At 43.1% G+C, this 288,358-nt stretch overlaps 7 protein-coding genes, 1 long non-coding RNA gene, 1 other non-coding gene and 2 pseudogenes across 35 annotated transcripts; 6 read left to right on the forward strand and 5 right to left on the reverse strand.

Moving 5' to 3' along the window:
• The first annotated feature begins 2,018 nt into the window (after nucleotides 1–2,018).
• Nucleotides 2,019–43,553, forward strand: LOC139415275 (exostosin-like glycosyltransferase 3). Its single transcript, XM_071163270.1, has 6 exons — nucleotides 2,019–2,202; nucleotides 32,112–34,741; nucleotides 35,522–35,649; nucleotides 36,942–37,086; nucleotides 39,122–39,250; nucleotides 39,902–43,553. Exons 2-6 carry the CDS (start codon nucleotides 32,600–32,602, stop codon nucleotides 40,109–40,111), a joined length of 2,754 nt encoding a protein of 917 aa, XP_071019371.1. The 5' UTR covers nucleotides 2,019–2,202; nucleotides 32,112–32,599; the 3' UTR covers nucleotides 40,112–43,553.
• A 3,207-nt stretch (nucleotides 43,554–46,760) lies between these two features.
• LOC139415276 (synaptotagmin-14-like) lies at nucleotides 46,761–60,635 on the reverse strand (annotated as a pseudogene).
• On the reverse strand, nucleotides 59,638–59,822 carry LOC139415706 (U2 spliceosomal RNA). The gene has a single exon (XR_011634982.1). It is a non-coding gene; the product is annotated as a U2 spliceosomal RNA (small nuclear RNA).
• A 15,915-nt stretch (nucleotides 60,636–76,550) lies between the features above and the next one.
• LOC139415435 (cytosolic 5'-nucleotidase 1A-like) lies at nucleotides 76,551–80,315 on the forward strand. The gene is made up of 6 exons (XM_071163529.1): nucleotides 76,551–76,692; nucleotides 77,625–77,629; nucleotides 77,794–77,923; nucleotides 78,204–78,326; nucleotides 78,541–78,728; nucleotides 79,947–80,315. Exons 1-6 carry the CDS (start codon nucleotides 76,551–76,553, stop codon nucleotides 80,313–80,315), a joined length of 957 nt encoding a protein of 318 aa, XP_071019630.1.
• Nucleotides 80,316–101,730: 21,415 nt separating this feature from the next.
• On the forward strand, nucleotides 101,731–142,225 carry LOC139415277 (brain-enriched guanylate kinase-associated protein). Of its 4 annotated transcripts, none has more exons than XM_071163272.1 (7): nucleotides 101,731–101,807; nucleotides 109,308–109,336; nucleotides 121,092–121,253; nucleotides 121,519–121,585; nucleotides 137,105–137,212; nucleotides 137,486–137,566; nucleotides 139,615–142,225. In XM_071163272.1, the coding sequence occupies exons 1-7, from the start codon at nucleotides 101,760–101,762 to the stop codon at nucleotides 141,112–141,114; spliced, it is 1,995 nt and encodes a 664-aa protein (XP_071019373.1). In that variant the 5' UTR covers nucleotides 101,731–101,759; the 3' UTR covers nucleotides 141,115–142,225. The 4 variants fall into 4 exon arrangements, with proteins under 4 accessions (XP_071019373.1, XP_071019374.1, XP_071019372.1 ...); XM_071163271.1 differs by lacking the exons at nucleotides 101,731–101,807; nucleotides 109,308–109,336 and adding exons at nucleotides 110,016–110,103; nucleotides 117,722–117,944; XM_071163273.1 differs by lacking the exons at nucleotides 101,731–101,807; nucleotides 109,308–109,336 and adding an exon at nucleotides 110,000–110,103.
• A 1,030-nt stretch (nucleotides 142,226–143,255) lies between these two features.
• On the reverse strand, nucleotides 143,256–144,494 carry LOC139415436 (retinol dehydrogenase 14-like; annotated as a pseudogene).
• A 1,183-nt stretch (nucleotides 144,495–145,677) lies between these two features.
• Nucleotides 145,678–154,999, reverse strand: LOC139415279 (cysteine-rich protein 2-like). The gene is made up of 8 exons (XM_071163275.1): nucleotides 154,415–154,999; nucleotides 150,098–150,192; nucleotides 149,487–149,544; nucleotides 149,169–149,297; nucleotides 148,942–149,010; nucleotides 148,508–148,602; nucleotides 148,034–148,091; nucleotides 145,678–147,905 (listed from the first exon to the last, which is right to left on the reverse strand). Exons 1-8 carry the CDS (start codon nucleotides 154,455–154,457, stop codon nucleotides 147,823–147,825), a joined length of 630 nt encoding a protein of 209 aa, XP_071019376.1. The 5' UTR covers nucleotides 154,458–154,999; the 3' UTR covers nucleotides 145,678–147,822.
• A 7,285-nt stretch (nucleotides 155,000–162,284) lies between these two features.
• Nucleotides 162,285–222,875, forward strand: LOC139415281 (RAD51 paralog B). Of its 23 annotated transcripts, XM_071163287.1 has the most exons (12): nucleotides 162,691–162,769; nucleotides 164,730–164,819; nucleotides 168,045–168,134; nucleotides 168,317–168,430; nucleotides 168,508–168,612; nucleotides 168,722–168,858; nucleotides 169,031–169,150; nucleotides 169,330–169,513; nucleotides 173,237–173,309; nucleotides 178,774–178,883; nucleotides 188,342–188,420; nucleotides 220,847–222,875. In XM_071163287.1, exons 3-12 carry the CDS (start codon nucleotides 168,051–168,053, stop codon nucleotides 220,978–220,980), a joined length of 1,140 nt encoding a protein of 379 aa, XP_071019388.1. In that variant the 5' UTR covers nucleotides 162,691–162,769; nucleotides 164,730–164,819; nucleotides 168,045–168,050; the 3' UTR covers nucleotides 220,981–222,875. The 23 variants fall into 23 exon arrangements, with proteins under 23 accessions (XP_071019393.1, XP_071019397.1, XP_071019386.1 ...); XM_071163292.1 differs by lacking the exons at nucleotides 164,730–164,819; nucleotides 168,045–168,134 and adding an exon at nucleotides 206,593–206,723 and having other exon boundaries at nucleotides 162,285–163,461; XM_071163285.1 differs by lacking the exon at nucleotides 164,730–164,819 and having other exon boundaries at nucleotides 162,307–163,461.
• Nucleotides 222,876–235,223: 12,348 nt separating this feature from the next.
• On the reverse strand, nucleotides 235,224–240,875 carry LOC139415280 (zinc finger protein 36, C3H type-like 1b). 2 transcript variants are annotated; one of them, XM_071163277.1, is made up of 2 exons: nucleotides 240,691–240,875; nucleotides 235,224–238,246 (listed from the first exon to the last, which is right to left on the reverse strand). In XM_071163277.1, the coding sequence occupies exons 1-2, from the start codon at nucleotides 240,739–240,741 to the stop codon at nucleotides 237,188–237,190; spliced, it is 1,110 nt and encodes a 369-aa protein (XP_071019378.1). In that variant the 5' UTR covers nucleotides 240,742–240,875; the 3' UTR covers nucleotides 235,224–237,187. The 2 variants fall into 2 exon arrangements, with proteins under 2 accessions (XP_071019378.1, XP_071019379.1); XM_071163278.1 differs by having other exon boundaries at nucleotides 235,230–238,568; nucleotides 238,643–240,856.
• Nucleotides 240,876–253,758: 12,883 nt separating this feature from the next.
• Nucleotides 253,759–256,456, forward strand: LOC139415284 (uncharacterized). The gene is made up of 2 exons (XR_011634953.1): nucleotides 253,759–254,005; nucleotides 255,223–256,456. It is a non-coding gene; the product is annotated as an uncharacterized lncRNA (long non-coding RNA).
• Nucleotides 256,457–274,442: 17,986 nt separating this feature from the next.
• LOC139415637 (prostaglandin E2 receptor EP2 subtype-like) lies at nucleotides 274,443–278,902 on the forward strand. Its single transcript, XM_071163751.1, has 2 exons — nucleotides 274,443–275,386; nucleotides 277,474–278,902. The coding sequence occupies exons 1-2, from the start codon at nucleotides 274,592–274,594 to the stop codon at nucleotides 277,765–277,767; spliced, it is 1,089 nt and encodes a 362-aa protein (XP_071019852.1). The 5' UTR covers nucleotides 274,443–274,591; the 3' UTR covers nucleotides 277,768–278,902.
• Nucleotides 278,903–288,358: the final 9,456 nt, after the last annotated feature.

Consider the following 288,358-nt stretch of genomic DNA (forward strand, 5'->3'; position numbering starts at 1 on the left):
CTGTTCCATCGATGTGGATAGGGGGGTGTTCCCTCTGCTGTTTCCTGAAGTCCACAATCATCTCCTTAGTTTTGTTGACGTTGAGTGTGAGGTTGTTTTCCTGACACCACACTCCGAGGGCCCTCACCTCCTCCCTGTAGGCCGTCTCATCGTTGTTGGTAATCAAGCCTACCACTGTTGTGTCGTCCGCAAACTTGATGATTGAGTTGGAGGCGTGCGTGGCCACGCAGTCGTGGGTGAACAGGGAGTACAGGAGAGGGCTCAGAACGCAACCTTGTGGGGCCCCAGTGTTGAGGATCAGCGGGGAGGAGATGTTGTTGCCTACCCTCACCACCTGGGGGCGGCCCGTCAGGAAGTCCAGTACCCAGTTGCACAGGGCGGGGTCGAGACCCAGGGTCTCGAGCTTGATGACGAGCTTGGAGGGTACTATGGTGTTGAATGCCGAGCTGTAGTCGATGAACAGCATTCTCACATAGGTATTCCTCTTGTCCAGATGGGTTAGGGCAGTGTGCAGTGTGGTTGAGATTGCATCGTCTGTGGACCTATTTGGGCGGTAAGCAAATTGGAGTGGGTCTAGGGTGTCAGGTAGGGTGGAGGTGATATGGTCCTTGACTAGTCTCTCAAAGCACTTCATGATGACGGATGTGAGTGCTACGGGGCGGTAGTCATTTAGCTCAGTTACCTTAGCTTTCTTGGGAACAGGAACAATGGTGGCCCTCTTGAAGCATGTGGGAACAGCAGACTGGTATAGGGATTGATTGAATATGTCCGTAAACACACCGGCCAGCTGGTCTGCGCATGCTCTGAGGGCGCGGCTGGGGATGCCATCTGGGCCTGCAGCCTTGCGAGGGTTAACACGTTTAAATGTCTTACTCACCTCGGCTGCAGTGAAGGAGAGACCGCATGTTTTCGTTGCAGGCCGTGTCAGTGGCACTGTATTGTCCTCAAAGCGGGCAAAAAAGTTATTTAGTCTGCCTGGGAGCAAGACATCCTGGTCCGTGACTGGGCTGGGTTTCTTCCTGTAGTCCGTGATTGACTGTAGACCCTGCCACATGCCTCTTGTGTCTGAGCCGTTGAATTGAGATTCTACTTTGTCTCTGTACTGGCGCTTAGCTTGTTTGATAGCCTTGCGGAGGGAATAGCTGCACTGTTTGTATTCGGTCATGTTACCAGACACCTTGCCCTGATTAAAAGCAGTGGTTCGCGCTTTCAGTTTCACACGAATGCTGCCATCAATCCACGGTTTCTGGTTAGGGAATGTTTTAATCGTTGCTATGGGAACGACATCTTCAACGCACGTTCTAATGAACTCGCACACCGAATCAGTGTATTCGTCAATGTTGTTATCTGACGCAATACGAAACATCTCCCAGTCCACGTGATGGAAGTTTGTACCAAAGTTTATGACAACTAACACCCATTAATCTGTGTTTGTACGGTGTAGGCTACTTTTAAAGCCTTTACATAGTGCTTACTTTATTAATGCTGCTCTAGATTTAATTACATATGAAGAAGCATGGAAAATAAGTAAATCAACTTCATGTATGATTTTCCTTTGCTCAAAAGAGGTATGCATGGTCTACAAGCAGAGCAGTTTTAATACCTCTCACTTTGTAACATGATAGATGTGCTTTTATGGGCAGCTGGCTGCCTCCCTCAATACTTGCTAAGCCTAATGCCATTATAGTTTAGGGTTTGGAGAGGGGTTTTAACAGTACCTCCCGCCCTGTGCCATCGGTAAAGACTAGTCAAGACCTTTTGTCAGAGGCTGTCGTGTTTAATATGCCCCTGCTATATACCCCTTAGTTTACATAATGTATCTGTTTAAATGATGAAATCGACTGTTTGTGGATGTATTGTTTTATTTAGCTTGCACAGTACATCTTGTGGGCATACTCCGTATAACAGTACAACCACAACGTTTATGGCCACAAGGTGTAGCACTTCACCGCTACAGTTTGTCCAAGGTTCAGCAACTCCCAGTCCCAGAATGCTTCAGTATGCTTGCCTAGCCTTCTCCAACAATGCAGCTCAATGTAAAATTGATCGTGCACACAGGGGGATCTAGATCTAGCTAGCTACGCGTACATGGTTACATTAAACACCGAGCATGCCATTTTGTTATCACCTTGCATAACGTGACATATATTTTGAAGCCTTTTGAAGGTTTTTATTTGGAGACATTTCGGAGCTTCATACCGGGTGAGTAGCAAGCTAACTACCTTGCTAAACTAACATTCGTCCGCTAGCAAGTACATAAATGCCTGTTGTGGATAGCTGGTTTATTGTTCAGATGAGACATGGTCCCCCTTTTTGCCTTTTCTCCAATCCCCTTATCTTGTTGTGCCGAGACGTCTATTACTCTTAACTATTCAGTGATGAACAGTGATGAACTTAGCCATGTCGTCTCGAGTATTATGCTATTAAAAGCCAGCGTTGTGTTTGTGTGTCGGTCGTTCTTAGTCCCATCGAGAGCGTGTTTGCTTTGATCTCTCCCCCCTGACCGACACGAGACACACATCAACCCAGCAGTAAGTCATTAGCTAGCTAGCGATACTTTTTTACATTTTGTTTTATTTGACTAGGCCAGTCAGTTAAGAACAAATTCGTATGTACAATGACGGCCTACACCGGCCAAACCCGGACGACGCTGGGCCAATTGTGCGCTGCCCTATGGGACTCCCAATCACGGCCGGTTGTGATACAGCCTGGATTCGAACCAGGGTGTCTAGACCTTAGCCTTAGACCGCTGCGCCAAACGGGGTCCCATATAGTGTATAGACATTACATGATTAAGGTGACTAAACAGTACTTGGTGTCAGTGTTACAGGCAAGCAAAATGTTGTTTATTGCAGCTAACTAGTAAGCTCGCTGGTTACCTAGTCAATGTAACTAGCTAGTCTTTTCCCCATTTGATTTGCATGCTGCAATGAAGTTGGCTTGCCACAATACTTAGCCAATTCAGTGCCATTGGCATGGAGTGAATCATGGTATGAAGAAGGGTGACACCACACCAACAACAAGGACTTGGGACAAGGATGTTATTATGTTGTTCTGTTACTATAAGCCTCAGTAGAGGTCCCCAGAAAAGCTACTACTTAGTAATAGTGGTACTAAATAGAGGTAATTACAAACCTCAGTTTTCCTTAACATTATAGTTTATTGGATTTCATATGTTAGCTATATTGATATTTTACATGCATGGGTTACCAAGTAGGGTCATTTTGACCCCAATAAGAAACTATTGGAAAAAGAAACAATCATAGCAAATCATCATTAGACATGTAAATAATGTCCTCTGCAATAAAATAACCAAAACAGACTGTTATTTGAGCAAAATTACACTTAATTTGTATATTCTGTAAAAGGGGTGGTACATAAAATGTATATATACTTACATTTATTGACAGTGTTTCATCCATTGATCCTAGGAGAAAATGATAGAGAATATGGCTTAGTTGCCTTTATTTACTTACCCCACAGCTAGCCTTAGCATCGCCGCTATTGAAACAATGGGAGTGGTAGGGCCTATGACAGGACGCTTCAAAATGCATGCCCAAATCCTGTCACTAAAAACCAAATGTTATGTGGTCCTCTGTTGCTCAGTTTTTAAAGCATTGCGCTAAAAGGATAGTGGGTTGTAGTCCCGGGACCACCCATACTTCAAATGTATGCTCAAATGACTAAGTATCTTTTAGATAAAAGTGTCTGCTAAATGGTGTGTGTGCTCTGTCGCATACTGGGTAAGTACATATTCAATGGTAGGCTGTGGAAATGTGGAAAACGTCAAGGGGGTCTGAATACTTTCCAAAGGCACTGTGTGTGTGTGTAATACACACACACACACACACACACACACACACAGAGCCTTCGGAAAGTATTCAGACCCCTTGACGTTTTCCACATTTCCACTGCCGACCATTGAATATGTACTTACCCAGTATGCGTCAGAGCCAGAGTGTGCAAAGCTGTCATCAAGGCAAGGGTGGCTATTCGAAGAATATCAAATATAAAACATTTTGATTTGTTAAACACTTTTTTTGGTTACTATGATTCCATATGTGTTATTTCATGGTTTTGATGTCTTCACTATTATTCTGTAATGTAGAAAATAGTAAAAATAAAGAAAAACCCTTGAATGAGTAGGTGTTCTAAAACTTATGACCGGTAGAGTATGTATATATACAGTGCCTTGCGAAAGTATTCGGCCCCCTTGAACTTTGCGACCTTTTGCCACATTTCAGGCTTCAAACATAAAGATATAAAACTGTATTTTTTTGTGAAGAATCAACAACAAGTGGGACACAATCATGAAGTGGAATGACATTTATTGGATATTTCAAACTTTTTTAACAAATCAAAAACTGAAAAATTGGGCGTGCAAAATTATTCAGCCCCCTTAAGTTAATACTTTGTAGCGCCACCTTTTGCTGCGATTACAGCTGTAAGTCGCTTGGGGTATGTCTCTATCAGTTTTGCACATCGAGAGACTGAATTTTTTTTCCCATTCCTCCTTGCAAAACAGCTCGAGCTCAGTGAGGTTGGATGGAGAGCATTTGTGAACAGCAGTTTTCAGTTCTTTCCACAGATTCTCGATTGGATTCAGGTCTGGACTTTGACTTGGCCATTCTAACACCTGGATATGTTTATTTTTGAACCATTCCATTGTAGATTTTGCTTTATGTTTTGGATCATTGTCTTGTTGGAAGACAAATCTCCGTCCCAGTCTCAGGTCTTTTGCAGACTCCATCAGGTTTTCTTCCAGAATGGTCCTGTATTTGGCTCCATCCATCTTCCATTCAATTTTAACCATCTTCCCTGTCCCTGCTGAAGAAAAGCAGGCCCAAACCATGATGCTGCCACCACCATGTTTGACAGTGGGGATGGTGTGTTCAGCTGTGTTGCTTTTACGCCAAACATAACGTTTTGCATTGTTGCCAAAAAGTTCAATTTTGGTTTCATCTGACCAGAGCACCTTCTTCCACATGTTTGGTGTGTCTCCCAGGTGGCTTGTGGCAAACTTTAAACAACACTTTTTATGGATATCTTTAAGAAATGGCTTTCTTCTTGCCACTCTTCCATAAAGGCCAGATTTGTGCAATATACTGATTGTTGTCCTATGGACAGAGTCTCCCACCTCAGCTGTAGATCTCTGCAGTTCATCCAGAGTGATCATGGGCCTCTTGGCTGCATCTCTGATCAGTCTTCTCCTTGTATGAGCTGAAAGTTTAGAGGGACGGCCAGGTCTTGGTAGATTTGCAGTGGTCTGATACTTCCATTTCAATATTATCGCTTGCACAGGGCTCCTTGGGATGTTTAAAGCTTGGGAAATATTTTTGTATCCAAATCCGGCTTTAAACTTCTTCACAACAGTATCTCGGACCTGCCTGGTGTGTTCCTTGTTCTTCATGATGCTCTCTGCGCTTTTGACGGACCTATGAGACTATCACAGTGCAGGTGCATTTATACGGAGACTTGATTACACACAGGTGGATTGTATTTATCATCATTAGTCATTTAGGTCAACATTGGATCATTCAGAGATCCTCACTGAACTTCTGGAGAGAGTTTGCTGCACTGAAAGTAAAGGGGCTGAATAATTTTGCACGCCCAATTTTTCAGTTTTTGATTTGTTAAAAAAGTTTGAAATATCCAATAAATGTCGTTCCACTTCATGATTGTGTCCCACTTGTTGTTGATTCTTCACAAAAAAATACAGTTTTATATTTTTATGTTTGAAGCCTGAAATGTGGCAAAAGGTCGCAAAGTTCAAGGGGGCCGAATACTTTCGCAAGGCACTGTATATAGGTTGTGTGTGTGTGTATAGATATATACATACATGCATACAAATGTCCTTGTTTTTGTAAGAAAAGCACATTTATTGTCCATTAAAATAACATCAAATTGATCAGAAATACAGTGTAAACATTGTTAATCTTGTAAATGACTGTTGCAGCTAGAAACTGATTATTTTTTTTATGGAATATCTACATAGGCGTATAGAGTCCCATTATCAGCAACCATCACTCCTGTGTTCCAATGGCACGTTGTGTTAGCTAATCCAAGTTTATCATTTTAGAAGACTAATTGATCAATAGACAATCATTTTGCAATTATGTTAGCACAGCTGAAATCTGTCGTTCTGATAAAGAAGTTAATAAACTGGCCTTGAGTATCTGGAGCATCCTAGTTTGTGGGTTTGATTACAGGCTCAAAATGACCAGAAATAAATAACTTTCTTCAGAAACTCGTCAAAGTATTCTTGTTCTGAGAAATGAAGGCTATTCCATGTGAGAAATTGCCAAGAAACTGAAGATCTCGTACTACGCGGTGTACTACTCCCTTCACAGAACAGCGCAAACTGGCTCTAACCAGAATAGAAAGAGGAGTGGGAGGCACCGGTGCACAACTGAGCAAGAGGACAAGTAGAGTGTCGAGTTTGAGAAACAGACGCCTCACAATTTCTCAACGGTCAGCTTAATAAAATAGTACCCGCATAACACCAGTCTCAATGTCAACAGTGAAGAGGCGACTCAGGGATGCTGGCATCTAGGCAGAGTTCCTCTGCCCATCCTGATCTTTTATTTTTATTGGCCAGTCTGCAATATGGCTTTTTCTTTGCATCTCTGCCTAGAAGGCCAGCATCCCGGAGTCGCCTCTCCACTGTTGACGTTGAGACTGATGTTTTGCGGGTACTATTTAATGAAGCTATTTAATAACCCCAAGAAGTTCTGGAAAACGATTAAAGACCAGGAGAATAAACCCTCCTCACAGCTACCCATGTCCCTTAATGTTGATGTGGTTGTTACTGACGAGCACATGGCTGAGCTCTTTAATCACCACTTCATTAAGTCAGCATTCCTATTTGACTCTGCCATGCCTCCTTGCCCATCTAACATTTCCTCATCTCCCAGTCCTTCTAATGCGTCTATCCCCGATGCTCTTCAGTCTTTCTCCCTGCAGGCGGTCACTGAGTCTGAGGTGCCAAAGGAGCTCCTTACACTTGACCCCAAAAAAGCATCTGGGTCAGATGGTTTAGACCCTTTCTTCTTTAACCTGTTATGGCTGCAATCCCGATACCGGGATCGATATGACAACTACCAGTGAAAACAGAGGGCGCCAAAATTCAAACCACAGAAATCTCATAATTACAATTCCTAAAACATACATGTGTCTTATATCATTTTAAATCTTTTTTCGTTGTTAATCCCACCAAAGTGTCCGATTTTAAATAGGCTTTTCAGCGAAAGCACTACAAACGATTGTTAGGTCTCCACCAAATCACAATAAGCACAGCCATTTTCCAGCAAAATATAGCCTTCACAAAAACCAGAAATAAAGATAATTCAAGGTTAGTGATTAATTTTATCTTCATCAGATGACACTCATAGGACTTCATGTTACACAATACATGCATGTTTTGTTTGATAAAGTTCATATTTATATTTTTTTAAAAATCTGAGTTTACATTGGCGCGTTAGATTCACTAGCTCCAAAAACATCAAGTGATTTTGCATAGCCACATCATCCAACAGAAATACTCATCATACATGTAGATGATAATATAGTTATACACATGGAATTATATATATACCTCTCCTTAATGCAACCGCTGTGTCAGATTTCAAAAAAACTTTACGGAAAAAGAAATGCATGCAATAATCTGAGACGGCGCTCAATTTAAAAACACCACAGCCTCAAAGATGGCGTCAACATGGTGGTATACATATCCAAACGCTAATTCTGGCCAGCGTTATATCGGACAAAAACTTCAAAAGGTGATATTACCAGTCGAAGAAACATTTTAAACTAAGTACAGAATCAATCATTAGGATGTTTTTAACATATCGTTTCAATTAAGTTCCAACTGGAGTACTCCTTTTTGTCTTCGTGAGCAATGGAACGCAAGTGACTACCATGAGGAAAAAGTGGGATCCCAAAATGGCTGCTTGATGGACAGCTGATATATTCTGCTCTCATTCACTCCCACAACAACATAGAAGCCTCATTATAATGTCTATTGATGGTTGACATCTAGTGGAACCCCTAGGCAGTGCAACATCATTCATATCTCAAGGGGATTTCATTGGGGACTCTGGTGAATACATACAAGCTCAGATTTCTGACTTCCTGTTTTGATTTCAACTAAGGATTTTGCCTGCCAATATTAGTTCTGTTATACTCACAGACATCATTCAAACAGTTTTAGAAACTTCAGAGTTTTCTATTCAATATTAATAATAATATGCAAATATTAGCATCTATGACTGAGGAGCAGGCCGTTTGATATGGACACCTTTTCATCCAAGCTACTCAATACTGCCCCTGCAGCCATAAAAAGTTAAGGTTGCTGCCCCTATCATCGCCAACTCTATCTCTGACCTTTTTAACCAGTCTCTCCTCTCTGGGGAAGTTCCCATTGCTTGGAAGGCAGCTGCAGTGCGTCCTTTATTTAAAGGGGGAGATCAAGCTGATCCTAACTGTTATAGGCCAAATTCTACTTTGCCCTGTTTATCAAAAGTGTTGGAAAAACTTGTCAATAATCAACTGACCGGCTTTCTTGAAGTCTATAGTATTCTCTCGGGTACGCAATCTGGTTTCCGCTCAGGTTATGGATAGGACCTTGAAATGCTTCTTACGAAGCCATTCCTTCGTTGCCCGGGCGGTGTGTTTGGGATCATTGTCATGCTGAAAGACCCAGCCACGTTTCATCTTCAATGCCCTTGCTGATGGAAGGAGGTTTTCACTCAAAATCTCACGATACATGGCACCATTCATTCTTTCCTTTACACGGATCAGTTGTCCTGGTCCCTTTGCAGAGAAACAATCCCAAAGCATGATGTTTCCACCCCCATGCTTCACAGTAGGTATGGTGTTCTTTGGATGCAACTCAGCACTTACCAAAAAGTTATATTTTGGTTTCATCTGACCATGTGACATTCTCCCAATCTTCTTCTGGATCATCCAAATGCTCTCTAGCAAACTTCAGACGGGCTTGGACATGTACTGGCTTAACCAGGGGGACACGTCTGGCACTGCAGGATTTGAGTCCCTGGTGGCGTAGTGTGTTACTGATGGTAGGCTTTGTTACTTTGGTCCCAGCTCAGGTCATTCACTAGGTCCCCCCGTGTGGTTCTTGGATTTTTGCTCACCGTTCTTGTGATAATTTTGACCCCACGGGGTGAGCCCCAGATCGAGGGAGATTATCAGTGGTCTTGTATGTCTTCAATTTCCTAATAATTGCTCCCACAGTTGATTTCTTCAAACCAAGCTGCTTACTTATTGCAGATTCAGTCTTCCCAGCCTGGTGCAGGTCTACAATTTTGTTTCTGGTGTCCTTTGACCGCTCTTTGGTCTTGGCCATAGTGGAGTTTGGAGTGTGACTGTTTGAGGTTGTGGACAAGTGTCTTTTATACTGATAACAAGTTCAAACAGGTGCCATTAATACAGGTAACAAGTGGAGGACAGAGGAGCCTCTTAAAGAAGAAGTTACAGGTCTGTGAGAGCCAGAAATCTTGCTTGTTTGTAGGTGACCAAATACTTATTTTCCACAATAATTTGCAAATAAATTCATTAAAAATCCTACAATGTGATTTTCTGGAATTTTTTCCCCTCATTTTGTCTGTCATAGTTGAAGTGTACCTATGATGAAAATTACAGGCCTCATCTTTTTAAGTGGGAGAACTTGCACAATTGGTGTCTGACTAAATACTTTTTTCCCCCATTGTACATCAACAACATAGCTCAAGCAGTAGGAAGCTCTCATCCATTTATATGCAGATGATAGTCTTAATCTCAGCTGGCCCCTCCTCGGATTGTATGTTAAACGCTCTACAACAAAGCTTTCTTTGTGTCCAACTAGCTTTCTCTGCCCTTAACCTTGCTCTGAACACCTCCAAAACAAAGCTCATGTGGTTTGGTAAGAAGAATGCCGCTCACCTCACCAGTATGATTACTACCTATGAGATTTTAGAGCTTGAGGTCGTCACCTCATGCAAGTACTTGTGAGTATGGCTAGATGGTACACTGTCCTTCTCTCAGCACATATCAAAGCTGCAGTCTAAGGATAAATCTAGACTTGTTTTCATCTATCGTAATCGCTCCTCTTTCACCCCAGCTGCCAAACTAACCCTGATTCAGCTGAACAACCTACCCATGCTAGTCTACGGAGACTTAATTTCATAGATCGGCAGATAAGGGTGCTCTTGAGCGGCTAGATGTTCTTTACCATTCGGTTATCAGATTTGCCACCAATGTTCTTTATAGGACTCATCACTGCACTCTATACTCCTCTGTAAACTGGTCCTCCCTGTATACCCGTCGCAAGATTGATGCCTATTTATAAAAACCCTCTTAGGCCTCGCTCCCCCCTATCTGAGATACCTACTGCAGCCCTCACCCTCCACATACAACACCCGTTCTCCCAGTCACATTCTGTTAAAGCCCTCCAAAGCACACACATTCCTGGGTCGCTCCTCTTTTCAGTTCGCTGCAGCTAGTGAACGAGCTGAAAAAACTGGACCGTTTTATCTCCATCTCTTCATTCAAAGACTCAATCATGGACACTCTTACTGACAGTTGTGGCTGCTTCGTGTGATGTATTGTTGTCTCTACCTTCTTTCCCCTTGTGCTGTTGTCTGTGCCCAATAATGTTTGTACCATCATTTGTTCTGCTTCCATGTTGTTTTGCTGCCATGTTGTTTTGCTGCCATGTGGTATTGCTGCCATGTGGTGTTGCTGTCATGCTGTGTTTTCATGTGTTGCTGCCATGCTGTGTTGTCATCTTAGGTCTTTCTTTATGTAGCGTTGTGATGTGTTATATATATATATTTTTTTATCCCAGGCCCAGTCCCTGCAGGAGGGAATAAGAATTTGTTCTTAAATTACTTGCCTAGTTAACTAAAGGTAAAAAAATAAAATAAATTGTAAAACAATTTAAAAGAGAAAATTCTATGTAGCCAAAGATTCTAGGGTCCCCTAGGAAACACTTATTAGCACTTTGGTTCCTGTCACAATAACTCCTCCTGGTATTTTCATTTGTTGTCATGTCAAACAACACTTCAAAGTGCCCACTGATTCCAACAGTTCACCGAAGTGTTGAGCTCTTAATCTTCAAATCGCAATTGCAACATTTGGTTAAAAATGAGGCCCATATCGTGCAAACCTACTTGGCAGTGTGTAAATGAGTGCAGGAAAATGCTGAAAATAATTTTATGTGGAAGTTTAATTGAACAGTAGAAAACAATCAGAATGGAGAAAGACCCATTGAAATCACTGAGAATGTATGTGTTGCCACTCTAGGGTCACGCACTACTCATAAAGCAAATGAAGAATTTTTATTATTCAAAAAGATAAAATACCGCCAAATACCATGTTGTTTTGTTTTTTTTAAATACTGTGATGTGATATTTTGGCCATATCACCCAGCCCTATGTGGCTGCACCTACTTTACTCAGGGCTCTTTGACCAAGGCTGATCAAGAAGTGAATAAACAAACCGAGTTCGGGAAACCCTGAGTTGACGATCTATCATTCAGGCCATGTGCTTCATTCATGATGAGAATATTGTTAGCTAGCTAAATTAGAGCGCATGACTAAAACCAGTGCGGGAAGCGTTTTCCTGCATTGACGTTTTCAGTCACCAGCACATGCCATTTACAGTTGAAATATATAGCCAACACATTTTGAATTCGACAACAGTGTAGTTTACATTGATTTCAGTAAGGAAACATTTTGCGTAATGAACAGCTAGCGTGTGCTAGTACATTATGGGATAACAAGCCAGAGATGGAGAAAATGATTTCTTCACATGACCTTTGACTGTTGTAAAGCGATGTAGTGAATCTACTCAATACAAAGTGGTGACATGATGAACTGCGTGTTACAGGAGTTTGATCTTGTGGAAAGTTTCAGATTGACCTTGAGACATTTTCATTAATTCAGCCGCCTTGTTTATTAGTGTGCTTGTGGTGCTTCAGCCCAAAACACTTCTGCATTCTTATCCACTGCCATCGATCTTTAAGTTGTACTTAAGGTAACTGAACAAGTGTTTCGTATTTACTTGCGTATTTATAGAGGATATAGTTGCTTTTTAGTGGTTATCGTGTAAACCACAAATAACGTGATTAAATAATATACATTTTCATATTAAGGAATCATGATTTAGAGTATCAGTTAGTCCGTCAGAGCACAATTTGTGGGGAAAAAGTATGTTTTTCATTCCACCTCAAAAAAAAAATGCAATACAAAAGTATGTGACAGCTGCTCGTTGAACATCTCATTCCAAAATCATGGGCATTAATATGGAGTTGGTCCCCCACTTTGCTGCAATAACAGCCTCCACTCTTCTGGGAATGCTTTCCACTAGATGTTTGAACATGACTGTGGGGACTTGCTTCCATTCAGCCACAAGCATTAGTGAGGTTGCGCATTTATCTTGGGCGATTTAAGCCTGCCTCGCAATCGGTGTTCCAATTCATCCCAAAGGTGTTGGATGGGGTTGAGGTCAGGGCTCTGTGCAGGCCAGTCAATGTCTTCCACACTGATCTCGACAAACCATTTCTGTATTGACCTCCCTTTGTGCACTGGGGGCATTGTCATACTGAAACAGGAAAGGGTCTTACCCATGTTGGAAGCACAGCATCTTCTAGAATGTAATTGTATGCTGTAGTGTTAAGATTTCCCTTCACTGAAACTAAGGGGCTTAGCCCAAACCATGAAAAACAGCCCCAGACCATTATTCCTCCTCCACCAAACTTTACAGTTGGCACTATACATTGGGGCAGGTAGCGTTTTCCTGGCATCTGCCAAACCCACATTCGTCTGTCAGACAGCCAGATGGTGAAGCGTGATTCATCACTCCAGTGAACGCGTTTCCGCTGCTCCAGAGTCCCATGGTGGCGAGCTTTACACCACTCCAGCCGACACTTGGCATTGCACATGGTGATCTTAGGCTTGTGTACGACTACTTGGCAATGGAAACTCATTTCATGAATCTCTTGTGGGAGAATGGATGCAGCTGCTCCGTTTGATCCATTGCTCAGGCGTCTATGTGCGTGGGCAATTACTTCATGTTTTTTTTATGTGCAAGCTATGTCTACTGGTGCCAGTTTAATGACAATAAATTAGCAAATAAGCTAGAGGTGTTGCCTTTTGCAGTGTCTGCTCGACTTTCTCCCGACAGCGCTGAGAGGGTGCAGACGTTTGGCCGTGTTTGTCGATGAATGTTTGTGTTGCAGGGCGGGCTCTAAAGCCTGACTCATCAACATCTGTTTTATTTTCTCTCTCTCTCTGTCAGAGGGGGAAAGGTATTTATACGGGCCAAGCGCCACTTCTGAAGTTCAGTTCATTGCGTTTCAGAGAATATGCAGAGTAGTCCACTGTGTAGGTAGAGAACATGAAGGGATCAGAGGCAGATTAAATCAGCATGGAGAGTAAAGGAATTACACTGTGATAGAATGTTGGTATGTGAGAGGGAGGGAGGGAGGTGGCAGAATTCATGTGCTCTTGGCAGAGACGGTGGATAGCAGAGGAACACGCATGTTAAATCCTGGCCCCGCTTCACTATCGGGATTACTTAGCTAATCCATCCTCTCCCAAGCTACATTTTTTCCAGAGCCCCGTTTGCCCTCTTTTTTTTTCTCCCCCAGAGGATCCCGATGGCAATCCCACCCCCACACAATGTAAACATATGTGTAGTTAAGATGAAAGCAGTTAAAAAATAAATAGCTAGCCTAGCACGGGCCAAGGGTAAATATTTGAATGGAAGCCCAGTTAGAGTGGTGGCAGAACATAACGTCCTGTGAATAGGCTGTCAATGAACAGGACGTGGTCTATGTGGGTCCTTTTCAGACCAAATTGCTAGTGCCATGGCCCTCTGTTTTCTGGGCTCTTGAAAGCTTTTGGCTAGTTGCTGATGGAATGGTGCTTACTTGTTACTGGAATGGATCAATGGCAGTCTCCAACGCCAGATATTCACTGTTGCTCTTTCATTGACGTCCAAAATGCATACAAGTGACATGTGGGTCTTTGCCTTGTGAATGTTTCCGTTAACTGTTAAGATTTGGGTGACGTCTCCATTGTGGCGGTATACCGAAGTAAATCCCCCATGGAAGGGGCTAATCACCCTGGCTCCTCTCCCACAATCCAAGAGAGTCTGGAGAATGGGGTGGGGGGAGGAAGAGGGGGTGGGCTGGGGCTGGCAGCTGTTGGCAGGGCTTACCTCCATCTGTGATGGGCTAAGCTAGCTGCCTAGGCTGGGATAGGGTGAGAGAGGCTCTCAGGAGGCCCAGGAAACCAGGGCTGCCACCGCTGCTATGGCCAGATTACAAGAGGTAGGATTTATTTATTTAGAATTGGCTTGCTGTGTGCAAGTGTTAGGCTAATTCGTCTGATTTTCTTTACACCGCTGTTTCCATTGGGTTGCTTCTAACCTCTGTTAGTCTTGCTTAAAGGGATATTTGGGATTTTGACAATGAGGGCCTTTATCTCCTTCCATGGACGCACGGATACCATTTTTGTCTCTACATGCAGTTTGAAGGAAGTTGCTAGCTAGTGTAATTGCCAACTAGCGTTACCCATAGACCTCCAGTCGGTGCGCTATCTGCTAGTGGATACCCATAGACTGCCAGTCGGGCTAACGCTAGTTAGCATTGGCTCACGAAACTACCTCGAACTTCCTTCATACTGGACAAGGAGACATAAAAATGGTATCCACAAGTTCATCTGACTCTGTGGAAGTAGAAAAAGGGCATCATTGCCAAAATCTCGAAGTATCCCTTTAATTTGGTCAGCTGCATGATCAACTTTCTGTGTTCATACATAGAAATGGAGAGTTCTGGCACAAACTCCGCCTTCCCAAAAGGAAACTATAGCACTGTACAGTTCTAAGCTTGAGTCATTACACTGACAATGTTTGGAAGGTAGATTTAATATGCTGTGGCCTTAACATTCAGAGCACCTGTTTTTTTTTCTGTGTGGTTGCCTGTTTGTTATTGCGCTGCTTGACAGATCCCGTCTGTGCGTTAAACTGGTTTCCATTCTCTGGCTGGCACAAGGTCCTGCTGACTGACTGCAGTGCTGTCTGTCTGTGTGCCATGGATGGAGCTGATCTGGCCTGTGCTGCTTCCTCTGCTGCTCTCTACTTCAGTTCTCCATTAGCACAGACAGCCAGCGTCTCCTGTTGTGCCCTCTGCCCTGGGGCACTTCACCGCAGCGCCTCGCCTCGGATGGCTGCAACTCGCACCGCTGCGGATGACAGTCCTGACCAAAGAAAGGGAGAGGTGTGCGTGCGTCTGACACTCCAAGAGAAAGCGTCAGCCGCAGGGAATTTGAAATGGAATCAATCACCGAAGCCAGCCGCCTCCACCCTAGAATAAAAAAAGGAACTTGTTTTTTTTCCCCCTCAAATTTTTCTCTCACTTCCCTTGAATGACCTGTTGTAATGCTGTGACGCTAAGCCGTCGAAGTGCTTGTGGGGTGTAATGTCTGGCTTCGCGTTGCTGGAGACGATGCTTGATTACAGCCCGGTTGACTAATTAAGGTTGCCCTGCCCTTCAAATACCAAAGCGAGCTCAGCTCATGATTAAATGGGCGCCAATCCATCCTCATCAAGAACTGCGTCAGAGTCCTATGGCCTGTTTGATCTGCAGCATAAAGTGTAAATATTTTTTTTTTAAAGAGTAGAAATGTACATTTTAGGGGGCATTCAATGACATAAGAAAATTAGCGTTGAGCTTTATAGCCAATACATTTATGCAAAATATTCCCGGTCAGAGAATAAGTAAGTGAGAGAAGGCTGTGATTGGAAAGACCCGGGAAAGAGAAGTAATGCATTTCAATTGGAGCCCTTGGTCATTCTCAGGCCTTGAATCTCCTCCCAGTGGATTTACAGCCGTTATCAGGAGGGGCCCCACTACGCCATCTGGATCAGATGTTTCCCATAATTCAAAATGATTTTAATGTAGCTACCTGCAAGGCTAACTGGGAATAAAGCAAGGAGCTTTAAAATGAGGTGTTTTTCAGTTTGTTCGTGTCATAAGTATTTTAGGGAAATGGGCTTGAAAGGTTCTCTCTGTTTTTCTGGTCAGTGCTTCTGCATTTACGGTTTCACCTCGCTCGCTCTCGCACATGCTTGTAATGTATTGCTGGCAGACCTTTTTGATGCTGTATTTCATTCATAACAATAGATGTTTGCTCTGCTGCTCCATAACTCTGTCCGTGTACAGAACCGGACTTTGACATGTAGGCTAGTCTAGTGGCTACTAACTTAATTGCTCCCCATTCCCTCCTCTATCTAGCCAAATTAGGCTGGCACATAGGATTTAACGAGTACCCCGATGCCTTTGCCTGTAATTTGATTGCGGTAACGAAAGGGTCAAACGGCAATCACTCACAGCCGTTTAGTTTGTAATTCCCCTGTGAAGGTGGATTCTCATCCTGACACTGCGTCACACGGACCATGCATCACCTACTTTTCTAATACCAGGCATATACTGCACGGCTTTCAAAATCCTGACAACGCTGAGCCGCTCACATTAAATGACTGTCTTTTTGTTGTTGTTGTCTTGCCAACGTAGTGGTGCGCAGACTAAACAGTGTGGCACGGACGGACGGACGGACGGACGGGCCGGGGGGGGGGGGGGGGTCACACTCCAGGTTCTTCACTTGGTCGTATGAGGATTCTATCTCGAAAACGAAACCCAACATATTTTTGGGGTTTGTCACGAGACAGACCGTGCCAAACAAAGATGGAGCTTGACAGTGAAATAGCTGGCCACACTTTGTGTGCGCACTGCTTTTCATTGAGAAACCCAGTTGTTGGGGAGACGCGGGCAGCCTGTTCTGCAGAGGGAGTTCAAGGTAAATAAAGCCCAATCTAAATAGGTAGCTAGCCTGCACATTTTCTTTTTGTTAAATAGTTACTTGGCTGGACATAGTCTTTCTCAACATGTTAAATGATGCCTCATGGCTTTTGCTTCTGTTCTTGTCCACATGTCAATAGGACTACACTCAAACAACTGCTCTTTAAAGTCTCTCATATTTGGAGAGCTGGCTTGGAGGCACCCAGGCCCATCTGTCAGTGGAACACGGTATGCACCATTTTTAGAAACATTTTAGTCATTTAGCAGACAATCTTATCCAGAGCGACTTACGTACTTTTTCGTACTGGCCCCCCCCCCCCGTGGGAATTGAACCCACAACCCTGGCGTTGCAAGCACCATGCTCTATCAGCTGAGCCACACAACCTATTCCTGCACACACAGTGGTGGAGAGCATTCCAATTACCAATGTATGCGTACCGCTACAGACACGGTCTGATCACAATCCAGCTCATTGTTAGTTATTGGTGCTGAGTTATCTGTTTTTAATGATGAGTCCTAGAATAAGGTTCTCTGTGTCTCTCTTCCTCTCTGTGGGTCCACTGTAACTCAGCTAGAGACAGGCCCTCAGGGCAGTCAGCTGGCTGCAGATGAGGCATGAGCCATGGCTGAAACAGCTGCTGCTCTCCACTCCCTCCCACAGCCCTGTCACCTTGCTCCAAAGCTGCCTTCCTCATTCTTCTTCTCCTCAGAGAATACTCCCCTTGCCGTGAAGTTAGTGATTTCAGTTGGTAGTTTACTGAAGCACAAAGGGAGGGACCCTATTAGGAAATCAGACATGCGCAGGCACAGTTGGAGCATTTCTCAGATACCGTTCTCACTCCGTACTCGCTTAGTGCTCACACAGTGGCTGCGTCCCAAACGGTACCCTGTTCCCTGTATAGCGCACAACCCGGTCAAAAGTGATACACGATGTAGGTGTAGGGTGCCATTTGGGACGCAAGACAGTGTCATCTGCTGGGATCATCTGTTCAATAGCAGAGCACCTCCAGAGGCCTGTGCCAGTTGCTGCCTCAGCAAGCAGCAAACTCAGACATTCGGTGCAAAAGTCTGTGTATTCTGATTCTGGATCCCTAAGTCCCTCGTGCTGTTCATGACTGGCGGATATATCTGCTCAACAATGATGCCCCCTCGAGTTATACCAAGGCCCCCTGTCCTCAATGGTCAGCAAGCTTTAACCATGTCCTCTAAAGTCTGCTTTGTGTAAATTCAAATAAAAATCCACCCAAAACCACTAATTCCTTTCATTTACAGTGTTAAATAACTCTGAGAAAAATATTTTTTTTGTGAACAAATGTTGTATTTTGGCATAACTCAAACATGACATGAACCAGGGAATTGATAGAACATCACTCAGATGTAGAAAAACAATATAACATTCAAAATGTGTGGACCTTTCCATTTAAGACCTATATAATAAGTTGTTCGTTGCGGAACTATAGGCTACTTTACAACACAGATGCAAGAACTAAAGAATAACAGAAAAATCGAGGCGTCAGAATGAGATCTCTGTACCCATCTGGAGGAGTGCACACACAGTACACTGGGCCCTATTAAAAATACAGGCTGTGTGATCTCTCCCTCTGTCTGCCCCCGGATCTCTCTCTCACTGTCTGTCTGTCTCGCTCTCTGTCAAATTCACATTAAAAATAACTTTGCAGCCAGGCAGGCCTCAGGTCTGTGCAGTTTTTTTTTCTCCCATTGGTGTTGCATAAACTTTTTCATTACTCACACTGACAACCGCAGACGAACTACAAAATCTCTCTTCCTGCCATCCCCAAATCTAGTTGAGACAATGCCCCCGGTCTATTTGAGTCCACTCACTTCTAATCTCTCTCTCTCTCTCGCTCTCTCTTTGGATGTGGCTGACTGACAGTTTTGTCTCTGCCATCCTTCTCTCCTAGGGCTGAATAGTATTACGTATTTTACGATATACCGGTATTGATGCACTGACCAGTTTGGGTTTTTACTTTAACTTCTATAACGGTTTTTAAATGTTTGGTTTGTTAAATGGTATCCGCCGTGTAATGTCCATTTTTATAGTTCGCTTTAGTTATCTTTCTCCGCTCTCTCTCTCTCTCCATGCTGCTTTCCACACAGACCTTGCCCCGCCCCCTGTCACTCAAGTAGCGCGTTTGTCGTTCCTCGACCACAACACTTTCATTCAGTCCCTGCATGGTCAATGTAGCACATGCAACAATGTTGATGACAACAATTGTGTTATAATTACACTTACTTTGCTTCTTACATCTGCAAATAGCAAGTTTGTCATTTCTTAGCAAGTTGGGCCCAAATATTGTTAGTCGCTAATCACTAATACTAATCGCTAGCTAGCTAATACATGTACTGTCAGAGAAAACATAACTAGCAATTAGAGGTCGACCGATTATGATTTTTCAATACCGATACCGATTATTGGAGGACCAAAAAAAGCCGATACCGATTAATCGATTAAGTGAATGAACACTTATTTTAACTTAATATAATACATCAATAAAATCAATTTACCCTCAAATAAATAATGAAACATGTTCAATTTGGTTTAAATAATGCAAAAACAAAGGGTTGGAGGAGAAAGTAAAAGTGCAATATGTGCCATGTAAAAAAGCTAATGTTTAAATTCCTTGCTCAGAAAATGAGAACATATGAAAGCTGGTGGTTTCTTTTAAGAAAAGCATTGATGTTTATGGTTAGGTACATTCTTTCAACGATGTGCTTTTTTTGCAAGTGACACAATTTCCCTAGTTAAAAGATATTAGCAGGCAATATTATACTTGTGTATTGATTTCAAGAAAGATTTTGATGTTTATGGTTAGGTACACATTGGTGCAACGACTGCTTTTGTCACGAATGCGCTTATTAAATAACCGTTTGGCGAAGTAGGCTATGATTCAATGATAAATAAACAGGCACCTCATCGATTATATGCAACGCAGGATAAGCTAGATAAAGTAGAAATATCATCAGCCATGTGTAGTTAACCTCTCTGGGATATTCGGGGCGGTAACGTCCCACCTCAACAACAGCCAGTGAAAGTGCAGGGCGCCAAATTCAAAACAACAGAAATCCCATAATTAAAATTCCTCAAACATACAAGTATTTTACACCATTTTAAAGATAAACTTGTAAATCCAGCCACAGTGTCCGATTTCAAAAAGGCTTTAACGACGAATGCACACCAAACGATTGTTAGGTCAGTACCTAGTCACAGAAAAACACAGCCATTTTTCCAGCCAAAGAGAAGCAGAAAAAGCAGAAATAGAGAGAAAATTAATCACTAACCTTTGATGATCTTCACCAGATTACACTCAGGACTTCATGTTACACAATATATGTATGTTTTGTTCGATAAAGTTCATATTTATATCCAAAAATCTAAGTTTACATTGGTGCGTTATGTTCAGTAGTTTCAAAACATCCGGTGATTTTGCAGAGCCACATCAATTTACAGAAATACTCATAATAAACATTGCTAAAGATACAAGTGTTATGCATGGAATTTTAGATCCACTTCTCCTTAATGCAACCGCTGTGTCAGATTTCAAAAAAGCTTTACCGAAAAAGCACACCATGCAATTATCTGAGTACAGCGCTCAGACAACATAACAAGCCATACAGATATCCGCCATGTTGTGGAGTCAACAAAGTCAGAAATAGCATTATAAATATTCACTTACCTTTGATCTTCATCAGACTGCACTCCCAGGAATCCCAGTTCCACAATAAATGTTTGATTTGTTCGATAAAGTCCATTTATGTCCAAATACCTTGCTTTTGCTTCTCATTCAGCTCCCATTCCCCCCTCCTTCACAGTAGAAGCATCAAACAAGGTTCTAAAGACTGTTAGTGGAAGCCTTAGGAAGTGCAATATGACCCCATAGACACTGTATATTCGATAAAAAAACGACAAACCTCATATTCCCCACTGCCTGGTTGCATTTTTTTCTCAGGTTTTTGCCTGCCATATGAGTTCTGTTATACTCACAGACATCATTCAAACAGTTTTTAGAAACTTCAGTGGTTTCTATCCAAATCTACTAATAATATGCATATATTAGTAACTGGGCCTGAGTAGCAGGCAGTTTACTCTGGGCACCTTATTCATCCAAGCTACTCAATACTGCCCCCCCAGTCCCAAAGAAGTTAACTAGTGATTATGTTAATATTGATTGTTTTTTACAATATACATTTAATGCTAGCTAGAACCTTACCTTGGCTCCTTGCTGCACTCGCATAACAGGTATTCAGTCTGCCACGCAGTCTCCTCGTGGAGTGCAATGTAATTGGCCATGATCGGTGTCCAAAAATGACGATTACTTATTGTTATGAAAACTTGAAATCGGCCCTAATTAATCGGCCATTCCGATTAATCGGTCGACCTCTACTAGCTATACAGCCTGATAATCCCTGTGATTGTTTAGACCTACATTCATGTTTTTTGTGCAACAGTATCTTTTTTAAATCAAAGAGAAATACGCAAAGCAAGAATGTTAGCTACGTGAAGTAGCTAAGAGAGAACATTACATGTAGCCAAAGATTATAGGGCCCCCTAAGAAACACTTGTCAACACTTGGTTCCTACCCATCCCAATAACTCCTCCTTGGCATTTTCATTTGTTGTCGAACACTGTATTCAAAATGCCCGCTATTATATTATAACTATAGAATTAGAATAATCATTATATTTTCATGATTCCAACAGTTCACCCAAGTGTTTTGCTCTAAATCACAAGTCAAATCGCAATTGCAATATTTGGTTAAAAATAAGGCCTAGATTGTTTGCCCATATCGTGCATCCCTAAGCGGCAGTGTGGAAATGATCTCAAATGAGTGCAGGAAATGCAGAAATTGGAAATGCTGAAAATTATTTTTGGTTGAAGTTCAATTGAACAGTATAAAACAATCAGAATGGAGAAAGACGCAATGAAATCACTGAGAATGTATGTGTTGCCACCCTAGGGTCACGCACTACTCATAAAGCAAATTTTGAACATTCATTATTCAAAAACATAAAATACTGTCAATTCTTTTTTTTTTTTTAATACCCTGATATGATATTCTGGCCAGAAGTGTAGGACTCCCTCTCTTTCACTCACCCAGCCAGAGACTGTTCAAACATTTAGAGATGCACTTGTCGCTTGCCTAGCGAAATGATAGTGTGGGAACCGGGAAGTTTGTTCTTCTGACTGTGTGCTTCTAAAACTCTGTCTGGAGGGTTAGCCAGTGATGGCTCAACTCGTCTCAACCTCAGAAACTAGAGCCACTGACGCTTGCCTGACTCACTTTTCTTAGGGCCTTATAAAATCGGTTTTATTTTCTGCTCAATTCCTTCTTTTTTTTTAAATACCTTTTTTTTTAAGCTTTCACTCAATCACACTTTTTTTTATAGAACATCCAATATTAACATTTAATTGAGACTATTTTTGGGGAAAGCCATTCCATCTATTGGAAGACAGTCATTAGTTAGCATCATTGCTAACAGCTACACAAAGTGGTAGACACACACACACACACACACACAGATGGGCATTCCCGCGCCAATGCCTCTTCAGAAAAGATGAATCACTTATGCATCTTGTTCGTGTCTTGTCATAATCTTGGGCAAATACGTGTTCTAGTTCAATACATTTAGTTGACTACCTACTAAAGTTACATCTATTTGGAATATTGTTGAATTCCATTTTAATAACTGGATTGTGTGATTCCGTCCGCATTCACCACGTCATGGGTTTTATAGGGCCCTACGCTCTGACGAGCCCAGTCTAGACCTGTCTGGTCTTACTCTTTACGATAAGGATATAGGCCTAAAGCCTTCCAGCCTAACTAACTAGGCTGACATTTAGCCCTTTTCATGATTCTACGCTCAGTTCCTCCTTTTTACTCCCCTTTCCTCATGCCAACTTCATCATGTTGCCTTGTCACTGTCACCTGACGCACATTCTATAACTTTAAAAAGTTATTAACAGCTCGAGTTCATAGCAGCCTCACTATACGGCCAAAATGAAATTAACTTTGATATCGCAATTAGATTAGACAGTTCTGTTCCCCGGCTCTGAGCACCAACGTGCTGACTAACTCCTGAACTGGCTGCTCCTTTATCTGGGTCATCAGGCTGTGCTTCTGCCTCTACCCCCTCCCGGGAGAACAGCCCGGGCCTCCTGATTTGATCATGTTGCAGAATTCTGAAATGGAGCTGAAATAATTGAGGTGGCCCAAGCCTTACATGTTCCTGTTGATGTAGCCCACTTTAAGGTGAAGACAAAGAAACAGTATCGTAATGCATGCCACTGTAATACAATGCGTTCCGGGCTGCCTTTTACAGCCTCAGTCTGTACCTCCTTGTGGTTGTCTTTCCCCGAAAGTGCAAGTGCAAATGGACCCTGCCGTCGATTAGGAGCTGAACATAAAACTGCCTCGTAACGCCAATGATTAGATTATCATTGATTCTCACATAAGCTGTGTCTGGCATGATCAATACTGTGTGTGTGGATCAGTGTTTCCGCTAAAGTAATTTAGCTGTGGCGCTGTGCCACTGCAAATGAATTGCCACCACGCTCCAAAAAATATGGAAAATTAAGAAAACAATTCTGTCGAGGCGCACTTTAAAGATGCTAGAACAGTCTACACATACCTTTTGTGACATGAAGTGGTTTCTGTGAGAAGTACAGGCAGGGGGCTTGTTACCGGGGATGGACTTCTATTTTACACTACATGACCAAAAGTATGTGGACACCTGCTTGTCAAACATCTCATTCCAGAATCATGGGCATTAATATGGAGTTGGTCCCCCCCCCAACCCCCCCCCCCCCCCCCCCCCTTTGCTGCTATAACGGCCTCCACTCTTCTGGGAAGGCTTTACACTAAATGTTGGAACATTGCTGCGTGGACTTGCTTCCATTAGGCCACAAGAGCATTAGTGAGGTTGTGCTTGTCATTGTGAAAAAGGAAATGGCCTAACCCTAACTGTTGCCATGATGTTGGAAGCACAGAATCATCTAGAATGTCATTGTATGCTGTAGTGTTGAGATTTCCCTTTACTGAAACTAAGGGGCTTAGCCCAAACCATGAAAACAGCCCCAGGCCATTATTCCTCTTCCACCAAACTCTACTCTACAGTTAGCACTATACGTTGGGGCAGGTAGCATTCTCCTGGCAGCTGCCAAACCCAGATTCATCCGTCGGACTGCCAGATGGGGAAGCGTGAATCATCACTCCAGAGAACGCGTTTCCACTGCTCCACCCATTGTGCATGGGGATCTTATAGTTGTGTGCGGCTGCTGATCCATGGAAACCCATTTCATGAAGCTCCCGACGAACAGTTCTTGTGTTGTTACTTCCAGAGATAGTTTGGAACTCGGTAGTGAGTGTTGCAACCAAGGACAGACCGATCCCGTTCTGTGAGCTTGTGTGGCCTACCACTTTGCGGCTGAGCCGTTGTTGCTCCAATACGTTTCCACTTCACAATAACAGCACTTACAGTTGCCCGGGGCAGCTCTAGCAGGGCAGAAATTTGACAAACTGACTTGTTGGAAAGGTGGCATCCTATGACGGTGACACGTTAAAAGTCTCTGAGCTCTTCAGTAAGGTAATTCTACTGCCACTATTTGTCTATGGAGCTTGCATTGCCATGTGCTCAATTGTATACACCTATCAGCAACGGGTGTGGCTGAAATAGCCAAATCCACTAATTTGAAGGGGTGTTTACTTTTTGTATATATACGGTATCTTTCAACCTTTATTTAAGCAGGGAGTTAGCGTTGAGACTAGGGGTGTGAAGGTTTAAACATTAAAACTTTTAAACAAAGTTGAGATCCTTAACGTTAAGAAAAATCCCTAACTGATTTTTTTGTTCATTTTTTTTTCTCTCCACTTTAGTTGAAATCACAATTCAGTTATCACAAAAATATTATTTACCATGTTATAGCCGCTAGGCTTTAAAGGCCTGGGAAGTTGTGTAATTTAAGTAAAACCAGAGAGGAAGAGGCAAACTTTAGGCTACTTGGTGAATATGCAAGACAAGACATTGCGAGATTCACATTACCAAAAATGTATGAGTACCCTTCTGCCTTCTTTTGCAGTCTTCGGTCTGTTGCATGTAGAATATCATGGCAGCGTTTCCCGAACTTGGTCCTCGGGACCCCAAGGGGTGCACCTTTTTAGTTTTTTTGCCCTAACACTGCGCAGCTGATTCAAATTATCAAAGCTTGATGATTAGCATATTTTTTTAATCGGCTGTGTAGTGCTTGGGCAAAAACCAAAACATGCAAACTTGTGGTCCCGAGGACTGAGTTAAGGAAACCCTAGCCTATTCGTGGCACTGATGTCTTAGGGCCAGTCTTGCAGGCACGGGGTAGCCTGCTATTCCTTTTTGCCTCATATGAAATTGCAGAAGGCTTCCTTCCGGTAGCCTGGATCAATTTATGATTTTCAGACAATGGAATGCGGCTATGGAATGTCTGTTAGGGTAGGCTACACTACGTATTTTTTATGCCGACATGAAACCTCCTCTGGTGATATGAACAGACATTTTACTTAACTGTAAAAGAATGCCTCTTCTGAACCGGGACTAAAATCCATCACTAGGCAACCAGAACTGTCAATCAAATAATTGTGCGCTGACGCATGCAGCCTGCTGCCTGCGCGCAGACCACTCTCCTACAAAAGTACTTTAAAGTTAGTTAAATACCGTGACTTACCAAGACATTCAGTATAAATAAACACATCATAAAAAAACAGCATAAAAAACAACACTGCAGCACATCAATCAGCAATGTTTATTGTTGTCAGGGGGAAAAAATAGATAATATTTTATGACAGAGCAGAATTCTACTGTCGGAAAAGATAAAGACCTGATACAGCATTTATTTTATTTTTTAATCGTCTGAAAAGTTATCAATTGTCACGATCAACATGTAGCAGTGTTCTATGTCTGTAAAGGTTTACAGTTGATATAACTTCATTGCCCGGCCTTATTTTCCGAATTGACTGACCTTCATGTCTTAAAGTAATGATGGACTGTCGTTTCCTTTTGCTTATATGAGCTGTTCTTGCCATAATATGGACTTGGTCTTTTACTAAATAAGGCGTCTGTATACAAACCCCACCTTGTCACAACACAACTGATTGACTCAAATACATTAACTTAACTTTTAACAAGGCACACCTGTTAACTGAAATGCATTCCAGGTTTCTAACCCATAAAGCTGGTTGAGAGGATGCCAAGAGTGTGCAAAGCTGTCAAGGCAAAGGGTGGCTACTTTGAATAATCTCAAATATAAAATATATTTTGATTTAACACTTTTTTTGGTTACTACATGATTCCATATGTGTCATTTCATAGTTTTGATGTCTCCACTATTATTCTGCAATGTAGAAAATGGTAACATGAAAAATCCTAGAATGAGTAGGTGTGTCCAAACTTTTCACTGGTATTGTATACACTACCGCTCAATGGTTTGGGGTCACTTAGAAATGTCTTTGTTTTCCATGAAAACAAACATGAAATGAGTTGCAAAATGAATAGGAAATATAGTCAAGATGTTGACAAGGTTATAAATAATGATTTTTATCATTTCATTGAAATACGGAACCGTTCGGTATTTTATCTAACGGGTGGCATCCCTAAGTCTAAATATTCTTGTTACATTGCACAACCTTCAATGTTATGTCATAATTACGTACAATTCTGGCAAATTAGTTCGCAATGAGCCAGGCTGCCCAAACTGTTGCATATACCCTGACTCTGCGTGCAATGAACGTAAGAGATGTGACACAATTTCACCTGGTTAATATTGCCTGCTAACCTGGATTTTTTTTTAGCTAAAATATATACTTATGTGTATTGATTTTAAGAAAGGCATTAGTGTTTATGTTTTAGGTACAGTCGTCCAACGATTGTGCTTTTTTCCCGCAAATGCGCTTTTGTTAAATCATCCCCCAGCGTTGCATCGATTATATGCAACACAGGACACGCTAGATAAACGAGTAATATCATCAACCATGTCTAGTTATAACTAGTGATTATGATTGTTTAATGCTAGCTAGCAACTTACCTTGGCTTCTACTGCATTCACGTAACAGGCAGGCTCCTCGTGGAGTGCAATGTAATCAGGTGGTTAGAGCGTTGGACTAGTTAACTGTATGGCAAGATTGGATCCCCCGAGCTGACAAGGTGAAAGTCTGTCATTCTGCCCCTGAACAAGGCAGTTAACCCACCGTTCCTAGGCCGTCATTGAAAATAAGAATGTGTTCTTAACTGACTTGCCTAGATAAATAAAGGTATAAAAAAAAAATGGCGCCCAAAAATTCTGATAGTTATTCTTCTATTGTATTTTAAATTAATCCACCGTTCTGGACCCCAATACACGTCATACATGCTTTTAAGTTCTCTCAATGGTTAAAAATCCTTCTTTAACTTGTCTCCTCCACTTCATCTACATTGATTTGAAATGGATTTAACAAATGATCCATTATTGATGTCACATCTTTCACCTGGATTCACCTGGTCAGTATGTCATGTATCATGTAAAGAGCAGGTGTTCATAATGTTTTGTACACTGTATTTTGTAGTTGGTTCCAGCAATGAGATGCTTTAAAACTAAAAGTGTATTTACCTAGTTCGGTGGAGACCCGGGGAACCTCGGGTTAAACATCTTTGTGAAAGGGTTTGGTGTCATGTTTATATATTTGAACAGCGAAGTTGGGTAAGTCGGAAGCTTGTGTAGTAGAGCTTTGTAAACAAAAAGGGAATGATTAAGAGACCTACGGTACTTTAATGAAGACCAGCCAACCTTTTGATACAGGATGCAGTGGTGAGTATTAAAACTGTCCCCTGTGATAAAGCGAAGGGTGCTATGGTAGACGGCATCCAAAGGTTTAAGAGTAGTGGCTGCTGCAATCTGGTAAATGCTGTCGCCATAGTCGAGAACTGGCAGGAAAGTTGACTACAATCTGCTTCCTGCTATTTACGGTGAGGCAAGATATATTTAAATCTTCGCCTTTTAACTAGCTCGTCCGTAGTTTAAAAAATAAAATAAACTTTGTCAATCCAAATGCCCAGGTATTTATGGGCGGGAACCCAATCGATGGAGAACCATCCAGTGAATAACTATGGTAACTATGGTAACGATACAAAATAACAGATGAACTGGAATCACATTACCCGAACAGATAGGCCTACATTATATTAACTTGTTTGTACAAGTTTTTTGGGACTTCAATTTAATTAAATGGATGAAAGCTAGTTAAAAGATCACGTTTTGGATCTCGCTAATGATGAGCTCAATTGAGTAAATGCAGATAGGCAACCCCATGTTTGTATTTATTTATTACCACTACACTAAAACATGCTGGGTTGTTTGGTTGACCCAACTGCTGGGTTGTAGGTGTTGGGTTTTCTTTGAAAAGAGCCAGGATGCGTGGTTGATGCGTTACAAAGACATGACCCAGCAGGTCAGAACAGAAGACTGGAGGTGTAGTTTAGTAGGGGCGTGGCTTTCCACCTGTGTAAAATGTATTCCTGTTCTTTTGTATCACATGTTAAGGTTGAACATTTTTACATTTGTGTAGCTTCAATGAGACATACAGACCTATGAGTTCCCTAAAAACATAGGCAAATCTAATTTTTGGGATAAAATCCAGCATGAAAGTAAGAAACTGTTGGTTAAATTAACCCATGTTTGGGTAATCCCAACAACCTAACATGTTGGGTTATTCAGGCAACTCAACTGGCTGGGTCAAAGTAACCCAGTGTGTTTTCAGTCCAATATTTACCCAGTGCTGGGTTACCAAAGTGGGTTGTTTTTAACCAAGCATTTTTTCTTCTTCTCTATGCTGCTTCAGTTGGGCTAAAGGTGATAATGCTAGTGTTTGCCATTAGCACCGGCTGTCGCTAATCAGCCGGTTACATTTTCCACTTCATATTAACCAGGCTACTTTCCATTTTAAAAGTTTCAATTCTCTAGTCCGTCTAGCCCTCTCCAGCTCGAATGAACAATATGCGTCTTCTAGTGATCTATTGATAGGATAGGCACCTGTCAGTCACCAAGCGAACGATGACAGGGAAACGCAGCAGCGACAAAGAGGCGACGCTAGCGGTTTCACTCTCTCGCCAAAACCTGTCAAAAATGAAACTTTCTGATGAGGCAAAGTGAATGCAGTGCGGGCATCTAACGCTTTGTGTAGCCATTAGCGAGGATGCTAATGAAAACACTCTTCTGGTAGATGAAGAGGCTTTCCCAAAGACCGTCTCAATTAAATGTTAACTACAAGTTAACAAGTTATGCTTCCCTGGCAGAATGATATGCTAATTGTTTGAATCAATCCAGTGGGTATTTGTTTTGCAAACTCTACCATCACGTGTGCACTACAAAAACAGCTAGGTGAGCACTTCAAATAAACAGTAACTACACCCAAAATTCCTCCAGATTCTTCCCAGACCTCAAAAGTGGTCTCCTGATGCGGTTTAAGCATTGCTGTGGACTTGTGATTTTTCAGAGTGAGAACGGGGAAACCTGAAAAAAACGAAACCTTAAATTGTTCTGTTTTAATAAAATACATAATTTGAAAAACATACATTGTGGAAGTTCATATAGTTTAAATGTTAACAGGTTTGTTGTCTTAGTAGTTCTCTTAGTCCTGATCATGTACAGTTCATCACTTTCCTTTACTTTTCTCTCATTTTGTTACAGCCTGAATTAAACATATATTAAATTCTTATACCATGTCATTGTTGAATACTCATTTCTGATTATAATGCACAGTATATCAGCACGGTAGAATTCAATGTCTATAGTTCATTTTTTCATGTTCTATGTTTGAGCTGCTTTTCAAAGAAAAAGTCTAATTGAAAACATTGTTGGTATTGTTGAATTTGATTTTCATAAGCAAGCTAGGACCGATGGTTTGGTTAGCTAAACTAGCAAGTCGGTTTGGTTACGAAGGCGCCTACTGTAGCTAGTACAATTGCAAGCTACTTCAGTGGATGTTTAACGCAATTATATTGGCAAATGGACACATTTCTAGAAGCAAATGTGTTAAATTATAGCCATGGTATAAAAGGGATAATCAACTCGGGGTTCTGTGCTTTCTCTGGAAAATAATGCAACTCCCTAGAAGGTCAGTTCCTCTCCGCTAGCGTGTTGTGGAACACACCTTCCACGCCGTTCATTATTTTCCAGAGAAAACACATTTTCGATTTATTTAAGTATTCAACCCCTTTTGTTATGGCAAGCCTAAATAAGTTCAGGTGTAAATATGTGCTTAAAAAGTATTGTATGTTGTATGGGCTCACTGCGTGCAATAATAGTGTTTTAACATAGTACAAGTAATACTGCAAAAAATGTGGCAAAGAAATGCATTTTTTTTTGTCCTGAATACAAAGCGTTACATTTCAGCAGGACAATAAACTAAAACACAAGGCCAAATCTACACTGGAGTTGCTTACCAAGACAACATTGAATGTTTCTGAGTGGCCTAGTTACAGTTTTGACCTAAATCGGCTTGAAAATCTAGGGCAAGACTTGAAAATGGCTGTCTAGTAATGATCAACAATCAACTTGACAGAGCTTTTAGATGGAAAAAAAAAAAAGAATAATGGAGAAATATTGTACCTAGAGGGTTCGAGTGACAACACCCTTTTCTGTCTCCCAGTGGCACCTCAGAGGTGCAAGGGTCAGCAGGCAGAGATGACGTCATGTGACACAGTAGCACTTTGGAGCTGACCTACTGGGCGCTGTGCTGATGACCACTGCTGCCATAATGGCACACACTGTGTTAAGAAGGCTAGCCCCTGATAGCAGCAAGGCTAGCCCCTGATAGCTACAGTACAGTGTGGAAAATGAGAGCAGACCTGTGTGGCCATATTGCAAGATGCTCCATTAGTTGGAGAAAAATGCATATGCTGGATGCTTGAGTCTCCAAATCGTCACAAGGCTTTTAGTAATCTATGTGTTATAATCGAGCAGGCAGGCAAACATGTTATAATTGGACAGCAGTGAAAGTGGCCCTTCTGCAGATTAGGTCTCACTGTAGCCCAATGAATGGTGCAGCCTACTTGTCACGACTGTGAGTTTATGGCTCATCTGCAACTGAACCTTGTCTGTTGCCAAGGTAAACACGTACTTGTTCACACTTTGTATTTTGTGATATTATGTGTCCGTGTGAAATCTCATTCTGAACTCCATTCTGTAATGTTAGTCCTATCGGGGAACATAGTGTTTGTGGTTTAGTGTGCAGGCCTAGTTGATAGGCCTTCAGTCAAACAAGCCGTATCTACCAATATGTAGCAGTGAGGACGCTGTACTCTCTGGCCTTTTAGATAGAACAAAAACAGGACAGAACTAGACTGTCGCCTTGTCCATGACTGGTGTGAACCAGCATTGATTAGTTTGTGTTCCATGCCTTTTTTTTGTCTTTGGTCTGCTGGAGAATAGGCTACTTTCATTCTTCTCTGATGCATTAGGACTCTTGTCTGAGAACAAATGCCTAATATGTCCTTTTTGGTCTCTCCTCCTGTCCCTGGCTGCCCTTACCATTTTAATCAGTATGTCTTTCCTATCAGAGGTTTGGTGGATCTGCTAATGGTCTGCTGATTGCAAAGCCAAAACTTTGTTGTTACTGTTTCCTCCCACACAGCGTATTCTGATTCTGCAGTCTCTCTTTTTAGAAATGAGCTGTTCAACAGGAAGACCTGTCTCCTTTGTGATTTAGCCTGGGGAAGCCAGCAAAGAGGAGAAAACCGTTAGTTCCTAATGAGGATGATGCCTAAAGGGATGAGATGCTGTTACTATGAACCATAACCTTGTGTCAGCGGTTTTGATACAGTATGCACAGTGCTGCTTATCAGATAGGTTACTGATCTCTGTTTTAGGCTTGTGGAGAGACGTGGGGAAAAACTAGACTCCACATCATGATAACACAACCATGTTTAAACCATCAAATAAGCATTATTTGGGGAAATACATTTTCATATTGGCTAGTTTGTATTTACATTCAAATGTATGTTCAAATTATGTATTTTTGTGTTAACTTAAAACATATGTCACGTCACGCACACACTTGAATTGTTAAGAATGTTTATCCTCGTGATATCATCAGAATTCTGGTATGGTTCTTATTTGGATTATGATGTGAAGGCTGGACTTTTCTGGATGTTTCTTTTTAATCTGATATACTAAGAATGCCAACTAAGTGACCTTAAATATTATCATTTTGACATAGTTTCTCTTTATCAGTTTCAGGTCTTGTTATTCAACTTTGGAGGAGAATTTGGAGGCCTTTCATTCTTTGACGGACCTAGAAGAAATGGGCACAACCAGGGCAGTAGCAGCTGACCCATGATGCCACACTGCAGGACTGTGACCAGCTATGCCCTCCTCCCCAACGTTTACCAGAAGGGGCTCCTCTCCACCCTACAGTTTGCTCACATAGGCCAGAAATACAACTACACCATACAAGAGGAACGATGGCAAGGACTTGTTTGAACTATGGCACGCCAGCAAGACAAAGGTGAAGTCCCCCAACATCTGATACCAAAAGGAAAACCACGATCAGGTAGATCCACTCAGATGACATTTTATGAGGACAAAACAAGTCGATTTAACAATTATGATGGTTTAGCGGCTACACTGTTTCACCATGTTGACGAGGTTGCACCATGGCTGCTGATCCCTGTAGACTAGTAGAGACTCCGGCGCTGAGCTAAGCCCAGTGACCCTAACCCATGATGCAGCGTAACGGTGGCGGGGTGGGGCCCGGCGGTCAGCCGTGGCTGCTGCGGCGCGTGCGCCTCACCTGGCTCAGCTTCATGCTCTTCTTCATCCTGGTTTTCTTCCCACTCATCGCCCACTACTACCTCACCACCATCGACGAGGCAGGCGGCCCCGACAAGCGCATCTTCGGCCCGCGGCCTGGCGGCGAACTGTGCGAGACCAAGCACGTGCAAGACCTGTGCCGCATCCGTGAGTCAGTCAGTGAGGAGCTGCTACAGCTGGAGGCAAAGCGACAGGAGCTGAACGGGGAGATCTCCCGGCTCAACCTGCGCATCGAGGCGTGCAAGCGGAGCATCGACAGTGCCAAGCAGGACCTGCTGCAGCTGAAGAATGTCATCAGCCAGACGGAGCACTCGTACAAAGAGCTGATGGCCCAGAACCAGCCCAAGCTCTCTCTGCCCGTGAGGTTATTACCCGACAAGGACGACCCAGGCCTGCCCCCGCCCAAGTCTGCCCGTGCCTGCCGCCTGCGCTCCTGCTTCGACTATGCCCGCTGCCCGTTGACCTCTGGCTTCCCTGTGTACGTCTATGACATGGCCTCCTACCCCTGGGGCGAGTCCCTGGACCCATTGGTCAAGCAGGCCTTCGCCACCTCGGTAAAGAGCAGCATCTATGTGACGAACAACCCCAGCATCGCCTGTCTGTATGTGGTGCTGGTTGGGGAGCTGCAGGAGACTCCCTCCTCCCCCCTCCCGGCTTCCTTGGAGCTGGAGAAGCAGCTGAAGGCTCTACCCTACTGGAGGTCTGATGGACACAACCACCTCCTGGTCCATCTTTCCAGGAAGTCCATGACGCAGAACTTCCTGTACAATGTGAGCACGGGTCGAGCGGCAGTGGCCCAGTCTACCTTCCTGGAGCAGCAGTACCGCGAGGGCTTTGACTTGGTGGTGTCCCCGCTGGTCCACGCCCTCTCTGAGCCCAACTTCCTGGAGGTGCCGCCCCAGGTGCCCGTCAAGAGGAAGTACCTGTTCACCTTCCAGGGCGAAAAGGTGGAGTCTCTGCGAAGTAGCCTGCAGGAGGGACCGCACCAGTCCTTTGAGGAGGAGATGGAGGGAGATGCGCCAGCCGACTACGATGACCGCATCATCGGCACGCTCAAGGCGGTTCAGGACAGCCGCCTGGACCAGGTGCTGGTGGAGTTCACCTGTAAGAGCCCGCGGCCCAGCCTGCCTACCGAGTGGGCTCTGTGTGGCGAGAGGGAGGAGCGGCTCGAGGTCCTCAAGGCCTCCACCTTCGCCCTGGTCATCTCCCCCGGGGACTGTCAGTTGGTGGCCTCTGCAGGCAGTAGCATGAGGCTGTTTGAAGCCCTAGAGGTGGGGGCCATCCCTGTGGTGCTTGGGGACCACGCTAGGCTGCCTTACCATGAGCTGATCCGCTGGAGCGAGGCAGCCATCATGGTGCCTAAGCCCCGCATCACTGAGCTGCATTTCCTGCTGCGCAGCCTATCAGACAACGACCTGCTGGCCATGCGACGACAGGGCCGCTTCCTGTGGGAGACCTACTTCTCCACCTCGGAGAATGTACTGGGCACCATCCTGGCCAGCGTCCGGACCAGCATCCAGGTGCCTGCCGCACCCATCCGCGAGGAGCCCGCCCAGGAGATCCCCCACAAAGCAGGCAAGATGGCCGGCACGGATGCCAACCTGGCCGACAACGGTGACCTGGACCTGGGCCCCGTGGAGACGGAGCCACCCTACGCCTCGCCGCGCTTCCTCCGCAACTTTACCTATACGTCAGCCAATACCTACCAGACCTGGAACCGTGCCCCGGGGCCTTTCCATCTGTTCCCCCACACGCCGCTGGACCCCGTGCTGCCCTCGGAGGCCAAGTTCCTGGGCTCGGGCACGGGCTTCCGCCCCATTGGCGGCGGTGCTGGGGGCTCGGGGAAGGAGTTTCAGGCAGCGCTGGGTGGTAACGTGCCCCGGGAGCAGTTCACGGTGGTCATGCTGACCTACGAGAGGGAGGAGGTGCTAATGAACTCCCTGGAAAGGCTCAACGGGTTGCCTTACCTCAACAAGGTGGTGGTGGTGTGGAACTCCCCCAAGCCTCCTTCAGACGACCTGCTGTGGCCAGACATTGGCCTGCCCATCGTGGTGAGTACTTTCCACCGCCGCCGAATACAAAACATGCCCCCGCTGCTTAGTGCTCACTGCTCAGACTGAACAATATGATTGAATGGGAGAGAGTGATCTGAAAGGCCCTGCTCGTCCTACCCCATTCTGAAATGCAAATAGTGTAACTTGTGTCGTGGCGCAGCAGTCTTGGAAGGCCGTGTGTGTCTGAGAGTGTACTCAAGCACATTGGTCTAGCTGCTGAAACTCATTTCATCTGCTCTCCCTGCTTCGCTTACAACTCTGCAGGGCAGCCGGACAAATTACACCAGCTGATATAAAGTGTGACGTCCACAGAATAGGTCTGTCTTTTAGAATGGAACTTGAACAGAATACTCGAAGTATCCAAATTACACTGTCCTTCGGAAAGAGATTCCCTCTCTGTAGGGAGATATGGGAGGATAGTTTAATGATCTTGAATGACTAGCCTAATTGGTCCACGCATTTGACAAACCGCATAACTATTGAATGCTATTAGATCATGCCATACTTTCATGTTTTTTGTTTGATGGATTAGTCTAATAAAGCTGTTGAGAAAGGGGGGGGCTGAGTGGTTTGGACCATTACCCTGTGCTATACTTTCGTGAAATGCCACATTAAATGGATAGTGATGCAAAACATACTGTTTTTGCTCTGTATTCAAAGTCCTCTATCTTGACAACTTGACTACCGACATGCACACATTCTTGGGATTGTATTAACAGTGAACTAATTAAGAAAATACTCAAATATTTTCTATTTAACACTTCTCCTGTCCTGCAGGTGGTGCGCACGGAGAAGAACAGCCTCAACAACCGCTTCCTGCCCTGGGACGCCGTGGAGACGGAGGCCATCTTGTCCATCGACGACGACGCCCACCTCCGCCATGACGAGATTATGTTTGGGTTCAGGTCAGTTAGAGGGGAGTCTGAGACCAGTCATTGGATACAAAGCTCTTTGGAGAAAGAAAGTGTACTTTGTTTTGTGCCTCATTGATTTTCAAAGAGATGCATTTTTCTTTGGAACGCAGCAGACCGATGATCTGTCTACAGATATCGACAAGCATCGTGTGAATCGACACTTATTCCAAAAGTTTAAAAAATAATATATATATATATATATATATATATAATGAAAAAACGCACGCTGACATTTTAAAAGCATTTTCAGCTCAGTACCAGAGCATAAACCAAAACATGGCACTAATGCAACTGACCCTGACAGATCAACAAGAGAGAAATGGACCATGTTGACTTTCAAACGCCACATGAGCGTACAGTACTAGACTTGCCTTACCTTGAATATCACATCAGGGCTTTGTGCAAAGCTACATTGTGGGATTCAAAACAGAGGAGAGAGAAAAAAGCTGAGCTAGGAAATGTAACACCTCTCAAATCCATAGACGGCGCTCGAGACAGGACATGTTTGTTCATATTTTTAAACCATATCTTGAAGCTATACGTACTTTGTTTCCATTCTTTGTTGTTTGTAAACAATGGAGAAATACAACCTTGGCCTATATTTTTGGGTTATGATAAAGATAGATCATTGCCCCCTAAGCCATTTATTGATAAGTTACATTCTTCAAGAATCAATGGGTAAATATTGATTCTTGACCATTTGAACGGCTTCCCAAAATCCCCGACTTCAGCATTGTCCACAGGTTTTACCACTTTTGCAGCGTGTCCAGGCAGGCACCGTATGAATGGGGTCATTTGTCATGAAGTATCCTGTAATCATTTTTCCCTCACCTAGAACCACGGCTAAATTCCCACTGGGACGTTCTATAGCGTGGGTGTAATGGGAATGTACTAGATCTCAAAGGGAAGGGGTTATACTCTTATACGTGCCAAGCATTTTTCAGAGACTTCCAGAAGTAGGAGCGTGTCGTCTGATAACAGCATGTAGCTGTTGATACTCCCCAATCAGTGAGCACGTCCTTGTAGTCTCGTGTGCGTCTGTGTGCATGTCCGAAAATAATACACAACAGAACACATATCTCTTCTCCTTGTAGATTGCCGTCCTCGCTGACGAGCTGTGGAGACCTTTTTGTCAGCTGTATGATTTTTCTTATAGGCCTACATGTACAATACAATATGAATATATTGTGGTCGCATTTTGATGCAGTTCTCCTCAGCTCATTCTCCCCAGTATATTGCTGCCTTTTTCGTCATGTTTCTCTTGGTCTGGTTGTTTGGATCAGGGTGTGGCGGGAGGCCAGGGACCGCATCGTGGGCTTCCCCGGGAGGTTCCATGCCTGGGACGTCAACCACCAGTCATGGCTCTACAACTCTAACTACTCCTGTGAACTGTCCATGGTGCTGACGGGCGCCGCCTTCTTTCACAAGGTACTCCCCCTCCTCCCTCCCCCGTCGTGACGCCTTTCAACCCCGTGAGCCCTGACCTCTGCTGCACGTAGCTCTGTTCGGTGGTCCTCTGTAGCTCAGGTGGTAGAGCATGGCGCTTGCAACGCCAGGGTAGTGGGTTTGATTCCCGGGACCACCCGTAATGTAAAGTTTATCGGCGACTGCAAGTCACTTTGAATAAAAGCATATGCTAAATGGCATATATTATTATATCATACAGTGTATTCGGAAATACTTTTTTCCACATTTTGTTGTGCGTTACAGCCTTATTCTAAAATTGATTAAATAGTTTTCCCTCATCTACACACAATACCGCATAATGTTGAAGCAAAAACAGGTTTTTAGACATTTCTGCTAATATAAAAAAAACTGAAATATCACATAAGTATTCAGACCCCTTACTCAGTACTTTGTTGAAGCACCTTTGGCAGCGATTACAGTCTCAAGTCTTCTTGGGTATGATGCTAAAAGCTTGGCATCTGTACTTGGAGTTTCTCCCATTCTTCTCTGCAGATCCTCTCAAGCTCTGTCCGGTTGGATTGTGAGCATCGCTGCACAGCTATTTTCAGGTCTCTCCAGAGATATTTGATTGGGTTCAAGTCTGGGCTCTGGCTGGGCCACTCAAGGACACTCGGAGACTTGTCCCGAAGCCACTCCTGCGTTGTCTTGGCTGTGTGCTTAGAATCGTTGTCCTGTTGGAAGGTGAACTTTCGCCCCAGTCTGAGGTCCTGAGTGCTCTGGAGCAGGTTTTCATCAATGATCTCTCTGTACTTTGCTCCGTTCATCTTTCCCTCAATCCTGACTATTTTCCCAGTCCCTGCCTCTGAAAGACATCCACACAGCATTATGCTGCCACCACCATGCTTCACCGTAGGGATGGTGCCAGGTTTCCTCCAGATGTGACGCTTGTCATTCAGAACAGAAAATCTTGTTTCTCATGGTCTGAGTGTCTCTAGGTGCCTTTTGGCAAACTCCAAGCTGGCTGTCATGTGCCTTTTACTGAGGAGTGGCTTCCGAACTGGCAACTCTACCAGAAAGGCCTGATTGGTGGAGTTCTGCAGAGATAGTTGTCCTTCTGGATGGTTCTCCCATCTCCACTGAGGAACTCTGGAGCTCTGTCATTGTGACCATCGGGTTCTTGGTCACCTCCCTGACCAAGGCCCTTCTCCCCCGATTGCTAAATCTGGCTGGGTGGCCAGCTGTAGAAAGAGTCTCGGTGATTCCAAACTTCTTCCATTTAAGAATGATGGAGGCCACTGTGTTCTTGGGGACTTACAATGCTGCAGAAATGTTTTGGTACCCTTCCCCAGATCTGTGCCTCGACACAATCCTGTCTGTGTGCTCTATGGACAATTCCTTTGACCTCATGGCTTGGTTTTTGCTCTGTAATGCACTGTCAACTATGCAACCTTATTTAGACAGGTGTGTGCCTTTCCAAATCATGTCCAATCAATTGAATTTACCACAGGTGGACTCCAATCAAGTTGTAGAAACATCTGAAGGATTATCAATGGAAACAGGATGCAGCGGAGCTCAATTTCGAGTATCATAGGAAACGGTCTGAATAATTATGTAAATAAGGTATTTCTTTTTTAGGTTTATTAAATGTAAAAAAAAATCTTAAACCTGTTTTCACTTTGTCATTATGGGGTATTGCGTGTAAAATAAAGAGTAAAATGTTTTATTTAATCCATTTTAAAATAAGGCTGTAACGTATCAAAAAGGGAAGGGGTCTGAATACTTTCCCGAAACCTGTCTTCTATAAGATACATCACCCTCATCCCTCCTCTCCTTGACTTCCTTGTACTTTCTTTGGTCTGACCTGTCTCACCCTCATTGTACCTGGGCCATATTCATTAGGCACCAAACGGAAGAAAATAACGTAAAAACAGAGGGATGACTTGTCCACTGGACTCGCTCATTTTCTGTTGCACTTTCTTCTTTTTTTTTTACATTGCGTGTTCTAATGAACGGATTGCCGGTTGATTCCCTCATATGTTTTGTCTCTCTGCTGCAGTACTACGCGTACCTGTACTCGTATGTGATGCCTCAGGCCATCCGCGACATGGTGGACGAGTACATCAACTGCGAGGATATCGCCATGAACTTCCTGGTGTCACACATCACCCGAAAGCCCCCTATCAAGGTCAGTGGGACGCACACACAAACGTATACTCCAAAAAGACACACACACCCCCGGTCACTGTTTATTTATATTTCTGCTCACTTAGCCAACCATTACTCAACCTGACATGCTCAATATTCTGTGGCAAATTATAAATCAGAGCACAACAAGATTGGATTGTTTCCCTACGCTTGCGTTTTCCTCGACATCTATTTGCAAGACATTTATACTAGTATATACATATTTATGGCTAGCGGACTAATTATGCCAATCGAGCCAGGGGGAATTTTGGGACCTGGAATCTTGGAATATTCCCAGGTGTTCCATTCAGGAATTAGAACAGGCTTCGATGGCGTGTGTGACTTGACAGCAAGTTGGCCCTGGTAAGAATAAGGCAGGTGAATAATGCATGTGGTGGGAAGTAACCTCCTATAACCAATGAGTGACTTTCCTTTTCCTGGAGAATCAACCCTAAGAGTCAACCTTATTTTATGCACTGTAATATGTGTCGCGGTATTCAATTCTGTGCAAGTATTCTGTCCCAGTATTCATTGGCACACACTGCCATATTTTACGACCACATGTTCATGGTATCGACAAAGCAATCAAAATGGTTGTAGCATTGTGATTAGATACACACAGACACCACCCTTTCCATTTCCTCCCTCTTAGGTGACGTCTCGTTGGACCTTCCGCTGCCCCGGCTGCCCGCAGGCCCTGTCGCACGACGACTCTCACTTCCACGAGCGCCACAAGTGCATCAACTTCTTTGTCAAGGTGTACGGCTACATGCCCTTACTCTACACACAGTTCCGCGTGGACTCTGTGCTCTTCAAGACACGTCTGCCCCACGACAAGACTAAGTGCTTCAAGTTCATCTAGCCCAGGGCTAGGCCCAGCTAAGGAAGTTGGGCAGAACGGAGCAAGAGAATGAGGAACTCGGGTAAAACGGAAGAAAGGCGGAAGAGGGAGAAGAGAGGGCTGGTTCTGAGATGGATGGAAGTTTGGGGGTGAGGGCCTACACCTAAGAATTGGATCTAGGATGTACAATAACAACCCTCTCCAGTTAATTGGCTGAACCCCCTCAGAGCCGCCCCCCCACACCTTTACTGGAACCCCTGATAGGCTGGAAGCAGAGAAGGGCCGCTGCCAATCAAAAAGCCTTTTCATTTGTTTTCTGTCCTCATGTCATCTGTGTGTTTTATCAGCAACCACTACAGATTCAATTTTTTGCGCCACTTTTTATGGGCACGAGGGGTGGTAACACTGCCTACCCAAGGACTTAACTTGACTCTCAGAGCCAAACTCAAACTGACAATGTAAACGACTGGTTTTAAACTGACACAGGGAGAGCGAGACCGAGAGACAGTGGACTGTCACAGTGGGTCCTGAGCTCCTGAATCGCTAGCTAGACATGTAACCTTTTGGGAGAGAAACAAAGGGGCAAAGGCATATACGGTTTGTCATTGCACTCATTTCTTTATTTTATTATTTTTTTTACTCATTTTACATTTATATACTCTACTCTTGTATATGAAACGGCGAGAGAAGCACTGATGGTCGCAGAAGTACTTTTTTTCGGTGATCTTGTTTTTTTGTTTGTTTTTTTACGTGGTGTTTAATTTTGTAAATCTCAATCTCGACGTGGGATTATCAGTCAACAAGACCCTCTTGTCGTTGGCAGACCCATAGAAATAGAATTACTAGAATGGGCAAAGCCCCTCAGACCATGGCATTCTCAGAGTAGATTTTGTTTCTATGGGCAGACCGGAGCTAACTCCAGGCAGAGTCCCGTTTGTCACTCTGCCTCTCAATGACTACAGATGGAGACTAAAGAACAGGATTTTTAGGCCACAAGTTCTATATATTTACCCCCTCCCCTGAAAAAAAATTGCTCAAATATTCATAGGAAAATGGGAAAGCAATTACCTAACACGTTTGTTAATAAGGCTACAGCAGACTACAATGGTTTTACGCTGGACCGAAACACTTACTAGGCCCTGTTGTTTTCAGAATGGTTGTCACCAGCCGTCACTGAGCGTTTACACGGCTTTTTGTGACTTTTTGGATCTTGGTGGTATTAGGCTACCTATCAATGGTCGGCGTTAAATGACGGGGTAGTCGTTCCTATATAGTCCTCTAATGAAGTGTTCAGTAATGGAGGAGGGTGAACTTGCCCCTAGATTCTGATATTGGGTCAGTTTTGCATTTCCCCCACCAATGGTTAAAGGCCCAGTGCAGTCAAAACCGTTGATTTTTGTGTTTTATCATGTATTTCCACACTGTGAGGTTGGAATAATACTGTGAAATTCTGAAAATGGTGACGCCTTTTTTAGTGTAAGAGCTGTTTGAAAAGACAGACAATTCAGCCTGTTTTGGTGGGAGGGCGTTTTGGCCTGGTGACATTACCAGGCAGTAAATAAGACTTTCAGACCTCTCTGCCAATAACAACTCAGACCACTGCTCTTTGCTAAGAAGCTATTTTTGTTTGTTTTCAATTAAAATGGTCAAAAAGAATCACAGTAAGGTACTTAATTGTTACCCAGAAGTGATTTGAAATTGAAATAAAAATGGCTGCATTGGACCTTTAAGGTTAGAATTGGGGGAGGAGAAGCTGATCCCAGATCTGTACCTAGGGGAAGACTTGGCCCCGAAACATTTAATAATTGTTTCAATTGGGCAATTTTAGGAAACACAAGTCTAAAAATATCAGACCTTAGTGCAAGGAACTTAAAAACAAGCTTATTTTGGTGTTTCTATCCCTCATCATCATCACAGTTCCATTCAGTATTAACCTCCAAAATGAGCTGCTTCTCTGTACAGCGTCTCCACGTCCGGTCCCTCAAGTTTCATTTTGTAACGATTGATGCTCAATGAATGTTTTCTTTGCCAAATAGGTACGATTTTAACTGCTGAAAAACAGCACAATGTTTTGCAGAGTGCACAATGTGAACGCTTGTTAATAGGATGCGGTCTGGTACCCCCACTCCCCCCTCTTAAAAAATAAAATAAAGAAAAGAAAGTTGACTCCCCCCTCACCAATTGAAATAACAGTGCCTATACAGCCCTTATAAATTAACGTGCTTTGACCTTTTCTGGCTTCATTCCATTGATTTGACTGTAACACTAGATCCTTTATTTGAGATGATTCAGGAGATGTGACGACACTGTTGATCAGCAATAGGAAACTTATTTGATTCTGGGAAGTTCAAACTATGGAACTCCACATTATCGTCCCCATGATGTCTGTATATTTATTGAATGGAATATATAAAATGGGTATACTAAGGCTTGCTTCTGAAGGGGTTAACTTTGTGAATAGAAATGATGACTGCAATAAAATGAAACGTGACCTTGGTCAACGGAACCTCCTCACCTGACTGACCACGCATCACTGGTCCACTTCAACATCTATTCCACATTGGTTCAAAGTCCTTTCATTGAAATGACGTGGAAACGACTTTGATTCAACCAGTGTGTGTGCCCAGTGGGGGGGCCTCATTAGAACACTAACGAGAACCAGCAGGTGGCATTCACAGCTCGACTTAAAACTCGCCCTAAAACACAGATCTAGGGATCATCTCTAACCTACGCCAATCCTAACCTGGACCTTTTTAAGAGGTGAAAAGCAAAACTGATCTGAGATCAAGTCTTTGAGACCACTACAGTCTGGGTATGTGCTCAAACCTGTTTTTGACTGACTCAGTCAGCCCATTTGCAATAATGTGCACTCACACATACCAGTGGCTTGAGTTTGAGCTCCAGATGCTGTCTGAAAAATTACCTGGCTGACAGACACACTCCTAACATTTCCAGGGGCAGGGAGGGGTCGACTCGGGTGACGTCTCATGCGGTGCTTTGGAAGTCCCACCTCTCCCCTCCCCATTTTCCCCCTCGGCGGACAATGACACAGCTGGTTTTTCTAGTGTCAACAGATGAAGAAAGCGGGCCAGGAAAAAGCCACCAATCATTCCTCTAGCTAGCTGTTTTAAGTGTTCTGAAACTATGCGCTCATGGGACTGTTTCCCCCAACACACCCAGCCCTGGGTCTTGTTCATTAGGCACCAAACAGACTGAAACAGGAAGTCCCTACCTGGAGTTGGTCCAATACATAAAAAATAAAAATCTAAATCTAAAATCAAAAAACACTTTAAAGCTGTTTGCTAGTGTGCCCCAATGAATAGGACCCTGGGCTAGGCTACCTGCCAACTGCAACTACTGCTGCCTGCCCTGTTCTGTACCAGACTGACCACTGATGGCAGGGTAAAACAAACCGTTGAAGGCCAGACATGGAATTAAAATCTCAACGTTAGTTTAAAGCGTGTCTCTGACTCGTGTTGTTCTTTTGTCGTCCAACTCCCTGTCTCCTCCTTTCACCGCAGAAATGAAAAAGTAGGCATGCGTTTCCTGACGCTCTCTATTCTCACACGTTATTAGCCACTATGAGCATGTTCAGCTTCTTCAATGACACTGGAAATTAGACTCTGGGGATTTACTTCAGTCAGCATACTGTGGATATCAGCGCAATATGTCACCCATCTCTCCATGACTCCATGCTGCGAGGTGTGGCTGCACACGGTAGAAACCCTGACCCAATGGGTGTGGGGCGTCGGGCAGCAAGCCTGAACTAAACACTGAGCCACTAACATCACAAGAGGGAGAGATGAGAGACTCCTCCCCTCATCTCCAGCCAGGACAGCGAGGGAGGAGGGGGTTCTTGTAACAGTAAAGCCGGGGTGTGGTGCTAGTACGAGACTCTAGTGTTCACTTCTGCTTCTCGGTGGCAGCCATCAAACATGTTTCACAGTGAAATGTGAAATAGACCCTGTGTTCCAGGCCTGCTTCAGAGTCAGCATGACGCACTCTGTGGAATCCTGCTTGTCATACTGTACACCTTTTGTAGCATAACTTCAGTACCCATAATGCTCTGTTTCACCAGTGATTCTCTACATAGAAATATAACGACTAGATTATATTTCTATGGAAGAGCATACTATAGTGTGGCTGAATTAAATCTATATTTTCTCGCCCACCTACACACAATACCCCCATAATGACAAAGTGAAAACATGTATTTTGACATTTTTGTACATTTATTGAAAATGAAATACAGAAATATCTCATTTACATAAGTATTCACACCCGAGTCAATACTTTGTAGAAGAACCTTTGGCAGCGATTACAGCTGAGTCTTTCTGGGTAAATCTCTTAGGAGCTTTCCACACCAGGATTGTGCAACGTTTACCCATTAGTCTTTTAAAAAGTCTTCAAGCTCTGTCACATTGGTTATTGACCATTTCTAGACAACCAATTTCAGGTCTTGTCATAGATTTTCAAGTAGATTCAAAACTGTAACTTGGCTACTCAGGGACATTCACTGTCTTCTTGGTAAGCAACTCCAGTGTAGATTTGGCTTTGTGTTTTAGGTTATTGTCCTGCTGAATGGTGAAGCAGACTGAACCAGGTTTACCTCTAGGATTTTTGCCTGTGCTTCGTTCCATTCCGTTTAGTTTTTATCCTGGAAACCTCCCCGGTCCTTATTGATTACAAGCGTACCCATAACATGATGCAGCCACCATTGAGCTTGAAAATATGGAGAGTGGTACTCAGTAAAGTGATTTTCCCCAAACCTAACGCTTTGTATTCAGGACAAAAAGTTCATTGCTTTGGATTTTTTTTTGCAGTATTACTTTAGTGCCTTGTTGCAAACCGGATGCATGTTTTTGAATATTTGAAATGTGTACAGGCTTCTTTTCACTCTGTCATTTAAGTTAGTATTGTGGAGTAACTACAATGTTGTTGGTCCATCCTCAGTTTTCTCCTATTACAGCCATTCAACTCTGTAACTGTTTTAAAGTCACCATTGGCCTCATTGTGAAATCCCTGTGCTGTTTCCTTCCTCTCCGGCAACTGAGTTAGGAAGGATGCCTGTATCTTTAGTGACTGGGTGTATTGATACACCATCCAAAGTGTAATTCATAACTTCACCATGATCAGAGTGATATTCAATTATTGTCTACCAAAAGGTGCCCTTCTTTGCAAGGGACCTTACAATTATATGTATGTGTGGGGTACAGAGATGAGGTAGTCATTCAAAAATATGTTACACTATTATTGCACACATGTGACTTGTTAAGCACAAATTTACTCCTGAACATTTTTAGGCTTGCCATAAAGGGATTGAATACTTATTGACTCAAGATATTTCAGTCATTTTTTTTTTTTTTTTTTTAAATTTACAATTTCCACTGACATTATGGGGTATTGTGTGTAGGCCAGTGACAAAAAAATATATTTAATATTCAGGCTGTAAAAACAAAACGTGGAAAAAGGGGTGTGAACTTTCTGAAGGCACTGTAGCTTCCACACGAAAGGTGATGGGTCTTTTATAAGGATGGTGTTGGTTACAGAGTTGTCTGATTCAGTGAGCCACAAAAATTCTCAAATGATGCTAAATGTGATTCTGAAGATGTACTTTGTATTTTGTGTTCTTGAACACATGCAAGATAATACACTCATTACAACGGGAGATGAAACGGCTGTCAAAAGAAACCCCAAAAATAAAAATTACAAATCAGTCAAATGGATGTTGCATAATGTCACGTGAATGTAACAAAGTGTAAAAATAAGCATAGCTTGTTAGCATAGTTGTTACAGCACGTAACAGGCCCAGCTGGCTTTAACAGTCATGGTAACATCATACCTGTTACCAATGGCTGTGAGCGTCTTTTGAGAAATGACTGATGCTGGTGTTATTAGAAGTCAGTACCATTAGAAATATAATTAACATTTCGGCCATATTGAGTGAATCCATGATTGTATCATTTAAATTGCAGTGGTCTGAGGGGCTTTTCCCCTTCTTGTAATTCTATTTCTATGGCCAGTACAACTCCAGAAGAATGTGAGGGGGCTGGCTTGTTTTGGTCGTTGTTCTTCCACACACTCTTTGGTCCTCGGTTCAGGATGAAAATGGTCCATTGTACGAGATATGTATGGTCGTATTTTGATCATCTTCTGTAAACAATTACATGCAAAAAATATTATTATGGACCCGAATATGGGAAATGAATTACACAAAATTGGCATCAATCAGAGACTGGATCAGGACCCGCTGTGTTCATTTCAGTAGCAGTTTCGTCCATTTCAGGACCAGTTCATAACTGAGGTTTATCAGCTGTTGTATTAAAAGATCAGTCTGATAGGAGCAGGAAGTCATTGCATAGAACCAGTCAGTCTTTCTCAGGTCAAGTGGCTCTTTTACATATTAAAGGGTATTTAAAGCAGCACTTAATGAACAGCGACTCCATGTGGAATCCACATGCCTCATAGCGCTGCACCCTCACACACATCCCATTCCAGGTTCATATGCATAGCATTGGTAGATGGTTCCTCGTCTGCATCTCTGACGGAAGGTCAAGGAACCAATCCCCTTTCAACACCGAGATCAAGATACCCTATAATCTTCCTCTGGCTCTGTATTTCTCCTCCTGTGTCATTGAGATGAAATCTTGTGATTCTCATAAAGACCTGTTCAAGATTCCAAGAGCGCGTGCCAGTTGCACACCTGCTGTCCCCCGGCCTCCTTCATCTGGCTCCAGTGGGCCTGCTGTTCCTCTCCGGTGCTGTTGAGCCCCAGGGACACCCAGCCCACCCTCTCCCTGGCCTTCATGCTGCTCCTCCGGCTGTACACGGACACCACCAGGGAGACCTCGGACAGCTGGAAGAGGGCCACCTGGAAGACGAGAGATGGGGTGGGTTGTAACAGGGTCCATGTATGCAAAATGTATTATTTTATCTCTTCCCTCCCTCACCTGGAAGACAAAGGTCTCCTTGTAAGTGGGGTTGGGCTGGCCGCGGCAAACTGACGTCTTGCACTTGGACATCTCCTTGCCCTTGGAGTCGAGCATGGTCAGCTTCACATAGGTGTCTGGGGAAGGGAGGGAGAAAAAGGAGGGAGGAGGACGATGGTGAGAGGCTGCCATCTAGTGGAGAATAATACAAAATGGCGTATTGCAGAAGAAGATCTTCAAGTCATGTATAGTCTATTGTAATTCCATTGTTTCGTGCCTGTAAGTGATTCTGGTGATATCTTGTATATGTATGCCCCTGTTGCATCAGTACATATGCTGGACTGTGTACCATGGGGCGTTGAAGTTTGTTACTAACTCCAAAGCCCTCACTCATCACTACGTTCTGCGAGAGTGGGCTGGAACTCCTTAGCTCTTCTGAGATTGAATCATTGGTAGGTTTATATATATATATATAGATAGCCAGCTACCATTTTACTTGTGCTACGTAACTACATTGTCCGACAGACAAACTATTGCTTGCGCTCACCGGACTGTGTTTTGTTGATTGTGCCTCAGGCCGTACAGAGCTATGGTAAAAAGCTTTCCAGTTCTCTGCCTCTTTGACCTGGAACGAGCTTCAAAGGGTTGTGAAATAACAGGAGCCCGTCCCTTTAAATGGGTTTAAAGCTAGGTTAAACACTACGATGGAAAATAAAGTGTGTGGGGGGGGGGGGTTGTTTTGACCCCTAGTCGCACCACGCTTTCCAAATACATCTTGCTGTTCAATGTGTAAATTCATGTTTTTAAACTGTATTGCGTTGTTTTATGTTGAAAATGCATCCAACTTTGTGTGCTGCTATTTTGGCCAGGTCTCTTGTAAAAGTGATTGTTAATCTCAACGAGACTAACCTAGTAAAATAAAAAATAAAAACAATTGTGTTGACCCACAATAGAATACGAATTGCTTTTTGATACCAGCCATTTTTTGGGGTTATTTTTCACGATACAATATGTAGAGGGATTGGGTTAAATGCGGAAGACACATTTCAGTTGTACAACTGACAACTAGGTATCCCCCTTTCCCAACATTATCAGTAGACCCAGAGAGGAACAGACAGTGACTCTGGTATAGATAGAGGTACATGGATTGATAGCAGTGGGCTCACCTCTCATGATGTAAAGTTGTCCCCCGATGAACTGTTTCATACAACAGAACAGACCACCTGGGGGACACCACACAGAGGGAGGAAAGAAGAGAGAAGACCGTATGACGACTGAAGTAAATAGCTGGTAGACACAAAAATAGGAATAAGAACAGGTATTCAGTTCTATGGATTTGAATGCTAAGCTACCCAACTACTCCAAAACATTATCACAGACACAACAGGAAAATAGACACGTTTTATTTGTCCACTCACTGGGAGGTTTGTCTGAGGCTGTGTTTTTGAAGTGGCTACCCTGGATGACCTCTGCAGAGAGCCTACCAGTGGTGGCGTTGTAGATGAGGCCCAGTAGAATTTCTGGTGAGGAGTCCCCGGCAGAACGGTAGGATAGAGCCCCTGCACTACGGGACACACTCACCAACGACCCACAGCCCTGTAGGGAGAAAGGAGAGGATGGACAACACCACATGCAGAGTTAGAGGCAGGTAGGAATTAGTACAATGCAACTGAATGGCTTGGATTGGGTGAGACTATGCTTTGTCTAAAGCAGCCGGCTCTCTCGTCTGGTTTTCAAGCGCCACAGGAGAGCACAAAACAACCACTGGTTTTAATTGGCTGATCTCTCAGTCCATCACCTTTGAGTGTAGATGGGCAACTTTGATGGGTGGGAGCAAACAAACAATCGAAACTCATGAGAAGCCGCAGTGGCTCGCCGGTCAGTGTACCCACATCCATACCCACACATGCAGTCAGAGCTGGCCTTAGCCTTGCGAGCAAAACATTTTAGCAGCCTCTCTCTTCACAGAGGAGAGAGAAGTTTTAGAGATAATTTACTGCAATTCTACACATTTTGCCATGGGGTGTAGAGAAAATGTTGCAGTTTTAAAGAACGTTTGCTGCAATTGTACACATTTTGCTATGGAGCGAAGAGAAGATTTAGTCATTTTATTACTAATTTCATGCAATTCTACTTGCCATGGGGCAAGAATGTGCAGTTTTACAGCTAATTTCATGCAATTCTACACATTTTACCATAGGGTGGAGAGAAATGTTTGCAGACATGTATTAATATGATATCTGAGTGAGCGTAACTAACAAAATCAATGGGGGCCCCGGTCAGTAATCCGACCATAATTACTAAAAGTTTAGATAGATGGTAGGTTCGTATAGCCAGCTAAAAGATGTAGAAATTTCAGTCTCTCGATGTGCAAAACTGATAGACATACCCCAAGCGACTTACAGCTGTAATCACAGCAAAAGGTGGCGCTACAAAGTATTAACTTAAGGGGGCTGAATAATTTTGCACGCCCAATTTTTCAGTTTTTGATTTGTTAAAAAAGTTTGAAATATCCAATAAATGTCGTTCCACTTCATGATTGTTTCCCACTTGTTGTTGATTCTTCACACAAAAAAGACAGTTTTATATCTTTGTTTGAAGCCTGAAATGTGGCAAAAGGTCGCAAAGTTCAAGGGGGCCGAATACTTCCGCAAGGCACTGTGTGTGTGTGTATATATATATATACACACACACACACACACACCCACACCTGTTCTGAAATGCCTCAGAGTCTGCAACACCACTAAGCAGGGGGCACCACCAAGCAAGCGAAACCATGAAGACCAAGGAGCATTCCAAACAGGTCAGGGACAAAGTTGTGGAGAAGTACAGATCAGGGTTGGGTTATAAAAAAATATCAGAAACTTTGAACATCCCACGGAGCACCATTAAATCCATTATTAAAAAAATGGAAACAATATGGCACCACAACAAACCTGCCAAGAGAGGGCCGCCCACCAAAACTTACAGACCAGGCAAGGAGGGCATTAATCAGAGAGAAAACAAAGAGACCAAAGATAACCCTGAAGGAGCTGCAAAGCTCCACAACGGAGATTGGAGTATCTGTCCATAGGACCACGTTAAACTGTACACTCCACAGAGCTGGGCTTTACAGAAGAGTGGCCAGAAAAAAAGCCATTGCTTAAAGAAAAAAATAAGGAAATATGTTTGGTGTTCGCCAAATGGCATGTGGGAGACTCCCCAAACATATGGAAGGTACTCTGGTCAGATGAGACTAAAATTGAGTTTATTGGCCATCAAGGAAAATGCTATGTCTGGTGCAAACCCAACACCTCTCATCATTCCCACAGTGAAGCATGGTAGTGGCAGCATCATGCTGTGGGGATGTTTTTCATCAGCAGGGTAAACTGGTCAGAATTGAAGGAATGATGGATGGTGCTAAATACAGGGAAATTCTTGAGGGAAACCTGTTTCAGTCTTCCAGAGATTTGAGACTGGGACGGAGGTTCACCTTCCAGCAGGACAATGACCCTATGAATACTGCTAAAGCAACACTCGGGTGGTTTAAGGTTGAAACATTTAAATGTCTTGGAATGGCCAAGTCAAAGCCCAGACCTACATCCAATTGATAACCCATCCAACTTGAAGGAGCTGGAGCAGTTTTGCCTTGAAGAATGGGCAAAAATGTCAGTGGCTAGATGTGCCAATCTTATAGAGACATACCCCAAGAGACTTGCAGCTGTAATTGCTGCAAAAGGTGGCTCTACAAAGTATTGACTTTGGGGGGGTGAATAGTTATGCACACTCAAGGTTTCTGTTTTCTGTTTCATTCCTTGTTTGTTTCACAATAAAAATTATTTGCATCCTCTAAGTGGTAGGCATGTTGTGTAAATCAAATGATACAAACCCCCCAAAAAATCTATTTTAATTCCAGGTTGTAAGGCAACAAAATAGGAAAAATGGCAAGATTATTTATCTAAGTGGACATCATACAAATCAGGTTATATCTTATTGGCAAGAAATTGCACAAACAGACCCCTACCACATACACAGACACACAGTTGTGTATTACTACACTAAATTGGGGACCAACAATTGATGCCCATTCAAAATCCTATTTTCCCTAAACCTAACCTAACCCTAACTCCTAAACCTAATCCTTTTCCTTTTTTAGGACCGGACAAATGTCCTCACTTGTCCGAATTCTCTTTTCTGGTCCTCACAAGTATAGTAAAACAAACATACACACACCCCTTTTTACCCCTATCTTCGCAGTCACTCACCATTAGTGCAGTGCCAGGCTCCAGTGTAACGGGCAGCGCCATCTTGCCCTGCAGGTTGAGTTTAGTCAAATAGAAAACCTTCTCGCCCAACACCTAACATAAATAATAATATAATAAGATATGCCATTTAGCAGATGCTTTTATCCAAAGTGACTTACAAGAATTATTGCATACATGCTTGTTTTTTCCCCCAAACCTTCTCCTTCTTCATCCTCCTGACGCTGTAGAGGCGGAACCGGACGGCGTGGTCCGCCAGTGCCTCCTGCTCCACCCGGGAGAAGCGGAAGGTCTCTGTGAACACTGGGCACGGCCCCCTCTGCACCCCCGTCTTGGCCCGCTGCTTCTTAGTGGGCAGTAATACCAGGTGTACCTACATACAGTGCATTCGGAAAGTATTCAGACCCCTTGACTTTTTACACATTGTTACGTTATTGCCGTATTCTAAAATAGATTCAATTGTTATTTCCCCCTCATCAATCTACACACAATACCTCATAATGACAAAGCAAAAACAGGTTTTTAGAAATGTTTGCAAATGTATAAAAAGAAAAATAACTTAAATATCACATTTACATAAGTATTTAGACCCTTTCCTCAGTACTTTGTTGAAGCAACTTTGGCAGCAATTACAGTCTTGAGTATGACGCTACAAGCTTGGCAGACCTGTATTTGGGGAGTTTCTCCCATTCTTTACTGCAGATCCTCTCAAGCTCTGTCAGGTTTGATGGGGAGTGTTGCTGCACAGCTATTTTCAGGTTACTCCAGAGATGTTCGATCGGGTTCAAGTCCGGGCTCTGGCCGGGCCACTCAAGGACATTCAGAGACTTGTACCCGAAGCCACTCCTGCGTTGTCTTGGCTGTGTGCTTAGGGTCGTTGTCCTGTTGGAAGGTGAACCTTCAGCCCAGTCTGAGGTCCTGAGTGCTGTCACGATGTGGTCTTTTGGGTGTATATTGTGGCCCCCCGTCAGGTTTACTTCTGAATGTTGTATAAGATGGATGAATAAGTAAAAGAATACTTTTGGAAAGATAATGTGATATAGTCTTCTAAATGAGAATTGGTTGTTTTATGGTAACTTATGCACAGTCAGTAGCCATGCCCAAGTGGGCACAAACATGATGAGACGGCCCTTTTCTACTCAAGAATAAAAGCCCCTGTGGCACAATTCACAGTAGACCACGTAGACCACGCAAACCACGGTGTAAGCTAAGGTTGCAAACGGTTGAATTCCTAAGACCAAAACATGCCTGGTGACGCTAGTGTGTGAAGTGGTTCAAACTACAACTCTACCAGAGGACAAGACCAGAGAACGTGGAGATCATTCCCACGTTGAAATGGCAAAGAAATCTACAAACAAAAGAATAATTATTCAGAATGCAGCTGTTTAAATACTTTAGTTTGGTAAAACGAATCTGATAAAAAAACGATTTCCGAATGGGACTCTGAAGTATCCATTATAACAACTACGACAGAACGAGTTCTGGGGAACACAACCAGAGACTTTTCTGTCAACTCTCTCCAGCAGATGGACCGGCGACCCCAGAGAGAGACAAGACATACGCTCGTAAATATGTAAATTGCTTCCAAATTTTTCCAATGAGTGGTCGTTCATGTAAAGTATTAGCAATTTCTATGAGTGTAGTTATCAGCAATGAGTTTCATGCTCTTGAGTGGTCCACACCCCCTTTCCAAGCCGTCATATCGGTTTTGTCCGCTAGGGACTTTTTCTTTGTATCATGCAGTACCCCACGTATTAACTAATTGCGTGTGTTTTCATGTTTTTCTGTGATTTGATTAGTTAGTTAGTAAATAAATAATAAAGCCAATTTGTATATCGCTGATTCATAATTTATGCTAGGGTTCGTGCAGATATCCAAGGGATTGCTACGTTCAGTAATGAGAACTGATGAGGTACAATTCATTAATAAGCGACTGTTTTGTTATGAAAATATCTAAGAGTCGATTCGGGAAATAGAGACACTATAAACATTTTTCCATGGTGCCCCGACTTCTTAGTTAATTAAAGTATACATGAGTACTTTAAATCACATAATAATAATAATTACACAGAGAATTGATTTGATAAAATACCAGTCTTCACATTAATGATAGTCACAGACACAACAGTTTTCATCAAGGATCTCTCTGTACTTTGCTCCGTTCATCTTTCCCTGACTAGTCTCCCAGTCCCTGCCACTGAAAAACATCCCCACAGCATGATGCTGCCACCCCCATGCTTCACCGTAGGGATGGTGCCAGGTTTCCTCCAGACATGACACTTGGCATTCAGGCCAAAGAGTTCAATCTTGGTTTCATCAGACCAGAGAATCTTGTTTCTCATAGTCTGAGAGTCTTAAAGGCCTGATTGGTGGAGTTCTGCAGAGATAGTTGTTCTTCTGGAAGGTTCTCCCATCTCCACAGAGAAACTCTGGAGCTCTATCAGAGTGACCATCGGGTTCTTGGTCACCTAGTTGACAAAGGCCCTTCTCCCCTGATTGCTCAGTTTGGCCAGGTAGCCAGCTCTAGGAAGAGTCTTAGTGGTTCCAAACTTCTTGCATTTAAGAATGTTGAATTCCACTATGTTCTTGGGGACCTTCAATGCTGCAGAAATCTTTTGGCACCTTCCCCAGATCTGTGCCTCGACACAATCCTGTCTCGGAGCTCTACGGACAATTCCTTTGACCTAATGGCTTTGTTTTTGCTCTGACATGCACTGTGAACTGCGGGACCTTTATATAGACAGGTGTGTGCCTTTCCAAATAATTTCCAATCAATTGAATGTACCTCAGGTGGACTCCAGTCAAGTTGTAGAAACATCAAGGATGATCAATGGAAACAGGATGCAGCTTTGCTTAATTTTGAGTCGCATAGCAAAAGTTCTGAATACTTATGTAAATAAGGTATTTCTGTTTGTTTTTTAATATAAATTCACAACATTTAAAAAAAACGGTTTTTGCTTTGTCATTATGGGGCATTGCGTGTAGATTGATGAGGAAATGTTTATATTGAATCAATTCTAGAATAAGGCTGAAACGTCACAAAATGTGGAAAAAATCCAGGGGTCTGAATACTTTCCGAATGCACTGTAGGTAGCACTTTACTTAAAGCAGAGCTGCCCAAACCTCTTCCTGGAGAACTATCGTTCTGTAGGTTTCCAGTCCAAACCTCACCTAATATACCTGATTCAGCTAGTTAGGTCTTGGTGAACGGCTAACAAGTAGAATAAGGTGTTCTAAATTAAGGTTGGAGTAAAAACCTACAGGTGGTAGATCTCCAGGAGGATAGTTTGGTAGAATGCTTTATAGCTTGCTGTAGGCATGCATGAGCCTTCATAATGTCTTCTAATGTATTATCTCTCTTTTTGTATAATTCACCGCAACTTAAGCTGAAGCAGATGCTCTCATCCAGGGTGACTTGCAGTCAGTGCTGGCAACTAAGGTAGTAGGTACAATCACATATCACAATCATTGCAAGTAAAACTTTCTTGGAAAATAAACACTAGTAGCAAAATCAGTGCTAGTGAGAAAATATGTTTACGTGTGAGAGCAAGTAAGACAAGTACAACAGTAAAGTGTTTTCACCTGCCACGCGATGTTGCCTGTCTGTTTGAGCACGGGGATGTCGGTTGCCGCAGTGACAGTGACGGCGAGATGTTGCTTGCCCGAGTCATACTCGAAGGCCACGTCCAGCGTGCCGTACTTAGCCAGTGGCTCGGGCTCATAGCCACCGGGGAGCTGGGAGGGTGAACCATCCTGTGAGTGAGGGGAAAGGGGTGAGAGGGAGAGAGATAATGAAAATATGCATTTTAATGCATGATTCTGTTAGTCAGTCCTCATCTATGACATCACAGAGTGAGGGTAGATATGGTCCCTTAGAGCACTGGGTGAAGGGCAGATGGGATGGTGAACCATCTTGTGAGAGAGAGAGGTAGGGGGAAAGGGGGGGGGAGAGGGGGGGAGAGGAGAGAGGGGGGAGAGGGGGAGAGAGAGAGAGAGGGGGAGAGAGAGAGAGAGAGGGGGGGAAGAGAGAGAGAGAGAGAGAGAGAGAGGGGGAGAGAGAGAGAGGGAGGGAGAGAGAGAGAGAATGATAAGATTAATTTTAATGCATAAAACCACAAGGTACAAGCAAGCTAAGCGATTCTGGAAAGACAGGATAATCTTCCACACATATTTGTCTTAATATTAACAAAATGTGAAATACATATTTTGATAGATCAAAGCATTAGCTTTCACACCATGTTATTTCTCATAAAATGCAACTATATGGATTTCTGTCAACTCCGTCAGACACTATAAAAGGCATTTCACCAGCAAGTGTTTACAGGCCTTGATCAAATATGTCATACAAATCTCCAAACTCATTTTTGTTTTATAGCACTATTAAATGCACCAGGGCAAATTTCTTAAGCATTTTGGCATCTTTTTCTAGATTTAAAACATTTAAAAAACATTTATTAAGCAAACAGGTCTAGCACAGCAAATGCTTCCATTGTTTGAGCATATACTGAAGAACAGTGATAGAAATATTTTTTCATGATATTGAGGGGATTGCCATCAGTGACGTAGTTGACAAGCCACTTACGGAGTTGACAACAGATTCTCAAAACAGATTTTTGCCTCTACAAATAAAAGTTCAATACAAACACTTGTAAAATATGGAATACCAATAAAACCTTTACTTTACAGACCATGAGTGGTCATGTTGCACTGCATGTAATGAGGACATGAATAAGGGGTCCTTATGATAACTGATCCTGCTCTTTCCGGATGTTTTACAAATCTGACCAAATCTCCACACATCTTTTATGAATCATAGTTTTGAGAAAATTATTTTTTAATGTCACAGAGGGCGTTTGAAAGAAACTACATTATATAATTTTTCAGTAAATGTTAATTATTGCCATTTTTATATACTGTATATATATATGAGTATATATATACAGTTGAAGTCGGAAGTTTACATACACTTAGGTTGGAGTCATTAAAACTCGTTTTTTCAACCACTCCACAAATTTCTTGTTAACAAACTATAGTTTTGGCAAGTCGGTTAGGACATCTACTTTGTGCAAGACACAAGTCATTTTTCAACAATTGTTCACAGACAGATTATTTCACTTATAATTCACTGTATCACAATTCCAGTGGGTCAGAAGTATACATACACTAAGTTGACTGTGCCTTTAAACAGCTTGGAAAATTCCAGAAAATTATGTCATGGCTTTAGAAGCTTCTGATAGACTAATTGACATCATTTGGGTAAATCGGAGGTATACCTGTGGATGTATTTCAAGGCCTACCTTCAAACTCAGTGCCTCTTTTCTTGACATCATGGGAAAATCAAAAGAAATCAGCCAAGACCTCAGAAAAAAAACTGAAGACCTCCAGAAGTCTGGTTCATCCTTGGGAGCAATTTCCAAATGCCTGAAGGTACCACGTTCATCTGTACAAACAATAGTACGCAAGTATAAACACCATGGGACCACGCAGCCGTCATATCGCTCAGGAAGGAGACGCGATCTGTCCCATAGAGATGAACGTACTTTTGTGTGAAAAGTGTAAATTAATCCCAGAATAACAGCAAAGGACCTTGTGAAGTATCTATATCCACAGTAAAACGAGTCCTATATCGACATAACCTGAAAGGCCGCTCAGCAAGGAAGAAGCCTCTGCTCCAAAACCGCCATAAAATAGCCAGACTAAGGTTTGCAACTGCACATGGGGACAAAGATAGCACTTTCTGGAGAAATGTCCTCTGGTCTGATGAAAAAAAATAGAACTGTTCAGCCATAATGACCATCGTTATGTTTTGAGGAAAAAGTGGGAGGCTTGCAAGTCGAAGAACACCATTCCAACTGTGAAGCACGGGGGTGTCAGCATCATGTTGTGGGGATGCTTTGCTGCAGGAGGGACTGGTGCACTTTACAAAATAGATGGCATCGTGAGGAGGTACAATTATGTGGATATATTGAAGCAACATCTCAAGACATAAGTCAGGAAGTTAAAGCTTGGTCACAAATGGGTCTTCCAAATGGACAATAACCCCAAGCATACTTCCAAAGTTGTGGAAAAATGGCTTAAGGACAACAAAGTCAAGGTATTGGAGTGGTGATCACAAAGCCCTGACCTCAATCCCATAGAACATTTGTGGGCAGAACTGAAAAAGCGTGTGTGAGCAAGGAGGCCTACAAACCTGACTTAGTTACACCAGCTCTGTCAGGAGGAATGGGCCAAAATGCACCCAACTTATTGTGAGAAGCTTGTAGAAATGAGTGTATGTAAACTTCTGACCCACTTGGAATGTGATGAAAGAAATATAAGATTAAATAAATAATTCTCTCTACTATTATTCAGACATTTCACATTCTTAAAATAAAGTAGTGATCCTAACTGACCTAAGACAGGCAATTTTTACTAGGATTAAATGTCAGGAATTGTTAAAAACTGAGTTTAAATGTATTTGGCTAAGGTTTATGTAAACTTCCGACATCAACTTTATGTATATGTGTGTGTGTATATATACACATACATACACACACACTACCATTCAAATGTTTGGGCTCACTTAGAAATGTTCTTGTTTTTGAAAGAAAAGTACATGTTTTGTCCATTAAAATAATGACTATTGTAACTGGAAACGGCAGATTTTGTATGGAATATCTACATAGGCGTACAGAGGCCCACTATCAGCAACCATCACTCCTGTGTTCCAATGGCACATTGTGTTAGCTAATCCAAGTTTATAATTTTAAAAGGCTAATTGATCTTTGGAAAACCCTTTTGCAAATATGCTAGCACAGCTGAAAACTGTGGTTCTGATTAAAGAAGCAATCAAACTTGCCTTCTTTAGACTAGTTGAGTATCTGGAGCATCAGCATTTGTGGGTTCGATTACAGGCTCAAAATGGCCAGAAACAAAGCGCTTTCTTCTGAAACTCGTCAGTCTATTCTTGTTCTGAGAAATTAAGGCTATTCCATGCAAGAAACTGCCAATAAACTGAAGATCTCATACAACGCTCCCTTCACAGAACAGCGCAAACTGGCTCTAACCAGAATAGAAAGAGGAGTGGGAGGCCCCGGTGCACAACTGAGCAAGAGGACAAAGTACATTAGAGTGTCTAGTTTGAGAAACAGAAGTCCTCAACTGGCAGCTTCATTAAATAGTACCCGCAAAACACCAGTCTCAACGTCAACAGTGAAGAGGCGACTCCGGGATGCTGGCCTTTAAGGTAGAGTTCCTCTGTCCAGTGTCTGTGTTCTTTTGCCCATCTTAATCTTTTATTTTTATTTGAAGTCAGGCTGAGATATGGCTTTTTCTTTGCAACTCTGCCTAGAAAGCCAATAGTCATTAACAACATTAACAATGTCTACACTGTATTTCTGATAAATTTGAGGTTATTTTAATGGGCATTTTTTTTTGCTTTTCTTTCAAAAACAAGGACATTTCAAAGTGACCCCAAACTTTTGAACGGTAGTATATACTGTATATATCGAAAGTATTTAGAAAATTCTTTCAACAATATTTTCCTTATAACATTCCCCTAAATGTACATTTTAAGCTCAAATAATGCAACATAATAAAATATAGTTTCCCTGCCAGACAAGGATTGTCCCGACTTTCAAGAATCCCTGAGCTAATTTCCAGCTATTCTATACTTTTTGAGAGACATGTGTATTCCCCCCCCTGCCCCGCCTTGTGGAGTTTGTGCTACGCCAGTGAGCATGCTCAGGTAGTGTCGGCATGCCCGGCTAGCGTGACACAGTGTCCTATGGGAAATGCTAACAGTCTGGTGCATGAGTGTCTTTGTCCTAGCTCACCTCTTGTCCCAGGACAGCAGTGCTGTCACTAGGTACATCCTCATCATAGCCCTTGTTGAGGTAACTCGCAGTGTCCTGGTCAACGCTGGCCTTGCTTGAGCGCCGTGTACCATTGCCGTCAGGGTTCGACTCCCCCAGAACCCCTACCTCCGACCGCGAGAGAGACACCCGGACCGGTCTATCCTCGTCCTGATACGGGGGAGGCTGGTTCTCGTTGAGGGGGGAGCCCCGTCTCATCCGCTGGATATTGTTGGCTGTGGAACAGAGTGATGGATACGATTCATCTGTGACTTAGTAAACATCTCGGATGTGTGTGTATGTGTGCATGCATGTATGTTGTCACATCAATGAGTTTCTCACTTTGTCCAATGGAGGCTTCACTGCTGTGGTCGCTGTTGTGTTTCTGTCTGTTATCCCAGACTGAGGCTCTGTGCTGGGCTGAGGATTCAGAGTGTCTCCCTGGTCTGTCCTCCTCACTATCGTCCTCAGAGCCACGTTCTGGGCAGCTCTGGTCTGGACAAACAGATACACACACAAGATCATAGTACATCATCACAATCAGTCAACATAAGACACATCTCCACTCACAGACCACAGAGGATGTGTCCTCGCAAAAAAAGGATGGATTTTTTTTTTTTACCCTGTTCCACAAATGTATTTCATGTTCTCCAGTTAGGGGATGTATTAGATAGCAGAATGATAAGAATGGATACTACACTTGATCTTAGCCGAACGACAGAGAAGAGAAGTATCATTTTTCTAACTGGTAAGCTATTCCTTTGTGTCCACGATATCACATCTACAACACTCATTTGAGAGAAATAGGTAAATCTGTGAGGAGAAAGAAGTGAAAGTGTAAACATGACAGCTACAGACAGATGTATTTGGATCCATCCATGACTGTTAAAATAGGATTTGTTTTCAGTTTTAGAACCCATGACTTCAGTTAATTAACGTCACAGACAGACATGAAGAGTAGAAGAGAAGAAGAGATCCAGAGATATTTGGAGGGAAGCAGCACACCCTCTCACCTTTATCCCCTCTCTTCTTCTTCTTCTTGTTCTCTTTCTTCCCTTTCCCCTTCTTATTCTTCGCGTCACGCTCTTTCTTCTTTCCCTCAGAAGCGGGAGATACAGCGGCTTCAGTCTCATTCTGCTCTCTGTCTCCCTCAGGGCTCACCTCGTTCTCCTCTTCTTCGGCTTCCCCCTTCTTTTTCGTTTTGGATGCTCTCGACTCTTCCTCAGGGCAAGGAGACTGTGGTGGATCGCTATGGTCGTCACTCTGGTGGACCCCATTGGATTTGTCCTCTTTCTGGCCCTCGTAGTCCTGACAAGCAGTGTGGTTCTCTTTAGGGGACAAGCTGGTTTCTATATCTTCAGGCTCTTCCTTGATGGTCTCCCCATGGCTATTTTCCTTTTCCTCCACCTGTTTCAGCCTCTCCTCCTCCTTCTTCTCCGCCTTCCTCTTCTCCTTCTTTTTCCTTTTGTCTTCTGGTTCCTTGTCCCCCGCAGAACTCTCCCCTGGTTTTACAGCTCGCCAGCCTCCGTCTTTCCACACCCATTCCAAGTGGGCTGGAAGATAGTCCTCTGCGGTCACTTCACTCGATTGGTTGTTCTTCAAACCATAGTCACTGGATTGGTTAAGCTTGGAGCTGTAGTCTGTTAGGCTTGAGCAGGCCTCTGAAGCCTGCCTCTTGATTTTGCTCCTCACTGACTCGGCCACCCCTTCCTGGGCCTTCCCTTCCTTGCTGTCCTGGCCCCCCTCTGCCGTATCAGCAGCCTCCTCCTCCTCTGTCTGCACCTTCTTGATGACCTGGTCGCTGAGCTCGGTCAGCTGGTCGTGTAGGTGTAGGTGGCATCAGTGACAGCGCTGGCTAGGTCGTCCACTCTGCTGCTGACTGAATCCAAGATGGAGGAGATGCTGACCGATGGTAGGTTCTGACCGAAGCTCTTGAAGAACGCCATGTTGGTTGGATTCGCTGATGGCTGGGGCTGCTGTCCTTCTCCACACTGTCTGGTGTGTTCTAGATTATATCATAATGACAGCTCTGGCAGGGACATTTGGTTCATGAGAGTGTGTGGGGAAAGGTATTACTATCTTAAATGACTTACACTTTATACATGTATGAGGAGGACAATTTGTGGTTGGGAATAGGGATCATGTATATTCACAACATTCTCACCCACAAGCATGCATCTCAACAGTGATTATGAGAGTTTTAAATTGCTAGTCAGATTATATACAGTGCATTCGTAAAGTATTCAGACCTCTTGACTTTTTCCACATTTTGATGCATTACAGCCGTATTCCAAAATTGATTAAACACAATTTTTTCCTCATCAATCTTCACACAATACCCCAAAATTATAAAGCAAAAACAGGTTTTGCAAATGTGTATTTAAAAAAACTGATATTACATTTTGTCACGCCCTGACCCTAGAGAGACGTTTTATTTCTCTGTTTGGTTAGGTCAGGGTGTGATTTGGGGTGGGCATTCTATGTTGTCTATTTCTTTGTTTTGGCCGAGTATGGTTCCCAATCAGAGGCAGCTATCTTTCGTTGTCTCTGATTGGGGATCATACTTAGGCAGCCCTTTTTCCTACTTTCTGTTGTGGGATCTTGTTTTTGTTAGTTGCTGGTTTAGCGCTACATTACTTTACGTGTCGTTTATCTTTCTTGTTTTTTTTGGGTTGTACCATTTAAATAAATTCAAAATGTACACCTACCATGCTGCACCTTGGTCTCATTCCGACGACAGCCGTAACAGAAGATCCCACCACAGAAGGACCAAGCAGCGTGGTCAGGAGGAATGGACCTAGGAGGAGATCTTAGACGGGAAAGGACCCTGGGCGCAGGCTTGAGAGTATTGCCGTCCGAAGGAAGAGATGGAGGCAGCTAAAGCGGAGCGGCGACGTTACGAGGAGTTGGCTCAACGAAGCAAGCACGAGAGGCAGCCCCAAACATTTTTTGGGGGGGGCCACACGGGGAGATTGGCGGAGTCAGGGTTCAGACCTGAGCCAACTTCCCGTATTTACCATGGGGAGCGAGTGACTGGTCAAGCACCGTGTTATCCAGTTCTGCTCACCATGCCTTCGGTGCGCAGCCCCAGCCCGGTGCGCTCTCTGCAAGCTCCCCACAGTTGCCGTGCTAGAGTGGGCATTCAGCCAGGAGAGATTGTGCCGGCTCAGCGTTCCTGGCCTCCGGTGCGTCTCTTCGGCCCAGGTTGTCCTGCACCAGCTCTACGCACGGTATCCCCAATTCGCCAGCACAACCCAGTGCGGCCTGTTCCAGCTCCCTGCACATGCCGGGCTACGTATCCAGCCAGGACGAGTTGTTTCAGCTCTGCGCTCCAGACCTCCGGTGCGCCTCCACGGTCCAGTGTGTCCTGCGCTGGCTCTACGCACTATGCCTCCAGTGCGCTGTCATAGCCCAGTGCGTCCGGTACCAGCTCTCCACACTCACCAAGCTAGAGTGGGTATCCAGCCAGGATGTGTTGTGGGAGCTCCACTCACTAGGCTGCCAGTACGTCTCCTCAGTCCGGTGAGACCTGTTCCGGCTCCACGTATGAAGCCTCCAGGGATGATCCAAGGCCCGAAGCCTCCAGTGATGATCCATGGCCCGGAGCCTCTAGTGATAATCCATGGTACGAAGCCTCCAGTGATGATCCATGGCCCGGAGCCTCCAGTGATGATCCATGGCCCGGAGCCTGTAGCGACGGTCCCCGGTCCGGAGCCTCCAGCGATGGTCCCCGGTCCGAAGCCTCCAGCGACTGTCCCCGGTCCGAAGCCTCCAGCGACGGTCCCCAGTCCGAAGCCTCCAGCGACGGTCCCCAGTCCGAAGCCTCCAGCGACGGTCCCCAGTCCGAAGCCTCCAGCGACGGTCCCCAGTCCGAAGCCTCCAGCGACAGTCCCCAGTCCGGAGCCTCCAGCGACGGTCCGCAGTCCAGAGTCTTCAGCGACGAGCTGCAGTCCAGATTGTCTCCGGCGACAATCCACGGTCCGGTTCCACAGAAGCCGAGGGATCAGCGTGGGGGGGGGGAAGGGGTACTGTCACGGCCTGACCTTAGAGAGACATTTTATTTCTCTGTTTGGTTAGGTCAGGGTGTGATTTGGGGTGGGCATTCTATGTTGTCTATTTCTTTGTTTTTGGCCGAGTATGGTTCCCAATCAGAGGCAGCTATCTTTCGTTGTCTCCTTTTTCCCACTTTCTGTTGTGGGATCTTGGTTTTTTTAGTTGCTGGTTTAGTGCTACATTCATTTACGTGTAGTTTATCTTTCTTGTTTTTTTGGGTTGTTCATTTAAATAAATTCAAAATGTACGCCTCCACGCTGCACCTTGGTCTCAATTCGACGACAGCCGTAACACATTTACATAAGTATTCAGACCCTTTACTCAATACTTTGTTGAAGCACCTTTGGCAGTGACTATAGGTCCTGAGCGCTCTGGAGCAGGTTTTCATCAAGGATCTCTCTGTACTTTTCTCCGTTTATCTTTGCGTTGATCCTGACTAGTCTCCCTGACCCTGCCACTGAAAAACATCCCCACAGCATGATGCTGCCACCCCCATGCTTCACCGTAGGGATGGTGCCAGGTTTCCTCCAGACATGACACTTGGCATTCAGGCCAAAGAGTTCAATCTTGGTTTCATCAGACCAGAGAATATTGTTTCTCATCATCTGAGAGTCTTTAGGTGCCTTTTGGCAAACTCCAAGCGGGCTGTCATGTGCCTTTTACTGAGGAGTGGCTTTCGTCTGGCCACTCTACCATAAAGGACTGATGGGTGGAGTTCTTCAGAGATGGTTGTCCTTCTGGAAGGTTCTCCCATCTCCACAGAGGAACTCTAGAGCTCTGTCAGAGTGACCATTGGGTTCTTGGTTACCTCCTTGACCAAGGCTCTTCTCCCCCAATGGCTCAGTTCTAGGAAGAGTCTTGGTGGTTCCAAACTTCTTTCATATAAGAATGATGGAGGCCACTGTGTTGTTGGGGATCTTCAATGCTGAAGATATTTTTTGGTACCATTCCCCAGATCTGTGCCTCGACACAATCCTGTCTCGGAGCTCTACAGACAATTCATTTTTGCTCTGACATGCACTGTCAATTGTGGGACCTTATATAGACAGGTGTGTGCCATTCCAAATCATGTCCAATCAATTGAATTGACCACTGGTGAACTCCAATCAAGTTGTAGAAACCTGTCAAGGATGATCAATGTAAACAGAATGCACCTGAGCTCCATTTTGAGTCTCATAGCAAAGGGTCTTAATACTTAGGTAAATAAGATATTTCTGTTTTTTCTTTTTAATAAATTTGCTAAAATGTCTGTAGAAAAATATTCTTTTCAGTCCAGAACTAGGCTTAATCTTGGTCCGAGAAACGATCTCAGGCCTATTGAACAATAAACAAACTGTTTACAGACTTTGCATGTTAAACACCTTGACGTGTTTACCTTGCTGGTCTGGCCTATAGTCGTCCAGACATGACAGGTCGCTTGTGCTCTCCACAGACAGCTTGTTGCTGAGGTAAAGAAAAAAGAGAGCCATCAGGCCCATGAAGGCTGCAATGGAGGACAGGACCCCTAGCAGCTCAGGAGACACTGAGTAGAGAGAGAGAGAGAGAGAGAGAGAGAGAGAGGGGAGACAAACATACATAGACATAAAGGAAGAGGGGGAGAAGACAAACAGAGACAAATGAAGGAGACAGTGTGAGAATGCGCCCTAGTGAATGAGTGGAGAAACCCGATAGCTTGATAGCTTCCCCATTACGGTACAGTTTAGTTTGTGAATGAGTTGAGAAACCTGATTGCTTCCCCATTATGGTACAGTTAAGTTTGTGAATGAGTTGAGAAACCCGATAGCTTCCCCATTATGGTACAGTTCAGTTTGTGAATGAGTAGAGAAACCCGATAGCTTCCCCATTATGGTACAGTTCAGTTTGTGAATGAGTTGAGAAACCCGATAGCTTCCCCATTATGGTACAGTTCAGTTTGTGAATGAGCTGAGAAACCCGATAGCTTCCCCATTATGGTACAGTTCAGTTTGTGAATGAGTTGAGAATCCCGATAGCTTCCCCATTATGGTACAGTTCAGTTTGTGAATGAGTTGAGAAACCCGATAGCTTCCCCATTATGGTACAGTTCAGTTTGTGAATGAGTTGAGAAACCCGATAGCTTCCCCATTACAATACAGTTCAGTTCGTGAATGAGTTGAGAAACCCGATAGCGTCCCCATTACGGTACAGTTCAGTTTGTGAATGATTTGAGAAACCCAATAGCGTCCCCATTACGGTACAGTTCACTTCGTGAACGAGTTGAGAAACCCAATAGCTTCCCCATTACGGTACAGTTCAGTTCGTGATTCATTTTTCACTTCAAAGGCTCAGCAGACACTTATTCAGGCCAACAATACCTCATGTTACTAAGCAGCATCCCACTGTTCTTCCCGATGTGTTATTTTTAACAGAGACCTCTGAGGCATTGAGTTTCACTGATTAAGCAGATACCGGGACAAACAGAGCACAAATAGCTTTCAAGGGATATTACAGTCAAAAATGTACGTTTGCCAGACGTCAAGACGAATCCACGTCTCACGCCATCAATTGTGTCGATCCATCTAAACGCTTCAACCCCAAATGAATGGAAAGAGTATAGCACTAAATAAGATCTGAAAATGATATGGTGCTTATCTTTCCCATTACTTTGGGGTTGTCGTTAGAATCGTCGTTATGGAAACAGGGTAGTTAATGGATAATATACAGGCCATGGAATAGCCACAGGTGCATGAGTGGGCGTTCAATTACAAAAATAACACAGAGCTGCCAGAAAAGCTCGGAAAACACACCAAGAGTCCACAAGAGCCTCCATTTCGATCTGATATGCACATTCACTGCCACAGAACAATTCAGAAACACTGAGAATAATTCAGCAACGTTGAAGGGTCATTGGCAGAGTATCGTGGGCGGAAATTCATCAATATGAAAACGTCTATTGCCTGAGGAGTGAAGGCCTTACAGCTCTCGCTCACACTACATCTCCACAGGAAAAGGTCCACCATTCATCCAACCCTGGCTGAGTTTAGAAGGAACTACTTCTCGTGGACTATCTCTTCTTCTCACCATGGCAACAGGCAGAGACCACTGAAGCCTGAGAACAGACAAGAAGTAGTGGCTTCTCCTGTCTCCTCCTCCTCCCAAAACGGATAGACTGATAGTCAAAGCTCAGCAGAAAGAGTGAAAGAGAGGGAGAGATAAGAGAACAATAACCCACATGCATAGCTCACCTTCTCCATTCTAGCAGCTTTCGATTGTGTATGTGTCTCAATTGCTTCACGCCTAGGCTATGGTGAATTATTCCATTCTGTCAAAACACCAGTGTTTTGTGCTGTTCCCCTTAGTGGTAATCCAATACAATTATTGAGTCTAACACAAAGAAAAAAAGAAAAAAAAATTGGTTATGATCCTAACATTGAGTCCAACGTAACCAAAAGCTGTAACAACGCTTCGAGACCATGAGGTGATCTTTCGTGTTTGGTCAAAAAATTTCTTGATTTTTCTCAACACCCAACACAGTTACACTACCTATCCTCTCTCACTGAAGACAATTCTGGTAATTGAGTCAAATTAGGTCCTGAAGTGACCCTGAAGTCCAAATGCCAGGCTTAACTGTCCTGTGCTGTATGTCCCTGTCCCTGACCTGAGTGCGGTGGTGACACTTCATAAGCTACTGCTGTTTGCATGTCAACTGCTCCTAAATAATTCAAACACCTACAGTAACCGGAAGCCTCGCTCATTGACAGATGCTGGTGGAGTGTTAGCCATTAGCTAGCCCCATGCTAACCTGACCCGAGCCCGTGTTCACAAAGTCTCAGAGTGCTGATAGAGGATCAGTTATGCCTTTTAGAGATGAATGAATATGATTATATGGACAGGGAGAGCTGATCCTAGATCAGCACTCGTAGTGAGATGCTGTTGTCCCGCTCTGCACTCACTAAGGATTACTGTTATAAGGCAATAGAGGCTGATGGTGAGTGAAGTCATGGACACTGGACTTATTCATCTCATACTGACAGATGGGATGAGCTCGTATGATGAGTTTCCAAAGCAGCTGAGTGTGTGTGTGTGTGTGTGTGTGTGTGTGTGTGTGTGTGTGTGTGTGTGTGTGTGTGTGTGTGTGTATGAGAGCATGGGTGGATGTGAATGGGTAGGGGTGTGTGTGTGTGCGTGCATGCATGTGTTTGTGTGTGCGTATGTACAGTACGTGCATGTGTTTGTGTATGTGTGTGTGTGTTGTGTTTTCCCAAGGGCAATCTTTGAACCGAGCATCAGAGAAAGAAAACAACAAGCGCGTTCTGCTGTGCAGTATGTGAACTTGAACTCCCAAGCCTCAGGGCTACATCTGTTTTCCAGATAACTGACACAATATTCTGTTCACACACAAAAAATAAAAACACTAATTAAAAGTAAAAGACCATGAACATTTGACATTCCACTAATGGAATATATGTCAACAGCCGAGTTACTCTGACAAATGTGTACCGTGTTTGTCCACAAAATTCAAATGAAAAAAAGAGAGTCTACGATATGACATTGAAATACTGATGAGAAGAAAAGAAAACTGCCACATTTATTCTAGTATTTCCTCTTTGCATAATTCGCTGTTTATATTCAGATAAAACAAAAACGTTTCATTGTCACATACACCAGGTAAGTGCAGCGAAATGTGTTGTTTTACAGGGTCAGTCATAGCAGTCCAGCACTCCTGGAGCAAATGAAGGTTAAGTGCTTTGCTCAAGGGCACATGGACTGGCCTACCACTCTAACCGCTAGACCACCTGCCACCCGACTAGCTGAGCATGGTAGCAATGGCAATATCCTTTTTCAGGACCCAGTATCAGAGTGCCATTGTATGCGTGTTTGAGGTTACTAAGGAAATGTAGGGCACGCATATTTAAACGCAATTGGTTAATCTGAAAACGTTGCCCCCCATATATGAAACAAAACCTCTGTGGTAAATAAATAATGACTACTATTGCCTTCTCTGGAGAAGAGGTCTAAAACTTGATTCACACACCAGTGGAGGCTGGTGGGAGGAGCTATAGGAGGACAGGCTCATTGTAATGGCTGGAATGGAATCAATGGAATGGTACCAAACATATGGAAACCACGTTTGACTCCGTTCCATTTCAGCCATTACAATGAGCCCGTCCTCCTATAGCTCCTCCCACCAGCCTCCACTGTCACACACAAATATCGAATCTTCTAGAAGTGTGTAACAATAGAGTAGCCCTCTATACTCAAAAGTTACAAACAAGCAAAACAGATAGCCAAGTGCTTTGATGGAGCCATCCCTCTGCTTTTAGGGGGATACAAGTACAGTCAAGCAGACAGTCAAGGAAGCATAGAGTACAGTAAGAGTACAGACAGACAAACAGAGCAACCCCCCTGATCTTACCTCGTCTGGCACAGATGAGCTCATGCACCCCACAGCTCCTCCCACCACCACCTAAGGGGTAAGTAAAGGGATACGAGCGTCAGGGGTCAGGGGTTAAGAAATTGCTCTGGCTCCTATGTCGACTCTTCCTCAGGCTACTGAGGCAGATGTCACACTAATTAACTCGAGCCAACTAATCTCATGGGGTGATCCAGTGTTTAAGTACGTTCAATTAGATTTATCAATGCACTGTCCCATTACATAATGAGAAGTTTTTTCACTAAAGGGTCCAATTCCTTATCTGTGAGAAATCACACATGAATAAGGGTTTAAAATCGAACAAAACGTGTCTGTCCATTAAACCGTTGAATTTAAACGTTGAGTAGTATAATAGAATAGAGAACACAGAGTATACTTACATACAGCGCATTCAGAAATATTCAGACCCCTTGACTTTTTCCACATTTTGCTACATTATATAAAGTATATACTTATGTAAATAAGGTATTTTTAATTTTTATTTTGAATATATTTGCAAAAAAAATTGAACAACTTGTTTTTGCTTTTTCATTATGGGGTATTGTGTGTAGATTGATGAGGAAAATGTTTTATTTAATCAATTTTAGAATAAGGCTGTAATGTAACAAAATGTGTAAAAAGTCCAGGGGTGTGAATACTTTCTGAATGCACTGTAAATAGATCAATGTTCTTAACCCTGTATCCCAACCTTCACAAACTCATAGGACAATAAAGACAAACACACACACGAATACACAAACACGCACACAGGCACATGCAAAGTACACACACGTAGGCACATGCACTCATGCAACACACACATACTTGGCACTATGTTGTGTAGGACTTACTTTTCTGAGTGGCTACAGAGAGAGTGTACAATAGTTCTTAGTCGCATAGTAGCTCAGGCTCTTGACCCTCAAACGAACCTCTCACTACTGAATGTGTACTATACTCCCTATGAGTTTACAGAGACAGAGCACACACGGGAAGTCCACATTGAAGAAGGAAATCGAGGACAAAAACAAGAGGTTGCTCAAAGAGTGCAAAACAGGCTACTGCTTAGAAATGAATTATGTTTTTACTTTGGCAGTAGCCCTATATGACCAGTAGTGACTACTTTTTCTATCGCTCTCCGTTTCCATATTTGCCGTCAGCCGTCGAGCAAAAAAAGTCAGGTAAAAACCAAAAGCACTTGAAAATAGGCAAAGCTTTTCTATCTTCTGGCAATATCTGTAGCTTGCAGAAAATGCTTCCTATTTGCTCTCAACGCAATTTTCTGTTGAGCCGAAGCCTGCCTCAAAAAAATGGATATAGGTTACAAAAAAAGCAATAGCCCAAGTAATTTAGAAACATTTTGTGTATTTACACCAATAACCAGTAAAGTATAGACGAGCATTGACTAAGGACCAGCACATTCACCAACTGACAGCTGACAATCTCTCCTCCCTCTTCCATCTCACAGCACCACATTTGCCAGGTGTGACTGCCGCACTTCCAATGCTGAGATGGGATCGCAACCAACCAACCTGCTAGTGAGTACACGTGACCAAGTAGCCCATAAATGTGTATGACATGCAGTATTGCCCAGAAGCAGGCATGCAGTTTTCAATCTGGACATTTTCAGAGTTTTAAAAAGACAAACTGACAGGTAGGCTACCATTGACAGCATTGATCTGACTGCACCACTCATAAAGTTCTGATCCCATTATCCTATAATACACTTGAACACTTACTCCTGTTTCTAAAGAAGCATTTGTGTAGCCTATCAAGATTTCGATACACTCACGCATACGACTAAGCAAAGACAATGTCATGTCCAAGTCACGTGTATGTTATTGGTCGCTGTCCACTTCAACACCACTTCGCGCGCATCCGGTGAAGGTACTGCAACATCCCTATTGCCTCTTGCGTCTAATTTTCAGCATCCCGTCTCGCTATGTAGGCTGCCTACAGCCCAAGCTGACGGGACAACGCAATGTGCATCTATATCATTATTAGACATCTATCTTGCTGAATTAATGGTACTGTCACTAAGCATTCTAACTATGTCCCATGCAAGTTAACGGTGTACTTACCATCAATCGCCATGATGTTCTGTTTCGGACTGGTCCAAGACGAGGGGGTGAAAACTCGGGAGAAGTTATTATTGTGTTTGAGGGAGGGGGGCATTGTTTGACGATGTTCATCAGCACCGTACATTGAGTGTAGCCTACCTGTAGGTGCAATAAGAACTAGTAGGTTATTTGCAATACATCGTTTAATAATTGGTCATTTGCATGATGGATTATGTATTTTTTTTAAAGTGTATAGGTCAACATGAATTCATTATGTGTGTATCAAATAGGCTATTTTATGTAATGCATACTGTCGTAAAGTAAAAATGTTTGTAATATTTATACACTGAACAAAAAAATAAACGCAAAATGTAGTGTTGGTCTCGTGTTTCATGACCTGAAATAAAGATGCCAGAAATGTTCCATACACACAAAATGTTCATTCTCTCAAATGTTGGACACAAATTTGTTTACATCCCTGTTAATGAGCATTTCTCCTTTGCCAAGATAATTCATCCACCTGACAGGTGTGGCATATCAAATAGCTGATTAAACAGCATGATCATTACAGAGCTGCACCTTGTGCTGGAGACAATAAAAGGACACTCTAAAATGTGCAGTTTTGTCACACAACATAATGCCACAGATGTCTCAAGTTTTGAGGGAGTGTGAAATTGGCATGCTGACTTGTAGGATTATCCACCAGAGCTACTGCCAGATAATTTAATGTTAATTTCTCTACCATAAACTGCCTCCAACATTGTTTTAGAGAATTTGGCAATACGTCCTACCGGCCTCACAAATGCAGACCACGTGTAACCAAGCCAGTCCAGAACCTCCATATCTGGCTTCTTCACCTGTGGGATCATCTTGTGTAGTTTTCAATATTAATCAGTTTTCCCATTATTGCATGTTCTGTGTTTTTGTGCTGGTATCAATTTTATTTCAATGAATTAGTAATAACGCCCAGATAAACAGTAACTATATAGCGGGCGTTTGGCTTTATGCAAAAAGTAGCCAGATAATGTGCTTAAAATGTGTAGCCTGGGAACATTAGTATTTTTTTTCTCTTCAGAATGACAGAGCGAGCATCCACAGCAGCCTGTAACTAAAACTAGCCTGTCACTAAAAATAGCCTGTTACTGAAACTAATACTATAGCCATCTAATGGCTGCCATTAATCCCTTCCACATACAGTGCCTTGCGAAAGTATTCGGCCCCCTTGAACTTTGCGACCTTTTGCCACATTTCAGGCTTCAAACATAAAGATATAAAACTGTATTTTTTTGTGAAGAAACAACAACATGTGGGACACAATCATGAAGTGGAACAACATTTATTGGATATTTCAACCTTTTTTAACAAATCAAAAACTGAAAAATTGGGCGTGCAAAATTATTCAGCCCCTTTACTTTCAGTGCAGCAAACTCTCTCCGGAAGTTCAGTGAGGATCTCTGAATGATCCAATGTTGACCTAAATGACTAATGATGATAAATACAATCCACCTGTGTGTAATCAAGTCTCCGTATAAATGCACCTGCACTATGATAGTCTCAGAGGTCCGTTAAAAGCGCAGAGAGCATCATGAAGAACAAGGAACACACCAGGCAGGTCCGAGATACTGTTGTGAAGAAGTTTAAAGCCGGATTTGGATACAAAAAGATTTCCCAAGCTTTAAACATCCCAAGGAGCACTGTGCAAGCGATAATATTGAAATGGAAGGAGTATCAGACCACTGCAAATCTACCAAGACCTGGCCGTCCCTCTAAACTTTCAGCTCATACAAGGAGAAGACTGATCAGAGATGCAGCCAAGAGGCCCATGATCACTCTGGATGAACTGCAGAGATCTACAGCTGAGGTGGGAGACTCTGTCCATAGGACAACAATCAGTCGTATATTGCACAAATCTGGCCTTTATGGAAGAGTGGCAAGAAGAAAGCCATTTCTTAAAGATATCCATAAAAAGTGTCGTTTAAAGTTTGCCACAAGCCACCTGGGAGACACACCAAACATGTGGAAGAAGGTGCTCTGGTCAGATGAAACCAAAATTGAACTTTTTGGCAACAATGCAAAACGTTATGTTTGGCGTAAAAGCAACACAGCTGAACACACCATCCCCACTGTCAAACATGGTGGTGGCAGCATCATGGTTTGGGCCTGCTTTTCTTCAGCAGGGACAGGGAAGATGGTTAAAATTGATGGGAAGATGGATGGAGCCAAATACAGGACCATTCTGGAAGAAAACCCAATGGAGTCTGCAAAAGACCTGAGACTGGGACGGAGATTTGTCTTCCAACAAGACAATGATCCAAAACATAAAGCAAAATCTACAATGGAATGGTTCAAAAATAAACATATCCAGGTGTTAGAATGGCCAAGTCAAAGTCCAGACCTGAATCCAATCGAGAATCTGTGGAAAGAACTGAAAACTGCTGTTCACAAATGCTCTCCATCCAACCTCACTGAGCTCGAGCTGTTTTGCAAGGAGGAATGGGAAAAAATGTCAGTCTCTCGATGTGCAAAACTGATAGAGACATACCCCAAGCGACTTACAGCTGTAATCGCAGCAAAAGGTGGCGCTACAAAGTATTAACTTAAGGGGGCTGAATAATTTTGCACGCCCAATTTTTCAGTTTTTGATTTGTTAAAAAAGTTTGAAATATCCAATAAATGTCATTCCACTTCATGATTGTGTCCCACTTGTTGTTGATTCTTCACCCAAAAAATACAGTTTTATATCTTTATGTTTGAAGCCTGAAATGTGGCAAAAGGTCGCAAAGTTCAAGGGGGCCGAATACTTTCGCAAGGCACTGTATATGTGAACTCCTTTTCTTTACTAGGTTCCTTTCCTTTCCTAGCTTCCTTTGCTCCTTTATTAACTTATTTTCCTTTCCTACATCATCCCTTTCCTCTCCTCCTTCCCCATCTCCATTTTCTTGTCTCCTTTCCTTTCCTAGTGCCTTTCTTCCATTCCTAGCTCCCTTTTCTGGCTTACTTTTCCTCTACTCCTTTTCTTTCCTAGATTAATTTTCTTCCTTCCTCTGTCATTTTCCTTTTCTAACTCCATTTATTTTTCTACTTTCCTAGATGTATTTCCTTTCCTCCTTTCCTAGCTTCCTTCCCTACCTCTCTTTCCTCTCCCCCTTCTCTATATCCCTTTCCTTATCTAATTTCCTTTCCTAGCTTATCTAACTGCCTCCTTTAATAGCTCCCTTTCCTAGATTCCTGCCTTTCCTTCTTCCTTTCAAAAAAGTATTTAGTCAGCCACCAATTGTGCAAGTTCTCCCACTTAAAAAGATGAAAGAGGCTTGTAATTTTCATCATAGGTACACTTCAACTATGACAGACAAAATGAGAAAAAAAATCCAGAAAATCACATTGTAGGATTTTTAATGAATTTATTTGCAAATTATGGTGGAAAATAAGTATTTGGTCACCTACAAACAAGCAAGATTTCTGGCTCTCACAGACCTGTAACTTCTTCTTTAAGAGGCATTCCTTTACAGACAAGTAAAATGGCGTAGCAATTCGGCATTTTAAAAACGGTGTACCTTACAGACAGACAAACATGTCATAGCTGAGGTGCTTTCACCTGACTGCGGTAGATTTACAATTCATTCGGAAAGAATTCAGACCTTCACTTTTTCCACATTTTTGTTACATTTCAGCCTTTTTCTAAAATAGTTGATTTTTGTTCCTCAATTTACACAGAATAGCCCATAATGACAAAGCAAAAACAGGTTTTTAGAAATGGTTCTATTTTAAGCAACCATCACATTTACATAAGTATTCAGACCCTTTACTCAGTACTTTGTTGAGGCACCTTTGGCAGCGATTACATCATTAAGTCTTCTTGGGTATGACGCTACAAGCTTGGCACACCTGTATTTGGGGAGTTTCTCCCATTCTTCTCTGCAGATCCTCTTAACTTCTGTCAGGTTGGATGGGGAGAGTTGCTGCACAGCAATTTTCAGGTCTCTCCAGAGATGTTCGATCTGGTTTGGGCTCTGGCTGGGCCACTCTAGGACACTTGGAGACTTGTCCCATAGCCACTCCTGCATTGTCTTGGCTGTGTGCTTAGGGTCATTTTCCTGTTGGAAGGTGAACCTTTTCATTAAGTATCTGTCTGTACTTCTGTTCATTTTCCCCCCTCGATCCTGACTAGTCTCCCACTCCCTGCCGCTGAAAAAAATCCCCACAGCATAATGCTGCCACCACCATGCTTCACGGTAGGGATGGTGCCAGGTTTCTTCCAGACGTGAAGCTTGGCATTCAGACCAATGAGTTCATGGTCTGCAAATCTTTAGGTACCTTTTTGCAAACACCAAGCAGGCTGTCATGTGACTTTTACTGAGGAGTGGCTTCCGTCTGGCCACTACCATAAAGGCCTGATTGGTGGAGTGCTACAGAGATGGTTGTCCTTCTGGAAGGTTCTCCCATCTCCACAGAGGAGCTCTGTCTGAGTGACCATCGACTTCTTGGTCACATCCCTAACCAAGGCCTTTCTTCCCCGATTTCTCAGTTTGGCCAGGCAGCCAGCTCTAGGAAGAGTTTTTGTGGTTCCAAACTTCATCCATTTACGAATGATGGAGACCACTGTGTTCTTGGGGACCTTCAATGCCGCAGAAAGGTTTTGGTATCCTTCCCTAGATCTGTGCATTGACACAATCCTGCCTGAGCTCTACGGACAATTCCTCCGACCTCATGGCTTGGTTTTTGCTCTGACATGCACTGTCAACTGTGGAACCTTATTTAGAGAAGTGTGTCCTTTTCCAAATCATGTCCAATCAATTGAATTTACCACAGATTTACCACAGGTGGACTCCAATGTTAACACATTTGCAGCCAACAGTGTTTTTCAGTGACATGTTTGTGGCGTCTGTCCTCCGTTTACACACAGGTGTTCGAAGACTCATTTAGCTAATTAGCACATGTTGGACTGTTGTCCAACCTGCCCCTAGACATCTGGCAATTCTGGGAAATGCCAGATGGGCTGGACCAGTTAATTTGTTGGTTTTATTTGATTTTATTTGTGCGATTTCTGTTATACTAATCTGCCAAGATGGGCCGGCCTGATTTTCTGGTAGGCTGAGGTCATGCAAACTCATATTCAAAGTGAAACGCGGCATAGCTAAAGATACTTGTTCCGACACTGTCATCAGTTAGACAGACATCATGGATCATAAACTGTAAGGATGGGTGTCACTGCCTATAAACTTAGGAAGAGCACATTTTACATTTCTTCTCACTCCAAATGTCATTTTTTTTGCAGCTAAAACCATGATTTGGGCAAACGGTAAAGTGCATTAGCCTCATGATTCCTGTAATGAAAGTGTGTGCCCTGTGCCTGTTTTCATTGGGGCCTGCTTCTGTAATGAGCAAGCCACTCTCCCCCCCCCCCCCCCCCCCCCACCCTAATGCACTTGAGAGAAAAATATGTTCTAATCGTATGACATTTCAAAATGTAATTGGGGGGGAAAACACAGCTTTGGAAGCTTTGTCCCCCTTTTCCTGGTTGACGATTGGAGGGCCTCCGCTTTCTGCAGGTATCACTTTTATTTCTCAACGCTCAATAGCAATTATTTTACCACCTAGATATTTGATATGGCTTTGAGATATGGAGCGGTACACGTGCGAAATGCGCAAAGGACACATGGGTAGTAGCCTACAAATGCAAAGTGCTTTAGGACATAAAATGTTCTGTTGGTTGAATACATGGCTACTGGCAGTGGGTGTTACAGTTATCGATCTAGTTCATTTTGATCTAGTTCATTGAGTTTCCACTTCCTCAGGTTTTGAACATTACAATGTATCATCTCTATTGAAAAAAAATAATAAAATCTGGAGTCCTTTTTTGACAGAAATATAGCAGCTATAGTCTAATTGTCAACCCATAATTCATGACAATTACTGGGTTAGGTTGCACAAAATGTATTGAGTCATGCATTGCTGCTTGTACATGTTAGATGAAACAATGTTACACTTCTTCGGAGGGGGGCCTCTGTCCAAGGCAATTGATCCCATCACCCAGAAGATATGTGAGATGATTCCCCAGCAGTTTGCCCCTCTCCATAACCCCTATGATGACGACACACAACTCGACCCAGCAATATTTAGTAAGCATAAATAACTGGTAAATATCAATACCTATAATGCACGTTAAAACTAACGTTAATGCAACTTCACTACAATGTTACCGTTAATCAGGCCCGTTCAGATTGTTGCATAACATCATCATTCGTACCAAGGTTGAGCATGTCATAAGCCCATAATTCAATTGTTGTACAAAATGGGCACGTAAATAGCCTACTAATCATTTGTTAATTATCATAACACGCAACAGGATTCACCCTGTCTCTAATTAATCTCTGAGGAACTCTTGTCATTTTGGTTTCTCCACAGTAGATGTGCAGCCATTTTATCAGTTAAACCACCTCAAGTGGCAGTTTAGAATTAATCTCCAATCTAAGTTAATATTTTTTTTTATTCGTTGAGCAACAGGTTTGAAGTGAAAACTAAACTTAGATTAGAGGAAAGATTTAATTTAAATGTCAAAATTTGTTGCACCAAGATTATTAGAACTCTTAAACTGGGTTAAATCAAGGTTTAATCTATGTTGGTGTGAACCACCAACATGGGCCGTGCTGATTCAGGAGAACATGTACGACGGGCACGAGTTTGCAATATAGCCTAAGTCGTTAATAGACAGCACAACAGGGAGGCAAACCAAAATGGTTAGAGAAGAGGCCCAGTTATAGTGGTGAGTTGTATTTCCAGTGGTGTTTTTACATCTTTTTTTTAAACATGAGCTGGATTAAAAAAAGAGGACCATGTGTTGCCAGTCACTGGAACAGAAAATGGTTGAGAAACGCTGAATTGTACTACCAATGTTATGTCAGCACTATTGCCTGTCAGGGTATAGTGGGTGTGTGGTTGGTGGCCTACCGGGGGTGGTAGCATGATGGTGGTTTATACAGCGACGTGGGCTGGTGTGGATAAAATGCCAGGGCCGAATTCTTGTCCCCTTCCCCCCCTGTGCATTTATCAGTACATGTGAGTGTGCCTGCGTGCATATGTATATGTTGCAACTTGGGACTAAATAGTCTGAAGCAACCACCTGTAAGTAGTTGCTCTAGTACCCACCAGTCAGGTTTTGACTTTACCCCTTGTGTCAATTCTGTCCTAAAAACACACACACACACACACACACACTGCAGGCTCTGATGAATGTGAACGCACGGCTGAGGCGGCTCTACCCCGACAGCGACGAGTTGTTTGACATCGTCCTGATGACGAATAACCATGCCCAGGTCGGCGTGCGCCTCATCAACAGCATCAACCACTACAGTTCGTGGTCGACACGCTCAGCCATACTACCGTGCTATAAGCAGAGAAATACAATGCCCAGTAATTCTAGTAATTATATTTCTTTGGTTATAAGACTCACTACTTCTGTGCTGCATTTCACTGAATAACTGGTATTTTTTGACCAAATGTTTTTTTATTAATAGTTAAATGCCTGTTTTGTGTGGATGTTAGTGGCCATCTTTGGCTACCAGCCTGATGATGATACTATCAGATTTCTATTGGGTTCTGATATGTTTTTGTTTTCCACTCTCCCTGACAGATTTAACCATTGAAAGATTCTGTATGACGGGAGGGGAAAGCCCTATTGGCTACCTGAAGGCCTACATGACCAACCTGTACCTCTCAAAGGATGGAGAGCAAGTCATCGAGGCCATTGAGGAGGGTAATTGATAATGCTACTTTCCTTTATTGTCCTATAGGGATTAAACTGTTTTAGTTTAGCTTGGATACTGCGTTTGTAACAGAGTAAAAAAAAAAAAAATGTAGACATACATTGTGGGAACGCTTTATAGGTATAATATAGCCTACAGATGTAATACATTATGATACCATTGTTATGAGCATGTATAAGCCCCTTATAATGTCTTTATAAATAGGCATTGCAGCAGCGACCACGTTTGCGTCCGGAGATGTGGAGAACCAGCTATCCGACACACAGCTGAAAGTTGCCTTTGACGGGGACGCCGTCCTCTTCTCTGATGAGTCGGAGATCATCGTGAAACAACACGGCCTGGACACGTTCTTTGAGCACGAGAAGGAGTTTGAGAACAAACCTCTTGCACAGGTGTTCGAGAGTACATGCCTCTTTTCTTTTAGCTTTTTGTTTCTGATTCACTTTTTTTTTTTTCGATGGGTAACACTTTATTTGGAGTCTCCCTATAGAGGGTTATAGATTAGAGGTCGACCGATTATGATTTTTCAACGCCGATACCGATTATTGGAGGACCAAAAAAAGCCGATACTGATTAATCGGCCAATTTTTTTATTTATGTATTTGTAATAATGACAATTACAACAATACTGAATGAACACTTATTTTAACTGAATATAATACACAATAAAATCAATTTAGCCTCAAATAAATAATGAAACATGTTCAATTTGGTTTAAATAATGCAAAAACTAAGTGTTGGAGAAGAAAGTAAAAGTGCAATATGTGCCATGTAAGAAAGCTAACGTTTAAGTTCCTTGCTCAGAACATGAGAACATATGAAAGCTGGTGATTCCTTTTAACATGAGTCTTCAATATTCCCAGGTAAGAAGTTTTAGGTTGTAGTTATAGGACTATTTCTCTCTCTACCATTTGTATTTCATTAACCTTTGACTATTGGATGTTCTTATAGGCACTTTAGTATTGCCAGTGTAACATTGTTTTTTATAAGAAGTTTATTGCTAGCTAGCAACTTACCTTGGCTTACTGCATTCGCATAACAGGCAGGCTCCTCGTGGAGCGCAATGTAATCAGGTGGTTAGATCGTTGGACTAGTTAACTGCAAGGTTGCAAGATTGAATCCCCCGAGCTGACAAGGTAAAAATCTGTCGTTCAGCCCCTGAACGAGGCAGTTAACCCACCGTTCCTAGGCCGTCATTGAAAATAAGAATGTGTTCTTAACTGACTTGTCTAGTTAAATAATGGTGTACATTTTTTTTTTTTTTATCTGCCAAAAATACAGATTTCCGATTGTTATGACAACTTGAAATCGGCCCTAATTAATCGCCCATTCCGTTTAATCGGTCAACCTCTATTATAGATGTTCAACAAACGTTTTAACAAACACACCCACTTACTCTAATCCTAGACCTAACCTTAACCCTTGTAAGTTGTTGCGTATCATCTGTGGTAGTTGATTGATTGGTGATAGTTTGAGCGTCTAAAGACCATCTATAATAGGAGAATGTCCAAATAAAGTTGAACCCATTTATGTTTTATTTGCTTAGATTTTAAAAAAAATATATATATAAATTATGCAATGCCAACCCTATGTCTCGTTCATTCACTCAGGGTCCCTTAAAGTGTTTCCTGGAGGCGCTGGGGATGCTCCAGAGGAAGTTCTACGCCAAGAACGAGCGTATGACCTGCCCCATTCGTACCTACCTAGTAACATCCCGCAGTGCAGCCAGCTCAGGGGTCCGCGTCCTCAAGACACTCAGGAGCTGGGGCCTGGAGATAGATGAGGCCCTGTTCCTAGCCGGGGCCCCTAAAGGGCCTCTCCTGCAGAAGATCCAGCCTCACATCTTCTTTGATGACCAGATGTTCCACATTGAAGGTGCCAAGGAGCTGGGGACTATCGCTGCACACGTGCCTTATGGGATTGGACAGAAGTACCACAAGGGGATATTTATTGAGCAGCCTGCCAAAGACACAACGTAGTGAGCCTCCTAGGGGTGGGAAGGTAGAATACATTATGCAAATAGTTAGTTGCGCACAACCCTGTCATCAGCAGTAGTTTTTGTTTTGTTCTGGATTTTGTATTTTTAAAAATAAAGCCTCTGCTACTAAAATATTTTTATCAGAATATACTGTAGTAAAAATGTACTCACCTCAGGGATTTTTGCTAAAATAAAACAAGGTTACAATGTCACCTAATGTTTCATAAGAAAAGGGAGAATACTTTTCTGCAATATTCATCATATTCCAGTTGTTAATTACAGAATGTACTATCTAGTTTTTGTGTGAAAATGTATTTCATGAAGTGTGTTCACATTTCACACAGGGAAGTGTTTTATATCTTTAGAGAAGGACATTTGCTGCAGAGACAAACATGTATTTTACAGTTAAATGTCAAAATAATGGAAACAGTTGCGTACATGAGGGATACAAAGTATATTGAAATGAGTTGCTTCCACACAGGTGTGGTTCCTGAGTTAATTAATCAATTAGCATCCCATCCTGTATAAAACAAATGCTGGGCATGCCATTATTTTGTCTACCATCGCTATGCCCCCATGGGATGACAATGCCCCCATCCACAGGGCACAAGTAGGCACTGAATGATTTGACGAGCATGACAACTATGTAAACCCTATGCCATGGCCGTCTCAGTCACCAGATTTCAACCCAATTGGACAACTATGGGAAATTCTGGAGTGGCACTTGAGACAGCGTTTTCCATCAACAAAACTTCTCATGGAACAACGGTGTCTCGTCCCTCCAAAAGAGTTCCAGACACTTGGTGGATTGAAGCTGTTCTGACTTGTGGTGGCCCGACGGCCTATTAAGACATTGTATTTGACTGTTTCCTTTATTTTGACCTGTATATTCTCGACACTCCTGCATCTAGACCTCTGCCCATGCATGTCACGGTTTTGTGTACTGCGGTTTATCATAGCTTTGAAATTCTTTGCGTAGAGGAACGTTAAGGATATGTGCATAGTGAAGGTATGAAAGGGAGCATTTACAAGGTACATGTCGGACGTTTACATACACCTTAGCCAAATACATTTCAACTCCGTTTTTCACAATTCCTGACATTTAATCCTAGTAAAAATTGCCTGTTTTTAGGTCAGTTAGGACCACCACTTTATTTTAAGAATGTGAAATGTCAGAATAATAGAGAGAGTGATTAATTTCAGCTCTTTTTTTTCTTTCACCACAATGACCAGTGGGTCAGAAGTTTACATACACTCCATTAGTATTTGGTAGCATTGCCTTTAAATTGTTTAACTTGGTTCAAATGTTTCAGGTAGCCTTCCACAAGCTTCCCACAAGAAGTTGGGTGAATTTTGGCCCATTCCTCCTGACAGAGCTGGTGTAACTGAGTCAGGTTTGTAGGCCTTGCTCGCACACGTTTTTTCAGTTCTGCCCACAATTTTCTATGGGATTGAGGTCAGGGCTTTGTGATGGCCACTCCAATATCTTGACTTTGTTGTCCTTAAGCCATTTTGCAACAACTTTGGAAGTATGCTTGGGGTGATTGTTAATTTGGAAGACCCATTTGTGACCAAGCTTTAACTTCCTGACTGATGTCTTGATGTTGCTTCAATATAGCCACACAATTTTCAATCCTCATGATGCTATATATTTTGTGAAGTGCACCAGTCCCTCCTGCAGCAAAGCACCCCCACAACATGATGCTGCACCCCTGTGCTTCACGGTTGGGATGGTGTTCTTCGGCTTGCAAGCCTCCCCCTCTTTCCTCCAAACGTAACGATAGCAATTATGGCCAAACAGCTCTATTTTTCTTTCGTCAGACCAGAGGACATTTCTCCAGAAAGTACGATATTTGTCCCAATGTGCAGTTGCAAACCGTAGTCTGGCTTTTTTTTTATGGTGGTTTTGGAGCAGTGGCTTATTCCTTGCTGAGCGGCCTTTCAGGTTATGTCGATATAGGACTCGTTTTACTGTGGATTTAGATAATTTTGTACCTGTTTCCTCCAGCATCTTCACAAAGTCCTTTGCTGCTGTTCTGGAATTGATTTGCACTTTTCGCACCAAAGTACGTTCATCTCTAGGAGACAGAACGCGTCTCCTTCCTGAGCGGTATGACGTCTGCGTGGTCCCATGGTGTTTATACTTGCATGCTATTGTTTGTACAGATGAACGTGGTACCAGGCGTTTGGATGAACCAGACTTGTGGAGGTCTACAATTTTTTGGGATGATTTCTTTTGATTTTCCCATGATGTCAAGCAAGGAGGCACTGAGTTTGAAGGTAGACCTTGAAAAACATCCACAGATACACCTCCAATTTACTAAAATGATGTAAATTAGCCTATCAGAAGCTTCTAAATCCATTACATAATTTTCTGGAATTTTCCAAGCTGTTTAAAGGCACAGTCAACTAAATGTATGTAAACGTCTAACCCACTGGAATTGTGATACAGTGAAATAATCTGTCTGTAAACAATTGTTGGAAAAATGACCCGTGTCATGCACAAAGTAGATGTCCTAACCGACTTGCCAAAACTATAGTTTGTTAACAAGAAATTTGTGGAGTGGTTGAAAAACGAGTTTTAATGACTTCAACCTAAGTGTATGTAAACTTCCGACTTCAACTGTAGAATACTTATTGATATGAAAGTGAAGCATTTTGGTTTTCATGCATAGGCTATCATATAGAACAGGCTTTATTACACTTATTTACACTTAATATATATTCCACTTTTTTTTACTATCCATTCATTTATCTAATATTTTCGTTTTTCCTATTCCATAAAAAGACATGACTTTGTAAACGCAATTAACCTCAACTTGCAGGTGAAGCAGTATCAGGCTCTATCAAAATGTCAACAAAGCTAGTTGACCATATCTACTGTTCCACTTGTAAAATGTTACATGTCAGGCGTTATGCTTACAGTTTCAAATTGAAATAAACATTATGCAAAAGGAAGTCTATTTCATGTTGCACATGTATTTTTTAAAAATAATGTACATAACACATTTTTGAGGAATTATTCACATTCTTTTAACTCTAATTTCTATACTTAAGAATATCAAGATTGTATTTTTTGTTGTTGTTGCTTTTAACTGAGAAAAACTCTTTAATCGTGTGCGTATAGCAGTACGGTGTTGCAGCGAGGTTGAATATAGGTTAGAAATAGATTAGAACGGTCAATTTGTTTTTTTAATCTATTATCAAATATCACCAATAGATGGTGCTGATGGCTACAAAATAGCTGAATTGTTTTGTTCACTGGTTTATGATGTTTACATTGGCCTTTGCTTTAGCATTTTTTGCTCTCACGTGAACTATAGCAATCAAATGTCGAAAACCCATTCAGATCCTGGAGTCAAATCTTGCATCAATCAGCCTCCCCCTGCTGGAACCAGAGTTGATCAAAACCCTCTTCCATGCACTTGGAGGAACGCCCCATAGGAGAGCACTGTCATTCACACTATTTAGTGTACGCGAGGTATCTTTTCTGCCTGTTGGGCAACAGACTGCATCTCCATGAGCTGGGCCCAGCCTGCAGTTGCCATGGATACTCTGGGTGCTGACACTAGGAGGACTGAGTAGACACTGCTTGTTTAAGACACAAATCATAACAAAGGATTAGAGGCACAAAGTAACCCTGCGGGGTTCTATGAGATACACCTCGTCCTCATCACACAGGCACTATAATTAGCTGTGTGGGTGTATGCTTGTGTGAAGGTGGAGATCATGGTGTTTATTCAAAGCATTTTACTTTGTAAAATAGGTAATTCACCACATCCACTACCAATATGCACCTACCTATGCAACAGATGGTTGATTGTGGTTGTTGCTCTGCTGCCATAGATGTCTGGGATTGACCTGTATGTGTTTGTGCTTCCCAGAATGAGTTCAAGCCCAAGAACATCAAGAAGAAGAAGAAGAAGGTGAGTATTATCATGTCTGTGGACGAAAACAGAAGGTAAGGGGGGCGGGGGTCTCAACGATAGGAGATGGATTGGGGCGTGTGGCTATGTGGGGTTTATTTCAGATAATCTTTAAAGAGGGTTTGTATGAACGCTGTCTGTTGGGGATAAGTGTGTGTCGGGATGGGATGGGGATGTTTTGGTGTCTACAGGGATGTCAACAACAGCAACAGCACTTGACTGTGTCGTGCTGCCAGGGAGCTAGCATGTTGCACTTCTTTAGGCTGTGTTACGTAGGACTGACACACACACAGTGATACGGCTGCTTCTTGCCAACAGGAAACTGTGATATGATAATGACATGTATTGAGGTCAGCTGGCCCCGTTCCTTACAAGAAGGAGCAGGATGATTCCCACAGCAGCAACATTATCCAGGTCACCAACCAAAATCTGGGAGGGGCCTAAAATACTGTAAATCAACCAAATGACTTTCAACTCACTGTAACTTATTGTAGGTCTATTTATAGAGGAACTTATTCAGTTGTTTAGTGTTAACATTTTTTTATAAGACATTGGCCTATAACACAGAGTTGGAAGCAGACGTTCAGCAATGACTCTACTATAGACTTCTAGTGTAACAAAGATGGTTCTGTGCATATTTAAAAACCTAGATGTATTGAGTTTCAGTGGGTTTTTAGAATGGCTTTACTTTTCCGCAGTGCAAATGTCAGTGTTCCATTAGGCCTTGTGGTTTCCTGTGTCCTGATTCTGGCATTGGACAGAATAATCCTCATAGTATCCTCATCCTCATATTCAATCCCAATTCCACATGATATGGAATTAAATGCAACTGTGGATTGATTATGTCACAATCAATAGAAGAGTCTTTGGTTACTACGGCGTTGTTAACCTAGATGAACTTGTTAGTCATGAGGTGGTGATTATGACTCAATATGTCAGAACACTGAGAAACACCACTGCTGTTCTGTCCATAGAAATAGAATCATGTTCTAGTTCTCTGGTTCCGTCATTCAGCCACAAGACAGAAAGTTGCCTGAAGGCTGTGGATCATTGTATTGTTGACCCAGACGGAGTGTACTTCACAAGGATTGTCTTTTTCTGAGAAAGCTAACCATGGATAACTCTCCTGAAGGTAAGCACTGACTGGACTGATGTAAAGGTTGAAAAATGCTGGTAACTTTCCCAAAACTGCCAATGGAGCAAGATTTGACTTCATTTGTACAGTCCAATAGTTATGGTGTGCTGAATGTGCCATTGCTGAACCAAGGCGTTGTCCTCTAATCTTCCTCACGTTCTTTGTTTTAGTGAACCAGGAGCAGGGAGACATACCAATGATCCCATTGGTCCATGAGCCCATGTCAGGGTAAGGGTTTTCTACATAACACAATGGAACATCTGCACATAGGTGCAATCCTAATGAAATGAGAATTGGGTGAGAAAGAATCCTAAAGATGGTCCAATGGACATGGTGAGGTCTCTTTAGCTCAAAGTCATGTTTAACTTCTTGATGACCGCTAGGGATGAGATGCAGAGAGCCCAGAATCAGGTGAACAACTTGCAGCAGTCAATGAACCACATGCATGAGCAGCTGAATTCCATGCGGAGGCAGTTTACTGAGTTGCAGAGTGCCCTCTCTCAGGTAGTAGATTAGTCTCCGCAAGAGTAGAACGAGTCATGTGTAGTCATGATGTTATGAAGATTGATGATGATGGCTGGGATTGTGATGATGTTGATGATGATGACTGGAATGGTAATGGTAATGATGTCTTTGTAACTCCCATACTCCACCTGTACTGGATAGCTCCTTGATGACAACATGCCTATGGCACCTGAAGCGGAGGGGATCCAACTGAAGAACGTCACCCCTGCACAGTGGGACAGAATCCTCCCGATAGGAATCATCCAGAGGGAGGATCCCAACAAGAACCAATCATTCCAACAAGGCGTCATCCCAATCAAAAACAATGGCATGGAACAGATGGAATATCATGGACCGCCTCCACTTCCCATCATCCCCATGGTGGGATCCTGGGACGCTGGAGTGAATGCTCCACGTTGTGGAGATTTCTATGCCAGGAGAAAAGGTCATAAGAAAAGCCTTATCTTATGAGTGTGTTGTCTAAGTGTCTACGTTAAACAGATTTAACTCAATTCATCCATTTGCTTGTAGTCTTGTTTGTGTTTGGGGTTGTGAACAACGTATCACTGCAGGTTACACCGTCAGCTAGTGATTGTTCTGTACGGTGACAAGCAGAGTGGCTTGATTTCTCCCACTTGTCATAGATATCCGGAGTAGATATGTGGCGGATCCTGCTTTAATGACCATCACCAAGCCAGAACACTTCGAGGCCAACCCTCAGAGCCAGGCTGGCAGTTGGCCGGTGGCTAAACCTCAGCGCCCAGCACCCCCAGTACAGAAAACACGAAACAGTGGAGGCTGGCTCAGGTGGTTCTTCGGTGAAAAGGAAGAAGTTCCTCAGATGACAAGGATACCAGATGACAAGCCTAATTCTGTAAGGAACCTGTTATGTATATTGTGTATAGAGACACTCTAGTGGATTAATCTATTTCTCAGTGTCCTGATTCACATTGTCTTTATTATCTTCTTCCTTAGATGGTCTGGGATCAAAACCTGCACAGATGGGTTGACGCAAGTCCCATGTCCAAGACTGAGGTTTTCACTTTAATTCACGTAATTAAAGCAGTGGATGACCATTGTATTTCAACTGTAAGAACATTACTAATACATTTGCAAATTTGTTGATATGTTTTCCAGAACAAGCCTGTTCCACCTCCTCCCCCGATGGGGATGTATCTGGGGAACTCTAGTCTCCCCAAAGGAGTGAATCCTTACTCCATGAAAGCAGGTGAATGGTGCTTTAGACTACACAAGGTTTAACTCCAAGACTGTGCCAGCCATTGATAGCCCTCTCCGATGATCTCCTGCTAACACCTTTCCTTCTAACAGCAGATCAAGGAAGCCTAGGGGACAGGTATCCCAAGCTATTGTACCATGGTGGGATCACCACAACGCCTCCATACCAGGGTCCTGGATCGCTCCCTGCCCAGCATGCAACACTCATGGCACCGATGACTGTGCCATTCGATGTTGACAGGCAGAAACTTGGCCCAGGCACTCTACCCTTTTGAGAATCGACACTGAACAGTCCTTCTGCAACGATTCATTTAATTAGCTTTAATATACAGCAACGCTTGGCTGAAGTTGCAGTGATGTTTAAGCTATTTATTTTTGTCTCACAGGTCGTTTTCCAGGAGGGATCATTTGATATTTCAGCATTTTAAAAGACAAAATAAAATAAGATTTCGGGCATTGAAAAGTTATTAAAAGTCTGTATGTTCACGTAGCTTTGATATGTTTTCTGGCATCCTTTACAAGCCCATCGCTTGTGCATTTCTCTATGTTACATACTTTACAGATGGGTATATTATTTATACATATGTTTTTCAAAATATATTAAAAAAATAATTAATCTATTTCATAAACATAATATCAAATGTAAATAAAGTGCATTTTAAATGTTACACCATATATTTCAATATATTACTTTCCTGCAGGCCTAGCGTTGTGGGTGGGCCTTAGGGAGCCATGCTCGCCCTACCGCACCTCCTAGCCCGTCCAAATAAAATACATGGTTGAATGAAACTTTGCAAGACTTATATTTTTTGTTGTTGTTGCTATAACACTAATGTATGATAATTTGTCCATTTAAAGTTTTAAATACTGCAAAACATTTTTTCTTGTTAAAATAAATATGTCTCAAGAAATTATGACTGACAGGGATTTAGACCTATCATAAATGCATCATGAAGCTCATTTCTCTTTTTGATGAGTCAAATTAATAGTGGGCGGAGTGTTATGTAAACAGCCTTGTGATTGTTCGGAATGTCATGTTCAAGAGTAGGCTACCTTATCTTGTTTTCTTCATCGTGGTCAAAATGAATATTAGAAATTGGTTTGCTAAAAAGAATGCCTCATCTGCTGCAACAAGTAGTCTTAAAACATCTGGCCACAACACAGCAAAGATATGAAATAATTTACTCTTTATTAATATGACATGGACAATCTCAACGGATTCCTTCGTATAGAGTGCATTTGGAAAGTATTCAGACTTTTTCCACATTTTTTTTTAACGTTACAGCCTTATTCTAAAATGGATTACAATGTTTTTTCCCCTCCTCAATCTACACACAATACCCCGTAATGACAAAGCAAAAACAGGTTTTTTGAAATGTTTGAAAATGTATTTAAAAAAAAAAAAACGATTGCATTTGCATAAGTATTCAGACCCTTTGTACTTTGTTGAAGCAACTTTGTCAGAAAGTCCGGTCTCTGGCCACTGTTCTTGGGGACCTTCAATGCGCCAGAAATGTTTTGGTACCCTCCCCCAGATCTGTGCCTCGACATAATCCTAGCTCTGAGCTCTACGGACAATTCCTTTGACCTCATTTGTTCTGACAAACTGTCAACTGTGGGACCTTATATCGACCGGTGTGTGCCTTTCCAAATCATGTCCAATCAATTTAATTTACTGCAGGTGGACTCCAATCAAGTTGTAGAAACATCTAAAGGTCGAATAAGATATTTCAGTTTTTATTTTTAATAAATTTGCAATAAATTCAAAAAACCTGTTTTCGCTTTGTCATTATGGGGTATTGTGTATAGATTGATGGGGGAAACAAATGTATTTAATACATTTTAGAATAAGACTGTGACATAACAAAATGTGCAAGGGTCTGAATACTTCCGGATGCTCTGTATGTTGAAATAAGATGATCTTTGTATTTAAAGCAGTTGTTTTTTGTGTTATTGTTATTGTAGTTTGGAAGCAATGCATTTGATCGTACAGGCTTATTTGATAAGAATTTGTTTAACTATCATTTTACCCAAGCGGTGGTGATCTGTTCAAAATTAACCATAATGTGACTATTTCACGAATGGTCTTGAGCGCACAAGTTGGTTCAAAAATTGTACAGAAAAATGTGTTATAGCCTATAATTTAACAGAGTGATTATTGTCATTGTATTGTTATAATGAGGCAATTCCATTTTGGATGCTTCTCAATCTACTTAATTACTGTCACCAATTCATCTTTCCTTGCTCTGCAAATGCGATCAAAGGTTTGCATTAGCCTATTATAAAGGTGATTTAAGCAGCTGCGATAAGTGTTAGTAAAAGCATTTGAATTTAATTTAAATGTCAGTGTTTCCTATGTCATGTAGGTACCAGGCCATGCATGATACAAATATATGGGATTGTCCATTGTGCTGAAGTTAGAGATCAATGTACCGGTAATGCCGAAGCTGATCGCCAGCAAGCCACGTCAACACGTGGAACGTGGACATGGGTAGGCTTATGCATGTTGTGCCATGGAATACAAATGCCAGTCCAAATGATTCATTATGGGTCCGGGCCTGTTTTACTGTATGGGTGTGATGAGTAAACTGAGACCTGAAGACTTGCGTTAACTCCCTGAGTTATTGCCCAGGCTTTAGCTCAGTGGGATAACAGCCTTGAATTGTGCAAATCCGGTTCAAATCCTGCTGCTTCACACTGCTCCTCTAAGCAATAGATGTTTGTTTTCTAAGTTCAACGTTTTGTAGGACTGTAATTGGTCAGTAACTGATGTTATTGCAGACCTAACGGCGTTGTTCCACTGAGATCCCAGGAAACCAATCTTACTTTCTCCAGAATGGGTCTTACCTTATTCAGTTTATCTGTGTGTTTCATTCGATTGCACTGTGAGCTTTTACGGAAAGGCCCCCCCCCCCTATAGCCGTTTGCTGGCATCGACAGCATGAGATGGATTATTGATGTCATATTGACTGCCAGGTCTATACCATCATGGCTTTCACAAAATCACCTGTTATTGACACCCACAGCAAAGTGAAGAAACACACATTCGTGAGATCCAATTCAAATTTGATGCCCAAAGAAAAGAAACAGGTGAACGAGTCTCTGAAAGACTGCCGCAAACAAGCTCAAATCAATGGTTGCTTTGCCAGTGTTTTTTCAAAGAATGGAGAAAGCAGGATTTTTGTTGATAAGACACTTAGCCCTAGAGATGAGAGGGAAAGTGCCCTAGTAGTGTTCACTGACAAAATATGATCTATCTCGGGAGGAATAGCATTAACTGCTCTTGAGTGTGAGAATACAGTGGTGAGGATGATTGCTTTTGTTTCTCAGGGTTGGAGATTTATCTTATCTATCACACAATGTTGCTCGAAATCATAACTTAAACTCCGAGATGTTTGGCTCCCAAATAACACCAGCCTGTGGTAGAGTGGTCGTTAGGACAGAGAGACAGAGAGAGAGAGACCTTAGACCTTATCGTCTGAGGACCAACTAGGGTCACCCAGCCACATAATAATACACACAGGCACAAACGACCTGAGAGCACAGCAGGAAAGGGTGGGCACAGCTGGAAAGGGAGTGATTGACCGCAGGGCTCTCCAGAGGATGGTGTGGTCTGCCCAACGCATCACCTGGGGCAAACTACCTGCCGTCCAGGACACCTACAGCGCCCGATGTCACAGGAAGGCCAAAAAGAACATCAAGGACATTAACCACCCGAGCCACGGCCTATTCACCCCGCTATCATCCAGAAGGCAAGGTCAGTACAGGTGGATCAAAGCTGGTACCGAGAGACTGAAAAACAGCTTCTATCTCAAGGTCATCAGACTTGGTCTAAAAACCTGTTTTTGCTCTGTCATTATGGGGTATTGTGTGTGTATTGATTAGGGGAAAAACTATTTAATCAATTTTAGAATAAGGCTGTAACGTAACAAAATGTGAAAAAAAGACAAACCATCTGAATACTTTCCGAAGGCACTGTATATTCCCATACTTTAATGAAGACAGCTCTCCATCCTAGAGGGGGAGATCCATTATTTCCAGCTCCATGGACATGTACTAGTCTGTGGTGACCTAAATGCTAGAACTGGACAAGAACCTGACACCCTCAGCACACAGGAGGTCAAACAGCTACCGGGAGGTGACAGCATTCCCTCCCCCATATGCCCCCATAGACACAACTACGACAACATAACCAACAACAACAGGTCACAACTCTTGCAGCTCTGTCGCAGTACATAGTCAATGGTAGGCTTTGAGGGGACTCCTACGGTAAGTATACTGTACATATAGCTCATCTCTTGGCAGTAGTACTGTAGACTACTTTATCACCGACCTCAACCCAGAGTCTCTCGGAGCATTCACAGTCAGCCCACTGACACCCTTATCAGATCACAGCAAAATCATAATCTACTTGAACGGAGCAATAATCAACCATGAGACATCGAAGCTGAACAAACTGCATATGATTAAGAAATACTATAGATGGAAGGAGGGTAGTGTAGAAACCTACCAAAAAACTATTGGCCAACAACAAATCCAATCCCTCCTAGACAAGATGTTTTCCTGCAATAGTGAAGGTATAAACTTAGGAACAGGAGGAAGCCTGAACAATATATTTGATCTATCAACTAACATTTCTTACTAAAATACTGATCAACAGACCACGTATATACCCTGCACACCATCCTTGGCAAACTAACAAAACAAAATATAAGCAAAGTCTTCTCATGCTTTGTTGATTTCAAAAAAGCTTTTTGACTCAATTTGGCATGAGGGTCTACTATACAAATTGATGGAAAGCAGTGTAGGGGGAAAACATATGACATTATAATGTCAATGTACACAAACAACAAGTGTGCAGTTAAACTTGGCAATGAACACACACATTTCTTTCCTCAGGGCCCTGGGGTGAGACAGGGATGCAGCTTGAGCCCCACCCTTGGTGAGGGCACTAGAACAGTCTGCAGCACCCGGTCTCACCCTACTGGACTCAGAAATCAAATGTCTACTGTTTGCAGATGATCTGCTGCTTCTGTCCCCAACCAAGGAGGGCCCAAAGCAGCACCTAGATCTTCTGCGCAGATTTTGTCAGACTTGGGGCCTGACACTGAATCTCAGTAAAACAAAAGTAATGGTGTTCCAAAAAAGGTCCAGACAACAAATGCAAATTCTATCTAGACACTGTTGCCCTTGAGAACACAAAGAATTACACCTACCTGATCCTAAACATCAACACAACAGGTCACTTCCACAAGGCTGTGAATGACCTTAGAGACTAGGCAAGAAGGGCCTTCTATGCCATTAAAAGGAATATAAAACTCAACATCTAATTAGGATCTGGCTAAAAATAGTTAAATCAGTTATCGGACCCATTGCCCTATATGGTTATGAGGTCTGGGGTCCGCTCACCAACCAAAGATTCGTAAAATGGGACTAACACCCAATTGAGACTGCATGCAGAATTCTGCAGTAATATGCTCTGTGCACAAGTAAAACACAAAATAATGCATGCAGAGCAGAATTAGGCAGAGCAGAATTAGGCCGATACCCACTAATGATCAAAATCCAGAAAAGAGACGTTCAATTCTATCAATTCTACAACCACTTAAAAGGAAGCAATGCCCATGCCTTCCACCACAAAGCCCTCGCCTAGAGAGTTACATAGAGAAGAGTATTCTCAGCCAGCTGGTTCTGGGGCTTTGTTCACAAACACAAACTGACCCCACAGAGCCCCAGGACAGAAATCCATTTAGACCCAACCAAATGATGAGAAATCAAAAACAGAACTATTTGGAATGCTATCTGGACCTAAACAGAGAGTACACCGTGGCAGAATACCTGACCACTGTGACTGATCTCAAATTAAGAATGAATAGACTCTGAAGACCTGCAACATTTACCTAGAACTAAAGCTGCAGATAGCAATACTGGGTGATTTGAAAAGTCATAGTCAATTGATCAATAATATAATCATTATTTTAGCAAAAATGTTCATCTTTAATTTACAATCTGTAGAAACTATGAGAATAAAAATGTTCAGTACTTTTGTGAAGCATCACAGCACAGTTGAAAAACATGGCAAATAGAAATCCATTATGGATGGTGTTCAGAGATAGACGGGAGGGGTTGAATGGAGCTGAAGGGTGGGACTAATAACAACAAGATATCAAATGTAAAACATACGGGGTCTGTAAAATGTATATAGGTTCAGAACATTTGTGAAATAGCACAGTTACAAATATATGGTAAATACAGTGCCTTGCGAAAGTATTCAGCCCCCTTGAACTTTGCGACCTTTCGCCACATTTCAGGCTTCAAACATAAAGATATAAAACTGTATTTTTTTGTGAAGAATCAACAACAAGTGGGACACAATCATGAAGTGGAACAACATTTATTGGATATTTCAAACTTTTTTAACAAATCAAAAACTGAAAAATTGGGCGTGCAAAATTATTCAGCCCCCTTAAGTTAATACTTTGTAGCGCCACATTTTTCTGCGATTACAGCTGTAAGTCGCTTGGGGTATGTCTCTATCAGTTTTGCACATCGAGAGACTGACATTTTTTCCCATTCCTCCTTGCAAAACAGCTCGAGCTCAGTGAGGTTGGATGGAGAGCATTTGTGAACAGCAGTTTTCAGTTCTTTCCACAGATTCTCGATTGGATTCAGGTCTGGACTTTGACTTGGCCATTCTAACACCTGGATATGTTTATTTTTGAACCATTCCATTGTAGATTTTGCTTTATGTTTTGGATCATTGTCTTGTTGGAAGACAAATCTCCGTCCCAGTCTCAGGTCTTTTGCAGACTCCATCAGGTTTTCTTCCAGAATGGTCCTGTATTTGGCTCCATCCATCTTCCCATCAATTTTAACCATCTTCCCTGTCCCTGATGAAGAAAAGCAGGCCCAAACCATGATGCTGCCACCACCATGTTTGACAGTGGGGATGGTGTGTTCAGCTGTGTTGCTTTTACGCCAAACATAACGTTTTGCATTGTTGCCAAAAAGTTCAATTTTGGTTTCATCTGACCAGAGCACCTTCTTCCACATGTTTGGTGTGTATCCCAGGTGGCTTGTGGCAAACTTTAAACAACACTTTTTATGGATATCTTTAAGAAATGGCTTTCTTCTTGCCACTCTTTCATAAAGGCCAGATTTGTGCAATATACGACCACCTCAGCTGTAGATCTTTGCAGTTCATCCAGAGTGATCATGGGCCTCTTGGCTGCATCTCTGATCAGTCTTCTCCTTGTATGAGCTGAAAGTTTAGAGGGACGGCCAGGTCTTGGTAGATTTGCAGTGGTCTGATACTCCTTCCATTTCAATAGTATCGCTTGCACAGTGCTCCTTGGGATGTTTAAAGCTTGGGAAATCTTTTTGTATCCAAATCCGGCTTTAAACTTCTTCACAACAGTATCTCGGACCTGCCTGGTGTGTTCCTTGTTCTTCATGATGCTCTCTGCGCTTTTGACGGACCTCTGAGACTATCACAGTGCAGGTGCATTTATACGGAGACTTGATTACACACAGGTGGATTGTATTTATCATCATTAGTCATTTAGGTCAACATTGGATCATTCAGAGATCCTCACTGAACTTTTGGAGAGAGTTTGCTGCACTGAAAGTAAAGGGGCTGAATAATTTTGCACGCCCAATTTTTCAGTTTTTGATTTGTTAAAAAAGTTTGAAATATCCAATTAATATCGTTCCGCTTCATGATTGTGTCCCACTTGTTGTTGATTCTTCACAAAAAAATACAGTTTTATATCTTTATGTTTGAAGCCTGAAATGTGGCAAAAGGTCGCAAAGTTCAAGGGGGCCGAATACTTTCGCAAGGCACTGTATAAATCAAACTGGATGGACATCAGAAATAGAGGAAGGCCAGTATGTGTAAGCTAGAAGTAGATGCCTAAGTGTTATTGTTTAATAGTGTACTCCAATTGGGGAAGGGTTTGCGGGGAATAATAAAGGAAGGTATACAAAAAAAAGTGTATGTATATGTATGTACATGTGTATGTGTTTGTAGGTGTATATATATGTGTATATGTATGAATGTTATATGTATATATACATATATATATATATATATATGTATATATATATATATATATATATATATATGTGAGTATGTATATATATATATATATATATATATATATATATATATATATATATATATATAGATATATACACTACCTTCCAAAGTTTGAGGTCTAGAACAGCACAAACTGGCTCTAACCAGAATAGAAAGAGGAGTGGGAGGCCCCGGTACACAACTGAGTACATTAGAGTGTCATGTTTGAGAAACAGATGCCCCACAAGTCCTCAACTGGCAGCTTCATTAAATAGTCCCCAGAAAACACCAGTCTCAACATCAACAGTGAAGAGGCGATTATGGGATGCTGGCCTTCTTGGCAGAGTTCCCCTGTCCAGTGTTCTTTTGCCAATCTTAAACTTTTCTTTTTATTGGCCAGTCTGAGATATGTATTTTTCTTCGGAACTCTGTCTCGAAGGCCAGCATCCCAGAGTGCCTCTTCACTGTTGACGTTGAGACTGGTGTTTTGCAGATACTGTTTAATGAAGCTGCCAGTTGAGGACTTGTGAGGCATCTGTTTCTCAAACTAGAAACACTCTCAAACACTCTAATGTACTTGTCCTCTTGCTCAGTTGTGAACCGGGGCCTCCCATTCCTCTTTCTATTCTGGTTAGAGCCAGTTTGCGCTGTTCTGTGAAGGGAGTAGTACACAGCGTTGTACAAGATCTTCAGTTTCTTGGTAATTTCTTGCATGGAATAGCCTTAATTTCTTAGAACAAGAATAGACTGACGAGTTTCAGAAGAAAGGGCTTTGTTTCTGGCCATTTTGAGCCTGTAATTGAACCCACAAATGCTGATTCTCCAGATACTCAACTAGTCTCAAGAAGGCCAGTTTTACTGCTTCTTTAATCAGAACAACAGTTTTCAGCTGTGCTAAAATAGTTGCAAAAGGCTTTTCTAATGATCAATTAGCCTTTTAAAATGATAAACTTGGATTAGCTAACACAATGTGCCATTGGAACATAGGAGTTGCTAATATTGGGCCTCTGTACGCATATGTAGATATTCAAAAAAAATCAGCTACAATAGTCATTTACAACATTAACAATGTCTACACTGTATATCTGATCAATTTGATGTTATTTTAATGGACAAAAATGTGCTTTTCTTTCATAAACAAGGACATTTCTAAGTGACGCCAAACTTTTGAACGGTAGTGAATATTTACAAAATAAATATATGGGGCATTGGAAATGATGCAGACAATTACATTAATGGAAACAGCAATATATCTGCAATATTAAAGCTGATCCACCCTTAAAAAAATACCAAATTAAATTAAATCAATGAAAATAATGGACAGACTCCGTGAGCATAGCCTTGCTATTGAGAGAGGCCGCCAAAGGCAGACCTGGCAGAAGATAGGCTTTGTGCCCTCTGCCCACAAAATGAGGTGGAAACTGAGCTACACTTCCTAACCTCCTGACAAATGTATGACCACATTAGAGACATATATTTCCCACAGATCACACAGACCCACAAAGAATTTGAAAACAATTCAAACATTGATAAACTCCCATACCTGTTAGGTGAAATAACGCAGTGTGGAATCACATCAGCAAGATTTGTGGCCCGTTGCCATAAGAAAGGGGAAACCAGTGGAGCACAAACGACATTGTAAATACAACCTATATTTATCTATTTATTTAATTACCCTTTAATTCTTCAATTACTTGCACATTGTTACAACACTGTACATAGCCAGTCACATAACCAGCATGCAGAGAGATAGACAGATCAATGACTGACAGACTGACAGAATGGGAGAAGGACCTAATAGGTCTCCTGACATATCTCCCAGACACAAGACAATACCATAGTAACTGATTGGAGACATACTGTACAGCCACACACAGCCTTTTCCCTGCAATAAACAAGAGCTTAGTCTTGACCGGCTGTTGCCGACTCCTCCCTCCAGAGACCCCCTGACCAGCCAGGCAGGTCCATGTAGGCCCGGAGCCCCAGAACCAGTCGACAATGGGGAGCAAAATACAGTGCAACCAATGAACAAGCATCCCCCAATTATCTCCACATCTACTGCCTGTATAGCAGGAATTCATTTTAAGAACATTACCAAGCAGCAGCCACGGGCTGACAGTCTCTCTCTGTCAGGGCGATACTTCTAAATTGGCTACCTCCCATCTCCTCCTGAGATTGAAAAGAGATTATTAAAAACATTTATCATAAGAGAGACTGAGACTGTCGAGAAATATCTGGGGATAGGTAGGGGGGGGGGGGGGGAGAGAGAGAGAGAGAGAGAGAGAGAGAGAGAGAGAGAGAGAGAGAGACAGAGCCCCGTGTACTGTAGGCCAGGCTTGACTGTCCTCCCCAGCAGCAGACAGGCTGGTGGCCCCTCGGGGCCCGTTGGACCGGCTGGGCTGAAGCAGCAGGCAGGGTGTGGGGGCCCAACACCAGGGGGCACGCATGCGCAGGGCCCCCCCCCCAGCACAGCCATCGCTCAAGCCCTACATAACGGATGGACCACTAATGACCACCCTGGAGACTGGGAGAGTCTGGGTTTTACCCATCAAGAGACTTACAATACAGACATACTAGCTAAACCACAATATACTGTATCCACAGAATGAACTTGAACACTATTATACTGTATCTCTATGGCTGTATCTAAGTTGACTTCATAGGGATACACTGTGGGGCTAGGCTAGGCTGTCGTGCTGATCTCAGATCTCGGCTCTTTGATCCTCTGTGATTATGCTGACTGTAGCAGGCATCATTATACGAGCTCCGAGCGAGCATTTTGGGTGGGGAATGTTATTAAATGGCTCCCTAGTTAGGGTGCATGCAAATTGGAGAGCTTGGTACAGGGATGAGTATATAGTGACTCAATTGGCCTGCTGCTCCATTGCAATAAGTAGAGTTCATTGCTGTCTGACTATCTGCCACTCGATAGCCAATCATAATCTTTCACACACACCCCTCTGCTCTCGCACACACAGAGGAACAGAGGCGTTATCAACTAAGTTATGTAACATGCTGAATATTGATGAAAATCACAGCTATGGCTCTCTCATTTGAATAGAGTATGCACAGTATATTCAGTATTCCCCTTACACTCACTCATGTCTGTTAATGTAGATTTCGCTTATCCCTCCAAGTTTAAGGATTTTTAAGGAGTCAGTGTTGGGGTCAATTCCAGACAATTCAAGAAGTACACAAAAATTCCAATTCCTATTCTCTTCCATGCTTTTCAATGAGGAACATGTGGAATTGGAATTCACCCCAACCCTGATAAGGGTAGGAACTACAAAGATAGGGATTGACAAGTAGAAAAATAGGATGACATTTGTTTGTGGTGCAAAAGAAGTGCATATCTGGGCAAAAAGTACCATAAACCTCATAATAATCTGGCAGTGTGATTTAAGGCCACCACACCCTAAAAGTAGTTTTTTTCTTAATCATATCACAATAAACTTTTACCAGTTGAACGTGGACAATATATACTTTTATATATAATACTTTTTTGTATTAAACATTTTTGGGAAATATTGTAATAAATATGAAAATGAGGTTATATAAGTATGCACATATTTGCATATCACACAAATACACATTTTGGGACACTGGATGATGTCAGCCTAAATATTTTGATTTCATCTTGTTAAGAGACTCGCAAACCGAACTTACACATAGCCGATCATCTTTCTATCTTTAAAATATTAAAGAAAGGTATGAAAAATGCATTAAAAAAAGTATAAATAAAATTTAATTGAGAATTTTTTTGACAGCACGTCAACAATTCCCTATGTATACTGAACAAAAATATAAACGCGTAAAGAGTAAAGTGTTGGTCCCATGTTTCATGAGCTGAAATAAAATATCCCAGAAATGTTCCATACGCACAAAAGCTTATTTCTCAAAAATGTTATGCACAAATTTGTTTACATTCCTGTTAGTGAGCATTTCTCCTTTGGCAAGATAATCCGCTCACTTGACAGGTGTGGCATATAAAGAAGCTGAATAAACAGCATGATCACTACACAGGTGCACCTTGTGCTGTAGCATGTGGACATACATTTCATGTTTATTTCTCTACCATTGGCCTTCTCCAATGTCATTTTAGAGAATTTGGCAGTACGTCCAACCGGCCTCACAACCGCAGAACATATGTAACCACGTCAAGCTTCTTCAGTCTGAGACCAGCCACCCGGACAGCTGATGAAACTGTGGATTTGCACAACTGAAGAATTTCTGCACAAACTGTCAGAAACTGTCTCAGGGAAGCCCATCTGCACGCTCGTCGTCCTAACCAGGGTCTTGACCTGACTGCAGTTCGGCGTAGTAACCGACTTCAGTGGGCAAATGCTCAATGGCCACTGGCACCCTGGAGAAGTGTGCTCTTCACGGATGAATCCTGGTTTCAACTGTAACGGGCAGATGGCAGATGTGTGGATGAGCGGTTTGCTGACGTCAACTTTGTGAACAGAGTGCCTATGGTGGCGGAGGAGTTATGGTATGGGCAGGCGTAAGCTATGGACAATGGAAACAATTGCGTTTTATCGATGGCAATTTGAATGCACTGTTACCGCTACGTGATTTTGAGGCCCGTTGTCGTGCCATTCATCCGCCGCCATCACACCATGCTTCAGTATTATAAGGCTGAAAATGTCCTAGTTCTTCCATTGCCTACCTATTCAACCAAACATGTCACCCATTGAGTTTGGGATGCTCTGGATCGATATGTACGACAGCGTCAGCGCCTCCTCATAAAGCCCTCATAATGCCCCTTGTAGAAGAAAGTTTAAAATGAAATCAAGCTGCCAGATTATAATAAGGTTTACAGTATTGTTTGCACAGATCTGTGCTTTTTGTACTGCGAAAATATAGGCCACGGTAGCCTGTAGCTTGTATGCCATACAAGTGACTGTTTACTTGATTATTATCCATTAGTGTCTCCCTCTCTCACATTGCGTCCCATTATTCTCTCTCTCCCCATCAATTGCCATGTGTTTCTATCTGTGACCAATGCTCTGCTGGAGCCACTGACCTTGAAAAGGCATAAAAAGTCTCATTGGCTGCTCCAATGCTATCTATAGATGGTCTAATTAAGGACTTTGGCTGTGCTCTCAGAGCAGGGCCTGTTGAACTGCTTGATACTTCCTATGAACATATTAAACTTACATATTCCAAGGTTGCTTGGCTTTCTGCTTTTGTGGGATATAATTAGAGGAAACTGTATTTTTGCAGTTTTCTTGTTATGCTAGTTTCAGCCTTTTTATAGGGTGGATTTCGGGGTAGTAACTAACACAGCTCTCAGTTTAGCCTGGCTGTTACAGGGGGGGGGGGGGGGGGGGTTATAGTATGTGGACCACACATTTAGGCTACAGTGATCATTTTGTAAGATTGGCATGAACGGGCAATGTGGCACCTAGTTTAATATCTTAGTTATGGTGGTCCTGGAACGGATTGGCATGGTAGGGGGCCACTCGTTTGTCCTGGGGTGTTAACGAACCAGACTGGTCCTAGGTCAACCTGACTGGCAGGGATAGCCTCACCAGCGTCCCTGTTCTCTCAGGGGGCTGGGCAAGCTATCCCCAGGCTCCACCACCTCTGGCTCCTGCCCTGGATTCATGCATTTTTGGTTGGAGGAATCTGATGTTTCAGCCCCCACTTCCAGCAGGTCTTTACAATGCAGCCTGACATCCAGCCCCAGCCCTAGCAGAATCATCAGCAGCAGTGAGGCCTACGCCAGCCTAGACAACTGGAGCTCCGGGGAGGTCAGCCTGCTCCGCAGCTCCATCAGGAAGCACAGCCAGGAGGCCTTCCAGGCCAGACTCAACAGCTCCAGCTTAGCCAGAGGGCCTCACAGCAGAGCTCGTCCCCATGGAGTCCAGGGAGGGCCATGAAGCCTCGTGGAGATGCATGAGAGGGCAGAACAGGCAGCATGGGGAGGGGGAGCCTGGTGGGGGAAAGGGAGAGGGAGGGGGAGGAGGGCTGGGTCCGTGCAGAGCCTGACCTCCAGTAGCCAGGACACCACAACAGCCACCAGCAGCAGCAGCAACAGCGGCAAAACGATCAACACGTTATTGTTGGCTGGAGAAAAAGATTGAAGCCAAACTCAAGTTCTCAAACTTCCTGGACGACGTCGGTGGCAGAGTGCTCGTCCCAGGCAGCCTGGAGGCCTTCCAGAAACTACAGCCTCCCCCTCCTCCCCAGAGATCCAGCTCCCTCAGCCCCAGAACCTGCCCCAGCACCCCCACAGGGTCGGAAGACGACGTGATCCAAGTGGAGTACCGGTGGAGGAGCAGTCTGCCCTGCTCAGTGGCACTGCAGCGGGGCAGGATGCAGGAGGAGCAGGGTCCCATAGAAATGCCTGTGGGGAAAGCTTACCTTGAGACAGACATTGACAGTGTCCGGAGGGAGGATGAGCTGAAGGACATTAAGATCAAGAAGGAGAACACATTGTCAACTCTGGAGAGGGAGAGGAAAATGGGTATGGTAGGAAAAGCGGCTCCTCCAGAATTGCGGCAGAAAACTTTGGGAAGAATAAGGAGTCCAAGTCCAGTTTTGTGGGATGAGGGACTAGTGATGAGATACCCCTACCGATCCTTCTCTCTACCCAGAGGGATCAGCATGGTGAGTGACAAATCGTTATGTTTCTCAATCTTACACTGGTGTGGTGTGACTTTTTTTATATACCCATCATGTTTTTCTTCTGAGCATGGTCAATACATTACTGTGATTGCGCAATAGTGCGTAGAATCATTTGCGCCATTACCAAAAGCCAATACACACATTTTCAAAAAGACTGATGCACAATCATTTCAGATTATCTTCAACTAAATAATGACTAAAACAGATAAAGTCTAGTATTTCAAATTACATGCACCTGCAAACTTATGTGTATACTGACAAAAGTTAACAAAATGGCAACTTATTTTACAGTTTACTTGGGTCGGGAAAAATGACAAAATGTGTATATCTCACGTGATTCATCTGCTGTATTTAATGAATGGACTGTGCATGCTTGTATATGACTGATTAACTGCAATGTGAAATGAGAAGTAATTCATGAACTCAAATTCTATTCATCGCTACAAACCATAGTAGATAATGGACCATGACTGTTTGTGTCTTATCCTAGACCTAGAAGCTTTTGCCATGTTAACTATAGACGGCTAAGAACCAATCACATTACACTGTATGTGTTTGTGCCTTTCATTATAGATAGCACAAACCAGATTCCTCGCACAAACTAGTCAACCGTATTACAATCTTGTCAATCACACATTTTCCAGCATCCCTATGTATGGCATCTATCATTAGTGATTCAGTTGGTAGAGCATAGTGCTTGCGAGGTCCAGGATTTACATGATCATTTTAGAAATTTTGCAGACGCTCCTGTCTTAGTCAGTGCATACATTTTCATACTCGCCCCCGTGGTCTACCAACTGAGCCATACGGGACAAAGGATTGTGGGTAAGATTCCTGCTGGGACCATACATATGGAAATGTATGCACCCATATGACTGTTTAGATAAAAGCTTCAGATAAATGGCTATTATTATTACTTATCTCAGCATGTAGCCAAGTCTAGGAAGGAATGGGTTTGCAAATACTCACAAGTTCAAAATCACGTTTGTTTATTCGTCACATACACATGATGTACTGTACATGGTGTACAAAGTGCAATGAAATGCGTACGTGCAGGTATAACTCATTTAAACATAGAACTAACGTAAACAGGCAGATATATACTCCAACAACAACAAATAGTGGCCTCCTCAAAGCTACTTTGACCCTAAACCGAGGCATAGCTATTATCATAAAAATAGACCTAGAACACTAGAATTTATGCACATCTCTCTATAGCCATTATACCAAGTCAACCAAAAAAAGCTTGCCAATCACTAAATCAATATGGAATGTCATGCATTTGCAGCTTCCGCTCATGCTTTCCCTGTCCAGAGACTATTCAATATCAGCAAGTTGACAATAATGGATTTTCTCTGTACTGTTTGTTACTCTGTAGGGCAGGGGTAGGCGACTAGCAGCAGGCCGATTTTTGTCGGTGCGAATGGTGCGAATGGTCGTCAGAAACTCAAAAAGAGATTATACTGGAAAATCACAAACATTTCATACCTTGATTACAATGAGACAAGATCCACATGTCGCTTAATTTGTGGGAATACTTAGGAAGAGATTTCCTAAATTAAACATATCTTTCTTGACCAAAAACGACAATCCCCCCCCCCACACACACACTTGTGAGCCGGTTTTGGCCTATTGCCGACCCCTGCTGTAGGGTGTATGAGCGATGAGTTGTGTAGCCAAACAGAGTTCTCCACCATTCTGTCCGTCTGATTTCTGACATCTATGCAACTCCCACGTTTTATATTGTATAATAAAACATCAGTATGACATTATTTGTGAATAAAGAATATGACATCAAAATATTAATATATGTTATCCAACAGTTATCGAGTTGGACACCAGAACGAAAATCTTGCGTAATTGCGCCAGATACTTGATTAGGTTCCGGGGAGAGACGGGTTAAAGATCATACTAAAGAGACCAGCGAAGTCTCCACCCATTTTTAAACTGCAAGTCTCTGCACCCATTTTTAAACTGCAAGTCTCTGCCAGATTCGGGAGAATCTCAACTGCATACTCCTCATGTCCTCTCTCCTTGCCTCCTTCTTAAACCCCTTTGGAGCAGAAGTTCAGAGAGGCGGGACCTCTGCCTTTCTCATCCAATGTGCTTTGAGAAAGAGGAGAGCAGTGTGTGATTAAGATTCTCTCTGTGAGCCAAATGTCCCCTCCCCTTCCAAAATGTGAAAGTTGCATGCACCTGAGAAATTGTGATTTGTCCTAATAATCAGTGAAGAAAAATCACCATAATGGAACAAAGTTCTTTGTTAGTTGTTGCATCCCACAGTCTTTTGACAGATGCTGCTACTTTTTTTTTATGTTACTTGCATCTGTCCACGAGAGATTACAACAAATATTGCTGCTGTTGCTAGGTGCATTGTAAATCAGAATTGTTTAAGTTTTAATATGGGTTTCATTGGCAACAAGGGAAATATTCAATGTCTCATTCTGCCTTTATGCAGTAAAGATCATATGACATTTACTTTCAAGGTTTTCAAAAGCCTAAATATGTCTGACACATCATCTCACCATAGGTATCACAGACAGTCAATAATGAAAGAGAAAATAACATTGCTCAATTTACTGTCTGATTAAATTTCAGTCTTGGCCCGTCACCTTAGCAACTGCTTGAAAAAAGGTGGGCGGTGAGGGGGCTGAGAGACAAGTGTGTATGTGAGCTTGTTTGTGTGTGTGTGTGTGTGCTTAGCTGTGAAGTTTATTTCTCTCTCAGTAGTATTTCACAGGAGCCCTTGTACAATACACGGTGCTGGTTGAGATCAGTGCTGTCACATCCATCACAGTTCCATCCTGACATGCACATGGCCTTCTGCTCTCATCACACTTCCTGTGAAATAACCACTGAATTCCTTAACTATGTGTTTTTTTTACATTATCACTACTTTTTATGACTGCGCAACGCAAAAAATGTGTTTTTCATTTTATTACAGTAATTAAACAGATATAGTACACACAGTACCAGACAAAAGTTTGGACACACCTACTCATTCAATGGTTTTTCTTTATTTTTACTATTTTCAACATTGTAGAATAATAGCTGTCGTGTCTGTGACGATTCTGGAGAGTTATGGCATAGTGAAGTCATCAAAACTATGAAATAACACATATGGAATCATGAAGTAACCAAACAATTGTTAAACAAATCAAATATATATGTTATATTTGATTTGTCACCCTTTGCCTTGATGACAGCTTTGCATGCTCTTGGCATTCTCTCAACCAGCTTCATCTGAAATTATTTTGCAACTGTCTTAATTAATGGAGTTCCCACATATGCTGAGCACTTGTTGGCTGTTTTCCCTCACTCTGTGGTTCAACTCATTGAAGGCTAGGTCATCTGATGCAGCACTCCATCACTCTTCTTCTTGGTCAAATAGCCCTTACACAGCCTGGAGGTGTGTTGGGTCATTGTCCTGTTGAAAAACAAATAATAGTCGTACTAAGAGCAAACCAGATGGGTTGGTGTATCGCTGCAGAATGCTATGCTACAATGCCTTGCAAAAATATTCATCCCCCTTGACGTTTTTCCTATTTTGTTGCATTACAACCTGTAATTTAAATTATTTTTATTTGGATTTCATGTAATGGACATACACAAAATAGTCCAAATTGAGGAAGTAAAATGAAAAACATTACTTGCTTCAAAGAATTCTAAAAAATAAAAAAGAGAAAAGTGGTACGTGCATATGTATTCACCCCCTTTGCTATGAAGTCCCTAAATAAGATCTGGTGCAACCAATTACCTTCAGAAGTCACATAATTAGTTAAATGAAGTCCACCCGTGTGCAATATAAGTGTCACATGATCTGTCACATGATCTCAGTATATATACACCTGTTCTGAAAGGCCCCAGAGTCTGCAACACCACCAAGCAAGCGGCACCATGAAAACCAAGGAGCTCTCCAAACAGATCAGGGACAAAGTTGTGGAGAAGTACAGATCAGGGTTGGGTTATAAAAAAATATCAGAAACGTTGAACATCCCACGGAGCACCATTAAATCCTTTATTAAAAAATGCACCACAACAAACCTGCCAAGAGACGGCCGCCCACCAAAACAAAGAGACCAAAGATAACCCTGAATGAGCTGCAAAGCTCCACAGTGGAAATAGGAGTCTCTGTCATTAGGACCACTTTAAGCCGTACACTCCACAGAGCTGGGCTTTACGGAAGAGTGTCCAGAAAAAAGCCATTGCTTAAACAAAACAATAAACAAACATGTTTAGTGTCCGCTCACCTTCCAGCAGGACAATGAGCCTAAGCAATATGCTAAAGCAACACTCGGGTGGTTTAAGGGGAAACATTTAAATGTCTTGGAATGGCCTTGTTAAAGCCCAGACCTCAATTCAATTGAGAATCTGTGGTATGACTTAAAGATAACTGTACACCAGCGGAACCCATCCAGCTTGAAGGAGCTGGAGCAGTTTTGACTTGAGGAATAGGCAAAATCCCAGTGGCTAGATGTGCCAAGCTTATAGAGACATACCCCAAGAGACTTGCAGCTGTAATTGCTGCAAAAGGTAGCTCTAAAAAATGTTTACTTTGGGGGAGGAGGGGGGGTGAATAGTTATGCATGCTCTAGTTTTCTGTTTTTTTGTCTTGTTTCTTGTTTGTTTCACCCCAAAAAATATTTTGCATCTTCAAAGTGGTGGGCATGTTGTGTAAATCAAATGATACAAACCCCCCAAAAATCTATTTTAATTTCAGGTTGTAAGGCAACAAAATAGGAAAAATGCCAAGGGGGGTGAATATTTTCACAAGCCACTGTAGCCATGCTGGTTAAGTGTGCCTTGAATTCAAAATAAATCACAGACAATGTCACCTGCAAAGCACCCCCACACCATCACAACTCCTCCTTCATGCTTCACGGTGGGAACCACAAATGCGAAGATCATTTGTTCACTTTCTCTGCGTCTCACCAAGACACGTCAATTGGAACCAAAAATTTCAAATTTAGACTCATCAGACGAAAGGATAGATTTCCACTGGTCTTATGTCCATTGCTTGTGTTTCTTGGCAGAAGAAGGGATCTTCTTCTGTAGTCCTTTGGTAATGGGTTCTTTGTAGCAATTCGGCCACGAAAGCCTGATTCCCATCAGTCTCCTCTGAACAGTTGATGTTGAGATGTGTTTGTTCATTGAACTCTGTGAAGCAATTATTTGGGCTGCAATTTCTGAGGCTGGTAACGGAAATTAACTTATCCTCTGCAGCAGAGGTAACTCTGGGTCTTCCTTTCCTGTGGTAGTCCTCATGAGAGCTAGTTTCATCATAGCGCTTGATGGTTTTTGCAACTGCACTTGAAGAAACTTTCAAAGTTCTTGAAATTTTTTCAGATTGACTGACCTTCATGTCTTAAAGTAATGATGGACTGTCATTTCTCTTTGCTGATTTGAGCTGTTCTTGCCATAATATGGACTTGGTCTTTTACCAAATAGGGCTATATTCTGTATACCACCCCTGTCACAACACAACTGATTGGCTCAAATGCATTAAGAAAGAAAGAAATTCCACAAATGAACTTTTAACAAGGCACACCTGTTAATTGAATTGCATTCCAGGTGACTACCTCATGAAGCTGGTTGTAAGAATGCAAAGCTGTCATCAAGGCAAAGGGTGGCTACTTTGAAGAATCTCAAATATAAAATATATTTTCATTTGTTTACCACCTCTTTGGTTACTACATGATTCCATATGTGTTGTTTCATAGTTTTGATGTCTTTGCTATTATTCTACAACGTAGAAAATAGTAAAAATAAAGAAAAACCTTTGAATTAGTAGGTGTGTCCAAACTTTTGACTGGTACTGTGTCTATAAATACACTACCGTTCAAAAGTTTGGCGTCACTTAGAAATGTCCTTGTTTTTGAAAGAAAAGCAATTTTTTTGTCCATTAAAATCACATCAAATTGATCAGAAATACAGTGTAGACATTGTTAATGTTGTAAATGACTACTGTAGTTGGAAACAACAGATTTATCATGGAATATCTACATAAGTGAATGGATGCCATCACTCCTGTGTTCCAATGGCAAGTTGTGTTAATCCAAGTTTATCAATTTAAAAGGCTAACTGATCATTAGAAAACCCTTTTGCAATTATGTTAGCACAGCTTAAAACTGTTGTTCTGATTAAAGAAGCAATAAAACTGTCTTTAGACTAGTTAAGTATCTGGAGAATCAACATTTTTTGGGTTCAATTACAGGCTCAAAATGGCCAGAAACAAATATATATATATTTTTTCGTCAGTCTATTCTTGTTCTGAGCAAGAGGACAAGTACACAGTCTAATGTACTTGTCCTCTTGCTCAGTTGTGCACTGGGGCCTCCCACTCTTTCTATTCGGATTAGATACATATATAACTACATTATAAATGTTATTGTGTGAACTGTCTAGTTCAGTATATTTCAATGAATAGTTTTTATTACGTGGTATATTAAAATATATTTTTTCCTCATTGAAAACAATAGACAATGAAGTTCTACTATTATTCATGAGATAGCTCAGTAAAATATTGCTGAATGTCCCTGCCACTTGGTTAGCACTGAACTCTAAATCTGAATGGATATGAAAATTCCTTGTATAGCATGATCTCACCTGATACATAATGTACAAGGGGTGAGAGAGAGAGAGAGAAAGAGAGAGAGATTGAGAGAGGGAGAGAGAGAGAGAGACAGGGGGAGAGGGAAAGAGGAGAGATATATATGGAAAGAGAGAGGGGGAGGGAGAGAAAGAGGGAAAGAGGGAAAGAGGGGGGATAGAGAGAGAGGGGCAGATGGAGATGGGATAGAGAGAAAGAAAAAGAGAAAGAGAGAGTGGGGGGGGGGGGGGAGAGAATCCAACCTAGAGAATCCAACCAATTTGCAGTGGAGATGAGAGTTTCATTCCTCTCCACCGCCTGGTGACATAACATGTGAAATTCAACAGATGGGGCCACCTGTTTCCCTCTACCTCTCTCTCCCTCTTTCCTCTCTCTCTCTCCCCTCTCTTTCTTTATATCTTTGTTTGCTCTCTTTCTTTTCCCTTCAGCTCATTATAGATATTGAGTCACTGCCAGCATCTATTGGGGGGGGGATGCTATGTATCTGCAGTCTCTCTCGTCTCTCTCTCTCTCTCTCTCTCTCTCTCTCTCTCTCTCTCTCTCTCTCTCTCTCCCCCTCTTAATATGACAGGATTGTTCTCTTCACACCTTTGCTAAATGCAGATATAGCCTGACGTGCTCTCTGCATGAGCGATAGCGAGAAGTAGAGAGAGAGAGGAAAGGAGAGAGAGAATTTAGAAAACAAAGAGAGAGAGCGGGAGTGAGTGAGGGCGAGAGAGCAGAGATGGAAACGGAGAGTGCGAGTGTGAAATGAAATGTGTGTGTGTGATTGAGTGTGTTGCTACTCAACTGCGACTAGCAATGCTTTTGGCAGTAGTCTACGGGGCCAATGGACTCGTCCGTTCATCTAATCTCCTGTGATTTCCTTGTAGGTTCCTGATGAGCAGATGAACACTGTAAGGTAAAATGACGCTATCTTTCTCTGTTCTTCCCTGCCTACCTCTATCCCTGCCTGCCTGCGAAGCACGAAGCAGCCCCCTCAGATCCATCTCTCTCTCTCCCTCTCTCTCTCTCTCCCTCTTGCTCTTTCTTTCTAGCTTTGACTCTTTTTCTCTCATCTCTCTCATTTTGTCTCTATCACTTTATATTCCCTCCCTCGCTCTCTCTCTCCTTTCTCTATCCCCCCCCCCCTCTCTCTCTCTCTCTCTCTCTCTCTCTCTCTCTCTCTCTCTCTCTCTCTCTCTCTCTCTCTCTCTCTCTCTCTATCCCTCTATTTTCCTTCTCTTTCTCCTCCCTCTCTCCACCCTCTCTCCACTTCTCCTCTCCTCCGCAACTGGGGGTTTCTCCACGCTTATCGGAGTTGAGTAAACCAGCTCTGGATCACACAGCAGGGCTTTCACCAGAAGCCCTAGCATACACACACACACACATATACACACACACACACAAATATACACACACACACACACAAATATACACACCCACACACACTCACACACACACACACACACACACACACACACACACACACACACACACACACACACACACACACACACACACACACACACACACACACACACACACACACACACACACCCTCCGCACTGCTCCCCTCACACATACAGCGAGGAGCGGAGGCAGAAGGCAGCAGGCAGCCAGGTTTCTGTGTCATCATCACCAGCACCAGCGATTCACAATGAGGCTCTGTGTGAGCACCAGCGGAAGGTACTGCTTCTTCAACGGAGGGAACGTCTTTGATTTGGGACCTGGGGTTGGCATGGTGTTGCGTGTCTGTCTGTGTGTGATGTATTGGTACTGTACGTTTGCGCAGTTTCAGTTTGCTTCACATCGGTGTGGCTTAGAGCTTGTGTAGCATTTGCAATGATAATACAGTAATGATTTGCTAAGGATACTCTTAGAATGCCTCATTAGAGCATGTGGCTTCACTTATATGCATTTACACTGGTACAGTTATACCACCGATTGTTTTTCTGGCTTATTGTTCAATACAGTGAACCTGTCAAATAAGAAGTGGCGTATATTGTGTTTAAACAATGCACAACAGACACATCCTACTGTCCTCTGAAAGCGAGAGAAAAGGCTTGGCTAAAAGGCTTGCTAATAAGGTGCTTAAAGGTTTGTTGCGTGAACTAGGATGTGTCTGTGGTGTTTTAGCACTCCGATATTCTAATATTGTTCTGGGAAGTCTCTTGTGGTTTCAGCGAAGCCACAAATCATGTTTTTTTCAGTGCACTGTCATTCAGAGGGAGAACAAGAGCTATATAGCCTGGTTCCTCTCTAGGTTTCTTCCTAGGTTCCTTTTTCCCAACCACTGCTTGCTCTTTGGGGTTCTGGCTCTGTATCTGTAAAGCACTTTTGTGAAAAATACATTTAATGAATTGATTAAATAGTGATACCTAGCTAAAAGTATTCTTGCCCTACGAACAGTCCTTATAAACCTCTCATACCCCTCTCATGTTATTAAATTAGTCCTGGTAAATTTGATTACCTCCGTAAAATGTTATTGTTCCTGCCTCAATTATATCGTTTTTAATGCAACATCATTACATTTCCATCAGATCAGCTAGAGTCTTCTCTTGTGTTTTGGTTGACTGGCTGCAACACGTAGTTCTACATACCTAGGCTATAATACACTGTGTAAAGTTTTTAAAGGTTTACGAGGTTAAATTGCTTTTCAAAACACCAGGGAGGGTAAATTCATTTGATGGACTGTTTCACCAACAGCCCAACTGTATTGATTATCGTCACCTCTGTGACCGGTGTTAGCCGCTAACTGTTTGGTCATTTTAATTATACAGTACAACATCACAAGTGCCAAATCTACATTACATTGGACGATAAAGTTATTCTCTATTCTCGTCTTTGGCTTCACAACACACGATTGACATAAAGAGACATTTCACAATCAGGAGCAGAGATTGTGGCCTTATCCCCTCTTCTTTCTCCCCTATCTTTACATGTTCATGTAGACCTATAGGGAAGATAGACCATGTGGAGATGTTCATATTGAATCATATCTTATTTTATTCACTTCCTAACTTGTTTGATAAGAATAGTACAGATTTTCTCAGGGTACCGGTTGTCACTAGTTACCACAGCCACAAAGTCACATTGGCTGTATTATCGAAAAAATTCATGAAAACAAAAATGTGCTTTTTTGGTCTTCAATTAAGGTTAGGGTTAGGAAAAAGGCTTACAGCGTGGTTAAGGTTAGGTTTAAAATACGATATCAAAAAGAGGAATTGTAAAAAAAAATAGGTGGGGTTTAGCCATAACTAGGACTTTGTGGTTGTGGTAACTGTTAGTGACCATCTCGAAAAATATTTGTCACACACACATGGTTAGCAGATGTTAATGAGAGTGTAGCGAAATGCTTGTGCTTCTAGTTCCGACAATGCAGTAATAACCAACAAGTAATCTAACCTAACAATTCCACAACAACTACCTTATACACACAAGTGTAAAGGGATAAAGAATATGTACCTAAAGATATATGAATGAGTGATGGTACAGAATGGCATAGGCAAGATGCAGTAGATGGTATAGAGTACAATATATACATATGAGATGAGCAATGTAGGGCATGTAAACATTATATTAAGTGGCATTGTTTAAAGTAGCTAGTGATACATGTATTACATAAAGATGGCAAGATGCAGTAGATGGTATAGAGTACAGTATATACATTTGAGATGAGTAATGTAGGGTATGTAAACATTATATTAAGTGGCATTGTTTAAAGTGGCTAGTGATACATTTTTTTTGTGACATCGTGTGGTGTAGGTGTCCTGGAGGGCAGGTAGTTTGCCCCCGGTGATGCGTTGTGCAGACCTCACTACCCTCTGGAGACCCTTACGGTTGTGGGCGGAGCAGTTGCCATACCAGGCGGTGATACAGCCCGACAGGATGCTCTCGATTGTGCATCTGTAAAAGTTTGTGAGTGCTTTTGGTGACAAGCCGAATTTTGCTTTCTTGCTCTCTCTTGCTCTCTTTCTGGCTGTCTCTCTCTCTCTCTCTTTCCTATCTCTTTGTCTCCTCTGCTTCCTCCTGCATGCATTGCACCCTGCCTCAGCCTCACCACTGTCTCACCAGTGGCCTACTCTCTGGAATTCAAAATGTATTATGAGAATTTAGTAGCTTATTTTTTTCCCTCCTGCTGAGGTAGGCTCTGTTTAACGCAATGACTGCATATAGTTTAACATTAGCTTCTTACTTCAATGTTATATTGATTGATTGATTGAATTGATTAAACAGTTGTAAAATACACCTCCACATACAAGTAGCTGGCTAAGTAATACTAGCCAGAGTCCTTCAACGTTACTGCAATAGAAGTCTCTGCCAGTAGCTAGTCACCTGACTGACTGTATCTATAAACGACGATTTCCCACTTGTGCGCCCATTCTTAGACAGTTGTGTTTCCGTTTGTTTGGGGATGTCTGTACACATGGCAGGAGTCTCAGGACGGTTTCAAAATGGCCTTTTGTCCATCATCTTAAAATGGCCTTTTGTCCAGCATCTCACACAGACACTGTCAGCAGCATCTCTAGTTACCTACTTGAGCCTACTCCGAGCTGGGGTAGTTCAGTTCATGTCTCAGGCCCTCAGCCTGAGCCACGAGAGGGCGGAGTTAGCCGTTTGAGAGAGGGGTGGATGTGCTGCTAAAACAACCTGCACACTGGGGTAGACGTAACATAGTCAAAGTAAATCCGGAACACTCCAATTAGTACGGTATGTCACGTTTGGTCTGATATGTATTAAGTAGTGGAAGTCTATCATCCATTTTGTATGATATGTTACGAATTACAATTCGTACAATATGTTACGGATTTGCAAAAACATATGATATGTTACGAATTGCTAGACATTTGGGTTATATGCCCACCCTTCCAACCTGACTAACCAGGTAGCCTAGTGGTTAGTATTGGGCCAGTAACCGAAAGGTTGCTGGATCGAATCCCCGAGCTGACAAGGTAAAAATATGGTGTTCTGACCCCGAGCAAGGCAGTTAACCCACTGTTCCCCGGGTGCTGAAGATGTGAATGTTGATTATGGCAGCCTGCACCTCTCTGATTCATAGGGGTTGGGTTAAATGTGCAAGATGCAATTCAGTTGAATGCATTCTGTTGTACAACTGACTAGGCATTCCCATTTACTTAAAATAAATATAATTCTTAAGTAAATAGTTGATTTCCTTTAGTGTGTAGAAAATATATACATTTCTACAATCTCCTTGTAGTTACGGCCCTGTGTTTGAGGTTTTTAAGTGATTGGAATTTTAAAATATTGTCCCATGTACATTGTGCAATTTACTGATTGTCCCTAACTACCCCCATAGAGATATCGAATGTCAAACCAAATTGAGCATTGGCATTACGATCAGGTCTCGTGCAGCTGCGCTCCGAATTGATGATTACTTGGGTGCTGCCAGGTGTGGGCATGTGGGCAGGATTAAAATAAACCTACAGAAATCACAGTTTAGTATTTTTCATCCTTAATGTTGTTCTGGAGGCAGCTCTACAGACTGGTCACTCGCTGGCACAGCCACAAAGTTCTAAAATCTGATTTTGAACCTATCCCTAACCTTAATAACACTGCTAACCCTAATACCTAGCCCTAACCTTACATTAAGACCATACATGGCAAATGTTTTCTTTACAGCTGGCCTATCTAATGGGAAATCAATCAGTTATGCCTCCAAGACAAGACTCATAACAATTAACATCAACCTGAACAGAACTGTTACGGTAACCTTCATTCCATAACATACCGTTTTTTCCTATCATCTCACAAATCTCTGTTTGAGAGACAGAGTAGCAGGGCAAAGGGTAAAAAAAAGTAGATTTACAGACAGATTTGACTCCAACCCCCAGAGTGCCGCACTCAGTGCTACCGTGCCAATGACCCCAGTCTCCCAGCCCAAAAAATGATGAAATGTGTTGAAATCTCTCCACTGTGTGTCCTCATTCTGTCTCTAATTTCCTGTATGTATTTTGGCCTCTGCCGGACGTAGTAGATGTACATTTTATCGAGAGATGGACCTATGGCCCTGTCATGGTTTGTAGGAGTGAGGAGCTATGCAGTGTTGAATGCAGAACTGGTGAGTTGGGTAGAGTCTGTCTCACGGACTGGACTGGGCTAGATGGCTATTCGCTAATGAGCTTCTCAAACATGCCTCAGTGCGTTAGAAGACAGACCTGTCACCGGTTGGTCCTCTCTCTCTCTCTCTCTCTCTCTCTTTCTCTCTCTCTCTCAATCTTCTCGTTATCTCGTTCTCTCTCACTCATAATATGTGAGATATTGACGGATCCTCTGCTGGGCATTACTGTGTCTCAATACCATCATTACTCTTCCCCGCTCCCTCTCTCTTTCTCTCTCTCGCGCCGTCTCTCTTTCTCTGTCTCCCCTCCACCCTAAACGGGTGGTCAACATGGGTGAAAACTGTGGGGTGCTGGTGTACCTGAGGAAAGGGTAGACTCACTAATAATGTAAGCCTACACGTAGGTTGCGGAGGAGATGTTGATCCTCTCGTTTTTGTTTTCTTTGCATTGTTATTCAAACAACGGCCTGGTTTCCCAAACTCAGATTAAGCCTAGTCTTGGATTAGAAATCATGCTCCATGGAGAATTTCCATTGAAATAGCTGTTTTGTGCTGGACTAGGTTAAATGAAACTAACATCCTTTGTTCCTGAGTTAGGATGATGACTTGTTATGGGGGCTTCCTCTTTTTCCTAAGCTGTCTTTTCTTTTGGGGCCTACAGTATCCTGTGTATGGACACGTGAACAGACAGTACACACACGCGCAAGCGCACGCACACACGCACGCACGCACGCACACACACATAAACACACAGGCCTCCGAGCAATGTGCCTAATCACTCCCTGTCCGTTTCAGCCACAGTCACAAAGAATGTGTTGTGCAGGTCTCTCTGTGTGAGTATGTTGTATTTTGCACGACTTTAACCAGTTCTATAAACTCAATCTGTCCACGTATTGAATATTTTCCACGATATGTTGCCTCTTAAATTAATTATATAATTTTGGGCTTTCATAATGTGTGATAAAGTCAACCAGAACACGTCCTCCTTTTGAAAGAATGACCTGTTTTTACAATCTGTGACTCAGTGTTACTCTGCCAGAAAAGTTCCACATCTCCGTTTAAGTGTAACTTTGGGAAAACAAATCAAATTCCAGGAGAATGGAGAATTCCCTGTAGGGTTGCTTGGCACCATAACATGTTTTATATGCCTGAGGGCAGAGGCTGTTTTGATTTCGGAACAGCATGTGTTTGTGCGTTGTTTTCCGTCCGTTGTGTGTGTGTGTGGTTTTCTCTGTGTGTGTGTGCGTGTGTTGTTTTCCATTTTGGGTGTGTAAGCACACTTGCTCGTGTCGTTTTTTTGCTTGTGTCGTTTTTACAACATTGGTTCCATCAGGTTTTTGACATTCCGCTGATCTCAAATTCCTCCCAGGATCTGTGGCTTGATTATAGCCCCTTCTCCTAGCTAATTGTCAGCAACAGTGGATGAAATCCCTTCTCCCAGTAATTAGCCCAATGCTGTTGGTAAGGAAATAGTAGGATGTGGTGGCTTGGAAATGGAAACTACAGCCAGATTTTTACCTGGTTCTTAAATGCGTCCTTTGTCCTGATCTTGTCTACATTCTGATTGTGCCCACATTTTTGGATATGTGGGCAGTAAAGAGTCTTGGCCCTTGGTTATAGGTCCTGGAGCCCTGCTTTAACTGGTCAAGTCATGTGTTAAGGAAACCCCTCATGGCAGATCCTGCAGATTGTCTACCTCCTGCGAGACCGGATAGAGCTTTGGCTCCATGGTGGTCTGGCTGTGACATAGAGTAGAGCCGTGGCTGTGTGGTTAGGGCAGATATTCTGGCTGTCTAAAGGCAAGCCACATGAGTCAGCCAGGCAGCCACTCAGGGCTTCCGCTTTAATGCTGAGTCTGGGCCTGCGATCAGGGCTTTCCTGCCAGCTAATCGGTCTACCGGGGTAGACGAGTGCAGGGAGAGACGGAGTGATGGGAGCCATGCTTGGTTCTCTTTTCATCGCTCCCTTTCGTTCTTTCTCTCTTTTTCTCTGTCTTTCTCATTTATTCGCTCTCTCATCACCTCTCTCTCTTTCTCTCTCTCTCTCTCTCTCCCCTCCGTCTCACTCTTTCTTTCTCTCTCCCTCTTCCTCTTTACTGCAGAATGGCAGATCTGAAAAGCAGGCCCTCTCCTCCCCTGCAGCCCCTGCTCTCTCTCTTCCCTCCCACCTCATCCCCTCATCACCCCTCCTCCTCTCGCTCGTCTCAATACCTTCATTTTCAGCCCTTCTCTGAAATGTCAGCATGGCACATGAGTGGGAGGCAGCTGCAGCTCCATCTGAATCGAGAACAGTGTATGTTTTCTCTGATATGAGAGGATTGGGTCAGAAAGGGCATTCAGAGGAGACTTAGTGAGGGAGTTTGACACCAAGAGAAATGTGTGCGTGTGTCAGTGAAAGTTGTGCGTTACCTCCCAGCTAGAAAACAATGTTAATTTCTCTCCCAGGGAGGCTTAGATTTAGTGGGAGTCTTGGTGTGATACACACACTAGGAAACACACACACACACGTTAAGAAATGCACACACACAAAGACACATGCAGACAAATGTATGTACACACGCAAACACACACAGAGACACGCGCGCGCGTACACCCACACACCCACACACACACATTGTGTGTGATGACTCAGAGGGGAGCAGCTGGAGTTGAGACCCCAGTCGTGAGGGTGAGTTGTCACCATCTGGAGGAATACAAGTCTCCCTGACTCACCTCAACTCAAGGGGCATAACAAATGATCTCTCAATGACAGTATCTGTGTGTGTTCGTGCATCTGTGTGTATGTTTGTATGTACACACGTGCGTGTATGTGTATGCATCTATCTGCCAGCCTTAGTGTCCTCCATCACGTTGGCTGTGTTTGAGCTTCGCTGTGTTCATGGCTTGAGAGTCCATCTTATTCTAAACCCGGAGGTGCTTTGATCAAGCCGAAGTCTGTCTCCTCTCATCACTCGCACAATTTGTCTGCCTGATGACAGCTGCACCTGTGCTGTGGACCCATTCGAGACGGGAGCAGAAATATTTACAGAAGTGGGCCCTGCCGGAGCAAGTCCATTACCCCTGTCATAGTGGCTTTAACACTAGAGAGTGAAGAAGTGAAGATGTGTCCGTTTCTCCCAGTATGCACTGCACGTACACTTGAGGAATGAATTTGTTTGGATGATTTGGTCTAATCACTGTTGTGGTTTTTAATGGCTGCTGAACTGTCTCTTTGCTCTGTTGACAGGAACAACAGAGGTAGAAAACTCACTCAGACAACTCACTCAACAGGGCAAACTTAACTGACCCCCCTCCGGCGAGAAAAATAGGCCCCACTCCCTCCGACGATTCGAAAAAACAAAAAAGCACATGAGAGGGAGCGAACACAGCAGACAAACCATGAAAAAGATATATGTCGGAAAAACGGCCCTAAAAGTTTCCCGAAATGGCAGTAAACATCAGAAAAAGAGGTAAGAGAGAATGCTGCATAACATCCCTCCCTCCATCCCTCCATCCGCCCACCGGGGTCCTTCCACCCCCCCCCATCTTTGTGAAGTGGTGTTGAACAACTCAAGTGTTCTTCCTCAAAAACAGAGTCATTATCCCGCCTCATCGTTCTCTCATCGCCAACTGCCATTGAAATGACAGCACTCATTACCGTGTGACTCAGTAGCGGCCATTTCCAGAGGTCACTAATGTGTGATTGGCGTTATAAGTTCATGCTCTTGTCACGTAACAAAAACCTGTGTTGTGCCATGTATCGTTTTGCAAGGGGGCGGGGTTGTCATGGCATGAAAAGCATTCAAACACTGCAAAAACACATTGGAGTAACCATTGACTTGAGAATGGGATGCTATTCAAATATTAGGGTATTGTTATTCCATTTAGTCAGAAACCATTAGGTGTGAGACTTGGAGCAAGTGCAATGGTGTCCGGAGCATTGTCTGGAAATGATTAACATTCAACACTTTAGGCAATTAGGAGTGAATAATGGTATTATCAGTCCAGTGACTTTTGTTTTCATTTCCGAACCAATAGCTTAGTTTTCTCTCATGTGTTAAGTGCACGCTCTGCTTGCCTTAATGGGAATTTGAAGCTACAGAGCTATTTTTGCATGTGTATCGTCTGGCTTTGGTGGTTGCGTTTTGTGTGTGTGTGCTGTAGTAGTGTGTGTGTCTGTGTGTTTGGAATGTAGATTGGAGCTTTTTTTTTTGTATATGTGTTTGCATTGGTCATGTGAATTTATGTCATTTACACAGTCACTTTATTCATTTTAATTCAAGATACTGACGTCTCCACGATTTAAAAAAAAACAACATTTAAATGAAAATTGTATCACCCTTTAATTTATGGACTTCACTGTTGAAAGGAAACATCTTAATTTTCATCCTCTTACATTATCTTGGTCTGAACCCGCAACCTCTCCCTCCTTCTATGATCTTGTTAAGTAGAGAGAGGGATGAGAGCGGGGTGACCACATCTCTCACCGCTTGCTCTCTCTCTCTTTCTCTCTCTCTCTCTCTCACTCTCGCTTTCTCTCTCACTCTCCGTTATCTGTGATCTCCCGACAGATAGTCATTACCATCCTTCCTCCATCTGTCCATCAATACAGACCCATTAGCCTGCCATGGACACTCAGATCCATCAAAAGGGGGAGGGATACGTTTCCTTTTACCTCTCACACTTACCCTTTATAACATTGAATCCCAGGTAGTGCCGAGGCTCTATAAATAGTCCACAGGGTGCTGTCAGTGAATTACAGATTGGAGATCACTAGTCCATGAATCTGAGCCGTCAACATATATTCCTGGGATAGATTACAGTTCATAGAACCATATTGGAAAGCTGAATTCCAAAAACGCTATATATTCATTGTCAGAAATGTTGGTAATTTAGCTTTTATTGTATAAAGAACTTATGAAAGAGATTGGTGTGATTTTTCACTATCTAATCATGGCATGGGATTGTTCAATAACAAACATGCACAGTGGGGTCTGAAATTATTGACACCTTTGATAAATAATGACTGTATAAAATAAATAATTAAAATGATGAGCCATATTGTATGCTCCAAAAAATTGGGAAATTCTAATATTTTATACTACTACAATTGCTCAGAGAAAGAGATTGACATCCGTAGAGATTTTTAGAAATAAAGTAGTCAAAAGTGTAGGATTTGGTCCCATATTCCTAGCACGCAATCACTAGATCAAGCTTGTGACTCCTCAAACTTGTTGGATGCATTTGCAGTTCGTTTTGGTTGTGTTTCAAATTATTTTATGCCCAATAAGAAATGAAAGGTCAATTCTGTATTGTGTCATTTTGGAGTCACTTTTATTATGAATAAGAATATAATATGTTTCTAAACACTTCTACATTAATGTGGATGCTACCATGATTACTGATAACCCTGAATGAACTATGAATAATGATGAGCTAGAAAGTTACAGAGGGTCAAAGATCATACCCCCCCGACATGCTAACCTCTCACCATTACCAATAACATGGGAGGTTAGTGTGTCTTGGGGGTATGATCATTGACCCTCTGTAACTTTCTCACTCATCATTATTAATGATTCACAATACATGATTTACCATTCATGTATCTTTCTCTGAGCAATTGTATTAGTATAAAATAATACATTTCCCCCAATTTTTTGAGCATACAATATTGTTCAATATTTGAATGATTTATTTTATACAGTCATTATTGCTCATCTTTATTAAGGGTGTCAAAAATGTCGGACTTCACTGTATTTGTTTGAAATCTATCACTGGTTTCATTTCAGAGACACAAATAGTCATGTTTTTTGCAAAATGCTATATATGGTAAATAACTACAACTTCAATTTTAAAAAACAGTGCAAACATTTGTGACATCAATATATATTGTTTTTTTTTACAAAAAAAATGAATCAACACAGTAATATGAGATATGAATGTAAAAAATTGACCTAGGACATTTTCGTCATTTAGCAGATGCTATTATCCAGACAAGAGTTATACAGTTAGTGCATTCATCTTAAGATAGCTAGGTGAGACAACCACATATCACAGTCAAATATACAGAACACCAACATTCCATTCCAGAGAATGAACTACTTTGATCAGAGCCCTCTGGCCAGAAGTAGTGCACTACATAGGGAATAGGGTCCCAATTGGGACGAAACCTTAGTTGAACGTGATCCTGGAAGCCACTGTAACCACTCTGGCTGATGACGGTGGTGTTCTGTGCTTTGCAGCAAGGTTGTAGATTATTAGGTATTAGAGCTGAATGCTATTGGGAAGCCAAAGACATCCAAACCTTCATGTACTGTACCTTAGCTGCATATAGAATCATAACGTGGAGTCTCATATGTATTATTCATATGTCTCCTTTACACAAAATACTGTATATATTTTTTCTGATTTTAATGGGCTTACTCCTCATTTATACATCACCACTGTATGATACATGTTGTTCATGAATCATCACACACGACTCCCATTATATCTTATTTATACTCCATGTATCATAAAATATACAGTATATGCATATAATATAACATGAAGTATACCCTTGTAATATGCTACTTCAATTATGTCTGATGCCTGGTGTGTGTTTGTGTCCCTCACAGCTCTTTGCAGGAGCAGAAGGAGGACCTGCGGAAGCGTCTGTCCTACACCACCCACAAGCTGGAGCTGCTAGAGAGCGAGTTTGACTCCACCCGACAGTACCTGGAGACAGAGCTACGCCGCGCCCAGGAGGAACTCGACAAGTTCACAGACAAACTACGCAGGTGTGCCAAGTTGCAAAACCACACCCTCATGGATCTCATTGCATTGATTTGTGCGTTCATCTCTCGGGAAATATGTCCCATATTATAGTCACATTCACAATAAGTCTTTGAATACCTCTTAAGGGTAAAGCCTTAAAACTAACACTGTGGTACATTATCATGACGGATACATAGCAGAGACATCATTAACCCAATGGGTGCAGAAAGTGTTCAATTATTAATAGTGTGAGTTGGTAAGCCGGTGTCATTGTGTGTCTCCTGGTAGAATACAAAGCAGCTACTCAGCACTGCAGAGGATCAACCAGGATCTGGAGGATAAGATCCATAGAAATGTAAGTGAAGTGTGTGTGCATGCGTGCTTGCATGAGTGTGCGTGTGTGTGTATGTGTGTGCATCTGCGCATGCATGTTTGTGTATACCTGTAGGTGTGTGTCTGCATGCTTACGTGTGTGAGTGTGTGTGAGAGAGCACGCATGTGCAAAAGTGCATGCATATTTGTGTACACGTGTGTGTGTACATGCACACGTGTCTAAGCAAGCAGTGGCCTTTACTCTTCAGAAAAGGTAGTGAAAAGCACTGAGCAGTGGATTTGAATATGAATACACTAGCTGTTGGTACCACTGACGTTAATTACAGCCTTTTACAATAGCTTGTCCTCCTTCCTATGGCAGGATGATAGTGAGCCTATTGTTCTGGGCTAGCCCTGCGACTCACATCTTTTGTCAGATGCAGCTTTTCTAAAGGAAGCGTACAATTAACCAGCCTGCCATCCCAGCATTGTATGATCATCAAGTGTCTTCTTCCTCACTACGAATAGACAGCTGAATATGTCCCCTCTCTGAACTTGTTAAGAGTTTGTAACTTTAAGATGTTGCAGGCTGATAGCACAACCAGCTCTCACTGTCTCGTGTCAGAATTCGATTTTGAAGTTGTTTCAAAAAATGTTGAGGTATTTAAGGTTAGGTTTTGGCATTAACTCCAAATTGTTAAGGTAAGGGCTACGTTTTGGGATAGGCTTTAAACAAAATTATCAGAAAAAAACTTTATATCGCTGGATTCAAACTTGCAACCTTCGGAATCAGAGGCAGATGCTTACGCCTATCCAACATCGCTGTCCACAACAACCTAGCAAAACCAAAACCTATTTGAAGGTAACGGCGCTCACTGTTTCCCTTAGTGGCCGGTTTCCACGTTATCTCCCGACGTCCTCATACATGGATGGACATTGAATACTGACTTGTATTACGACCTGGCTGGATAGCAAGGAGGAGTGGAGAGGGTCTTTGTTTCATGGAAAGTAAAGGGACAGGATCATTTATCAAAGGGTTTCATTTTATATCAAACTGGGAATTCTTATCAGTTGGACATTTATTCAGCTCAAACGCTCCCGCTTTAGCGGTTATCAAGTCGATGATGCAATTATCCTGTGCTCAGTAGATAATCAACTATTTTTTATACTTTACAAACCCCCAATCTGAAGTTATTGCAGTTCAATTGTTTTAAATAATTTGCCGTTCCTTTACTGTCATAAAAATCTATAGAAACAAAACATAAACATAGTCAAAATGTATGACTTACAGTGCCTTTGGGAAGTAGTCAGACCCTTTTTCCACATTTTGTTACATTGCAGCATTATTCTAAAATAGATTAAAATATATATATAAATCCTCAGTAATCTACACACAACACCCCATAATGAGCAAGCGAAAACAGTGTTTATTTTTTATTTTAGCAAATGTATTAAAAATAAATAAATGAATCCTCCCGAGTGGTGCAGTGGTCTAAGGCACTGTGCCACTAGCTGTGCCACTAGAGTTCCTGGTTCGAGTCCAGGCTCTGTCGCAGCCGGCCGCGACCGGGAGACCTATGGGGCGGCGCACAATTGGCCCAGCATCGTCCGGGTTAGGGGAGAGTTTGGCCGGTTGTAAAGATGGGGAGAGGTCTGTCCGTAATAAAGAGATGCTCTGCTTTTTTGACACCTCATTCCAAAAAGCAAGTCCTGCAGGCTCTAGTTTTGTCTTATCTTGATTATTGTCCAGTCGTGTAGTTGAGTGCCGCAAGGAAATACAAAGTTAAGCTGCAACTGGCCCAGCATGTCTTGCTCTTCATTGCAATCGGAGGGCTGATATAAATACTATGCATGATAGTCTCTCTTGGCTAGAGTTGAGGAGAGACTGACTGCATCACTTCTTCTTTTTATAAGAAATTGTTTGCATAGTCAACGTACACACAGCTCTGACACACACACTTAACCGGCCAGACATTTGTCACAGTCTCCAAATCCAAATTCAAGAAAGTGCACAGTGTTATATAGCACCATTATTGCATGGAACTCCGTTCCATCTCATATTGCTCAAATGAACAGCAAACCTGGTTTCAAAAAAACAGATAAAGCAACATCTCAATGCACAATGCCTCTCCCCTATTTGAACTAGATATATATGTGTGTATGTATCGATAAGTAGGCTTCGTGTCCTTTTTAAAATTGATGTAGTTCTGTCCTTAAGCTGTTGTTGTCTATTCATGTTCTGTATTATGTCATGTTTCATGTTTTGTGTGGACTCCAGGAAGCGTAGCTGCAGCTTTCACAACAGCTAATGGGGATCCTAATAAAATACCCCAAAAAATACCAAATCATGACAGATCTACAATACAATTTATGTTTATGTAGTCTTCCCACAAGAGATTATTTGTTATATAAGATTCAACCGGAATGTCCCACGTGAAACCTCCATGCTCATGATCTACAGTTTGGTTGATCTTGAACTGTTACTATCATCTACTTTCAGATTCAGATTGCTGGCATTCTTCATGATCGTCACAATCACTTCCCTTCTGCTTCATCTGTGGAGTCAGGTAGTTCTGTTCTCCTGGTAACAGGAAGCAGGAAAACCAGAGCCCCACCAACCAATGAAATATATATAATATATAGGTATTGGTTGAAGCTCAGTATTAAATCTTCCTACCACAACACCCAAACTGTTTTTTTTAAACATTTTGCACTGATTCAGAGTGACCATCGAGTTCTTGGTCACCTCCCTGACCAAAGCCCTTCTCCCCCAATTGCTCAGGTTGGCTGGTCGGCCAGCTCTAGGAAGAGTCTTGGTGGTTCCAAACTTCTTCCATTTAAGAATGATGCCTGCCACTGTGTTCTTGCGGACCTTCAATGCTGCAGAAATATTTTGGCACCTTCCCCAGATATGTGCCTCGACACCCTCCTGTCTCTGAGCTTTACGTACAATTCTTTCGACCTCATGGCTTGGTTTTTGCTCTGACATGCACTGTCAAATGTGGAACCTTCTAGACAGGTGTGTGCCTTTTCCAAATCATGTCCAATCAATTGAATTCACCACAGGTGGACTCCAATCAAGTTGTAGAAAGATTATCATTGGAAACAGGATGCACCTGAGCTCAAACTCGAGTCTCATAGCAAAGGGTCTGAATACTTGTGTAAATAAGTTATTTTAGTTTATTATGGGGTATTGTGTGTAGATTGATGAGGGAACAAAATATTTCATCCAGTGTAGAATAATTATTTTTAGGGGATAGATCAGCTTTAATTTTGCAGAAAGATTGTAGCTTTCATCACTGTAATTGTCTGCATCACTTCCAATCCCCCATATATTGTTTTGCATATACACACACACACATATATACATACCTATATACACATACATACATAAACATATAAATACATACATACAGTGCCTTGCAAAAGTATTCGGCCCCCTTGAACTTTGCGACCTTTTGCCACATTTCAGGCTTCAAACATAAAGATATAAAACTGTATTTTTTTGTGAAGAATCAACAACAAGTGGGACACAATCATGAAGTGGAACGACATTTATTGGATATTTCAAACTTTTTTTACAAATCAAAAACTGAAAAATTGGGCGTGCAAAATTATTCAGCCCCCTTAAGTTAATACTTTGTAGTGCCACCTTTTGCTGCGATTACAGCTGTAAGTCGCTTGGGGTATGTCTCTATCAGTTTTGCACATCGAGAGACTGAAATGTTTTCCCATTCCTCCTTGCAAAACAGCTCGAGCTCAGTGAGGTTGGATGGAGAGCATTTGTGAACAGCAGTTTTCAGTTCTTTCCACAGATTCTCGATTGGATTCAGGTCTGGACTTTGACTTGACCATTCTAACACCTGGATATGTTTATTTTTGAACCATTCCATTGTAGATTTTGCTTTATGTTTTGGATCATTGTCTTGTTGGAAGACAAATCTCCGTCCCAGTCTCAGGTCTTTTGCAGACTCCATCAGGTTTTCTTCCAGAATGGTCCTGTATTTGGCTCCATCCATCTTCCCATCAATTTTAACCATCTTCCCTGTCCCTGATGAAGAAAAGCAGGCCCAAACCATGATGCTGCCACCACCATGTTTGACAGTGGGGATGGTGTGTTCAGCTGTGTTGCTTTTACGCCAAACATAACGTTTTGCATTGTTGCCAAAAAGTTCAATTTTGGTTTCATCTGACCAGAGCACCTTCTTCCACATGTTTGGTGTGTCTCCCAGGTGGCTTGTGGCAAACTTTAAACGACACTTTTTATGGACATCTTTAAGAAATGGCTTTCTTCTTGCCACTCTTCCATAAAGGCCAGATTTGTGCAATATACGACTGATTGTTGTCCTATGGACAGAGTCTCCCACCTCAGCTGTAGATCTCTGCAGTTCATCCAGAGTGATCATGGGCCTCTTGGCTGCATCTCTGATCAGTCTTCTCCTTGTATGAGCTGAAAGTTTAGAGGGACGGCCAGGTCTTGGTAGATTTGCAGTGGTCTGATACTCCTTCCATTTCAATATTATCGCTTGCACAGTGCTCCTTGGGATGTTTAAAGCTTGGGAAATCTTTTTGTATCCAAATCCGGCTTTAAACTTCTTCACAACAGTATCTCAGACCTGCCTGGTGTGTTCCTTGTTCTTCATGATGCTCTCTGCGCTTTTAACGGACCTCTGAGACTATCACAGTGCAGGTGCATTTATACGGAGACTTGATTACACACAGGTGGATTGTATTTATCATCATTAGTCATTTAGGTCAACATTGGATCATTCAGAGATCCTCACTGAACTTCTGGAGAGAGTTTGCTGCACTGAAAGTAAAGGGGCTGAATAATTTTGCACGCCCAATTTTTCAGTTTTTGATTTGTTAAAAAAGTTTGAAATATCCAATAAATATCGTTCCACTTCATGATTTTGTCCCACTTGTTGTTGATTCTTCACAAAAAAATACAGTTTTATATCTTTATGTTTGAAGCCTGAAATGTGGCAAAAGGTCGAAAAGTTCAAGGGGGCCGAATACTTTCGCAAGGCACTGTATACACATACACATACACATACATACATACATATAAATACATATATATACACACACATCTTTTTTTAAATATATATTTCCTTTATTGCCCTCCTACCACCCCTACCCCAATTGGAGCAAACGAGTGAACAACAACGCTTAGGCCTGTATTTCCAGCTTATACATACTATATACATTTTTTATTTTTTTTAAATATATATATATATATTATGAACACAACAAATACAAAAACAGAAATATACAAACAAGAGTACATAAACCTCACAGACAAGGATATTACATATCGAATACATTTTCAATTTGTCAAAAAGTTGTTTGGTGAGTATTCCTTTTTGGTTTTTACATTTACTGATCATTTTTAAAAAATATTTAAATTCTATCTTAAATAATGTGAAGTGGGGTTTGTTCTCTGCCCACTTCTTTTTATGGATAAAGAATCTTCCATGAAAGATAAACAAATTAACAATGAAAGTTAAATCAGGGTCCATAACATTTGGATCAAAATAAAACATAATATCAGTGTCTTTCAAATTAACATTAATAGTCGTTTCTTTTTAAATAAAATCTTCTAACTCACTCCAAAATCTTCTGACATAAGAACAGTCCCAAAATAAATGGTCAAGAGTCTCTGGGTCACAACCACCTAACCTAGTCGAATATTATTATATATATATGTCTGCCCTTCATAAAACCGGTCTGGGTATCGTCATCAATGATTTGGTCAAGACTTTTTTAAAGTCTTTCTGCAAAGATGGATGTACATTTTCTAACATCATAGGATCTTTGTTTGGTTTGGGAATTACAAAAATGAGGCCTTGTGTCACAGAAACAGGCAGGACCCCTAAGTCAACAGCCTCCTTAAAAATATTAAATATAAATACAACAATATCCTCCTGAAAATATTTATATAATTCACAAATAAGGCCATCATTCCCTGGAGAGTTGCTCAATTTTAACTTGCTGATCCATTTTTTTAAAAATTTCATTCATATAAATTCATCACGAGACTTTTGGAAGTATTCATCTATGAATTTTGCATAGTCTTTGACAGAGTCTAGAAAGGCAGATATGCCATTAGTAGGACAGGCATTACTGGTATAAAGGTTACCATAGAATTACGAAACATATTTTGAAATATCTTTGGGGTTTTCATTTTTGTTGCCATCTATATTAAGCTTATGAATACAGTGTCTTGCAAAAGTATTCATCCCCTTGGCGTTTTTCCTATTTTGATGCATTACAACCTGTAATTTAAATTTATTTTTATTTGGATTTCATGTAATGGACATACACAAAATAGTCCAAATTGGTGAGGTGAAAAAAATGACTTGTTTAATAAAAAAGAGAAAAGTGGTGCGTGTATATGTATTCACCCCCTTTGCTATGACGCTCCTAAATAAGATCTGGTGCAACCAATTACCTTCAGAAGTCACATAATTAGTTAAATAAAGTCCACCTATGTGCAATCTAAGTGTCACATGATCTCAGTATATATACACCTGTTCTGAAAGGCCCCAGAGTCTGCAACACCATTAAGCAAAGGGCAGCACCAAGCAAGTGGCACCATGAAGACCAAGGAGCTCTCCAAACAGGTCAGGGACAAAGTTGTGGAGAAGTACAGATCAGGGTTGGGTTATAAAAAAATATCTGAAACTTTGAACATCCACGGAGCACCATTAAATCCATTATTAAAAAATGAAAAGAATATGGCACCACAACAAACCTGTCAAGAGAGGTTTGTTAAGGGCATTAATCAGAGAGGGAACAAAGAGACCAAAGATAGCCCTGAAGGAGCTGCAAAGTTCCACAGAAGAGATTGGAGTATCTGTCCATGGGACCACTTTAAGCCGTACAATCCTCAGAGCTGGGCTTTACGGAAGAGTGGCCAGAAAAGCCATTGCTTAAAGAAAAAAATAAGCAAACACGTTTGGTGTTTGCCAAAAGGCATGTGGGAGACTCCCCAAACATATGGAAGAAGGTACTCTGGTCAGATGAGACTAAAATTAGCTTTTTGGCCATCAAGGAAAATGCTATGTCTGGCACAAACCCAACACCTCTCATCACCCTGAGAACACAATCCTCACATTTAAGCATGGTGCTGGCAGCATCATGCTGTGGGGATGTTTTTCATTGGCAGGGACTGGGAAACTGGTCAGAATTGAAGGAATGATGGATGGCGCTAAATACAGGGACATTCTTGAGGGAAACCTGTTTCAGTCTTCCAGAGATTTGAGACTGGGACGGAGGTTCACCTTCTAGCAGGACAATGACCCTAAGTATACTGATAAACACACGAGTGGTTCAAGGGGAAACATTTAAATGTCTTATAATGGCCTAGTCAAAGCCCAGACCTCAATCAATTGAGAATCTGTGGTATGACTTAAAGGTTGATGTACACCAGCGGAACCCATCCAACTTGAAGGTGCTGGAGCAGTTTGACTTGAAGAATGGGAAGAAATCCCAGTGGCTAGATGTGCCAAGCTTATAGAGACATACCCCAAGAGACTGGCAGCTGTAATTGCTGCAAACGGTGGCTCTACAAAGTATTGACTTTGTAGGGGTAAATAGTTATGTATGCTCAAGTTTTCTATTTTTTTTGTCTTATTTCTAGTTTGTTTCACAATAAAAATTATTTTGCATCTTCAAAGTGGTAGGCATGTTGTGTAAATCAAATGATACAACCCCCCCCCCCCCCCTAAAATCTATTTTAATTGCAGGTTGTAAGGCAACAAAATAGAAAAATGCCAAGGGGGGTGAATATTTTCGCAAGGCACTGTAGATGTAAGTTCAGAATCTTTTCTTTCATACTTCAATAATTCCCAATATTTTCCATAAGACTTAAATAGTTGGGCTTTCCTCCAATTTTCTTGTATAATATCTTTGGCATCCATCTTGAAATGATCATCTTCCAACAGTCTACTATTGAGTTTCCAATAACTCCATTTCGGTTTATTAACTTCAGATCCATTCATATTTAAAGATAAGAATATAACTTTATGATCAGTAAGAATTGATGGTTCAATGCACCTTGACTATAGTATTATCTAATGAATTAGAAATCAACCTGAAGTCAATTCTTGACTGTCTGGACATGTCCTTGTTACTCCAAGTGAATTCCTTTTTATCAGGATATTTACATCTCCAAATATCGACTAATCCAAGACCAAGACATAGATTATTAAACTCAGGATTAACTATGCTGGATCTGTTAGGAGGGGGATATCTGTCAATCATCACATTAGATACAGAATTAAAGTCTCCACCTAAAATAAATTTGATATCCTGAAATACACTCTGTACTCTATACATAACTCTACTTATCTCTTCTTCAAATTCTTGAAATGATATCCTGTTGTTTTGTTTGTTGTTGGACGCATAAATATTCCCTAGAAACATCTCACTGTTGAAATTCACTATTAAAATGAACCAACGTCCAGAGTGGTGAGTCTTACTACTGATGACCTTCCCTTTAAATTCACCTCTTAACACTGTTACACCTGCAGAGTGGTTGTTGCCATATGATAACCAGATATTGTTACCCCACTGATTTTTCCAAAAAGCTAAATCGGAAGAATAAGCATGTGTCTCTTGTAGAAAGTAAAAGTCTTTGGTAAAAGTTACTTTGGTAAACAAACTAAACCATAATCATACAAAGTTTTATGACCTTAGAAATGACCAAATGGTCATAAATCCAATCATTCCTTCAGCTACCAAAAAATGTATCTGCACTGACCGCCATCTTGCGCGCACCCCTTATACATACCATATTAACGTTAACGTTAGCTAGCGACGTAACGTTATCTAATGTGTTTGGCCAGTTCATGCACCACAGTTCATCATGCTTTCTCTACTTAGCATTTTAGCTAATCCTTCCTCTACCCAAATTATTTAACACAACTCCTAACCCCTAGCTTAGCTAACATTAACATTAGCGTTAGCCACCTAGCTAACGTTAGCCACAACAAATTTTAATTCGTAGCATATCATACTTATTGGAAATTCGTAACATATTGTATGAATTAAAGTTCGTAACATATCATACAAATTGCAATTTGCAACATACTCTACAAATTGCAATTCGTAACATATCATACGAAATTAATGATGGACATCCACAAATTAATACATACCATACAAAACATAACATATACTAAATGGAGTGTCTCAGATTTAGGTACACAATAATACGAAATGCTATGAGATCAGGTTGCAGCAGCGTGCCGTCAAAAGAAAACTTAATGTTTGCTAATTTGGTTAGCTGTGTGATTAAATGAATCTGTTTTCAACAAATCAACTGTTTTAGACGGTTTATTTTTAATCAAGCAAGATACATAAACGCGCAATCACTACTGAGTGAATTAAAACGTATTTAGGACTCGGGGGCAGTATTGAGTAGCTTGGATAAAAAGGTGCCCAGAGTAAACTGCCTGCTGCTCAGCCATAAAAGCTAGAATATGCATATAATTAGTGATTTGGATAGAAAACACTCTGAAGTTTCTAAAACTGTTTGAATGATGTCTGTGAGTATAACAGAACTCATTTGGCAGGCAAAAACCTGAGAAAAAATACAACCAGGAAATGGGAAATCTGAGGTTTGTAGTTTTTCAAGTCATTGCCTATCAAATATACAGTGTCTATCGGGTCATATTGCACTTCCTAAGGCTTCCACTAGATGTCAACACTCAGATTATTGCATGGTGTGCTTTTTCAGTAAAGCTTTTTTGAAATCTGACACAGCGGTTGCATTAAGGAGAAGTTTATCTAAAGTTCCATGCATAACACTTGCATTTTCATCAACATTTGTGATGAGTATTTCTGTAAATTTATGTGGCTCTGCAAAATCACCGGATGTTTTGGAACTACTGAACATAACACGCCAATGTAAACTCAGATTTTTGGATATAAATATGAACTTTATTGAACAAAACAAAAATGTATTGTGTAGCATGAAGGTTAAAGGTTAGTGATTCATTTTATCTGTATTTCTGCTTTTTGTGACTCCTCTCTTTGGCTGGAAAATGGCTGTTTTTCTGTGACTAGGTGCTTACCTCACATAATCGTTTGTTGTGCTTTCGCCGTAAAGCCTTTTTGAAATCAGACACTGTGGCTGGATTAAAGAGAAGTTTATCTTTAAAATGGTGTAAAATACTTGTATGCTTGAGGAATTTTAATTATGAGATTTCTGTTGTTTTGAATTTGGCGCCCTGCACTTTCACTGGCTGTTGGCGACGTGGGACGCTACCGTCCCACATATCCCAGAGAGGTTATTAACTAAATAAAAACTTCCTGTCATCACCAGACTGTCCATTTTAGAGTGTCAAGTTGCCTTTGGAACTGAAGGTCCTGGGTTTGCATCTTGGAGGATACATTTGTACCATTCTCTTTAGTGTATAGTTGTGACACACAGCGCTTTTTTGCATTTATTAGGTGGCTCTTAAAAGCGCCTTTTGGTTTGTGAAGTGGCAGTGAGTGTGGTGGTGTGTACTACTGCATGCGTCTTTCTAGAACTGAGGAGAGACCATCTCTCAGACTCTCAAGGAAGAAAGAGGTCGTTGCCCTCATCAGTGAGATGCACGCCATCCCTACAGTACTGCCCGGGGACACAGTGCTTTATGGCAGAGTGGTGGATTGTGGGCATGTTCCTGTCACAGAGAAAAGCAAGCTGGCCCATGTGGAACTGACAAATGACTTATACCAATTTAAATGCACACAGGACACATGGTACTTTGCCACTGTCAATACTTAAGATGTGTGTTCTGTTCCAAATCTGTGAGTACTCCCACTCCCACATGTTTTTATTTTTATACTGCCATTTATAAATGAGGACATTGTGCTCTTTTACTGGAGTTGGACAGCTGTGTACAGCATTACTTAGGACATTTGTAGCTGAAGTTTTGTTTTCAAGGATTTAGAACACTTATCCAAGTTCAGATTTGTTAAAACTGTATGTCAATCATTTCTCTTCAGAGTTTTGTACTTGTCTAATGACTGTTTTACAGGTGTTTCTCAGCAATTTGTCATTTGTTGCAGTGTTTGTAAAAGGAGTTATCAAAATTCCTCGACGATCCACACCGTTATGCAGGCTTCTCTGTTTAAGCCCAGTGCTACCACACCTGATTCTACCACTCAGCTGTTCATCGAGACCATGACTTGTAGGATCAGGTGTGGTAGAACTGGGCTTGAACAAAAAAGCCTGCATAAACCTATAGCTTCTCAAGAGCAATTGTGGCCATCCGTGAATTGTATTTACAAAGTTGACTATATCAGATGAATGTGCATTTGGTTGTAAATGTTATATTTAGTGATAACTCACTTTTGTTTACAGGTAAGTAAACTTGTACATAGTTCATGGGTACATGTTGATTATTTGTGTATTGTCCAGGTGCTTGCTCAATTGTCTAAAGAGAGATCAGGGAAAATGTTTCCAGTTTACTCCATATTGGCTTAAAAGGGTTTCTAGTTTTTCGCTTCCCTCTGGAAAATCAGCTGTTAATATTAGATGAATACTAACAATTACATTATTTCTGTTGCCATTTTTATTTGTTGTTTGCTCTTACTTAATTAACCTTTATTGCTGTGTTATGCTGTATTATTATAATGTTGTATAATGATGTTATATAATCACTTTCCGGTGTAAAAATGGAAATTAAAAACAAAATACAATGTTTTAAGTGAGAATAGGCATTGGTCTGAAGCTGAAAAATAAAGGAAATTCACATGAGCACCACAATGCCTATTCCACCCATGCTCTACCAAGATTTTCCAGCACACAGCTTTGACCTACGATAGTAGCTACTGTATGTGGGTATTGTACTTCAAACGTTCTCAAACAGCCTAATTCATACTCTGTCCAGTGTCTGTGTGAAGCTGCCAGTTGAAGACTTGTGAGACGTCTGTTTCTAAAACTAGACACTCTAATGTACTTGTCCTCTTGCTCAGTTGTGCAACGGGGCCTCTCACTCCTCTTTTGATTCTGGTTAGAGCCCGTTTGCACTGTTCTGTGAAGGGAGTTGTACAAGGCCGTTGTACAAGATCTTCCGTTTCTTGGCAATTTCTCGCATGGAATAGCCTTCATTGTCACACCCTGACCTTAGAGAGCTTTTATGTCTCTATTTTGGTTTGGTCAGGGTGTGATTTGGGTGTGCATTCTATGTTCCTTTTTCTATGTTTTGTATTTCTTTGTTTTGGCCTGGTATGGTTCTCAATCAGGGACAGCTGACTATCGTTGTCTCTGATTGGGAACCATACTTAAGTAGCTTTTTCCCACCTATGTTTTGTGGGTAGTTGTTTTCTGTTTAGTACCTGACAGGACTGTTTCAGTTTTGTTTATTCACTTTGTCATTTTTGTTTCAGTGTTCTGTTTAATAAAAGTCACAAACACTTACCACGCTGCGCTTTGGTCCGATTCCTCCTCATCCGACGACGACACCCGTTACTGAACTACCCACCACCAAAGGACCAAGCAGCGTGGTATGGAGGAGCAGAGGGTTCAGGACTCCTGGACATGGGTGGAGATATTGGATGGAAAGGGACCCTGGAGAACTGGAGGCAGCTAAAGCTGAGAGGTCGGCGATATGAGGCAAGTCAGCGCAGCAGGCACGAGAGGCAGCCCCAAAATGTTTTACCCTGGGCCGTCTCTGCACACTGTGTCTCCGGTGCGCTGGGGCTGTTCATTTCGACCTGTGCCTGCACTCTGGAGGGGCCGGGCTAAAGTGGGCATTCAGCTTGGAGGAGTGGTGCCAAGGCTGCGCACCAGAGCTCCAGTGCTCCCCCACAGCCCGGTTCATCCTGTGCCTCCTCTACGCACCAGGCCTCCTGTAGGTCTCCCCAGCCTGGTGGGCCTTGTGGCAGCCCCATGCACCAGGCTGTCTGTACGTCTCCTCCATCCAGAGTCGCCCTCCAGTCCGGCGCCTTCCGAGTCGCCCTCCAGTCCGGAGCCTCCCGAGTCACCCTCCAGTCCGGAGCCTCCAGCAACACCCTCCAGTCCGGACCCTCCAGCGACGCCCTCCAGTCCGGAGGCCTCCGAGTCTCCCTTCAGTCCGGAGCCTTCCGAGTCGCCCTTCAGTCCGGGGCCCGCTACGAGGGTCCCCAGTCTGGGGCCCGCTACGAGTGTCCCCAGTCCGGGGTCGGCGGCGAGGGTCCCCGCTCTAGAGGCGCCACCTAAGTGGGCCAAGCCAGAAGTGGAGCGGGGTCTACGTCCCGCACCAGAGCCGCCACCGCGGAGAAATGCCCACCCAGACCCTCCCCTATAGGTTCAGGTTTTGCGGCCAAAGTCCGCACCTCTGACCTTAGAGAGCTTTTTATGTCTCTATTTTGGTTTGGTCAGGGTGTGATGTGGGTGGGCATTCTATGTTCCTTTTTCTATGTTTTGTATTTCTTTGTTTTGGCCAGGTATGGTTCTCAATCAGGGACAGCTGCCTATCGTTGTCTCTGATTGTTCTGTTTAATAAAAGTCATGAACACTTAACACGCTGCGCTTTGGTCCAATTCCTCCTCATCCGACGACGACACCCGTTACATTAATTTCTCAGAGCAAGAATAGACTGATGACTTTCAGAAGAAAGGTCTTTGCTCATTGTTACTATCGTTACTCATTGTGTATTTTTATATTTCTATTTTTTTATCTCTGCATTGTTGGGAAGGGCCCTGTAAGTAAGCATTTCACTGTTAATCTACACCTGTTGTTTACGAAGCATGTGACAAATAACATTTTATTTGTTTTTTTTTGGACAAAAATAAAACTAGCGAATAGGACTGGGAGGATGAGCTTTGGCAGGCATAGTCGAAACAGTATAAGCTTCTGGAACAATTCAAAATCTCCAGTGGTAACCAGGATTTTGCTATATTCTGCCATCTTTATTCAAGGGAGTGCCAGAGCGTCTTGGCAAGTGGCAAGGACATTCGGCTTCAGTCAGAAGCCCCAGTCAGTTCAGTGGTACAGTGTAGAAGCACCTAGAAGATGCAACTCAATTTACAACTGATGTGTGGATAATTCATTCTGGGGGGACCAGCTGCACACAATGCCAAGTTTAGGCAAGGGCCATCTTGGTGGACTTTCACCTAATTTACTCACCTAGAGTTATAAATCTTCATGGTGAAACCGGCAGACCTGTAATTTCTGATAAGTTGACTTGACTGGAGAGAGAGAGAAAAATTGAGGCCACAGAGCTTTGGGGTACAGGTAGTCGTGAAAATGCAAAGTCTAATAGCACCAGATGCTAATAGCACCAACAGGGTGGTATAAATCCTCTTAAATCTAACTAAACATAATCGAAAATGTAATCGGTGTCATCTCCAAAAGTAATTATTTATCATGAGAGGGCCATAAAAATGAACTAATAATTACTACCTACTCAAAGAAAGATTCAAATCTCATATGATGTATTTCCTATTCAACAAAACTAGATGAATAAGGCTTGAAACGATTTTATATATTTTTTCTAAATATTGTATAATCAATTTATAAAATAACTAACTACAAGATTTCACCTTCCTTACAAGTGTAAAATACATATTTGTATATTTAGTGCTAGAAATGTGCATATTTTCTGAAGGTCTCTCTTGTTCAAAATGTCTGCCCCAATTGCTGTGAACGTCTCACAGAGTTCTAGCTTGGCTTCCTGAACTCGTTAGGAACTCGCCTTTCATCTCATATTAATCATAAAGTGTTTTTGTTTCAAATCTATGAATTATTTTAGATTACTTGCTATAAATCGATCTCTGAAACCACTCTCTCCTGTTGCGTTAAGATGTAAGGATTCCAGGCATATGCGCGGTTAGTGTCTGTGACGTAGGGTTCAGCCAGGAGTTGATGGACAGTTGGAAGAGCGAATTAAATGGTAGGAGGGACATCCCAGTTTCGAGTGGTTTTAGATTTCACATCCTGCTTCACACAGGCAGAAGAGACATACTCCAGTGTCCATGAGAATCATGGCTACCACTCAAGCAAGCCATTTCCATCTATGGTGTTCACATATCGACTTATAAGCAAAAAATGTTGAACCGGTCGAACCGGTACCAGACCCACGCTGGTCCCCAAAACAGGGGAATTTACATCTAATAGCAAAAAAGGCAAATTATTATTTTTAAGTTTAAGATTATAAAGTAATGCTGAATTACATACATGCATCATTACAGATTTACAGATGGTTGATATGAAACTGATAAAAAGTTCAGTTGAACAATGAGAATAGTTAGACTTCTGCTACTTTGTCATGTTGTCTGGAACAGAGAGTGAAATTAAGCCGTTTCAGCTAGTTCAAGGTAAGATAGTTACGAGTTGAGGCCTCTGAGAATTCTGTGTCCTGTGTGATCTGAGGCACAGAGAACGATGGAACACTCTTGTATACTTTTAGACCATTTGAAGTGATGTGCGTTTAATTAAGCATGATTACACATGATATGATTATAAGCAAATATATGTAGGGTATGGCATCTGGCTGGGTTCTCCTGCACTGCCACTGAAATCAAAGAAAAAACAACAATGTATGTGCAATGTGAGTCTGACATGAGCCTTTGCTCTCCTCAGTCTCAGCACCATGACGACGAGAAGAGAGCCCTGAGCAGAGAGATCATCGTGCTCAACAACCACCTGATGGAGGCCAAGCTGACCATTGAGAAACTGAGGGAGGACAATGTAAGGGCACTCTATGAGGTCAGATCTATAGGTCATCAAAAGTACAGTCACAACCCTCAAAGTGTATTGTAACAACCTTAGTATACAACACCTAGCATCTTCGCCGAGAGGTTTGGAGCTCGTTATATAAGGTGTTGGACCGAACAACACCTGAGTTCAAGTCCCGGTTCTGGCTCATCCTTGAATTCAATGCAGTGTGTTTCTTTAGAATGGATGATTTCTTAAGAGCACGTTTTCTTCTAACACATTTCAACACTGTGTCTGTCCTGTTAGGATCTGTACAGGAAGGACTGTAACCTGGCTGCCCAGCTGCTCCAGTGCAACAAGTCCCACTACAGGACCCAGCTTTCTGAGGTGAGTCCTCCCCCAACCACAGACATATAATTACATGAACAGCCACATTGAATGTACCCAAGAGTCCAGGGAAATTGCAGTGGTTTAGTTATTCTTCTTTGCCTATCAGACCTGGGCTCAAATAGTACTTTGTTTTCTTTCAAACTTTAAGCACTTGGTTGAGCTTGGTCAGAGTGGCAATTTTTCTACGAGATCCATTGCACCTGGCAAGGGCAATTTAGCACAGCTAAAGTATTTGAAAGAAAATGTATACTATTTGACCCCAAGTCTGCTGCTGGCTATTATCAGCATACTACATTGGCTAAGTTAAAGCTAATGCTAAGCTGAAGCTACGGTCTTATGACTTCCTCAACCCCAGCCATTGGATGGTGTTAGTGAAGCTACACAGGGAGGGAAATTGGATAAAAATCCGCAGGAGATAAAACAACCTTCATCCTTTATCTAAGCAGCTGAATCCACCTGACTTGAGGTATGGGCACGATGTGCAGTGCTGCAAATATTAGCACAAGTCTTGATCCATTCACATCGATCAATGCATGAGCCAGGATTACGGGTTAAAACCTGGGCCCTCGACCTGAGCTGAAATAGTTCCAAACTTCCAATACATCAACAGTTTGAATCATAAGGTGATTACTCCACTGATGGATTGGTTGGGAGGTAAATGTTTGACAGTGATTAACAATGGAACACTACAGCTACATTATGTGACAGGTAAGTGAGTAATTGATGGAAGGTTGCAGAGCGCTAAGACACTATATGCATAAGGAGATGGAGATTTGAGTATGCCCAACAGTGCCCATGCTGCTTTTGTTTTCCAGCGGGAGAGGAACGAGCGAGTATTGATGAGTGCGTTAGTGCCAGGGCAGACTGGCAAGGCTTTCAGCTGTATCAGCTCTGGGCCCCCTGCCCGGCCCGCGTGGCAAGAGCAGATTTTAAAGCTGGCACGTTGCCAATACCGTTAAAAAATGCCTCAGCACATTTGGCACCATGCGCCTGAATGGAAATATCAATGCAAACACGATTCATCAGTTACGTAATGGTCATAAACTAATGCTGTGTGTGTGTGTGTGTGTGTGTGTGTGTGTGTGTGTGTGTGTGTGTGTGTGTGTGTGTGTGTGTGTGTGTGTGTTTTACTATATGGAGTGAAAGAAACAGATAAACTGATGACACCTTGGGCATATACTGTCCACTGCTGCAATGGGGTCAAAGGTTATAGTTCTACTTATGTCCTGCAGTCTGTTTGTTTGTGGACTAGAGAGTAATCAAAAGGTTATTGATGGAATGTGGTACAACACAGAGAAATGATGCATCAGTTTCCAGCCATGATTGAAGTGCGTTAGTCACTTGCTCCACTGCATAACAAGCATGGCTCCCGAGTGGCACAGAGACACTGCAACTCAGTGCTTGAGGCGTCACTACAGACACCCTGGTTCAAATCCAGTCTGTACCACAACCGGCTGTGATTGGGAGTCCCATAGGGCGGCGCACAATTAGCCCTGCATCGTCCAGGTTAGGCTGTTGTAGGCTGTTGAAAATGATTATGTTCTTTGAAAAATTAGTCCTGGAAATATGTGCAAACAATATCTAAATATCTCATGGTAATTGGGTATTTACATTGGTTAAAGTGAATGTGTGATACAACTGCTATGAAAGGATGTTTGTACAAATGTTCAGTTTTGTCTTGGCTCCTATTAGCAATGAAGCTATAATTAGCTAGCTTCTCATTGCCAATTAACGATAATTGACTAGATTCCTTTTGATAACATTCTGCAAAAGCTTAATTCTTGTTGCTATGGAGAGGCAGAGGCAACAGCCACATATCAAACTAATGATCTCATGATGTACCTATGTTTACCATCCATGAAATTCTATGAAGTTTCATGCCTGATCTCCATATGGTGCCATTATCAGTATGTTGTTGCTAATGTTTGAAAACAATGTTTTTATCTTCCATGAACTTCCATGCACTAATCTCACGGTCTGTCTCTGTATCACCATTATCTATACCTCTCTATACCTCTCTCTCTCTCTCTCTCTCTATTTCTCAGTTGCCGGCTGAATTCCAGGAACGCGTGACCATGCACATGGAGGGCACACCTCTTTGCCACACTGCCTATGCCGATTCCGTCCCTGCCTCCGTCATCGCCAAGGTGCTGGAGAAGCCCGACGAGGCCTGCAGCGGCAGCCAAGCCTCTAGCTCGCCTAGCCCCCAGCCCCAGGACCAAGGCTTTCTCCTGGACACCCTGGACAGAGGTGAGCGCCTGGGCCTCCGGGCAGCATACAAGTCAGACCTGTACAGCAGCGACACAGCTCTGTACTGCCCAGTTGATCAGAACCGTGAGCGCAGGCCAAGCATGGACCTCCATGGCCAGAGAAAGCTGCTCTACGGGCCCCAGAACTCCACAGATAGTAACCCAGAGGAGGGTCCCTTGTTGGGGCTGAGGTCTGGCTTCTCGCAGGAGTGCTTTGCCAAGTTCCCCACCTCTCTGGGCCCCACCTCGGGCAGCTCCTACTCCAGCTTCAGCGGAGGGGGCTCGGACGACAACAAGGGCAACGGCCCACCAAGCAGCACAGCCTCCTCTCCCCACCACCACTCCCTCTACATGGACTGGAGGAATGGGGGAGACTATGAGAGGAAAAGTGACTCCTCCTGGGAGAGGGACAGTCCCAGCGGGGGCGGCTTCGCCAAGGTCCACGCTGTCTTCCAGCAGGCTGGCGGAGCACACCACCAGAACGGCAGCTCGCCTGTCTACAGCCGCACCATGTCCTCGTGCTTCAGCGAGCCCTACGAACCCCTCCCTCCTTCCTCCTCGCCAAGCGTCGTCTATGGAGACAGCCGCCGGGGCAGCACACTGGCGCCCGAGGAGGAGGAGCTGATTGGTCGCTGGAGGCAGCTGAGTGTGGAGGACCTAAGCGCCCACTCGTACCACTCGCCCGGCCGGGCCTCGCCCTACAGCTTCTCCGAGCAGCACTTCTCCGTTCGGCCCGCCAAGATCCGCCTGGGACCCCTCTACAGCAGCTTCCAGGAAGGGGCAGACTTCTACCACCAGGCAGGGGTAGGACCCATCATGGAAACCCCAGTGTGCTTCTCCACGCCCAGCCCCCAGTGTAGCCCTGTGGGGGGACTCCGTCAGTCCCATCCGTCCCACAGCCAGCAGGCCCACCAGACCCATCTCTACCGGGGAAAGGAGGACAGCCAGGAGTCAGAGCACAGCCTCTACCACTCAGCAAGCTCCAATGACAGGGAGGGCAGTGTCGGTGTAGCAGGGGCCGGGGGAGGAGGTGGAGGGCAGAACAAGGAGTATGAGGACGTCAGCCCAAACAGCTCCACTGAGTCCCTAAACCAGAGGTCCCTGGAGATGGCTGCCGAGCTGCAGCAGCACTACCAGACCGAGATGCAGCATCCCTCGCCCCCCCAGGGCAGTCCACCACCGCCCCCGCTACCACCTTGTCCCCCTCCCCCGCAATACCAAACATTTGGCACGTTAGGACTCTCCAGAAAGGACAGTCTCACCAAAGCCCAGCTGTATGGAACCCTTCTGAACTGAGAGAAGAAGGGATTTTCATCCTCTGACTTACTGTTCTTTCTCTTTCTTCATCTCTTTCCCTGGTGGGATGTGAGGTGAGAGGTCTTGGTAAATCCAGCAAAACACATTGATTAGTGTGAGTCTAGCCGTTCAGTTGAAGGACATTCATTTTGATAGGACATTTGGACGATACAGTAGGTTAAGCATGAATTCATCAGATTGTTGCCACAGCTGTGAAAAACTGACAAAGGTGTGGTTCGCATCACTACAATGAACGTGTAAGATTGTCTGGGTCAGGTGAATTGACAATTCATTACTGTGCCAAATGAGTGAGGAATATAGGAAAAGACTCTGCTACCTTTGGTACATTTGGTACATAAAATAGCATTTGGAGGTACCAGAGACCACAGTTGCTCCATGTGGACAAAGGAAGTATTTAAAGTAACTGTTGAAATATATGAATATATTTAATTACAACTACAACAATTGAGTGTTCAAAGACATATTTTGTTTGTAGTTGCATTCAAAAGAAAATATAAAACTGATGATTGTAAAGAAATGACTACAATTCAATCAGATGTGGACACCAACACATTGTAAATATGTCTGGTGAAGAGCATCTGCAAATCGAAAAGAGATAGTTGGAATGTTAAAGAAGACTGTCAAAATTGCACATTAAGATTTCTTTGTCAATCACAGGCTGAATACTGAATACTGTGCTGCATTTCTGCAGAGTAAAACATGTATGACAATGGGGCATGGGTTAAAGTTGCAGCACTAAGAGATGTTTTTACTCAAAAATGCCCCTAGCCTAAACCCGTTTGAGTGCAGCTCCATTGATTCATTCAGTTTTTGCTTTGACACCATTTTGAAATATCCAGAGAGCTTAAAGAGACCGGTCGAAGTATGTATCATTTTGCTACTGATGGACTTCTTTTGAGATGTAAACATTAGTCTTACCCGTTGATGTTATTTTTGCTCTATAACCCTTGGAGACATTTTCCTGTCCCACTCTACCTCAGATGCCCACACCCCAATCAAGCAACCACAAATCTGTTTCTATCACACAATGACGCATGTTTCTATATTTCTGTTGTGTTTCATTTAACCTAATAAAGCACAAACTACACAAGTCGATGCTCCAAGGTTTGCTAAAGTGTTTTAGTGTTGGTGTATGTGTGTTGGTGTGTGTGCGTGCGGGCGTCCGTGCGCGTGTGTGGACGATAATAATTATGCCATTTGCTAAAAAGATTGCAGAAACAATGTTGTTTCAAAAGCATTCAAATCAAGCTGTGTGCGCACACATGTAGAGAAACTATCTTTGGATTGCCGACTATTTTGTTAACGTATAGCATAAGCCATACCTCCGCGTTGACATTCAAAACACACTCCCCCTCTCACTCACTCGCTCTGAAGCGAAAAGGGAATTACATCTATCCAGAGGAGGGAGTCACCACAGCATCAACATCGCAACATCATCCAACTGAATCTGAATCTCGTTGTAAACTTAATTGTTCCTGTGCATCCAGTCACAGCAGAAGGCAACGCATTTCCAATTCAAACACAACACAACCAGTCCTCTATTCCTTTTTCCCACCGCCAAATGCACAATGCAGTATACATGAGCTTAGCTGCCTTGGCATTTATATACAGCTGGTGAACTAGATATCAATTTGCTTGCTTTTCAAACCACCCCGGGGATATTTCGATAGCACTATAACCAAACATGTAAGCACACATTAAAAGCAAATACGACAGTCCACCTTCCCTTTGCTAATCACTACAGGGAATTAGCTCCCCTCCACTTTGATTGTGTGATTTTGTGATTCAGTAAACACTGGTGAAAAAAAAGTACAGTACATATAATCTAGTAGGTTCCTATTGGGAACTGGTATACTTAGTTACACATTCATGGAACACTGCATGTAGAAATTCTCAATGGATCTTCTCTGTTTCACAGGCACATTGCTCACATTATTAGCACTCTCGGCATGCACACCTCCAATCCCACTCACACTCCATCCACACAATATTTGCACATCTCTCACAGATGCACACACCCACACCAAGGTTAATTAAAAACATCGGTAACTTTGCCCACTGATCCCAGTTCCAATGAAATCCCAAACAGTCTCAATCAATCATCCCCCAATTCACTTGATTCACAGGGAAAAGTATCTCGGATCGTCTCTAGAAGACTGTCTGGATCCCAGGTCTCTTACTGAGACTTGATACCCCAACATGCTTTCACTCAGGTTCCACAGCCTCTTGACCGAGTGATCATCCATTACCTTGGGCATCAGCTCCTCGCAATTAGCAAAGCACTTCCCAACCACTCCCTCCATGTTGGGCGAACACGCCAGGTAGAGCGGCGTCCAAGCGCCCTCCAGTGGGCTCTTGAAGAAGGCCAGCGAGGCCAGGTAGAGGAGAGGTTTTGCCAGGAAGGGGGATGTAGATGTGCCTCCCCAGCCTGGTCCTCACCATGCCTGGGGAGAGTGTGTTGACCGTGACGCCCTCGTCTTCCAGCGTCGGGTCAGCTCACGGGAAGATTAGCCAGCTTGCTCTGGCTGTAACAGAACACTTTGTTGCAGCTGCTCTCACTGGAGTGGTAGTAGAAGTAGAACATGTTATTATCCCTCGAGGGGGAAATCATCCATAGAAACACAACAGACATTACACAAGGGTTGTATTCATGAGGCACCAAATTGAAGAAAACTGTCTGAAACAGGAAATGACTAACCTGAACCCTTGTCTCATAAGAAACTTTTGTTTTTTTCATTTTCCGTTGCAAACTGGTTTGTGCTAAGGAATACAACATACACAAAACAAGTTCAACAGGAAGTCCGGGACGAGGTGGGTGAGGAGGAAGTGATCCAGGTGGTTGAACCCCAGCTGCATCTCGAAACCCTCCTGTCTTGGTGTAGGGACACTGGTAGATGCCTGCGTTGTAGATGAGCACATCAACTTTTTGTTCTTCCTAATGTGGGGAGACAGAAGGAAAACAGGCATGTAAGAGGCACACACAGTGAATGATTAGCATAGGTTTTTTTTAATGATGGCTGGATGACTGTGTCGTGTTGGTCTCTATATATATCTCTCAATCTATATAATTTGTAATAAACTACAATAATTGCAAGTGATTTCCAGTGAAGGAATTGTAATTAGGATAACTAAACCCTGTACTGAATTTATTTCAAACTTAATTGACGTTGTTAGCTTTTGTAAACAAATACCAAGTGACTGTGTACACACGTGACTGTTTCAGCACTTTGGACAGCACACCATTGCGCACTTTGAAAGGTTACCTTCATTACTAAACACTGGAGTTTGTGCAGCTTCCCGGCATAGGCTTTCACTATGCCACTGTTCGTTCCGGTCAAAATTACCGTCTTTCCCCCCATCATATCTGCCGGGTACTGGAGCAACTGTACCAATTTCTTCCAGGAGAAAACATTCGGAAACAATGAGCAATATTTCACCACCGACAACAGCTGCCACAAGAATCGCAACTGACATTACAGCGAGGACTTTAGGTTTCACTTACAAAATATATATGCGTGAGCTAGAGAAGAACTACAACACCCACAAGCCTTTGCGGTGTTTTCGCATGGCCATATTCTCGTGACACCTTGCTAAATAAGAAATAGTCGCACCCTGCTGGTAGACAATGGTCTGTATTTGTATTTATTATGGATCCCCATGGCAGCAGCTACTCTTCCTGGGGTCCAGCAAAATGAAAGCAGTTATACAATTTAAAAAACATTACAGTACATTTCACAACAGATTTCACAACACATTAAGTGTGTGCCCTCAAGCCACTAGTGTACTACCACATATCTACAACACAAAATCCACGTGTACATGTCTGTATAGTACATGTTATCATGTGTGTATGCATGTGTCTATGCCTGTGTGTGTCTCTTCACAGTCCCCACTGTTTCATATTTTTAAATCTAATTTTACTGCTTGCATGAGTTACTTGATGTGGAATAGAGTTCCATGTAGTCAGGGCTCTATGTTGTTCTGTGTGCCTCCCATAGTCTGTTCTGGACTTGGGGACTGTGAAGAAACTTTTTGTGGCATGTCTTGTAGGTAATTCATGGGTGTCTCAGTGCATTCAACATGTCAATACTTCTCACAAATACAAGTAGTGATGAAGTCAATCTCTCCTCTACTTTGAGCCACTACTCCCTTCATAGAACTGTGCAATCGGACTCTAACCAGAATAGAAAGAGGAGTGGTAGGCCCCGGTGCCAACTGAGCAAGAGGACAAGTACATTAGAGAGTCACTGTTGACATTGAGACTGGTGTTTTGTGGGTACTATTTAATGATGCTGCCAGTTGAGGATTTGTGAGGCATCTGTTTCTCTATCTAGACACGCTAATGTACTTGTCCTCTTGCTCAGTTGTGCACCGGGGCCTCCCACTCCTCTTTCTATTCTGGTTAGAGCCAGTTTGCACTGTTCTGTGAAGGGAGTAGTACACAGTGTTGTACGAGATCTTACATTTCTTATCAATTTCTCGCATGGAATAACCTTCATTTCTCAAAACAAGAAGAGACTGGCGAGTTACAGAAGAATGTTCTTTGTTTCTGGCCATTTCGAGCCTTTAATCAAACCCACAAATGCTGATGCTCCAGATACTCAACTAGTATAAAGAAGGCAAGTTTTACTGCTTCTTTAATCAGAACAAGATGTGCTAACATAATTGCAAAAGGGTTTTCTAATGATCAATTATCCTTTTAAAATGATAAACTTGGATTAGCTAACCCAACGTGCCATTGGAACACAGGAGTGATGGTTGCTGATAATGGGCCTCTGTACGCACATGTAAATATTCCATGAAAAATCTGCCGTTTCCAACTACAATAGTCATTTACAACATTAACAATGTCTACACTGTATTTCTGATCAATTTGATGTTATTTTAATGGACAAAAAATTAGCTTTTCTTTCAAAAAACAAGGACATTTCTAAGTGACCTCAAACTTTTGAATGGTAGTGTACATTAGCCCAACCATCCCAAGGGGGACCCACCATTCATGTAGAGGCTGTGTTCTGTTAGACAGGTGACTCTCAATCCACAGTATAGCAGGAGATGTAAAGCCATAACACATATGTTTTTCCAGCAGCAGATTATGATCGATAATGTCAAAAGCTGCACGGAATTCTTACAAAACAGCTCCCACAATCATTTTATTATCAATTTCTCTCAGCCAATCATCAGTAATTTGTGTAAGTGCTATACATGTTGAATGCCCTTCCCTATAAGTCTACTGAAAATCTGTTGTTAATTTGTTTACTGTGAAATAGCGTTGTCATTTTTTCCCAAAGTTTACTAAGGGTTGGTAACAGGCTGATTGGTCGGTTGTTTGAGCCAGTAAAGAGTGCTTTGTTATTCTTCGGTAGCGGAATGACTTTTGCTTCCCTCCAGGCCTGAGGGCACAAACTTTCCTGGAGGCTTAGATTGAACAGATGGCAACTAGTAAAGGCAATATCGTCCGCTATCATCCTCAGTGAATGTCTACCCACGTTATCAGACCCAAGTGGCTTGTCATTGTTGATAGACAACAATCTTTGCTTCTCCTCTTCCACACTCACTTTATGGAATTCGACATTTCAATGCTTGTCATGCCTAAGTTTGCTAACCTTGCCAATGAAAAAAACATTAAAGTAGTTGGCAATATCAGTGGGTTTGGTGATGAGTGAGCCATCTGATTCAATGAATGATGGGGCTGAGTTTGCCTTTTTGCCCTACATTTAATTTAAGGTGCTCCAAAGCTTTTTACTATAATTCTTTATATCAGATATCTTTGCTAATCTGTATATAATTTATCTTTGTCTGAGTTGTAGCCTACACTGTAATAACTACCAATATGTAACAGGTTCCTGTAAATAACCCTTTACACTTTTGCCCAAATAAGACACAAAACAACCTTTCATGTTCTTACAACTTTATTGTAGAAAATATCTGATGACCCACTTTCTTAAGTAACACACCTTTGATGCACAACCAACAGCAATAGGCTAACAATAATGCACATTCCTAGGATGCTCTATCTATTCTGTTTCTACACTATCACCCCGTTCTCCTAGACGCAGGGTGAACTTGGCAAGAACATACTGAATAGGCCTATAGCAGAAAGCTTGGAAATCATCATGCCAGTTGTGTATGCCATGTATTTGTAGGTGCACAGATAAATGACATTATTTTCAGGGAATTAATAAAAGCAGGCCTACCACCCCCTCATATTTCCCTCACTAGGTCTGTGCTGTACTGTGTAGAGTCAAACCATAGGGTGGCTTTCATTTAATACACATTGTACTGTACAGCTTACACACACTTCTGCTGATTTGGCATCTTGGAGAGACATGAACAACGAGGAAGGGGACATCGATGAACCTACTGTACATTTCACAGGGGAGATGTTCGCCAAAAAAGATTCATTGCAATACAAAAAGTAGAGGTATAAATCATCTAGAAACACAACTGAACATTCTAAATATCCATTCTTGTGAGTTAAGCCTACAACATGTACTATTTGACACTTGCTTTCTGTACATGCTGAATAACCTAATGGAGAAGCAGAGTCGAAAGTGTAGGGACAGGTTGGAAATACAGATATACTCAGCCTATCTAAGAATGGGGATAGTAACAAGGCATGAGGTGAGAGAGCCAATGCTGAAGAGGTCTGGCTGGAGGAGGAGGTGGTGGGGGATATGGGTAGACTCAAGGCTGGGCCTCAGTCTCTGCCTCTGCCTCAGTGCTGGGTTCATCGTAGATGTAGCTCCCAACACCTCCAGTGTTCACACCTGGAATGGAACAATGGACATCTGACTATGGTGATATCTATGAAATATCATAATACATGTAAAGCATAGCAATAGGGTGGTTGGTCTTTCAATTGGTTAAGAGGAAGAAAGTCTTGAGTATAGCATACCTTTGGGCCCAAACAGGGTGGCATAACACGGTTTGTGGCAGTAGGGCTGCCCATCATGCTGAAACAGAATGGAATTAATATAATTTACTGTACCCAGACAGTTCCTGCCACATGCAATATAATTATATAATTACTAGAACTGCACTACGTTACACTCCCACTGTAAATTGTACATTTTATAAGTATATTCTTAGTATATTCTCTGTACATTTTCAACTGTAAATTTGCATACTCTCTTATCATGTGTAACTGTTCTTTGTTTATTGTATTTATATTGTATGTACTGCATGTAGATTATGTGTTGTCTGTCTATCACTAGCAGCACCTTCTCACTAAGTCAAATTCCGAGTACGTGGAAAATGTCATTCAGATTCAGAGAGCACAGACAGGGCATCTCCTTAAATCTTTCTATTTTCTCTCCTTTCTCCACATCTCCCTCTTCCCTACCCCTTCTCCCTGTTTTCTGTCTCTCACCTCTGCATGGCTTCCAGGGGCCAGGGTCTTGCAGCATCTCTCACAGCGCAGACAGGGTCGATGCCAGTCCTTCCCCAGGGACGTTACCTTCTCAGCTGCACACACAAGCACACACGGAAGCGCACGCACACACAATATCAGGCATATCACCATGGAAACAACATTCCTCTAGTACTTACAGTTGCCAGTCACCATGTGCATTGTAGACACACACTCACATACACATATACATACACAGATATATGATACATACAGATACACAAATTCTTCAAAGTAGCCACCCTTTGCCTTGATGACAGCGTTGCTCACTCTTGGCCTTCTCTCAACCAGCTTCATGAGGAATGGTTTTCCAACAGTCTTGAAGGAGTTCCCACATATGCTGATCACTTGTTGGCTTCTTTTCATAACAGGCTTACTTAACATAACAGGCTTACCAAAATACACTGTCTTGCTGCATCTTGGACATTTACTGGGCTCTCCAGAAAAAGTGGAGAAGCTTGCGGCTGTGTCAGAAAGAGATGGAGGAGAAAAGGACTGTTACACAACCAGTGGTCAAAATACACTGAATACCCTCTCCATATGGGATAACGCATGACAGTAGCTCTATCCTTCTTTTTTGAGTTTGTCCTCTTTTTAATTTTTTTTCTGTCATGTTCCTTACCCTTCACTGGGCCTCTGGCGTGAGCTTTCTTCTCCTCGAGTTTGGCCCCTGTTTCCGTGGAAACGCTGGCAGGGGTATCGTTAACGGGAGCCTCATAGACATAAGAGCCAGCACCTCCTATGTTCACACCTACAGCGAGAGAGAGAGAGAGGCTTTATTACATACTGTGCGAGCACATTACCCAAAGCAGTTTCCTTTTATGAGACTCTGGAGAAGTATAAATTAGGCCTATCTTAAGGGCTCACTGTAATTAAACATTTTATTAGCACATAAGCACAAAACAAAATAATGGCTGACGATAAAGTTGATGTATTTCACCTTTTGGTCCAAAGAGGGCAGCATAGCATGGCTTGTGGCAGTAGGGTGTTCCATCATGCTGTGAACAGAAGGAAAGACAACAGCAAAAGTATCTGGGAACAAACACATTGGACTGTGTTGGGCTTCATTTTGGTATTAAACTCAAGTCAAAAAATACCCCTATAACATATTGATGTCCATTCCAGCATTGAGGGCTGCATGACTGACTTGAGTTTAAAAAAGCTGACGTAGCTTTGGAGGGATCTTTGGATCTTTTAAACAAACATGCCACAAATAAGAGAGGAACCCAATGGATTTCAGATTGCACTGTACACTACACGTAAAACCATATCCTTTAGTAGCCTGTATGAACCTCAATAGAGGCCAATCCCATCTGTTCGTAACTGGCCTAGCCTCCTGTACAGTACTGTACAGTGCCCATATTGATGAATAGGCTCTGTCAGAATGCTGATACTCGCCCCATGAGGCCCTAACCCTCTCTAACTCTCCCAGGGATCTATGGTAACAGAGCCAAAAATGTCTGCACAGTTACTCCTCTCTATTGTACACAAAGCCCCCTGTGGTTGTCCCCTGACTGTCTCTGTGTGGGGTAAGCTACCGACTCCTCTTACTTCAGCATGGCCCCCTGGGTTCAGGGTCTTGTTGCAGCGCTCACATTTCAGACAGAACTTGTGCCAGTCTTTCCCCAGGGATGTCACCTTCTCCGCTGGGGGGAGGAGAGACAGAGAGAGGGGGGGTGCTACATTACTGTAGAGGAAAGGGACATGTTGTGGTTGCATTCACATATGTAGATGTCAACTGAGTATGAGATGCTACAGAATGAGCTAGTTCGGTAGGGAAGGACATTTCTCTGGCGGTTGGATTGGATTGGTTAGTCATTCATTTCTTTATCAACCTAAACCCCACCCTGTCCATTGCCTTCTGAACGGAAGTCTGGTTATCTCTGTTGTACAGAGGAGTAGATTCTCTTTCATGTTGATGATCATGTTATATTGATTCCACCATTTTCTCCACATCTCCATTGTGCCTCCATTTCCCCCCCCCCCCTCTCTCAGACTTTCCCATAGCATGAGTCACCACTGTAATTCAAAAGCCTGTTTCATATCTCAAATCCCAGAGCCTCTGCCCCACTTCTGTCCGTTCCGCCTGGCCATCATTCTGCCAGATTCACAAGCCCACACGCACACATTGGCACGCATGCACAGTCACAATCTGCCTGCAAATTAGACTACAGTAAGAGAGGAGACAATATGTTGCAAATGCTTCCTGTCCCATGTCTAATTCCTGTCCCTGGCTGCTGTGGGATTGCAAGGAGAGAGAGAGAGGACATAGAACAAGCTACTCAATGAGGCTTTTATCTCTAACCTCTGTTAGATATAGCCCAGAATACCGAGGCAGGCCACATGCCTCTGGCACACCCAGATATCCCATGCTTTTTAGACTGGCGACCTGGCGACTAATGCAAGATACAGTTAAGTGGGAGGCAGTGACCACATAGTCACCTCGGCAGACAGACAATAGCCACTTTTCTTTGAGAGTCATGAGAGTCTGTCCCTGCAGGGTGTTCTCTCCCTCCCTCTCTCTCTGTCGGTCTCTCTCTTTCTCTCTTGTTCTCCCTCTCTACATTTGCATGCATGGATGGCATACAAGCATGCACACAAACACACACACACACACACACACACACACACACACACACACAAAGACAGAGACAGAGACAGAGAGAGTAAATGAGAAAGAGATAAAGACAGTGAGAAAGTGAGAAAGAAAGAGGGAAGGCTGTGGGGGTTGTTCAGTCTAAATAATTAAGGTTGATTAAGGCTATTATGTTTCCCCTTGTGTACAATATGTGACTATGTCTCATCCTGTACTTGTTGATGAGATCAATCCAGTGGCAGTGTGGGAGCAGGACTCTATGGCAGGATCCCGAATGACATCCTACACAAAAGGGTTCCTTGGATGTCCCCATAGGAGAACCCTTTTTGGTTCCAGGTAGAACCCTTTTCGGTTCCAGGTAGAGCCCTTCTGGGTTCTGCAAAAAAACTCTGTGAAAAGGGTTCTACCTGAAACCCAAAAGGGTTCTACCTGGAACGAAAAAGGGTTCTCCAAAGGGTTATTCTATGGGGACAGCCGAATAACCCTTTTAGGTTCTAGATAGCACCTTTTTTTCAAGGAGTGTCTTCCTTATTTAGTGCACCACATAGGCAACAGGGTACCATTGGAGGCACAGCCTATGACTCTGACAGTCAGGGAGGATGGAGGATTGTTATCAGCTTTCATGGACAGGAACAGCAAGTAAATGCCACATGAAGTCAGTACAGTTTCAGAGATGTGGCTGATGACGATTATGCAATGGCCCAGATTAGAGTGTTGAAATGAGAGAGGAGATCTTGCGGGGGCCAAATCAAAGACTCGGAGTTACGCAACGTACATCAAACATCATCTAAACTCCTGAGGCAAAAGGACTCAGAGAGAATATGCAGTATTTCGTAATGAGAGTGGGAGTAGAGAAGTAAACACTGCAGATTTAGCAGCACTCAATGGTAGCATCAAAGCAGACACTGACTTAAGAGATGAGGAGCCTAAGGGGGCAGCGTGTGATTATGTGAATAAACACAGAGAGTGGCATTGCCCTCTTTATTGGTGACACGCTACCAACGAACGGGTCAGAGGGACATTCCATAAGGGAAAGGATTAAGATAATGGACAGTAAGCAGATTTCAAGTACTATCTGGTATTCAGTCATTCATTTATTACCAGATAGAAAGCCCAAGACATGGCCCATTCTGAGCTAATTAGGTAAGAAGAAATAGATGCTTCAAGATGAAGGAAAAGTGTTGCGAGGAGGTTTCCAGAGGTTTTATTCTGATGCACTGCCGATGACTATCATAGACCCACACTTACTGTTTTAACTCGTGAAAAATATATATTTTTTTACTATGGTGTATAGGGGCCTAATTTTTACAGGGGAGTGGGAAATAAACAACAGAGACTAGATTGAGAATCATGTATGTTTCAACATATAGTAGGCCAGGTCTGGTAGGCCATATGAGAGAACATGTTGAATCGGCTTGTCGTTTACAGTGTCTCGGGACTCACACGCACACTCTGCCATTGGTTTGGTTGGGCGGCTGGCTAGCGCGAGGCTCCACTCCATTTCCTTCTTTGGAAGCTGTCCATGCCAGTTAGTTCTGAAATCGGAATGCTTACTGTTCTCCAGAGCTACACTATATATATACACAAAAGTATGTGGGCACCCCTTCAAATTAGTGGGTTCGGTTATTTCAGTGGAAGCTGTGGAAACGGAGCAGTGGAAGCAGTGGAAACGGAGCAGTGGAAGCAGTGGAAACAGAGCAGTGGAAGCAGTGGAAACGGAGCAGTGGAAGCAGTGGAAACGGGTTCTCTGGAGTGATGAATCACGCTTCACCATCTGGCAGTCTGAAGGATGAATCTGGGTTTGGCGGATGCCAGGAGAACACTACCTGCCCCAATGCGTAGTGTCAACTGTAAAGCTTGGTGGAGGAGGAATAATGGTTCGGGGGCTGTTTTTCATGGTTCGGGCCCCTTAGTTCCAGTGTACGGAAATCTTAATCCTACAGCATACAATGATATTCTAAACAATTCTGTGCTTCCAACTTTGTGTCGACAGTTTGGAAGGCCCTTTCCTGTTTTAGCATGACAATGCCACCGCGCACAAAGCGAGATCCATACAGAAATTTTTTTTCGAGATCAGTGTGGAAGAACTTGACTGGCCTGCACAGAGCCCTGACCTCAACCCCATCGATCACCTTTGGGATGAATTGGAACACCGACGGCGAGCTATGCCTAATCGCCAAACATCAGTGCCCGACCTCACAAATGCTCTAGTGGCTGAATTTAAGCAAGTCCCCGCAGCAATGTTCCAACATCTAGTGGAAAGCCTTCCCAGAATGGAGGCTGTTATAGCAGCAAAGGGGGAACCAACTCCATATTAATGCCCATGATTTTGGAATGAGATTTTCGACAAGCAGGCATCCACATACTTAATCATGTAGTGTAGGCCAGAGCAAAGTCAATGCAACACATTAATTATTTATATGGAAGGTAGGGCCTATCTTTCAAAGCAGCAACATGCCTAATTAATTGGTTTAGCTCAATCTGATTATTGTGCCAAGCAGCTAGGCTGGCTATCTCAATTATTTTTAAACCATGAACACATTCCCTGAATAGGCCTACTGTAAATAGGCTATCGGTTAAGGAGAAATGTATTACTTTTAAATCCATCTAATAGCCATCAATGGGAAAGGCTATTTATGTCATTAATCTGGGGACAGATGTTTTCACTTTAGGCTATATCCCTCCAAAACCCAACTGATCAATTGCAGGTTAGCGGTGTGCGCTGAAAGTAGACTTGGCCCTCACCCGTCTGCAGCGCGTTGTATTGGACTGATATTACGAATATTTTCACTGTTCTGATCGATGTATAGACTAGCCAATACTCGTTGGACGTAGGTTTCCCATATGTCCTGATGAAGGAAGAAATGATCCCACCTCCTTGCATGGCTTAAGCAGATGTAGGCTATACCACACATCACTTCCGAAGTCATGTACAGTCAGGGACCCGGGCCTAATTGGTTGAGCCTATATAGGCACGCTAGGCTGACGCCGCTGACCCATCCCTAAAGTAAATAACCTACTGGTTCATTCTAATAAAATAGATCAAAGGCAGTACAATTTCCAATTAGGTCTTCCCCAATCTGTAGGGTGATATTGTCTAGGTTTACTGTATAATTATAATGTGACAGTGGGCTTATATTTTAGTAAACAATAGCTGTAACGGTGTCTACAATAGCCTAAGTAATTAGGCCTACATAGCTCACCCGGGGGGGCTTTCACACACTACAGACATGGGACGATAGGCTATATGATCATATGAAAAATGCACTTACCAAAATAAACCGTCTTGTCGCATTTAGGACATTTCGATGCCATGTTCCATATATTCTGGACTAATGCCTGGAGACGAGAGAATTTGATATCCTTTTTCTTTTTTAAATTAGCAATTTGAATCGACGATTTCCCCCCTAGATTGTATTGATGGGCAAGTGGAAATAGCAGGCTGCATCCCCATACATTATTCTGCTAAATTTACATAGCCCCTCCTCTATGATGACGTATGAGCTGCTGATTCTGGCCTCCTCCCAATACTGTTAAAATGGCTCCTTTGGCTACTGCACAGCAGACTAGAACCTAATCCATGAGGACAGAGATTTAACATAAACGTTATACATATTTAAACCAAAATATACCCAATAGCAGCAGTATAACTGTGGTTGTTTCTTATTTGGGAGCCAACTTGAATTGTGGCATCACAGCAGGCTATTGTGAAGCATTTTCATGAGTCGATGTCATCACTTCTATATCAGGTGTCCCTGTATGTCAACTCGATTAATCGCATTGCAACCTAACAGGGACAGTTCCTCTACTCTCACACTTCATCTTTTCAACACTGGACGTCTCTGTTTGTTTCAGCTTCATGTGGTTGTTAGGATACTCTCTTATAGGCCTACCCCTGTCCTACTTAGACAGAATGTTAAGTGACGCTCTACAAGTCACAAGGATACTGTAGGTTACTGTAGATACTGTAGGCTACTGTGGATTCTTGGCATTCATATAATGTACATTAGGTATTTGCTACAAATAATCTTGAATCCCAAAAGAGGCTAAACGGTCTAGTCCTTTTGTGGTCTCATTAAAAGTTCAGACTGACTCTATGACAGGATTTGTACCTGTCCTTACAGTCATGACAGTTGTTACAGTTGTTACCAGGGTGGACTGGGACTGAAAAAAATCTGCCCTGGCATTTCAGCCACACCAGCCCACATCACTTCACGCACCGTGCGCACCCCAGCTACTTACACACACAGTCGGTAATGCTACTGACACATAACAGAGGCATTTATAGTACAGCATTACTCAACTTTTACTGTACCATCGACCGGTGAAAAAGCATAGTCCTTTGCTTTTTTAATCAGCTCTTTTTAACCAGCTCGTGGTGATATACCTCACTGCTATACAGTAACTTGCGAAAGTATTCGGCCCCCTTGAACTTTGCGACCTTTTGCCACATTTCAGGCTTCAAACATAAAGATATAAAACTGTATTTTTTTGTGAAGAATCAACAACAAGTGGGACACAATCATGAAGTGGAACGACATTTATTGGATATTTCAAACTTTTTTAACAAATCAAAAGCTGAAAAATTGGGCGTGCAAAATTATTCAGCCCCCTTAAGTTAATACTTTGTAGCGCCACCTTTTGCTGCGATTACAGCTGTAAGTCGCTTGGGGTATGTCTCTATCAGTTTTGCACATTGAGAGACAGCTCAGTGAGGTTGGATGGAGAGCATTTGTGAACAGCAGTTTTCAGTTCTTTCCACAGATTCGATTGGATTCAGGTCTGGACTTTGACTTGGCCATTCTAACACCTGGATATGTTTATTTTTGAACCATTCCATTGTAGATTTTGCTTTATGTTTTGGATCATTGTCTTGTTGGAAGACAAATCTCCGTCCCAGTCTCAGGTCTTTTGCAGACTACATCAGGTTTTCTTCCAGAATGGTCCTGTATTTGGCTCCATCCATCTTCCCATCAATTTTAACCATCTTCCCTGTCCCTGCTGAAGAAAAGCAGGCCCAAACCATGATGCTGCCACCACCATGTTTGACAGTGGGGATGGTGTGTTCAAGGTGATGAGCTGTGTTGCTTTTACGCCAAACATAACGTTTTGCATTGTTGCCAAAAAGTTCAATTTTGGTTTCATCTGACCAGAGGACCTTCTTCCACATGTTTGGTGTGTCTCCCAGGTGGCTTGTGGCAAACTTTAAACTACACTTTTTATGGATATCTTTAAGAAATGGCTTTCTTCTTGCCACTCTTCCATAAAGGCCAGATTTGTGCAATATACGACTGATTGTTGTCCTATGGACAGAGTCTCCCACCTCAGCTGTAGATCTCTGCAGTTCATCCAGAGTGATCATGGGCCTCTTGGCTACATCTCTGATCAGTCTTCTCCTTGTATGAGCTGAAAGTTTAGAGGAACGTCCAGGTCTTGGTAGATTTGCAGTGGTCTGATACTCCTTCCATTTCAATATTATCACTTGCACAGTGCTCCTTGGGGTGTTTAAAGCTTGTGAAATATTTTTGTATCCAAATCCGGTTTTAAACTTCTTCACAACAGTATCTCGGACCTGCCTGGTGTGTTCCTTGTTCTTCATGATGCTCTCTGCACTTTTAACGGACCTCTGAGACTATCACAGTGCAGGTGCATTTATACGGAGACTTGATTACACACAGGTGGATTGTATTTATCATCATTAGTCATTTAGGTCAACATTGGATCATTCAGAGATCCTCACTGAACTTCTGGAGAGAGTTTGCTGCACTGAAAGTAAAGGGGCTGAATCATTTTGCATGCCTAATTTTTCAGTTTTTGATTTGTTAAAAAAGTTTGAAATATCCAATAAATGTCGTTCCACTTCATGATTGTGTCCCACTTGTTGTTGATTCTTCACAAACAAATACAGTTTTATATCTTTATATTTGAAGCCTGAAATGTGGCAAAAGGTCGCAAAGTTCAAGGGGGCCGAATACTTTCGCAAGGCACTGTAGATGTGCCTCTGTTGCCTCCCTTCTTCTCTGCAGACAATCTGTCTCTGTCTGACATGCAAAATACCTGCTGTTAACTTTTAAATGATTGGAATTAATTATCCAAAGAGAGTATAAAGATTTTATGTTAATTGTTATTACATATAGTGCCAACATATTAAGGAACTGGCAATATATCTGTCTCTCTCTGTTTTCTTCCGACCTCCACTGCACTCACCTCTGAGCTGTCTATTCATGGATGCTAATGGATGTCAGGCTCCCCCCCCCAAAAGTGACCAATTCGTTTTTTTTTATTATTATTCAATCATTCCTCTTTCGTCTTTCTGTGTTTCATAATTTTCCTTCAATTCACAAGAGGCTGAATGTATCTCACATGAGAAAGCATCCGAGCGAGCGAAACAGCACCCCTCTCTCTACGTGTAGGCCATCAATCTGATGCTGTCTGGTCATAAAGAGTATGACATTGTTGCCGCCTGTAGCATTGAAGGCAAGGGAAGTCAGCTAGCATCTGGCCTCCCTTGACAAAAAAGTATATGTTTTTTTGCCTATCAGCGTTGAGCTAAACTGAGCGAGCTCAACTGTGAATGGTCCTAGTGAACCAAAAAAAGTGTCAAGGGAAGCCAGCTTGGATGTGGCATCACTCCTATCAAATCCCATTGAGATTTATTTACGTCATTAACAGAGGGGGGGGGGGGGGGGGGGGAGAACATAATTCCAAATCATTTGTAGACTGCAAATTCACCGCAAGAAGCCCAAACATGTAATATTTTACTAAACATAATCATTTCAAACCTGGCTTATATTTGTACATGATCCATGAAAATACATTTTAGTCATTCAGCAGACGCTCTTATCCAGAGCGACTTACAGGAGCAATTAGGGTTAAGTACCTTTCTCAAGGGCACAGACAGATTTTTCACCTCGTCGGCTTGGGGATTGGAACCAGTTACTGACCCAGTGGTTTCCCAAATGTCAATCTATTGGAGCTGATTTCCTGGTGTTTTTACAGTATATTATGTCCAATGAAGCAATGAAAATTCTACAGAAAACTTGGGAGGCCAAATAAAACTGGGCGCCAGGTGGGGGAACCCTGGTGTCCTGTATGACACTGGCTTCCCCAGGGATTTTACCCACGCACTGCTACTGCTCCTATTAGTAAAAAACAAGAAGAATGGACTCCAGTGGACACGCGATCACCAACACTGGACAATTGAGGAATGGAAAAACATCCCCTGGTCCGACGAGTCCCGGTTCCTGTTGCGTCATGCTGATGGCAGAGTCAGGATTTGGCGTAAGCAAATGAGTCCATGGACCCATCCTGCCTGGTGTCAACGGTACAGGCTGGTGCGGCGGTGTACCATCATCCAGTCTACAGCAACTATGTGGTACCATCGCGCCAGCATGAACCAACAATCCTGTCGAACGTTTCCGACTTATAGAATCCATGCCACAGAGAATTCAGGCTGTTCCGGAGGCAAAGGGGGGTCCGACCCGATGCTAGATGGGTGTACCTAAAAAACTGTCCAGTGAGTGTATGTGGTCTGTATGTTCCTAGCCTGTGCTAGGCCCAGCAGCATCCTAAATGTGAAGGAATAAACACATTTATTAGATAAAGACAAATATTCCTAATGCTGAAAATATAAGTGCCTGGCTGTCATAAATGTCCCCCCACATCCTAAGGGTTCATTACTATTACATATATAAAATATAGCCAACGTATAAATAAACCGGCAGGTTAACACTATTTGAAGGGTCCAGGGAAAACTATTTATAAGGCATTTACAAACCGTTTGTTCAACATTTCTTACTCGTTACTCTCACATTTGAAAATGTTAGTAAGCAAGTTATTCACACATGTACATATATTTCCTTTTGTTATGTGCTTGTTCTTTTACCAGGTACAGCAGGATTGTCTACCAATGGCATGCCAATTTTGTGAGAAATTACACGGGTCTATCAAAACTTTTATAAAGTATTTATAAGGTAAAATAGCACTCACTTTAGATTAGGGACTGCTAAAAAACTTTACTAATGATTAGTAAATGGTTTATGAATGTGGGCGTGATGATTAATAAATGGTGAACACACACTTTATAAATGACTTATTATGGACTCTTAAAATAAAGTGCTACCCATCCTAGTCGTGAATGAATAAACACATAAATTAGACAAAGAAGAAAATCACTGAATAAATGCCTTATAGAGGGCCAATTGCTTATAACAGCCTAACTACATATTTAAAATTAGCACATTTCAAGTGTTCCCCCTGCCCACTTTAGATAAGTGTTTAAGTATTAGGCTGCATATAATTCGATAGAAGAAAACAGAGAGAGACAGAGGGGAGAGACAATCTAAGGTGCTGCCAGTTTCTCTCTGTCCCTCTCTCTTCTTCTATTGAATTCAATATAAAACATTCTGCTTGTCGAATAACGATGCTGGACGAGTTCATATGGATGCAAATGGATGTCCAGCGTTGTGCTTTGTTTGACTGTGCTGCACACATATACATATTGTTCCACCCAAAAGTGACAGGCCGTTCATCGAATGAAGTAAGCGGGAGATAGGCAGGACTTTCCAGCCCTCACTGCAGTGGCCATGTAATGTAATCTGACACCAGAGTCACTTGTTTCTATAGCTCATTAGACTAACTCACTGGGCTGAAGAGACTGAAATTCTTAAGCGAATATGCATTGATAAAACAATTCAAATACACAGACACTCCCTGATTGGACCTTTACTGAATACATGATGACTAGCAAAAAGCACTGTATAAATAAATGTCTAGCAGATGGCTATTGCCTTACCAAAGTGTTATAACAGCCAACTTTGACTTGTTAGGCTATATTGCAAGTAGTCTAGAGTCAAAATGTTCCCCAAATACCCATTGCCTAATTAGTCTACCAGGCCTATAGTAGGTATGAAACATATTGCATACAATATACAGTCAAAATATTAGGTTCTATATCAGTGTTGTGAGTGTGTCTTTCTCTGTTTTCTTCCTATCTCGACTGCACCATGGCAGTTGATCTATAATTTCTCACAAACTCAGCACTCGGACAAGCAGAACCAGAACCTTTAGCAAATAATCGGGTTAATTTCACACATTTAGCAGCATCAGCCACTTTGGTTCTATGTTTTTCGAGACCACCGTTCCGTTTTTCTGTTTTGACTGAGTGACTGACAGAGTCAGAATGGGTCTCACTCTCTTTGATGATGCTCGTTTGACTTTGGATGTGAATCTGCATCACCTCAGCCAATCAGAAAAATTTTCCATTTTGGCAGCCGGCCATTGCCCACTGTTCAGACAAATGCTTAATGTAGAAGATTATGACAACAGAGAAATAGCACAAAATTCATAAAAAAAAACAGGCTCATGGGCCTGTCAATTTCGACCAGCCCACCTTAATAATAAAAGATGGTCTGGCCAGGCTGTCATTTGCCAGAATTGCCAGATGGCCAATCCGCCCATCGTTGTTACAGTCATGCTTTAGAATTTGTTCAGAAGAGAAGGGATTTAAACGGATTGTTTTCTAAATGATGCCCTATTAATATAATAATCGATATTTGTTCAAAAGAGTTGAGAGAAAGATTTACATTTTTTTTAGATCAGAAGTTAAGCTAAGGCTATGAGGCGTGACCAACTTTCGCCGAAGTCGGTCCCTCTCCTTGTTCGGGCGGTGTTCAGCGGTCGACGTCACCAACCTTCTAGCCATCGCTGATCCATTTTTCATTTTCCATTGGTTTTGTCTTGTCTTCCTTCACACCTGGTTCCAATCCCATCAATTACATGTTGTGTATTTAACCCTCTGTTTCCCCTCATGTCCTTGTCGGTGATTGTTTGATTGTATGTTATGTGCAAGTTATGTTCTGGTGTGCGACGGGTTTTCTACCCACTTTTATTATTTTGTATATTTTGGTTGTCAGCGTTTTGTGAGCACTTATTAAACATCTCCGTTTATACCAAGTTGGTTCTCCTGCGCCTGTCTTCCCTTCCACCAGCACGCACCCATTACACAACAAGCCTTATAGAAGACTCTGACAGACAGCCCACCTCATTTTTCACAATTATTTACATGTTGAATCTTGATCTGATTCCAAGAGAAATACCATTCTGTTAAAATCCAACTAATGCATATTGTATTTTTATAATAAGATAAACACACATGAAGAGAATCAATGTAGATGGAAACAGCTTTGTTGCTTTCCCTCTGGAGCCTGGGAATGCACTAATCATAAAATAAACACCTTCAGAATGGTCTGTCCAGGACCTTTTGGCTCAGTGACCAAGAATGGATGGAACTGGTGTTAGGGACATTTTTGTCTCGATAGCAGACGATCAGACCTCACCCAAGCTCTGTTCCCCAGTCTCCGGACTGATCTCTCCCATGGTCCTCCATCTGTCTCTACCTATCCTCTGCCATGCACTCTATATTGAACCCTACCTAAGTCCCAGTGTCCTTATGATGTTTTACACGTGTTACAAAAACTGTCACAATAGTCTGTTGTGTTGCCCCTTTCCCATTAGGGATAACTTGGCAGAGCAAACTACCGGTATTCTTATCAGTACTCTTTAGTCATCCTCTATTTTAACTGGCCACTTCAGCGACAGGGACACGGCTCCCAATCTCCGGGTGCAGAAGCGGTTCTTATCTCTCTGGTGATAAGGGAGAACCCTGCCATTATGGCCTTACATGGGCCTCCATCCTGCACTAGCCACACTCCAAACAATAGACAAACTGATACAGACACAGGCTGGGGGAGATGGAGTGATGGGGTCTAGACAGAGGGAAAAAGGGAGAGTGAGAAAGAGAGCCGATAAGCAAGGTGTCATTTATTTGAGATTGGAATTTCATCACACAGCCCTGTGAGACTGCTTCAAGTCGTGAAGTTTGCTGCTGCTGTCTATTTTACAGTCTCACCACATCACAATAGTACAAAATGTTCAATATATTTTATTTGAAAGAATGTGTTTTGTTTTCTATTGATTCTTCATGAGAAATGCATCAAGCTGACCCAGGCCTAAAAAAAGACTGCATCGGGACCCGGTGCAGTGGTTTTGACAGTCCCATATGACTACATTTACCAAAATCCAAAGCGAAGTGGCGGTATATGTCAGACGAGTTTGAAGTGGACGGAGTACAGGGCTTAACATGTCTCTCGAGGAGGCTAAAAAGAGATGAAGGCTTGGAAAAGTTTAATATTTTCAGAAGGAGTTGGGTAATTGGTTAAGGGAGGAGGATTGGAGGGAAAGAGAGCGGAGGTTGAAAAGACTGAGGGAGGCAGAGGATGGGTGTGAATCTGTTGAAGCCAGTAATAACAACGGGGAAGATTGGTGTCAAGTTCAAACAGAGTGAGCTGGATGACAGTTTAAGTTCTGGAGGTGAAATGGAAAGGGTAGGTGTTGTGAGGAGCTTGGCGCCCGAGCCTTGCATTGATGGACATGGTTATGATAAAGATAAGTTAGGTCCAGTGCAAGAGATATTTGGTGGGTGGTTTCAGGTTGGGTGGAATAGATGGTGGGTGCTGTTGAGTCGGTGAAGGTAACCCAAATTGGACTTGTGATGTTTGTGATCAGAGGGAGCAGGTGCTCCGTGCAACGCAACTCGGGGAAAGATCTGTATCTTGCTTTGTGTTTAGGTACAAGGCACCATTGACTGGAGGGATTTCTGGGGTAGCGTTAAGTGTGGAGGTTAAGCAATTTAAGAGGAAGATTCGTGGTGTTTGTGACGCCCGCCATCTAGTGCGACGCAGATCCGGTGGGGAGCGTGAAACAGTCTGTTCTTTTGAGCTTTGATTCAGTCTTTACCTGACAAAGTAATGTCACGATATATGAGTTATTCTGTTAGAGCTTTTGTGCCGAATATACTGCGGTGTTATATGTGCTACGTTTACGGGTGTGTCGCAGCAGTGTGTAGGAGGGAGATTCCAAGATGTAGAAAGTGTGCAGGAGGACATGGGACAGAGGAATGTGTAGTTTTGGTGGGAAAAGTTGTGTGTGTCAACTGTAGGGGTACCCATGTTGCTGGGGATCGGAGGTGTCCGGTGCGAGAAAGGCAGGTTAAGGTGGCCAGGGTCAGAGTAGTGAAGAAGAAGTCGTATGTTGAGGCAGTGAAGAAAGTACAGGGTGGATTAAGGGTGAGGGATTCTGAGAGGATCCCTGTCAATAGTAGATCTGTGCCAGAACAGAGGGATAGGCCAATGAGTTACATATGTTTCAGTAAGGTGGGTTTCTTAGTGTTCATAGCAATGGTTATCAACTGTACTGCAGAGATGGAACATAAGTCACAGAAAATAGATGTTTTGGTCAGTGTTGCCAACTCATTTTCATGGTAAGTTGCTAGAGGCAGGTTGATTTGTTGCAAAAAATATGACTTGACATTTGTTCAGGTACAGACAGACTCCCACTCTTTTCTGTACTTATGGCTGTACAATTTTGATTGAGACATGTTGATTGATGTTGTAAGTTCTGTTCAAGATCAAACATTCGTGACCAACTATATTAATTGGGTTTGGCTCGTCGAACCCGAAGTACTGCTGCTGCAGTCAGCCAACAATGATTTGCAATTTGCTGAAATTTCTGCTGGCCTTCTGCTGCCTGTGCACGAGCTGAGCGCATACTGCTGACGTCGCTCACAATGCACCTTTGCAGCCAGACACGTGTGTTGTGTCTCTTGTCGTGCCTTCTGTATAAGCGGCCACAGCTTCTCTCTGGTAGCTTGATCCTGCGGTATCAGAGCTTCTTTGATGCGGAGCTTCTTCTCGTCCAGAAACTTGTTCCCCTTGGCCATGTTCTATATGATGTCCCTGTAATGGCGTATAGTTAAGAGCAAGATGATATTGCGAGGGGGTCCATCAGATCTTCGTTTCCCAAGCCGATGTACCACATCAATCACGTCTCTTAGCCTGTGTTTGATGCACGGAGCCACTTTTCCCAGGATATTAATGACTACTTCTCTAATTCCCTCTACCTCTTTTACACCTTGGATTTTCAGATTCCACCTGCGAGAGTACCTTTGAAGTTCAGCTACATTCTCACACAGCTCATTATTTTTGGATTGCATTTTCTTCACCTCATTCTCTAGGAACGTTATATTTTCCTTGTTCTCGCTCACAATTTTGTGGAGTTGATTTGACAGTTTCTGACAAATTATCGATCTTTGATGTTTCTTCGGTAGCCCACTCTATGATGGACACTTTGGAGAGCGTGGCGTCTTGTTTTGAAGACAGGGACCGGATTGCAGAGAAAAGTTCCGACATGGAAATGTCTTCTTTTACTTTTTTCACCGGGGGATTTTAACTTGGGGTCTGAGGTAAAGAGGTTGCAAGGATTTCATCCTGGTCAGTTGTGTTCTTTCTCTTGCTTGAGTTTGCGGTTTCTTGTGTATCCATGCTGCTCTGGTTCTCGTGGCTAGCTAGCATGTCTGCCGTCTTCGGATATTTCGTCTACTCTTGTCTTTCTGTCGTGTTCTTCCCATTCAACTTGACAACAACTAAATCTAAACTTATCCCATGTCCATGAAACAAGTTAGAGTTAGTTTTTAATATTAAGAGCCAATATTTAACTGTTAACCACCTAACCCTCAATGTTGCTTTGAAGAGCGACGCCACCTTGGGTTCAAGGGCCCACACGCGTTTATCGAAGGAAGAATGATTACTGGGTACTGTTGACATTAACCAAATTGGAACTGTGAGTACTACCATCAGTACAGTTAATGTACTGCCACAAATAAATGTACTGTTCGAACTACAACTGATGAACACTTGCCAAAGAAAAGTAAATAGATGTTATTCTGTTAACCACCGCTACCTCAACTGAGCGTAGTTTTCCGTCGGAGTAATCCTCAGGGTTCACTGTTTTATTGTTCACATTAATACTTGTGTTATCTGTGTTATTTTTTAATGCAGGAGTTCCTTTTCAATTCACTCAATATCGTTAGTCTGAATGCTAGGGGTTTGAAGAATCCTACAAAAAGTAAAGTTTTATTTTTATACTGTAAACGCAGATTTTGTCCTTCAGGAAACTCATTCGGGTGAAAGTGATTTTACATTTTGGAAAGCACAATGGGGATATGGCCTATTTCAGTCATGGATCAAATCATTCTTCTGGTGTTTTGACACTTATTCACAAGTTTAAATGTGACATTCTAGAATCTACATCTTCACAAGACGGCAGATGGGTCATAGTAACTGTTAAACTTGACAATGCCATTTTCATAATCTAATGTATACGGACATAACTCACCTGCTCCTAATAAGACCATTTTTACCCAATTCACCAGGAAAGTGCAGGATGTAAGCAAATACTGAAGAGGCTTTTTGAATTATTTCAGGGGATTTTAATGAAACACCTGATGCATCTGCTGATCGTTTTCCTCCTAGAACGAGTCAAAACCCTCATAACATTATGCAAGGATCTCTGTGTTGAGGATGCCTGGCATTATTTCAGGCAAACCTGGACCAACAAAACTGTCACGCAAATCTAGAATAGATTTATTCCTAATTTCCCCTTTTTTGTTATAGATCTAGATCAGTTGGCTCCCTTTTCTGATCAAATTGATTTCCCTGAATTTACAAGCTACTAAAAAAAAAAAAATTCAAAAAGGTACACTCGAGGATATTGGAAATTAAACACACTTCTTAAAGATGCTACTCTCATTGAAAACATCAAATCATTAGCTAAAGATATTTTTGCAAGGAAAGATTTGGGTCATGGAAGTAGATGGGAATTTTTCAAATATAAAGTCAGTGGTAGCCATTAAATGCACCAAAGAGCTGATGCAATTAAAGAACCTTAGAGAAAAGGAGATGAGCAAGCTTGACAGATTTCCAAAATACGAGGGGGTGGTCCGCCCAGGTCTTACCTAGTGTGCCTAGACAGTGAATATACTACGGGTATATGTATGCCCACGGGCCTCTTGCCTAAGCACTCCCTAGGTGCCTTCCCCCCTGGGAACAAATGAAACAGGATAACAAACAATTTCAATAATCAAAACAGTGCATCCTATTGACACATACCAGACATAACCAATCAACTCCCTCAGCAACAACTAACATAGTATATACCAAATCACTTTCTGAGACACAACCAACACAGCTCTCAGCAATTTAATTCTCTATATCACAATCGATCTTTCTGCAATGATCTCTCTTCTGAACAGAACACTGGCTTTTATATAGCTTCAGAAGGAATGGGTAATTGGAGACAGCTGCGTCTTGACGAGGGGGCGGGGTCAGCTCTCCAATTAGCCATGGAGTCGACCAATCAGCTGCTTGAGGGATTTCCGGAAGCGATTTCCTGAAATACACACATGCAAATACACAAACTACAACACAGAAACTGGAGAACGTAACATTGCCAAATACACAAACAAAAATTCTATACCAAAATTACAAGTTTTTTTGATTGAATTTAACAATTTTATTAAAACATTAACCCTAGTAAACAATAACAAGAATGACATTTTCCTAAATCATTACAATTGCATTAGAATTGTTTTTTATTTTATTAATCTTTTTGTTAGTTTTTTCCCCAGTATTTTTTCATTAATACCTGCGTTCTGTTTTGTATGATAAGAATGTAAATTGTTGATCTGTATTTGAATATAAACGTCTTCTTTTTTAAGGCACGTGTGTTGTGACTGAGTGTGCGACAGAGAAAATTGTTTGTGTGTCATTTAGAGGGAAAATAAGTGTATTTTTGTGTTTGAGTCACTTTTCAAAAGTTGCTAAAAGTTCAAAATAAATTTTGAAAAGTAGCTACATTTGTTGCTAGGTACTGTTTGAAAAGAAAAGTTGCTAAATCTAGCAACAAAATTGCTAAATTGGCATCACTAGTTGTGGTGGCAGCTGCAGCGACATCAGAAGTTTTCACAGGGTGTGTTGAGTGGTAGTGTCCCGTCCTCTAAGGTCGTTGCCCTAGGGTAGGATCAGATAGGGTCAAAGTAGTGGAATAATATGGTGGGTTTTAAAGAGTGTAGGGTAGTTGGTAGGGTAATAAAATAAATATATATTTTTTTCCTACTTCCCCTTTCCCATTTTGTATCACAAACAGTGGTGTAAAGTACTTTAAAGTACAACTTAAGTTGTTTTTTTCGGGTATCAGTACTACTATTTATATTTTTGACAACTTTTACATTTACTTCACTACATTCCTAAAGAAAGTTATGTCCTTTTTACTCCATATATTTTCCCTGACACCCAAAAGTACTCGTTACATTTTGAACGCTTAGCAGGACAGGAAAATTGTCTATCTGTAAATAAATAAAAAACTAGAAAATGTGGCCGTTTGCTTTGCCTAATATAAGGAATTTGAAATGATTTATAATTGTTATTTTACTTTGACACCTTAAGAATATTTTAGCAATTACATTTACTTTTGATACCTAAGTATATTAAAAACCAAATACTTTTAGACTTTTACTCAAGCTTTCACTTGAGTCATTTTCTATAAAAGGTATTTTTCCTTTATTCAAGTATGACAGTTGGGTACTGTTTCCACCAGTGATCACCAAGTGTAATGGATTTATACAATAGTTCAGTTAGGGGGCGGTAATGCAACATATTGGACGCTAACCCTCTTTAAACTCCACTGAAGAAGCAGAAGCAGAAGTGGGGGTATTTTATATGCCACACTGCTGTCAAGGCAACAGAACTCACGTAGCTAGCTAGCGGGGCCGTGAAATAAATTAAATCATGTTGCAAAACGTGGAATTTCTTATATTTGAGCCATAATTTGCTTGCTAGAGCAATTAGATTCTAGCGTTTGCCACTTGCGGAGCGAACTTTAGCCACTCGTTGTTGCTGAAGTTAGCTAGCTAGCTAACATAACAAGTTTGTCACAGACAAAAGGGGAAACCAGTGTCTTTGAGTTTGTCATTTTGTAAAAATAATATATGTTCTACGTATTAACTAGTTAACTATGGCAAGTAAAAAGCTCAGAAGAACGGGTGTGTCACTCGAAGTATGCGAACGACTCAAGCGCCACCAAATTGAAAGTTGCCAGGTAAGAGGTCGAGTCTCATTTCTCGAGGTGGTTATTACATTCGGTGTTGCTGTTAGCGTGGTGGATTACAAGTTTACATCATGTGAAATGTTACCATTATCTAATATTCTCACATCAAAGAATAGATGGAGTAGAAACGAGATGCCTTTCGCAACGGTGACTACTATGCTCCTTGTCACCAGGACCTGCTGTCCCTCACACCTCTAGAGGTGATGCGCCTCGCGGGGCAGAGTTACCAACAGGTGTTGATGCTACTTCAGTCAGTCAGCAAGGCCTGTGCCCCCTCAATGACCACGGTAAGTCAACAACAACATCACCAGTGTCACTGTCATACTTCACTGTTCTGTCTTATGAAATTGTTATTGTTCTTCAGGCATTGGAGGTGTGGAAGCAGAGGGCTGACCTGTGTTTCTCCACATCCCTACCTGCCTTGGACAGACTGCTTCAGGGAGGGCTACCACGGGGGACACTCACAGAGGTTGTACACCTTCCTTACTGAGTATAGAGATGGTGATGAGGTTTATAATGGTGAAGGAGATGGAGGGAGAGAGAAAAAATGTATCACAAACTTCCTTTCCCACTTTCAGGTGACTGGCCCCTCAGGTTGTGGGAAGAGCCAGGTGTGTATGATGCTCAGTGTGCTGGCCACTCTGCCAAAGTACATGGGTGGCCTTGACAGCGGAGTTATCTACATAGATACAGAGGCGGCTTTTTCAGCGGAGAGGTGATTGGGACTTACTTTCATCACCCTCCTTTTCTCTTCTCCCCTCCTGCATATCCATTATCTTGTCATATCTTTTATAATCTTCTATTATGTAATGTCTTCTATAATCTTATCTTCCGTGTTTTATAAATGCATTGTGTGGCCTAAAATGTTTTGTTCTTGCCACTTCCAGGTTAGTGGAGATTGCTCAGAGCAGGTTTCCAGACTACTTCTGTGAGAAGGAGCGTGTGTTGGAGATGGCTGGACGTGTCCACCTTTTTCAGGAGCTCACGTGTCAGGATGTCCTGGACAGGTACAGGCCGCCATGTTGCTTTCAGTCTCTCTGAAATATGTCATTCAATCGTCTCCTCTCACTTACCTCAAGCATGTTTTGGACTCATGAAGCATTTTGGGTGATGGCGAACTGTGTGAAAGGGACTATTTCTAATACTGATATTGGTATTGATAAAGTTTTGTTTTGGTTCCTTCCAGACTGGAGAGGCTGGAGGAGGACATCATCTCCTCCAAGGCTGGGTTGGTGATTCTTGACTCGGTGGCCTCAGTGGTGAGGAAGGAGTATGACACAACACTTCCTGGGAACCTCAGTCACCGCAGCAACCTGCTGGGCCAGGAGGCTGCCACCCTCAAATACCTGGCTCAGGCCTTTCACATCCCTGTGAGTGTGTGTGCAGGGGTTAAATTGGGCCGGATCTGAGACAAGGCACCTATGATCCAAATGAGAGCCAGGTGGAGCTGAGACCTGGTACCTGCTTTGGTTATTGTAATTACTCTCCACATTTCATTTTCCACAGCCAAAAACACGAGCAAGCAATGGCAAAATTAGACAACCCCATAGTAGAATAGTTTACTTATTCAATTGTTCAGCCTGTCGCATTCTATGCGAGAAAGTCATATTAATCTCGAGGTACATTCAAATTGCCGCACAGGGGAAGAGATACGCATGTCCAGTCGTTGTACAACATTCTCAATGCAGTCGCGGTAAAAAACAACAACTTTGAAAGCAGTTTTGATGGCCACTATTAAAAGAGGAGAATCACCGATTTTCTGAAGTGTTACGAAGCTACACTTCTCAAATCCAAGAAATGAGAAGGCTAAAATGCACCATTTTAGAACCATAGCTTTTTAGCAGCGGCATGGTTTAACCCGCATTAGCATTGGCCATTGGGTTGAGTGCATAGGGAAGACCAGTGCTAAATGTAACAGGTAGGCCAAATTTATATTCACAGTACATGATCCTTGGCTGAGTGCCAGTGGAATGGTTTTTTTGTTGGGGGGGGGGGGGCATTCAAGTCATCAATATGTTGCTAACTAGCAACAAGAGAGACTAATGTTAAGATTTTGTGATCTAGCTAATTAGACTGATGGGGTAAATTCAGATTGGAAACCCTCAGCCTATTTATTCATTTATAGACACTATGCTGCATCAAATGATAATGATTATTGCTAAGTAACACACCTGACCGATAATATGGGCCAATATGTTATTGGGCTCATTTCTGGAGGGGGTTGTTATATTTTAGATATCAGCGTCATTTTATTTTCCTTCATTTTGCATTATAATTACCCTTCTAAAAAGTAATCCCCCCCCAATCACATCATTAGTCCCTTAATACCACTTCTGACTGCCTAATATATTGCAGAACTGCCATTCAGCCACTAGATGTCAGCGTTATCACAAAGTAATCCAAGACAAAAAAGAACCTGCCCTCTGTGGGATTTGGAAGGAAAGGGTGAAAGGCAATAGTGCATTGCACTCTGTAGGAAATGTTTTCCTGAAATCTAAAATGGAATAAAATATCTAATCCATACCATATCTCACAAGGAATAATAAATGTGCCCTATTTGACCCCAGTGCATCCTCATTTGTGTCAGTAACACAGTTCAACACTAGAGGGCAGGAAAGCACTGAAGATGTATCACCTCGCCTACTAGGTACCTACTACAACTGCTGGCCTAGCCAGGCTATTAGCACTGGGGATTCAAATCAGTTTCTAGTCTACCAACCCAACTTTCCCCTGAACCTTCCACTAGATACAAATCTTAAGTCACCACCTCAGTCCCTGGCCGGTGTTACTCAAGCTTTCCTCCTCAGTCCCCTGGTAGTGTGTCCTGAGTTCTTACATCCATCTCCCCGCTAATAACACAGGACTCTGGACTCTGCCAGAGGTGAACAGGTGGCGTTTCTTACAGCTGTTGCCCAGGGGCTCTAAGAGTCTGGCGCTTGTCCGTGTATAGTAGTGATGGACAGCTTATTTACTGGTAGCTATTTTTATATGTCTGCAAAGGATGCAGTGGCCACGTCAGAATGTAATGACTGTATGTACATGTTAACATACCTTGACGTTACATAGCAACAAGATCATCCTGACAGTTACTGAACACTGTAAGTGTCTGCTTAATACTATATTATTATACTTTAGCAATAAGGCATGAGGGGCGTGTTGTATATGGCCAGTATACCACAGCTAAGGGCTGTTCTTGGGCACAATGCAATGCGGAGTGCCAGGATATAGCCCTTAACCCTGGTATATTGGCCATATACCACAAACCCCTGAGGTGCTTTATTGCTATTATAAACTGGTTACCAACGTAATTAGAACAGTAAAAATGAATGTTTTCTCATACCCGTGGCTATCAGGCAATACCACAGCTTTCAGCCAATCAGCATTCAGGGCTCGACCCACCCAGTTTATAATAGACTATGCTATACTCTACGCCAGGGGTATCCAAATCTTACCCCATGGGCGAGGTCTGGAGTTGGACAACTGGTAGTTTTCTGTTCTACCTGATAATAAATTGCACCCACCTGGTGTCATAGGTCTAAATCTGCTCGATTTAGAGACGAATAATGAACAAAATAAATAGTAATAAACACAGCGGAACTGGCTTTGAGGTCTGTGTGTCTAATTTGAGGGCTCTAAGCCTATCCTATGCTATACTAAACATCTAAGCTCATTCATGACCTATTTGCCAGCTAACTTGTCTTTCTTTATTTTGTATGTGTGCCTTTGTGTGATCATTAGGCTTCGGTGTAAGTCATATGCTATTTTCCACACCCGTGTTTTGGCGTACAAGCATTTTGTGGTTCATGTGAGGTCTGTCTGGACTTGACAGAGCGTTTTGCCTTCACCTCCTCCATATTATTAACTGAAATGTGCCCTGACAAGAAACCACAGTGAGGATAGCCTACCTTGCTCGTGGCCCACTGAGTATTTTATAAGGGCTATCGTGATTAAACAAGTAAAGACTTTTGTTATTAGCACCCAGGGCAAAACCAACCAGGTTGTTAAATGTACTAGTTCTTGTTTTGATGTAAGACACCGTGCCAAATTTTGCGAGACTGGATGACTGTGGTAGATTGGAGCCCTTTGCTTCCATTCCGCTCCTAGGTTGTGTGGAATTGTTGATTTGGTGTGAGTTTACTGGATGTACAGGTGTAAGATCTTGATTTGATCACCCTGTTGCAGGATAACTTTTGTGAAATTCAGGACATGTAATACTTGTAGTGTATTTGCGGTTTAAAATGTATTTGAAATGTCAGACATATTTTCCGTTATGAAAAATGTATCGTCCCCCTACACAATTGTTCATTAATTATAATTCACAGTTCCTGGTGCTTCAGGTTATTTTCCTGTTGTACCAAACTGGATCAAATTAAGATCCTACATCTGTTGCCTAGCCAAGGTTTCATAGTTTAACTGTGTTGTTTCTCTGGATTTCTCCTAGTTAGAACAACACATGGGGAGCTCATTGCCTGCCCAAACATGAGTTTATTATTGTAGCCTTATTGTTGACATATGGACTTTGACTCATGTCAGCCACAGTTGGCTCACATGCACAGTGTAGCTCTGTCAAGCTGGAGGCTTAAAGGACAATTATAGCTCATGTGACGGTAGGCGCCTACCTTTTTTTTGAGTCTGTTGTATTGGCAACAGTTTTATCATGTTGGTATTTTATCAAGGCCAATTTGATTCACCAAGTGCTACTTTGAGCCACCACCACTGATTATTCGAGGGAATTTACTCAAAATTCTGCTGTGTCAGACTTGGACCGGATGATATTCAGAATTACTTTTGTCTCCCGCTTGGTTGGGTTTGGATACATATTGACCATCCATATCGTTTAATGTTGATGACCTCCAACCTACTATTGACCATCAGTCATCTGAGGACAAGTAAAACACATTTTAAGAAATAACTTACCAGAACTCCCCCAAAAAATAATTTTGGTATATTTTGTGTTCATAGTCTAAGGTATAATGCTTTGAGATATTGCCTAAAAACCTTGAAATGAACATTTAGCATGGCAAACCAGCACTCTGTGGAAGGTATTAACGTCATGATATTCTCTTCATGCTTCTCTATTTTCTCCCTCCTAGGTGGTCTTGACCAACCAGATCACGACGCATGTGGGCAATCGAGGAGAGAGAGGCGCTGCGTCATTCAGGGGAGGTAAACAAACACAAACGAAATAGCCTCCATGTTAACTGATCACATCTGCATGTAACTGCAATACTAACCATCCAATTAAACATTGGATTCAACACATACTAATGTAGTTATGCACCGAGGATGTTTGTAGCCGGTCGCCTTGCGTGTGACTCTTTGAAACACATGGAGCGTCTCTGATGGGTCACAGAGATTTGTTTGATCTCACTGTTTACCATCACATTGGTAACAGAGCTATTCTATGACCTGTATCCTGTATTGTTATAATGTCCCCCTCTTCGTCACTCCCTTAGTATAGCCTGTGTGTGGATATGTATCTGTGTCTCGGCGGTGTAGTCGGACCAGTGAATGTTGGGGCAACATTATGCTGAAGCTAGCCTTTGAGTAAAGGGATACGGGTTCTTTCTCTTACGTTATCTAATAGATACATGGCATTGACCTGTAACTGTACTCTCTCTTTCACCAACTACACTCTCTCATTAAATACTGTGATTCCCCCTCGAGGAAGGACTGCCTCTTTCAAATTTCGCTCTCTCTCTTTCAATTTTTGCTCTCATCTCTCTCTCTCTCTCTCTCCATATGTCCTTGGATGGAGGGGTGAGGCGGGGAGAGTTCGACAGTAGGGTGTATCTGATTCACCCCTCTGCTAATGTAATCAGATTCACATCTCCTTTCCCTGGGTCTGACTCTTCTCTAGCCCTGCCATCCCTCCCTTTCTATCTCCCGCACCTTTTTTCTCTCCCTTTTGTCTCGTGCAAGCAGGTTTTTACCTATGCTGTTTTCAAGCAGAGATCCCTGCGTCTCGGGTTTCCAGTCAAATGTCAGCCTCCGTCGCCTTTGGGATTCTCCCATCGATGGTCTCCTGGGATTTGGCTGGGGTGGCGAGCGTGATGGAAGGTCTGAAAAGGCCCTTTGTCTATTCTGAGGAGAGGTATAAAGGGGGAGTCTGGTTTCTACCTGGTCTAGGATCAGTACTGTGACTCAGGTGGGCCTGAAGTGGGCTTTAGGTAGCTTCTGGTACTGCGGAGGCCTGATGAGTGTGTAGAGAAACTACTAGGTAGAGATGGGTTGGTTGCTGGACTGACCTATACACATGCTCTAGCCCAGCTATCAGTACAGAGAGAATGTATTATTGAATTCGTATGTCTGATTATTGCTATCATCCTTTGCTTGTCTTCAGTGTTATGTGCCAGAAGCTGAATGGGTAGCATTTCATTATTGGAACCCCCCCTACACACTTTTTTTTTTCATGTCGGAAAGATTTATTTCTGTAGATATTTGTAATATTAGAGATGAAAAGAGTTCAGTCTCTAAGGGACATTGGATGCCTATGAGGTCTGTCCTAGCTCTCTGTGTTTAATCTAGTGAAACTGCAGTTGTCCAACTGAAGCTCTTTCTGACCTCATTTTGATGAAAACTCAACTCAATAGCCAGCCCAGTGCCAACAGTAGTTTGGTGCCAGCATTTGAAACAGGCGATGCCCAAGGCAAGGCATAGAAAATCCCCCAAACTCTTAGCTGGCTGAGCTAGCTGTTCACAATAGCAAGTGTAAAGCTTAAAGTTATGGATGAGGGTTGGTGTTCCTAGTGGAATGGGGGAGAGAGGTCATCGTGACAAGCGTTTATTTTGCCATAACATAAACTTCATGATGAAAAGTAAATGTAGTGTTGGAGCTAATCTCTTGTGGAAGTGACAACTTTCACGTGAATTTTACTTCTGGGTAACCAAGATTATACTGAAGCATATGAATCATCTAAATATGGGTAGGGACTAAAGAGGAATCAACCACCTAAGGGAATCTTTGTGTGAGAAGTGAGCTCATTACTTAACACAGCTAAGTAATGATACGGTCACTCCTTGCATGGAGGGACTAGTTGCTGTGTGAATGCTCCTGTGAAGTGTTCCGTGTGTGTATGAGTGTGCACACCTGCCTCTGTGCGGGATTGTTTGTGAGTAAATAAAAATAGCCTTTAATAGAGGCTAAACTGGGCCATCTGGTGTGGTTTAACCCCGTGCTCCCTCTAGGGTTAGATGGGAGTGAGGGGGCCACAGGCCAGTCACTGTGGGAGAGCAGGGACCAGCGGACAGACAGTTGGCCTCTGTTTGCCAGGCTCAGCAGACTGACTGACAGACAGCAGGGCCCAGAGGACAGCAGACCTGGGTTCAAAATACTATTTGAAATCATTTCAAATACTTGAGCTGTGTTTGACTGAGCTTGTCTGGTGCAATGTAACTAATAGAATATTCCCAAAAGTGCAAAACCAACCCAGTTGGCACTCCAGGCAGGCTAAATCAGACATAGTATTTGAACCCAGGTCAGCAATGAACAGACAGACAGCTTCTTTGTCAAGCGCAGGGCCCAACAGACAGACAGACACTCTTAATCAACAGCAGGGCTCAGCGGAGAGACATACAGACAGCCTCTCTTTGTCAACAGCAGGGCTCCTTCATTGACTGTGTGTGACTGAGGCTGCAATGATCCAAGCCCCTCAGCTCCTCCACTGCCTCTGATAGGAGAGCCACTGTGTGCAGCCAGCCAGCAACACACTGAGACACTTTTCCATGCCCTCACTTTATCTACATGATTGGGTTTTCCTCCCCCCCAACCAGTCGCCCTAATCGACCGCCCGTCTTACACTCGAGGCTTGGTCACACACAGCCACACTGCACAGAGCTCTCCAGCCACTAGACCAATAGGGTTTACTAAGGGACAGAGGGTAAAGGAAAACAGAAGGCAGAGGGGGAGAGAGGGTGGTAGACCTGGGTTCAAATACTATGTCTGCTTTAGCCTGCCTGGAGTGCCAACTGGGTTGGGTTTGTTGTAGAACGAGAGAGATAAACAGCTTGTGAGAAACAACTAGAGAAAAGTTGAATGGGATGCTGAACGAGAGAGTTGTTGAGAGGGGGAAAAGGGGGAGGTTGAAATCTGTACTGGACATGTTTATTTGAGCCACTTCCTCCTCTGCACAGCGGAGCAGCCTTTCCAGAGAGCTCTCGCTCGATCAGAGATGGCTATCCATCCATATGATATCCATTCTCTCTATTAGCATAGAGAGGCAAACACTGTGTGGTTTTCTGTCATACACAAGCTGGACAAGGCCTTTTAGCTATATATTAGTAATACATGTCCTTGAATGTTGTTTTAAAACACTTTTATTGCGCTAGGACTTATTGTGGCACTCGAGGAGCCATCCAGCGAGCACAAGTCGTGACATAGACAGTGTGTTGAAACACTGGACAGGATTTTGGACTCTACACTATCTGCTCTCTGTTCCTGGCCAGTTGTGGGAAAATGTGTGGGCTGCTGGCTTTGTAGGATCAGGGGAGGTTTAGGATGGGGGTTAGGGGTATAGAATGAAGGAGTGTGTGTGTGTTATGGTTTGGGTGTTTGTGTTAGAGGTCTGTCTAACAGGCAGAGGGGGAGCTAAGCAGGGGAAAGAGGCTGATAGCGTGCCCCCCCAATATCCTTCTCCAGGGAGCTGTGCAGCAGATGTCTGCAGCGCTCATGGAGTTTGTTTAGTCTGCCTCTCAGTCCCTCCGGCCTTCTCTTTCCTTCTCTTTTCGTCTCTTTTGACTCAGCTCCCTAACTCGTGAGCCAGTTGTACACTGATTATGTTAGTGAAAGAGCCCTAATGGTTAGCTAGATGCACTAAGGCCCAATGCTTTCAGTTATATTCCACTTTGGTTTGACTCTGAAACCGCTGGTCTTCTAGTACTGTGTGTCTTTTGTTTTTGTTCCGTAGTTTATTCAGTCCTATCTCAACTGAATTGCCTTTAACCAGTGTTCCCTGTTTGTAGTACTACTCTAGTCTACTGTATGTCTCCTACCTAGTATATTGTGATATTAAAATGAATAGTTTCTCTCTACTGCTGCTGCTGCTCTTCCCGGCTGGGGGAACTTCCGTCACATGGTCGTGCAGCTATTTTATTTTCTCTGCCTTGCACACGTTTCCACAGGAAATGTTTTGAGGAAGTGAGAGTTGCTGATAGGACACTTGTGCAAGCAGAATCCCTGCTTACTCCATGGAAAAAAACATCAAGGAAGAGGATGAAAAGGACACAGCAACATACACACACACACACACACACACACACACACACGGGTACGCACACACGCTTGCGGACATACACACACACACATGCACACTCGCGAACTCATACACACACTCAGACACACACACTGCCACCCGCCAGGGCTCATCCTTCAGCAGACAGAATTAGCATCCCAGGCCCAGCCAAGGTTTATTGGTGTCATGGGAGCAGAGGGAACCATGGTCACACAAAAGCAAGCGATAATAACAGTGTGTCAGGCGGCTGGAGCTGTCTTCTGGTTAATGGTCATTACATAGCCTGCAGGGTCAAACACACACACACACACACACACACACACACACACACAGTGGAAATTGGGAATAATGATGAATCATGGGGATGAATCAATGACGATACTTACATTACCTACTGTATAGTGATATGTTTTTCAGGCTTCAAGGCAGTTTGTTTTGAATTTGCAGTTTCTAAATTGATTGCAATTTGCCAAGTTTCTGTACAGTCAGTGAGTCGTTCCAACTCAAAAAGTACAAGAAAGAGGATTTCAACACCCAACATCTCAAATTGTAATGAAATCGTTTCTGTTGTTTAGAAACAAATAAGATAAGCACTCCTGAAACATTATTTTGTTGAAATGAAGGTCATTGATTTCATCAAAATTGGCATTTTTTTAAATTTTTAGTAGCTTGCATTCTTTACCACAATTTATTTTCATCATGAGCAAAGGCTATTGGTTTTCTACCCAAAGTTGCAAAGAAAATGTTGTAATCCATTTAATAAACTCAAGAGACCAGCAAAATTGATAGTTGTTGCAGTAGCAGGTACAGCGGCATCTAGTGAGCAAAACGTGGTACTTTCACACTATTTTATTGTATAGAATGCAAGCTTCAATGGCTGATTTCTCTGAACAGGGGGAAAAAAACATCACCAGATTCACAGGGAGTACATAACAAAAGTTGAAGAAGCAATACTCCAAGCAGCAGCTTGTCAGAGATAGAGCACTGATACTGTAAACTGGTTGTTGGGGTGGGGGGCCCGTGAGTGGCTTTTGATCATTGTATTGGATTCATCATGTCTTACTAATTGTTAGGAAGAATTATGGTCCAAATTGGATGTTAGGTATTATAGTTGAATATTATATGAATCCTATAAATTATAATGGCCAATTTTGGGTGCAATGAATTAGCTTAATTTCTCAGAGAGCAAATTCATTTCAACAAATTGTTTCAGGAATACTAATTTTATTTGTTTCTAACTACAGAAACTATTTCAGAACAATCTGATGGTGGGTGTCATGGCTTGCTGAAATTACATGGTATGACCCCTGTATTAAATAAATAAAGATAACACATCACACAAGTGTAAGTGCAGTTCAAAGTTGAACTCAACCCCTGTAATGTTTGTTTGTGTGTTGCAGCATCCGATGAGAGGGATTCTGGGTATGTGACGGCGGCGCTGGGGAACACATGGAGTCATAGCGTCAACACCCGCCTCATTGTCCAGTATGTAGATGCACACCAAAGACAGGTGATATACGATATGTCACGGAGGATACCATTTTAGTCTTACTAACTATGGGAAAGGAACTGTCTTCCTATGTCTTCTTTGGGCTTTATCCAGAACTGTTATTAACCAACTTTCACAGAACACACGACTGAACTAAAACGACTGAACTATGGCTATGCTTAGATTCTCTATTGGGGAAATAGTGTGGTCGGTCAGACACACACACACACACACACACACACACACACACACACACACACTACTCTCCCTTTAGTCTCATCCTGCACGACTCAGAGCTGCGGGCGCATTCCAGAGTCAACTCCCAAAAAGCCTCGGAGGCCCAAACGAAAGGCTCTGTGTTTTTCTTTTTACGATCCAAATCCCCTAAAGAAAACCAGCATGAAAGGAAAAGCAGCGGTCGTCAACTGCTGGTCCATTAAGGCTTCAGTCTGGTGCCTGGGTCCATTGGGTCCTCGGGCTGGTTCATTGACGCTGTGTGTGTGCCTCTGCCTGTCTGTCTTTCTGCCTACATGCTCCGTCTGCTCTGTCGGTTTGCCCATGCTCAAATGAACACAGGACAGTCATCTATCTAGCCTCCAAAACGTTCATCTCCACCACGATTTCCTTGTAGATTTAAGGGCTCTCTTGTAAAAGAGTTATCTCAATGTGACTCCCTGTTTAAATAAAGGTTAATAAAATAAAATAACTGATTTGCGAAAACATGAGATGGCTTTATGCAGGGAGACTTGTCTCTGTCAGAGTTAATGACATGTTATTGTGGGCGCGGCGGTTTTGAAAACAGGGAGCTGACTGGTCGCTGCGGTCCGCAGAGCCGTGCATGCCTGTGAAAATCACTGAGACGGCATTTATTCACACTGGTCCTAATTCAAGTGGGTTTAGCGAAAATGACTGATTACCGACCACAGGTAATCTAATCCCCCTCGGTGAAATAGCACTCACGTTTATTTTTAACTGAAATAAAGCAACAGCAGTTAAAGCAGACATCTGTAGCTGGTTAGGCCCTAAGTAGAGATATATGCTCAAATGTTGAAACTGCACCTCAGGAAATAAAACGTTTAACATTCTTAGATGCCATTGGGATTGTTTCTTTCCACTAGTGCAAATCTGAGGTCCCCCTCCCCCCCACGCCTCTCATAGTAAATGTTTAACTGACTGGATGCACAGTGAGTGCGCTCACTGAAGGTAAAGAACGATCAGTAGGCCTATGGCTAAAGCTTGTAGAATGAGTATGTAGACACATAGCGCTTCACAGCTAATGCTGTCCCAAAGAAAACTGTAAGGTGATTTGTATCTTTATTCAGTGTCTGCACTTTTGCCTCAGTCTCTCTACTTTTCTATGTCTAAAGCTCATACAGAGGTTCACCATGGCTAGAATGACCTCTCGTTCAACCCACCAAGAGTCTGCCAAGCCTGATGAAACAAGAATACTGAGAAAATGTCACTTCCTTGTTTTGACTGGTGATTTCACAATAACATTTATCACAGCCGTGATTCAATGCGCTTCCAAAAACATTGACGCTGCACTCGTTATTTCTGCACTGTTTACAGCTATTTATGCTGCAGCAACCTCAATCGTCTTGTTTTCTCTTAGTTCTTCCTTTGGGTTTAGATGGTGGTAGCTGAAAGGCCCAGGCTGGTTTGAACTGAGCCAGGCCATGCGACACTAGTCTGGCCCCAAATGTGTTTGTACTGAATGACTTAGAATTGGCAAGATGGCACAAAGAGATCTGGGACCAGGCTTAAGTAGTATCGGAAATCCCAGAGCTTGGAGCAACCGCACAAAGTCTGGGGAGGATGTTTCATTCTCTTGGACATTTTGTAAGTGGAGAAATTTTTTTCCAGTGTGGGTCCTCTTCAGACAGACAACTCTCCAAACAAATCAATAGGTTGGTTAGGCGGAGCTGAAAATGTGGGATGGAATTGTGCTCATGTTTAGCTGAATCAAATCAAATCAAATTTTATTTGTCACATACGCATGGTTAGCAGATGTTAATGCGAGTGTAGCGAAATGCTTGTGCTTCTAGTTCCGACAATGCAGTAATAACCAACGAGTAATCTAGCTAACAATTCCAAAACTACTACCTTATACACACAAGTGTAAAGGGATAAAGAATATGTACATAAAGATATATATGAATGAGTGATGGTACAGAGCGGCATAGGCAAGATGCAGTAGATGGTATCGAGTACAGTATATACATATGAAATGAGTATGTAAACAAAGTGGCATAGTTTAAAGTGGCTAGTGATACATGTATTACATAAAGATGCAGTAGATGATATAGAGTACAGTATATACGTATACATATGAGATAAATAATGTAGAGTATGTAAACATTATATTAAGTAGCATTGTTTAAAGTGGCTAGTGATATATTTACATAATTTCCCATCAATTCCCATTATTAAAGTGGCTGGATTTGAGTCAGTGTGTTGGCAGCAGCCACTCAATGTTAGTGGTGGCTGTTTAACAGTCTGATGGCCTTGAGATAGAATCTGTTTTTCAGTCTCTCGGTCCCAGCTTTGATGCACCTGTACTGACCTCGCCTTCTGGATGATAGCGGGGGGAACAGGCAGTGGCTCAGGTTGTTGTTGTCCTTGATGATCTTTATGGCCTTCCTGTGACATCGGGTGGTGTAGGTGTCCTGGAGAGCCTTACGGTTGTGGGCGGAGCAGTTGCCGTACCAGGCGGTGATACAGGCCGACAGGATGCTCTCGATTGTGCATCTGTAGAAGTTTGTGTGCTTTTGGTGACAAGCCGAATTTCTTCAGCCTCCTGAGTTGAAGAGGCGCTGCTGCGCCTTCTTCACGATGCTGTCTGTGTGGGTGGACCAATTCAGTTTGTCTGTGATGTGTACGCCGAGGAACTTAAAACTCTCCACCCTCTCCACTACTGTCCCGTCAATGTAGATAGGGGGGTGTTCCCTCTGCTGTTTCCTGAAGTCCACAATCATCTCCTTAGTTTTGTTGAGTGTGAGGTTATTTTCCTGACACCACACTCCGAGGGCCCTCACCTCCTCCCTGTAGGCCGTCTCGTTGTTGTTGGTAATCAAGCCTACCACTGTTGTGTCGTCCGCAAACTTGATGATTGAGTTGGAGGCGTGCGTGGCCACGCAGTCGTGGGTGAACAGGGAGTACAGGGCTCAGAACGCACCCTTGTGGGGCCCCAGTGTTGAGGATCAGTGGGGTGGAGATGTTGTTACCTACCCTCACCACCTGGGGGCGGCCCGTCAGGAAGTCCAGTACCCAGTTGCACAGGGCGGGGTCGAGACCCAGGGTCTCGAGCTTGATGACGAGTTTGGAGGGTACTATGGTGTTAAATGCTGAGCTGTAGTCGATGAACAGCATTCTCACATAGGTATTCCTCTTGTCCAGATGGGTTAGAGCAGTGTGCAGTGTGGTTGAGATTGCATCGTCTGTGGACCTATTTGGGCGGTAAGCAAATTGGAGTGGGTCTAGGGTGTCAGGTAGGGTGGAGGTGATATGGTCCTTTATGATGACGGAAGTGAGTGCTACGGGGCGGTAGTCGTTTAGCTCAGTTACCTTAGCTTTCTTGGGAACAGGAACAATGGTGGCCCTCTTGAAGCATGTGGGAACAGCAGACTGGGATAGGGATTGATTGAATATGTCCGTAAACACACCAGCCAGCTGGTCTGCGCATGCTCTGAGGGTGCGGCTGGGGATGCCGTCTGGGCCTGCAGCCCTGCGAGGGTTAACACGTTTAAATGTTTTACTCACCTCGGCTGCAGTGAAGGAGAGTCCGCATGTTTTGGTTGCGGGCTGTGTCAGTGGCACTGTATTGTCCTCAAAGCAGGCAAAAAAAGTTATTTAGTCTGCCTGGGAGCAAGACATCCTGGTCCGTGACTGGGCTGGTTTTCTTTTTGTAATCCGTGATTGACTGTAGACCCTGCCACATACCTCTTGTGTCTGAGCCGTTGAATTGCGATTCTACTTTGTCTCTATACTGACGCTTAGCTTGTTTGATTGCCTTGCGGAGGGAATAGCTACACTGTTTGTATTCGGTCATGTTTCCGGTCACCTTGCCCTGATTAAAAGCAGTGGTTCGCGCTTTCAGTTTCACGTGAATGCGGTTCCACGGTTTCTGGTTTGGGAATGTTTTAATCGTTGCTATGGGAACGACATATTCAACGCACGTTCTAATGAACTCGCTCACTGAATCAGCGTATTCGTCAATGTTGTTGTTTGACGCGATACGAAACATATCCCAGTCCACGTGATGGAAGCAGTCTTGGAGCGTGGAATCAGATTGGTCGGACCAGTGTTGAACAGACCTCAGCGTGGGAGCTTCTTGTTTTAGCTTCTGTCTGTAGGCAGGGAGCAACAAAATGGAGTCGTGGTCAGCTTTTCCGAAAGGAGGGCGGGGGAGGGCCTTATATGCGTCGCGGAAGTTAGAATAGCAATGATCCAAGGTTTTACCAGCCCTGGTTGCGCAATCGATATGCTGATACAATTTAAGGAGTCTTGTTTTCAGATTAGCTTTGTTAAAATCCCCAGCTACAATGAATGTAGCCTCAGGATTTGTGGATTCCAGTTTGCAAAGAGTCAAGTAAAGTTCGTTCAGAGCCATCGATGTGTCTGCTTGGGGGGGAATATATACGGCTGTGTTTATAATCGAAGAGAATTCCCTTGGTAGATAATGCGGTCGACATTTGATTGTGAGGAATTCTAAATCAGGTGAACAGAAGGACTTGAGTTCCTGTATGTTGTTGTGACCACACCACGTCTCGTTAACCATAAAGCATACGCCCCCGCCCCTCTTCTTACCAGAAAGATGTTTGTTTCTGTCGGCGCGATGCGTGGAGAAACCAGCTGGCTGCACCGACTCCGATAGCGTCTCTCGAGTGAGCCATGTTTCCGTCAAGCAAAGAACGTTAGTCTCTGATGTCCCTCTGGAATGCTACCCTTGCTCTTATTTCATCAACCTTGTTGTCAAGAGACTGGACGTTGGCGAGAAGTATGCTAGGGAGTGGTGCGCAATGTGCCCGTCTCCGGAGTCTGACCAGAAGACCGCTTCGTTTCTTTTACGAAGTAATTTTTTGGGGTCGCCGGCTGGGATCCATTCCGTTGTCCTGGGTGAAAGGCAGAACACAGGATCCGCTTCGCAAAAGTCATATTCTTGGTCGTACTGATGGTGAGTTGACGCTGCTCTTATATTCAGTAGTTCTTCTCGACCGTATGTAATAAAACCTAAGATGACCTGGGTTACCAATGTAAGAAATAACACGTAAAAAAACAAAAAACTGCATAGTTTCCTAGGAACGCGAAGCGAGAAGGCCATCTCTGTCGGCGCCGGAAGTAACAAGCGGATACGGCAGTGACATAACTGGTGACGCGTGTCCCATTTCTGACTCGTCCTCTCTATCCCAACTGTCTGACTTCTACAGACGTGTAAGCTGGAGCATTGGTACATTGTGGGAGGCAACCCAACTGTCTAGAGAGACTAACGCTAAAGCAACACCACGCCAACCATGCCACATGGTGCTGACGGAGGGCGCTTTGACTCGAGCTCCAATAAAACATTGCAAGTTTAGATTTTTCAGTTTGTTTCGTGCATTACTTCATACACCTGGGTAGAACTATTGGGTACTCAACATCTACCCAACCTCCCAGAATTCCCTGAGATGGCGGAACAATGGACTAGCTTCTTCGGCGAGGCGCCTAGCTGCTTGGGAGTCCTACCGGAGAGTAGGAAGCGAAGATGCTGACGGAGTGGGGGAGTCTTAGTGAGATTAAGATGCTGGGCAACCCGTCCTCCATTTCCGAGCATACTACTCACCAATGTTCAATCATTAATGAACAAACTTGACAAACTCAGAGCTAGGATCTCCTTCCAGAGGGACTCTGCAACATATTCAGTTGATCTGAGACTTGGTTCTCCTCCTCTGACATACCACCAGCTGGTTTTACAGTTTTTTGAACCGGGCTCTCTCTTGTAAGAGTAAAGGTGGTGGGCTCTGCTTTATGACCAACATATGATGCGATAGGGGGAATGTACAGGAACCTGCAAGCTTCTGCTCCCCCGACTTGAAATACTCTGACATCAAATGTTGCCCTTTTTACCTTCCAAGAGTTCTCCGGGATTATCGTCATGGCTGGTGTACATCCCGCCCCAAGCCGACACTAGCAATGCTCTCAAAGTTCTTCATTGGACCCTGAACAAACGTGTTGCGACTTTAACAAAAGTAATTTGAGTTATTACCAACATGCATCTAACTCTTGGAAATTTTACTCATGACCACTGCTACACGCCTTTTCAACACCGGTATAAGGCCCTCTCCCATCCTCCTATAGGCAAATCTGACTATGACTCCATCCTGCTTCTCCCCACCTACAAACATAGACTCGAGGGAAGTTCCGGTGGTCGGCCCAACGCTGTACAGACATGACCAATCAGAAGTCTCGCTCCAAGATTGTTTTGATCATGTGGACTGGAATATGTTCCAGATCGCTTCTGGAGATGACATCAATGAATACGCTGACTCATACACCGGATTCATCAGAAAATGCATAGATGATTTGATACCGATAGTGTCTTTAAAAACACATAGCCATATTAAAAACCGTGGATTGATAGCAGCCTTGGAGGGAAACTGAAAGAGAGAGATGCTGCATGTAAATGGGGCTAGGTGACCGGGGGAAATAGTTTGGTACTAATACGACCTACGCAGATCGATCACGATTGCGAAACACAAGTATAGGGACAAAGTGGAGGAGCAATTCAGCAGGTTGGACACAAGGCGTATGTGGCAGGGGCTCCTGACTATCATGGATTACAAGAAGAAAGCCAGCCACATTGTGGTCACCAATGCTACCCTATCGGATGAGCTAAACACATTTTTCTCACGATTTGAGCACAATGACCCTGAGCTGCCAAGGAAAGCCCCTGATGACAACGTGGGCTACATACTCTCACTGTCCCCACTGAGGACGTATGGAAGTCATTCAAACGTGTTAACCTTCGCTAGGCTGCCGGCCCAGATGGCATCCCTAGTCGTTCCCTCAGAGCATGTGCAGACCAGCTGGCCGTTTTCTCTGACATTTTTAATCTCTCTCTAGCTCAGGTGACTATACCCTTCTGCTTCATGTCCACTATTATCCCCGTGCCCAAGAAAGGGAAAGTAACTGAACTGAATGACTATCAACCAGAAGCATTCAATTCAGTCATCGAGAGGCTAGTCAAAGACAATATTCTCTCTAAGCTGCACACGTTTGTATATTACCAACTTTCAATGCAACATACCGAAACAAATCAAACTATGCAAGGCAGAACGCATCAGAGTAGGATTCTATTGCATTGGCAGGCACATACTCTACACAGACCGGTGCGCCATAACCAATCAGAGGTGCAGTTGGCCTATATGCAAATAGACCATTGCCATATATGGATCAGTGCCATTCACTTTGAACTGTACTGTGTTTACAGCATCAATGGTCGTGTGTAGATGTGATTGTTTTGAAATCAAAATAAGAGCTACATGTAGCGACGTGCACATGTGTTCATATCCTTTGCTATTTAGTGAGTTATTAGACCAGTTATAGATCAATTGCAGTCAGCAATGAGGGAGTGATTGCTTCCTACAAGAGCACAAAATGTGAAAACCGTGTGCATTTTCAGTCACCTCCTTGTCTGAAGGACAAGTGTATAAACAAGTTAATGTCAAGCCTTGCATGTTTTTTCAAATGTGTCATTGAATGTAGGCCTACATTGAACACCACACATTGGCTGCTACTGTACGCTGAATGATAGAACAGCTATTTCCATGTTAAAATGTTATGGGATGCATTTCCTCCACTCTGGTAGGCTACATTATGATCAAATAGCCACAGTAGCCTACTTGACCACTGTTAAAATTAACTTAAAGTGAGTACAGCCTCACTGTTCACAGTAAACATGCGCCGGAAGTTGCACAGAATTTTCACAACATTACCTCCTCGACACTGATTCTCAACACTGTGGCCCCATAAGGGTGCGTCCTCAGTCACCTCCTGTATTCCCTGTATACGCATGACTGCGTGGCCTCACACAATTCCAACTCTCATCATCAAGTTCGCTGACAACATAACAGTAATAGGCCTGATTACCAACAACAACGAGACGTCCTACAGCAGTGTTCCCCAACTGGTGCCGCTGGTTTTATTTGTCTCCCAAGTTTTCTGATTTTTATAATTTATACATTTCGTTTTTGGAGAAAAGACTGTAAAACACCAGGAAATCAGCTCCAATTGATTTTAATTTTGGAAATCTGTTCCCAGGTATTCTCACGCAGGTCATTTGCAGTCTACAAATGACTGGTAATTATGTTCAAGAAAAAATCAGTCCGAGGCTGAATCTAGTTGTTGGTCCCTGGCCTAGAGGGAGGAGGTAGGCACTCAGGTGTCGCAGGAAGGCCAAGAAGATCATCAGGGACTCCAGCCACGGCGTGGTTACACGTGGTCTATGGTTGTGAAGCCAGTTGGACATAATGCCAAATTCTCTAAAATGACGTTGGAGGTGGCTTATGGTAGAGAAATGAACATTACATTTTTTGGCAACAGCTCTGATGGACATTCCTGCAGTCAGCATGTCAATTGCACACTCCCTCAACTTGAGACATCTGTGGTACTGTGTTCTGAGAAAACTGCACATTTTAGAGTGGTCTTTTATTATCCAATGATCCTGCTGTTTAATCAGCTTCTTGATATGCCACACCTGTCAGGTGGATGGATTATTTTGTCAAAGGAGAAATGCTCACAAAAAGGATGTAAACGAATATGTGCACACCATTTGAGGGAAATAAACTTTTTGTGCATTTGGACAATTTCTGGGATCTCAAACATGGGACCAACACTTTACATGTTGCGTTTTATTTTTGTTTAGTATATATTTTTTTACTTCACTTGGTCCTGCATGTTGGAGCGCGGAGCCTATAAGATTTTCACTGTACCCTGCAATCATACCTGCAACCCTGTACATGTAACTAACACTGAATCTGAACAATATCAGCGTTGTGGCTAGGGGACAAATGGGACAGATCTGGGCACGTTGGCATCTTCAAGTGGCTTAAACGCAAATTATTGGCAGCATCGGAGCAACCCAAGTAACCTTTCACTCCCCCTCTCCTCTTATCCCATTGTGCCCAATCAAAAACACCCTACCCATTGGCGACGTGCCCCGTTGTCCTCGTGTTGTCATGTTTTACTCGACGACGCCTGACTTTCAAACTGCCTGCATGACAATAGGTTGTGACGCTCTGTCTGAATGCTAGTGGGTAGTGTCCTCTCAGAGTGATCTCCAACACGACACTTGAACCTATCTCTTCATGATGCGTAACATCTCTCATTTATGTGTTTTACGCTCTGTCAAAGAATGTGACTGTCTGACAACCCAGTGAACCCACCTTCGTATCTCTATCTTCCTCTCTTCTCTCACTTAATCTCTCTCTCTCTCCCTTTCACAGATTGTGATAGCGAAGTCACCTGTGGCCCCATTTGCTGTTCTAAACTACACAGTCCAGAAGGAGGGTATCCGTCTAGAGGGTGAGTCGACAGTCAGTCAGCTGGCCATACAGATGGACTCCCTGTAATGAAGCTGACTTCTCAGCCAATGTATTTTATACAACAGTGCTTTTTCTGGATGACTTCATCTTCTTCACCCAATGTACAAAACCCATGACCCTGTCTCGCGTTTGGGTTAAAAGGGGCAAATAGCCCACCTCTGAGGGCTTTATAGTCATATGACTATGATTTTAGGAAACTGAGAGCAGGTTTTCTCCATATGGAAATATTACCTTAGAGCAGCTCTCTGTTCTCTCTTGATGTTGCATATTCCAGTAGTACATTCAGTGAACTGGAGAACAGGAAGAGGGGAGTGAAAGAGGAGCTCTCCTTCACTCCCACCTGCCCCCCCCCCTTCTTAATTTCCCCTTCTGTAGTATCTGACCACTGAATAAACCATAGATTCCCCCTCAGGACAGATGTGCCCTTCAAGCTGCTCGCCATAACTCACTGGGCTGTTTTCACTCCGAATCTGAAACCTGAAATCTTATTGGAACACGGTAACATAAATCAAAGCCTAAAAGAGCGTGTGGTGAGGGGTATTTTGGTGTTTGTGTATGTGGGGTTTCAGAGTCGTAACCTGTTTAACCTGCACACCCCCACTGCGCCTCTGTCAGAGTTCATTAGTTGGAACCGTTTGATTTACCCACAAGCCCTCAGGCTCCTGTTGATCTATGTTGGTGCCAGACACCGCTAAAGTTTTATAGGAAATGTAATATCACAAAATAACATTCTGTTAAGGGGGGGGTACACTATACTGTTTTTTCCACACTTTAGTAGATTGAGCATTGCATTTGAAAAAAATAGGCCTAGTTGTACTTATTTTTCACAAGGAGATGTAGAATGTCTACAAAGTACTCCCCGTGACTTGTTGCCACCTATCTTCATCCATGTGTGAATGTACAAAAATGACAGATGAGCAAAAATGACAGTAAAAAATAACTAATTTAAATACTGAGCTATATTGTATGATCAAACAATTGGGCATTGTATATTATTTTATAATACAATTGCTCAGATAAAGATGTTTTGTGGAACAAGTCATCTTTTTTTCTCAAAGGGAGTGGTCAAAAATATTCACACCCCTTATTTTATTTCAATACATCACCTTGCGTGGGTAACGGCACTGAGCCTTTTTCTAAAATGTTTTGGGCGGGATCTTAAAACATTCTGCCATACAGAATCCTTCCAGATCCTTGATATCCTTCGTCTGCGCTTATGGACTGCCCTATTCAGTTCAAACCACAGGTTTACAAGGGGTTTGAAGTCCGGAGACCAAGATGGCCATTGCAAAATGTAGATTTCTGTGGCCAATTAACCATTTCTTTGTGGATTTCGATGTGTGCTTGGGGTTATTGTCTTTTTATTATCCAGGAATGGATCTCCCAGCAAGACAATTCTCCCTTATCGAGTGTTGTTGCACGATAATTCCCGGGTTCTCAGGCATTATTGCTTGTTTTTTTATGCAGTCATTTTTGCTCATCTTTATCAAGGGTGTCAATATGAAAATAGAGCTCACAACTGTGTGGCCACACACGACTCCAACTCCATCATCAAGTTTGTTGACGACATGATTGTGGTCGGCCTGATCACCAACGGCGATGAAACAGCCTACAGAGAAGAGGCCAGCGACCTGGCAGTGTCGTGCCAGGACAACAACCCCTCCCTCAATGTCAGCAAGACCAAGGAGCTGATCGTGGACTTCAGGAAACAGGCATATGCACACTTCAATCCAGATCGACGGGGCTGTTGTGGAGAGGGTCAATATCTTCAAGTTCCTTACTGTCCACATCACTGAGGACGTAACATGGCCCATCAGATCCTTAGGAACCTTTACAGCTGCTCCATTGAGCGGTGATACTGGTTGTATCACCGTTGTATCACCGCGATACTGGTTGTATCACCGCGATACTGGTTGTATCACCGCCTGGAATGTCGGAAGGCCCTACTGTAGGTGTTGCAGACAGCCCAGTGCATCACTTGGGGTGAGCTCCCAGCCATCCAGGACATACATGCCAGGTGTCTGAGAAAGGCACAAAAAATTGCCAAAGACTCCAGCCACCTGAGACATGGACTGCTCTCAATGCTCCCGTCCAGCAGGCAGTACTTGTGTATCCTACCCTGCTGCTAAAATTATTATTGATTATCTATTTATCCTGCTACTCGTCACTATTACTCCTATTTACACTTGAAGTCGGAAGTTTACATGCACCTTAGCCAAATATATTTAAACTCGGTTTTTCACAATTCCTGACATTTAATCCAAGTACAAATTCCCTGTCTTAGGTCAGTTAGGATCACCACTTTATTTTAAGAATGTGATATTTCAGAATAATAGTAGAGAATGATTTATTTCAGCTTTTATTTCTTTCATCACATCCCCGTGGGTCAGAAGTGTACATACACTCAATTAGTATTTGGTAGCATTGCCTTTAAATTGTTTAACTTGGGTCAAACGTATCGGGTAGCCTTCCACAAGCTTCCCACAATAAGTTGAGTGAATTTTGGCCTATTCCTCCTGACAGAGCTGGTGTAACTGAGTCAGGGTTGTAAAGGCCTCCTTGCTCGCATGTGTTTTTTCAGTTCTGCCAACAAATGTTCTATGGGATTCAGGTCAGGGCTTTGTAATGGCCACTCCAATACATTGACTTTGTTGTCCTTAAGCCATTTTGTCACAACTTTGGAAGTATGCTTGGGGTCATTGTCCATTTGGAAGACCCATTTGCGACCAAGCTTTAACTTCCTGACTGATGTCTTGAGATGTTGCTTCAATATATCCATATAATTTTCATCCCTCATGATGCCATTTATTTTGTGAAGTGCACCAGTCCCTCCTGCAGCAAAGCACCCCCACAACATGATGCTGCCACCCCTGTGCTTCACGGTTGGGATGGTGAAGCAAGGATGGTGCAAGCCTCCCCCTTTTTCCTCCAAACATAACGATGGTCATTATGACCAAACAGTTCTATTTTTGTTTCATCAGACCAGAGGACCTTTCTCCAAAAAGGAAGATCTTTCTCCCCATGTGCAGTTGCAAACCGTAGTCTGGCTATTTTATGGCGGTTTTGGAGCAGTGGCTTCTTCCTTGATGAGCGGCCTTTCAGGTTATGTCGATGTAGGACTTGTTTTACTGTGGATATAGATCATTTTGTACTTGTTTCCTCCATTATCTTCACAAGGTAATTTTCTGTTCTGATATTGATTTGCACTTTTCACATCAAAGTACTTCCTGAGCGGTATGACGGCTGCGTGGTCCCATGGTGTTTATACTTGCATACTATTGTTTGTACAGATGAACGTGGTACCTTCAGGCATTTGGAAATTGATCGCAAGGATGAACCAGACTTGTGGAGGTCTACAATTTTTTTCCTGAGGTCTTGGCTGATTTATTTAGATTTTCCCATGATGTCAAGCAAAGTGGTACACCTCCAATTGACTCAAATGATGTCAATTAGCGTATCAGAAGCTTCTAAAGCCATGACATTATTTTCTGGAATTTTCCAAACTGTTTAAAGGCACAGTCAACTTAGTGTATTTAAACTTCTGACCCACTGGAATTGTGATACGTGGTAAGTGAAATAATCCTTCTGTAAACAGTTTTTGAAAAAAATACTTGTGTCATGTACAAAGTAGATGTCCTAACCAACTTGCCAAAACCATAGTCAAATTTGTGGAGTGGTTGAAAAACAAGTTTTCATGACTCCAACCTAAGTGTATGTAAACTTCCGACTTCAACTGTACATGTACAGTGTGTTCGGAAAGTTTTCAGACCCCTTTTCCACATTTTGTTACATTAAAGCCTTATTCTAAAATGGATAAAATAATTTTCTCCCTTCATCAATCTAAACACAATACCCCATAATGACAAAGCGAAAACAGGTTTTTAGAAATCTTTGCAAATGTGTATAAAAAAACGAAATACCTTATTTAAATAAGTATTCAGACCTTTTGCTATGAGACACGGAATTAAGCTCTGCTGCATTCTATTTCCATTGCTCATCCTTAGGATGTTTCTACAACTTGACTGGAGTCTTCCTGAGGTAAATTCAGTTGATTTAAACATGATTTGGAAAGGCACACACCTGTCTATACAAGGTCCCACAGTTCACAGTGCATGTCAGAGCAAAAACCAAGCCATAAGGAATTGTATGTTGAGCTCTGATACAGGATTGTGTCAAGGCACAGATCTGGGGAAGGGTGCCAAAAGATTTCTGCAGCATTGAAGGTCCCCAAGAACACAGTGGCCTTCAACATTCTTAAATGGAAGAATTATCCTGTTACCAGTCACTTTCTCCCAATCCCCGCTTACATGTACATTTCTACCTCAAACTACTCCAGAAAATGTGGTATTGGCACTGTTGTCACGCCCTGACCATAGAGAGCCCTTGGTTCTCTATGGTGTAGTAGGTCAGGGTGTGACCTAGCTCAATATTTCTATGTTGGTGTTTTGTATGGTTCCCAATTAGAGGCAGCTGGTATGGTTGCCTCTAATTGGGGATCATATTTAGGTAGCCATTTTTCCCACCTGTGTTTGTGGGTTTATTGGTTTATTGTTTTTAGTTTAAAGTTTCACCGTAATAAAGATGTGGAACGTCAATCACGCTATGCCTTGGTCCGCTCATTACGATGATCGTGACAAAATATCCCACCAAGCAAGGACCAAGCAGCGTGTAACGGAGGTTAAGGAGTTTTGGACCTGGGAATAGATATTAGGGCTGTCAAGCTATTCAAATAATGAATCGTGTTAAATTCTGTTAATCACACATTTTCTATTTGTTTAAATTTGATGCTAAATGAAAACATTCTCTTTTTTTTAAGCAGGCATTTATTGACTCAAACACAAAACTATTTTGTATCAAAGTTTTTATTGGCATATTCACCATAAGTAAAGCAATACAAAAGTCCTGTAACTTAATAATGCTCCCAGTAGGCCTACTAACGTTCCCTCATAAATTCTAACACACACAGTTGAAGTTTCAGCCATTCCAAATGATTGTCCTCCCAATTACTGAACTGGATCTATGGGAACAAAGAGCATAAACCTGTCCAACAATGTCATGAATTCCACAGAACATAAACCTGTGACCATACACTTCAGTCGTCCTCCTATTTCTTTTCACTGAGCCAGTTTCATAGACAAAACAAGCATGTTGACATTTTCAGATGATAAAGCTGCTCTCTTCTTTTGTACGATATGCCCAGAGTGAAAACAACCTCTCACAAGGTACTGATGTGGCAGGCGTTGCCAGGTACCTTTGCAGGCCAGCCTAGTGTGTGCCCTTGCATGCTGTGACCACCACTGTAGTGGACAGTCCTTAAACCTTGGGTTGAGTGCTGTGGCTATCTTCAGCCATGTGAATGTCAGCTTGAATCTTACCATGTAGGCAGGGTCATCATCAGAGCAGTCCATCACCCGAAGGAGATGACACAAAGCAGGCGACACCACTGAGCAGGAAATGCACTTCTCTCCTCCCAGAAGTTCAGTCAAGTACCCGCAGTGAAAGATATTTCAAAATCACTTCAGTCAATTGTGAGAGACTTGTTATACACAGACTCTCTCTCACACACACTTTACACACTCACTCTTACACTTAAACAAATCTTATAACACTAATAGTAAGATAAAGATTACCTGCGGGGCTCTAGTAGTGCCTCCAGCTTCTGCAGTTTCTCCAGTTCAGCTGTGGTTGGCATGGTGATGTTTGTTTTCTGTTGGGCCAGAGCATCTCTGTGTTTGTTGGTTTCTGTGGAACATGCTTTACCATTTCCAGAGTAGAATTTCATCTCGTTGTGACATCTTGTGCGTGTGATTCCTTCTTTAGCCCATTTGCAACTTGATGTTGTCCTAGCTCTGCAGCGTTTGGTGGGCTGAAATGCCCAACCATTTTACGGGCGTTTGGCTAGGGCATTGTCGAACCCGCTGTACTAGGGACACTGATGGAGTGCATGTGTTCAAAAGGCAGATGTCTCGCAGCTGTAATCAAGTTCCATGTGCTGTCTGTGCAAATTGAGCTAACTTTGTTATCAATGTTCTACTGCTTTGCTAGATCCATGAAATGCTCTGGCACATTTCAGCAGTGCCTCTTTTCTGTCTTCCTTATGGCCAGAGCGTGTGAATGCAGTTTCCAACCGTTGCATGCTTCAACTCCTCTGCTTTCGTAGCCCTCTCGCTTTCATACAGCTTGTGTATTCTTGTAACGACGGTGGCTCTCAGGTATCTCGTATGTTGAGTTGTTTGATGCGATCCAAATGATATCCCTCAAACCTTCGTCCTCCACAATGTGGACTGGCCTGTAAGCTGTAGCTAGCCTCTTGGCTATTGCTTGTGTAAGCTTGCTGCTCGACGACATAGGCCTCTCGCGCGCGCACACACTTCTAGCTTAGCCTAACGAAGATGTCCTCCATTGCTACTAGTAACGTTACTTGTATTGCCGGCATCAACGGTATGTTTCGCTTGTAAATCAAATTTTATTTGTCACATCCCCCGAATACAGCAGGTGTAGACCTTACAGTGAAATTCTTACTTGCAAGCCCTTAACCAACAATGCAGTTTTGAGAAAAATGTGTTTTAAGTAAGAAAATAATAAATAAAAGTAACGAATAATGATAAGGAAGGGGGGAAATTATACCGAAGACTCAATGTACTTCGGTAATAAAAAAAAATCAGTCTTGCAGTGGATGCAAATTAAACCAGAGAGCCATCTGGGAGGGATTTTAAATGTAATTAGCCATTTAAAAGCCCCTCACTAGCATTCTCCATCATTCAGTCCATACAAGTAGCTAGCTAGTAAAGGTGTTGTCATACTAGCGCATCGGCTGCCGGGGTTTTAAGTTGGAACAATGCATGGTTCAGGGGGTCAAACTAAGAAAATGCTTTAATTGCTTCCCAAAAATGTAAGCATTAACACGTTAATAACGGATTAACTTTGACAGCCCTTATACACGCACGCGTGCGCTATGGGTCAAAAGTTTTAGAACACCTACTCATTCAAGGTTTTTCTTTATTTTAACAATTTTCTACATTGTAGAATAATAGTGAAGACATCAAAACTATGAAATAACGCATATGGAATCATTTAGTAACCAAAAAAGTGTTAAACAACCCTTTGCCTTGATGACAGCTTTGCACACTCTTGGCATTCTCTCAACCAGCTTCATGAGATAGTCACCTGGAATGCATTTCAATCAACAGGTGTGCCTTCTTAAATATGTATTTATGGAATGTCTTTCCTTCATGCTTTTTGAGCCAATCAGTTGTGTTGTGACAAGGTAGGGGGTATACAGAAGATGGGCCTATTTGGTACGAGACCAAGTCTATATTATAGCCAGAACAGCTCAAATAAGCAAAGAGAAACGACATTCCATCATCACTTTAAGACATGAAGGTCAGTCAGTACGAAACATTTCAAGAACTTAGTTTCTTCAAGTGCAGTCGAAAAAAACATCAAGCGCTATGATGAAACTGGCTCTCATGAGGACTGCCACAGGAATGGAAGACCCAGCGTTACCTCTGCTGCAGAGGATAAGTTCATTAGAGTTATTAGCCTCAGAAATTGCAGCCCAAATTGAATACTTCAGAGTTCAAGTAACAGACACATCTCAACATCAACTGTTCAGAGGAGACTGTGAATTAGGCCTTTGTGGTCAAATTTCTGCAAAGAAACCACTCTACTAAAGGACACCAATAATAAGAAGAGACTTGCTTGGGCCAAGAAACACAGGCAATCGACATTAGACCAGTGGAAATCTGTCCTTTTGGTCTGATGAGTCCAAATTGGAGATTTTTGGTTCTAACAGACGTGTCTTTGTGAGACGCAGAGTAGGTGAACAGATTATCTCTGCATGTGGTTCCCAGCATGGAGGAGGTGTTGTGGGGGTGCTTTGCTGGTGACACTGTCGGTGATGTATTTAGAATTCAAGGCACACTTAACCAGCATGGCTACCACAGCATTCTGCAGCGATACGCCATCCCATCTGATTTGCACTTAGTCCCACTATCATTTGTTTTTCAACAGGACAATGTCCCAACAGACCTCGGTTGTGTAAGGGCTATTTGACAAAGAAGGAGGGTGATGGGGTGTTGCATTAGATGACCTGGCCTCCACAATCACCCGACCTCAACCCAATTGAGATGGTTTGGGATAAGTTGGACCGCAGAGTGAAGGAAAAGCAGGCAACAAGTGCTCAGGATATGTGGAAACTCCTTCAAGACTGTTGGAAAAGCATTCCTCATGAAGCTGGTTGAGAGAATGCCAAGAGTGTGCAAAGCTGTCATCAAGGCAACGGGTGGCTACTTTGAAGAATCGAAAATTGAAAATATATTTTGATTTGTTTAACACTTTTTTTGGTTACTACATGTTTCCATATGTATTATTTCCTTAGTTTTGATGTCTTCACTATTATTCTACATTGTAGAAAATAGTAAAAATAAAGAAAAATCCTTGAATGAGTAGGTGTGTCAACTTTTGACTGGTTCTATATGTATATAGTTATACTATTTTGACATTGATTATTGCACAGTTGGGTAGAGCTTGCAAGTTAAGAATGTCACTGTACTTGTGCATGTGACAACTTTAATAATTCCGGACCCCATTGTAAGTGAGCATTGTTTTGTCTCGAACCAGGTTTCCATTCAATCTTATTATGCGAGTAAATTATGTGTAAAAGCTAAGATGTTTTCAGCACTTTTATTTCCATCACTGATCAAAGCTCGTTTTATGGCTCTCTCTTATCCCTCCGCAGTAGACATGGTGAGCAATATGTTTGGAACGTCGAAACGCAATCAAATTGCAGTATCGAATCGCAATAAATGTCGTATCGGCACCGAAGTATCGTGATAGCGTTATATTGTGAAGTCTCTTGCAATTCCCAGCCTTAGCGTTAGTATCCTCTTGTCGTATTCCAGTATGGCTTTCTTTGAAAAGCTCTTCTCTCTCTCTCTCCTCTCCCGCTCCTCCAGTGAATGGGTCGTGTTAATCTGGCCTTCTCCTCACAAGTGTGTCTTTGATGTGATGTGAGCACTGCTTCCTGCCAGCTTCCAAATAGAGCTCTCCTACCAGAATGTGGTTTCTTCTTTTTCCCACTGAATACACCAGGGCTTTGATTTGGCTTTATGATGCAGTGGGTACAAACTCGCCCTCAGTGTTCACTGCTCACTCACTCTCACCCTGCCATCGCATCGTCATGCCAACAACCGGTCCCCTTGATGCACGCACTAAGTAGCTGACACACACAACTGACCCTGTCGGGTTTAGCTGTTCACGTGTTCATCACCATTTGTGAAAGCTGCTTTGAGCTAGGACATGGCTTGAGATGCTAGATCTCTGTAATTTTAGGTTGTTTGCAGTTCTCAATGGCAGCATGTTGTAGATTGTTGGCGTTACCGATGATAATGGTGCACGATTACACAATTATGTCATGAATAATACCTGGTTTAACCCCAACCTCTACGACCCGACTGGTTTGGAAACCTGCATTACATTTCCAGCAGATTTTAATAACATTTTAGCTAGGCCTACTCAAAAAGCTGGCAAATGGTTATTTAAAAACACTTTTTTTTTTTTTTAAAGTACAACATGGTTACGCAAGGAGGGGAAAGTGTGCTTTACTGGAAAAAAGAACATCTGCCCGTCCAATCCAATTGGACAACTGGTGTATGGAAGTTAAATGTGACACTCCGCACCCCTAGCCAGGCAGTGGACGGTTGGCTCCCTTTCTCCTCTCCTTGCGTCTCATTAAATGATCTCATTACCATTCCATCCATCCATCGCACATTGGTTTCATTAGGAGCAGCAGCAGCTAGCTATCCTATCCCTGGGCATTACGTAACTTCCCTTCCCCTCAGCTTTTGTCAGGAGACGGTTTCGTGACCGGGGTTTGGGACTAGCCTTGCCAGAAAGTCAACCCCCTCATTCTTCGGGCCTGTCAGATGGGTTCTCTGTTTCTGTTTCACGCAGAGAGAGAGACAGAAGAGACCATGCACAGACACTAGTACACCTGAGTACAAATACTATTTGAAATCATTCAAATACTTTGAGCGTTTTCTCTAGCCTGCCTGGAGAGCCATAGGGGTGGGATTTACATTTTTGCAACTATTTTATTATTCGCATGGCAAACTCAATCAAACGCGGCTAAAGTCGGTGAAATTATTTGAAATAGTGTTTGAGCCCAGGTCTGAATTCTGATAGATACACAAGGCAACATCTGGGAAACTAATGTGGAAGAATACAGCACATCAGGAGCTTTGGAAGCCACAAAAGACACAAAAAAAGACCATTCCCAGCATAGCTCAAAGATAGTGGGAACAGACACAAGTGTAGTCTACCTGTGTGGAAGGCTATATTTCAGGCACCGTTTCTGTTGGGCTAGCTGCTAGCTTTATCTGTGTACCGTGCGTTTTCAAGTCGTTGGAAAAGAGTTGAGGTGGGTAATTGTGAGGGAACTGCAAATCCCCTGACGGGTCTGATGATGATGATGATTTGAAAAGCAAAGGGCTTCTCTCTAGAGAAAGAGAGGAACCAAACCCGAGCCAGGTGCTTGAGAGGAGAGTGGGTTAGAGAATAGAAAAAGAGAGGAGGATAGGGGGATTGGAGAGAGAGAAGAGCATCAGAGAAAAAGCACCTTCCTCTCCACAAGATCCCGCATGCCTGGGAATTCACTTATTGTTTTCAGGATTACTTTTGGGCCAACCTGGCAGCTCACTATGGGTGAAAAAGTGCTGTCACTGCACAACCCTGAGTAACTGTGTAACTCTATAAGGCTACGGACCCTATCTCAGCTAGCTCGCTGTGCTATGTCTGTGCCATTCCATTTGGTCACCTACGGTCCTATGCAGTTACTGCCACTTTACAGCTTAAGCAGCCAGTCTCTGCAGGAAAGAGACTCAGACTCACAAACCAGATGACAATGGAATATGGGCTAGTAAGAGTCTCCAGATTTTTCTGTGTTGGTTCCATTAGAAGGACAACTTTTATATTGTGTTTACTTATACACTTAGAGCAGGGGTTCTTGAACTTTTTCTGCCTGGGACTCAAATGAGAAAGTCTGTTTTCCTGGGACCCAAGCTTAGGAAAATATGCAACTATACATAAATATCGGTACATTTCATTGCCCTTATGCCTTAAACAAATGCAATATAGACAAAAACAAGTAACAATTAAATATCCATATAAATATCTATTCATGATTATTTTCCCCCGTTTTAAAAACACTCTTACACATCTGTCTAGGTTGGAACTGTTGCTGTTAAAATACAATAAATCATTTTCATTCTGAACTGGAATAAACTGATTGGTCACATCACACAGATGAATAACAGAACACACACACAGGCTTTTTCATAGTGCAACCCTAAGTAACAGTACAGATGAAAAATGATCAGGCCTACTGTACATCTTACTGTATAAAGTATTGTTGAAAGAAAGTCTAGGTTGGAACTGTTGCTGTTGAATTACAATATATATTTTTTTTATTTTGAACTGGAATAAACTGATTTATCACATTTGTAGACCAGAAAACACACACACAGTCCTTATGAGAGTTGTGTGGCATGTTGAAGTTTTCATCAAGCATGTCTATTCTGGGCTCAAGTGTGTTTGCCTCAAAAAGCGTCTTGCTTCAATTATTTTATTCCAGTTCAGAATAAAAATGATTACAGTTCCAACCTAGACTAGTTTTCAACAGTCATTTCTACAGTTAAATGTACAGTAGGCCTGAATTTTTCATCATCTGTACTGTTATTTAGGGTTGCAGCTAGCTTGCTGTGACGAATGTTAGCTATTAGCTGTGTACAAGGCCAGGGGATTGTTTGAAAGAGAAACTCACATCTACTACAATGAGAGTTAGTACGCCCTTATTTCTGCTCATCATCACCCGTTATAAAATGACAACAATGCCCTGCTAGCTGACTTACTTTTCCACTGTCGAAGCACTGTTTCCTGGAGCATTCTGCCCAGTTCTGAAAGAACTCCCTGGGTTTACCAACATGCTGTGGATGTTTGGCCAGGATGTGTCTTTTTATTCAATTGTTCATTATGCGAGTCTCATTACTAAGCACTTCCCCGCACAAAACACATTGTGGTCGCTCCTCGTTATACGTTTGTATGAAAGAGAAGAGAAACTCATCGCTGTATTTGCGTTTCATGACAATTGAGCTCAGTCAGAACTTGTGGCTAGCATGAATCCATTTGATGAGTGAGTGGGAATGACAAGTCAGTGGCTGACAGCACATCATCTGCTGCCTGAACGACAGCGCTGCGTCGTGTGTGTCGCGGAGTGATCTTCAAGAAAACTGCAGAAAAAAGATCCGGTAAACAGCAAAGCACATGGGCATCTCCCTCTCATATTCGCGCAGCTGCCAAACTGAGCAGAGACCGCTGCTTTAAGCAGAAAGCGCACTGAACAGAGAGCGCAGATGCAAAGTGCCAAATCAATTCCAGTAATTAATTAAACAATTCTAAATGTACACTGACACGTCGCGACCCACCATTAACAGGTCCTCGACCCTTTAAGAAAGGCGGATTTAGATAATCTTAAGTAGGACTGGATATATGATGACAAGTTATTGTGTAACTCATCAGACAGCGCGCTCTGCCAATCCGGTCCCAGCGGTGTGACATCCACATGTTCAGACTTGTGTAAGCGTCAAAGACACAGGTCGTCGGGTGCGTGTGTGACAAAGGAGACTTATTCAGGTTCATCTTCCAGCCCTGAGGTGAGGATTAAACCTAAGACGCAGACCCCCTATCCTCCCCCGTCCCTTTCAGGCAACCAAGACCCAACCATGCTTCTCTGATTCCTCACTGTTGTCCTGTAATCTTAGTAAACCCAACACTATGTCAACCTATTGTCTGGGCCTCGTTTTACATCATTGTGACAGTGAGAAGTTTTACTTGAATATCGTCTGTTGTTTAATGTGCATGTTATCTGTAGCTGGGGATCGGGTGGAACATGTGAGGCCATGTAACCAGAGTGATCCCAGTGGGTATATAGGGTACAGTGTATTGTACCCAGGCGTCATACTGCCTGATCAGGGCCCCTACTGATAGATGAGATCAGGTTCTTTCCTGGAAGATGTTTTCGAAATGGAGTGAAACCGGGAGCTAGTTTCTGAGCTTGTTTTCCGTTGCAAAACCTTTTGAAACTGTGTGCCATACTGAACATGACCCAGGCCGCTACTGATAGATGTACTCTCTCTCTCTTAATCTCCACCCACCTACAGTACACTGTGAACTCCGCTATCATAACACCTTCAGATGAGGTAGCCTTCAGATGAGGTAGAGACGTGTCGGTACCCGGTACTTTTATCATTATATTGCCCTTCACCGACCTGGTTTACTGTGAACGCCTACCTAGGAGGATGGAGGAGGTGGCTAAAGTTGGAGTGTTGACACGCCGGGTTGCAACATTATAGGCTTCGCAAGTCTGCGTGGCTGGTTTTGTTGGGCAATATTATAATTGCCCAACAAGTTTTCAGAAATACTGTTTGATCAGATTAGCAGTGCAAATATGCCTGGGTCCTTGTCTTGTATGGTCTGGTCCCAGTCCTGTCATTCTGTTACAAAGTTATGACCAAAGGGTTTGTTTGTAATGTCTGAGTTTCATCCGTACTCTCTATTGATCCCTCCTCCACCCCTCCTCCTCTGCAATTCTCCCTCTTTCATTTCTTGCGGTTCAGTTCATTGAGTTCCTCTGCTTTTCAGAGCAACTCAATGCAACTGCCGAACACATGTAAAAACCCCTGGAATGTCAGATGGATGACATCCAAGATATTTTAATCTCCAAGTTTGAAATCCGATTCTGGGTTTTGGTTCGGCTCTTCCTCTGTTTAGAATGGAGGCATCCATGGTTTGATGACAGTCTTGACTGCTGTTTGTCTATGGGAAGCCATTTCGCGCTCTCTCTCTTTTTGTGTGTGTGTGTCTGTTTGTGTGTGTGTGTCTTTGTTTGTCAGCGGCAAGCCCGTCCTGACCAGTTTACATAGAAATGCACTGTTTACATATTTCTCCTCGTCTGAGGAGTGAAACGTGATTACCGTTGGCAACCACTCTGTAATTTATCCAACATCTCTCTTATCAGTAGTTGTGTTTTCAGTGGTTTATATCAGGTAGACCATGGTGAACCCACTGCTCGATCAGGTATGTCAGGTTGTCTGCATTGTTTAGTCAGTGTGGGACGATAATGGCCTGGTCCCAGATCTGTTTGTGGGACAATAGAGGCTTGAGGTCACACTGTGTCAACGTCTAAGGCTGCTCCCAGATTTGGTCACTGAGAACTTTTACATGCACAATAATAATTAGATATTCAAGTGATTATGGCAGTAGACAGATTTGGCATTATTCATATAAACACCGTACTCTGTTTTATCTTAATCTGCGTCAGGTCAAAATCGAAGTAAGCATACGCCAATTAAAACACCTGATTTTTCTGATCCGTCTTTCGAATGATGAGGACATTATTCGGCGTTCCAGCGGTGTATTTCATTTACGTGTGACTGGGAATACAAATATGCCTCTGTTGGTCACAGATATGGTATAGGTGTGGATCAGAACCAGTCAGTATCTGATGTGAACACCATTTGACTCATGCAGCGAGACACATCTCTTTCACATAGAGTTGATCAGGCTGTTGATTGTGGCCTGTGGAATGTTGTCCAACTCCTCTTCAATGGCTGTCCTAAGTTGCTGGATATTGGCGGGAACTGGAACATGCTGTTGTAAACTGGATCGATGTGTATCTTTAACATGCTCAATGGGTGACATGTCTGGTGGGTATGCAGGCCATGGAAGAACTGGGACATTTTCAGCTTCCAGGAATTGTTTACTGATCCTTGCGACACGGGGCTGTGCATTATCATGATGGCGGCGGGTGAATGGCACGACAATTGGCCTCAGGATCTCTGTCACATTATCTCTGTGCATTCAAATTGTAATTTGATGAAATGCAATTGTGTTCGTTGTAGCTTATGCTTGCCCATACCGTAACCCCACCGCCACCATGGGGCACTCTGTTCACAACATTGACATCAGCAAACCACTCGCCCACACAATGCCATAGACATGGTCTGCGGTTGTGAGCCTGGTTGAACGTAAATTCTCTAAAATGACGTTGGTAGAGAAATTGACATTAAATTCTCTGGCGACAGCTCCGGTGGACATTCCTGCAGTCGGCATGCCAACTGCATGCTCCCTCAAAACTTGAGACATCTGTGGCACTGTCATGTGTGATAAAACTGCACATTTTAGAGTGGCCCTTTATTGTCCCCAGCACAAGGTGCACCTGTGTAATGATCATGCTGTTTAATCAGCTTTTTGATATGCTACACCTGTCAGGTGGATGGATTATCTTGGCAAAGGAGAAATGCTCACTAACAGGGATGTAAAGAAAATTGAGAGAAATAAGCTTTTCGTATGGAACATTTATGGCAACAATTTACATGTTGCGTTTTATATTTTTGTTCAGTGTATTTTACCATGTCAGTATAAAAACTCAGCAAAAAAAGAAACATCCCTTTTTCAGGACCCTGTCTTTCAAAGACAATTCGTAAAAATCCAAATAACTTCACAGATCTTCATTGTAAAGGGTTTAAACACGGTTTCCCATGCTTGTTCAATGAATCATAAACAATTAATGAACATGCACCTGTGGAACGGTCGTTAAGACACTAACAGCTTACAGACGGTAGGCAATTAAGGTCACAGTTATGAAAACTTAGGACACTAAGGAGGCCTTTCTTCTGACTCTGAAAAACACACAAAAAAAAGATGCCCAGGGTCCTTCCTCATCTGCATGAACGTGCTTTAGGCATGCTGCAAGGAGGCATGAGGACTGCAGAGGTGGCCAGGGCAATAAATGGCAATGTCCGTACTGTGAGATGCCTAACATGGAACCCAAACCGGCTGCGCGCATGCGCCATCGTACGCTATTGTGAATAAATGCATTTTGTCCCCCTACACCAAACGCAATCATGACACGCAGGTTAAAATATCAAAACAAACTCTGAACCAATAACATTAATTTGGGGACAGGTCGCAAAAGCATTAAACATGTATGGCAATTTAGCTAATTAGCTTGCACTTGCTAGCTAATTTGTCCGATTTAGCTAGCTTGCTGTTGCTAGCTAATTTGTCCTGGGATATAAACATTGAGTTGTTATTTTACCTGAAATGCATAAGGTCCTCTACTCTGACAATTAATCCACACACAAAATGGCAAACTGAAACGTTTCTAGTCATCTCTCCTCCTTCCAGGCTTTTTCATCTTTGAACTTATATGGTGATTGGCATCTACACTTTCATAGTATTACCATGACAACAGGCAAAACATTTCATCTTTCAATCACCCACGTGGGTATAATCAATGAGGAGATGGCACGTGGGTACCTGCTTCTATAAACCAATGAGGAGATGGGAGAGGCAGGACTTGCAGCGCGATCTGCGTCAGAAATAGAAAGGAGTTCTACAGGTACAGGATAGTAATAACAACTGCCTGAGTTACACAAGGAATGCACAATCCCTCCATCAGTGCTCAGACTGTCCGCAATAGGCTGAGAGAGGCTGGACTGAGGGCTTGTAGGCCTGTTGTAAGACAGGTCCTCACCAGACATCACTGGCAACAACGTCGCCTATGGGCACAAACCTACCGTTGCTGGACCAGACAGGACTGGCGGCAAGTGCCCTTCACAGCGAGTCGCGGTTTTATCTCACCATGGGTGAATGTCGGGTTTGTGTATATTGTCGAAGGAATGAGCATTGTACTCTGGAGCGGGATCGATTTGGAGGTGGAGGGTCTGTCATGGTCTGGGGCGGTGTGTCACAGCATCATCGGACTGAGCTTGTTGTCATTGCAGGCAATCTCAACGCTGTACATTACAGGGAAGACGTCCTCCTCCTTCATGTGGTACCCTTCCTGCAGGCTCACCCTGACATGACCCTCCAGCATGACAATGCCACCAGCCATACTGCTCGTTCTGTGCGTGATTTCCTACAAGAAAGGAATGTCAGTGTTCTGCCATGGCCAGCGAAGAACCCGGATCTCAGTACTATTGAGCACGCCTGGGACCTGTTGGATCAGAGGGTGAGGGCTAGGTCCATTCCCCCCCAGAAATGTCAGGGAACTTGCAGGTGCCTTGTTGGAAGAGTGGGGTAACATCTCACAGCAAGAACTGGCAAATCTGGTGCAGTCCATGAGGAGGAGAAGCACTGCAGTACTTAATGGCCACACCAGATACTGACTATTACTTTTGACCCCTCCTTTGTTCAGGGACACATTATTCCATTTCTGTTAGTCACATGTCTGTGGAACTTGTTCAGTTTATGTCTCAGTTGTTGAATCTTATGTTCATACAAATATTTACACATGTTAAGTTTGCTGAAAATAAATGCAGTTGACAGTGAGAGGATGTTTTTCTTTTTTTGCTGAGTTTATTTGTTTGATGTTTTGGAGTCAAACTGGTGGCATTTGTGAAAAAAGTCAATAGTTGGAAAAGTTGCAGATAATGCCATTGTTGATTAGATGCTTTCTTCATTAATTAGACTATTTTCTCTTGATCCATATGCTTTTTCTGCTAGAAACTCATGGATAATATGGACACATATATATACAAAATTAATTCTAAATATGAATACATTATATATGCACTAGTTATTCAAGTATAAATTACCAAAGTTACCATGGATTGCAATAGTTTTTATGTTAATTACCAAAATTACAGAAGATTCCGGTAACTTTGGTAAATTACTGGTAGCTTTGCAACCCTAGTCTTGCCTCCCACTGTGGAGACCAGAACACAGTGTGTTGTTTGTGGTTGATGTTTTATGTCAGTCACACACTGTACCTATGGAGGGTGTTGGGTTGGTTAATTATGGCCCTATTCATTCGTATTCATTAACCTTTAGTAGTGGTGTCTGTCTGTCAGAGGGCTGGAATGGTGCTCTTGTTCCTGATGTGTCTGAGCAGCTGTTCACTGGGATTAGCTCTCTCTCTCTCTCTGGTTCTCTCCTTTACAAACATGTATGAACACACAGTCACATACACACATGTACACACACTCACTCACACTCTGTCTAGCTGACTCTTCTCCCACTCTATCCTCTCTGTCTCTCTCTCTCTCTGTGTGTCTGTTTTTCTCCCTCCCTCCCTCGGCCCTGCCACACAGACAGTGCTGCCCTGTGTTGCTCCTGCGGCCTGACCTTTCCAGCCCTGACAGCTGACACGCAGCCCCGTTCCCACACCACACGCCTGCCCTGGCCACATCCTCTGAAGGACCCCCAGCCAACACACACACATGCAAGTACAAGCGCACACACACACACACACACACAGGGACACATGCACACCGACGAGACACACACTCACATACTGTACACAGGTCGGCCAGCAGCTACTTCCTAATTCCACCGTCAACCACACAGAGAGAAAACTAGCCTATAGCTATTAAACGCCAGGGCAGGAAAGATGCAGCCACACAATAGCACCAGCGGCCCCTTTTGAACTCTCAGTATTTCCTCAGTTCAACGTTCAATGGGCATTATGTAATGTATTTACTTGAGAGGGCCGTAGTGATGAAACGGCTATAGGGCTCTGCTGGGAGCCAATGGAAACATGTCCTCTTTGTTTCTCACTACTGCATTTCATTGTAAGAGACATTGATTACAGTTTGTTTCTGAGGGCAACCTGAGTTGCTTTGTGTTCCTGTGACCTATGAACTTTGACCTATAAGCATCAGCAGCCTAGTTCCCAAAGTAGAGGTCTTGTGCTGTGAATCTCATTCCATGTACAGTACCAGTCAAAAGTTTGGACACACCCACTCATTCAATTAATTGTCTTTATTTTTACTATTTTCTACATTGTAGAATAATAGTGAAGAGATCAAAACTATGAAATAACACATGGAATCATGTAGTAACCAAAAAAGTGTTCAACAAATCAAAATATATTTGAGATTCTTCAAAGTAGCCACCCTTTGCCTTGATGACAGCTTTGCACAGTCTTGGCATTCTCTCAACCAGCTTCATGAGGAATGCTTTTCCAACAGTCTTGAAGGAGTTCCCACATATGCTGAACACTTGTTGGCTGCTTTTCCCTCACTGCGGTCCAACTGATCCCAAACCATCTCATTTGTGTTGAAGTCGGGTGATTGCGGAGGCCAGGTCATTTGATGTATCACCATCACTCTCCTTCTTGGTCAAATAGCCCTTACACAGCCTGGAGGTGTGATAGTCCCACTAAGCGCAAACCAGATGGGATGGCGTATCGCTGCAGAATGCTGTGGTAGCCATGCTGGTTAAGTGTGCTTTGAATTTTAAATAAATCACAGACAGTGTCACCAGCAAAGCACCATCACACCTCCTCCTCCATGCTTCACGGTGGGAATCACATGCGGAGATCATCCGTTCACCTACTCTGCGTCTCACAAAGACACGGCGGTTGGAACCAAAAATCTCAAATTTGGACTCATCAGACCAAAGGACCGATTTCCACTGGTCTAATGTCCATTGCTCTTGTTTCTTGGCCCAAGCAAGTCTCTTCTTCATATTGGTGTCCTTTAGTTATGGCTTATTTGCAGCAATTCGACCATGAGGCCTGATTCACACAGTCTCCTCTGAACAGTTGATGTTGAGATGTGGCTGTTACTTAAGTTTTCCGTATTGACTGACCTTCATGTCTTAAAGTATTGCTAGACTGTTGTTTCTCTTTGCTTATTTGAGCTGTTCTTGCTATAATATGGACTTGGTATTTTACCAAATAGGGCCATCTTCTGTATACCACCCCTACCTGGTCACAACACAGCTGATTGGCTCAAACGCATTAAGAAGGAAAGAAATTCTACAAATTATCTTTTAACAAGCCACACCTGTTAATTGAAATGCATTCCAGGTGACTACCTCATGAAGCTGGTTGAGAGAATGCCAAGAGTGTGCACAGCTGTCATCAAGGCGGCTACTTTGAAGAATTTGTTTAACACTTTTTTTCCCCATTTACTTTATGATTCCATATGTTATTTCATAGTTTTGATGCCTTCACTATTATTCAACAATGTAGAAAATAGTCAAAATAAAGAAAAACCCTTGAATGAGTAGGTGTGTCCAATCTTTTGACTGGTACTGTATGTCAGAGACTCTTGAGTTAACAGTGGAGTAGGTGCAAGAGCGGAGCGAAGCAGGCCAGAGGGTGGGGAATAATGGTCCCCCTGTTTGGTCTGTGGCTGTGCGACTTAAGACTCAGCGCGGGGGCAGCGAGGGTAGGGGTAGGGGGGGCAGGAAGCAGGGGAAGCCTACGGGAACACCAATATCCTCTCTGAATTAAATTGCCATGCACCCGCTTTGATCCCTTTGAGAAGGGTTTTTTATTTGGGCCAACTTTCACTTGCCCTCTCCCTCGCCCACCACCCCCTCCTCCTCCTCCTCCCCTTTCACTCCGTTCCACCGACCAACCGCTCTCTCTCTTCATGCTTAACAGCTGGCTGGTGACAGCGCAGTTGTCCAGAGAAGGGTACTGGATGGAAAGGAAGGCACCAGCCAGAGAGTACCTGGGTAGTTGTGGTAGGAGGTGGCGGTTGGGCCGGTTTAATTCACCCCTGCTCTCTCTTTCTCTACCCCTTCTTTTCCCACCCTCTTTTTCTGTCTCCCTGTGTGGTGAGACTTGCAAGCGCAGGGCTTGTAGGGATGTGGGTTACTCTGCTATGGCTGTTTCTGCCTCTCTGTCTGTGTGTGGTCCACCATCACATCTGAAACTGTGACGGGGTCATAGAGGCGGGAGGGGCAGCCATTACACCTAATCTCTGTCACATTCTACACTTCACACTCATTCTGCCGACTCACTGTGGAACTCCGCAATAAGTGGTTTTTCGTAGCATTAGCATTAAAAGGGTAATCTGGTCCCATATCTGTTTATGCAGTATAGCCAACTCCGAAATTGTCATGGTCAGGCTGAAAAAGTAACCTGGTCCGACATCTGTTTGTGCAGTATAAGCAACTTCCTTGGTCGTATTAGCACTAAAAGAGTAGCCTGTTCCCGGACTTGTTTGTGCAGTATAGCCAACTCCTACATGGTCTTTGTTAATGCCAAACCCATAGGGATTGGTTACGCAGCACAAATAGATGTGTCACCAGGCTACTAAATGAGAACACTGAGTGTAGTGGTATTAACACGACACATTTAGAAACAATAAAAATGATATTAAACCAGTATATTAACATGAATCGTTCTCTGAAATGAAAACACTTTCACTTCCTCCTACAGATATGCTTCCCTTGAGGTACTCATGTTGTAATCCCCTCTTTTTGTTTCTCTATTTTTGACTCTAGACTGACTGAGTGCCCTAGATCAGGTGTTTTCAATCCTCTCCTCTGGGACCCTCAGACGTTCCATGTATTTGAACTACTTCAGAGCTAGCACACCTGATTCAACTTGTCAACTAATCATCAAGCCCAGGCGAGTTAGCTCAGGGCTACAACAAAATTGTAAAAAGTCTGGGGGTCTCCGAGGAGAGGTTTGAAAACCACTGCCCTAGATCTCCAGGTCTCTAGTTAGTCTTGACTGTAATTTACAGTCCATAGAGAGCCTATCTGAATTTTCCATGATTCTCTTAGCCTGGTCCCGAATCTGTTTGTGCTGTTTTTCCAACACCTATGTGGTCAATGTCACATAAAACAGCTCAAACCAATCTGGGACAAGGCTATGATTATTTTTTTTATTTTTTTTTGTTTGCTAAAGTGGTTAATATGAAATAGTTGAATGAGTTTCAGCCTGCCTGGCTCATAAAACACATCCCAGTCAAACCCTCCTGTGTACTGAGCGGAGACCAGAGTCAACAGTCAGGAGGCACAGAGATCAATGACCAGACTTTTAATTACGCACGTTGTTTTATCTGGGAGAGTGTGTTGAAGTTTTAATTAGGCCTAGTAGCGCCTCTTCACGCATTCATACTGTATATGCACGCACACACACACAAGGGGCCAGACGAGCACCTGTGTTCCCCCTGTCCCATAAGCAGTGTGTTTGTTTTGATGAATGGCCCTCGCCTGCCTGCTTCCAGTTCTGCAGTACATATCTGTCAGGAAGTCTGTTGCCAGTGTGTCCTCTCCATGGGATTATGAGTAATAAGAAGGGATTTGTATACATGCCTTTTAAATCCTATATCCGGACTGTGTGTGTGTGTGCGCTAGAAATATATAGAGTGGGATGTATAGAGCAGGGTTCCCCAACTGGCGCTCCTCCAAACCCCAAGAGCTCCAAAACATGTATTTATTAATTGTTGGACATAAAAACACCAGGAAATCAGCTTCAAGTGATCTTAATTTGGGAAATCTGTTCCCAAGTATTTCCACGCATAGTAGAGAGACGCATGATCATATACAAATGTATTCAAGGTTTGAAATGATTAAGTTTTAGTCAAATATATCTGTTTGGGGTCAATTTGCAGTCTACAAATGATTTGTAATTATATTCCGGCCCCCGACAATCCGCTCAAGAAAATATCGGCCCATGTCTAAATCTAGTTGATGATTCCTGGTATAGAGAGACTTGGTCTGTAAGATAAGATTACTTTATTGGCCAATGGCAACTTGTCTTCTGCTTTATTCCAATCACATAGTAGTCCTTCTCACTGTGCTCCATTCCACTCGAACGTCAATACTATAAAACTGCACATGACATTGCTATTAGCAATTGAGCCCTCATGAATTCTAATGCAACGCGTTAGTGCTGTGGAGTTAGATACACGGTGTAGTATTTGTCCGACAAAATGTCATCTTGAGCATATTAGCAGAACTGACAAATTTTGGAGAGGAAGGGGAAAAAGTTATGGAGAAAGTAGAGTGAAACAGAAAAGAGAAACAGAAAATGTAATAAGACTAGAAGTCTAGGGAAGGGCAGGGAAGAGTTAAGTCTGTTTCCTGGAGGAGAATAAATTAAAAGTGGCTCGTAATCACATTGCTGGAATGCAGTCAGTGTACACTGTTAAACACTCCCTAAGCCCTGGCTCCACTTCACTCTCTCAGCACTCCACACAAAGACCTCTTTGTTCTCCTCTCCCTCGTCTTATAAAGAAATGCCCCCCTCCCCTCCTTCTCTCTCTCCCCTTTTTTATTTATTTCCTTCTCTCAATCTCTGTTCTGCTCTCTCTCGGTCTCAGCTCTCGTCTCGTTCGTTCTGTTACACTTCTATACTCATTTTATTGGGCGCTCCCCCATGTCTTCTCTACCTAAGCCCTCTGTAGCTGTTTCCCCTCTCCTTCTTACACTTCAAAAGATCATATTTCTTCCCACATTTCTAGAGGGTTTGAATAGTCCCAAGGTTGCTGCTGCTGCTGCATATCAAGAAAGACTATCTTGGGAGAGAAAATAAGGTGAGGGAGGGGAAATTAAAAAGAGAATATTTTCGGACCCCCTAGCAGCGCAAGGAATCTGGTGGACTTTAATCTCCTGTGCCAGAGAGAGAAAGCGAGAGACGGAGAAAGAGAGGGCCAGGGTAGTTAAGACTCCACTGACATGAATAGAGGGGTCATAAAAATGAGCACTGAGGAGGAACGGGGTCAAAACCTGGAGAGAGAAAGGGGATATTGAAGACTGCAGTTGGAGTACGGGGAGGGATAGTTATAACTATAGCCTGGGGTTGAGAGGGAAACAAAGATTGTAGTGGGAATACTGTTTCACGTACTGACTCCCACACAATACGGTGTTGTAGGCTGCTTTTGTCCGTACGTCCAGTGTGTTGATGACCACTTCTGTTTACAGTACGAGTGTTTTTATAGCCTGGGTGTGTGACCTCTCACATGCTGTTCATTTAGTGTTACTCTGATGTGTGAATGGGTGGTTTTCATCACTACACATCAGTAGCTAGCTTGCTCTCCAGTTTAGACTCAGAAGCTTCTCCAGCTGCTGCTCAGTATTCCCTCCACATAGTCATGGGGACATAAGTGTGTGTGGTAGAGGGAGAGACGTGTGTGTAACATTTTATTATAAACACAGAAAGCAGCATTTAAACACATTGGGCTCTATGGCTTCGGTTCACTTCTCAGTCATTCCTGGAGCAGTGGTTTATGCCATACGCAGGTGTTCAGACATTTTGTCAATATGTGCCCAGACAAACACCTCAGATACGAATGTACTTGTGTGTGTTTATATATATATATGTGTGTGTGTGTGTTGGAAGTTGGAACCCCACTCCCCAAAATGAGTCACCCTCTATCACAGCTGCAACCCTCCCAGGACTGCGTGTTCCCCTGGCAGCCAAGTGCATCACATGTACTAACACACTAATAACCACAGCCGTAAAAGACAAATAAATGTACCACCTACTCCGTTAAATATGACTCAGAACCTGGACATAACATCGTGGTGCTTTCACAAGAGAGGTTATGTGGGGAAATGAGCATGGGGTAGTGTTCATTACCTCACACCCTAGTAAAAAATTTAAAACAAAAATGAGCATTTCTTATTAGAAAAATCCAGGTTGTCCCACCATGTTTCAGTACTTTTTTTATCTGTTTGGTGCCTAATGAACATGACAATGGTGTAAGTATCTAGTCATCTGTCATCCTTGGGCAAAACAGAATGAGATGTCATTGAGTACAAGCATGTGTGAGTTCTGAAGTGGGCGTCTTTTGCGCAAACTCACTCAGTCAACTGTTAAACAAAAACCATATTGGTGATGGTTTCAATGCTTTGGTTATACACTAAGTATACAAAACATTAAGAACACCTGTTCTTTCCATGGCATAGACTGACCTGGTGAATCGAGGTGAAAGCAATGAGGTGTAATTGATGTCACTTGTTAAATCCACTTCATTCACTGTAGATGAAGGGGAGGAGACCGGTTAAAGAAGGATTTTTAAGCATTGAGACAATTGAGACATGGATTGCGTATGTGTGCCATTCAGAGGGTTAATGGGCAATTAAAAAGATTTAACCGCCTTTGAATGGGGTATGTTAGTAAGTGCCAGGCGCAGCGGTTTGTTTTCAAGAACTGCAACGCTGCTGGGTTTTTTGCACTCAACAGTTTCCCGTGTGTATCATGAATGGTCCATCACCCAAAGGACATCCAGCCAACTTGACACAACTGTGGGTTGCATTGGAGTCAACATAGGCCAGCATCCCTGTGGAACGCTTTTGACACCTTGTACAGTCCATGCCCTGATGAATTGAGGCTGTTCTGAGGGGGTGCAACTCAATATTAGGAAGGTGTTCCTAATGAATGGTATACTCAGTGTATATGGGATCCCAAGTGGCGCAGAGGTCTAAGGCACTGCATGTCAGTGCAAGAGGCGTCACTACAATCCCTGGTTCGAATCCAGGCTGTATCACATCCGGCTGTAATTGGGAGTACAATATGGCGGCGCACAATTGGCCCAGCATCGACCGGGTTTGGCCGGGCTAGGCCGTCATGGTAAATAAGAATTTGTTCTTAACTGACTTGCACATAAATTGAATGAAATTACACAACCACTTTTTTTCTCTCCATATTTAGGCACAGTGTTTGGTGGTTAGCAAACACACACACACACTTTCTCACACACTTATTTTATTGTCCTTGTGGGGACCAAACAATTGATTCCATTTCGAAATCTTATTTTCCTTAACCTAACCTTAACCCTAAGGCTAAAATAGCCGTTTTCCTTATGGGGGGCTGGTGAAATGTCCCTACTTTTCCTTGTTTTACTATCCTTGTGAGGACTTCTGGTCCCCACAAGGATAGTAAAACCAAAAACACATACACTCACACACAACCAAACTCACAGGGGAAATGGAGTGTTTATGAATCATCCTAGTTTCATTTTGGCTCCCATTCGATGAGCTCTAAATTGAATCAGACGAGCCAGCCCTGTTCAGTTTCACAGTGACTAATGACTATACCCTAAGCGTTATGTTGGCCTGGCACACAGAGAGAGCATCAGCTCAGCCCTCGTACACTAAAGCCAGGCCACGTTATGTTATGGGCCCTTTTGTTCTTCTCCCTGCTGCTCCATGAGCCACAACACAACAACCGATTCAACATGACATCGGAAGGGAGAGATGTTTTCTAAAGATGGCCTATTTAATTCGGGCTGAGGAGGAGCGAGGAGTTTATTAGCAGCAGACCTGGGTTCAAATACTATTTGAAATCCTTTTAAATTCTTTATCTGCGCTTGATTGAACTTGCCTGTCTCATTGGAAGCAATAGAAAAGTAGTTAAAGTACAAACCTCACCCACCTGGCACTCTGGCAGGCTAGTGCAAACAATCAACATGTTTAAAAGATTTCTGAATAGTACTTGAACCCAGGTGTTCTTATTAGTAGCCCAGACAGACGGCAGCAGCATAGCGGAGCTGCAATGTTCTTCTGTAACCCAGCGTGGTCCAACGCCTCCCATTAGAGGCACATAGATAAACATGAAACAAAAGGGGCCTTGGCTTGGCTGACTCAATGTTTCCAGCGGGCCTAAGGGGTAGAGGGTGGGAGGAGTGGGGTAGGGGAGTACCGGGGAGGGGGGAAAAACACAACCGCACGGCCCAGAAGAGTCTCTAGCTGCCTGGGATACAAGCTCCAAGCACACTGACTCATTATTAGCAATCAGAGGCTGTGGATCTGGAACCCTTTATCTGCTCTCTTGCTGCAGTTCTGGAGCTCCGCAAGGGTCAAGCTCCCATGACTGGCTGAATCTCTGCGCTGAGAAGTTGAACTGCGTGCCGAGTGGTAATAGCCCCTCTGTAATTTAGCAGTTTGATTTGATTATTGGTGAGGTTTGTCTTGGGCCCGGGCCTGTGAAACTGAGAGAGAGAGAAGGGGCTATTTACTATTATGTAAGACTTCAAACAGGCGGAGTGCTCAGTACAGCAGAGAACCAGAGAGGCTTGGAGGATGGTGGTGGGAGTGTTGTTAGTCCCCCTCTGTGTGTGTGTGTGTGTGTGCCTAGGGCTAACACCCTGCTACAGTATAGCCCTAGGCTCCTATAGGCCCCATGTTGTTACCAGAGACTGGCCAGCAGAGAGCTTGGCGGAGGCTGCTGGGGCGGAGATGGACTTGGCTCAGCTCCAGCAGGAGGGCCCCCCCGCCCTGCGTTACTTTATACAGCGGCAAGTTTTACCAAGGTGTTCATTTCAAGACTCCCCTTTATCTCCTTCCCTGATCCCGACTGTCTCCGTCTGAGGGGCCATAAATGAAAGGTGGAGGGGTGGATACAGGAGCCCCCTCTGACAGACAGATGCAGAGCTCCTGTTCTGTTCCCCATCCCCTATCGCTGATATGGACTCCTGCCTGCAGAGCGCTTTCTATCGCTCATCTCCCTATGACACACACACGCGCACACACACCATCTCATTTTTCTTGAATTCCACTTTCCTCCTAATATGTCATCTCTGCTTCCCACAATGCCCTGTAGAGGAGAAGAGAGGATCTGTCCTCCTCCATCCGAGTTGTTATTCTCTCTAGTGCCTCACTACTACTGACCCATTTTGTCTTGTTTTGCTTCTTTTTGAAAGGGGGAAAAAGTCCGTCATAAGCAAATCCTCCATAACTATCTTGACTCATCTCTGGGCCTGTTTATGAGTGTGGTCGTGTTGAAAGAACTATCCAGTGTTTCCAGATTTCTATGAAATATGATCTATAATTCATTATAATATGAGGGCAATAGTTTTCTTTAAAAAAATGATTAATTACGTATGTTAAAAAGCTGCTTTTCTGTGTTGGAAGGGTGTGGGCGTATACCGGTCATTACAAATATTCTTGTGAATAGACTGCTGATTGGCCAGCTCATCCTTCTCAGGAGGATGACATCATCCTTGATGAGTAAATAACAATAAAAACATTTTTAGATACAAGTTTGAAGTGGGGTTTTTGAAGTGCTTTGGCCACAAATAGGATGAGTCAATAATATTATTTGGGGATGAATTAACAGAATGTGAACTTTTAAAAGTGAGATTTTCATTGTACAGTTACTTTAAAACGCCGTAAAAATGAATTTGAGCTGCCTCAGTTATGACTCGGACTGTGATTGTAATAACAGGCCGAGCAGCACAGAGAGAGAGGCAGTGAAACGGAACATTAAATGCACATGAAGTTTATCTCACTGCTGGAGTGAACCATTTCCTCCTCGTCACCCCCCAGCAGTCACTTTTGCTTTGGTACAACCCAACCATTGTTTGAAAGTCTCTAGATAGAAAAATTGAGGCCTGAAACACAGAGGGCTGTTTAGAGAAGAACATTTACCAGGCATGTGGGGACCGCCAGACTAGTTTTGTCTGTATTTATTGTTTGCTTATCTTTCGGCTACGTGTGTATTTGTCTCAGGGAGGGCATAGCAGCGTGCGTGCTGTATGATAGTCTTGGAAGGTCAAGAGGTCAGATTCTGGGGACTGAAATAAGGGGGCGTGTGACAATGATGTCATGGAAACTCATTGAGGTGAGTGTTCATGATTTTGATTTTTTTGTTTATTTGCTCTTCTAACAGTGTTATCAGAAAACTTTGCTATCATGTTAGCTAGCTATGTAGCCTACGCTAGCCTAGTATAGCAGGTTGATTATTTAGCTTTTCACTCGCGTAAGCCTATAGGGGCTACATCCTAACTGAAAGCCCTTGACTTGTCTGATAATCAATGTGGTTTTGTTTCACTGAATCTCTGTTTGTATATTTGGTTATTTGATCTGTCTGGGCAAATAATTGGAGGTGGCAGCTGATCAGACAGATTTAGCATGCTATGTAGCATAAATCAAGTGTATTATTGGCTCGTGCATAGGCAACTCGAAAAGCCCCCGGAGGTTTTGAAATCTGAACACGAGACTCACATTGATTTGAAATGTATAGATCACTATTATTTTCAGTGCATATCTTAAAAGAAGATGGTCCCAATTGAACACCCTAAGCTACACCCAGGCAGTGGTGGAAAAAGTATCCAACTGTCATACTTGGGTACAGAGTACAGATAACAAGTAAGAGTCACTCAGTAAAGTTCTACTTGAGTAAAAGTATTTGGTTTAAAATATGCTCAAGTATCAAAAGTAAAAGTACAAATCATTTCAAATTCCTTATATTAAGCAAACCAGATGGTACCATTTTCTTGTTTTTTAAATTTACAGAAAGCCACGGGCACACATAATTTACAGACGAAGCATGTGAGTGTTTATTGAGTCCGGTTGATAAGTGCGTGAATTGGACTGTTTTCCTGTCCTGCTAAGCATTCAAAATGTAACGAATACTTTTGGGTGTCAAGGAAAATGTATGGAGTAAAAAGTACAATATTTTCTTAAGGAATGTAGTGAAGTAAAAGTAGTCGAAAATATAAAAAGTAAGGACAGATAACCCCAAAAGTAGTACTTTAAAGTATTTTTACTTAAGTACTTTACACCACTGTGCCCAGGTGTAGCTCATAGAAGGGCTTATGCCAAGGTGGTGCAACAGGTCAAATTTTTTGGTCCGACATAGAGCTCATTTTACGTCAGACCTAGAGTTTCGACCAACTGGTGCAACCGGCCTCTGTGGTGAACAAAGTCAATAAATCTCCTCTGGAAACTAGAATGACACTCATGTGTTCCCCTCTATCTTCTTCTTATCAAGTGCCCCTCCTCCTAGACTTTTCATTCCATCCTCATAGACCAGTCTACTCCACTTCCCCCACATCTCAACGGTTTCCACTCAGTGTGGCTGTGAGAGGGAGTTGTTTAATGTTCTGTATGTTTCTTGCATCATCAAATTGTATTTGTCACATGCGCCGAATACAACAGGTGTAGTAGACCTTACCGTGAAGTGCTTACTTACAAGCCCTTAACCAACAATGCAGTTCAAGTAATAGTGTTAAGTATAAAATATTTACTAAATAAACTATAGTAAAAAGTAACACGGTACCGATTCAATCTGCAGGGGTACAGGTTAGTCGGGGTAATTTGTACATGTAGGTAGGAGTAAAGTGACTATGCATAGATAATAAACAGTGAGTAGTAGCAACAAGAGGGGGTCAATGTAAATTGTCCGGGTGGCAATTTGATTAATTGTTCAGCAGTCTTATGGCTTGGGGGTAGAAGCTGTTAAGGAGCATTTTGGACCTAAACTTTGAGCTCCGGTACCATTTGCCGTGCGGCAGTAGAGAGAATAGTCTATGACTTGTGTGACTGGAGTTTTTGACAATTTTTTGGGCCTTCCCCTGACACTGCTTAGTATATAGGATCTGGATGGCAGGTAGCTTGGCCCCAATGATGTACTGGGCCGTACGCACTACTCTCTGTAGCGCCTTAGTCGGATGCCAAGCAGTTGCCATACCAGGCAGTGATGCAATCCGTCAGGATGCTCTCGATGGTGCAGCTGTAGAATCTTTTGAGGATCTGGGGAACCATGCCAAGTCTTTTCAGTCTCCTTAGGGGGAAAAGGTGTTGTTGTGCCCTCTTCATGATTGTCGTGGTGTGTTTGGACCATGATAGTTTGTTGGTGCTGTGGACACCAAGGAACTTGAAACTCTCGATCCACTCCAATACAGCCCTGTCAATGTGAACGGGGGCGTGTTTGGCCCTCCTTTTCCTGTAGTCCAGGATCAGCTCCTTTGTCTTACTCACGTTGAGGGAGAGGTTGTTGTCCTGGCACCACACTGCCAGGTCTCTGACCTCCTCACTATAGGCTGTCTCATTGTTGTCGGTGATCATGTTACTTTCTAAATGTAATCAACATCCGAATCGGGGCGGATCCTGGGGGCATTCTCCAGGGGCCTTGTACGACCCATACTGTAAGTGGACCATCTCACAGTTATAGCAATGGATGTAGCTATACAAGACAAATATTAGACAAAGCGATCAGCAGACATGCAGTAGAGCGATCATTTATAAACCAGGATTTCCCATGGATACAGTTGTGATTCAGTGCTCCTTACTTCCTGGTGTCTAGGGACGTCTGTGATAGAAACAGAAACAGGTGGGGAACGGCTGGGTTTGGTCCAGGCAGGGTTCAGAATAATCTCCTGGGCTCCTCATTGTCCTCAGTCCTGCTGCTTCCCTTTAGGACTGACTTCTCCCAAAAGGCCTTTTGTTCTCAGGACAATCGCCCGTGATTATGATTTCTGCCCTTTTCTGGAGCAAGATCATCTTTTGAGATTAAAGACAGTTTTTATCGTTATCAAAAGCTAAATGTGGGCCGGGTGAATCGGGGCGGCATTGTGGTGGCAGTACACTGGTTGGGTAAGGTGTTGTCATCTGAAGACATGGCGTCTTCGTTAGTAGGTTAGATACAGTAGATTTGAGAAAAATTTGAGGTGAGTTGCAACAAAATAATCGCTCTCCTTCATCATTGTAACCATGCCTAGTCTAAACATTCAGGTGTTTATCACCTTTTGAACCTCCTCCTAGCTCCTCAGAAGTAGCAGGGTTAGGGAGAAACTGATTAAATGTAATCTGAATAAACAATTTTTAAAAGAACGAATCACCTATGTTAGCAGATTTTGTGTGTGTTTGTAATCAGATACTTTTGAAACTAGATTACTTCTTGGATTACTTTTAAAATCAGAAAGGATAGTAATAAATTGACATCTTTCTGTTTTCTCAATTCCATTCAATATTGAAAAAAGGCTCAAGTTTAAGTTTGTTCCATTGGAGCGAGTCTGACCAGTCAGAGACCAACCACTGATGACATTCCAAATGCATTTGATGGGTCCTTTTTTGTCTTCTTCTTATGCATTTTAAGGGAAAAGTAATCAGATTATGTTACTGAGTTTGGGTAATCTCAAAATTATGTTACTGATTACAATTTGACAGGTAACTAGTAACTAACAGATTACATTTAGAAAGTAACCTACCCAACCCTGACTACCAGAAACACACCTAACAGAAACACCATGGATAAGTAATGAAAAGGAAAGTTAGCCTAGCTCCACGATTACTCCTCACCTGTCTAAACTGCATACAGTACACTTTGACAAGTTAAATATGCATTTGGTCAGTTGGGCCCATTTCACTTCACGCAGTCAAACAGACGTACAGCTGTTTGTCATGGTCTGTAGCCGCACTGTGCTTTCTGAACCCAGCTCCTCTCCCCTTGAGGAATGGATAAGGATTATGGCAAAACAAAGAGATTTGATAAAAATACGCTCGACGACGTCCATAGGTATCTCAGTAATCCATCCCCTATTTTTCTTTGGGCCAGGTTTTGTTTTTACATAGTCTGTTTTGTATCAACGTTTTCTGTAAATGTTTACCTCACACGAGCCCACATCGGTCCCTGACTCCCTACCAATATGGTAACCTATTGAAACAAACAAATGACCAGCAATTTCCTCAAGCCCCAGGCTGTCGCCGAGAGAACTCGTGATGAGGGGGTATTTGTCATTCAAAAATAAAACTCAGATGGACGAGTAAATAAGAAAATCCATATACACTGGTAATGTAATACCTCGCTTCTGTTGTTTCAGTGTGACCCAGATCTATTACATGCTAAGGGCCCTGTATTGTGTTTTCTAGGAAATGATGATAACCAGGAAGTGTTGCATCAAGGCACAGACCCGGGCCTCCAGCCGATCAGAGTGAGGACAGGATTCAACTACAACCTGACACAAGCCAATCCTGCTGCCGTTGGCCACCTGAAGCGTCTTTGACTCTGGGAACTGTGTGTGTGTGTCAGGGCTCTACAGTGCTACCATTTTGGGGGCATATGCTCCTAAATATTTTGCTTTGCTACCAGGAATTTTAATTTGGGAATTCCAGTGCCCATAGAAAACAAATCACCCAAGTAATAATTGTTGTAATGATTTCTCCGCAGCCTCAGTAGTATGCAAACATGGTGGCACAGAAAGAAAGGAAAATAGCTTTTTTTAGGAGATGAGGATTCATCTCTAGGTGGTGTCATCTAAAATACTCCTAATTTATAAGACAGTTCTTATTTGATTCATGGTGGTTGGACCCACCTATGTGAAGCTAGCCACAATAAGGTTTAGCCGCAATAGTGGAATTGGCAGTTCGCCTTCAAAAATGAAATCTTATTTGTCACATGCGCCAAATACAACACCATACAGTGAAATGCTTACTTACAAGCCCTTAACCAACAATGCTTTAAGAAGTTAAGAAAAACGTGTTAAATAGAAAAAAGAAGCATTTTTTTTTGTCCATTTAAAATAACATCAAATTGATCAGAAATACAAAGTATACATTGTAAATGACTATTGTAGCTGGAAACGGATGATTTCTAATGAAATATCTACATAGGCGTACAGAGGCCTATTATCAGCTACCATCACTCCTGTGTTCCAATGGCACGTTGTGTTAGCTAATCCAAGTTTATCATTTTTAAAGGCAAATTGATCATTAGAAAACCCTTTTGCAATTATGTTAGCACATCTGAAAACTTGTTCTGATTAAAGAAGCAATAAATCTGGCCTTCTTTAGACAAGTTGAGTATCTGGAGCATCAGCATTTGTGGGTTCGATTACAGGCTCAAAATGGCCAGAAACAAAGAAACTTGTTAGTCTATTCTTGTTCTGAGAAATGAAGGCTATTCCATGCGAGAAATTGCCAAGAAACTGAAGACCTTGTACACCGCTAAAACTAGCTAGTTACCCCAGAAGTTGCTGATAACATCTGTATCAGAGATATTTGCAAACATTTTTGATCCTGATCTAATTTCAAATGCTCACACAGACGTTTTCCCATTCGGTCGAACAAATAATTCCTTATTACCAACGCAGTATTGTACCACTTGACTGTGATCGTAATGGTGGCTCTTGGCTTGCACGTGCAAATTCAGCACCCACAGCATTCTACAATAGAATTGTATTATTTGACATGTCATATTAAAAGCTTATTTGACCAGTCAAATAGTGTTATTTGATGTGTTTCTTTACATGCAAATAAAGAAACGCCATTCCATAAATGTAGGCTATATCTCAATCTTAAAAATCTATTTTACTGGTGATAAACCCTGTATTTTGTAATTGCTGGCAATTCTTCTCATTAAAAGGGGCAATCTGCAGTTACTACATCCATTTTTTTTTTACTTATAAATGAATAATGTAAACCCATTGATTCTTGAGGAGTATAATTTATAAATGCCCCATGAGCTTAGGAGACAAAATATAAGCTTGTTTTTCCCAAAGTAAATGTAAACAAAGACTGCCTCAAAACAAAAAATGAACGTTTTGATATCATGGATTGTTAGTCCTTGCATCCATAGCTCTTATCGTTTGAGTTTCTCCAGCCCCATCCCGTAACCTTTTACAGAAACAAGCCTTTTGTTATCATTTCAACTGCGGATTGCCTCTTTAATATTTGTCATTGTGCTCCTACATTTTTCAGCTTAGGACCACATGTGCTCCTTGGAAGAACTGTAGAGCCATGTGTGTGTGTGTGTGTGTGTGTGTGTGTTTTAATTTGTGTGTGCATGTCTGCTTGTCTGTGTGTTTGACTTAGTGTCTAACATTCCCCTTGTTGTTCTCAAAATGTTCTCAAAATACCATGTACAATACTGTATATTCAAATAAAACACTTCACCAACCTACCAGACTGAAGTCAGTGTTGTATTAACCCCTTATCAGTTCCTGTGTGTATGAAAGAAGGATTGGTCATAGATCTATTGCAATGCCACTGTCTTACTAGCTGGCTTCTCTGAGGTGAAGGTAAAGGGAAGCTAGCTCAGAGTTTGCTCAAGGGGAGACTGATGGGAGTACCAGCCAGCCAGGCAGGTCTGTCAATGTTTTATAGAAGTGGTACTCGGTGTCAGGAACATAGGCGAAAGCCAGACACAGAACCTCTCATATACACAACTGGGCGGATTTCCTCCTGGACACTGCTCAAAGACTAGCCTACACTGAGTGTACAAAACAGAAACACATGCTCTTTCCATGACTTTGACTGACCAAGTGAAAGCGATGATCCCTTATTGATGTCACAGGAGACTGAAAAGATTTGGCATGGGTCCTCAGATCCTCAAAAAGTTTTACAGCTGCAACATCGAGAATCCTGATGGGTTGCATCACTGCCTGGTATGGCAACTAATCGGCCTCCGACTGCAACCTAATACAGAGGTTAGTGCGTATGGCCCAGTACTTCACCGGGGCCAAGCTTCCTGCCATCCAGGACCTCTATACCAGGCAGTGTCAAAGGAAGGCCCAACAAATTGTCAAAGACTCCAGCCACCCCTGTCATAGACTGTTCTCTCTGCTACTGCACGGCAAGCAGTACTGGAGCGCCAAGTCTACATCCAAGAGGCTTCTAAACAACTTCTACCCCCAAGCCATAAGACTTCTGAACATCTAATAAAATGGCTAAGCAGACTGCATTGCCCCCCTCCCCGTTACGCTGCTGCTACTTTGCATATGTGTGCCATTCAGAGGTTGAATGGGCAAGACCAAATATTTAAGTGCCTTTGAACAGGGTATGGTAGTAGGTGCCAGGCGCACCGGTTTGAGTGTGTCAAGAACTGCAACGCTGCTGGGTTTTTCATGTTCAACAGTTTCCTGTGTGTATCAAGAATGGTCTACCACCCAAAGGACATCCAGCCAACATGGGACAGCATCCCTGTGGAACGCTTTCGACATCTTGTAGAGTCAATGCCCCGACAAATTGAGGCTGCTCTTAGGGCAAAAGGGAGTGCAACTCAACATTAGGACGTCTTTCTAATGTTTTGTACATTCAGTATATACAGTTGAAGTCGGAAGTTTACATACACTAAGGTTGGAGTCATTAAAACTCGTTTTTCAACCACTTCACAAATTTCTTGTTAACGAACTATGGTTTTGGCAAGTCGGCATGACACAAGACATTTTTACAACAATTGTTTACAGTCGTATTATTTCACTTATAATTCACTGTATCACAATTCCAGTGGATCAGAAGTTCACATACATTAAATTGACTGCCTTTAAACAGCTTGGAAAATTCCAGAAAAGTATGTCATGGCTTTAGAAGTTTCTGATAGGCTAATTGACATCATTTGAGTCAATTAGAGGTGTACCTGTGGATGGATTGCAAGGCTTACCTTCAAACTCAGTGCCTCTTTGTTTGACATCATGGGAAAATCAAAAGAAATCAGCCAAAAATTGTACACCTCCACAAGTCTGGTTCATCCTTGGGAGCAATTTCCAAACGCCTGAAGGTACCACGTTCATCTGTACAAACAATAGTACGCAAGTATAAACACCATGGGACCACGTAGCCGTCATACCGCTCAAGAAAGAGACGTGTTCTGTCTCCTAGTGATAAACGTGCTTTGGTGCGAAAAATGCAAATCAATCCCAGAACAACAGCAAAGGACCTTGTGACGATGCTGGAGGAAACCGGAACAAAAGTCCACAGTAAAACGAGTCCTATATCGACATAACCTGAAAGGCCGCTCAGCAAGGAAGAAGCCACTGCTCCAAAACCTGCCATAAAAAGCCAGACTACGGTTTGCAACTGCACATGGGGACAAAGATCGTACTTTTTGGAGAAATGTCCTCTGGTCTGATGAAACAAAAATGGAACTGTTTGGCCATAATGACCATCATTGTGTTTGGAGGGAAAAGGTGAAGGCTTGCTAGCCGAAGAACACCATCCCAACTGTGAAGCACGCAGGTGGCAGCATCATGTTGTGGGGGTGCTTTGCTGCGGGAGGGACTGGTGCACTTCGCAAAATAGATGGCATCATGAGGAGGATAAAATTATGTGCATATATTCAAGCAACATCTCAAGACATCAGTCAGGAAGTTAAAGCTTGGTCGCAAATGGGTCTTCCAAATGGACAATGACCCCAAGCATACTTCCAAAGTTGTGGCAAAATGGCTTAAGGACAACAAAGTCAAGGTTTTGGGGAGGCCATCACAAAGCCCTGACCTCAATCCTATAGAAAATTTGTGGACAGAACTGAAAAGCGTGTGCGAGCAAGGCCAACAAACCTGATTCAGATACACCAGCTCTGTCAGAGGGAATGGGCCAAAATTCACCCAACTTATTGTGGGAAGCTTGTGGAAGGCTACCTGAAACGTTTGACCCAAGTTAAACAATTTAAAGGCAATGCTACCTAATACTAATTGAGTGTATGTAAACTTCTGACCCACTGGGAATGTGATGAAAGAAATAAAAGCAGAAATAAATCATTCTCTACTATTATTCTGACATTTCACATTCTTAAAATAAGGTGGTGATCCTAACTGACCTAAGACAGGGAATTTTTGCTAGGATTAAATGTCAGGAATTGTGAAAAACTGAGTTTAAATGTATTTTGCTAAAGTGTATGTAAACTTCCGACTTCAACTGTACCATCATCATCCCACAGTACAGAACATATTGCACTAACTCATCTGGGACTCTGGACCTTTCAGTGTTCACCGCCAGGCCTGAATGTATATACGGATGTTTCTCCCTGCCCTGCAGAGTGGTGGTATGTAAGTTCTGACGCTCTGTGTGCTGTGGCTGCTGTGTAATGGCTCATTGTGAATAGCTGTGGCCGTCTGTGGTTAAACAGTGCTCTGCTGTGTGGCTCAGCAGGTTACAAGCCCCTGGGGCACTAGGCGAGAGGAGAGAGCAGGCTGGACAGGTTTCGCACATGCACACACAGCCACTGCTGTTAGAGTTTACCGGGAGACTGAAAAGTGCCTCTCAGTCGGCTACTAATTGACACCCTTTAAGTGGCTTTTAGCTTGAGGAAAACCCATCAATCTTCTGCTGACTCGAATGGGACTTGATAGGCCGTTACCATGCCTCCCGTTCCCATGACTTCTGTTCCCATGGCTCCTCCAGTGCTTTAAAGGGAAGTTTGGCTGATTAGCTGAACAATGGTGTTATTTTGGATAGTTCCTCCTTTTTCTGTTGTTTTTCCCTCTGTGTGTGTGTGTGTTCTTTTACATACATCATACAGTAGTCGCATGCTTTTTCTTGTGTGTGTGTGTGTTATAGCTCACTGCCAAAGAGAGGAGGAACCGTAATAAAGTATTCGTATGAGCATCAAAAGGCAGTATGTTTGTCTTTTTAGTCATATGCGGTTGGTTCGAGCCATTCTTTTCACGCCAATCAAAGAGCAATGGGAGTTTCCCTTAGTTTTCCCCTTAGTAGTCCTCATGCTGTTTTATGTTCTGTGTTTGGTCAAGTTCGTTATGTCAAGTTCAAACACACCACTATTTCACTTCTAATGGAAAAGACAAGAACAGCAGTGAGGTATCGCACGCACATACACACAGCTAGTCTTTATGATGAGTGCTGACAGGTATGCCAGTCTGTAGCTGTTTGTTGGAGAAAGTAGTGCTGTTCAGTCTTGGCTAAGAGTGTTCAGTCACAGGGCCCCAGCACAGCCTCAGGGACAGACAGCACTCCTTCACCGGGGGTGTCAGGCTTTGTTTTTTCCTTCACACACCCTGATCATGGTTAGAAAGACCCCGCAGCAGTATCTCACACTACCCTGCCTTCGTCTGTAACGAGAAACGACCCTAGTCGGTGCCAAAACCGCACTTCTCAAATCATAGTTCCTCCTGGCAACTGCCCCCCCCCCCCCCAACGCTGTCGCCGTAGGCTTGACTCACAGCCAGTCAGGAGCGAGGAGTTACTTATGACACGGCCTGTGGGAGGTGGAGAACCACGTGACTGGACTCGGGCTCCGCTCTTGCAGGTCGACTTAGCCAGCACAGCACTGGAGTCTTGGAAAAAAGTCATATAATGGCTGAGGAATTGTAGCAGGGTCACGGGGCTGGGAGCGAAGTACGCAAAACACCTTCCGTCTGTCCCTATCAGCTCATCCCTGTCGCTACAGCCGTCTCCTAACCAATGAGAAAGGTAATGACAATGGAACATTTCATTTTTTAAATTGAACCTTTATTTAACTAGGCAAGTCAGTTAAGAATAAATTCTTATTCACAATGATGGCCAAACCCGGACAATCGTGCGCTGCCCTATGGGATACCCAATCACGGCAGGATGTGATACAGCCTGGACGGGAGATAGAGATTGCATGGCCCCACTGCTCTAATATTCACTGTGCTTTTGTTTAAGTTTTCTAGTTTGTTATTATCTCTGCTTGTGTAATAAACCTTTACTGAAGGTTTATATCTGAGTCAGGCTCCCCCTTTTAGTACTGGTGCTATAATCAGGATCTTTAGGGCTGCTGTCAAGTAAAACGACTCCCTGCAATTAAAAAAACATTTCCCTCACTTTTGTCAATGATCAACTCCATCCATGCCTTTACTTTGGCAAACTCAACTTACTCAAATACTGTTGTCAGTCATTCAAATAGGCCTGTTGGTGAATCGGTCAGTCAAATAGGCCTACTCATGTGTTACTTTAAGTTGATGTTCCCAAGTCCCCTTCACTCCCCGCGAATAGAGCTCAACTTCTCACACCCCTTCCCCCTAATTTACCCCATGTGTGCGCTCATCTCATCTTTTTAAATCTGGGCCTTTCTCAGTGCTATTAATGTATGCAGAGCCAAATGCTTCAGTCTGATAGGGAGAACCCATTAGGTATGGAGCACTCTGTCTCATAGGGAGAACCCATTAGGTATGGAGCTCTCTGTCTCATAGGGAGAACCCATTAGGTATGGAGCACTCTGTCTCATAGGGAAAACCCAGTAGGTATGGAGCTCTCTGTCTCATAGGGAGAACCCATTAGGTATGGAGCTCTCTGTCTCATAGGGAGAACCCATTAGGTATGGAGCACTCTGTCTCATAGGGAAAACCCAGTAGGTATGGAGCACTCTGTCTCATAGGGAAAACCCAGTAGGTATGGAGCACTGTCTCATAGGGAAAACCCAGTAGGTATGGAGCTCTCTGTCTCATAGGGAGAACCCATTAGGTATGGAGCACTCTGTCTCATAGGGAGAACCCAGTAGGTATGGAGCTCTCTGTCTCATAGGGAAAACCCAGTAGGTATGGAGCTCTCTGTCTCATAGGGAGAACCCATTAGGTATGGAGCTCTCTGTCTCATAGGGAGAACCCATTAGGTATGGAGCACTCTGTCTCATAGGGAGAACTCATTAGGTATGGAGCTCTCTGTCTCATAGGGAAAACCCAGTAGGTATGGAGCTCTCTGTCTCATAGGGAGAACCCATTAGGTATGGAGCTCTCTGTCTCATAGGGAGAACCCATTAGGTATGGAGCACTCTGTCTCATAGGGAGAACTCATTAGGTATGGAGCTCTCTGTCTCTCGCTCCGTTTGTTCTCTGTTTCAAAAACATGGGAAAATACAGTTGCTAGAAGCATTACGAAGTCTATAGCATCAACTACAGTACTGATCTGGTCTCCTCTTTATCCCCCCAGCTGCACTTCTTAAAGGCCCAATGCAGCCAGTATCAAAACATTTCTGGGTAACAATTAAGTAGCTTACTGTGATTGTTTTCAATTAAAATTGTCAAAAGTTAAACAAATAGCTTCTTAGCAAAGAGCTATTTCTCATGGAAGAATTTTGCTAGGACTGTCTGGCAGTGGTCTGAGTGGGGAGGGGAAAACTGAAAACAAGCTGTTATTGGCATAGTAACCTAGCGTAGCAGGCGTTGAAAGACACCTTAACGAGGTTCTCACTTCCGTTTTTCAAGGGAAATGGAAGTTAGGTTGAAAATACTGTATCCCTCAAAACTGTATATTAGTGTTTTCTGACTACTCCGTATAGGCTACTGGCATAGAGGTTTGGAACTATTCCTTATTGGTCTATGAACTAATTAACTGCCAGGCAGGCCAAAACTCCATCCCACCAAAATAGGCTGAAATGTCAGGTGACCTACACTAAAAGGGCATTATCATAATTTTCATAATTTCACAGTATTATTCAAACCACATAGTGTGGAAATACACAAAATGAAAAGTATGTGGACACCTGCTCGTCAAACATCTCATTCCAAAATCATGAGCATTAATATGGAGTTGGTCCAGCAGCAAAGGGGGGCTTTGCTGCTATGACAGCCTCCACTGGGAATGCTTTCCACTAGATGTTGGAACATTGCCGCAGGGACTTGCTTCCATACAGCCACGAGCATTAGTGAGGTCGGGCACTGATATTGGGCGATGAGGTCAGGGCTCTGTGCAGGCCAGTCAAGTTCTTCCACACCGATCCGACAATCCATTTCTGAAAGAACCTTGCTTTGTGCACGGGGGCATTGCAATGCTGAAACAGGAAAGAATGTCATTGTATGCTGTAACGTTGCGATTTCCCGTTACTGGAACTAATGTGCCTAGCTCAAACCATGGAAAACAGTCCCTGACCATTATTCCTCCTCCACCATTGAGACTGGTAGCATTCTCCTGGCCTCTGCCAAACCTAGATTCGTCCGTCAGACTGCCAGATGGTGAAGATGGTGATGGTCATCACTCCAGAGAACGCGTTTCCACTGCTCCGGGGTCCAATGGCAGTGAGCTTCACCACTCCAGCTGACGCATGGCATTGTGCATGCTGATCTTAGGCTTGTGTGCGGCTACTCGTCCATGGAAACCCATTTCATGAAGCTCCCGACAAACAGTTATTGTGCTGACATTTCTTCCAGAGGCAGTTTGGAATGCGATAGTGAGTGACAGAAGATTTTTACACGCTATGTGCTTCAGCACTCGGCGGTCCCGTTCCGTGAGGTTGTGTGGCCTCCCACTTCACGGCTGAGCCATTGTTGCCCCTAGACGTTTCCACTTAACAATAACAGCACTTACAGTTGACCGGAGCAGCTCCAGCGTGGCAGACATTTTAACTGACTTTGTTGGAAAGGTGGCATCCGGTGCCACGTTGAAAGTCATTGAGCTCTTCAGTAAGGCCATTCTACTGCTAATGTTTGTATATGGAGATTGCATGGCTCTGTGCTTGATTTTATACATCTGCCAGCAACGGGTGTGGTTGAAATAGCAAAATCTGCGAATTATAAGAGGTGTCCACATACTCTTGTATATATAGTGTATATGCTGAACAAAACATGCAAGATTTTCAAAAATGTTAGTCAGTTCATAAGGAAATCTGTAAATTTATATAAATAAATTAGGTCCTCGTCTATGGATTTCCCATCACTGGGCAGTGGGGCAGCCATGGAGGGGCCTGGGAGGACATAGGCCCACCCAATTAGGAGCCAGGCCCAGCTAATCAGAATCAGTTTTCCCCCCACAAAAGGGCTTTGGTACAGACAGAAATACTCCTCAATTTCATCAGCTGTCTGGGTGGCTGGTCTCAGACGACCCGCAGGTGAAAAAGCCAGATGTGGAGATCCTGAGCTTGTGGTTACACGCAGTCTGTGGCTGTGATGTCAGTTGGACTTATTGCCAAAATCTCTAAAATGGCTTATAGTAGAGGAATTAACATTCAATTCTGTCAACAGCTCTGGTTGACATTTCTGCAGTCAGCATGCCTATTGCACACTCCCTCAAAATTTGTGAAAAATGGCGCCGGAGGAGATGGCCGCCGTTTTACGGTCTCCTAACCAATTGTGCTATTATGTGTTGTTTTTTTTTTGCGATATTTGTAAATTATTTTGTACATAATGTTTCTGCAACCATATTTTACGGAAGAAAATAGCTTCTGGATATCAGGACAGCGATCACTCACCTCGGATTAGACAAAGATTTTTTCAACAACAACAACAAGCAGGACTCACACGATAATCTCCAAACACCCCACAGGGCAGACCTCCCAATTATTTACATAAGGAAGCGATGCAGAGGAAGTAGAGCCGGATGCCTCGTCCGGACCCGCAGAAGGCGAGTAGGAAAGCTGCCGTTACCGTCAATAATCCTCGCCAACATGCAATCATTGGACAATAAACTAGACGAGGTACGATCACGAATATCCTACCAACGGGACATCAAAAACTGTAATATTAATATCCTATGTTTCAAGGAGTTGTGGCTGAATGACGAACTTAAATCAGTTCTACCAAATCTCTATCAACATGTTAAATGTGCAACCAGAGGGATAAAAATTCTAGATCACCTGTACTCCACGCACAGAGACGCGTACAAAGCTCTCCCTCGCCCTCCATTTGGTAAATCCGACCACAACTCACAACTCTTAAAGCAGGAAGCACCAGTGACTCAGTCTATAAAGAAATGGTCAGATGAAGCAGATGCTAAACTACAGGACCGTTTTGCTATCACAGACTGGAACATGTTCCGGGATTCTTCTGATGACATTGAGGAATACACCACATCAGTCACTGGCTTAATCAATAAGTGCATTGAGGACGTCGTCCCCACAGTGACTGTACGTACATACCCCAACCAGAAGCCATGGATTACAGGCAACATTCATACTGAGCTAAAGGGTAGAGCTGCCGCTTTCAAGGTGCGGGACTCTAACCCGGAAGCTTACAAGAAGTCCCGCTATGCCCTGCGACAAACCATCAAACAGGCAAAGTGTCAATACAGGGCTAAGACACTCGTCGGATGTGGCAGGGCTTGCAAACTATTACAGACTACAAAAGGAAGCACAGCCGCGAGCTGCCCAGTGACACGAGCCTACCAGATAAGCTAAATCACTTCTATGCTCGCTTCGAGGCAAGCAACACTGAGGCATGCATGAGAGCATCAGATGTTCCGGACGACTGTGTGATCATGCTCTCCGTAGCCGACGTGAATAAGACCTTTAAACAGGTCAACATACACAAGGCTGCGGGGCCAGACGGATTACCAGGACGTGTGCTCCGGGCATGTGCTAACCAACTGGCAGGTGTCTTCACTGACATTTTCAACATGTCACTGATTGAGTCTGTAATACCAACATGCTTCAAGCAGTCCACCATAGTCCCTGTGCCCAAGAACACAAAGGCAATCTGCCTAAATGACTACAGACCCGTAGCACTCAGGTCTGTAGCCATGAAGTGCTTCGAAAGGCTAGTAATGGCTCACATCAACACCATTATCCCAGAAACCCTAGACCCACTCCAATTTGCATACCGCCCAAACAGATCCACAGATGATGCAATCTCTATTGCACTCCACACTGCCCTTTCCCACCTGGACAAAAGGAACACCTGTGTGAGAATGCTATTCATTGACTACAGCTCAGCGTTTAACACCATAGTACCCTCAAAGCTCATCACTAAGCTAAGGAACCTGGGACTAAACACCTCCCTCTGCAACTGGATCCTGGACTTCCTGACGGGTCACAGGTGGTGAGGGTTGGTAGCAATACATCTGCCACACTAAACCTCAACACTGGAGCTCCCCAGGGGTGCATGCTCAGTCCCCTCCTGTACTCCCTGTTCACCCATGACTGCATGGCCAGGCACGAGTCCAACACCATCATTAAGTTTGCAGACGACACAACAGTGGTAGGCCTGATCAATGACGAGACAGCCTATAGGGAGGTAGTCAGAGACCTGACCGGGTGGTGCCAGAATAACAACCTATCCCTCAACGTAACCAAGACTAAGGAGATGATTGTGGACTACAGGAAAAGGAGCCATGAGCACGTCCCCAATCTCATAGACGGGGCTGTAGTGGAGCAGGTTGAGAGCTTCAAATTCCTTGGTGTGCATATCACCAACAAACTAGAATGGTCCAAAATCAAATCAAATTTATTTATATAGCACTTCGTACATCAGCTGATATCTCAGTGCTGTACAGAAACCCAGCCTAAAACCCCAAACAGCAAGCAATGCAGGTGTAGAGGGCACACCAAGCCTATTCCCCCTCAGGAAACTAAAAAGATTTGACATGGGTCCTGAGATCCTCAAAAGGTTCTACAGCTGCCTGGTACGGCAATTGCTCGGCCTCTGACGGCAAGGCAGTTCAGAGGGTAGTGCGTACAGCCCAATACATCACTGGGCCAAAGCTGCCTGCCATCCAGGACCTCTACACCAGGCGGTGTCAGAGGAAGGCCCTAAAAATTGTCAAAGACCCCAGCCACCCCAGTCATAGACTGTTCTCTCTACTACCGCATGGCAAGCGGGACCGGAGTGCCAAGGCTAGGACAAAAAGGCTTCAACAGTTTTTACCCCCAAGCCATAAGACTTCTGAACAGGTAACCAATGGTTACCCAGACTATTTACATTGTGTGCCCCCCCCAACCCCTCTTTTAAGCTGCTGCTACTCTGTTTATCTTATATGCATAGTCACTTTAACCATACATTTATGTACATACTACCTCAATTGGCCCGACCAACCAGTGCTCCCGCACATTGGCTAACTGGGCTATCTGCATTGTGTCCCACCTCCCACTAACCCCTCCATTTACACTACTGCTACTCTCTGTTCAGCATATTTGCATAGTCACTTTAACCATACCTACATGTACATACAACCTCAATAAGCCTGACTAACAGGTGTCTGTATACAGCCTTGCTACTGTTATTTTCAAATGTCTTTTTTACTGTTTTTTATTTTTTATTTCTTTACTTACCCATACCTTTTTTTTTTTTTCGCACTATTGGTTCGAGCCTGTAAGTAAGCATTACCCATGGTATTTGGCACACGTAACAAATAAACTTTGATCTGTGGCATTGTGTTGTGACAAAACTGCACATTATCAAGTTGCCTTTTGTCCCCCTGCAGAAGGTGCACCTGTGTAATGATCATGCTGTTCAATCAGCTTATTGATATGCCACACCTGACACGTGGATGGATTATCTTGGCAAAGGAGAAATGCTCACTAACAGGGATGTAAACAAATGCGCATATTGAACATTTCTGGAGTCTTATTTCAGCGCATGACACATGGGACCAACACTTTACATGCGTTTATATTGGTTGAATATATATATATATATATATATAAACAGGAACATTGACTGCACTGGACCATTAAAGGCACAGTGATCCTCCTGCAGAAGTCTGTTCAAAGGAATCAGAAATCACTGACGTGCTAAGGATTCACAGCACTTGAGTATTTTACTCCTTGTACCCCAGGCAACACCTACCCACTTGTTGAAACAAGTACACTTCTCTCTAGTAAAAAGTGTCACGCCTTGGGTGTTTCAGTCATTAGCAGGTAGTGGTTTGGTTTCTAGGCTACATTCAAAAGGGTTAAGGCAGCCGAGAGAGTACTAAACCAACAAGGTCGTAGCTGGCGCATGAGGTAAGAAGTGAAACAAGATATGTTTTTGCTTAGCATACTACAATGAAAACCTGAGTACCATTCCATGCAGCCCCACTGTTTTGCTTTAAGTTTGAATTGACTTAGACTAATGGAGCAGCCGGGTTCCTAACTTGTCTCTGTGAGGAAATTGGAGATAAGTCCAGGCCTCAGGGGAACCAGCCTAGTGTGGAATAACAAATGAACTGAACCTGCAATTCATCAGCTGTAACAGGCCTAACTGAGGGACTGGGAGAAATCTTGGCCAAAACACATGGGAGAGTAAACACTGTAAAAGCTAAAGTCTCCTACCTTACAGTAACCATGGTGAAAGGCTGATCTAGGGCCTCAAGACGAGAAGTAGCAACACTGAAAGTTGTGGCTGCTGTTCCTCAGTTTCTTTAAATCACAGTAGAGCAGCACACCAACCCTCAACAATAGTTTCAGAGAGAGAGAAAGCACAGAAGTTGGATTTCCTGTCTTGGAAATGTTTTCCTGGAAAACTGTTTAAGTCATTTTTTGGTCTGACTATTTGTGTGTGTGTGTGGGGGGGGGGGGGGGGGGGTAGCTTTTCAATGGGAACTTTCAAACAAAGTTCCCCAGTTTGCTGGTGTGGAGACTGTAGCAAGATAAGTCAAAGATATGTGGTAGGATAACAAGCAGGGCTGTTTGCTCAAGATTTCAATAGCACCGCTTCACCCACATGAACTCTATGGTTCCCCTTCAATGCCCAGCCCAAATAGAGCCAGCTTCTAGTACATGGGCTGCTTTCTCCACTGATACATATTCTCTCACCCTAGTCATGTGATGGTTGCTGTATATGATCATTACATAAACAGTGATAATACAACAAAAATGTTGCCAAACTCGGCCTCAAACAACCCTTGTCAATCAGGAAGACAGATGTTCAATAGAAATATGGGTTTTATTAGTTAGGTTTAAACTGCAATCTGTCATTAAAAAAAGAAAATACATGAGAACAAATAAACTACTGTAGTGAACAGCAACAGCTGCTATAAAGAATACATTCAACTGTTGCTTTTCATGTCATGTGTCAATCCTGTTAACCTTTATACTTAACTACAAGTCTGGGCTTAAATCTGCTGTGTTATAAAACATGTGATAAAGGCACAACACTTGGGGATACCTGGAATGTATTCGATAGGCACTTATGGGAACGAGTGGTCCAACAACACATCAACTAAAAGTGCTAGTAAATGTATGCATGGTATTGCGGAATAGGTGAGCGTCCATAACTAATTAAAATAAGAGCTTTCTATTTGTCGTTTACAGCATAACTGCTGGTTTTATAGGCTAAGTGACTTCTTAAATACTAAAATGTATATTTTTTCCCAGTCAAAGGGACAGTGAATTAACAGGAAGAGGACTGTTACTCAACTTCGTCTACATTCTAGAGGGCCTTCGAGAGCTGCTGCAGCCCACAACTGGAAGAGAAATTAAGACATCAAAATAGAGAACCTGAAAACCACAGTCCAATATCAGGGAAGAGGAAAAACAATAAATATAAACGCAAAAACATTTGCATTTTTGTATTTAAATTAAGATTCACTTTCAAAATAAATCAAAGTGTAGTTACAAAACAAGAAATGTCATTGCAGTATAATATATTACCTGTAAAAAAAAAAAGAAAAAAAAAAAAAAGTCTTCACAATCTTACGATTAATACGGAAGATCATAATTTAACATAAAAGAAAATATATTCTATCGTTTCATTATCCAGATAAATACAAAATAAAAAAAAATGCTTTAAGATCAGCAATAAATACATTTTGATAAGTTAAATAAGCAGTGACAAGCAAACCTTCAGTTTGAAGGTTTTACAAAACAATATAGTTGAACAAGGTGGAATCGATGGGAGAGCATGGCGCTCATGTGATTTGACAGCGGTGACTGAGGTGTCATCTCAGTCAGCTATTGAGCCGAGTGGGGGCTAGGAGAACGGGGGGGGGGGACAGGCCAAGCTCACACATGAATGTTTAACGACCAGTTTACATTGATGAACAGTCCTACTCCTTCCACACAACTAAAAGAAACCAAACAGACCAGTAGACATTTACTAAGGGTTCTTAGTAGCGCCAAAAGAAAATAAAACTCTCCCAGCCCAGATTCAAAAAAATATTTTTTTTAAACATCTGTGTTTGTCTAGTCCTCATAATAATATACTTTCTTTCTTTATTTAAAAAAAAAAAAAGCAGAATCATTTGCAATCATTAGGATGTGGAAAAAGTAACAATTGTAGTCCCGCACATTGATCGGACAACACCAAGGCACTTCATTTAATCTGGTCGTCCAATCATTTTTTTTGATGGTTTAACTTGAAGAGAAATGTGACCCTTTTTAAAAATGGAGCACGAATTTGTCACAAGTCCTCTTGAGATGTAAAAGTATGGGATGTTTGAAGATAGCTGTGGCACAGGCAGCAATGGCAAAGTGAAGATATGCAGCACCGCTACACACAAAACGGCAGGGAAATCCTGCCTTGGGACATACTGAAACTTCCCACAGACCTTATCCATCCCCTCTGATTTCTACTGTTCACTGTTATTGTAGCACTTCACCCAGGGCCAACTTGCTACTTGCTACTCACAATTCTTGAGTGACCACTTGGCTGAATGATTGTTTGGGTAAAACAAAAACACCTCGATTGGCTAATTGGAGGCATCTGAGATGGGGTGGGGGGGGGGGGGGGGGGGGGGTAGCTGAGTTTTCTGATTGGACTCAGTGGCTACAACACTGCTACACAGAATCATGTCCACTTCTGGGTTGTAAACAAGGCCAGGAGACGAGGGGGACAGGACCTCACTTTCTCACTCCATGCATCCATCCCAGGCACCGGGGGTGTAGGCTATCTAATCATCAGAGATGGAGAGCCTGCTGAAGATGGGCAGGCGGCGCGAGGCATCCAGGCTGGGGGATTCGGAACCGCTCTGACTGCCCAGGCTGCTCTGGTAGCCCTCCTGGTCGGAGAGAGAGTCCGGGGGGCTGGGGGGACACTCCGACATGGGCCGGAAGAAGCAGGGGGTAGTGGGGGAGTGCGGCGCCGGAGCCAGCAGGTTGGGCTCCAAGACAGGGGGCCCCCCTACTAGGCTCGGGCCAAACAGATTGACCAACTCCTGGCTGGAGTAGGTGAAGGGGTTGCTGGGCCACTCGCCCAGGTCCTCTGTGGAGAAAATGGGTGGCGGGGTGACCGAGGTGGGGCTGTCCTGTAGACCGCACTGGCTGGGGAAACCGGCGAAGCTGAAGCTGTGCTGGAGGCGGGGGCGCTCCATCTTGTTGAAAGTGGAGAACGGTGGCGGCGGGCCGCGGCGTTCCTCTGCGTTGTGGATGAAGTGGCAGCGCGGGCCGTAGGGGCAGAAGCCGATGGTGTGGAAGGTGCGGCACAGCTCCGTCTTGTACTTTGGGTGGCGACTCAGGCTACGCAGCTCGTGCATGCCGTGGGCAAACTGGCACTTGTCGCCGTACTTGCAAGTGCCGTTCTCCTCGAAGGGCCGGCACAGCTCCGTCTTGTAGCGGCTGGAGTTGACCTGCTGCTGCTGCTGGCCCTGCCCGCCGCCAAGGCACTGGAGCTGGCTGCCCGGCTTGAGGCGATCCCCTGTCTCAGAGAAGGAGCGGTCCCGGAAGCGGTTCTCCTTGTTGTTACTGCCACCACCAATCAGGAGCGAGGAGGGGTCAGCCTTGAGACTGTTGATGAACTGATTCTGGTTGAATTTGGTGTTGGGGAGGGTGACAGAGTGGCGGCGCTGGAACAGCCCACTGCCCCCTGCAGAGGGGGCCCCCACTACCTTCCTGTCCAGCAGGGAACCAGTGGGGGGGCAAGAGGGAGGGTTGTTGGCACCAGTGCAGACTGGGACAGATGTGGAGTGGGGCCCACCGAAAGTATTGTTGTTGTAGTTAAACATCTTATTGTTCTGCAAAGAAAAGAACAGTCATACTTAATAAAAAAGTGTCAATCAGTACTGAAAAAATAAAATACCCCTTCAATTCTCCCCAAAAGTTTGGAGCTAGCCGTGTTAGGTTACAGTCCAGACCCATTACAAAAGCAGAGCCAGGATCTTAATGACATACTTACTAGTTCAACAGCACTATAGAAAGACTGGTCTCCAAAGTCACAAGTTAAAGAGAATTGTGCAATCCGTTTACTCTAACAAGCTGTCAATCAAATAAAAAGCACTGCCAAACAATTATGGCCATAGGATGTTGGCGCAACAGTGATAGTACAGACCGCAAACCCTCAGGCTGCTGCACAGATTCTATAGGGGCTCTAGTCTAAAGCACCCAGATAGCACCCTAAAGCACCCAAGCACCCCCCCCCCCCCACACACACACTCTAAATGGTTAAATGAATGAGTGTCATTGTTGCAACAGTTTGAGTAGGAAACATACTATCATCTTAAATTGACATGTTGAATTATTTTGACATATTAAATGATTTTATATTGTGCCAATTTCCCCTAATGTGGACAGTTTGTTTTACTACCTTAAACAAGCTTGCAATTTCACCCAATTAAATTGAGTGGAATTATACATCCTTTTTTACCTCAGATTAGTAGGTGTTATACCGGCGTATTTGGAAATAGCCACGGGATGGTTTTTCAATACTGTTGAAACACATACACATCTATTTGTATCTACTTTAAGTAAATACCTGTAGTCAACGTGTGCAATACCTTAGAAGATTTTGTTCATTTTACAGGTCACAATTTTTCATTATAAAGTTAACAGGTCCCCAGTCTCTTGAGTCACTCACTGTTGTGCAGCCAGGTGATCTAGTTACCGTGTAGAATTCAAACCAAAATCGTTACAAGCTAGATATCTCGTAACTTAAGTTACTGCCTAAAATGTGCTAAATGCTCTGCAGTTCAGCATTTGGTTAGCTAATTTAGTAGCTAGTTAGTCATCTTGCTAAGTGGTTAGCTTCTTCTAATGTCAAGTCAATCAACATCAGACATTCCAAAAGTTCTCATCTAACCAACCATGTATAGGTTATTCCATGATTCGGTGTGGCCATTGAAGTGTTAATTTAAACAGCACTACACTCCAAAACGTTGATTTCTATTGATTTCAGCATAATATCGATGGAAGTGATTAACAACAAGTGATGTACACATTATTTCCAGATTACCAGTGGCTTTTTGAGCTGTGTTAGTTTTAACAGGACGTGAAACCTTATCTTCCCCCCACTAGCTAATTGATTTTAAACATGACAATCGATATGAGTATTGACAACAGTGTTGGGTTTCTTTTGTTTTGGTGACGTCTATCAAAAATGCAACATTCAGGTTGTCCTCTAACCAGTGATAAGGTGCTCGTTTTAAAAAAAAGACGACATGTAATATTATTACTATGGTTTCACATGTGTAGATAAACATAGTACTTTCTGTTTCACCTTTTCTGCATACTGGTTATTGATTTGGACATAAAATAAAAACTATTGACATTGGGCTATTTATCAAAATGTGTTTTTTGAAGCAGCATTTCAATTTAAGTTAAGAATATAAACATGACCTGTCATCATGAATTTCCAATGGTATTGTACTTCAATCAGGTAATTGCTGCTGAATATGTCCAAAAACGTGCTGTGATTGATTTATTTTGATGAGAAGAATCAGCAAAACTGGTATGCCCTGCCTAGAGATAGGCACCAATGCCTTTTACATAGTTCGACATCTTAGCTAATACAATAGATTCAAACCGATAACCAGTAAACCTCTGGTAATCTAATTCAAAAGCCATTAGCTATAGAGCTACACAGTAGTCAAATACTGACATGTAACCTTTGTAGACAATATTTTTGGTACTTAGGCACAACTGTTTACAATTCGTACTGTGTGTGTGAGATTTCCATAACGTTATCCGTGCGAGACAGCACAGCTTGCACACAAAAGCGCGTAAATTGTTGCAAGACAACTAGTAGCAGCTAGGGTTGAATCCGCCTGTTGCTCATTTTCAACCAAAATAGCTGGCATGCCATGCGATGTGAACTCAGATAGCTACGTGTTGCATTTTCAAAGATTCATTTTTGCGATCACTTAGTTAATAAATAACCATAAACTAACATTTAAAATAAATGATAAATTCGCGACGCTAACTGCTCAAGAACATGTGACAGAAGCAGCGATAACTTACTTTGCCTGGCAAGCTAGCTAATTATTAAAGTGCTGAATTGTTAGCGGCCAGTAAACACTTTATACTTTGTCATCAGTTTGTCACTTACGATCCAAAACGTGTAAATAACACTCGCTTTGCTGAACAACCCCGAAAAAAAGTTAAATGAACTAGGCGAAGCTAACCAAGTTAGCTAGCTAGCAATTAGCTAGCCCTCAGCTCGAAGCAAGCAATACACATTCATTACCTTGTTCATTTCGTTGTAGTCGAAGAAAGGAGAAGCGATACTTGCAGTCATTTTTGCTGAGTGGATACTGTAAAGTAAATATAAAATAATTTATCTAAAGCACAGGGCTGGTGGTAAGTCCAGATTGAAGTGTTCTTTCTGCCCTGCAGAGAGCCCCCTCTGTCCTGCAACAGTTGTGCGCAGTTCCCTTTTAAAAGCTCTATGCATGGTTATGTCTGCTGGGAGGGGCCTGAGTGTGATTGACACAAGTAACTGTCTGCCCTCACCACTTATTTCTTGCTTGTCAGAGCAGCCCTTTTTCAAACTTTTTTTGGGCCCAGGGACCAGCAAGGCATGGCCTTATTCCTCTGGGGACCGCTTTGGTAAAACATTATGGAAACTCGCTTTTTCTTTATAAAAATGAATGAATTATGTATTTACTTGGCTTCCTCTTTGTTTGTCTGTCTATATTTTTGCCTGCCTGTGTCTGTCTGTGTTGTAGTCATGGACAGCGTCGCTCTCTATGCTTTCTTCATGGGCGGTCTTCAGGGGCTCTGTTTATGGGCTGTGTTCTGGGGCTGTCTGTTTATAAATGACAAGACCGCACATAAATAACTGAGTTGTAATACACAATCATATTACCTGTGCTGTCAATAAAAACAATGTAACAACTGAATCTTTATAAACAAATACATCTTTCCTTCTATTGATATATACCAACAAAAAAACATTGAATAGTACAAGATGTTTGACTCACCTAATCATTGAGACGGGTGTGTCTGTCTCCTGGAAACCAACAGTTCAAACCTCGGGGAAAGGAGAGGGACACTCAAGGTGTTTTTAACAGCCAGTCTGCTGCGATATTTATATATTTTTGCAGCAAGAGAGAAGAAGCTGGTCTCACATAAGTAGGTAGAATAAAGGGGGATTAACGTCTTCACTGCCATCTCGCTGAGTTTCGGGTAGACTAAAAACGAGGGGATCAACAAGGGTTCTTCTAAGATCCTCAAAGTTCTTCAAAGAACCTTAGGATTCTTGGCACTGAAAATTGCCCCCAATAGGTTCTTCCAAGAACCCCACAGGAGGTGGGATTAATCGAAAAACCTCCTTAGTTGGTGGGGGTTCTTGCAAGAAACTAACTACTCAACTGAAAAATGTGGATTTGAAAGGACAGTAGGTCTGGCACTTAAATGAAATGCAGTGGGGCTAAAAAGTATTTAGTCAGCCACCAATTGTGCAAGTTCTCCTGCTTAAAAAGATGAGAGAGGCCTGTAATTTTCATCATCAATTTTCATCATAATTTTCAACTATGACAGACAAAATGAGGGGGAAAAAAATCCAGAAAATCACATTGTAGGATTTTTAATGAATTTATTTGCAAATTATGGTTGAAAAGCCTTTAAAAAAATATTATGTTACATCCCTACATGTCAGTCCCTTTCAGACGATCCTCCTATCACTGTTGGTCCTCCTCAGTGACCTTACGTACGGCTGAGGATTTGAACTTTCCTCTTGAGAATTAGTGTAGAGTAAGAAGAGCAGTCGTATAGCTCATCACAATACTTCACCTCTTCGGGCATGTAGTACCCTAGACTGTCCTGATCATCTAGTTGAGCATTCCAGATAACTCCTCCATCCCAGCAGAAATCCCGATCTACATAGCAGGATAGTAAATGTGCAGATAGACCGAAGCCCAGTCTATTTTACCGTTACTATAGTGAAGTCTGTGAGTTATGGTATTTTAGTATAGATGTTATCATTTTAGCAATCAACGTAGCTTTTTTTTTGTCTTTCAGATGTGCGGACCAGAAACCCAATGACAACATTCTGGTCTGTAGCTGTCATTTCCCGGCGGGAAAGATAAATGATCAACCACACCCTCAGCAAGTATGCTGGATGTGATGTACTCTCTCACTCTGAGGGAAAGACATCATTTAATCGTCACAGATTTAAATTCCCACTGTGCCCATGATAGAATACAATGTGAATTGTTTTGTACTACTGAATGAAACTGAGATGCACTCAGACCAGCCTTTGTGGTTGAACTTACATTACTTTAGTTGGATGCTTTGAGCAAAACTTGTATGGAATATAACCTATTCTGGGAGCCTAGTGTGTGTGTGTATGAACTATGTGGAATATTTTTGGACCATTGTCTTCCCTGAAAATGGGTACTGACAAGAGGAGCAATATGAATCTGTCAGATGTCGTCACGCCAGATGGGGATGGTGATGGAAGCTTTGGTGGTACACACAACGAAGAAGCAGATGTCCCTTCCAGTGATGTGGAGCTGACCTTGGACCTGGTGCCAGTAAGGATGGTCTTCAGAGGCTGTAAGACCCTCCGTCCATGAAATATAAATTCTTCGACTTTACTGCCTCTTCAATGGTAAGGTACCTTGCACCATAGGGACACTTGAAATCCACCACTGCTGTGTTGTCCACCAGACCATCCTGCGAGGCCCACGGGATCCAAGACCCCGTGACCCAAATCACTGACTCCTGCACATCCATCTATGTGGTCATTTGCCGTGATGCCTCACTGGATGGTCTGGTGCCCTTCTCTTCATTATCTGTGCCCCACTTTACAGACAACACCTCATCCAATGACTGATCTAAGTACCCTTTTTAGCAACGAAGCAGTAACTCGCTTGACCCTAACCACTGTTCCATAATTGCTGGCCGTCAACCTCCCTTTCCTCTTGGTGTGCCAGTTGGAGTTGGTGCTCTGTCCAACTGTTATCTGCCCTATAGCCTCCTGCTTCTCCACTGACAGCATCATGCCAGCCAGGATGCCTCCATGCCTCAGGTGCCCTTGTTTTTTAACTATGTCCGGTACAGACAATGATGACAGAGAGGGTAGAGGTTGTTGTGGCTCAGGTTCAAGGAGACATGATATTCCACTGAACCTGCCCCGGAGATGTTTCCTTAGCCACTGAAGATCTTCCTCTGTGGGCTCTCGGAACAGAGGGTTGTAGTCTTCAGCCGGGTGCAGGTCCTTCACTAACTGACTGCACCTGGTTGGGCATGGTTGGCTTCCTCCACTCGCACTCCACATCCGTACGGCCGATATTGAGAACTGTCAAAATTGGCTGCATGGCTACACTGATGAGCTTCACGGAGGCATTCCCATGTGGTAGAGAGAATCCCCTGGTCACCAATAGAGGCCTGTCAAGAGGAAGGATGTTAAGTGCCACATGCCTTTCCATGCATGACTTTGAACACCTTGAAATGCATTCGTTGTAAGAAATGCGCTGTATAAATAAAGTTGGATTTGGTTGAAGACATTACAGCTGTAGAATATTTAATCAACTGTAATTTTCACATGAGGACAAGTGCAGTTTTTTCTTTGAATTTGTTTATTGATAACTTGGGATTTTACCACTTGACATATCAATCATATAGTGGGAAGGATCCTATAAATCAAGACTGTGTGACTGCATGTACCACTCAAAAAATATAAATACTGTGCCTTTGAAGATTTGTCTCTGGTCATGAAACAGTACAGGCTGGATGTCAATAGATTTTTAGATTCATTCTCATCAATGATACTGTTCAAGAGCTGAGTTATCACTCATCAAAGTCTGGTATCCGGGGTAATCTGGTTAATGATTATATAATTGATTAAGTGGCTCTTTTCTTATAGAATGTTGACAGCTGTATATAACAAATTGTATTGCTAAGATGCTCAAACTTAACAGCTACATTCACTGACACAGGATAAACTTTATCCCTCATGCTGGCCCTGACCAAACTGGTAAGATTCCCTTCACTATAGCTGCAGTTCTCCACATGGCCAGACTTAGTGGTCTTCTCCCCTTTTAGTGCTCTTATGCTCATCCTTGAAAAATGCCATAAGGTCTGAAATAGACAGACATCTTCACCTCTCCCGAGTCACTATGGGAATTGCAGCGATGGTACAAGACTGACTTGGGGAAAAAATAAAAATAAATAAATAGAAAATATATATTTTGTATCTCAATTGTAAAACCTCTTCTCTTTTTAGTGGTAGATATGGCTAGCTACCACGCCTTGTATCCAGTGGTGGAAAAACTACCAAATTGTCATACTTGAGTAAAAGTAAAGACACCTTCATAAACAATGACTCAAGTGAAAATCATCCAGTAAAATATTACTTGAGTAAAAGTCTAAAAGTATATGGTTTATAATATACTTAAGTATCAAAATTAAATGTAATTGCTAAAATGTACTTAAGTATTAGAAGTTAAAGTATAAATCATTTCAAATTCATTATGTTAAATAAGCAGACGTTTTTTTTTTTAATTTACGGATGGCCAGGGACACACTCCAAAACTGACACATCATTTACAAACTAAGCATTTGTGTTTAGTGAGTCCGCCAGATCAGAGGCAGTAGGGATGACCAGGCATGTTCTCTTGATAAGTGCAGAAATTTGACCATTTTTCTGTCCTGCTAAGCATTCAAAATGTAGAAAGTATTTTCGGTGTTTATTTTGGAATGTAGTAGAGTAGAAGTACATTTAAAAAAAATAGAAATAGTAAAGTAAAGTACAGATACCCCAAAGAACGACTTAAGTAGTACTTTTACTTAAGTACTTTACACCACTGCTCGTATCTGTAACTTGTTAGCAAACAAGTATCTCATCAGCAACTGTAAATAATTTCACTAGCTAGCTATGGAACACAATTGACGAGGGTTGACATCAGTTATGATTATGAACTTGGATGCATTTCAGTCTCACAGAATTATAGGCATGACGCAAGATAGGATTCCAAACAGATTTAAATATCAAGTATTGTATATCTAGCAAGCTAGCTAGCTAAGTTACCTAGCAAACAATGAGGATAAATAATAATGCAACAATTTACAGTTGTATATCTCTAAAAATGAAGCTGGTTTACTATAAAGAATATTTGCCTAAGCATGCCTGATAGACATGGCTGTAGGTAGATACTGTCTGCATACCTACCTACAGTATGCTCATTTGTACGGTCTTGTCACTGTTCAATTGTTGAGGGTTATGCCATATGTCTTTCTATTTGTAACGAGTGCGCTGAGAGTCGGCAAGCAAGTTCAGGGAGTGAGTGTTTAAATAGTGACAAGTGAGAGCCATAACGAGCAGCCTGGTGACCTAGAGGCCGGAGAGGGAGCACACGTGACACTATTAGGCTAGATATTGTTGTAAATGTAATCTCTTTGCCTGTCACATCTGCTCCTGCACCGCCCTCTACTTCTCATCCTGTGTCTCCTTGACCTGCCTCCACTCCCCAGTACCCACTCCCTCGCTCTCTGTGTGTTTGATTGTGTGGGCGGAGACAGTTGTGCTGGAGTCAGAGCAGATCACCACCAGCTGCAACCTGTTCCATAATCAAGACCTCTACAAATACTCAGCCCTGCCACTTTCACGCTGCCAGATTGTAATCTCTGTTCAGTCAGTCTACGGTTCTAGCCGGTTGTTACTATTCAGATCCTGTTATCCTGTTGTGCCTGTTTTTCTTGCCTGACACTGTTTTCCTCTCCGCTACAGTTCTTCCCGGTCTACCTCTGGTCCCTGTCTCATCATCTTGCTACTCTGTCCTGGATTCCCCACTCTACTACTCCCTTCGATTCCCCTCCGGACCTGCTTACCCTGTCTCAACCCCCTCGCTCCAGCCTCAGCCTCCGCACCTGGTTTCCAGCAAGTCGCCCAAGCTTCCCCTAACCTGCACTCCATCTCCCCCCTGTGTTTCAATGAATACCTTGTTTACTTCATCCCAGTCTCCTCGTCTGAGTCTGCTCTTGGGTTCCCCTGTTCCACTCCGCGTAACAGTGCCTGTGCAGATGTATGCATGTTAAACTAGTTTACCCTAATGTTCATGTTACACTGGCACAGATCAACTGTTGTTCAAACTGTAGAATATAGTATAATTTATTTCGTTTTTTGTCTTTAAGGCAATATCATGTGGTGCCTGGGCTTCTTCCTGCATTAGATTCTAGATACAGAAACAGAATTCCTTTGCCTGTGTGTCATTGTAGCGGGACTGTATCCCATGAAATGTATCCCACTCAAGCAGATTACTCATGAGAAGCTGAATGGCAGCACTACCATAACACTCCTCCCACAGTTTTAGAAGTATTCCCTGAACTTACTGTGTTTTTTTCGAATGACAATTTCATTATGACCTCTCCCATCATCTGCTGATCACCAGTTATCGTAGTTAAAGATTCTTACACCAGATTTAACCAAAGATTTTTGGTATCCATTACTGGGATTTACAAGATAGGTACTGTTTGGTGTAGCACAGAGAATTTTCAACCAACCTTACTGATGCCGTCTTTGTCTTAATTCAGGGAAACAGGAGTCTCATAAAATGTCTGTGTCCAGTTGCAGGGGGTCAGTTTGAATTGCTCCGTTATTAAAACAAAAATGGTTTTGCTCCATAAGTAATCCAACAATATGTGCGCCTCCACCATGTGTATTTCGAGTCTTCTCACTCATTGATCGAGACTAAGTCTCTGCCATCATGACACGAAGCACTTTGAGGAGGACACCCACATGTCTCAATCAATGAGAGAAGACTTGAAATAGACAAGATGTCTGCAAAAATCTTTGGGTAAATAACATTACCTCATGTAACCAGGGGTGAAAGTAAGGTGGTATGCTAAAACGTCAGCCTATCACAATTAATACAACATACCATTATTTAACATTACTGTATGTCAGCTGCATGAAAAATGTGCGAATTGACTGGAAACTGGGTGGTATACGCTCCAAATTGGGTTGTGGTTTGAGGAGCACACTTACATTTTATCAAGGCGGAAAAAAATTAAAATCAAAATTATTTCGCAGTGCTTGCTGCAAATACCAAATAGATGAGTGTTGAGTTGCGACTGTCAGTGAAAAGCAGAGACCCAGCCAGGCATATCGCAATATTTAAAAATACAATCACGAAAAACTGTTTGGAAAGCAAATGGCTATTGCTGTAAGAGTTGACATGAAAAGACTCCATTTTGTCTTTTAGTTATCAAAATTCGTAATTTAATTCAGCCAAGAGTAGCCTATCTTGTTGGCACCAGGGGAGAACATCGGCCGTATCGCCGGTGAGTGTGCATATTCACTGTCTTTATCATTGGGTCGGTGCCACTTTTGTTTGTTTGTGGGCAATAATTTCCTCCTCCAGGTTAGATGGACGTCATATTGTATTTGTGTCACCCCTTTTCGTAGGACCATTATATGGATCAGACAACATTGTTTTTAATGATCTATTTGTCAGTGTCAGCAGCGTAGGCTACCCTGTAATATTTGTAGTATTAAAAAAAGAATAATCCGTACAGTTGGGTGTCCCATACCGGAAACAAATGTAATCTACTTTCACCCCTGGGTGTAACAATATGTAACTATTGTTCTCTGCACTTGTCTGTCTACACCTGAGGCACACTCGGACACATTGAACTGTACTACACTGTTCATAAAATAACGTGTATGTTAGTTTTACCACATAGCATTGTTGTTGAATACCCAGTTCTCTTGAGTTAGCATTAAATAGTGTACCCACTCCTGTATTTTAGATCTTGACAAATAAACAAACATTCTTTGGGTATCTGAATGTCTAGCATCTGTTTGATGCCACAGAGCGCTGTAAAGCTTATATACGTATATTCTGTGAATTCATAAGGGCAGACAAATATAGAACATTGATAGAAAATATGCATATTTTTTGAATGATGGTTCTACATCAGGCCTCTCCAACCCTGTTCCTGGCGAGCTACCGTCCTGTAGGTTTTCACTCCAACCCTGTTCATGGAGAGCTACCGTCCTGTAGGTTTTCACTCCAACCCTGTTCCCGGAGAGCTACCGTCCTGTAGGTTTTCACTCCAACCCTGTTCCCGGCGAGCTACCGTCCTGTAGGTTTTCACTCCAACCCTGTTCCTGGAGAGCTACCCTCCTGTAGGTTTTCACTCCAACCCTGTTCCTGGAGAGCTACCGTCCTGTAGGTTTTCACTCCAGCCCTGTTCCTGGAGAGCTACCGTCTTGTAGGTTTTCACTCCAACCCTGTTCCTGGAGAGCTACCCTCCTGTAGGTTTTCACTCCAACCCTGTTCCTGGAGAGCTACCGTCCTGTAGGTTTTCACTCCAGCCCTGTTCCCGGAGAGCTACCGTCCTGTAGGTTTTCACTCCAACCCTGTTCCTGGAGAGCTACCGTCCTGTAGGTTTTCACTCCAGCCCTATTCCTGGAGAGCTACCGTCCTGTATGTTTTCACTCCAACCCTGTTCCTGGTAAGCTACCCTGCTGTAGGTTTTCACTCCAACCCTAATCTAGCACACCTTATTCTAATAATTAGCTGGTTGATAAGCTGAACCAGGTTAGTTACAACTGGGGTTGGAGCGAAACCCTACAGGACGTAGTTCTCCAGGAACACAGTTGGAGACCCATGTTCTTCATGGTATTATGCTGAGCCACACTAGCTGTGTTTACACAGGCAGCACAATTCTAATATTTTTCCCACTAATTGGTCTTAAGCACATCAGATCGTTTTCAGAAGTGATCTGATTGGTCAAAAGACCAATCAGTGAAAAAAAGATCAGAATTGGCTGCCTGTGTGAACGCATCCATAGTCCTTTATCTGGCTTCGGTACACTTGCAATGGTGGGCTGAGGATGCTGAGACTCTTTGTACTTAAAGTGGTGTAGAGCTTCTTAACCACCAACTGTTTGTTCCTCTTGCAGAAGATTTGCTGGTACTGCACGTCTCCTGGAAAGACATGATTGTGGTCTTAGCATTTTCTACTTTTTGTGGACATAGGCTAAAGAAGGTGTTAAAAGTCCTAGGAAGGCAGTTCCTACACAGTATGAATGGTTGTGTTTGGGAGATTGAGGAGAAATGGCACTTCAATTGTTCTCATACACAACTATATATTTACTGTCTAAGCACAACTCTGCACAACCAAAAGTACTGTCTGTAAACCTCCCCCAGCCAATTGACTTTGACAGATCATCCTCTCTCAAAGAGTGCGGTGTATAAAGTCAGGAAATCTGCTGTCTCAGCCACTGCCTGTCATCAAGGGAGTACTCCAAGGCTCAATCCTAGGCCCCACACTCTTCTCAATTTACATCAACAACATAGCTTAGGCAGTAGGAAGCTCTCTCATCCATTTATATGCAGATGATACAGTTTTATACTCCTCAGCTGGCCCCTCCCCGGATTTTGTGCTAAATGCTCTACAACAAAGCTTTCTTGATGTCCAACAAGCTTTCTCTACACTTAACCTTGTTCTGAACACCTGCAAAACAATGGTCATGTGGTTTGGTAAGAAGGTCATGTGGTTTAGCCCCTTTTTCCACAGATGGTATTACTGCCTCTGAGGGTTTAGAGCTTGAGGTAGTCACCTCATGCAAGTACTTGGGAGTATGGGTAGATGGTGCGCTGTCCTTCTCTTAGCACATATCAAAGCTGCATGCTAAAGTTACATCTAGACTTGGTTTCCTCTATCGTAATCACTCCTCTTTCACCCCAGCTGCCAAACTAACCCTGATTCAGATCCTACCCATGCTAGATTACGGAGACATAATTTATAGATCAGCAGGTAAGGGTGCTGTCGAGTGGCTAGACGTTCTTTACCATTTGGCCATCAGATTTGCAGACAATGCTCCTTATACGACACATCACTGCACTCTATACTCCTCTGTAAACTGGTCATCTCTAAATACCCATTGCAAGACGCACTGGTTGATGCTTATTTATAAAAACCCTCTTAGGCCTCACTCCCGCCTATCTGAGATATCTACTGCAACCCTCATTCTCCACATACAACACCCGTTCTGCCAGTCACATTCTGTTAAAGGTCCCTAAAGCACACACATCCCTGGGTCGCTCTTCTTTTCAGTTCACTGCAGCTAGCGACTGGAACGAGCTGCAGCAAACACTCAAACTGGACCGTTTTATCTCAATCTCTTCATTCAAAGATTCAATCATGGACATTCTTACTGACAGTTGTGGCTGCTTTGTGTGATGTATCGTTGTCTCTACCTTCTTGATCTTTGTGCTGTTGACTGTGCCCAATAATGTTTGTACCATGTTTTGTGCTGCTACCATGTTGTGTTGTCATGTGTTGCTACTTTGCTATGTTGTTGTCTTAGGTCTCTCTTTATGTAGTGTTGTGTTGTCTATCTTGTTGTGACGTGGGATTTGTCCTATATTGATATTGCATTTATTTATTTAAATTTTAATCCCAGGCCCCCGTCCCTGCAGGAGGCCTTTTGCCTTTTGGTAGGCCGTCATTGTAAGTAAGAATTTGTTCTTAACTGACTTGCCGAGTTAAATAAAGGTTAAAGAAAGAAAGAAAGAAAACATCCTTGTCAATAGTAGCCCTTTGCAGTGGAATTTTGTAGACGTGTTTTTGTATTGTGTTTGGAGAATCTGCAGAGAAAAAAGTGAGGCGGTTGTGCCATTACTGTTGTAGTCTTGATTTTATACCTTTCAGTGTCACTTGCTGGTTTCTGTCCCATTGTGCTCCATAACTGTGTGGACATTGGACATTTCAATATCGTCAGCTTGCTGTTAGCTAACTAGCATCACTAAATTGGCAGCAAGATTGCTAGCCAGCTGAGACTGGCTGAGAACCAACTAACCAACCATAGACGATTTATACACATTCATCAATGCAAAATCTGATTGATTGAATTATCCATGTTGTCTATATTAAATGGCACTTCATTTAACATAACAGGCTTTTAAAATTCAATATTGGTGTACAATTTCTACTTAAAATATCAAAGGCACTAATTTCACAAACAAGCCTGCACACACACACACACACATTTTTGTGTGTTGGTCGTTCATAGTAAACAATGCCATTATTGACGTTTTTGGGCACGCCCCCTCTACCTAGCGGGAAGTATCAGCATTCGCTATAAGTGCTGGACTTTGTGGTTCATCAGGGAGTCGAAAACTTCCGGATTCTAACAGTAAAATGAAAATGTGCAAGTTCTAGCTAGTGGTTTAGATAATTGTGATGTTTATGATAAAAACGTATATTATTAATATAGTAATGACTACACGTCGTGGCAGAGCCAGGGTGAAATTCCCCTTTAAGGCCTTGTACATTATAACCCGTTCAACAGGCACTGGTTGAATCAATGTTGTTTCCACGTCATTTCAATAAAATGACCTTGAACCAACATGGAAGAGACGCTGAATTGACACCTGTGCCCAGTGGGAAAGCCTGTTCAAAATGTTTCCTAACCTCCAAAGTAGTATGAGATAAGAAAAGTAATCAAGTGATTATACAAACTAAGTTTCCATCCAAATAAAATTTGAACTGACATTCAAAGTGATTAGTTAGAAAGAATAGTAAAAGGGATGAAAACTAGCTATGACAAAACACAGAGATGACCATCAGGTCATGATGGAGGAAGCTAGCTTGTTGGTTTGCTCGGGGCCCTAAGGAAATATGTCATGTAATGTGTTACTTCCTTTTTCCACTACCATTTCATTGTCTCTCTCCGGGTGAGACTGGCGACCAATTCATGGGTGGTTTCACCAATTCGGTGCCTTTTGAGAAGTGGAACTTGCAGTAAAAAAAAACACGCAATGTTTGATTTCACTTATTTCAACATTCTGTTACAAAGAACACATATTTAACTCCATAAAAAAAACAAGTTTTCATCTTAAATCAGCCATAAATCCCCTTGTGACAGGGGGAATGGAAGCTTGTTGTGTGCAACAGGGTGTGGCTATTGACCGCAAACTTCACAAAAACATTTAAATTGTTAAAACATTTCCACCACTAAACACCAGAAAATGGCCAAAAAGAGTAGAACCAGCTCACCTACATTTACACCAGGATTTGACTATTAGACGCTCAATGTTTCTTCAGAAAACAATATTTGAAGAAAAAAATTGTTTCACCATATTAAAACAAGAGTTCAGTTCACGTAACAGGGTTGACCTTAAAAATGAGGGACAGACGTACGTGAATCACTAATCACATGAAATAAATCATCATCTTCTGTTATAACTGTCAAAGCAACAAAATAACCAGGGCTTTATATTGAAAACCTGGAGAAATGTTGGGGTTCAGTGGGTTAAAATCTTCCTAGAAGTCACAGATGGAGCACGGATGGACATGTCAAAATGCTGAATCTTGCCACTTCAGCAAGTCTTTATTCATATTAAAAATCGGATTGATTGAATTCTCCATGTTGTATATATTAAATGGCACTTCATCTAACATAACAGGCTTTTATTTCTTCTTAAAATATCAAAGGCACTAATTTCACACACAAGCCCGCACACAAACACACACACACACACACACACATCGGTGCTGGGTGGAGTGTACTCTCAGAGGGAAGGAGTCATTCTCAAGCAATGTGGGCGACTGACTGCTTCAACTATTTAGTTTCCGTTTTGTAAAAAATAAAACACTGTCCAGAACATAGGAAGGCAAAGAAGATCTGATGTGGAGTTGGAACGTGACGGCCAAGTCAAATGGATCAATGTATGCTCTTTAGTCGGACGACCCAATGGACTTGGCTAGTTGTGGTGGTGAACTTGGGCCAGAGTTATTAACTGGTCCTCATCAAGTCACACAAAAAAAACAGGCATCAGGAAAAATACATTATGTCAATTCGGATGATTAATTACACAGGTTATGCAATTACCTTCAAAGAAATGAAAGTAGGACCGACACTTTCTCCTCCATGGGGATGAGAGTTTAAAAACATACCAAAAGACTTACTGCACAAGATAAAAGTAACAAAGAGCCCCCAAAACAGGATGAACAGATTATACGAAGAGAGGGAGCTAGGGAGGACAAAGGAGGGTAGAAAGCATTAACAATACAGTTAATATTGCTGTTCTGGTAGCTGAGGAATATATGGGAACAGCTTCAGCTACAGTGTACTACAGTATCTGAACGTTGTTCCACAATGTGCAGATTTGGAAGCAGCAATCCAATTGTAAACCATCTTTCTCTCTCATCCTCTCTCTCTCTCTCCTCTTCCTACTTCTCTCCATTTCTCCTTACAGTCTCTGTTCCAATCTCCCATGGCAATCTTCCGACCAGCATGTTTTTCTCCACCAGAGCCCAGAGACCTTGGCGCGGAGTGTTGGATGCCTGACACTGTTGACACGGTGCTGTTTTGCAATACAAAGGGGACTGTGGTTTATTTTCGGAAAACAATATTTTCTTTCTACCATGTTGCAACTTATTTTCCCAATTTCATTATTTGTTGTTGCTATGGTGGATTAACGTCTATGCGCTGTTGATTGGGGGAGAGGGAGAGAAAGCGAGTGAACGAGAGCAAGGAGGAGAGGAAAGTGGTGGGGAATCTGTTTGAAGAACACGTCTGTGATTTATTTGAGTTCATACATGGTATGTTATTTCACAAGAGGCTCATGGTAAGATAAGAGCTCCCCATTCAAATCCAGGTTTGATCAAGTCTCTCCACCGTCATGTTTACTGGATTAAATGCAAAGCTTTCGCTTAGCCTTTGAGACAACCCTTCCTTGTGCGCGGAGAGATTTCTTCTCTTTTTTTTGACTCTCTCATTTGTCCCGCCAAATGAAGGAGAGATGATTGAAAGATAACGAAAGAGCCCGTTAAATGATTATTCAAGGATGTTTTTTCTTGGTGTCAAGTCTTTAGTCTAATAATAAAAGGGTGAGATTTCTTACTGTCGGGTTGACTGACATTGAATGCCGTACAAAAGCCATGTTTGCGTAGGGAGAGGCCCCAATCACAGCTGGAAAGAAGGACTGACAGGGGGCTCAGAGCCTCAGACGAACGGACACATCTGGAGTTGTGTGGTCTATGTCACTGTTGGTTCTGTTTGCTTACGCTCAGACCACTCAAACAAAAACAGAGCTTTCCACCACCCCCTGAGGAAGACGACACATGCAACAATTTGAAAGCTTGAAATAATAAACAACAATCACAGAAGGCGGGCAGTTCTCCACGGAGGCATTTTCCACTAGCGAAGTCAATTTGTGGGCACGTAAACAGGGATAACTGACCACTTGTGTTTAGATGCCCCCCCCCACACACACACAGAACAAAACAGAACAGCTGTGTGTAAGATTAATGCTATTTCATGGTGTGCTTGAAAAAAAGGAGGAAATTGATTTGGAGATACCAGAGAAGCATGATAAATGATAAATTATAAATGATAAATGATAAATTCTGAGGACGACAAAAAGAGAAGAAGACCAGCGATGCAAAAATAAAAAAGGAGAAAGTGAAAGAGAAGGTCTTGACTGGAGTGCAATGAGTCGAAGAAAAATAGTTGTATGGAGAGAGTGTGTGGGGAGAAAATGCTCAGTCATGCCTCAGGAATGTTGTGGGTGCGCTCGCCGGTGTGACTAAACCATTTTTCACAGCAGTAATCTGAGGAAGCCGTCCGTGTGTTGGCAGCGTGGGCTGCATGGTTGAGCCTGGGAGGTGAGAGGAGGAGGTAGGGATGGAGGGAGATAGCGGAGGATAGGAAAGGGGGGGAAAAGGAGTCACATGTAGACCCAGTTTTAATTTCTCTCTCTCTCCCTCTTTCTCTCGCTCTCGCTCTCTCTCCCTCTCCCTCTGTCTCTCCGATTCAGAAAGGAGTTGTAAACAAGCTCTGAGGATTTACAGGCCTGCTGAAATAGAGTGTTGACCCCTGCATTCCTCTGAGCAATGTATTCTGGAAGAATCAACACTGGGCCTCTCTTCTCTCCCCTGTCTACTCTGTTCTCACCCCTCCTCGTTTTTCTGTAACATTTTTATCTGACCACCGAATGAAGGAAGGCCTCTCCGGGGGAGGGGGAGGGGGGGTAGTTAGCCCCCCTCCCACCTGCACACTTGTGACTGTCATTGGTTTGACTGATCACCTCGAATCCGCGAGCAGATGGTTGGATGAGGGTCAGCGGTATTACATAAGCCACATTGTTCCTCTGGCGAAGCCAAGAGCGTTGGACTCATGGGTCTCATCATCTAGAATTATATCTGGGAAGGAACATCGCCATTAGGTTTCAAACTGAACCAGAACACTGTCGAAATGACAAGATAATAATCAGGCTATTAACTCAGGGATACATGATAAAGAGAAAGAGTGATGATATGTGTACAATTATGTAATGAAATGTATACTATACAATCCTATATTATATAAGACAGTTTTGATAAAAAATGTTAGCGAATAATATTAGAATGACTCATATGAGTATATAATTATGCCATAGCATATCTAATTTATGTAATCATTCAGTTTCAGTTCACTTTGATCTTTCATGCTTCGATGACAATATATATTGTACCTGTTATCTATATGAAAACACAGTACTATCTAGAATACTGCATGTGATCTAACTAGGCATCATTACTGTGTACATTTCTGTCATAACCCTTGGCTTGCTGGCTAGCAAACAGCACAACATCCAACTGACGTGAAGAATATGTAGAGTTGAAAAACAATCATCGCCCTCTCTTTCCATCTACGTCTCAAATTGCACCCTATTCCATATTTAGTGCGATAAATTTGACCAGGCCCCATAGGGCTCCATAGGGCTCTGGTCATAAGTAGCACACTATGCTGTATAGGGTGCCATTTGGGACACAATAATAATTTTCTTTGTAAAGCGGTTTTCAATACAAGTTGCAAAGCGCTTCACAGTACTAACAAAGAAACAAAGACTAGAGGAAGGAGAAGAAAAAGCTCATTAAAATCATACCTTGAAATAATTCTTTAAAATCACCTTTATAAAAGAGTCTTCAGCAGTGATATAATGACGCAGCCCATGTCTGGGCTCATTTGCATTGGTGTAGTCTAATAAATATATATCTGTTCATAGTGAAGGGTGAATATCCAATAACCAGAAACCCTGGTTCACATTCCCCAACTGTTGTCTCACATAGCGAAGTGAGAAGGGACAGATATTTATGAGGAACATGCTTGTACACACACACACACACACACACACACACACACACACACACACACACACACACACACACACACACACACACACACACACACACACACACACACACACCGAGTTCGAGTTAGCTATGAAACTAAACCCTTGGTGGGGCCTCCTAGGGCATCTTGAAGTGAGCTAACATTGCTTTTAGGATTTGTGAGGAAGTACGGCAAGCTATGTTTTGAGCTCTGTGGTCTGTGGTGAAGATGTCATACTTGGCTCAGAGCCCTGCTAGTCACCTGATGTGAATGACATAATGTTTATCTGATTATCATCATCTGATAGAGGGATATGCTTTCAACCTCCAACCCAGACTGTTGGCGAATGGTCATAACATTCTCCTGTTGAGCGCTCTATATGTAGCCTGATCTGTTTGTGTTGTCTTGTCAACTCCTAAGGTCAATGTCAATCCAAACAAGTTGGCTATACAGCAGCACAAACAGATCTGGGTCCAGGCTACAGGGTGCAGTTTTATAGTTCCCTCCACTTCCCTGAGAGAATAGCTTGGGTGTCTGCTATTACCACCACAGTCACCTCTACTTGCCATATGATACCTGTCCACCTCCAGGGTTTGTATTTTGAGGTCAGTGGCCCATAGCCTTAGGATGGACAGGAAGAGATGTGACATTCTGGGGACTTGAGGAGAAGTGATATATTATCTGTCACCATTATTGTCCCCCCTGCATCACTGTCTAGAGCTTGAAACTGGAGGTGACATCAAACCATACGGCTGGAAGCTGACTCGACCGTCTCACCCAGCATGTGTGGTTAGAGATGCCGGTTCAGTAACGGTCTGGGTTACGGTCGCCTCATTGTTGACCGTGAACATGTCAGAAATAGTCTGTCACGTCGCGTGAAGACAAAGGTCCTTTGTGCTGAGGAGTCAGGACATGGTTTCATAGCCACAGAGATTGAAGAATACTATTGAAGCACGCTGAAAAAATAAAGGGGTTATGTCCTCCACTTTTTCTAGGAAAATTAGACTATTTTACACCAAATTGTTTCCAGTGCCTGCTCTGAGAAGGAGGGGATTTTTGTAATTGTGCATTCTGATTGGTATGGTAAAACTCATTTTCCAAAATGAAATGACGGAGGAGGGCGAGCTCTAGCTCTCTCTCTCTCTCTCTCTCTCTCTCTCTCTCTCTCTCTCTCTCTCTCTCTCTCTCTCTCTCTCTCTCTCTCTCTCTCTCTCTCTCTCTCTCCTTGGCAGTCTCAAACCCCAAAGTAATACAGTGGACCTTGCACTGCGGCTGGGCTGCCAAATCAAACACTCCACATTTCACAATGCATCTGTCCCTTTGCTTCAAAACTTGATAAACACACAGTCAACTGACGTATCTGAATTACAGCTTTCAAGTGAACCCTCCATAATGAATCATGCCCATCATAGCTTTGCTGTGCTTCAGCACTTGACCGAAGATGACAGAATGGTAAAGTTAACTTTAACCTGCCTCTCCCGTGTCCATTTAATTGTTCTCTCCTAAGTGTTCAAAGCCGTAAAGGCAATGGGCAGCGCTTGTGTCAAGTGTCAACTCCATGTCATTGTGCGGCTTTGTTGATGTTAACCCACCTCACTGAGAGCACATATGACCTCAATCTAAACTTGGGGGCGCAGCCTAGTGGTTAGAACGTTGGGCCAGTAACTGAAAGGTTGCTGGATCGAATCCCTGAGCTGACAAGGTAAATATCTGTCGTTCTGCCCCTGAACAAGGCAATTAACCCACTGTTACCCGGTAGGACGTCATTCTAAATAAGAATTCGTTCTTAACTGACTTGCCTGGTTATATAAAAATAAACTTCCTGTACTTTCTGCTCGACCTGAGGCGAGTAGTGATGAGGTCATCATAACAAATTACACATTGGTCATTATGGACAATTGCCATAGAGACTTGATGAGGTGTCATGTGAGTTACAATGAAAGAGGTGCTCAGTGCTGTTAGTACAGAGTGAATACACAAATGGGTTTCTTTCTTCCCTCCTTTCCACTGCTTTATGTTATCTCAGGGGTTCCGAGGAATGCTATTGCCTTAAATAACGTCACAGACCATGTCAGAGCTAGAACATTAGGGAGACACATATTTCAGCCTCTGAAGCTTTCCATATTTCATGAACTTATGCAACAGCACTCCACAGATCGTGAATTCCTTAATGTTTAGTTGTGGCACCCTGGATTTTATTCAAGGTCTTTGATTTGTAATGAATAATGGTGACACCTCTAGTGTATGTGTGTGTGTGTGTGTGTGTGTGTGTGTGTGTGTGTGTGTGTGTGTGTGTGTGTGTGTGTGTGTGTGTGTGTGTGTGTGTGTGTGTGTGTGTGTGTGTGTGTGCGTGTGTGTGTGTTTGTGTGTGTCTAACCTACGTGATTGTGGCAGCAGTGTTGCCAGTTCCTTTCCTAGAAGCAACAGAAATGGGTCAGTGTGTATGGGGAGGGAATGTTTTCCTGCGCGCAACACCTGTCCACCATGCTTTTGTTCTAAGTTTGCGAGTAAGACACACACACAAACACACTCTATTCCCCCCTCCCTCAATGCCAGAAAAGAGGCCAGAAAGAGCAGCTAATACAACTCTTGATGTCACGTCTGTGTAGGCTACTCGAGAAAGATCACACACTCTGTCTGCAAGGTCAGACAAACTGCTAACGATTGAGACCTGACAAACAAACAGGAGTGTTGATTACAAATCCATCAGCATGTCACCACACCTAAAGACAACAGACAACAGCACACAGAGGGCTGTAAATTATAGCAGGAGAGCAGGTCAAAGTGCAGGGCTGCAGGGAGCTGGTCTGTTAGGTCCCTCATTTACTTCACAGTCTAATGAACCCGTCCTACAAACAGCCATGTACAGGGCCCATATTCCTAAAGCATCTCAGACTAGGAGTGCTGATCTAGGATCAGTTTAGCCTTTTATATCATAATGAATAACACTAGCTGTCATGATCGTCGTTGTAAGCATACTCAGACCAAAGAGCAGCTTGAAATCGGTTCTTCATCTTTTTATTTAAGCACAAAGAACAATAAAGAATACACAAAATGTGACATTCTGTAGTGCTCATAGGCCTCAACACAAAAACAAGACCCCACAAAAAACAGTGGGGAAATGGCTGCCTAAATATGATCCCCAATCAGAGACAACGATAAACAGCTGTCTCTGATTGGGAACCATACCAGGCCAACAGAAATAAAACACCTAGATAAGAACACCCCCCCTAGTCACACCAGACCTAACCAAAATAGAGAATAAAAAGGCTCTCTATGGTCAGGGCATGACAGTACTCCCCCCCCAAAGGTGCGGACTCCGGCCGCAAAACCTTTGCCCCCGCCCAGACCACGGGTCCGGCTATGGGGCCGGGTAGAACGCCCTGCCCAGACTGGGCATCGGCGCAGAGGAGGTCCCCGGCCATGGAGCTGGGTTGGACGCCGCACCCGGACTGGGCATCAGCTCAGAGGAAGGCTCCAGCCTTGGCGCGGGACTGGACGCCGTGCCTAGACTGGGCACTGGCACAGAGGAAGGCTCCTGCCATGGAGCGGGACTGGACGCCGTGCCTAGACTGGGCACTGGTGCAGAGGGAGGCTCCTGCCATGTAGCGGGACTGGACACCGTGCCTGGACTGGGGATCGGTGCAGAGGAAGACTCTGGCATTGGAGCTGGACTGGACGCCGTGCTTGGACTGGGCACTGGTGCAGAGAGAGGCTCCTGTCCTGGAGCTGGATGTTCTGGACCGTGGACCGTCGCAGGAGGTTCCGGACCGTGGACCGTCTTCTCCCAGACTGGCTCTGGCACGCTCTGCCGACCACCTCGTGTGCCCCCACCAAAAGTTTTTGGGGGGGCTGTATTTTGGGCTTTCTATGTGGCCGCAAACCCCGGCTTCGTCGCTATCCTCCCTTCTCTCCTTACGTCTCCTTCCACGGAAGGCTTTCGTCTCCTGCAATAATTTCCTCCCAAGTCCAGGATGTCTTCTCCTCCTTTATCTCCTACCAAGCCCAGGATACATTCTCCTCTCGGGCACGCTGCTTGGTCCTGTTGTGGTGGGATCTTCTGTCACGATCGTCATTGTAAGCATACTCAGACCAAAGCGCAGCATGAAATCGGTTCGACATCTTTTTATTTAAGTGAACCGCACAAAAAACAATAAAGAATACACATAATGATGTTCTGTAGTGCTCACAGGCCTCAACACAAAAACAAGATCCCACCAAACACAGTGGGGAAATGGCTGCCTAAATATGATCCCCAATCAGAGACAATGATAATCAGCTGCCTTTGTTTGGGAACCATACCAGGCCAACAGAAATAAAACACCTAGATAAGAACACCCCCCCAGTCACACCCCAACCTAAGCAAAATAGATAATTGTAAAGGCTCTCTATGGTCAGGGCATGACACTAGCCTTCTAGATCACCACTCTTACCCTGAGACGCTTTAGGAATACGGGCGCTGAGGAATAGAACTCCCAAAATCATAGATTTGGTAAAAAGGATTTAAGTTTGCCTGCATTAAAGTCCCCGGCTACCAGGAGCGCCGCCTCTGGTTGAGCGTTTTCTTGTTTGCTTATGGCGGAATACAGCTCATTCAATGCTGTCTTAGCGCCAGCCTCTGACTGTGGTGGTATGTAAGCAGCTACAAAGAATACAGATCAAATCTCTCTCGGTAGGTAGTGTGGTCTACAGCTTATCATGATAAACTCTACCTCAGGCAAGCAATAACTCGAGACTTCATTAGATATCGTGCACCAGCAGTTGATTACAAAAATACATAGAACGCCACCCCTTGTCTTATCAGACGCAGCTGTTCCATCCTGCCGGCATATCGTATAACCAGCCAGCTGTATGTTGATGTTATCGTCGTTCAGCCACGACTCCGTGAAGCATAAGATGTTAAAGTTTTTAATTGGTTGGTAGTTTAATCCGCGTAACTCGTCAATTTTATTGTCCAAAGATTGCATGTTTTCTAGCAGAATGGAGGAAGTGGGGGTTTATTCCATCACCTGCAAAATCTCAGAAGGCAGCAGGACCTTCTCGGCCCCTCTTTCTCCACCTCCTTTTCACGCAGATCACGGGGATCTGTTCCCGAGGAAGCAGCGTATCCTTTGAGTCAAAGTCGTGAAAGGAAAAGAGGATTCTGCTAGTCCATGGTGAGTAATCGCAGTCCTGATGTCGAGAAGTTATTTTCGGTCATAAGAGACGGTAGTGGCAACATTATGTACAAAATAAGTTTAAAAAAAAAGAAAAGTTACAAACAATGCAAATAAGCAAATAAAAATAACACAATTGGCTGGGGGCACGTAAAACGTCTGCCATCTTCTCCGGCGCCGTTTGAAGGGTTGTCTCAGTCACCAGATCACAACCCAATTGAACACTTATGGGAGATTCTGGAGCATAGCCAGCACCACCATCAACAAAACACCAAATTATGGAATTTCTCGTAAAAGAATGGTGTCCCATCCCTCCAATAGAGTTCCAGACACTTGAGGAGTCTATACCAAGACTCATTGAAGCTGTTCTGGCTTGTGACGCCCTATTAAGACACTATGTTGGTGTTTCCTTTATTTTGGCAGTTACCTGTACCTGTACTGACAAGCTAAGGAAACTTTACACACGTGAAATTTGACGTTTTACAGTAAACATCCTCCAGAGGTTGTGCTCATTTCGTCCCTGTGTTTTTTTTTTTTGCAGCCTGGTTTCTGCCAGTTCTAGATTTTCTTCTCTCAATTCTTCTACCAGTTCCAGGATTTATTTTCATGAAAACAACTGCCAAGTGAAGGAAGTATTGGGAAACAAAGTGTCCAGAGTAAGGCACAATATAAAGTATAGAAAACATCCTGTATGGATTCCTGGTGCGTTATTTGTAACTGTTCATGGCATTTGACGTCAGATAACACAATAGCTCTTTTGTATCAAATGTTTGTACTTTTTAGACGGGGAACTGGGTTTTTGTCTTTTAAATGTCAAATTAATAATAATGTAATGGAGGAAATTGAGGATTGAGGCTGTTTTGGGGTTGTGTGTGTGTTTGTGTGTGTGTGTGTGTGTGTGTGTTTACAGTCGTGCTCATATCATACTGTAGCTGCTGTGACACAGATTCAATACTCAACTCCGACTGTACTAGGATGCTAGTGGGGGGTAGGCTGGGAGAGCCGGGAGGGCTGGGAGGGCTTGGGGCCTGGAGGGCTGTGTTGTCAGGTCTGGAGAGATGTAGAAAAGTGGCCCATTTCCCTAGGCCTAGATCTGTCCTCCTCCTGAAATACCTGTGGATTTATGGACCAGTTCAGGATACATCTCGCTTCCTGTGAGTGGGGGTCCACCCCACCCACCACATCTAGCTGCATTACAAATCAACCTTTCTCTCCTCCATAATCACCAACGATCTCTACAGGGAGAGCAGCAAGGTATGACGGGAAACAAAATTTACACTGGGATGTGTCCAATGTAAATTCAGGAAAATGACTTGCATGTACAGTAATGGGATTTCTACTTCCAGTAAGTGTAAGACACATACTGTAGTAGGCCAAAGTTTCGTTCTCTGTCAGACATCTTCCCTCTGTTTTGGATCCGGATCAAACCAGTCTAACTACTTCCATCCATCTAGAATGTATGAGCTGTTCAGTCTGTTGCCAACAAAATCCCCCAGTTTCAGCCCACAGAGAGCACACTAACATTACATAGGGTTTGAGTTCCTCCGGCTGTTTGTTAATCATAAACTTTTGACGGTGCAGCGAGACAGTTTCCCGGAATCAGCTGTCGTTCCCAATTGCCCGGTTGTAATGGGAAGAGGGGGAATGTGGGGGGGGGGGGGGGGGTTTCCTGTGAATGTAATGGCCACATCAGTGAGTCCTGAGGCTGAGACAGACCCTGCCCGTATCGACGGAGTGATGCCGATACACATAGATACACACACATGCTAAAACACACATACAGGCTTGCTCTTTTGCCTTGTTGCTGGCTCTAACCAAACACACATACCCGCCCTGGCCCTAACCTCTCTGAGAAGGCATGGTCCTGAGCGTGTTCCGAGGGAGCAGTGTTCCAATCCAAGCCCAGTCCTGTGTCTCCGGCCTTGGCTTCGATGGTTTCCACATGTGGGGCGGAGACACGGCTCGCTGGAGCCCCAACATTGTCCAGGGATTCAACCAACGGCATGGGAAGTGACACGCCAGGCCAGGGATGACATTTAATAATAGCAGGTTAATGTTTTGGATGGAAAAGGTAGATCCACGGTAAAAGCTCTTCTAGTATTGGACTGGTACCAGTTTGAGAAACGGAGCTGGAGTGACAGGAGCTTTGGTTCCAATTAGCATGACATTAGCAGAGGTTGGGACCTAGAGTAGACAGTTAGTGCACTGTTCAAATGTTTCTCTTTGGGACGGTGCCATCCAAAGGTTCAAACGACACCAGTACAACCCTGTTTCCAGTGCTCTTGCTCATGGTTATTAGACAAATACATGTACGGAGAAACACCCTTTCCACGACTGACTGTTGCATTCTTTCTCACGGACGCGCCGCAAGTCTTTACAAGTTACTGAGTATGACATCCACTCAACAACATGAATGAAAAACATTTTGATTCTGTCGGTCCTAACTGAGGTGTAGAGTGCAGTCGTCTCGAGAGGAGCCATGATAACTGTGACGTGAATCTTTCTCTTTTCTTTCCTCCCCCCCTCTCTCTCTCCCCCCTCTCTCTCTCTAGCTCTCTCTATTTATCTTTCTAGCTCTCTCTCTCACTCTCTCTCTTTCTCCCCCCCTCTCTCTCTAGCTCTCTCTATTGATCTTTCTAGCTCTCTTTCTCCCTCTCTCTCTCCCTCTCTCTCTCTCTCTCTCTCTAGCTCTCTCTATTTATCTTTCTAGCTCTCTCTCTCTCTTTCTCTCTCTCACACACACACACATCCTAACCCACAAGATCCCCCATGACACACACACACACACACACACACACACACACACACACACACACACACACACACACACACACACACACACACACACACACACACACACACACACACACACACACACACACACACACACACACACACACACACACTGTGCCCTCCCCACCCACACAAGCCTCCTCTCTGTGGGCCAGAGTTTAATTGCAGACACATAACATGCTCTGGAGCCTCTCCAGGATCCAACTGAGAAAGGACCAATTAATAAGCAGGCTGCATCAGAGCCAAGTGTCCAGCACTAATCAGAGGAGGGGGAGGGACAGGAAAGACTGTCATTTGTGTGTTTGTGTGTGTCATTCACCACTTTCCCAGGATGCAACTTAATCCTGCAGAGCCAGAGAGAAACTGTTAGACAGGAAAGAGTTTTAAAACCCAACCAGAAACAGAGCGCCCTGGCTTCAAGACAATTTTAATGAATGCCTTATTGTTTTTGTCCGTCTTAGTCATACAGACAAAACTGATGATTAATATGATATCAAATTAATGTTGTTTTGTTTTTCAACAAACAAGTCTTAAGCCATGCAGACAATGTTGATTGGGATTTAAAGGTATGCTTCACTCGAGCAATCAGTATGATTTTAGGGCTGTTTTGGCTGTGCTGGATACCGAGTTCAGTTCATGCAGGATTTTAGGATGAGTAGAGCTTCGGTCTAATGATGAGGGTGATCGAGATATGGAGTTTGTGAGCCTTATTGGGGTTGGCGTGGTTGGTTTTCATCAGTGCGACAGAAGATAGATGGAGAGAAGGAGAGATCCAGAGAGAGAGAGAGAGAGAGAGAGAGAGAGAGAGAGAGATGATGAGAACAAGGGGGGTTAAGTGGATCACCATGGGACTGGGAACTTCTCATTCTGTCTTTTCCAGTGGGGGAACAGAAGAACAGAGAGAGGGAGATTCTCGTACAGCCATAAGTGCCTCTCTCTGCTCTCCCTGGCAGTTTCTCTCTCATGTGGCTTCCTGTCACAGGAGACTGACACTGCAGGCCGCAGGCTTCAGTTGCACGGGTTTGTTGTTCTGACTGGAGAAGGAAGAGAGGATGAGAGGAAGGAGGGTGGGGATTCCAGGGGGGTTGGTTGGGGGGGGGGGGCTGTGTAGAGGTTTTGTGGGGAGTCATCAGAGGATGGGGGGGGGGCTCATGTAGACAGTTCCTCTCCAGGAGATAGTCAAGGCCTGGTTCCAATAAGAGAGATGGTGATAGGAGCCTTGGTTCCCATCATGCTTCCACCACCACAACTCCAAAGCCTCCAGCCCTGCAGCCCCCAGATCCCAGTTAAGACCTGTCATTAAGTCAGTTTGAGGAAGGGGATTTGCCCCATGGTAAACAGACAATTGTACGCAGACATACAGTACATAAACGTAGACAGACAGGCATGCACGCGCACCAGTGGAGGCAGCTGAGGGGAGGACGGCTCATAATAATGGCTGGAACGAAGTAAATGAAAACCATGAGCCCGTCCTCCGCAATTAAGGTGCCACCAACCTCCTGTGACACACACACCACACCACACACCCTCTCTCCTCCCCCATCCACTCTCTCGGGCCTCCTCCGTTTTTACTATCTCAAACACAGCATGACAACCTTGTCTGGCACAGATATGAGCAGACAGTCATTGCCACACTACTCCACTGCAACCCTGATAAACAGAGCTCTGATCTTCAACTTTGAGTCATATCATGTCTTTAGTACTTTTACAAGGGGTTAACGGGCGCAAATACACACAGATGAATAGAACTAAATGAGTCAATAGACTTTCCAGTTTTATTCCAATCAAGTGTCAATATGATTTCATGATAAGAGAAAAGGGAGGTACTGACATAGTTTGCTCTCATTACAACCAATAAAACATAATAAGTCAATTGTTCTTCAGCCACTGGGGAAAGTGCACCAATTGCTTGTGAAAAGACGGAATTGCAGTGTATGTTTGACATTACACAGGTGGGCTCTCATAACGATGATATTATCAGGGCGGAATCCATGCAGCCTCTGTGAAATCACGTAAAGCGGGCCCCTATGAGTGACATCTCCCAAACCTCCAAGACCAATGATGAGTTTAGCAGAGAAAGCCCCCTCACGTCTGAAGTCCTACCTCCCCCTCTCCTCTTCCTGCTGTCCTCCCGTCCTCCTTACATGTTTCAGCTCCAGTCCTCCTGTCCAAAGTCCCAATACTGTACGAGGTGGATATACAACTCTACTACTGGTCTGTTTACTCCGACAGAATGGAACAGAAGTTTGGACTCAAACAAAATAGACTTGTGCCATGCCAAACACAATGTCATTGAAAAGTGTCCACCCTAGGGCCAAAGCAAATTGACACTCACTCTCAGTGTCACAGTTCTCAGAGATACAGTACATATAATTTAAAGTACACAGTATCAAAACTCCAGGTATCAACAGGAGCCCTATGGTCCTTTGAACCCTGGCCAAAAGTAGTGCATATATAGGAAATAGGGTGCCATTTCAGAATTAACCACACTATCTAGTTGAGAGGGGAAACAGGTGGTTTCACTTGTGTTGCTAGATTAAGTCTAATGCCTGGTGTTCTTGAACACCAATTACTCTTCAACATGGTTTCTGATTCTCCACCACCCCCCTCCTCCCCTCCTCCCTCTCCTCCATGTTATGTACGCTTTAGAGGAGAGCAGGAGGGTGGAGCGGTATGATGAACTCTCATGGGGTTATCCAACCATGGCTCCAGCAGCGAACAGACCATCAGCCATGACATGGCCAGAGACAAAGTCCAGAAGGGTTATGTAACATATGAGGCGGGGCGGTAGGATACTCACTTCATTACATTTCAGTCATTCAACAGACGTATTCGGTTGTGCAACTTGACTAGGTATCTCCTTTTCCTCTCCCTTCCCTTATCCAGAGCGACTCACAGTGTGTGTTTTTCTCTTACGGTCGTTACCTAAGACCATGTTTCAACTTTTAGGAAACGTTCTGTTAAAGTAATGAAATATCAAGAAGATAATGTCAAGCTCCTTAAATATGCTGAGAATGTTCCAAAGCCAAGCAACTATCTTGCACCGTTACCAGAAAGTTCTTGGAAGGTTGTATGCAAAATAACCACAGGACAACCGAGCTCTCACCAAGCTATGGTTCTCAGAACCTTATGTGCTAACTGGGCAGTCTGTGTGTATGAGTGGGTGTGTGAGTTTTTGTGTGATTAATTGTATTGATAGTATGGCGGATATACAGTCTTCTTTTCACGAGTTGCTTATGACCCAACTTTATTTCAACCACACCCCTAACAGTCACACTCACATGCTGACACACACACACACACACACACACACACACACACACACACACACACACACACACAGTTGAGTTGTGTACAGCTAATGACTCTGGGCCTGGAAAGAGTATTGTTTCACTTTTTGGCCGCAAGCCAACATTTCACACAGGTAAAAGTTGACTAAATCATGATGGAAGCCATCCAGCCTCCACTTTTCTTTTCCTTATTCTTTCTTTCCCTTCAATTTCACTGCAGTCTGTGGTGATGAATAGAATGAGACAGGGTCGGGTGGAGAGGTGTGGGGGGGTAGGACTACAAATAAAAGAGGTCATATTTTTATGGTTGTGAATGCAGAGAATAAATAAGAAGAGAGGGGGGTAAAGAAATAGAAGAGGGAGAAGAGGGGAACAGAGGAGGGGAATAGAGAAGGGGAGCACTGTGGGGTATAGGGGCGTAGTTGCGGTATAAGAGCCACTCCTCCTGCCGTTTGTAACAGGGTGGATGGGTGACATGTGAGTACTGTGGCTGCAGGGCCATTGTGAGGGTTTCTGACTGATGTTTTTCCTCACCGTCAGGCACACACACACACACACACACACACACACACGCACACACACACGCACACGCACTCACATTCCCAGCCTCTGGCTGTACTCTACCCTCTCACACTACATGAACAGATTACCACCAGGGCTCATGACACATAGATTGAGCTGTTCAATGACTGCCTGAAGGCATCTCTATCTTGCACATAGATAAGCTGTAAGTTATCCAAGGAGCTGTTATGGAGATAGATGTTTATAACAGTAAGTCCTGATCAGGTGACAAAGGTGAATACATTCAACTAATCTAGTCTAACAATGTCCCAGGTAATATAGTAAAAAAGGACTACGCACAAAACAAATATAGCAGTCAATATTAGCATGAAATTCTCTCTTTCTCCCTCCCTCCCTTCTTTCCTCCCTCCCTCGATCTCTCTCTCTCTCTCTCTCTCTCACTCTCTCTCTCTTTCTTCTCTTCTCTTTCTTTTCTCTCTCTCTCTCCCTCTCTCCTTTTCTTTTCTTCTCTTCTTTTCTTATCTTCTCTCTTTTCTTCCTCTCTTTCTATGTGTCTGTCCATCTTAAGTGCTGACCCATTGGTTCAGGGGCAGGCTGCAGGGGTCAAAGGTCATTCATGTGATGGTCTGGAGGTCGGCTCAGGTTAGGCCTGCTGAAATTAACCTGTGTCAGGAGTAGACAATCTAAGCAAATCTACTACACTTGGGTCAGTGTTTGAAGGCCCAGTACAGTCAAAACTGTGATTTTCCTGTGTTTTATATATATTTTCACACTATAAGGTTGGAGTAATACTGTGAAATTGAGAAAATTATGATAATGCCCTTTTAGTGTAAAAGCTGTCAGAAAAGACCGCCTGAAATGTCATCCTGTTTTGGTGGGATGGAGTTTTGGACAGCCGGTAAATGAGTTAATAGACCAATAAGAAATAGAGTTTGAAACCTCTCTGCCAATAACATCTAGTTTTCAGTTTCCCCCTCCCCACTCAGACCACTCCCAGACAGTCCTAGCAAAATTCTTGATTGATGAATTGCTCTTTGCTTGGGAGCATTTTTCCCCCTACTTTTTGCCCATTTTAATTGAAAACAATCACAGTAAGGCACTTAATTGTTACCCCGAAGTGATTTCATATATAGGTAAAAACGGCTACATTGGATCTTTAATGCGCGTTGGGTCAGTGTAAAGCAGTGTTCCAGGAAATTCCCATTCTTATCCAGAGTTGGTTAAAACCGATGAAGAACAAAATGGAAAGGCAGAAAAAACACAATATGCTCTTAAGTGATCAGTGATCACCCTGGGCACTTGACCAGCCAGCGGTCACATAGTGTTCAACCTCTGTGACCGTGACCAGGCAAGGGTTTAGGCCAAGCCCCACTCCAGAGAGTGACCGCTGCATTGAGCAACCTTGGCTGAACTTGCTGAACCGCTTGCGTGCGGTCGGAGTGAAATTCGCTTGTCCTGTGGTCATCACACACTCCCACTGCAGAGCACCCTGGGTAATAGCAGGCTCATTCTCTTTCTTTTCTCTCTCTCTCTCTCTCTCTCTCTCTCCCTCTTAGACTAAGGGGGAGGTAGGGGAGACATAGAGGGGAGGGAGGGAGAGACAGAGGAAGACTGGGAGGTCTGGTCTCCTCGTGGTCAGTGGCTGGACCTCTCTGTGTCTTGGCAGCCGTCACGTCTTTAGCAAAACCAACATGTTTGTTTTAGGATATCATCAGGTTTCTTATTTACAGGAACCCAACCTGTGGTCCGATAGTGTTCCCAAGTTCCTACCCCCTCAATGATGCCTCGTGAAGAGCTATTTTCATTGTCATCGAATCCTAAGGCTTGTACAAACTTGAGAAACTATAGATCCTATAACAGTATGCAACACTGTAGGATAACTCGGATCTGTTGATTCGTATATCTATTTTGGTGTAGGGAGATAGCAGAGGGGAGCATGCAATGGATGGTTAGACATACAGACAACCCAAATATGCTCTTACGTAAGAAAGTTCAGCTTTCAGATTGCAAGAAGAAAAATGCTGTTTTCTCTCGCCTAGAGTCAAATCCATTTCATACACTAGTAAAGCTCAACATAGTCTTATATACAGCATTGTCGTGTAAAGAGATTGAAGCCTACTATTACTGAAACTGGAAGCATATTTGGGACAGAGTATGTAAATACCAGTCATTTTGGACAGGAAAAGCCCTAGTTTCCCATTCAGTGAGCAGGTTTGTGGGCTTTTCTCTTCCCTACTTATTATAGGACAGCTCAACTACATAACCACATGTAATTATTTCAATGGAACAACATGCCTCTTGTCCACGCACACGCACACACACGCATACAGACACACGCACACGCACACACTGTTTGATTGAGTCCGCATGAACTATGACTTCGGAGGAGGGTGAACCAGGGCGTCTTGGGTTAAATAATAGTCTAGCTTAGGGACAGATTGTGTTCCCACTCAGTTGTCCCCAGTAACACAGACAGGTAAACCAACACCCCCCCATTTAAAACCTCAAACCTGGTCACCTAAGACCTCTCTTTCACAACATGTGTGTTTGCATAAATGCAAGAGGAGAGGAGAGAGGGAGAGAGTGTCTGAGGCCACAGTGTGTGTGTGTGTGTGTGTGTGTGTGTGTGTGTGTGTGTGTGTGTGTGTGTGTGTGTGTGTGTGTGTGTGTGTGTGTGTGTGTGTGTGTGTGTGTGTGTGTGTGTGCAAGCGTGCGTGCGTGCGTACGTGTGTGTGGGTAGGAATCCCATTTGTATTTTTATATTTATTACTGTGGTCCAGCAACATTAAGGCAGTTATTTAAAATATTACTTCACATTAAATGTAGTAACACTACCCAACACATTTAGTGTGTTCCCTCAGGTCACTACTCCACTATCATATATTTACAATACAACATCCATGTGTGTAGAGGGCGTGTATTATCATGTGTGTGTGTGTCTGTGCCTTTGTGTGTGTCTCTTCACAGTCCCCGCTGTTGCATGCAATGTATTTTTATCTATTTTTTCAAATCTGATTCTACTGCTTCCATCAGTTACCCGAAGTGGAAAAGTTCCATGTAGACATGGCTCTATGTAGTGTCTTTAGGATTGTGAAGAGACCTCTGGTGGCATGTCTTGTGGGGTATGGATGGGTGTCCAAGCTGTGTTCCAGTAGTTTAAAACAGACACCTCGGTGCAGTCAGCATGTCAACACTTCTAGTCAAATCAAGAGGTGTTGAAATCAATATCTCCTCCACTTTGAGCCATGTGAGATTTACATGCATATGATTAATGTTAGCTCTCTGTGTACATTTAAGGGCCAGCCGTGCTGCCCTGTTCTGAGCCAATTGGAATTTTCCGAGGTCCCTCTTTGTGGCACCACACAACTGAACAGTAGTCCAGGTGCGACAAAACTAGAGCCTGTAGGACCTGCCTTGTTGATAGTGTTGTTAAAAAGTCAGAGCAACACTTTATTATGGACAGACTTTTCCCCATCTTAGCTACTGTTGTATCAATATGTTTAGACCATGGAAGTTTAGAATCCAGGGTTATTCCAAGCAGTTTAGTCACCTCAACTTGCTCAATTTCTACATGATTTAATACAAGATTTAGTTGAGGTTTAGGGTTTAGTGAATGATTTGTCCCAAATACAACTCTTTTAGTTTTAGAAATATTTAGGACTAACTTATTCCTTGTCACCCATTCTGAAACTAACTGCAGCTCTTTGTTAAGTGTTGCAGTGATTTCACTCAAGGTAGTAGCTGACGTGTATAGTGTTGAGTCATCCAATACATTTTTGTACCTTTATTTAACTAGGCAGGTCAGTTAAGAACAAATACTTACTTTCAATGACGGCCTAGGAACAGTGGGTTAACTGCCTTGTTCAGGGGCAGAAAGACAGATGTTTACCTTGTCAGCTCAGGAATTCGATCTTGCAACCTTTCGGTTACTAGTCCAAAGCTAGGCTACCTTGCCACCCCATAGACACACAGGCTTTACTCAGAGCCAGTGGCATGTCATTAGTAGATTAAAAAAAGTACGGGGCATAGAGAGCTGCCATGGGGAATTCCCAATTCTACCTGGATTATATTGGAGAGGCTTCCATGAAAGAACACCCTCTGTGTTCTGCAACAGGTAACTCTTTATCCACAGTATAACAGGGGGTGTAAATCCATAACACATACGTTTTTCCAACAGCAGACTGGTTGATAATGTCAAAAGCTGCACTGAAGTCTAACAAAACAGCTCCTACAATCTTTTTATCATCAATTTCTCTCACCCAATCATAGGTAATTTGTGTAAGTGCTGTGCTTGTTGAATGTCCTTCCCTATAAAAGTGCTGAAAGTCTGTTGTCAATTTGTTTACTGTAAAATAGCATTGTGTCTAGTCAAACACCATTTTTTAAAGAAACATTTTCAAAGGCAATGCCATGACGTGCCCATTTCCATCACCAATTCAAGGACCTTCTATGCTAATGGCCAGTGATATGGAGATTTTGGAACACACAGAGAAACCAGGGGTCCTGACCTCCAGGGGGCCCCCATTGATTTTGTTAGTCACTCTCACTCAGATATCATTAACAAGGCATAAGTCATGGCAAATGGGTAGAATTGCAGGACATTCTCTTTAAACTGCAAAAATGAGTAGAACTGGGAACTGGCCAGAGGGAAAGAGAGAGAGAGAGACTCTGTCGCCTCTCTCCCTCCCTCTATCCCATCCACCCTCCCCTCTCTCCCTCATTCTCTCCCAGGCCACTGTGGTTCTTTAATTGCTGTGAATTATGTGGCTTCTGTTTCTGGGTGAGTGAGAAAGCACTTAGTGTGTGCTACCATGTTTGTTGGAATGTCTCTTTGCCTTCCAGACTCGTGGTCTTAGTCAGATGTCCCATTCGTTCAACATGTCAACAGAGGGATGAATGTGCTGTAGCATGTTACATCCACTTCCATGACCATGACATGACAGAATTAGTGGTCAAAAAGGGGGGCTTCAATCTTTAATCCACAGTGATATCATCACACACAAAATACACATAACCCTCTAGCACTACGAGTGCATATTGTAGGCCATAGCAATATCCAATGAAGTAGAACCTTTCTTGTCTCCCTTGTTATGTGTCTCCATTAGTCTTTACTGTCTTGAGTAAGCTAAAGCTGAATAGCCATAAGCATTTTGTAGTTGACAATATCCATGATAAGATCGCCATCTAGTGGAGAAAGTCCATAGCAGCCAACAGCTGAGCTGAATTCTGCTCTGAGGACAAGTCACATACCAGAAATGTAATCTGAAATACAGGCCTCTGATATACGTTTTACTATTTGGACCAGTATTCATAAATGGTTTCAGAGTAGAAGTACTGATTTAGGATCAATTTAGATTTTTAGATGAAAATGAATAAGATTACATGGACACGGGGCAGGAACTGATCCTATATCAGCACTTTGATGCTTGATACATACAGCCCCAGAGCTATTGGTTTGTATGGGATGGTTGACCATTGACAGCATAGATATAGAACTGATATATTGTCTGTGGTTGACAGTCTTACCTTAGGAACAGGGAGATGGGATAACTGTGATTCCTTCCATACATGTGAAACCTCTGTCAGATTGCGTTATCTATAATATATTAATAGCAACATTTGCCATTTAGTAGATACTTTTTTCAAAGTGACTTACAGTCATGTGTGCATGCCTTGTCTTCTACATTATCTTTATACTTTATCTTTATTCAGCATCTTCTTCATGAAAAAAACATCCCGGAAAGAACAGGAGGCTGGTTTGGGGAGGGCTGCTCATAGTAATGGCTAGAATGGAATGGTATCTAACACATGGAAACCATTTGTTGGATGTGTTTGATATACACGCCCAGAAATTCGTTTCCAGCCATTACTACCCTGCCACCAGCCACCTCTATTGACTTGTAGGCCTATACAAACGGAGGCTGCATAGGCCTACAAAAAATATATTTTTTAAATACAAATGAACAAAAAGCGAAAACAAATTAAATGCACGGGGGCGCCCTCTCTATTCTGAGTGGGCTGCCAGTGTGTGACAGTACTGCACTCTCAGCACCATAACACGCATGGTTGTGTGTGAGTGGGTGGGTGACTGGGTTGTGCCGGAAAGATTAACATCAGTTTTTGTTGACACCAGAGGAGCCAGCATGAGCCTCATTTCTCATGGCAGTGAAAGAGTTGGATGCGGACTTAATTCCTCTTTTGTTTGCACTTATGTGAGCAAAAGGGATATTTATCAGTTCAAGATTAGGGGAGTAGGCTACGACCAGTTGTTATGGAATACAATGATAGTATAACCTGCCATGACAGAGTCACTGTCTCGTCGGGGAATCCCTATATCTCCGCGGCAATCTTCTCTGCGGAGGTACTAGGCAATTTAATCGCCTTGGTCCTTTTGGAGATGCGGCGCCGGCGGCAAATTCCATCCTTGTTCCAGGTGCTGGTGACTGCACTGGTGACTACAGATCTACTAGGTTCCTTATCCATCAGTCCTCTTGTACTAGCCTCTTATACACAAAACAGGACCTTGGTAGATATGAGTAAAAACAGAGCAGTATGCGCCTACTTTGGTTTCAGCATGACTTTTTTCAGCCTCGCCACTTTGGCCATTCTGTGTGCCATGGCTTTGGAGCGCTACCTCTCCTTTGGACAGCCGTATTTTTACGAGCGGCACTTGACAAAGCGCTGCGGATATATCACCATTCCACTCATCTATCTGGTCTGCATCTTCTTCTGCCTAGCACCTTTTATGGGCTTTGGAGACTACGTCCAATATTGCCCGGGGACTTGGTGCTTCTTTGACATGAACCCAAACGTGACCCAACACAAAGTCTACGTCGGTGTGTATGCGTCATTGGCTCTTATCATGATTTCGACGACACTAGTTAGTAACTTATCTGTCGTCTACCATTTGATTATAATGTATCGGATGTGCAAAGCGCACCGTGGGGGAGTTACGCGACGGATACGGTTCTACCAAAAATCCTTCGCTATGACTGAGGAAGTGGAGCATCTTCTGCTACTGGTGTTCATAACAGTGGCTTTCGTCATATGTTCGTTTCCTTTAGTGGTAAGTAAGATCATTCGTTTCGATAAAGCTGGTCTAAATGTGGAATATATTGAGAAAGTCACATGTGCAGTGGAGGTTTTTCTTGTGGTCTTCCACATCACCACTTCTGCTTCTGCTACATCTAGAAATAAGCCATCATTTAAAATGTAACTTGCACAGAACAAAAGGCATAACCTACATGGAGCAATACCATTGACAAATTATTATTATTTATTGATTACATATTACCAGGGCCCAGAGGCAGACATTGATTTGGAGGCCCCAGGCAGAGACCAGTCTCAGGCCCCAATCTGAATGCACCTCATTGCTGCAGCTTAATTTAAATGAAAGTCACATTTGCAATCACATCACATGCAACAATGCATGGGAGCTCTGCCAGGGTGAAATAGTCCATTATTATGAACCAGTCCTTGGGTAATTAATAACATTTGTTTCTACTATTATGAGAAAAACTTGGATTTTAATATTGATATGAAATATATGTATATTGATCTATTATGAATTATGAAACCTAGGAGGCTCATGGTTCTTCTCACCCCTTTCCATAGCCTTACACAGTAATTATAACTTAGGAGTATAACATAACTTCCGGAGGACGTCCTCCAACCTATCAGAGCTCTTGTAGCATGAACTGACATGTTGTACACCCAGTGAAAGGATCAGAGAATGAATCTAGTACTGAAAGCATAAGCTACAGCTAGCAAGCAGTGCATAGAATGTGGTGAGTAGTTGACTCAAAGAGAGAGAAAGACAATAGTTAACCAGTTTTGTACAAATGAATTTATTCCAAAATACTTTGTTTCACTAGTTTAGCCTACTCAAACAGAGGGATGCTATGTTAGCTAGCTGGCTATGACTATCCAACACAACACTGGAACTCTTCCAAGTCAAGGTAAGCTTTTGGTTCTACTAATTTATTGCCATCTGGGCCCGCCGGTGTAAGTGCTAAACTGCTTATTGACACTGCAAGGTTACTGCATAGCGGGTTTACTAAAGCGTTAGTTCTATTAGCTATGTTGACTATGACATTACTTTAGTTAATATGGTGACAACAATGTAGGCTGTGTGTAGCGGTTATGATATGGTTTTGTTTGGAAAGGTTTTTTTGCATGGTCATATACAGCTGATGTGTTGTGCATTGAAGTCCACAAGCGAAGGGAAACTCTCGTTTGCAACTGTTGGACTAATGATTACACCCTATATCAGATAGATGCAGGCAAGAGTGTGCAAGCCGGTATTGAATGTGTCACTGTCTGTCACCTCAATTGTTTTCTATCGACCTGTGTGCACTACGTTGTAGACTTTCATTCATTGGCTAGGGTATAGGTAAAATTTGAGTATCATATCGTAGCCTAAACCTATTGCTGATACATTGAACTGGGTGAATGGATTATGAATGACAGTCATCCAATATGCTGTAATAGAAATAAGGTCATGCTCATGAAAATAAAAAATCTTTAAAAACCTTAAAAACCTTATCTTATATGGCATCGACCGCCACTGCTGGGCACAGTGGCCATGCAAAACCCCCCTCCCTTCCCATTTCAATCTTAACTTTTGAAGCTTCCAGCTGGTTTTAAAATTATGCAAAGCTCATGAGGTGCCTTTGTGATGTGAGGCCTGAAGGTATTTACTTTTCTGCCTAATGGTAAGACCGCCACTGCCAGGCCCTTTTAATTGATATTTTATTGAACCTTTATTTAACTAGGCAAGTCAGTTAAGAACAAATTCTTATTTACAATGATGGCCTACACCAGCCAAACCGGACGACACTGGGCCAATTGTGCGCCGCCCTTTGGGACTCCCAATCATAGCCGGTTGTGATACAGCCTGGATTCGAACCAGGGTGTCTGTAGTGATGCCTCAAGCACTGAGATGCAGTGCCTTAGACCGCTGCGTCCTACTTACTGTAGTTTTCTTGCACCTGTTATAGCCTAAGTCTACTTACTACTACCAAGACTACCTGGATTGCAATAAATAATAATGAAACATTTGGTCTGTCCTAATTGATGACCATTATATGGTTTTGTTGATTTTGAAATTCTGAATAACCGACTGTGATGCCTTTTCCCTTTTCCCCCATATAGCTCCGTGTGTATGTCAACTTTACAGGCAGGTCAAAGGAGAGCCATGCCACCGACCTCGCTGTGCTTCGCCTGCTGTCCTTCAACTCCATCATCAACCCTTGGGTCTTCATCATCCTCAGGCCATCAGTGCTGCGCTTCCTCTGGAGAAAGCTGACACTGAGTAAGGCCCAGAGGCCTCCAGAGGCCTCCACATTCCCCCAGGAAAAGTCTCTCCCAGTTGGGCCCAAACTCCCTCTGCCAAGCCCACTTATCGAGCTCCAGAACGACGATGTGGAGGGAGTGGACAAGACATAGGGCACGTTGGAGCGGATCACTTTCGTCATGTCGTTGACCATCATTGGTCACCGTCTTTCAAAGTGTGTTGCATTATGGTTATAAAAATGGTCTGTCTTGTGACTACATGTCGACAGCATGAACTTCACAAAAATCATGTGATCAAATGTCATGCAGTTCTTGATGAAGTCGTCTTCAAGTCGCTGCAGTTGCTTCTCACCAACTGCACCATGCAGCCATTACCTGCATTGTGCGAGGCACTATTGGTCAACCAATCATTCTTTAAAAATGTTTTTGACCCACGCGCATGTGGTCAGATACATGACTGAAACAGGAATCAACTTTGAACGATTCTAAAGTTACAGGGGATACAAATGAAAAGTGATATTTGAGAACTCTCAAGAACCAATGAATTGTACACAAGTTATGTTTCCAGTTTGTGAGTGTGTGATATGGGGGTACAGAAAAGTGTATTTTGATATTTATACAGACAAACTTTTATAAACAATAGCAGCTACAAGTTTGTTGACACTGCCATGTTGATCTTAGCTTTGCTGTTGGAAACTACAGTGTCCGACTTTTGGCTGTCGCAGATACACCTCCTCCGACTTCACTCCACGACTTTGGTCTACAGTGGGTTGCTTTCGCCCCCTACCACTCAAACAAGCCCATAGTGTCAGGCATATTGGACTAGGGGGCCAATGACCCACTCTTGAAGGATTTAAGATAATAACCCTCTGACATCAGCAGGAGCCCAAGAGGTCACAGGAAGTGATTTGTCAGACATCCACTGACTGGTTGAAAGGACACCCGGACACTGAAGTGCAGTGTCTTCAATAATATAGGGGACATTCACTTACTGACTTCCATGTCTGACACTGTAGTTTCCAACAGCAAAGCTCAGATCAACATGGAAGTGTCAGCATACATGTAGCTGAGATTGGAATAGATCTAGGAAGAGATCAGACTTTGGGGTCAAATCAAATCGAATCAAATTTTATTGGTCACATACATGGGTTATACCCACACAATATGCATTTGGAATAGGACTTAGCATTTTAAGAATTCATTATGTGTCTATTTCTATAATTGATTTATTAAAAAAGCTTTATTTTCAGCACTTTATAGGACTAAAATTAAAATTTTGACCAAACTACTTCTGGATGAATGGGTCGAGTATTTACTGTATTTATGAAGGTCAATGACAATCACAAGTCGGCTAATCTTAAACTGGCTGTTGATTGGAGAACCAAATATAATGTGTATGTATTGTATTGAATGTTTGCATTATGTCACACCCTGATCTGTTTCACCTGTCTTTGTGATTGTCTCCACCCCCCTTAAGGAGTCGCCCATCTTCCCCATTATCCCCTGTGTATTTATACCTGTGTTCTCTGTTTGTCTGTTGCCAGTTCGTCTTATTTGTCAAGTCAACCAGTGTTTTTGTGTCTTAGCTCCTGCTTTACCAGTCTCTATTTTTCTCGCCCTCGAGGTTTTGACCATTGCCTGCCTGACCACTCTGCCTGCCCCTGAGCCTGCCTGCCAACCTGTACCACCCCTAAAACTTGGCGGTTAGCAGTGCCGCCCCACCGACCACTCCACCTTCCTGGAAGTCTTGTTTACCTCCCCCGGAATGCTTTAATGGAGAGCACCTGTCGGGTTTATTTTCAGCCCTCCTCAGATCACTCCAAGATAGCCAACCTCATCACGCTGATGTCTGGGAAGGCTCTCACCTGGGCCACCGCCGTATGAGAACAACAGCCGGCCATGTGCATGAGTTTGGAGGGGTTCATGGGGGAGGTGAGGAAGGTTTTTGATGCCCCATTCTCCGGGAGAGAAGCTGCCTAGAAGCTAATCCAGCTCCGGCAGGATACCCGCAGAGTGGCCAACTATGCTGTGGATTTCCGCATGTTGGCCGCGGAGACTGCGTGGAACCAGGAAGCACTGTTCGACATGTTCCTGCACTGCGTCTCGGAGGAGGTTAAGGACGAGCTTGCTGCTCGGGATTTACCCACAGATCTTGACTCCCTCATGGCTTTGACCATCTGCATCGATGGGCGATTGTGGGAATGACGGATGGAGAGGAAATTCGATTCCGCTCCCACGTCCAGGGACTTAGAGCACTGGACGGGTGCTCTATTGGTCAGGTCACCCATAACACCAATCCCATCAAACTATGTGTATCAGGGAATCACAGCGAGACCATTCTCCTGGCTCCAGCGACACAATCCCCTCATTCCTCTTGGTCTATAAAAAAATGAAATAAAATAAAAATATCCCAATGACCCAGGGCAGTGATTGGGGACACTTCCCTGTGTAGGGTGCTGTCTTTTGGATGGGACGTTAAACGGGTGTCCTGACTCTCTGAGGTCATTAAGGTTCCCATGGCACTTATTGTAAGAGGAGTGGTGTTAACCCCGGTGTCCTGGCTAAATTCCCAATCCGGCCCTCAAACCATCACGGTCACCTAATAATCCCCAGTTTGGCTCATTCATCCCCCTCCTCTCCCCTGTAACTACTCCCCAGGTCGTTGCAGTAAATGAAAATGTGTTCTCAGTCAACATACCTGGTAAAATAACGGATAAATAAAAAATAAAAAATTAACTGGTCTACGGGTGCTATCATGGGCTTGAGTCTGTTCTGCCACGCCCATTGTCTGAAGTCGGCGCAATCTGCCCCTGGACATCTTCCTGGGGGCTCGGAAGTTGCCCCGGACCTCTCAGCCATTCCCACGGAGTACCAGGACCTCCGGCAGGTGTTCAGCAAGTCCCGGGCCACTTCCCTTCCGCCACACCGCCTCTATGACTGCGGGATTGACCAACAAGCCGCCCCTTGGATGTCTGTACTCTCTGTCGGGACAAGAGACCAAGGCTATGGAGACCTACATTGGGGACTCCCAAGCTACAGGATATATCCGTCACTCTTCCTCTCCCGCTGGGAAAGGTTTCTTCTTCGTGGAGAAAAAGGACAAGACCCTGCGCCCATGCATTGACTACCGGGGACTCAATGACATTACTGTGAAGAATCATTATCCGCTACCACTCATTTCCCCGGCCTTCAAGCCGATCCAGGGGGCCATTGTTTTCTCCATGCTGGATCTACAAAACGCCTACCACCTCGTGCGGATACGAGAGGGGGACGAGTGGAAGACCGCCTTCAACACAGCTAGCAGCCACTACGAATACCTGGTCTGGCCTTTTGGCCTCACCAACGCCCCTGCAATGTTCCAAGCTCTGGTGAATGATGTTCTCCGTGACATGCTGAACCGGTTCGTCTTTGTCTACATTGATGACATCCTCGTCTTCTCCCACTCCCCCCAAGAACACGTGCTCCATGTCTGAAAGGTTCTCCAGCACCTTCTGGAGAACCAGTTGTTTGTTAAGGCAGTAAAGTGCGAGTTCCATTGCTCCACCATTCCTTTCTGGGCTACATCATCTCTGCTGGGAGTGTCCAGATGGATCCCAAGAAGGTGAGGGCGGTGGTGGATTGGCCCTACGTCCAGGGTGCAGCTGCAATGCTTCCTGGGGTTTCGCCAACTTTTATCGCCACTTTATCTGGGGTTACAGCACCCTGGCCTTCCCCCTGTCTGCACTCACCTCTACCAAGATTTCGTTCACGTGGTCATCTGCCACTGACCGGACGTTCCGGGACCTTAAACACCGCTTCACCACTGCTCCTATCCTGGTTCATCCTGACCCTTCCCATCAGTTTGTGGTGGAGGCCGATAATAAGGATGTCGGAGTGGGGGCTGTCCTGTCCCAACGTTGTACCCTGGACCTTAAGCTGCACCCCTGCGCCTTCTTCTCCCACCGCCTCAAAGCCACGGAGAGGAACTACGATGTGGGGAATCGGGAGCATCACGCGGTGAAGATGGTGTTGGAGGAATGAAGGCACTGGATAGAAGGGGAGGAACATCCGTTCATTGTGTGGACCGACCACAAAAACCTGGAGTATCTCCGAACCACCAAGCGCCTCAACTCCAGGCAATCGAGATGGGCCCTGTTGTTTACCCGGTTCAACTTTTCCTTCTCCGACCGGCCGGGGTCCAAGAATGTCAAGCCGGAGGCCCTGTCTCACCACTATAACCACACGGTTACCACGCCGGAGCCCGAGACCATCCTATCCACCTCGTGTCTGGCGACGGCACTCAGTTGGGTTATAGGGAAACCGGTCCGGGAGGCGCTGTGTTCCCAGCCAAACCCTTGGGGGGCCCAGATAACCGGATGTTTGTGCCTGACACTGTCCGCTTCGCGGTCCTGAAGTGGGCCCATTCCCCCAGGCTTGCTTGACACCCGGGTTCTCGTCAGACCCTGGCTTTCGTGCGACAACGCTCTTGGTGGCCTACTATGGTTCCATATCTTGCCGCGTTTGTTGGCGCCTGCACGGTCTGCACACAGAACAATACTCCTCGGCAAGCTCCAGCTGGTCTTCTCCAACCACTGCCTGGCCCTCATCGTCTGTGGTCCCATATATCTCTGGATTTCGTCACGAGTCTCCCCCTGTCTGATGGAAATATGGCCATCCTGACTGTGGTCGACCGGTTTTCCAAAGCCACCCACTTCATTCCTCTCCCCATTCCGCCCAGCTTATGGTGCAGCACATCTGCCGGATCCACAGATTCCCGGTGGACATGGTCTCCGACCGGGGTCCGCAGTTCTCACCCCGGTTCTGGAAGGCGTTCTGCATGCTCATTGGGTTGTCGGCCAGCCTGTCCTCTGGATTCCACCCCCAGTCCAATGGCCAGTTAGAGCGAGCCAACCAGGACTTGGAGACGAGAGATGCTGCCTAGACTTCGCCAACCCTCCCACCTGGAGTCAACAACTGGTATGGGTTGAGTATGCTCGCAACACCCTCCCTTGCTCTGCCACGGGTCTTTCACACTTCAAGTGTTCCTTGGGATACCAGCCTCCGCTCTTCCCAGAGCAAGAGGAAGAAGTCAGCAATCCCTCTGCCCAGATGTTCATCCCCCACTGTTGCCGTACCTGGAAGAGAGCCCAGGCCACTCTGCTGAAGACCACTACCAGGTATAGACGACAAGCAGATTGCCATCGGACCCCTGCTCCACGCTATTGGCTCGGGCAGAGGGTATGGCTCTCCACCCGCGACCTGCCCTTGTAGGTGGAGTCCCGTAAACTTTCCCCCCATTTCATCGGTCCGTTTCCCATCTCTAGAGTCATTAGCCCCACTGCTGTTTGTCTTTTGTTACCCCGTACCCTCTGTATTCACCATACTTTCCATGTGTCTAGGATTAAGCCCGTGTGTTGCAGCCCTTTGTCTTCTGTTTCCAGGCCCACCCCTCCTCCCTGTGTCATTGATGGCCATACGGCATACACGGTGAGACGCTTCCTGAGTGTTCGACCACGAGGCAGGGATTTCCAGTACCTGGTTGACTGGGAGGGTTATGGCAAGGGGGAGAGCTGCTGGGTCCCCGCTAGAGAAATCCTGGATCCAGCCCTCATCGCCGACTTCCACCACCAGCACCCCGGTCAACCAGGTATGCGTCCAGGTGAGACGCCAAGTGGCGCCCATAGAGGGAGGGTACAGTCACACCCTGATCTGTTTCACCTGTCTTTGTGATTGTCTCCACCCCCCTCCAGGTGTCGCCCATCTGCCCCATTATCCCCTGTGTATTTATACCCGTGTTCTCTGTTTGTCTGTTGACAGTTCGTCTTAGTGGTTGCTTTAAGTTGTGATTTATAGTCTTTTATGTATTGCATTGTCATTAACTCCAATTTGAATGGTAGTCCGTTATAGGGCTCCCGAGTGGCACAGCGGTCTAAGGCACTGAACACGGCATCAACATGCAGTGTCAGAAATGCTTGTCATTTTAGAATGTTTTTGTTAAGCTGGAGGAGTGGAAATGTGCCAGCTTGGAGGAAGTCACTACTTTGTGCGGCAGCATCTCTTCCCCGGGTTCCATGGGAACGCAGCAAGCACATATGGCAAGGAGAACAAGCAGGTGGCCTACACATTGATGGAGAGCTGTGGGCTTAGTCTAGAGAGTAGAGGCACAGTAGTGAGTGTCAATGAGCCATGGCTTTCTGCAAGCCCAGATAGTGTTAAACTCTCAAGAACTTCTAGATAAAATGTCCTGTTCTGAGTAAGAAGTGTGAATCTCTGACTGAACTGTTCTCTAGCAAACTCATGATGTGAAGCTGGTGGATGGTGTTCATTCGGTACTACATGCAGGTGCAAATGGGCATGTTCTGCACAGGACTGGAGAGACACAAACTGCTGTCTGGGCTCCATCTGAGCAGGTTGTTATTGATGTGCCTTTTGATGTGAAGTTCTGTGCTGATGTTATCCCTAAACTGAATACATTTTATTTCACAGATATGCTGCCAAGGACACCATATGAGATCTAGTCAGGCAGACTAAGTCTGTGCTCCAAATATGTTATTTTGTGTGGTATCTAGGCTCGGAGCCTAATACTTTGTTTTTAAATAGTTCTTATTTTGTGTTATTTTGGGTTCTAAAGCTCACTCTGTTAGCTCTACCTTATCTAAGTATAACTCTGTGTTTTTTGTTGTTGTATTGTACAGTTCTATTCATATATGCACATTTACCTGATTATATTTGCATAATTCTTCATGGTGTTTTTTATGTCTTGTATATATATATACATTCATACACACACATACATTATAGTGTATAAAGTCACATTTAGGATGTATGAACATTCTCACTGCTCACTCAGCTTTCTCATGAATGATCTCAACCTGCATGTCAACAAGTGCTGCACAGATTCTAAGGACGTTGTCCATTTTGTGTGTCAGGTTGATGGGAACAGTCTGGGAGAGTATTTTTGAACACCTTGTGTCGTTTGATAACTCTCTCAACATGTATACGTATACATTAGTTATCCTTCTCGTGCTTGTGACATCCTCATCAGACAGCTGGCCTCCTTTCTGAGTGAAGGCTGGTATGGCAAGGTTTACCTTTCTCTCATACAGCAGTTCTCAGATGGTGAAGCCCCTGTCTGTCATTACTTCATTGCCAGGCCTAAGGTAATCCAGGAAGCCAGAGTTTTGGGTGATGAACTTGTCACTGCATCTGCCTCCATATGCAGGAGAAATGAACATAATGAGTCCACATGGAGCAATGACAACCAAATACTTGATAGTATTGTGTGCTTTCTGAAGAGTGGTTTCAGAGCAGTCGATGATGCATGTAGTGTTGTGGAACTTCTCTTTGAAGCACTGAGGCATTGTGTTCTGGATTGTCTCCCTCGGCAGTCATGGAATATAGATCCTCATGTGCTCCTCTATTGTGTCAATCCAGTAGGAAAATATTCTGCTCACTACTCCCTGGGACACAACAAAGCCTTCAGCAAGATCACCCTGGAGAAGATTCAGCTTCAGCTTCATAAAGGTTATCAGTATTTGATCAGTGATATGCATTTTTAAGATAGCCATGTAGAATTTCTTCTACACGGTCAAGGAAAACACTAAGAAGGCCAGTATACAACACTGAGCTAGTGTCATTCTTCAGGATGGTATGGGTCAATGGCTGTGCACTACCACATCGGGTTTGTTTGTGGCAGGTGGGCTTGTTAACTGGTTCTCTTGACACGTAGCTGTGATCAGTCAGTGCTGGAACCTCCATCTTTATGCTGCGGTGGCATTGGCACACTCAGATCAGACTCTGCATCATCACAGTTGTCTTCATCTGTCAAGCAAATATAAGAGAGATCACAAGTTTAACAAAACAAAAATACACAGAGAGCCTACTGGTCATGGTTAGGTAAAAAAAAACAATTGAACATTTAATAATTTAGCTAGTTAGACATTTCATGAGCATCACCAGTGGCATGCCAGCAATGATGGGGATAGTCATGGCATGGGGGAGACATTGTCAGACATTAGTTGTTGGATAGCTAATAATGTAGGGACTAACTAGCTAGGCTAGTTAGTGAGCACACTGTATCAGATGGGCTGCCCCCAAGCTAGCTAGCTAAGTGAGTACAGTGTATAGCTAGTTACAATATGTTAGGACTTAGGAGTGGCTACCTACTACTAACATCGTTAGCTAAGCTAGCAAATTTCTGCCTGATTCAGAACACCCCATCTGTGACAATAGTTAGCAAGCAGCAGCTATCTAACAGCTACATTGCCTGTATTTGTTGATGTCCTGATGAGACGTCACCTTCTGGTCTGTACTGGAGCAAAATAGCCCAACCACTTCTCAGTGAAAGGATGCTCTTCAGTCGGCCTCTTGTCCACGAAGTGACAGGAACACACACACGGTTTGGTGGTTTCTTCAAGTTCAATGTTTTGAGCCAAAGCTGAAGAGACTCATCATCCTTAGGAGGTGGGTACAAATCAAAAGGCGACTCACAACTGCACTCCAATCTGAAAAAAGGTCTGATATACCACGGCTGTCAGCCAAATCCAAATTCAGGGCTCGAACCACCCACTTCATTATCTAATTTAGACAATGGCATTGTTGAATACTCACTTCTGATTGGCTTGAAGGGCACTCTAGAGTGTGCATTATTTCCCTATAACGCATGGTATATCAGCAAGGTAGAATTCAATGGCTATAGTTCATTCTTACATGTTCTATGTTTGAGCTGCTTTTGAAAGCAAAGTCCAATTGAAAACATTATTGCAGTGTTGTATTAAATGTTCATTATAGCAAGCTAGGACTGATGGTTTGTTTAGCTAACTAGCAAGTCTATGTCTTTGGTTACCAAGGTAACTAATGTAGATATCTAGTAAACTTGCTAGCTACTTCAGTGGACGTTGAACACATTTCTATCTGCAAATGACACCCAACGCACCGTCCAGGCACCATCAACCACCATGAGAGATTGAAAATGACCGTGAATATGCCTGCCAGCTGTTCTGCGCATCCTCTGAGAACGTGCCCTGGAATAGCATGTTGTGAGAGGGAGATCACCCAATCCTCTGGGTGGGTGACGGCCCTCACACCCGGCTCGATGTTGTTGTCAAAGCGTGCATAAAATGCGTTATGTTCGTCTGGTAGAGGCGTCATTGGGCAGATTGGGTCTTCCCTTGTAATCCGTAATGGACTGTAACCCCTGCCACATGCAGCGGGCATCGGAGCCTGTGTAATATTATTCCTATATTGTCATTTTGCTCATTTGATTACACTGCGGAGGTTATAGCAGGCCTTTTTGTACTTATTCCTGTCTTCGAGCGTAGCATCAGGGTTGTCTACGATAGCTTTGTGTGCGGTAGCCCTGTTCTTAAGTTTGGCGCCAACCTCTTGGTGTCATCAAGGCCAGAAGAACCTTTGTATAAAATTAGCGTTTCCATTAGTATTGAACAGGAACATGAGGTCTATCAAATGTGTACTGTAACAACTATGTAGCCCAGGGTTTCCCAAACTCAGTCCTCAGGACCCCAGTGGACGTTTTGGTTTTTACCCTCGCACGACAGATTCAGAACATTGGTCTTCACCAAGTTTACTGGACACTCTGCTTAATTCTAACTCATCAACCACTTCTGCCATCTTCCCTCCAAGGCAGACTTCCTCTCTGGGTGTAACGCAACGAAAAGACTCCGCTGCAGGCAAAGAAAAACACTCCACCCACGAACATGCAGGCGGGTAAATCTACACACGTACACCCTGTAGCCGCCATAAGGCCTTCTGCATCTGCGGTGGAAGGTGGGCAAGCTACAGCGGTGTTTGTCCCACTGTGAGACATCCTGAATATCGGTCTTCTCACAAAAACCTGTGTAGCGGCCGAACTGTTTGGCCTACAAATGAATATGACCACTCGATGGAAAGATGACTCTCATGAACACGATGGTATTAGTTTTGCTCTACCACAAGTGTCACGGGAGGTAACCCTGAAGGTAACCCATACAAATTAATGGAAGTACGGAGGTAGTTTTGTCCCAACAAAAATAAGGGGTTAAATATGTGTACAAATCTATATATATATATATTTCCTGAGCTTTCTTATAAATCCTAGATATAGGTGTCATGGCCGTTGCTGGAAGAAGACCAAGGTGCAGCGTGGTGATGGTACATTTTCCTTTTATTTGGGATGTCTCCAACAAAACAAGAAACAAACTGCACAACCGTGAAGCTTACAGGGCTAAGTGCCACAAACAAAGTTAACTACCCACAAAGACAAGTATGATTCCCAATCAGAGACAACAATAGACAGCTGTCCCTGATTGAGAACCATGCCCGGCCAAAACAAAGAATTACAAAACATAGAAAATAGAACATAGAATGCCCACCCCACATCACACCCTGACCTAACCAAATAGAGAAATAAAACGGCTCTCTAAGGTCAGGGCGTGACAATAGGACAGACACTTTGAAACCTAATTACTTGTGAGATGTTTTTTTGCCATTTACAAATTCGTTAGTCAATGCCTTTCTATGAGCTATAAATAATTGCTTTTGATACCTAAAGGGGCCCTAAAATTCCAAATAAAATCCATGATATGACGATCTTTAAAAAAATATAATATGTTAGCTTAGTAGAACCCCGCTCTCCGAATGACATTTAGAGGTTAAGGTTAGGTCTATGGTTTGGGGAAGGCTTAAAACAAAATTATGAAAAATGTATGTTTGTGAATTTCACTGGACCATTGAAGTTAGGAAGAGATGTGTCTTATTTACTGTAGGT

The sequence above is a fragment of the Oncorhynchus clarkii genome, chromosome 8 (genome assembly GCF_045791955.1).
Source record: "Oncorhynchus clarkii lewisi isolate Uvic-CL-2024 chromosome 8, UVic_Ocla_1.0, whole genome shotgun sequence".
Lineage (NCBI taxonomy): Eukaryota > Metazoa > Chordata > Actinopteri > Salmoniformes > Salmonidae > Oncorhynchus > Oncorhynchus clarkii.

What these genes read in the sequence shown, in the direction of transcription:
- LOC139415279 (XM_071163275.1), bottom strand. Translation starts at nt 154,457, where the DNA reads ATGGCATCGAAATGTCCTAAATGCGACAAGACGGTTTATTTTG. An exon ending in CGCCAGAGGCCCAGTGAAGG is followed by an intron (nt 149,011 to 149,168) that starts GTAAGGAACATG and finishes TTTCTGACACAG; the next exon opens with CCGCAAGCTTCTCCACTTTT. An exon ending in CAGCAAGACAGTGTATTTTG is followed by an intron (nt 148,603 to 148,941) that starts GTAAGCCTGTTA and finishes TTGTGTGTGCAG; the next exon opens with CTGAGAAGGTAACGTCCCTG.
- LOC139415435 (XM_071163529.1), top strand. Translation starts at nt 76,551, where the DNA reads ATGTTACACTTCTTCGGAGGGGGGCCTCTGTCCAAGGCAATTGATCCC. An exon ending in CATCGAGGCCATTGAGGAGG is followed by an intron (nt 78,327 to 78,540) that starts GTAATTGATAAT and finishes CTTTATAAATAG; the next exon opens with GCATTGCAGCAGCGACCACG. An exon ending in AGAACAAACCTCTTGCACAG is followed by an intron (nt 78,729 to 79,946) that starts GTGTTCGAGAGT and finishes TCATTCACTCAG; the next exon opens with GGTCCCTTAAAGTGTTTCCT.
- LOC139415275 (XM_071163270.1), top strand. Translation starts at nt 32,600, where the DNA reads ATGATGCAGCGTAACGGTGGCGGGGTGGGGCCCGGCGGTCAGCCGTGG. An exon ending in ACATTGGCCTGCCCATCGTG is followed by an intron (nt 34,742 to 35,521) that starts GTGAGTACTTTC and finishes CCTGTCCTGCAG; the next exon opens with GTGGTGCGCACGGAGAAGAA. An exon ending in CCCGAAAGCCCCCTATCAAG is followed by an intron (nt 39,251 to 39,901) that starts GTCAGTGGGACG and finishes CCTCCCTCTTAG; the next exon opens with GTGACGTCTCGTTGGACCTT.
- LOC139415280 (XM_071163277.1), bottom strand. Translation starts at nt 240,741, where the DNA reads ATGACTGCAAGTATCGCTTCTCCTTTCTTCGACTACAACGAAATGAAC. An exon ending in ACTACAACGAAATGAACAAG is followed by an intron (nt 238,247 to 240,690) that starts GTAATGAATGTG and finishes TTTTCTTTGCAG; the next exon opens with AACAATAAGATGTTTAACTA.
- LOC139415637 (XM_071163751.1), top strand. Translation starts at nt 274,592, where the DNA reads ATGGAATACAATGATAGTATAACCTGCCATGACAGAGTCACTGTCTCG. An exon ending in TATGTTCGTTTCCTTTAGTG is followed by an intron (nt 275,387 to 277,473) that starts GTAAGTAAGATC and finishes TCCCCCATATAG; the next exon opens with CTCCGTGTGTATGTCAACTT.
- LOC139415281 (XM_071163279.1), top strand. Translation starts at nt 168,051, where the DNA reads ATGGCAAGTAAAAAGCTCAGAAGAACGGGTGTGTCACTCGAAGTATGC. An exon ending in CACGGGGGACACTCACAGAG is followed by an intron (nt 168,613 to 168,721) that starts GTTGTACACCTT and finishes TCCCACTTTCAG; the next exon opens with GTGACTGGCCCCTCAGGTTG. An exon ending in CCCAGCCAACACACACACAT is followed by an intron (nt 206,724 to 220,846) that starts GCAAGTACAAGC and finishes TGTGTTTTCTAG; the next exon opens with GAAATGATGATAACCAGGAA.
- LOC139415277 (XM_071163271.1), top strand. Translation starts at nt 117,844, where the DNA reads ATGAGAGGGAGCGAACACAGCAGACAAACCATGAAAAAGATATATGTC. An exon ending in AGAAACTGAGGGAGGACAAT is followed by an intron (nt 137,213 to 137,485) that starts GTAAGGGCACTC and finishes CTGTCCTGTTAG; the next exon opens with GATCTGTACAGGAAGGACTG. An exon ending in ACAGGACCCAGCTTTCTGAG is followed by an intron (nt 137,567 to 139,614) that starts GTGAGTCCTCCC and finishes TCTATTTCTCAG; the next exon opens with TTGCCGGCTGAATTCCAGGA.